At 46.0% G+C, this 217,948-nt stretch overlaps 6 protein-coding genes across 23 annotated transcripts; 3 read left to right on the top strand and 3 right to left on the bottom strand.

Moving 5' to 3' along the window:
• The first annotated feature begins 14,590 nt into the window (after nucleotides 1–14,590).
• C1H10orf95 (chromosome 1 C10orf95 homolog) lies at nucleotides 14,591–15,214 on the top strand. The gene has a single exon (XM_036179244.1). It carries the CDS (start codon nucleotides 14,591–14,593, stop codon nucleotides 15,212–15,214), a length of 624 nt encoding a protein of 207 aa, XP_036035137.1.
• Nucleotides 15,215–20,194: 4,980 nt separating this feature from the next.
• On the top strand, nucleotides 20,195–32,789 carry Cuedc2 (CUE domain containing 2). 4 transcript variants are annotated; one of them, XM_036171432.1, is made up of 9 exons: nucleotides 20,195–20,275; nucleotides 30,448–30,531; nucleotides 31,302–31,445; nucleotides 31,535–31,596; nucleotides 31,734–31,807; nucleotides 31,889–32,071; nucleotides 32,202–32,263; nucleotides 32,345–32,405; nucleotides 32,490–32,789. In XM_036171432.1, exons 1-9 carry the CDS (start codon nucleotides 20,241–20,243, stop codon nucleotides 32,634–32,636), a joined length of 852 nt encoding a protein of 283 aa, XP_036027325.1. In that variant the 5' UTR covers nucleotides 20,195–20,240; the 3' UTR covers nucleotides 32,637–32,789. The 4 variants fall into 4 exon arrangements, with proteins under 4 accessions (XP_036027325.1, XP_036027333.1, XP_036027312.1 ...); XM_036171440.1 differs by lacking the exon at nucleotides 20,195–20,275 and adding an exon at nucleotides 23,700–23,805; XM_036171419.1 differs by lacking the exon at nucleotides 20,195–20,275 and adding an exon at nucleotides 23,700–23,805 and having other exon boundaries at nucleotides 31,680–31,807.
• A 102-nt stretch (nucleotides 32,790–32,891) lies between these two features.
• On the bottom strand, nucleotides 32,892–36,597 carry Fbxl15 (F-box and leucine rich repeat protein 15). Of its 2 annotated transcripts, XM_036171408.1 has the most exons (6): nucleotides 36,447–36,597; nucleotides 35,324–35,402; nucleotides 34,763–34,892; nucleotides 34,444–34,597; nucleotides 33,680–34,185; nucleotides 32,893–33,224 (listed from the first exon to the last, which is right to left on the bottom strand). In XM_036171408.1, the coding sequence occupies exons 3-6, from the start codon at nucleotides 34,813–34,815 to the stop codon at nucleotides 33,035–33,037; spliced, it is 903 nt and encodes a 300-aa protein (XP_036027301.1). In that variant the 5' UTR covers nucleotides 34,816–34,892; nucleotides 35,324–35,402; nucleotides 36,447–36,597; the 3' UTR covers nucleotides 32,893–33,034. The 2 variants fall into 2 exon arrangements, with proteins under 2 accessions (XP_036027293.1, XP_036027301.1); XM_036171400.1 differs by lacking the exons at nucleotides 35,324–35,402; nucleotides 36,447–36,597 and having other exon boundaries at nucleotides 32,892–33,224; nucleotides 34,763–35,149.
• On the top strand, nucleotides 36,118–51,390 carry Psd (pleckstrin and Sec7 domain containing). 4 transcript variants are annotated; one of them, XM_036171338.1, is made up of 18 exons: nucleotides 36,118–36,184; nucleotides 37,031–37,086; nucleotides 38,287–39,024; nucleotides 39,289–39,391; nucleotides 39,799–40,153; nucleotides 40,814–41,254; nucleotides 42,528–42,722; nucleotides 42,863–42,943; nucleotides 43,105–43,217; nucleotides 43,769–43,827; nucleotides 43,931–44,020; nucleotides 47,365–47,408; nucleotides 48,719–48,903; nucleotides 48,996–49,066; nucleotides 49,172–49,329; nucleotides 49,699–49,843; nucleotides 50,056–50,199; nucleotides 50,578–51,390. In XM_036171338.1, exons 3-18 carry the CDS (start codon nucleotides 38,371–38,373, stop codon nucleotides 50,806–50,808), a joined length of 3,069 nt encoding a protein of 1,022 aa, XP_036027231.1. In that variant the 5' UTR covers nucleotides 36,118–36,184; nucleotides 37,031–37,086; nucleotides 38,287–38,370; the 3' UTR covers nucleotides 50,809–51,390. The 4 variants fall into 4 exon arrangements, with proteins under 4 accessions (XP_036027231.1, XP_036027244.1, XP_036027238.1 ...); XM_036171345.1 differs by lacking the exon at nucleotides 36,118–36,184 and adding an exon at nucleotides 36,657–36,860; XM_036171329.1 differs by lacking the exon at nucleotides 36,118–36,184 and adding an exon at nucleotides 36,657–36,871.
• Nucleotides 51,391–51,447: 57 nt separating this feature from the next.
• Nfkb2 (nuclear factor kappa B subunit 2) lies at nucleotides 51,448–58,651 on the bottom strand. Of its 4 annotated transcripts, none has more exons than XM_036171388.1 (23): nucleotides 58,559–58,651; nucleotides 57,388–57,482; nucleotides 57,054–57,135; nucleotides 56,899–56,939; nucleotides 56,572–56,670; nucleotides 56,336–56,487; nucleotides 55,982–56,088; nucleotides 55,738–55,896; nucleotides 55,428–55,532; nucleotides 55,217–55,302; nucleotides 54,989–55,127; nucleotides 54,724–54,849; nucleotides 54,405–54,614; nucleotides 54,183–54,324; nucleotides 53,725–53,839; nucleotides 53,420–53,633; nucleotides 53,103–53,272; nucleotides 52,883–52,985; nucleotides 52,612–52,763; nucleotides 52,410–52,479; nucleotides 52,033–52,205; nucleotides 51,797–51,908; nucleotides 51,448–51,716 (listed from the first exon to the last, which is right to left on the bottom strand). In XM_036171388.1, the coding sequence occupies exons 2-23, from the start codon at nucleotides 57,406–57,408 to the stop codon at nucleotides 51,595–51,597; spliced, it is 2,700 nt and encodes an 899-aa protein (XP_036027281.1). In that variant the 5' UTR covers nucleotides 57,409–57,482; nucleotides 58,559–58,651; the 3' UTR covers nucleotides 51,448–51,594. The 4 variants fall into 4 exon arrangements, with proteins under 4 accessions (XP_036027281.1, XP_036027263.1, XP_036027272.1 ...); XM_036171370.1 differs by having other exon boundaries at nucleotides 51,448–51,719; nucleotides 58,559–58,650; XM_036171379.1 differs by lacking the exon at nucleotides 58,559–58,651 and having other exon boundaries at nucleotides 57,388–57,699.
• Nucleotides 58,652–71,725: 13,074 nt separating this feature from the next.
• Gbf1 (golgi brefeldin A resistant guanine nucleotide exchange factor 1) lies at nucleotides 71,726–206,628 on the bottom strand. 8 transcript variants are annotated; one of them, XM_036171235.1, is made up of 40 exons: nucleotides 206,522–206,628; nucleotides 198,713–198,779; nucleotides 119,575–119,706; nucleotides 113,300–113,418; nucleotides 111,615–111,723; nucleotides 111,072–111,132; nucleotides 109,965–110,019; nucleotides 109,211–109,309; nucleotides 106,064–106,211; nucleotides 105,579–105,802; nucleotides 104,824–104,992; nucleotides 103,819–104,030; nucleotides 102,699–102,797; nucleotides 93,225–93,419; nucleotides 92,819–93,008; nucleotides 92,422–92,562; nucleotides 92,042–92,130; nucleotides 90,929–91,131; nucleotides 90,011–90,134; nucleotides 89,622–89,747; nucleotides 89,278–89,360; nucleotides 88,135–88,371; nucleotides 87,758–87,851; nucleotides 87,296–87,472; nucleotides 86,075–86,139; nucleotides 85,862–85,985; nucleotides 85,613–85,684; nucleotides 85,400–85,494; nucleotides 85,015–85,168; nucleotides 78,845–79,070; nucleotides 78,199–78,359; nucleotides 77,847–78,093; nucleotides 77,534–77,739; nucleotides 74,820–74,970; nucleotides 74,580–74,710; nucleotides 74,289–74,390; nucleotides 73,905–74,018; nucleotides 73,595–73,775; nucleotides 73,175–73,303; nucleotides 71,726–72,591 (listed from the first exon to the last, which is right to left on the bottom strand). In XM_036171235.1, exons 1-40 carry the CDS (start codon nucleotides 206,615–206,617, stop codon nucleotides 72,311–72,313), a joined length of 5,688 nt encoding a protein of 1,895 aa, XP_036027128.1. In that variant the 5' UTR covers nucleotides 206,618–206,628; the 3' UTR covers nucleotides 71,726–72,310. The 8 variants fall into 8 exon arrangements, with proteins under 8 accessions (XP_036027128.1, XP_036027142.1, XP_036027135.1 ...); XM_036171249.1 differs by having other exon boundaries at nucleotides 77,546–77,739; XM_036171242.1 differs by having other exon boundaries at nucleotides 104,824–104,989.
• Between the last annotated feature and the right edge of the window lie 11,320 nt (nucleotides 206,629–217,948).

Below are 217,948 nucleotides of genomic sequence, written 5' to 3'. Positions count from 1 at the left end.
CCTCTGGTCTCTTCCTGAGACTGCACAGCTCAGAGGTTGCACATACTCTCCCCGACCAGTCACAGCCTGTTTGCCCTCTGCCCTCGTCCAACAGAAGGAGCAATGCTTCCAAGGGTCTGTCCTTGCCCTAAGACCCAACCTGCCATATCCCTACCATGCCTGCAAGGTGTCTACAATGTAGCCTCTCTCAGCCCTGCCTCCCTTTCCTCTGACAAGCCTTTGTCCTTGCTGATTCTTTCTGTGGACAGGACCACCCAGGTCTATGCCTGCCATTCTTAGGAGCTAGCATGGAGCCCGACTTCTCACACTCCGTTGGGACTTCTGGTGCAATACTGTGATCCCAGACACTCAGGAAGCTAAGGCAGGGGGATTGAGGCCAGCTTGGGCAATTTAGTGAGACCCTGTCTTAAAGAGTAATCTCTCACTTCTGCACTTGACTAGTCTAGAATAAATAAATGAAGGAAGGAAGGGAGGGAGAAAGAGAGGAAGGAAGGGTAAAAAGAAGGTTGGAGCCGGGCGGTGGTGGTGCACGCCTATAATCCCAGCACTCGGGAGGCAGAGGCAAATGGATCTCTGTGAGTTTGAGGCCAGCCTGGTCTACAAAGTGAGTTCCAGGACAGGCTCCAGAGAAACCCTGTCTTGAAAAACCAAAAAAAAAAAAAAAAAAAAAAAAAAAGAAGGCTGGATGGGCTAGCCAGGTGGTGGTGGCACACACCTCCAGGTGGTGGTGGCACACTCCTAATCCCAGCATTAGGAGGCAGACGCAGGCAGATCTCTGAGTTCGAGGCCAGCCTGGTCTACAGAGTGAGATCCAGGACAGCCAGCGGTACACAGAGAAACCCTGTCTCAAAGGCCAGGCATGGTGGTGCATGCCTTCAATTCTTTGGACTCAAAAGATGCAGGCAGATCTCTGAGTTCAGGGTCAGCCTGATCTACATAGTGAGATCCTGTTTCAACACACACACACACACTCACACACACACTCATATGCACATACACAGAAACACACACTTTTTTTTCATGACAGGGTTTCTCTTTGTAGCTTTGGCCATCCTGGAACTCACTTTGTAGCCCAGGGTGGCTTCAAACTCACAGAGATCCACCTGCCTCTGCCTCCCAAGTACTAGGATTAAAGACATGTGCCACTGCTGCCCAGCTCTCGATCTCTCTCTCTCTCTCTCTCTCTCTCTCTCTCTCTCTCTCTCACACACACACACACACACACACACACACACACACACGCACATAGCCCAGAACATATGGCTTCAGGACCTTTGGAAACACAAAGCAAATGTCACTTCCATTACCATCTGCACCTCAGGTCCCCATCACTGTGGTGGTTTTGAATGAAAATGGCCTGCAATGGCTCATATGCTTGAATGCTTAGCCACCGGGGAGTAGAACGTTTGAAAGGATTAAAAGGACTAGAAAGTGAGGCCTTGTTGGAGAAAGTGTGTCAGTGGGGGTGGGCTTTGAGGCTTCAAACACCCAAGCCAGGCCTAGGCTCTCCCTCTGCCTGTGGATCAGGCTGTAGCTCTCGGCTACTGCTCTAGCACCAGCCTACCTGCATGGCTCCCTGCCATGATCATGGACTAACCCTCGGAAACTGTAAGAAACCTCAAATGCTTTCTGTCCCAAGAGTGGCCTTGGTCATGGTGTCTCTTCACAGGGACCAAGACAGTCACCTCACCCCTCTCAGAAGTCCTCCATTCAAATTCATAGCCTTTGTCAAAGGCCACGCCTACTCAATGACTGGCTTTTGTCACTGGAGAAGGAGAAGCTCCCTGCTGAGGTCCAGGTCTCCAGGTTGGCTCCCTAACCCATGTGGAGGTGAGGCTAGACGAGCTCTGAGGGTAGTGAGATAGGAAGGGCATGGGCTTTGCCCTTGGAAGGGAAGGGTTCAAATCGCTACTTCCTCCCACAGGTGGAATCTAGTCATTACTACTACTGAGCCTTGATCTCCTCATCTGCAAAATGGGGAAAGAAGAGCTGTCTTTACAAGAATACAGCAAGCATTAAACTAATACTCAGGACACCCTGAGTACCACCCTAGGCACAAGGCAGATGCTAAAAAACTAGCTGTTTCTTCCTCGAGACAGTGGACCTTTAGACCAGGATGGCCTGGAACTCACAGACCTGTCTGCCTGTACTCCCAAGTTCAGCTTTTTCTTAAAGAGGACTGGGTCAGAGCTGGTGGAATATCCCAGGGCTCAGGCTGCTTTCTGAAGTAAGGGAAGTGGGGGACAAACTTGGACACAGGAGGGAGTCAGAGAGGAAGCTGCAAACAACACCCAGAAAGAACTCCAGAGATGAAGCCCCATCACAGACCTCAGGTGGAGGCAGAGCTTTCCACACAGGTGAGGCAGCCCTGGAGAGGCTGGAGGAAGATGCTGTGGTGAGTCCTTTCCAGCCTGTGTTTTCCCTCTAGATTCCGCTCCTCCAACAGCCTTCCTCCTCTGGTCTTCCCACCCTCCACCCACTTCACAAGAGAACAGAGGTCCCACCCCGGCCAGCACAGAGCCCACATTGTTCTAGGTACATAAACTGTGTGGGGCATTTACCCACCAACCCCAAGCTCCCCAGAGTTTTCTTGAGTGTGAGCAGCAGGAAATAATAGATAGAAGGATTTAGAGTGTGGAGATAAACAGATAGAAAATGCAAGATAGACTGGAGAGGGCCTGGAACCTTTTCTAATGGACTCCGACTGTCTCTGCCCCAGGGTATTTATAGAGACACCAAGGGGTGGAGCAAAAGACCTCCTCCCCCAGCACAGCCAAGAGCAGACCATCTCAGACACCTGCACTCAGGCCCATGGTCCTAATCATCCTCTATGCGGACCTGTGGGGTAAAGCCATGAGGAACCCGAAAATGGGCTCCCACAAAGCTGCATATCCTGTAACCTGCAACCTGCAACTGGACTCACCACTCCCTTCCATATTTCACCTTGCACAAAGAGCTGGAGGCCTGGCCTGGGAACAGCCTACTTGGTGGCTTTGGGCCAGTTACTCCCTCTCCCTGGGCCAGTGGGGAAGTTAATACCAACTCTCCTCAAGTGGGGCTTCAATGCAAAAGGAACAGAAAGCACCAAGCATAGAGCCTGGGACATAGGACTCTCCATAAACAATAGCTCCCACCGGGTTTTGTGACCTTTAAAAACCAGCTGTGGGGCTGGAGAGAAGGCTCAGCAGTTAAGAGTACTGGCTAGTCTTCCAGAGGTCTTGAGTTCAATTCCCAGCAACCACATGGTGGCTCCCAACCATCTGTAATGAGATCTGGCGCCCTCTTCTGGCGTGCATGCAGAACACTGTATACATAATAAATAAATCTTTAAAAAACAACAACAACAACAACAACAAAACAAACAAACAAAAACCAGCTGGGATTGGGGGACATGGCTTAGAGTATAAATGCACTTGTGCAAGCCCAAGACCTGCTCTCAATCCATGGAACCAATGTGAAACGGAAGGTGAGGAGCTGGAGGGATGCCTCACTAGGAGCATTATTGTTCCGGTACAGGGCCCATGTTCAGTTCTCCGCACCCACATGGCATCTCACAACCATCTGTAATTCCAGTTCCAGGAGACCTACTGCCTTATGACCTCCACGGATCCCTGAATGCAGATCATGCATGCATACACTCAGGCAACACACATACAGGTAAAACTGAATAAACCTTTTTAGGGGGATGGGCAGTTTTGCGACAGGGTTTCTCTGCATAACAGCCATGGCTATCCTGGAACTCACTCTGTAGACCAACTCACAGAGCTCCACCTGCCTCTGCCTCCAGAGTGCTGGGATTAAAAACATGCACCACGACCACTTGGCTAAGTAAATCTTAACAACAACAAAATGTTCTTGGGGCCAGGCCCACACACACCCCAAGACAAGGTTTCTCTGTGTAGCCCAGGCTGGCCTTGAAATCACATAGATCTGCCTGCCTCTGCCTCCGAAATGCTGGGGTTAAAGGCATGTGCTCCCACCTCCAGACTGTGGCATATGCCTTTAATCCCAGCACTCAGTAGACAATTCAGGTAGATCTCTGTGAGTTTAAGACCAGTCTGGTCTACATAGTAAGTTCCAGGCTAGTCAGCATTACATGGTGAGGTCTTGTCTTAAAAAATAAAAGTTTTTTAAAGAACGGAAGGGCAAGAACCAACACTTGAGGTTGTCCCCTGACTTATACACATTCACGTGACCCATGAGTGCATACCCTTAGATGCAGACATGTACACACACAGAGATATCATGTATATAATGCTTTCTTTAAAAAAATCAGTTAGGGACCCCTCTGACAAATATATAACTAAAGTCTTTTTGTTTGTTTATTTGAGGTAGGGTTTCATTATGTATCCTGTGCTGACCTGAAACTCCTTGGGTAGACCAGGCTGGCCTCAAACTTGTGGCAATCCTCCTGCCTCAGCCTCGCCTGTGCTAGAATTACAGGTGTGTGCCTCCACACACAGCTCTGTTACCACTGCAGTGTTCAATATGGACGCCTCTCATGGCCTGCAACATCCCAGTCTTTCCCATGCGTCATTCTCCAAACTTCTGTAAATGCCACCTCCACACGTTGAATCATGTGGTCCCCTCCATCCCTAAATCCCTGGATGTGACTGTGTGCTGGTTCTTGGCACTTAGGACATGTCTGGCTTCCATATCAACTGTTGTGAATAATGCAGTTACTATTCCCATCTACACTTTATAGAGCAACCAAGGCTCTGAAGGTTAAATAATCAGCCCACGGTCACAAAGCTATGAGGTGCTGGAGCCAGGGTTCAAAATCGGTTTTGACTACAGATCTCGGTACTTCTCTCATCAACCTACTACACCCCCTTCCACAGTCTTTATCAAATCCTGTTCAGTCAGTGCCCAGGCCAGGCTCATCATCTCCAGGCTCAGTCGGGTATTGTCTACCTGTTCAAGTACCTCTGTTTCCTTATCTCCCTTGAGCCCACAAGCTCCTTAAGAGCAAGGCCAGGCCAGTCCCACTGCGGTCCTTCCAAGCTCCTGTACCATGCAGCAAGTGCTCAATTAATGCCTGCTTAGTCCATTGTCCTGTGCCTTAGAAAGGACAGTCATTGGAAAACTCCCAGAGCCCACACCGGGTGTTCTGATTGGCTGTGGGAGACGGAAGAACAGTAGCAACCCGGAAACGGTGTTGTCCCTCTGAGTGAACCGTGGAGCAGATGTACAGAGGAGCAATAAAACAGCCAAGAGTAACATTGTTTACACTTTCTCCAAGGACACAGCACCAAGCTAAGAGAACAATATGGGCAGAGCATGGTCCAGGCAGTAAAAGGGGCAACCTTTTACTAGAAGGCGTTTCTTTCCCAAGCCTCCAACACAATTTTATCAAGATGGAGGGGTAGGAGCCCACAGAAGCATTTCCGTTTTAAGAGCCCTCTGGTAACTTGCAAAATCTCTCCCTTAGCAGTTCACTCTCCAAGGTTCCTGGGAGATAAAAAACAGGAAAGACTAGCAACTCCCAGCAACCCCTGGTGAGCCTAAGTAGGGGCTGCTGATGGAACTGGGGGAGGAAACCAAGACCCCAGGCTGGGCCTGGAAAGTAGACCATCACAGGGCGGGTGGGTGTGGCTTCCCGCTCCCTCCACCACAGTAGGGGGAAAGCTACTAAGTAACTTGCAGTACTAGGTCAAGGCTGAACATTATTACCAGCTGGCCATCGGAGTTTATCCCACATCTGTGGAAAGAGCAAATCTATTTCCTGCCTGTTTGTTTGTTTGTTTGTTTGTTTGTTTTTGTGGGGGAGCGGTAATCAAATGAACAGGTGGAAGTTTAAATCGTAATAGGAAAGCAAATATGAGGCGCGTCATTCCCTCGGCGAGCAGCTGACTGGACTGTTTGCTCTATCTCCTTGTTTGAAACTGTTCTGTATCTTCACAGCCCGGTGTAGCCCTAGGAGAGCTACGCCCCGTCCTCTCGCGCACATTAACAGGTTGCCTTCCCCAGATGCGCGAGGGACTTCCTCCCTCCTTCACAGAATTCTGTGGTGGCACGAATATGTCACCGATTCATCTCAGAATCACAGGCCACTTCTTAAGTCCCGGAGGAATTGGGAATCAACCGAGGAGCTTTTTACTCGGAAACATGTGTAGTGGTTTTCATTACGTCTGCACATTAAAACCACTTGATTTTAATTCTCAAACACCAAGGCTCAGGCCTCACCCAGACCATCAAACTGGGGTCTCTGGACGTGATGCCCAGAATAATTTTTCAGGCTTCCCAAGCGGCTCTACTGTGCCACCAGGGTTAAGGGTCAATGAGTAGATCCCGGCCTGAACCATCGCGTCCTCGAACTCCTATTCCTCTGGGGGCAATCTGGACACCGCATCCCCTTTCCTCACCCTAGCCCTTCTGCAGGGGTTCTGCGCTTGCCCCTGGAACCGAACTCCCCCTGACCCCAGAATTTTCCCATCCACACTCTGACACCGCAAGGAACCCCGCAAACTGCCCCAGGGACTCTCACTCGGCACACCGTTCCCGACCCACCCTCGGGCTCGTCGTTGGTAGCAGATCGGCCCCCGAGTCTGGCCGGTTCCTGACCCCTCGCCCGGGCCGCGGGCCAGCAGCTCACCGCAATCCTGGCAGGGGATGCCTAATTCCGCGGCTGCGGGGAGCCAGGTGCCAGCCAGTGCGCCTGCGCGCCGGCAGCCTCGGGCTTCCCGGGTCTCTCCCTCCGCCCCTTCCCAGCGATTGGCTCCGCGCTGCTCTCCAGATCGCAGCTCGGGCAGGTGACCGCGCCTGAGGCTGTCGCTGCCATGTTTGTCATGGGCTCTTGCCTTTAGGGACCCAAAAGAAAATGGGCATCAGCAAACAGGTTGCCTGGACTCCTGACCGACTTATCCCCTCTCATTTTACCTGCTCAAATAAAAAGTTTCTCTTGGGGACGCTCTCCTCCCCTTCCTTCCCTGAGATAAGCGTTTAGCACTGCCTTAAGGCCCAGCTGAGTCATGACCAGGGACTGTCTGAGACTGGATTGTGAGCCCTGTGAGGATTCAGATCACGGGGATATTAGACACAGGCACTGGGCCGTCAGCCACAACCGTGCAGCTTGACCTCTCTGTAGCGGTAACAATACGAATTAGAAAAGGATTCTCAATGGCAATGATAGCCGGAGCCGCGAGCAGCCGCTTCTCCCAGGTCTCCTCCAGGAACACTGGCCAGCGAGCCATGCTGGTTTGCTTCTGCCACTGGAACCACTCCAAATGCTTCCGCTTCATGCCTGGGACCTCCACTAACCAGATCCAAGCAGCCTCCCGGGAGCCAGGGCTTCCAGTGGTGACTGATCCCAGAGCTGACCACCAGCCCTCTTATGTCAGCCTGCCCACTATGTCTGTGTGTAACGCACCCTCCTCTGCTCTGCTCGACATTATCATCCCATGCAACGAGGGAGCTCATTTAGTGGGGCTGATGTGGGGTGCGTGGCGCTGTCTGCTGTGAGCACTCATAGGAGCTGATCTTTACTTCTCCAGAGACCAGAGGAGATGGAGAAGGGGGAGCAGGCTGCCGCGGAGAAGGCGGTGTGTGACCAGGGAGGAATTTCAGGGCTAATGGGCTCCAGCTCCTCAGTTCACTGCTGCTCAGCCTGCGGGGGCAGACTGGTCTGAGAGTGTGCCGGTGCCCTCTATACCCACCCAGCATTTGTCACCATGCCCAGCTCTAACTTTAAGTACATTTTTTCGATTTATTTTATTATTGTATGAGTATACCATGTCCCTACCTAGAGCCCACAGAAGACAGAACAGGGTGTCAGATCTCCTGAGACTGCAATTCCAGACGTTGTAAACTACCATGTTGGTGCCTCGCTTAGCAAAGGGCTTTTTTTTATTATTATTGTTTTCCAATTTACACCTTTTAGCAAGTTAATTTCTTGTAGTTTTGGAGCCTGTCCTCAAGCTCGCTCTGTAGACCAGAACGAGCTTTCAAACTCACAGATATCCACCTGACTCTGCCTCTCCAAGTGTGTGCTAGAATTAAAGGCATGCACCATCACAATGTATACAGTATTCTGCCTGCATATATGCCTGCAGGCCAGAAGAGGGAGCCAGATTTCACTACAGATGGTTGTGAGCCACCATGTGATTGCTGGGAATTGAACTCAGGACCTCTGAAGAGGAGCCAGTGCTGTTAACTGCTGAGCCATCTCTCCAGCCCCCAGAGCACACTTTCACTTCAAAGCAAACCTTGAGTCTTTCTTTAATCATCTTGGAGAGGGGGGACAAGACTAGCTTTGAAAAGTGACCCAGCAGGAATGACCTTGAGTCTACGAGATCAGTGGCTGTGATGCTGGAGGCCAAATCCCCTGCCAGACTCCTTCAATCCTTGAACCTAAGAGAAATGGCACCCAAGTAGTGTCCTGAAATTCTCTCTTAGGCCTCCCACCTCCCCGTTCTAGGCTCTACAGTTATAATGGCACTGGCGGGTTTGGGGTGGGTTTGGACTGGGTTTGGACTAAGGTACACGCAGGCTGGTGAGGCACCTATGCAACATGGTGGCATGGCCCGGTGGAAAGTTACTCCCGCTAAGCAGGCATGGCATCCACGTGGAAAGTTTTATTAAGTGTGTGTGTGTGGGGGGGAGAATAGAGAGAAAGAGGGAGGGGAGAGGGAGAGAGAGAGAAAAGGAGAGAAAGGAAAGCGGAAGTGTGCACAGCCTCATGAAGAGAGAGAGGGAAAGGGAAGGAGGGGGAGAGTTTTTTCCTTTTAAAGGGGGCTTTACGTCAGGACGCAGGGTGGGTCCCCAAGGGGTGGACCAGAATGCCAACATCTACCATGTTCTATTCTCCAAGGGCTCTTCATCCTTGTTTATTAGGGCGTTTTTCTCAGGGCTTTGACTCTACCCATTAGTGAGACTTAAGGTTCCCTGACCAAACACTATTAAGGATGCTGTATTTTCAAGTGTTTCACAAGATGCTAAGAGTAAATACTGAGTGTGTATCGCTGGGGGTGGGGGTAGAAGATGGGACAGGACACGACCTTTAAACCAGCTTAAACACAAAGGAATTTTTTGGTCTGGGTAACTGTGAGACTGTGATTCATACACCATTATCGAAATTCAAGCTCTTTCTGTCTCTTCATTTCTTCTGAGTCCACATTCAGTGACTGAATCCCCCACTCCACCCCAAATCCCAACCCTGCAATCCTTTTAGATTTCTGTCTTGGGGAAAGAAAATGTTTCCTTCCACCAGACAAGAATACAGGGTGTTGGGAGATGGCCCAACAGTTAAGAGTATGTATAGGCGGACTTTCCTGTCCCAACTGCCTGCTCCCAAATAACTGACTTGGAGATGTAACATAAATTATAAATGCTCGGCCGATAGCTCAGGCTTGTTACTAACTCTTCCATTTAAATTAACCCATATTTCTTATCTATGATTTGCCACATGGTTCATAGCTTGTTACCTCATTTTCTACAGTCCTGCTTCCTCAGCAGCTGGCTGGCATCTTTTGACCCCGCCCCTCCCATCATTCTCCTAGTTTGTTTGTCCTGCCTATACTTCCTGCCTGGCTACTGGCCAATCAGCTTTTTTTCTTTTTTTTTTTTTTTTCTGGAGCTGAGGATCAAAGCCAGGGCCTTGTGCTTGCTAGGCAAGCACTCTACCACTGAGCTAAATCCCCAACCCCTCAGCTTTTTATGAAACCAATGAGAGTAATATATATTCACAGTATAGAGGGTTATTTCATGGCAAGTGTGTGCTTCAGCTGAGCATGGTGGCATACACCTTTAGTCCCAACAATGAGTTTGAGGACAGCCTGGTCTACAGAGAGAGTTCCAGGACAGCCAGAGCTACAGAGAACCCTATCTCAAAAAAGAAGAAAAAAGAAAAAAGGTGCACTATGCTGCTCTTTCAGAGGACCTATGTTCAGTTCCTACCACCCATAACAGGGAGCTCACAAGTGCCTGTGACTTCAGATCCAGGGAATCTGACACCTTTTTCTGGCCTCCATAGCCACTTGTACTCACGTGGATATATCCTCCCACACACATATCCATATAATCAAGAAATAAATAAATAAATCTGCTGAGCATGGTAGTGCATGCCTTTAACCCCAGCACTCAGGAGGCAGAGGCAGACAGATCTCTTGTGAGTTCAAGGTTAGCCTGGTCTAGAATGAGTTCCAGGACAGTCAGAACTGTTGTGAGATATTTATTATGCTGTGTAAAGATATGTCACTGACTGGTTTAATAAAAAGCTAAGTAGCCAATAGCTAGACGTGTATAGCAGGGACTTCTGGACAGAGCTCTGGCAAGAAGAAAGGTGGGGTCACCAGCCAGACAAGTAGAAAGCAGGATGGACAAAATGGAGATGAGGTGATGAGCATTTGGGAGAACATAGATTTTAAAATACGGGTTAATTTAAGTTATAAGAGCTAGTTAGAAACAAGCCTAAGCTAAGGCCGATCTTTCATAATCTCTGTGTCTTTTTTTTTTTTTTTGTGTGTGTGTGTGTGTGTGTGTGTGTGTGTGTGTGTGTGTGCTGGTGACCCAAAGCAAAGTCCAGCTACACAGGGCTACAAAGAGAAACTCTGTCTCGAAAAACCAAATCAATCAATAAACAAATAAATAAATGCCCCAACTTTACAAAGTTGATCGAGCAGTCAGGCAAGAACAGTTTCTTGCCCAAATGGCTATTTTTGTCAAGGTGAAGATAAACTCCATATGAAGTGTCTTCAATGCCCATCCTCCTCTCTGAAGTAAATCGGTGCTGCCAGGAGCAGACATGTCTCACAGTCCAGAAAGTCTAAATTTTAAAAATATTTTAAATGTCATATTTTGTAGGTCTTTGAAGTATTTGAAGATTACCTATCTATCTGAAATATCTGTATGTATATCTAGAAGACTTAACTAACATGGCTACGAGTATGATTATCATAGATGACTAATTATTAATCTATTTTTAATTATCCATTTTAATTTAAAATGAGCTATACAAACATAATACCTTAAACACGAGTAGAAATATGTACATAGTATAACAAAATTAACTTTAAGTTTGTATCAATAGACTAAAATCTATATCAATGTAAAACATTTTAAATGAGTTGTTGCTCTTTAGAAGTAAGTTCATTAATCTACCCTTTTATCCTATCATATCTATATCATATCCCCTTTTTATCTTTAGAAAGAGATTGCATTTATAATCAACCTGTTTTAAATAAAATAGTGGTTTTTTTCTGTCCCATACCAGAGGGCTCTTCTGATTTGGGACACAAGAAGCTCTTAACCTTTTTTTATAACAATGTGCTTGGGGTTTACAGAAGGAGTGAGCCAATTCCATCTCCAAAGCCAGCTGGGAATTTGGGCGTAGTTTTTCTTACTACTTCCTGCTGGAGGGGGATGCTGTATCTTATGGGGACATAAAGAAAATTTTAGGATTATGGAGTAGTCCATGAGGGTGAACCTCTGAGCCAGTTGCCTTGAAACCATTCTGGATGTTGGATCATCTGGGCCATGGTGTCATCAGAGACCTTTCAGGTGGTCTTGGCTGATCAAACCTGATGTATCTTAATCTGGAACAAATCCACAGCCTCTGGCTTTCTGTGGAAACAAAAGCAGAGACTCTTTTTTAAAGCAACATATCCTTATATCCAAATTTTGAAGTCAAGGTACCTTTAAAATTTACATATTTGTTTAACTCAACAGTTTTTACGATCAAATCTTTTTTTGTAGTTAAAAATCTCAAAGACAAGACAAACCAGATTTTCTGTGTAATATCCATCTTTGTAAGACTGAAACGCCACTGTGGCTGCTGGCTCCACCCACCTCAGCTTCCCAACATGGCGGTGGTACAGTTTACCATCAGCTCTGGGTTTGGAGCCATGTGTACCATCAACTATCAGAAGCAGTTCTATCAAAGCAGCGCATAGCCCAGAAACCTTTTTTTTTTTTTTTTAACTAGTAAAGGCTAAATCCACCACGCAGCGGAGTAAAGTGTCGCTTATAGACTCCTCATTCCCGCCACACTGTAGGTCAGACGCACACGCCAGGAACCCGCCACAGTAGCTCAAACCGGCAGGCTGCCGCTAACTTGAAAGAGACAATTAGGAAGCTGTTTTTAGCTCCGTCTTAGAATCTTTTTTCTCAGGTTTTAGGTGGAAACTCTTGCCCCACGTTGGGCGCCATTTGTAGTTAGAGTTTTCCTGCCTGGCCCAGTCACGACAAATCTCTCTTACCCGCCAGTCCCATAGTCGCTCAGACCCAAACAAGAAAGCACACAAAAACTTATATAGCTTACAAACTGTATGGCCGTGGCAGGCTGCTTGTTATCTACCTTTTTTATCTTAAATTAACCCATTTCTGTTAGTCTATACTTTGCCACATGGCTTGTGGCTTACCGGTGTCTTTACATGTTGCTTTTCATGGCAGCGGCTGGCGGTGTCTCTCTCCAACCTTCTACTTTCCAGAATTCTCTTTTCTCTTGTCCCGCCTATACTTCCTGTCTGGCCACTGGCCAATCAGAACTTTATTTACACAGAGCGATATCCACAGCAATATGGCTCACAGCTGACTGAAAGTCCAGGGGGATCTAAGCCTCTTCTGGCCCCCAAGGCCACACATAAACATACACACTTACAGACAAGGGTATCTGAACATAAGTATGCATATGCACATATACACACACACATTTAAAAAATTATAATTATAAAGAGTTCCAAGTCAACCAAAACTTTACAGCTAGACCCTGTTTCAAAAGGCAGGGAGGGGGCTGGGTAGCTCAATGCCTATTCTTCCAGAGGACCCAGATTCAATTCCCAGCACCCACATGACAGCTCACAACCATCCATAGGTAGCTCCAGTCCCGGAGGATTGAACTCCCTTCTGACCTCCATGGGCTCCTGCACACACACAATGCACAGACATATACTCAGGTGCACACACATACACATGACATTAAATGAATATTTTTTAAGATTTATTTATTTATTATGTATACAGTATTCTGCCTGCATGCCAGAAGAGGGCACTAGATCTCATTATAGATGGCTGCCAGCTACCATGTGGGTGCTGGGAATTGAATCTGTGTCCTCTGGAAGAGCAACCAGTGCTCTTAACTGCTGAGCCATCTCTCCAGCCCCAATGAATAAATATTTTTTAAAGAAAAAAAGTGTAGCATCTCGAAAATATGCGGGGTATTTCTAGAATCAGAGTGAATGAACACTGGCTCACAGCTTGACCCCTATTTCCCTCATTGTGTCTGAAAACTCCCCAGACTGGCAAAGCATGAAGGCACCAATAATAAAACTCAGGTTCATCTTCTCAATCTCAACCTGAGCTTGGCTTGACACGTATCTGTTCACCAACCAGGAAGACGATACCCCTGAGGAAGTACAAACAGGCAGAAAAGCTGACCTGTCCATGCGGCCTGTCACTCATTCCCAGGCTGGGTAACCCTCAGCTGCTGGTTATAGAGGGGCAAAGTTACGCTATAAAATAGGAGTCCTTTTGGTGCCATGGCAACCTGAACGTGAAACAGCCTAGGACAAGACAAATTTAACAGCTGGGGAGGTTCAAAGTCTGAAATGGGTTCTACTGGTTAAAAGGAAGGTGTTGGCTTGACTGTGTTCCCTTCTGCAGGCTTCTGTGGTTGACTCTCTTGTCTCACTCTTTCTAGTGGGTAAAGTCTTTTCTGGATGGCATCAGTATGACTGACCTCCCTCTTCCATGTTTGAAGTCCTTATAATTACATTGGGTTCACATGTAATCCAGAATACTCTCCTAAGATTACTATTTTATTCGTGTTATAAGTTTGCTTGCAAGAATTTGTGCGATATATGCATGTAGGACTCCTTAGAGGTCAGATTCCTTAACCCTGGAGTTGCAGGCGGCTGTGAGCCACCAAGTAGGTGCTGGGACTTTATTTAAAAGGGATGGGGGTGTTCAGTGTTCTGAGGCGTGCATCTGTGTGCTCAGGCCACTGTCTCCACCGTGGAGTCACTGGGCTCTGGTTTCTACTCCCACAGACTGGCTGGCTCCCAGTCAGCTCAAGGTGTTTTCTCTTTGCCTAGTAACAGGGAGGCGTGGCTGTGGCAGGCGTGGAAGGGAAAGACACCACTGAAAAGCAGTGGAGAGAAGCTCCCTTCTGGACTGTTCTGACTCTCCAAAGGCTGGAGAACAATCCCACTAGGCTGAAGGAGGCAAGTGAATGTACAGTTTATCGGGGAAGGCACATCAGGGCTGGGGGCTCGAAAAGCCTGGACACCAGAGGGGTTGTTTGTTTTGAGACAGGGTCTCTTGTAGCCCAGGCTGGACCCTGAATTCCTGATCTTCCTGCCTCTGCTCCAGGAGTCCTGGGACGGCGGGCAGGGTCCACCACACCCAGTTTATGTGTGTGGTGGGCTAGAACCCTGGGCTTTGTATATATATATTAGGCACTCTTTGGACAGACCTGGAATGAGGAGGTGGGGAGGTGAATGCCTGACTCAGGAAAGGTTTCTCAAAGCCATCAGACAGTCACGCAAGACCCAGGCCATGAGCCAGGAGTCCAGCGACATATGATGGTTAAGAATTATGTATCCATCCACCACAGGTCTGGACCCAGTAAAAATGCTCGCCACCTGAGGTTCAGGCCATGTACTCCTACGCCTGCCTGCCGCCCGGGGAGGGCGTCTGGCCTCGGCTGCAGACCCTCACCTACACCTACCTGCCCGCCCCTCTGTTGCTGCCGCCCATCCAGACCCACAACTTCTGCAGCCGGCCGGCCCCGCGTGAATTCCACTGCTTCCATAGTGCGGGTGCGGCGCTGGCCTCCACGCCGCCCTGGTGGGCCTTCCCGCCGCCGGGTGCCGCGACCCCCGGCTCGTCGTTCCCCGCGGCCCGCGAGCCTGCACCATTCCAGCCTGCGCCGGACGCCGAGCGCTGGGTGCAGTGGCCCGAGGGCAGCAGCCTGCAGCTGCAGCTGCGGTGGGGACGCGTGGAGCGCACCAGGGGGCCGCCCCTGCCGCTGCCAGATGCGGTGCGCCGCCAGCTGCGGCGCGTGTACGGCACCTACCCACGCACCGACGTGCGCGTCACCCAGCGCGGCGGCCAGTTCCTGCTGCGGGCCTCGCCGCGCGTGGGCGAGCCCGAATACCGCGTGGCGCGGCGCGTGATACGCCGGCCGGCCGGTGGCGGCGATGGGGACAGCGGGGACAGCCGGGCGGCTCCGGAGGCGGCGCAGCCTAGCCGCCCCAAGAAAAAGCAAGGTCTGCGCTGAGCTCCGCACCGCGCCTGCGCGCCTGCAGCACTCCCTGCCCCCTCCCCCACTTCTGTCCCCGAGCTACGATTTGTTTGGCGTTATTGCTGGACCGTGCGGGAAAGGAGAGAAGGGGTTTCCGTCTAGAAGGTCTTGGGGTGAAAGCAGCACCTGGCTGCTTCTCCCCTCCCTCCTTAGCAGTCTGTGTGGGCCCCACTTCCTCTCTCCCTTGCGCTGCAACACCCCTCTCCCTAGCTTGGAAGGGGAAGTAAAGAAGTGAGCGAAGTCCAGTGTCCACCTCGAGATCGTTTTTATGTTCGCAAGGGGGCATTTTGCCATCCTGTGACGCCGCGAGCCTTTACCCCGTGCGTACCCTGACCCCCCCGGGCCTGCTCCTGAGCCCCTCTGCAGTGTGCAGTTGACAATCTTCTAGACTTGTCTGCCTGGACTCACTATCCAGAGACCTAGGGTGGTTTTTGGAGTGTGGGAGGAACTGGGAAATGTCACCAGCGAGCTAGCTTAGAGCGGGTTCTGACATTTTCCTAGCCATGTGTCGCCCAGCCCCTCAACTATCACAGCTGTAAAACATAAAATTGTCCGGCGGTGGTGGCGCACGCCTGTAATCCCAACACTCGGGAGGCAGAGGCAGGTGGATCTCTGTGAGTTCGAGGCCAGCCTGGGCTACCAAATGAGTTCCAGGAAAAAGGCACAAAGCTGCACAGAAAAACCCCTGTCTCGGAAAAAAATAAAAAATAAAAATAAAAACAAAACAAAACAACAACAACAACAACAAAACACATAAAATTAGGCTATCTAGATGTTTAGAGGAATGTCATTCTTTTAACTTTTTGTTTTCTTTTAGGGTTTCTTTTTATTTTATTTTTTTGCCAGAGCTGAGGACCGAACCCAGGGTCTTGCGCTTGCTAGGCAAGCACTCTATCACTGAGCTAAATCCCCAACCCTTCTTAACCTTTTTTTTAAAAAATAGTTTGTTTTATTTTATTTTATTTTATTTTATGTGCATTGGTGTGAGGGTGTCAGGTTTCCTGGGAACTGAGTTACAGACAGATGTGAGCTGCCATGTGGGTGCTGGGAATTGAACCCAGGTCCTCTGGAAGGGCAGCCAGTGCTCTTAACCACTGAGCTCTCTCTCCAGCCCCCAAGATAGGGTTTCTTTGTATAACAGCCCCTAGCTGTCCTGGAACTCGCTTTGTACACCAGACTGGCCTCAAACTCACTGTTCTTAAATAAATCATTAAAAAAAAAAAAAAAAGCAGTGTTGCTGTGAGCCGTCTCTCCAGGCCCCACGCCTTAGCCCAGGTGGGTGCTGAGAATTGAACCTAAGTCCCCTGGAAGAAAAGTCAGTGCCCTTAACCACTGAGCCATCTCTTCAGCTCCAATCCCCCCCCTTTTTTTTTGAAACAAGGTTTCTCACTGGAACCTAGGGCTTACAGATAGGCTAGAACCAGCGGGAACAGTCTCCGTCCTCTTCTCACACTCCGGGGCCCGGATGATAGGCATCCGCCATTGTGCCCAGCTTTTGTTTTTTTGTTTTTGTTTTTTCTCGAGACCGGGTTTCTCTGTGTAGTTTTGCGCCTTTCCTGGAACTCACTCTGTAGACCAGGCTGGCCTTGAACTCACAGAGATCCACCTGCCTCTGCCTCCCGAGTGTTGGGATTAGAGTGCTGGGATTAAAGGCGTGCGCCACCACCGTCGGCATATGCTTTCCACATCGGTGTTGAAATTGGAATTCAGGTCCAATTGGTACACGCACATACACATACACACACTAAATAAATGAATAAGAATAACTAAAATATCAAAAAACAAAAAGAAAAGGCCTCTGGCAAAAAGCTAGGCATGGTGCCACACACCTTTAATCCTTAGCACTCAGGAAGCAGAGGCAGGGAGGAATCTCTGAGTTTCAGGCCAGCCTGGTCTAGAGAGTGAGTTCAAAGCTACACAGAGAAACCCTGTCTGGAAAAAAACAAAACAAAACAAAAGTAAAATATGTAATAAAAAGAAAAATGGAAATAATGGAAGGGATTTGGGAGAAAAAGGAATATAATTTGTTTGTTTGTTTTTCCAAGACAGAGTTTCTCTGTGTAGCTCTGGCTCTCCTGGAATTGTGAAGCCAGGGGCAATTACAGGGCATAAGTGAAAGCCATAGCGGGGCATGTTTACTGAACAGGGCAGATCATCAGCAATGGGGGTGAGGGTGTGTGGGAAAGGCTTCAAGTGTCTGGACCAAGACAGAGGGAAGAAGAGGGGAAAGGAGCACAGTGCAGAGAACATGTTATGTTGATGTGGAGCTCACCAAAATTATGTGGAAAACCTCGTTTATTTCAAAGAGTGATTTGAGCCTGCTGTTGGAGACACATGCCTGTAATCCCAGCACTTGAGGGCTAGATCTCTATGAGTTCTAGGCCAGCTGGGTCCTACAAAGGAGTGGAGGCCAGCTGGGGATACACAGTAAGACTGTCCTGAAAGAAGAGTGGGGAAAGAGAGCCCAGGGCATCCAATGCCCTCTTCTGGTGTTGGAGGGCATTACACATACAAATGGTGCACAAAACACTCATACACATCAAATAGAAGTAGATAAAATCAGAGGCTGGGGAAACAGTTTATTAGGTAGGATTGTTTGCCGTCAGAGTTCTAGCCCCAGAATCTACTTGGTGGAAGGAGAGAACTACTTACCAAAAACTGTTGTCTGACTTCCAGAAGTATGTATGCCATGTGTGTGTGTGTGTGTGTGTGTGTGTGTGTGTGTGTGTATGCAAAAATTAAAAATATCCTGTTGTGGACTATCTGTTTAACTAGGCAAAGATGTCATGTTTATGCTGCATTTGTTTAATTAAGTAAAGATGTGTTGCTGTTTTACCTTGCCTGCTTAAGGCACCTGATTGGTCTAATAAAAAGCTGAATGGCCAATAGCGATGCAGAGGAGGGATACACAGGGCTGGCAGGGACAGAGACTAATAAGGAGGAGGAATCTAGGCTTGAGAGAGGAGAGACGAGAACAGGGGAGAAAGAGGGAGATGCCCGGAGCCAGCCAGGCAGCTGTCTGCCAGCCAGACCCAGAGGAAGCAGGAAAGTGGGGCATACAGAAGGAAAGACAGGTAGAAGCCTGAGGAAAACAGAGATGAAGAGAAACAGGTTAAATTAAGTTATAAGAGCTAGTTGGGCAAGCATAAGCTAAGGCTGAGCATTCATAACTAATAATAAGTCTCCGAGTCATGATTTAGGAGCTGGTTGGGAACTTCCTCTCCCCGGCATGCGCGGGAGGAAGGCTCCTCCTACTAGAGGGTTTTAGAGACAGACATTGCTACTCAGCAGAGCCCAGCACCATGCTCCACTCCCAGCCCCACAGGGAGCTGAAAGCTTCCTTGTTTGATCTCTTTGAACCTCACTCTTAAAGCACAGGACTCATAAAACACCCGGATTGCCTGAGACCTTACAGGGCATTTGCTCTTCAAGGCTCCCTGGCTCAATTTACATTCTGTCAGGACTCGAGATTACAAGAGGATATTCATCCAAGATCACGTGGTAGTGGAAATACAGAACTCCCAGCTGCTGGGAGGACCTGAGCAAACAAGCCCTGAGCCTCACAGCTGCCTTCTCCTGGCCTTGCCCTGGCATCACTCAACCCAAGGATCAGGTGTGGAGCCCATCACACAGCAAGGACTGACAGATAAATTTCAAGTCCCACTTTATTTGGCAATGGCACTTACCGTTGGATAATGCCCATCTACTTAAAGAAAAAAAAAATTGAGCAAGAAACTAGCAAGATGGTTCAGCCAAACCAGACAGTAGTGGCGTACGCCTTTAATCCCTGCATTTGGGAGGCAGAGGCAGGCGGATCTCTGTGAGTTCGAGGCCAGCTTGGTCTACAAAGCGAGTTCCAGGACAGCCAGGACTACACAGAGAAACCCTGTCTCGAAATGCTCCCCCCAAAAAAATTAAATTAAAAAAAGGGGGTGGGGGCAGTGGTGGCGCACGCCTTTAATCCCAGCACTCGGGAGGCAGAGGCAGGCGGATCTCTGTGAGTTCGAGGCCAGCCTGGGCTACAGAGCAAGTTCCAGGAAAGGTGCAAAGCTACACAGTGGTAGAGTGCTTGCCTAGCAAGCGCAAGGCCCTGGGTTTGATCCTCAGCTCCACACACAAAATAAATAAATAAAATAAAAATAAAAACAAATAAAAAAGAGAGATGGTTCAGCTAGAAAAGGTGCTTGAGGCCTGACGACCTGAGTTCAGGACCTGGGACCCACGAGGTAGGAGGGAGCCAACTCCCCCAAGTTGTCTTCCGACCTCCACACTCATGCTATAGCATGCATGCACCTACCTACACACACACACACACACACACACACACACACACACTAAACAAATAAACAAGTATCTTTTAAAGGAATGGGATAAGATCCATACTCTCCCAGTCTCAGTCTCCCACACTTCTGAGAGCTTGCTCTATGCCAGGCGTTATGCTAAAGCCCTGTGCAGATATTTATCGGCTCACCAAAGTTTGTGCTCACAAAACTTCGATGTGGATATAATTATTATTTCTATTTACACAAGTCTGACATAGTCCTATATAGGTTACAAAATGAGAATGTAATCTGACTGACTTTAACCTCTAGGTCAAACTTCCTCTTCCTACATGAGACACTTACAAAAAATGCAAGGCATGTTTATTGAGGGAACTATCAAGTGGAGAACACTGGGCAGACACTTCCGGGGTAAAGGGCTTATGAATCTGCCCCCTATGGGAAGGAGCATGGGGAATCTGTGCACTGTTGCAAAGTTGAGAGAGTCTCCAAAGGACAAATAAGACTCTGCTAGGCAGGCATGGGGAAGAGGTAACCCAAGGAGACAGCAGGGGTGAGAGCGTGGCGGCAGCAGCAGCAGCAGGAGGAGCAGCAGCAGCAGCAGCAGGAGCAGCAGCAGGTTCTCGTCCATGAGAGAGCCGTGGAAGATCAGCCCTGAAAGCTAAGTGGAAGTCCTTTGGGAACACTGACAGCAAACAGATAGAGGCCAGATAGAATGGAGCATGTCTGCAAACACTTGGAAGGTAGAGGCAGGAAGGTTAGTAGTTCAAGGTTATCCTTGGCTATATAGGTATCCTGTGGGGGGAGGGTGGGCGGCGGCAGCGATTCAGTTGGGAAGCTACTGAAGCCTTTCAGTAGAAGAGTAACCCAAGTCAGTGTGATTAAAGGGTTCGGCCAAGGAGCCTCTAGGGGCACCTGCTGGTTTCCCACATAGCTTTGGTATTGATGGAATAGCACAGCCGGGCACCAGAACTGAGTCCCTAGGGCATTTGCTAGAGCTCACAGCCTATGGCATTCAGTTCTCAGAGCCAGGTGGCCAATGTTCTCGCAGCCCGGATGCTGCCCTCCAAAGCTCCCTTCTGTGAATTATTTTTAACATTTAGTGTGTGTGTGTGTGCGCGGGCGCGCACAGGGCATGTGAGGTTGGGTGGGTTTTCCATTCCACCATGTGGGTTTCAGGAGCACCAGGTTTTGTGGTAAGTACCTGGAGCCATGTCACTGGTCCTTTTCTGTAAATGTTCCCCCAATCCCAACATGGACAATTTGAGATCCAGGATGTAGCCTGGGATCTCAGAATACTTCCTACCCCCTCATCAGTGGTGGGGTGCTGAGCTTGGGTCCCACAGCTAGAGAAATGGACCAGAACTGGAGTCAAGTGTGAGGGAGTGGCTCAGAGTATGGCAGGTCTTGATATTGCCACGGGTCCTTTTATCACCGGCCCAGATGTGTTCTTGGTGGGTGGGTATAGGGGCGAGAAGGGTGAGAGTCAGGGGAAAAAGCCAAAATTTGAATCTGACAAGGGCATCGTCTGTAGTTAAAGCAGCTTCCTCAGCTAAGGGGGTCTCTAAGACAGCCACTCAGGAGGATTCGCTCCAGAAAAATCGCCCACTTGAATGAAGGTCTTGAGTGTTTGGGATAGCTGAGTGGAGGAGGAAGGCTTCCCTGAAATGTATTTCAATTTCGGGAGAGTTAGATGACAGCTGGGTGCTATCCTCACGTCCCTGGAGAGGAAAGTCAAACCAGCAGACTCAGGAGTCACCGTCCCACAGCCCCGCTGAATCGAGGGAAAGGAGCAGCACTTACCCGCAGAGCCTCTTCTCTGGCATCCCTGGGGCTGGATCTGCAATAACCAGCTGTGTGGCGCTCCCTAAGTAGGTCCTCGCCCTGCCCCAGAGCCCCACCCACCCCACGCAGGCTCTTCTGAGAAAGGAGGAAGGTGTGGGAGGGCCAGGCATGCTGTCTGCTGCCCAGAGAGCCCTTTCTGACCTCAAGCCAGAGCCAGGGACAGCCCTGCTCCAACCCATCCTTCCAAGTGTCCCTTCCTCATTTCAGCGCGTGACCGCTCCTCCCACTCCGGGAGACCAGCCTTCTGGTTCTTTTGCCGGTCTTGATGCCAGGAACCTCTTGCCCTGATGCTGAACTCAAACCTGATTCCTGGTTCTGCGGCAGGGGCCTGGGCAATTACAAGCATCGTATATAGCATAGGCTCCTAGTCTTTTCTGTCAACCAAGGAGGCCCCGTACCCTACATCTTAGGGAATAGGAGAGAGGAGGCAACACATGGACTCCCCACCCCCTGTGGCAGCACTCTGGTGGAGTTGGCTCCCATCTTGGGGAAGGGAAAGTAAGAACTTAGAGGACATAAAACCAGGAACTATGGGCAAGGTCCGGTTAGCTGTGGAATCTCTAGCAGATGGGCATCTAGATTGGAAGTTCTCGACCTGTGGGTCCTGACCCTCTCAAGGGTTGCCTAAGACCATTGGAAAACACAGATATTTACATTCCAAGTCATAACAGTAGCAAAGGTACAGCAATGAAGTAGTAATGACATAATGTTATGGTTGGGGCCACCACAACATGGGGAACTGTATTGAAGGGTGGCAGCATTAGGAAGGTTGGGAATCACTGACCTAGAGATTCATGGAAATGCCACCTGACATTTCGTCTGAGGTAGTCCTTCCCTCTGCCCAGCCTTCTGTCGGGGGGCCACAGAACCTGACCCAGTCTGCGCAGAGTCTGAGTCAGGAATAGAGGGACTCCCCTAGAAAGCTTTGGCTCAATTCTTCCCTGAGAATTCAGGGTGCTCTTCTTGCTGTGTAGCTATACCCGATAGCCAATCAAGCAAGAAGAATCGGGAGTTGAGGAGAGGAAGGCACAGCCTTGGGGTGGCTGCAGGGGTCTTGAGTCAGAATTCGAGGCAGCCCTGCTGAGGAAACCTGTAAGTTCTGGGAATGGGGGTGGTACGAAATGAACAGTCATCAGTATTGTGCAATGGGTAAAGGCGGGGAGGAAGGGGGCCCAAAGGGTAGGGCTGGCAGGGGCCTAGGGCTCATGGGGGAGACCATCGGTCCCTTTAGAGGCGCGCTTGGCTAGAGTTCAAAGTGGCTGTCACCCACCTCTTATTAACCCCAGCAGCGCCAGGCTGGCAGCGGCAGCGCCTTTACAGGAGAAGCCAAGTGTCCTCCCCCTCTGGCTTTCCTCCCCCTTCTCAGCAGCCACCCACCCTCCGGGGAGGAGGGAGCCCGTGGTGAGGGACAGGGAAGGAAGGGAAGGCAGGAACCTCTTTTCTCGCATCTTGGCACTACTTCAGTGTCTAGGGGAAGGGCTGGGACTTTCTCTCCGGGACCGAGTTTCTAGAGGCTAGCAACAGCTCCTGGGGCCCTGGCACCCTATTGGCACTGACAGGAGGCTCCTCCTTGCAGACTGGGATGGGCCGGTCGACCACTGAAAGTGGTTCTTGGCACCCGTTTCCAAAGAAGGCATGCTTGTGGGCTTCCCCACAGGGCACTGGGGAAGCAGAGGTAGCAGGAGCAGAAGCAGAAGCGGAGGCCTGACGTACTAGGCCCCGGTGTGTAGCTGTCTGTCTCTTTTGGATTATTAGCCAGTGTAGGCAAGAGGGCACTGGCTGTGGGGGAGGTCGCAAGCCATCTTGGATCTGGGTTCAGGTCTATCCTCACTCCCAGCCTTTAATGCTCATCCGAAGACCCCGTGAGCCACCTGACTCTTGGGGAGACATGAATAAGGGGCAAAGAGGAGGGGTACATAAGGTCCTGGAATTCGGGCCCCAAGAGCTGACCGAGTGACATGAAGCGTTTGGGGACTTGGGGGAGATCACTAGATCTTGAAATAGGAGACACCGCATCCAGTCGGGGAGCCGCGGAGATTGAAGAAAGGCGGGAGACACAGGAAGAAGAAAGGGGATCCATAGGATTTTCAGGTGAGGGTCCCGAGGGCGAGGAAATAAAGCGGGCAGGGAAAGCCTGGGTTCTCTCAGGAATAAATACCGAAAGGTTCGGGACCTCTAGCGGACAAAAGAGAACATGTCAGTCATGCCTCCTACCCAAAACAAAAATGGCCGCCGGGGAGCCGGCCCGAAACGCTAGGACAACGAGAATGGGGAAAGCAGCCCCGCCCTGGTATGGGCAAATTGCCCTTCTCAAAAATGGCCACCACAGCGTCTTCCAAAAAGGATCAGCTCTGGGCCCCGCCTTTGATCTCGTTGGCGGGGCTAAGGGATAAGAACTGCATCGCGCGCGGGACAAGTCGCCGGCGGCGCCTAACGGAGCAGGTGATTTCCCCTCCAGCCCCGGGTCTAGGGCTAGGAGGTCGCGCAGAGCATTGACACAGGGTACCCCTCCTAGCGTTCGGGAGGGGTCGGCCGGACCCCTTTCTCTAATTGTCCCCGTGGCCTGTATCAGGACCATCTAGCTTGTTCAGGCCTATCTCGTCATGTGACTCAAGGAGGCTACTGAATCCCTGGGTCCTCAGGCCCCCTATTCTGGACGCTTATCGGTGCCCTGCTAACAGTTATTAAAAGCTCTTGCTTCAAGGGTCGGCCATCAATGAGATCCCACTTCCTGTGCCTCACCTCTCAGGGTTTGTGCAACTGCCTGACTTTAGATGGTGGGATCCCTTGTTCCCACAATGTCCTTGGTACCTCTAAGACCTGACGTGGGGATCAGGGTGAAATAGTATTTTCCAGGGCTTTCATTATGCTGCATCATTACTCTATAAAAGGGCCTGGGAGAAGTAGTGAAGACCTTTGGGCTAGACCCCTGCAGCTCCCTTAGCTCCTAGGGTTCCTTCCCAGGAATTCCGTTCACGTGGCCTGCTCTCAGCCCCGTGTAGTGGCTCCACTCCGAGGGAGCAGCATGGCTCTCCTTACCCTAGTCTAAGTTGCCCAGAGGGTCCTCTAACCCCGCATCCTCTAATAGAGTGTCTGAAAGGTGCAGGCCAATATCTAGTCCTCTGGGAGTCTCTCAAGCCATCCCAGGGCATCGAGGATGGGTAGCTGAGTTAGTTGGCTATACAGAGAAAATGAGCCCTGCAGAATGGTGTTTGCAGAGGCAGAGGGAAAGATGTTTTGAGCAGGGAGAAGGGGGCAAGCAAAGATTCTGATGTAGGTAAGACTGCTTGGGAGGCAGGAGAGGCCCATGTAGGTCTGGGCCACACCTCTGGCATCATGAGAGGTGGTGTAGTAATAGAGAAGTTTCTAAAGCCAGGCTGCATGTGTCTGAATCTGCCGTTAACCTACCCTGTGACCTTGGGAAAGTTCCTCAAATTTTCAGTGCCTTCATTTCCTTTCAGGTAATGGGCATAATAGTATTATCCACATTTTTAAGGCTGTTATGAAGATTAGGAAGTTAATACAGAATACTGCATGCTTCACATGCAGTCAGTAGACACTGTTTTTAACCATCCGTACAGGTGGCTTTTCAATGTTTCTCCATTTATTTAATTTCCTATATATTACCATCTTGCTTGTATGTATGTCTGTGTACTATGTGCATGCCTGGTACCCTCAGAGGTCAAAACAGAGTGTTGTTTCCTTGGGGACTGCAGTTATGGACAGTTGTGAGCTGTGAGGTGCTGGGAATGGAACTTAGGTCTTCTGCAAGAACAACCATTGCTCTTAGCCATTGGCCCATCAGAGGTGCCTCAGCAGGACTCGAGACACAATGATTGTCACATTTCATAGGTACCACTAAACAGTGATCTCTGTTCAAGAAGTAATAGGTTCCCTGGGTTGTATCTGGAACTAGAAAAATCTCATGGAAATCCTGGGGTGACCTCAGGTTGACTTGGGAAGCCAATTTAGTCATTCAGGTCTCCCCAGCTCAGGAACTATGGGGAGGAGATAGCAGGTGCTTCCAAGCAGGAAGGATGTCAGGGAAAGCAGGGAGGAGAGGGAAGGGTGGGAAGAGAGATGTGGCAAGTTTTGAAATCTGAACCATGTTTGGTCAGTCCAAAAGCAGGAGGAGAGATGATGGTCCCTTAGCAGAACAGCCAGCCACAGAACCTCGAAGGAGGAAGTCTTTTCCTTTGAAGACCTTGAGGAATTTCCCAGTAACAACTCTGCAGCCCCTACACCTTGGTTAGAAACCCAGAGGTAACACATATACCCCTGAAAAAGCTTCCCTAGAAACTGGGCTTTTATACAGCAGCCAACTGTCTTTTTCCCTGCAGATTGTCCCAGGCCACTGTCAAGAGTCAGGGGTAGGTCTCTGGAGGGGCTACCCTTTCAGGGGAGTTGCATGATGTGGGCTAGGATGTCTGGGCTAAGGTGTTCTGTCCTGCACTGTGGCCTATAGCTAAGGGCAGAGGGTGGTCATCTCCCTTGAGAGACTGGAGTTACTCAGCCCTCCTTTCCAAATTTACTTGTGTGCTGTCTTGGCCACTCTGTCTTATCACTGAAGTGACCAAGTAACTAGTCCCACCCATGTGGAAGTCTTGATAACCCTCATCCCCAGAGTTCTCCCTAAATTGACACTGGGGAATTGCTGGGAATCCAACTGAGGGCCCCACACATACCAACGCTTTACCACTGAGCTACACCCCCAGCCTTGAACTTCGATCCAACTACTGCAGTTCACTCGGGTGACCCTGGCAGATCCATTCTGGGTCTGAGTCACTGGGTGGGTTTTACTCATCGCCTGTGCAGAGGGGGCAGTTGATTCTCTGAGTCCTAGTTCTCACGGGTGTTGAGTGCACACTGGTGAATAAACCAGGCTGGATGGAGCGATGTGGAAGGGAAGAGAGAAACAGGAGAGTCCTCTTTGCCTTCATGAAACAACTAGAAGAAACATTAAGCACTGTCCAAATACTGCATTTGTTATATCTGTGAAAAGTCCTGCTAAACAAGGAAACAAACGTGCACTCTGTAAGGAGGAGGGTCTTAGGTAGGGGTGAGTAGACTACGTGCACTCTGTAAGGAGGGGGGTCTTAGGTAGGGGTGAGTAGACGAGTTCTAAAAGGCCTGGACTTGATGTTGACAAACTGAAAGCAAGCCAGGATCGAGAGGAGTGACAAGCTGGAGAAAAATAGGTGGGGACAGGCCCTAAATCAAAGGCCACGAAAAGCCCTGGACTTTCTGGAAAGATAATAGAAGTCACTGTTAAGTTTGATATTTATTTATTTGTTTGTTTTTGAGACAGGATCTCACTATATAGCACTAACTGGCCTGGAACTCACTCTGTAGACCAGGCTGGCCTCAGTTCACAGAGATCCACCTGCCTCTGCTTGCTGAGTGCTGGGATTAAAGGTGTGTGCCTCCACGTCAGCATTTTTTTTAAAAAGATTTATTTGTGTGTGTGTAGGCCGGAAAGGGATGTCAGATCCTGTGGGTGCCTCCTTGTGTGGGTGCTGACATACAAACTCTGGTACTCTGATAAAGCAGTCAGTACTTTAACCACTGAATCACCTCTCCAGCCCCCACAACTGGATTTTAAGTAGATCATACAGCTGTGATGGGGAGAAGGGGTTGCTGGGGGGAGACGTGTAGGAAGCTCCTGGGGCAGTAGTGCCACGTGGAGGCCAAGGGGAGAAGTGGGGTGTGGGCCAGGGAGATGCCTCACTGGGGGAAAATGTGTGCTGGCCGAGCATGAGGACCTGAGACCAAAGCAAAACAAACAAAACATAAAAACAGGTATAGCTAGGCGCAATAGTGCCTGCCTGTCACCCCAAACAGAGGCAGGAGGATCACTGTGAGTTCAAAGCCGTACTGGTCTACGTAGTAAATTCCAGGACAGCCAGGACTAAATAGAGAAACGCTGCTGCAAACACACACACAGCAGCTGTGGTGGCGTAAAGCTGTGACTCCAGCACTGGGGTTCAAGACAGGAGTGCCATGGCCAACCAGAGAAGCCAAAAGCTCTAGTTCATCAAGAGTTCTTATCTCAAAAAACAAAGCATATGCCTTTAATCCCAGCACTCGGGAGGCAGAGGCAGGAGGATCTGTGAGTTCAAGACCATTGTGGTCTGCATAGAGTTCCAGGACAGCCAGGAATAGGAGACACTCTTTTCTTTTTCTTTTCTTTTCTTTTTTTTTTTTTTTGGTTTTTCGAGACAGGGTTTCTCTATAGCTTTGGAGCCTGTCCTGGACTAGCTCTGTAGACCAGGCTGGCCTCGAACTCACAGAGATCCACCTGCCTCTGCCTCCCGAGTGCTGGGATTACAGGCGTGTGCCACCACCGCCCGGCTCCTCATATTTTAAACAGACAAATGAAAGGGTAGAGAAGCAATGGAAGTTGACAGCTGATGTCAGGCTCTGGCTCCACAAACACTGCGGTAGCAAGACCACCCATGCACCCACACTCCACACACAAGTAGACGTGTTCAAGAATAGTCAGGATTTGCCGGGCACTGGTGGTGCACGCCTTTAATCCCAGCACTTGGGAGGCAGAGCCAGGTGGATCTCTGTGAGTTCAAGGCCAGCCTGGTCTACAGAGCGAGATCCAGGACAGGCTCCAAAACTACACAGAGAAACCCTGTCTAGGGAAAAAAAAAAGACTAGTCAGGATTTGGGAAGCATGGGGTACAGGAGTGTCATGGTGAATTCCCAGACTTAGGTAGCTGTGTCTGGATACTCAGTTGGGGAGGATAGTCCTGGAGGAGGAAAATACTTGAAAGGATGGTACTTTGGGACATGCTGTAAGCGTTTATACGGTGGTGTCAGTGAGGGAGAGGTACCGGATGGTAGCTCAGAGGCTGTACAGAGGACTGAACATTTGGGAATTGGTACATGAGGATGGGCCCAGATGAGCCACTGCAGGGAGGAGGCAGTAGAGAAGGAGGGTAGGGACCTTGAGTCAGAGGGCAGCAGAAGGGGACAGAGGCAGGGACCAAGGAAGACGTACCTGAGAAAGGAGAACACCAGAGGCTGGGGACTCAGGAGACATGGCTGCTGGCAAATACTGAGCAAAACTGTACATGAAGTGTTCAAGATTAAATTGGGGGCGTTATATGGTTCAACCTTGGTAAACTAAAACCTAAAAAGTAACAGGTAACCTTAGCCTGAGAAAGTAGGGAAAATATGGTATATTCAATAAGACTTGTATTGGTGAAATTATTATTATTATTATTATTATTATTATTATTATTATGGTTTTTCGAGACAGGGTTTCCCTGTGTAGCTTTGTGCCTTTCCTGGAACTCACTTGGTAGCTCAGGCTGGCCTTGAACTCACAGAGATACGCCTGCCTCTGCCTCCCGAGTGCTGGGATTAAAGGCGTGGTCCACTACCGCCCAGCATATTGGTGAAATTATTAAGGCGACTCCACGTAGTTAAAAGGGAGGTTCATTTTATGGGATAACTTACAAGTGAAGGGATAGTTTACAGAGTCTGGGAAAAGTGTGGCACAGTCCAGCGGTGTTCTCTGGAGAACTCTGCTCCGTCCACTTCCAGCGTCCAAGGTCCTGGAACCAAGAGAGCCGGTGCATCCAGGTACTGGGTCTTCAGCGTCCTCTCTCAGGCCCTGCCTTGTAGGTGTGACAGTTACCGAAGCCTCAATGGGGGTTGGAACCTCCAGATCAAAGCTGGAATGGCTACCCACTACAGACTTGGTTTGATTGTTTGGGTCCAGAGAAGGGTGAGAGAGGGCAAAATCAAGGGTAGTCCCAATTTTCAGACAAGGTGGCTGAGTGAGTGGGATGCATTTGCAGGGGATGTGAGGAGGATGTGAGTTTGAGGTACTTGGATTCTGAAGTTCCAAATGAGAGGATTGGCTGACATTTGGTTCCCTGAGTCTTGAGCCATTCTTGCCATCTGTGCATTCCTGATTCCAAAAGAGAGTTTGGGGGAGTCAAAAGCGTGGAAATGAGGGCTGGAGATCTGGCTGGGCAGTAAAGAGCACTTGTTGCTTTGCAATGGACATAGGTTCAGTTCCCAGCACCCACGTGGTGGCCTGTAACTCCAGTTCTAGCAGATCTGGAGCCCTCTTCTGACCTCCCTGAGCACCAGGCGTGTACCTTTATGCCTATACATGCATGCAGGCAAACACTGATGCCACTCATGCACAGAAAAAAAATTATAAAATCCCTTTTTTTTTTTCCCCCTGAGACAGGGTTTCTCTGTGTAGCTCTGGCTGTCCTAGAATTCGCTCTGTAGCCCAGGCTGGCCTCGAATTCACAGAGATCTACCTGCCTCTGCCTCTGCCTCTGCCTCTGCCTCTGCTGGGATTAAAGGCACCACCACCACCCAGCTAATAAATCTTTTTAAAAAGCCTGTAGATGAATTAAGCCGGAAAGTATTTACCTAGCACTTGCTGAATGCAAACATCTTCCTAGGCACTATAGGACCTACCAAAGGATAAGACAGCCAGCACGTTCGAGAAACAGCAAAGGCGTGGGGTAGAGCGGGTGAGGAGGGAGTGGTGAGGTAGACCAGACTGGATGGAGCTCCATGGTCTGGAAGAAGACAAAGGTCTTCATGGACCAGGCTGCTGGAAAGGCAGGCATTGGGCAAGAGGAGAGAATCCTCATAGGATTTCCCCTCTATATAGGCTCCAGAACCAGAAAAAAAAGTCCCTTTGTACAAAGGGTGGGTGGCCTATCATGGATGGGGGAAGGGCTGTGCTTGGTCCTGAGACCGTCTTCCTTATGAGGCTGGACAATGGGGCCCCTTGTGAGTGGAGTTGGGGGCCAAATAACCCCTTCAGTGATGAGATTCCTTAGCCAGGAAGCATGTGACTCTTCTTGCCACAGGAGATGGGGGAGGGTACAAGTCCCTTTGGAAGGCTTTTAGAGACAGTGCTGTCCCGTCTGGGGCTGGAGGAGGTAGAAGTGGGTGGCCCAGGGAGTGACTGTTTGCAGGAGCTGGGAAGGCAACATCCATAGCTGGTTCCACCTCCGAAGGGAGAGGAGGGGCTGCTGCCCCCTGGCCCAGTGGGTGAAGCAGACCAGAGACCTGGCCATTCTGTCTTGTGTCCTTTAGAAGAGACAGCATGGAGTTGGAGAGGATCGTCAGTTCAGCCCTCCTTGCTTTTGTGCAGACACACCTCCCAGAGGCGGATGTCAGGTAAGGGCTGCTCCTTCTGAAGGATCAGGCCAAGTTCAGAGGGAGTGTTGCAGATAATACTCTGGGCACTGGCCAGTGAAAAGGTGGTTTACAAAGTATTTAACCTTGTTCTGAGGTGGAACTGAACCAGGTCCTCGGCAAGAATACTAAGCACTCTCTGGGTGGTGGTGGCACACGCCTTTAATCCCAGGCAGAGGCAGGGAGATCTCTGAGTTCGAGGCCAGTCTGGTCTATAGAGTGAGTCCCAGGACAGCCAGGCATACACAGAAACCCTGTCTCAGAAAACTAAAACCAACCAACCAACCAAAGAGAACAGCAGGCACTCTTAACCATTAAGCCATCTCTCCAACCCCAGCTTATGTTTTCAAGATTATTTATGTCTGGGTGTGCGTGTGGGTGCCATGAGGCCAGAAGAGTGTGTCAGATACCAGGGAGCTGGAAGTATAGGGAGTTGTGAGCTACTTCATGTGGGTGCTGGGAACTGAACTTGGGTCCTCGAAAGAGCTGTAAGTGCTCTTAAATACCGAGCCATCTCTCCCACCTGGGGAGAGCTGAGTTTTATTTGCTTAGAGGGTCTTCTCTCTCATACTGTGTCTGTCATCTATACTGGACTACTTGAAAACCAAAGCCAAGGAGGTGGAAGGAGATACTCTGGCCTCAAGGATGGAGCTGACCCATGGACACTCATGAAACTGAGGACTGAAGTCAGATTAGGTGGGGATGCTGGAAATATCCAGAGTCCTACCCAGTATACTTGTTCTTTTCTACAGTGGCTTAGATGAGGTCATCTTCTCCTACGTGCTTGGGGTCCTGGAGGACCTGGGCCCCTCAGGGCCCTCAGAGGAGAACTTTGATATGGATGCCTTCACAGAGATGATGGAGGCTTATGTTCCTGGCTTTGCTCACATCCCCAGGTAGGGCCTGGCTGGGGCAGAAAGGAGGTGGGGCTGGCTGGCTGGGGTTGGGATAGGGTGATCACCTCACCACCTTCTTTCCCTTTCAGGGGCGTAATAGGGGACATGATGCAGAAGCTCTCAGTGCAGCTGAGTGATGCCAGGAACAAAGGTGAGTTTGGGCATGTGGCATTTGGAGGATTCCCACCCCACCCCAAGCCCTGGCAAATCCGATGCCCTCTCTGCCTCTTGAAGAGAACCTGCACCCACAGAGCTCCTGTGTCCAAGGTCAGGTGCCCATTTTTCCAGAGACCCCGAGGCAACCTGAAAAGCTCAAAGAAGAGACCAGGTCTTCTGCTGCTACTGGGGACACCCAAGATGAGGTTGGTAGAAGGGGGACCCATGAGGAACCTTGGGGTAGGAAAGGAAGGAGTGGGGCCTACTGTTAACATCCGTGCCCACAGGCAGCTGGTGCTGAGGAAGAACCTCTGCCAGGAGTAGATGTACTCTTGGAGGTATTCCCTACCTGTTCTGTGGAGCAGGCCCAGTGGGTGTTGGCCAAAGCTCGGGGGGACTTGGAAGAAGCAGTGCAGATGCTGGTAGAGGGCAAGGAAGAGGGGCCTCCAGGCTGGGATGGCTCAAATCAGGTATCCTCCCCCCACCCCCCAAGTAACCTCAGCTCCTTTATGCCTTCTTGTTAAGCACCCACCCCTGCCCATCCTCATCTGTTCCCCTACTGTTGCCACTGGGCCTAGAATAGGTCTCGTATATCTGCAGGACTTGCCCAAGCGCCTCAGAGGCCCCCAAAAGGATGAATTGAAGTCCTTCATCCTTCAGAAGTAAGTCTGGGCTGGGCTGGGCTGGGCTGGGCTGGACCCTGGAGGGTCTTCCCAGGTGGCAGGAGCTTCAGTTTTTGGCAGGTACATGATGGTGGATAGTGCAGAGGACCAGAAGACCCACCGGCCCATGGCTCCCAAGGAGGTGAGAGGCTTGGATGCAGTTGGGGGTGTGGAATGAGGGATACTGACCACTGTTTCCATCATTCATTGCCTGATTGCCTGACAGGCCCCCAAGAAGCTGATCCGATACATTGATAACCAAGTAGTAAGCACCAAAGGGGAGCGATTCAAAGATGTACGGAACCCTGAGGCTGAGGAGATGAAGGCCACATACATCAACCTCAAGCCAGCCAGAAAGTACCGCTTCCACTGAGGCCCTGGCTGGACTCTGCTGAGCCTTCCAGAACCCAGAGGGATGCAGAAACCCTCCCGCCCACCCACTGTCCCGTCTCTATTTCCTCGCTCTAGTGTTAATCTGTTCTTGGAGCTGCGTTTGTGAACACAGTAAAGGTGGTGGTCCAAGGAAGGTGTAAGTTCATTATGGTCATTTCTGCCACCAGGGCAAGGAGAGTTACAATGTCTGTCTGACCTTCTGTTCCCAGCTTCATGTCCCCTATGCACCAGGCAAGAAGGGGTAAAAAGCTCTTTATTTGAAGTTCCAGGGTGAGGCAGGGCATGCCACAGGCCTCTCAACCACAGGCCCCCACAGCCCAGTGTCAGGCAGGCCCCGGCTACACAGTCCAGCTGTGCTCCCACCCAAAGGAGAGTCAGTCAGACCTGCAGGTTGACAAAGGGTGCGAAGCCTGCCATGTCCTGGAGTAGCACCAGGGCCTGGTGCAGGGGTGGCTCCACGTCGACGTCCACACCACGTTTCCGCAAGCGGCTCAGGCTGGGCTCGGCCACATGGTGGCAGTGCCGGACCCGCAGCGAACGCAGCGCCGGGCAGTACTCGGCCAGTGTCCTGAGGGAGGAGCAGGGTGATGCTGGGTCCAGGAGGCCCCCTCACGCCGTGCAGGGCCACTAAACCTGCAGCTGGCTCCAGCAAATCCTAGGCTTCCCTCCAGCTCAAGGTCTGCTCTTTTCTCCAGTCCCCAAGGAAGGGGGCAGGGATGGCATTACAGACTCCAGGCCCCCAGCTCTTTGGGGGCTTCTGGCTCTTAGAGAGTACCTACCCTTGGTTCTTTCCAGCGTTTCAAGATTACCCCCCTTGTTGCAGAAATGCCAGAATTCAACTTTATGTCACATCTCTCAGTGTGTCAATCTTGGCTCGGAAGTTTGTTTTGTTTTGTTTAATTATAGGCTTTCTAGCCTAAAAAGAATCCCAGAGGTCTATCTGATGGCCCTTTGCCAAGTACACCCCCCCCCATCCTTAGAGTGATTGCCCACCTCCCACCCTAGAGCCCCATGCCCAGGCACCTGACACCGTCGCTTCCGACCCGGAGGCAGCCTGTGAGGTCGAGGTGCTCGAGTTGCGGGCAGTTCCGAGCCAACTCTTGGACCGCGGTGTCCCCCACATTGGCGTTGACAGCCAACGAGAGGCTGCGGAGGCCCGCGCCGCGTCTCTGCGCCAGGTACACGATGGCCTCGTCCTTGAGCTGGCGACAGGCGGTGAGGTCTAGCTCCTCCAGAGCCGGGCAGCGGTCGGCGAGGCCACGTAGTGCCAGCCCGTCCACCCAGTCACAGTGAGCGAGCGAAAGGCGCTGCAGACGCGGGCAGCCCTCAGCCAGCGCCCCCAGCGCCCGGCGACTCAGTTGGCCGCAGCCGGCCAGTGCTACGCTCCGTAGCTGCGGGTTCCGTGCCAGGACTGGCACCAGGTCCTCGTCCGACAGCCATTCGTGACACGGAGCCAGCGCCAGCTCCTGCAGCCCCTCGGCATCCCGCAGGAGCCGGGCCAAGGCGGCCCGTGGAATCTGTGGCCCCACCTGCGGGCGGGAGGCACCGAGACTCAGTCTGTCCCCGGGCCGGGACACTGCCTGGCAGCCGCCTACCTTCAGGACTTGCCACCTGCCCTCCCGGGAGGGACACCATGCTCCCTCCCAGTCGCTGCCCAGTGCTCGCCCCCTGGAGTTCTCCACGGCGCACCCCGGGGTCGCAAAGGGTCTCCAGCGCCGCTGGGGCTGGCCTGGAGGCGGGGCGAGGGCGGGGCCCGCGCGGGGGCGGGGCTCCGGGCCCCGGCTCACCTGGGCGGCGTCGAAGCGGCGCAGTCCGGCCAGGTGCAGCTGAACGAGCGCCCGGAAGGCGCGGCTGACGCGCTGCAGCCGGAGCAGCTGGCGCAGCGGGACCCAGTTGAGGACGTGCGGGAGCAGCACGTCTTCCCAGGGCAGGTCCAGGAGCCTGGGAGGAAAGCGGCGCTGACGTCCCCGGGCCGCTGTTACGTGCGAGTCCGTCTGTTATACCCCAGCGTCCCCGCTGGCAAGAGGGGTCCAGGTCCGGCACAGGACTCAGCTGCCCGCCCGCGGACCTCTTTTTCCCTCCCTCGGCCCCTCCAGTGCTCGGTACCTGACAGCTCCCGGTTCTTGCTCCCCTCCGGACTGCTCCATTGGTGGCTCCATCGCCGACTACTGCGCGTGCGCAGTAAGCTCTTCTCGCTGTGGCCTTGAAGCGGCAGCGGCGATCCCGCCTCCTCGGTCTGAAGAGACAGACCGATTTAATCGAGTGCGGTCTCACTGAGAATCCTTATCGGAAAGCTTTCCGGACGGACCCCGAAACTGAGGCAGAACAGACCGGTGATGGACCATTAGATGTCTTCCCAGCGGCAGGGCTTGAAGCCCGAGGCTGTGCTTCCGCTCGTCGTTGCGGGCCAGAAGCGGCCTCTGAGCGGTGGTGGGAGGAGCAGACCAGGCCAAAGGCAGAAGGGGCGGAGCCAGGGCCCCTAGGTTACCGAGTGCCTCCCTCTGTCCTCCGGTCGCGTTTAAGCGACTTTGAAAAAAGAAGGGGGGTCGGGGCGGGGACTGTCCAGACTCTAACTGGTATGCAGTAGGTGCTTAATAAGTAACTGCCAAAAGAATACATTAAATGGGCGGCGCTAAGGCTTTTCTTATCAAGCAGACTTGTTCAAACCTGCCGTTGCTTGTGAACTGTGAAGTGCACACTCATGACGTCCATCCCTTCCACTCAGGACAGCGTGGGCCGGCTTTGCCTAAGGAGAAAGGACTCTATGGGACCAGCTGGGCCTCCTCCCCGCGGTCCAGAGCCCGGGAGGAATGCGTGCTCCGCGCAGCTTCTTGACTGGCCCCGAGTTAATTGCAGGGAGAGTGACGCCCAAAGCTCACAGCTCAGTCATCAGGCTTCCCTTCCACTGTGCCCCCATATACGAATCCCAAGTCGCACTCTGGGGAGCCCCTGGCGTAACAGTTTCCTCCACCATCCAAGGGTGGGTGTGGGGGCATGTGAAAGACCGTAGGGCGTTGCATTCTACATGGGTGCGCACCCCTGTGCAAACATTTCAGCCACCTCTTCATAAAGCTGCTTCCCATCCGCGATCTCACCAGGGCTTCGGGCACCTTTGCAAATGTAGGCAGGTCCGTCCATTTTAAAGATGGGCAAACCGAGGCTCAGGGGAGGAAGCTCCTTAACCGGGAGCAAACGGAGCAAGGATACAGGACCCAGACATCCTGGTTTTCCCAGAATCCCTTCCACACTCCCTCATTACTCAGTGTAGCATGGAGGGAGAAGCCAGCCAGCACGGCAAAGAGCAGAAGAGGGTGAAGCTGGGTGAGGGGCTTGCGTGCTCTCCTTCTCTGCCTGCTTGGGGAAGGGGTAGCCTGGAAGGATCTCGGCAAAGATCCCTGTGGGCACGCACCACCTCCGGCCCGCGCCTCCTCCCCCGCCCCTTTGTTCGCGCCTCTGCGCTTGCGCATTACGGCAAATCTGGCGCTGTCCCCTTCAGCACCTCCCGGAACCCGCGCCACCCTCCCCGCGGTGAGCCCCGCGCACCCCCGCCTCGAACGTCCTCGCACCCTCTGACCACCCGAGCCGACCCCCTCTTCCTTGCGAGGTCATAACCTGTCGGCCCGGGCCTTCCAAAGGAGACCAGTTGCCATAGTAACTCATGTGGCGTTTTCCTAAAATAGCCAGACCCTCTCCACCCTGGCCAAGGGCACAAGGTTCGCGTGTGCCTCCCCTCCCAGTCTTCGGGTCACCCCTTCTAAAATCTCGCTCCCGAAAAGGCGGGACGATTAACCTAGGCCGCAAGGAAGTTCTTCCCGGAGTCTGACTTATCCTTCCTCTGCACTCCGGGTGGGTGGTCAGGACAGGACTCCGGGGTCTGAGGTTGGGAACCCCGAAGTGTTTAAGACTGCCTTGGCTCGATGCCCCTTCCATAGTTGGTCTGGCTCTAGGGGGCGGGTCCGGTCTACTCCCGTACCGTGTGGTTTGCGTGGCCGCGTGCTTGTGGGGGCGGGAGCGCGTGTGGCATGTAACAGGTCATGTGGCAGCCTCCTGGGGACACGCGTGGGGTCTGGAGCAGGACAGGCGTGTGCAGCTGGACCCTGTGTGGTTCAGGAGACGATGGACGAGATGAACATGAGTGGGGTGGGGCATCTGAGGGTCTAAGGAACAGAACCCGGGGTTCTCTGCACTCTCCTCTTCCTCTGGCGTGAGTCTGAGGTAGTGACTAGGGGGTTGGCATTCTTTGGGACTCAGGGCCCTGGGAAAGAAGGGAGGTGGGGGGGGATTAGCGTTGCTTGAGCAGAGCGTGGGGAGGGGCGGAGGAGGGACTGGGAGGCGGGCGGGCCTGGAGCAAGCGGGAGCCTTGCTGCTTTCCAGCTGAGCGGGGCCCGGCCTCTCTGCCTCTCTTCCGTTCCAGCTCCGAACGAGCAGCGGTGAGTACTGGGGTGCCTTGGAGGAGGGGCTGCACAGGGGAGGCCCAGGCCCCTGTTGAGCTTCAAGAACCTGTCTGGCAGGGTTGCCGCTTCTGACAGCTTTCCCTACCGTGCTTTGCCACCAGAGCCCCGGTTTTCCTTTATGGTCCCTCCTGGACTGGACAAGATATGTCATACCCCTGGAGTTGGGGGAGAGGGCTGTGGTGCAAGCCCCTCACCCAGACCTGGTCCCTGGTGGGGGGAGGAGAGGATGTGTGTCTCTGATTATGTGTGCAAATGTGCATCTGTGTTTATGATTGTGACGAGGAGATCTCTGTCTGATACACCTGTCTGTGTGTGCATCAGAAGATGAGAGCCTGTCTGTATGCATATTTGGATACCTCTTTGTGTGTTCCTGTTTGGTGATCTGTGTGTAAAGCAAGCATGTGCTTTTCCATTATACACATATTTGTTATGACTGTGAGTGTATGAGGGTGTGTCTATGAGCAGTGCTGCGTGTGCCTGTGTACTGGAGGGTGTTGCCTATGAATGTGTTAACTGTGTACTCCTATCTGTCCTTCTGCACGTGTGTATATGAATTCATGTGTGTGTGTGTGTGCATGTGTGATATGGGAAAAGGATGTCTCTTGCACCTATGGACTGAAGTTAGGGCCTCTTTTCAAGCTTTTCTTCTCATCTCTTCTCTGTATCTCTCGGCACTTGCTGGTCCCTATGTGACCCCTCTCTCCTTCCAAGAAGCCTGATGTTCCTCTTCCTAAGTGAGGCCCCAAAAGCAGGATTATAGAGGACCCAGGGATGTACTAACGGGTGTCATAGTAGCTGGCTTCTATTACATTTTCCTGTGGCTTGCAGCCCCATATGATCCAAAAGATGGGATACCAGCCTCCACACAAGAAAGAGTTCCCAGCTGCCCCAGAACTGAACTCAATGAACTTCTGAATTAGCTTGCTCTTTCTTCCTAAAGTGCTGCTCAGGGCTCCCAGACAGGAGAGGAACTGAAGGCCCACTGAGTGGATGGTCCCTTTCCCCTAAGGTTTCCATGGAAGGAGCCATCAGGGTTAGGACGGGTGATCCCATATTTCCAGGCCTGGCTAGGTCCTGGACCTTAGAAGCCCCAACCCACTTTCCCCTCTCTGTCTGAGCTGCCCTGTCTGTCTGACTTCTATGCAGGGCATCCATGCTCTCCTTCCTCTCTTGCAGGCCTGTCTGAAGAGCATGCAGCCCCCTCACTCCCTGCCTGGCCTCGCCATCCCTGCCCCCCCAGCCTGACCCCCCGGCCCCAGCATGGCCCAGGGTGCCATGCGCTTCTGCTCAGAAGGAGACTGTGCCATCTCCCCACCACGATGCCCCCGTCGCTGGCTCCCCGAAGGCCCAGTGCCCCAAAGTCCCCCAGCCAGCATGTATGGCAGCACAGGATCCCTAATACGACGAGTGGCGGGTCCAGGTCCTCGAGGCCGGGATCTGGGACGTGTGACAGCACCTTGTACCCCTCTGCGAGGCCCCCCATCACCCCGTATGGCTCCCTCACGCTGGGGACCCTCTTCACCCACTGGGCAGCCCCCACCAGGGCCACAGAGTTCTGTAGTCATCTTCCGTTTTGTGGAGAAGGCCAGTGTGAGGCCACTGAATGGCCTACCTGCTTCTGGAGGCCTGAGTCGGAGCTGGGACCTGGGTGGGGTTTCTCCTCCCAGGCCCGCCTCAGCCCTTGGACCTGGCTGCAACCGGAAGTTGCGGCTAGAGGCATCCACATCAGACCCACTCCCAGCTGGAGGAGGCTCTGCTCTTCCTGGTAGCCGGGACCCCTCACGTGGGCCATTGGTACCACCCCAGATTGGGGCAGATGGTCTTTACTCCTCCCTCCCCAATGGGCTGGGGGGGACCCCTGAGCACCTGGCCATGCGTTTCCGAGGACCTGCAGACACTGGATTCCTAAACCAGGTATGCAATCTGCCTTGGGCTCTCTGGGGCCTTAGCACCCCAGCTAAGGGACAAAGCTCAGCCCCTGTTGGACTGAAGCTTGTCTCATATATTCACCCAAATCCTTTAATGTCCTAAATCAGCTTTCTTGCCCTCTGTCCTTGTGTCCCCGCACCCTTCATCCTGTCCCACGTGGTTTTCTTTCTGCTGCTCCATATTCTTGTGTCCTTGTATGTCTGGCTTTCATTTTGGGGTCCTGTGCCTTTCACTTCCTCTTTGGCTCAGGGGGACACCTGGTCCTCCACCCGGGAAGTCTCCTCTCATGCTCAGAGAATCGCTCGAGCCAAATGGGAATTCTTCTATGGCTCCTTGGACACCCCCAGCTCAGGTAAGGCCTGGACTTAGCCTAGGGGAAGTGGGTAGGGCCTTCTCCACAGCCTCCAAGGACTGGCAAAGAGGCATCCTTCAAACCTTCTTCAGGGCTTCCTTGGGCTCCCCAGTCAGCCGAAGTCTCTCTGGGCTCCAGTCTTTCATCTACACCATGAGGATTGGGCTGGGTTCTAGAGGAAGCTGGGTGGTGGTGGTGGTGGGGGGGGATGGCCGGACATTGAGGGCTATTCCTAAGAGTAAAAGGAAGTCTGGTCTCCTTCGTAGTTATTCCTAGGCATTTGGATCAAGTGAAGGGTGTGGCAGATACGTAGCGGTTAGATGATGGAAGAGTCTCCAGCCTGTGTGAGGCCGTGGGGAAGCCATCCAACATAAATGGCTTCCTGACCTGGATGTCTGTGCACACAGGTGCTAAGCCCCCAGAGCAAGCTCACCCATCCCATGGGGTGGGTTCCAAGCAAGGCTCTGGGGTGGCTGTGGGGCGAGCAGCCAAGTACTCTGAGACGGACCTGGACACGGTGCCCCTGAGGTGCTACCGAGAGACTGACATCGATGAGGTGCTGGCTGAGCGGGAGGAGGCTGACTCTGCCATTGAGAGTCAGCCCAGCTCTGAAGGCCCTGCTGGCACTGCCCGGCCACCTGCCTCACGACCCAGCCCATGCCCTGGCCCTCCTTCCAGCTTGGGCAGTGGCGATGAAGATGACGAGGCTGGTGGTGAAGAGGATGTGGATGATGAGGTGTTCGAGGCCTCCGAGGGGGCCCGGTGAGTGGGTTCAGGGAAGGGAAAGCATGCTGCTCGCTGTGTTCTACCTACTCTAGCAAGAACATGGAGGAGAGGAGAAGACAGGGCTGTGAGGGCCAAGACAACATGGGCAGGATGGGGAGGAGATTCCAGGCAGAGGCCTGAGGCCTGGGAGAATATTAGGAATGTATGGTCATTGGGCAAGCCTTAGGAGTTGGGGCAGCCACAGGGACGAGGCGAGGTTCTAGATTATCAGGGGCCAGAAGCCAGATTGGGGACATGGGAGCATGGATTAGATCCCGGGTCCTGGCAAGAGAGTGTGGAAATGTGGGGGCTTTTCCTTTCTGTCTCACGCCCCACTGCTGCGTGGAGCCACATCTTCTCCTAAGATGTTACCAGAAATAGAAAAGGGATGGCAGGAGGGAAGCGGATCAGGGGAAAGGAGGAGAAAGGGAGATTAGCAGGGAGCGGGGAGGAGGGGGGCTGGGTGCTAGCAATGGGCAGGGCTGGGACCCTGCAGACACTGAATTTCATGGGCCCTCTCCCCTAGTGGCTTTTTCTTGGGGGGTTGGATCTATGGAAAGGGGTTGATAGCCCCTGTATCAGTTGGCAAGAGTTCAGTGGCAACCTGCCAAGGCCTGGTTCTGGGGAGCTGATCAGACATTCTCCCTGCCTCTGCAGACCGGGGGACCACATGCTACTCTCTGGGCCTCTCAAATCACCAGTTCCCTTCCTACCTGGGACCAGCCCCTCGGCAGATGGGCCTGACTCTTTCAGTTGTGTGTTCGAAGCTATCTTGGAGTCACACCGGGCAAAGGGCACCTCCTATAGCAGCCTTGCCTCCCTGGAGGCCTTGGCCTCACCTGGCCCAACCAAGAGCCCCTTCTTCACCTTTGAGATGCCTCCCCAGCCCCCAGCTCCCCGGCCTGACCCACCTGCCCCTGCCCCACTTGCCCTGCTTGAACCGGATTCTGGTACCAGCTCTGCTGCTGATGGTCCTTGGACCCAGAGACGGGAGGCGGAAGAGTCAGATGCTGGGGCCAAGGTGGCTCCAAGGAGGGAGTTTCCTAGTCCTTCCCACTCTGAGGATAGCCTTGGGCTGGGGGCAGCACCCCTGGGCAGGTGAGTATTTTCTTTCATTGGTCAGCCCCCATCCCAGGCCCCCAGAATTGCTGATTAAGGGACAGAGCCCCAGAATGAGGAAGTAGTTTATATTCCTGACCAAGAGCAGGTGGTTACCAGATGCCTGTTTTCCCGTTTGGAGGCCTCCTGCCATCGGCCCCCTGCAGCTCCCTCCCTGGGCTCAGATCCAGTGACTGGAGAAGCCATGATTCAGGATGAAAGAATCCCCAGAGAACATCCTCTTTCTCTCTTGGAGGGCCCTCTCCTTCCCAGACAGAGCCTCTCACCCCCACCCAGCCAGACCCACAGCCAAAAGCCCCTCCCTTCCCCTCCCTCCACCCGCTCCTCCAGGAGGCTGTCTCACCCAGCTCTAGGAATGTCCTTTCATAGCCTAACCTTTGTGCTTTCCCCTCTGCTGTTACCCTCTCAGTCATGGCAGCCATGGCAACAGGAGGGGGTGGCCAGGGAGACAGGGTTGCCTAGCAACCAGGAGTTTCCGGCCTCTGTCTCTGGGGTGACAGGTGGCTTTGCGAGTAGAGCAGCTGGGTAGGGAAGGAAGGCGAGGAAGAAGATGAGGGGTGCACTCTGACCCCCAAAGCTGTAACCCCAGGAATGCTTCTCTATGGGTAGAAGGGAGCACCAAGGAAGAGTCCTCTGAGAGGCGGGGAATGAAAGGAGCAGGAGGTAGCCCTAGTGCTCCCAGATCTTTGCGCGACCTCACTGCTCTTCCCCAGCGTCCGTTTATACCTGGGTGCCTGTGTACAGGGCTGTGTGTGCAGATAGAAGACTGCCTTGAGGGGGGCAGGTGCGGAGAGATGGGGATTCCATATCAAAGAGCAAACAGGGCGGTAGTGGTGCACACCTTTAATCCCAACACTCAGGAGGCAGAGCCAGGCGGATCTCTGTGAGTTTGAGGTCAGCCTGGTCTACAGAGCGAGATCCAGGACAGGCACCAAAACTACACAGAGAAACCCTGTCTTGAAAAACCAAAAACCAAACAAACAAACAAAATACTTAGGTCCCTGGGAGCTCTGGGGAGTAGCCAGAACTTCCACAGCACTGATATGGGTTAGATTTGAGGCAGAACTTCCATTGAGAGATGATAAAGTAGGCAGATGGACAGAAGGCTAACTAGTCTCCTCCCCTAGAAAAAAGAAAAGGCCCTTCCCATGCCCCTCCAGCCATTCCCCAACTTCCAGGTCTAGAGCAAAGGGGGGTTCTGGATGATCCCCAAGCTCTGCCCCCATCCTCAGCTGCTGCTCTACCCTGGCAGTGAACCACCCCTAAGCCAGCTGGTGTCGGACTCAGACTCGGAGCTGGACAGCACAGAGCGGCTGGCCCTGGGAAGCACAGATACCTTGTCCAATGGGCAGAAAGCAGACCTGGAGGCTGCACAGCGCCTGGCCAAGAGGCTGTACCGACTTGATGGCTTCAGGAAGGCTGATGTGGCCCGGCATCTGGGCAAGAAGTAATGCCCCTGGGCTGGGACTGAGGCTGGGCTCAAGGAATTCGTCCTCTCCAGTTAATTCTCAAGGCCTCTAGGCAATGCCCAGCTGGCCCCTTCACACTTCCCCTTGTGACACCCCTACCTGTCTGCCCTGCCCACAGCAATGACTTCAGCAAACTGGTGGCTGGCGAGTATCTCAAATTTTTTGTCTTCACGGGCATGACTCTGGACCAAGCTCTCAGGTGGGTGTTTAACCCTCTGAGGATAGTCCTACCGACCAGGCTTGGTGTTTGGAGTTCCAGCTACATGTCTTCTTATTTGTCTTGGTGTCGCTCTTCAGTGACCAGGACTTCCTGGTAAGGAGGTCTTGGTGGAGGGTGACATCTTCTTCCTCCCCTCTTAGGGTGTTTCTTAAGGAGCTGGCCTTAATGGGTGAGACCCAGGAGCGGGAGCGTGTACTGGCCCACTTCTCCCAGAGATACTTCCAGTGCAATCCTGAGGCCCTGTCCTCAGAGGGTGAGCAGGCTGGGAGCCGAACTGTCCCAGCGAGGCCACAGAGCCACACATACAGGAGCAAGTGTTTGTGCAAGAGGGAGTGAATGTCCACGTTTGTAGGCATGTGCACGTGCATCGGTGTAAATACAGCTATATGCATATGGAACTGTCCACTCGGCAGGCAGGACGCCAGGTCAAGTGTGTTTTGAGAGGCAGGTGGAGCTGTGTTTTGCATGAAGTTGTCCCCTATGTATGTGCAGGATCAGATTTGGCCCCAGTGCTGACTGGCTCTGCATATGTGTGCTTGCTTTTGTTTAGTACGTCTAGCGTGTTGAGTGTTGGAAGCAACCGCCCCAGTAACTTGGGGAACTAGGGAGGGGAAACCAGAGATGGAAGGCTGGGTTCTTGCTGAGGAAATAGGCTACAGGAGAGATGAAATGGGTTCACAGAGTTGGGGATAGGAAGGAAGTTCGGATAGGAAGGGCAAAAGGATCCAGAAAGAGTTGGGTGGCGGACTGCTGTGGGAAGAACCCCTGGGAGGTGGCTGGAGCTGACAATCAATTCTCCCCTAGACGGTGCTCACACGCTGACCTGTGCTCTCATGCTCCTCAACACCGATCTCCACGGCCACGTGAGTGGGGACATGGCAAGTGGGAGCCAGAAAACAAGAGACTTAAAAGCTTTGGGAGGCTAAGCACCTCCCAACCTCACAGACCTCTGTTCTCCTCCCTTAGAACATTGGGAAGCGCATGACCTGTGGGGACTTCATCGGAAACCTGGAGGGCCTCAATGACGGTGGCGATTTCCCCAGGGAGCTGCTCAAGGTTGGGGGGAGGGGAAACTCAGCCGGTAGAAATTGCTAAAAGGGCCAAGGACAGGGTACCTGCCCAGCAGCAGGGCTGTAGGGAGGGGAGGGCTGGGACTCGGGACTTGTTGGGTAGCTCCGGCGGCAGGAACCTGGGCTCTAGTGACTCAGCTTGGGGACCGCCCCCACGCCCAGCCCCCACAGGCAGGCTCTCACCGCACATGCGCACGCGCATGCAATCCTGAGGCAGGGGGGGGAGGGGGGCCGGTTCTGCAAAACACGTGAGCAGGCCATCCTGGACTCTGCGTTTGCTCTCTTCGGTTCCAGTATTCACAGAGGGTGGGAGGGAGGTGTCTCTGCTGGTGCGCGGGCGTGGGGTGTGCACGGGAACCCTGCTCTCCACCTTAATGTATAAGAGCTATAAAGACCCTCCTGGCTCCAGTGCCCAGGAGGGAGCCTACGGTAGAGGGGTCAGAGAAGGCGCAAAGGTTTTCCCAGGTTCTTGCCTCCAGGGCACGACGCTGGGACTAGATACTGCTCTTCTGGCTGCTTTGGAAGCAGATCCTGCACCCAGGTGCCAGGAAAGAGATAGGTACCAGTGGGAGGGAGCCGTCTGACCCTGTCTCGCAGTTATCCTCCTCCCCATGATGGAGATGGAATGTTTTACCTCGGGAGGCCTGAACTAACTTGAAGAAGGGGGTCTCTGGGCCACTCTATACATATGACGACACAGAACAGGTCATGGGTTGGGGTATATTGGGCACCTGAGTTTGAGCGTGTATCTGAGTGGGCGTGTCCACTGTGAGTTGAGGTGTCAGTGAATTGGGCTGTGAATTGTGTGTGTTTGGCAACTGTCTTTGAATCGAGGGACCTGCGTGATGTTGAGGTGTTAGTGCTTTGGGTGTAGTTTGGGTATTTGTGTGTGATGCAGCGTGGTATGCATCTTCCAGCTGGTTATGTCTGGTTTGACAGTAGAGGGTGTTTGTCAACTGTAGATGGTTCCTTTTGAGGTGTACATCTGTAACTTGGGGTGAATGGGAATCGGTGCGTCAGGCAAGTTGGTATGTCTGACCTGGTGGCACATGGACTTGGCTTGGACATTGGGATAGCTGCTTATGGACAAGGTCATGACTGTTCGAAGGCCGGCCCGCGAGTCTCAGGGGCAGGACCAGGGGGGTGGAGGGTGGAGGGTCGGGGAGCCAGCCGACCGCTCCCCCCAGTTCCCAATCCTGACAAGCAGAAGGGTGCTGGGGACGCCGCCCGTAGCCGCCCATCGCGCGCGCGGGCTCGGCCCCCCTGGCGAGCCCCCACGCATGCGCCCCCGCTCGCCGCCGGCCCTCCCCACGGCGCCGGGCTCGCGCCGTGCTGCTCCGTCGCGCGACGTCCCCGCCCTAGCCCGCGCCCTCCCCTCCCGCCGGCGCCCCCTCCTTCTGCGGAGCTGCGGAGCCCACGGCGCCGCCGCCGAGCACTCGGTGCGTCGGTGGGAGCCGGCGGGCTCGGGCCGGGCGCTCGCGCCGGCTGTCGGGGAGCCGTCCGCGGCCGTCCGGGCGTCCCGGGGCCGAGGACGGGCGGGGGCATGGCCGGGGGCCGCGGCGCGGCGGCCGGGCCAGCATGATTGGCGTCAACAGCATCCACAGCAGCGCGGGGCGGCTGCGCTCGCGCTCGCTCTGCTCGGTGCGCTACGGGCGCACCCACCGCGGCGCGGAGACCCTGTGCTACGGCTGGCCGCAGCGCTCGCGCAGTCTCAAGCCCGTGCTCTACACCGATCTGGTGGTCAGCCGCCTGCAGAGCCGCAAGAAGAAAAAGGCGGTGAGGGCGTGGGGCCCGCGGCCCACGCCAGGCCGGGCGGCGAGCGAGGGGGCGGCTGGAGGGAGGTGCTGAGGGCTGGAGAGCGAGCACACGAGGAGGGTATGGGTGGGGACGAAGGCGTTTGGGGAGCCCAACGGGGTGGAATTCCTGGGCAGCTAGAGGTGGGCCTGCGTTGTGGGGGTGGGCCAAGGTGGACCTTCCTCACCAACCATTCTGGGCGAGGAGGGTTTTCTAGATGGGATCTACATAGGACTCTGTGACGGGGCTCAGGTCCCTTCAGAGGAAGGAAGGTGTGGTTGTGGGCCCAGGTAGTAGTCTTGAAGAGGGCAAGATGAAGAGCTGGAAGGCTGGAGACGAGGTTGTGGGTTGGAGGTCTTGGTGGTTACTCCAGCCTCCTGGCTGCAGAGTTGAGGAGTGAGAGAGAGGGTTCAAGGTCCGAGCCCTCCTGGGTTTGGCCCAGGTGTGTTGAGAGCTGTGTGTTGATCAGCCTGGTTTGTGTCATGCGAGGTGGAGGCTTTGGGATGCACCTGCCTGCAGACGGGATGCGCAGGCATGGAGGGCCTGGATAGCCTGTGGCAGGCAGGGCGTGTATGGGCAGTGAAAGAGTCAGAGCCTGTGGTGTGTTGGGAGAATGAGGGGGTGCTGTGTCCCAGCACCAGGAAGGCACCGACGTCACCACTGCACCCAACTCACGCGCAGGCAGCAGCATCACAGCCCCACAGCAAAACACGCACATGCTGGGGACACACCCACTCACAGACAGGCTGGCAGAAGCGCCCCCACAGTTGGAATCGCTGGTATATTCTGAGCCATCCCCAAGTACAGGGGTCTCATACACGACTTCTGAAGGCCATTCTCCATTTGGGCACTGCACGGCCCTCAAATGTTCCCAGGCCAGCTGTACAGAGGGGAAGTGACTGGTTCAGGATCCACAGTTTGGGGTAGACCGCGCTCGCGACTCGAAGCTGAAATTCTTTGGTTGGCGCCACGCAGTGTGAAGTATGGCTGTGGGTAGAGCACTGAGCCCCGTGGTATCTGGCTGGATGGTGCTATTGGAGTTGGGGGAAGGCTCACTTTGTTCTGCAGTTGGGAACCAAAGAAGGTGAATACTCTATCATGGAGCCTCAGTTTCCCCATTTGCTTTGTGTGGCTTTACGCTGTGGAACCAGACCAGAACACATGGTCGGGGAAAGGAGGATTCTGTTTAGGGCTGTGCGTCCCAGGCTCTGCGCAGGGGAGCCCCTTAATGATAGGTAACAATAGCAACTGGCAGTTACTACGCACCAGCTGTGAGCCAGGGTTTCCATAGCCAGTTGCCCCCACATGTGGCTATGTGCATTCTCCCTGTGGAAAGCTGCTCAGGTCAGGCAGCTCCAGGGGTGGAGATGGGCCCGGGATCAGTGCTGTGTTCTAGTGCTAGGTTGTAGTCATGATGTCCTTCCTCTTGGTTCCATATTCTCCCTCAGGTTAGGAGGGAAGGTTCTGAGCTCTGAGACTGGGGTACGCGATGTACCTCCCCACAGGATTAATCCACACCCCTTGGTTTCTCTCCAGGCCTTGTACAGCTCCATCAAAAATGAAAAATTGCAGTGGGCCATGTGAGTACCGGGGCTGTCTGGGAAGGGTTAGGATAGAGTTGGGGCATGAGCTAGGAAGGGTCGGAGACACCAGAGAATTGGGGTTGTGTGTACAGGGAGGGGGTGGGAGGCCGAGAAGCAGAAAGGCTAGCTCACTTCCTTCTTTGGAAATGCCTGCCTAGACTTGGGGTCTGTCTTGTGTCCAGCTCTGTTGTTATGACAAGCTGGGTTGACACAGTGGGGGTGTGCTGAAACAGGAGGCCCCTGGCAGCCTGAGGAGAAAGCAGGCTAACTTTGGGAGTGCAGGAGGTTACCTTGGAGTACCATGGAACGAGGAATGGAGTTTTCCCTTGTCTTGGAAGTGTTCTGTCTGAAGGAGAAGATCCAGTTTAGTCTTCGGCCCCAGGCTGAGAGAGAGCCCTTGCCTAACCATCAGTGGACACACCTGCAGCTATCTGCAGTCCATTCATGGCTCAGCTTGAATAGGAACTCTTGGATGTTAGGATGCACCTCTGGGGAACAGTGTGCAGGGAGGGAGGAGCAGACGAAGGGAGGCTGTTTGGAGGCAAGCCTTGGAGTCAGCAGTGAGTTGTAGGAGATTAAGGGGGAAGTTGGTATTCGGGAGACAAAGGTGTGGCTGAAGTCAGTGTGGATGTGGGGATACAAGGCCACCGGCCTGGCTGGGACGGTTGGAAAGGAGAGTGGAAGGAAAGAATTAATGCAGGGTCCATGTAGGAGGCAGTGGGGGGCTGTTGGGACTTCTTGAGCAAGGCGATGAGAGAGGCTGATTTTCCTGACAGGATTTATGAGCAAAGATGCTGAGGGGCACTAAGAGGCCACCTTTTCCCTTTAGATTTTGAGACAGGGTCTCACACTAGTTCTCAGGCTGCCATGGATTTTTGACAGCCCTGCCTTAAGCTCTCCAGTGGTGAAATTACAGGCATGGGGCTCCAGGCCGGGTCCTTCTCTTCCTTTTGGCAGCATGTAACCAACAACTGTGAGCAGTCTGGTGTTAGGTGTGGTTAGGACAAGGCTGAGTCACACGTCTGTCCAGGAGAAAAGTGTGAGGGCTGGGTGTGTGCAGAAACGGACAGAAGCTTCCACGTGGCAGGGGGAAGGACGGTCCACATGTGACCCTTCCCCCAGAACAGCATTTGAGGGAGGGCACAGATCTGCAGCCTGGGGAAGAAGCCTTACTCAGAGACGGCAAGCTCCTGGTGGGGGAGTCCCTGGCAGCTGTTCACCACTCAAGGGGAGCATTTTAGGGCAGAGGCTCAGGGTGAAGGTGTGTGGCTCTGTGGCCAGTACTCCTGAACCAATCACACCTGCAGAGACGAGGAGGAGCTGAGACGATCTCTGTCTGAGTTGGCCGACCCTAACCCCAAGGTCATCAAGCGGGTCAGCGGGGGCAGTGGCAGCAGCCCTTTCCTGGACCTGACTCCTGAGCCTGGGGCTGCTGTCTACAAGCACGGGGCCCTGGTTCGAAAGGTGCATGCGGACCCTGACTGCAGAAAGAGTATGTGGCTGTGCGGGGGACGGGGTGGGGTGATGGGGTGGGGGGTGGAGCTGGCCTTCCTCAGGCCACTCTGACCTGCCTTCCCTCCCTAGCACCTCGTGGCAAGCGGGGTTGGAAGAGCTTCCACGGGATCCTCAAGGGCATGATCCTCTACCTGCAGAAGGTGCGGGGCCAGGAGTCGGGTGGTTGGGCTGGCTCGGCAGAGGGGAGTAGGTGGCTGGAGATGGCCAGGCCAGGATGGGGCAGAATAAGATGGGCACCCCCATAGGAGGAGTACCAGCCTGGGAAGGCTCTTTCTGAGGCAGAGCTGAAGAATGCCATCAGCATCCACCATGCCCTGGCCACCCGAGCCAGCGATTACAGCAAGAGGCCACACGTCTTCTACCTGCGCACAGCTGACTGGCGGGTCTTCCTCTTCCAGGCCCCGTGAGTGCCTGCCTCTTTCCCATTCCAGACCCTGCTCCCTGGATTCCACTTTCCTTGGAAAATCACGCTCCCCAGGCTGGGGACATAGCTCAGCGGGCAGAGTGATTGCATAGTATGCAGAAGGCCCTGGGTTCAGTCCCTAGCCCTGTACATGCCAGACCTGGTGATCATGCCTATAATCCCAGCACTTAGGAGGTAGAGGCAAAGATCAGAAGTTCAAGGTCATTCTTGACAACATAGCCAGTTCGGGCCTGGGATACTTGAGACTATCTCAATGAATGAGTAAATTAATAAGTAAATAAGACCACATTCCAGGTCGGGACTGGCATTCCTGGACAGGAACCTGGGGTCCCTATGCTGTCTCCCTAGGAGCCTGGAGCAAATGCAGTCCTGGATCACTCGCATCAATGTGGTGGCTGCCATGTTCTCTGCACCCCCCTTCCCAGCTGCTGTTAGTTCCCAGAAGAAATTCAGCCGTCCTCTGCTGCCCAGTGCCGCCACCCGCCTCTCCCAGGTAGTCCCGAATTGCTCAGTTCATCTGTTGACAGTGGGATGGGGTGGGTCGGGGTGCTAAGCTATATGCTCCAGGCTGCATGTGTGATCAGCCGTGTAGTATGTGGGTCACGGGAGGAGGGGTGTAGTGGGGACTGAAATCTAGCCCTTTGTTAAAATTCGCACAAAGGGCCTGTAGACTAGTGACTCTGACCAGGCATCCTTGGCTGTTAGGAGGAGCAGGTGAGGACCCATGAGGCCAAGATGAAGGCCATGGCAAGCGAGCTGCGTGAGCACCGGGCTGCACATCTGGGAAAGAAGGCCCGAGGCAAGGAGGCTGATGAGCAGCGGCAGAAGGAGGCCTACCTGGAGTTCGAGGTGAGCCTCCCTACCCCAATGTCTTGGTGTCCCCCACATAGGACAAGACCCTTAGGGATAAGAGCATCGCATCAAAGCATGGAGCCCAGCTAGGTGACTGGCAGATTTCTTAATCTCCGAGTCCTCATTTTCTCCTCTGGGGATCAAGTCTAAATTCCACAGCCACTAGGTTTAAGTGACATGTCTGTTCTGCCTCCAGCACTGTAAGGCCACAGAAATGCTGGCTGTCACTATAGGTGTCTCGGAGAGCCCGGGGAGGGTCATGAACCTCTCAAAGGTGTCCTTTAGGACCAGCATCTCCTGCCTGGGTGGTGGGGCGGGGTGGGCTGGTCGGGAACAGGAGGGCAGGCTCTCACCGCTTCTGGCCTTCTGCCTCAGAAATCCCGCTATGCCACCTATGCGGCGCTGCTTCGAGTCAAGATGAAGGCAGCCAGCGAGGAGCTGGACGCCATAGAAGCGGCACTGGCCCAGGCTGGGAGCGTGGAGGATGGATGCCCTCCACCTCACTCCAGTCCTTCCCTGCAGCCCAACCCCACCAGCCAGACCCGGGCTCAGCGTCCTGGCTCAGAAGCCCGGGCTGGGGCAGGCAGTACCAGGCCAAAGCCCTGAGCAGGGAACAGGATCAATGGGGGCAGTGCCCGCTGGGCACCTGCATGATGACATGGCCCTGCCTGAGCTCAGCAAGCCTCGGGCCACCCACGAGGGCCTCCTGGCCAAGGGCCCGACCGCGCCGGACGCGGTGTCCGGGGCAGGGCAGGGCTGAGCCGGGCCGCAGAGCCTAGGCAGGGGGCCTCTCAGAGACCCCCCTTTTTGTGATAGCGTTTTGCACTTTTTCGTACAGGAAGGGTGGGTAGGGTGGGAGGGGCCCGTGCCCCTGATTTTTGATTGGGGGTTTTCTTTTCTTTTTGTGGGGGAGGCCTGATAAAGTTTCTGCTTTCTGCTGAGACCACCCCCGCAGACACCAGCAGTAGCCCTTTGTCCTGGGGCCTGGTTCAGACAGAGGCCAGGAGTTGGGGTGAGCTGGTCCCCCTCTTTCTCCCCAAGGGCTCACCTCTCTCTTCGCAGAGACAGAGGAAGGGTGTCCACATTGAGGCCCCATTCACAGGCTGGGGTGGCACGGCCTGCTCCCCTCCTTTGGTGGCCTGCCCTTTGTATAGCCTCCACCCTCATTAAAACTGCTCTGAATTGCTGGCTGGGTCTCCTCTACTCAGGGGCAGGGATGGGCATCACATTGGGGTTGCCGTACCGTAAATTGGGAAAGGGCCTTCCCCTTCCCACAGGAATCCTTTATTTGGCCCACTGAGGTGTGGGCTTGAGGTGTTAAATAATAAGATTTTGACTAGGCAGGGATGCTGTACAGAGGGATGCTGGCAGAAGAAGCTGGCTAGATAGCATTCAGTGCACCTGAGGCTGGGGGTGCCCGTGGCAGAACCCTCCTGGCGGCTCAGGGGGTGGACACAGCTTCTCTGCCTCCTGCTCCACGGACTGGCTCCCGTAGGCACTGTCTTCTTTTGCCTCTGCTGGGGGAACAGGAGGGAGTCAGGCCTCGGGCCTCCCACCCTCAGCCCAGATGCACCTTCCAAGCTGGTCCCTTTACCTGTGCTGGGCAGCTTGTCTCGGGTCTCAGGATCTCTTAGCAGTCTGACCCCCTCATGCAGACCCATGTCCGACAAGGCATCCAGAAGACCCCCCAAATCTCCACCAGCCAGCTGATGAGAAAGAGGAGACAGGAGATTGGAGCAATGGCTAGGGTGTGGGGCAGAAAGTCCTGGGGGAGGGGGCTCTGAGATGGGTAAGGCCTCTGTAAGCTGGGCAGGGTACAGACTACCCCACCTTGTAACTACGCAGGAGGCTGCCACTGGGTGAGGGGGTCTTCCTGTATGTGTCCACCAGACTTCGAAGACCCAGTCGCTCAGCCAGTTCTGCCCAGCTGCCTTGGGCTTCTGGCCCATCTAGCATCTGCTCCAGGTTCTGCAGGGCTGCATCCCCTAGTGACAGCCCTGGCCCTGAGGGAACAAATACAGATCTGTGAGGTAGCTCCAGAGCTGGGCAGAGACACATACCTGGACACAGCTTTTGTCCCTGGTAATGTGATACACAAGGCAGACATCGATGGGTGTGGATGGCAGAGAAAGAGCCCTCGTCAAAGTCCTGAAGGAGATCACCTCTGAGAGGAGGCGCCTGAGACTGGAAATGTCTGCCAATCTCACCTGTAGGGCTGGGTGGGGCCAGGGGCGGCTCCGTGGTGTTCTGAGCAGCATTTAGCAGCAGAGTCTTCACCTGGGGAGAAAGAGTGGCCTGTCATCCCAGACCTTAAGCCCGTTCTCCCCAAGTCCATGATCTGCCCACAGCCCCAAGCCCAGGTGGTGTCCGGTGCTCACTTCAGTGTTTCTATTGCCAGGATGCCCTCACCTTGGTGCTGCAAGTGAGGTCAAGAGGTGTATGGCCCCGGAAGTTTCTTTGGGTATCCCTCTCAGGCCCCTCAGAATCAGAGTCGCTCCCAGAGGTAGGGGGTGAGGGCAGAGGGCACAGAGGCTCCTCGTTCTCTGCATGGATGTCAGCACCTGGAAGAGGGAGCCAGTCATCAGAAGAGACTAGTGGAGGGCCCACCCTGAGGACTGAACAACGGCCGGGAAGTCCCCTTTCTCTTTTCTGCCCTGTTCATACAGAGGATGAAACTTACCGGCCTTCAGGAGGAGGCGAGTGAGGGTTGGGGATCCAAGTCCAGCCGCCAGGTGGAGGGGTGTGTTTCCAGCAAATGTCCGGGCATTCACATTAGCATGGAGCTGTGGGGCAGCAAGGAGTGACCAGCATGGTCCAGGAGGCCAAGCCTTCCCACACACCTCTTCATCATTCCTGGTCCTCCCACAGCCCTCCCTATCCCTTCCAGGGTTCATGCCCACCTTGGTAACCAGATGGGTGACCAACCCCAGCTCCTCCATCTCTGTGGCTAGATGCAGGGGTGTTCGGCCCCCTTGCCTCTCCGCTGCCTCCACTTCAGCCCCACTGTCAACTAGCAGATCCAGGCACTCGGGGCTCCGGGCATGAACTGCCAGGTGTACTGGGTATAGTCCTAGAGAAACAGCACACTCAGTCTGCAGCTGTGACCCCCAAGGTGACCTCTGGGCAAACCCTGACCAGGTAACCCCTACTCCTGTCTATCAATCATATAACCTTGGTCCCCACCCTTGTCCCAGACTGGAGGAGGTGGAAAGCTTACCTGCAAAATCAGGCATGTGCAATATTTGGGGCACAGCATGGGTCCCACTATGCAACAGTGCCCGCAACAGTTCTGGGGCTTCAGCACCTGCCCGGAGAGCCAGGTGCACAGCTGAGTCTCCATGCCGATCCAGCAGTGTGGGGTCTGCACCCACCTGCATCAGGAAGCTCACCACCCTTGTCTGCCCAGTGATGACTGCTAGGTGCAGAGGTGTCTGGGGAGGAAGGCGGAGTGAGCCAAGCCCACCCCAGCTTAGGGCTCCCCGCCTTCAACTCCTCATCCCTCACCAGAGGCTTCCCTCTTACCTGGTGTAGGTGGTTAGTGAGGTTGATGACCCCAAGGTACTGGGCATGATAGATGACATGGGCTATCTGCTCAATGACACCAGTCTGCCCATGGATAATGGCCAGGTGCAGCGGCCTGGAGGTTGGAAAGTGAGACTTTGGTCTGGGAAACCCAGCCACCCACAGCATCATCTGCCCTCAAAACTCCACACCTCCGTGGTCTTCTTCACTGGGGCCTGGTGAACCCTGAATGTTACCATCTTAATCCGTTGTCACACCTTGCTCCTGTGCCCCTTTCACAGCTAACAAAATTGAAGGTCGGGGAGAGTACATTTCTTGAACACAACTAGAAAACATTGAGGACCTGAGACCAGATCTGTCCGACTCTAGGGTTCGGCTCTTTGCAGTTTCCTCTACAGGCCCCACTCTCTAGACCTGGTACCAGGAGACCCCCTGGATGTGCCGAGGCCGACGCTTACGTGTCTCCGTTCTCGTCCTGGGCCGTCAGCAGGTGGCGCTGTCCCGCCAGCAGAGCGCGCGCGTCCGCGGTGACGCCGTAGTCCAGCAACGCTCGGGCGCTGCGCTGCGCCAGACCGAACAGGCGCGCGTTGTACTCGCGAGCTGGAGGGGACAGGGCGCGTGGGTGCGGGCCAGGTCACCAGCCCGGCGCGCGCCCGCCTGCCAGCATCCCTGAGACGTACCTCGCTGCAGCGCGTCGGGGGCCTGCGCTCCGCCCTGGGGAGCCTGGGGGGGCGCGCTCGGCTCTTCCGCCGCCTCCCCAGCATCCACGCCCCGCCCAGAGCCGGCCATCTGCGCTCCGCCCCCTCCACCCGGGTAGCAGCCCATTGGGGCCGCGCCGGACTGGTAGGGGTTGTAGGCCAAGGAATGGGGGAAAAAGCCGAGGCTGCCACCTGTGGGCATGGGCAAAGCTGTGAGGTGCCAGCCAGGACTCTCCCAGATTTCTTTTCTAACTTCCTCTTATCCCCTCCACCTCTCCTCTGGCCACTGGCACCCGCTCACCTCCTCCAGCGCCTCCATAACCCCCCGCGGAGCCCCCAGAGCCTCCACCCATGTGGGATCCGCCCCCGAAGGGCTGGGAGAAGGTGGGCAAGGCCTTCCTTCTCTTCCGCTGCACTTCCTCCTTGTCTAGGGGGAACAAGAAACGGGGTGTTAAAATCCAACACATGGGTTGTCGTCAAGCCCGGCCACCAGCAGCCACCTCTAGGGCGCCTCGAGGCCCACCTTGCTCCCTCCAGCCCCCGGGAATCCTGAAGCCCGGCCCCACCTTCCACCAGAGGGTAATAGGTGAACTGTTTGGAGTCGGAGACATCCCCTCCACGCTTGCGCTTCAGCTGCAGGAACACCGTTACAGGCCTCTCTATCTTCATCTTGTGATAGGGCGGTGTCCGGAACACAATAGCATACTGGGGTAGAGGGTCGGAGAAAGACCTTTGGTGTCAAGTGAGGACTTTGCCTAGTTCTGCCTCCAGGGCAGGCCCTAGTCCCTCAGTACCTGTTTATGAACGTCTGTGGGGGAGAAGTCCCCAAAGGCTTGCCATCCATTCTCGTCATCCTCATAGAACCGAACCTCAATGTCATCTACAGAGAAATGTGAAGCTTAGCCGTAGGGAGAATCTGCAGACCCCATGCATTTATCCCGAAGTGCCCCCGCCCCCCAGCCTTACAATCAGTGTCTCTAGTTCCAGAGAGGCCTGCTGCCTCACCTTTCTGCACCTTATCGCAAAGCAAATAAACTTCGTCTCCACCGCGCACAGAACCTGCTGTTTTGTCCATTCGGGAAATCTTCAGGTTTGAGGCCCCTGGAGACTCTATATGATGGGAGACGGGTTAGGGCCACACTGACGGAGCTGGGGGCACAGGAGTCTTCATTCACCAAGACAGAAGCAACACTCAGACTTGCTTAGGCCCACTCATCTGACATGTGGCAGGGCCAGGTTCGAATTCCACAGACTGAAGGTATCCCAAACGCTCCTCTGGGTCCTCACACTGGGTGGGCACCCTCAGGATACTCACTGCTGTCATGGATGGGCTGGGAGATAACCGGCTTCAGAGGCAAGGTGAAGGAGCCATCACTAGCCCGAAGGAAAGCAGAGAAGCGGAGGCGCACGATGCTCAGATCCATGACTTTCTTCAGCTCCTTGGCTTCCTGCTCTAGCTCCCGACGCTCAGCCTCTGGATGGACAGCCTGAGCGTGAGCTCTGGGCTACTCTTCCCCTCTCCTCTTGAAGTACCTCCTGACAACCCTCCGTCGCCATACCTGTAAGGCCCTGAGGCTTGGAACGAAGCCGCTGCCTTTGAAGTTTTTGAATCATAATCTCCATCATGTTCTTCTTGGTTACATGCAGGACACCCAGATTATTAAATCTGATGAGGAGAAGGAGTCAGGGGGCTTTGTCCATGGAGTGCTTTCCCCATGATGCAACTCCCCACCCCCACCCCTCTGACAGGCTCAGCCTGGCTTTGTCCTTCAAGAAAAGTGTTCCTTTTATTTTAGCCCTGGGATTCTGGGGCCAAAGTAAAATCTCTCCCTTTGTTTGCTAGTTACACAGGTGGGACCTGTGACTGGCAGGCTATGAGCATCCCTCTGGGGCCCAGGAATGGGGACACCTACTGAGCAGTCATGTCCTTGGGTCCTACAGACACAGCACAGACGCCCAGCTCCGAACACTGCTTGCCCACCAGACTGTGGGCATGCGCACGAGGTGGGTCACTGTGTGTTACGAGGTCCACCTCAATCTTGGCCAGTCCCTCATAGTTACAGATCTGAGAAGGGCAAAGGATCGTCAATAGTGGCCCCGGGCACACCGTCCCCTAGCCTACCCACCCTGCAGCATCGTCGGAACACACCTTGACAGTAGGGTAGGTCTTTCTGCCTTTCTCACTGGAGGCACCTGGCAGGCCTCCGTGGGAGGGCCCTTCACAGCCATAGCGAAATCTGAAGCCTCGCTGAAGGTTCCACGACAAAGACATGTGGTTAGGAGAGGACCCCCCCCCACCCCCAGTGCAACCACTGGCCATCACTGACCACAATGACCAACAGCGCGTCTCCTGAATATCTCCCCACAACAGACCAGCAGCAACCAACCATCCAATCCCAGTGGCTTCCCTGTCAGTTCCAGCTACCCCACTTGTCCCCAGAGCCGACGCCATCGCACACCTCTGTGGCTCACTCACCTGCTTGGGCTGCTCCACAATCACCAGATAGGGGCCATCAGCTGGAAACAGAGGGGCTTTACTTAGCCAGGATCCCCAAGCCCATCCCTCAGGCAGAGCGGACATGCTCACTCGCCTCCTGGTTCTGGGACACCTAAGGCTAAAGACTCACTGACCTGTCTCTGGGGCTGGATCCTTGGGCTCCACAATGGAGGGGCTGAACTCAAAATCATCATACTCGGGGATGCCATCCAGACCCTGGTTTACAGACAGAGAAGGTGGCTGCTGAATCTGAGCCCTCCTCCTCCGGGCTCCAGGCCCTCAGCAGTCACTGGGCTCCTCCTCAAGCCATAAGGAAGTTGCTTTCTGGGCAAAGTTTGCAGACAGGACAGACGGACAGGCTGAGACAGTCTGGAGACATGCAGAAGCAGGGAAGTGGAGGAGCCTTCGGTAGACAAGCAGAAGAGACCGGGGCACAAGCCGGCTTCAGGGCCAGGCAGCGTGACTCACTGGGTCGTAGCAACTGTCCATGTCTCTGGGCTAGGCCCCACTGTGTCTGGCGGCTTCGGGCCCTTGTTCGGCTTCCCAGAGTTTCAGACGCCCGCCTAAAGTGAAGAGAGGCGCGGGAGGGAGGAGAGGGGGAGAGATCAGGACAGAGGTGGGCAGGAGAGGGGGCCCCAGATTTGGGGGAGGGTCTGATCTCCTCCGGCCGCCCGTCCGGGCGTGGCGGGTAAGATCCGGTGGAGGTCGAGATCCGGAGCGGGGCCGGGCCCGGGAAGGGGCAGAAAGTTAGTGCAGCTTAGGAAAGTCCCGAAAATACCAGGGGGAGGCGGAGCCGGAGGGGCGGGCCTGGAAATGACGCCGGGGCCCCGCCCCCGCGGCGGGAGGGGCGGGAGGCCCGGGCTGCTCCGGGTTCCCCGCGGCGGCCGCAGCCCCCGGGGCTCAGTCGGGGCCTAGCCCGCCTCGCCCCCACTCCGCGGCCTGGAGCAACCTTGGGATTTTCGGCCAGCGTGGAGGACACGGCTGATTCACCCGGGGGCTTTTGTGGGGACATTCCTGCCGTCGGAGGCCTCTTTTCCGAATGGCCCGTAGGCGGGGGCTCTTCCAATGGGGCCCCCGGGGTTCTGCCCGGAGAAGGCGATACGCGCCGCGGGGTGGGGAGAGGAGTTTCCCCTTCCACGGTCTCTAGCGACTCCGGAACGTCTTAGCTTCCCGGATTCTCCCGCTGCACCTGCTCCGGGCGACCGGCCCTTGAGCGCCCAGCCCCACAACCATTTGTAAAACGCGTGTGCCCATCACAGCGGTTTGCGTTTTCAGCCCTCATGTCTGGTGTGCGTGGTGAGTGCCAGTGGCGGCAGCATGCACGTGCAAGTGAGCATTCGTCCACACAGGTGAGTCCTGGAGCTGTTCGGTGTGGGCAGACGTCCGTGCACGTCTGCATGCCCGCGCTCAGGCGCTGGTGCACAGGTGGCCTTGTGCCCGCGTGCGTGCGTGCGGGGCTGACACCGGGCCGGCTGTGCGCAGGCCAGCCAAAGGACGGGCTTACGTGTCGGTGCGTGCCAGGGTGTCCCGTCCGTGTGCGCGCTCTGGAGGTGGTGTCCAGCCCCAGACTGTCACCCAAGCCCCTCCTCCCTCCCTCTCCATTCCCGGGCCACTCAGGGGTCTGGCCCCGGCCACTCACCGTGGTGGCGGCTCTGGTTCCGGCTTCTTTCCGAACCCTACCCTGGACCGGTCGGTGCTCCTCTCGGGCCGCCGGGCTCCAGCCGGGAAAGCCCCTTTCTGCCCCCCGAGGGGGGGAATTCCCGTGACGTCCCTGTGCGTCACTCCTCAAGCCCTTTCTTTATTGGCTGGAAGTTTCACTCCAGGACTCTTGTAGCCAACCCGGAGCGACGCAGGCGCGCCCCTAACGGGGAAGGCTGGCTCGGGGCTGGTCGCCGGGTGTCACCCCGCGCCAGTTCTGCTGCCGAGCGGCGAGGCGGGGCGGCGAAGCCAGCGCGATGCGGGGCTCGGATCTCTGCACCGTCCCAGGCTTGCCCCGGACGGCCTGGGAGCCCACGGGGGCCACCCGGCTCTTGCTGCGCCTAGCTCTCGGCTGTCTCCGAAACTGGGGAACTCCGGGGAAACGGGCCAGCCCCGACACTCGGGTCCCTCCGGACGGGGACCTCGATGCTGGGAAGTTAAGGGAAGAGGAAGGAGGCCGATCTTGCGGTCAGCCCCAGATTGCCATCTAGCGGCCTTTCTGGATCCACAAGGAAACGCTGGGGTCAACTGTGTCAGTTTCATGGATTCTGGAAGAGACGCGGGGTTTAAAATGTATTCTCTAAGTGGCGGGTTCACAAGGGCCCAGGCTTTCAGCATGACCTGTTGGCGGAGCAGTGCTCTGGCGGGTGTGAGCGAGGGGAGGAGATGTTTATCTGGGAGTCAGTCGCAGGCCTCGCTCATACACCACAGATGTCTGGACTATTGGAATTGAAAGGCAACCAACCGGATATGCTGATATACGCCTGCAGCCCTGGCTTTCGTGAGACCGAGACAGGAGGATCCCCCGTTTGAAGCCACCCTATCTCAACACGCACGCACACAAAGGTGTCCAAAGTATAATATTTCAAACTTGCTCCAGTGTCGAAAATGGCTCTTGGTTTGTGGCTGTTGCTCAGTGGTGTGCTCTGCATGTGTGAGGTCCGGCTACCATCATAAAAGGCGATGGGAGGCTGGGGAGGTAGGTCAGCAGTTAAACGTCCAGTACTGCTTTCCCAAGGGGATGGAAGTTCTGTTCCCAGTATCCACTTGGGAAAGCTCACAAGTGTCTGAAACTGCAACATCAGAGGATCACATGTCTGTCTCCCAGAGTACTGAATTCATGTGCACATTTCCTGTTCCCACCTCCACATCAAACCCCACACAATTACAAATAAAAAATCTATTTAAAAAGTCATTCTGAACACTTGCTCAACTATGTTCATAGCAGCATTATTCGTAATAACTAGAACCTGGAAACAATGTAGATGCCCCTCAATGGAAGAATGGATAAAGAAAATGTGGTACATATACACACAATGGAGTACTGATAAGCAGTAAAAACAATGACATCAGGAAATTTGCAGACAAATGGATGGAACTAGAAAATATCATCCTGAGTGAGGTAACCCAGACTCGGAAGGACAAACATGGTATGTACTCACTCATAAGTGGATGTAAAGCAAAGGATAACCAGACTGCAACCCACAGTTCCAGAGAAACTAGCTAGGACCCTAGGAGGGACGCATGGATTGCCCTGGGAAGGGGAAATAGACGAGATCTCCATCAGTAAACTGAGGATGGGGGGGCAATGGAGGGTAGGGGATGGGGAATGAGAACATGAGGGAATGGATGGTTGAGCTGGAACAGGGATGGAGTGGGAGAACAATGAAAGATACCATGATAGAGGGAGACACCATGGGGATTGGGAGAAACGGGTGCTAGGGAAGTTCCCAGGAATCCACAAGGATGACCCCAGCTTAGACTACTAGCAGAAGTGGAGAGGGTGCCTGAGCTGGCTTACCCCAGGAATCAGATCGGTGAAAACCCTAACTGTCATCATAGAGCCTTCATCCAGTGACTGATGGAAGCAGATGCAGAAATCCACAGCCAGGCACCAGGCCAAGCTCTGGGAGTCCAATCAAGGAGAGGGATTCTATGAGCAAGGGGCATCAAGATCATGATGGGAAACCTACAGAGACAACCAAACCAAACTAGTGGGAACTCATTAACTTTAGAACATCAGCAGTGGAGCCTCCATGGGACTGGACTAGGCCCTCTGCATAAGCGAGACAGTTGTGTAGCTTGATCTGCTTTAGGGGCCCCCTGGCAGTAGGATCAGGATCCATCCCTGGTGCATGAAATGGCTTTCTGGAGCCCACTAACTGTGGTGGGACATCTTGCACAGCCTTGATGCAGGGGGATGGGCTTGGACCTGCCTCAACTGAATGTACCAGGCTCTGCTGACTCCCCATGGGAGGTCTTACCTTGTCAAAGGAGGGAATGGGGGGGTGGGTTAGGGGGAAAAGCTGGGGAAGGAGAGGAGGGAAGAGAAGGGGCAGATCTGTGGTTGGTATATAGAATGCATTTAAAAAAAAAAAAAACTTGCTGGGCGGTGGTGGCGCACGCCTGTAATCCCAGCACTCGGGAGGCAGAGGCAGGTGGATCTCTGTGAGTTCGAGGCCAGCCTGGGCTACCAACTGAGTTCCAGGAAAGGCACGAAGCTACACAGAGAAACCCTGTCTTGGAAAACAAGAACAACAACAACACATCTTAATAAAAAATAAAGTTTAAAAATAAGATAAAGTCTTTAAAGAGAGAATAAAATAATATTAAAAAGATAAGCCATGTAAGGATGGAAAGTAAAAAAAAAAAAAAAAGCTATCCTGAGCTGGGTGGTGGCGGCACACTTTAATCCCAGCACTCAGGAGGCAGAGGCAGGTAGATCTCTGTGAGTTGGAGGCTAGCCTGGTCTACAGAGCAAGTTTCAGGACAGCCAGCGCTGTTACACAGAAAAACCGTGTCTCAGGAGAAAACAAACAAACCAAATAATATAAATAAAATAAAAAGCCACATTGAAAATGACCTTTCACACTCTGTGACCTCCTTGAACACATATGTCTATAAGAATTTACAGCATGGACCTCGTGTCTGGACCTCTGGTGTCAGCTTTCCCTGTAGGAGCTGTGTGTGTGCAATGCATCTCCATTTCTGGAGACAGACTCTTTCAGGGCTCTCCTATGACTTTCCCGGATCTTTAGCACATGATTATAGACTTGCTCCAGCATCAGGAAGGGAGTGGTATTAATTCTTATCTCCTCCACTCTTACACTGAATGTTTGAGACAGGATTTTTTTTTTCAGATTTTTTGTTTTTCAGATTTTTTTTAAATGTTTAGGGTATTTGCATAGACTACAGGTTGGGTTTATCTAATCTGAATAGATGGAACTATCCACTTTAGATTAGGGGTACCAACCTGTATCCACTTACACTGTTGATGAAGCCAGGGCTCAAAGAGGCTTAACACAAGCAACCATAAAGAGAGAGAATAGACTGATTTTTTTTTTTCCAAGACAGAGTTTCTCTGTGTAGCTCTGGCTATCCTGGAACTCGATCTGTAGACCAGGCTGGCCTTGAACTCACAGAGATCCGCCTGGCTCTGCCTCCCTAGTGCTGGGTTCAAAGGCGTGTGCCACCACTGCCTGGCTGTCATTCCGATTTCAGTATAAGGATTTATACTTCTGCATCCAGTCCCAGCATAATGCCTGGTCCAGAGAAGATGCATCAGAAATCTGCTCCATCCATTTGTCAATAAACAGTGAGGACTACTCTGGAAAAACAATGTCCCTGCTTGCAGATGGAAATCAAGTAGACGTATGCCATTTCTACGTTCTGCTGAGGAAAATTAAGTAGGCAGGAAGATGGGTGTGAGTGACCAGGCATTTCAAATAGTAGTCAGGGAGAGCCACTTTGAAGAGGTGACGTTTATACAGTGACTGGAAGGCTGGACATCCTGACATAGGCCTTTAATCCTGGCACTCAGGAGGCATGTTGATTTCTGTGAGTTCAAGGCCAGCTAGGACTTTATAGAAAGACTCTTTCTCAAAAACAAAACAAAACAAAACAAACAAACAAACAGAAAAGATAGTGACTTGAAATAAGCTAGGGAGCGTGTCACCTTTTGTATCTAGAAGAGGACCATTTGTGAGTGGGGCTGAACACTTCAAAGGTTCCACAGGAGTGTGCAGCATATCTGAGGGATAGCAAGCCTGTGCAGATGGACAGATGGACTAAGGCAAGAATTTGGGGGACAGGGCTGTAGATTAGACTAGAGCATTTTCCTAGCATGAACAAGGCTCCGAGTTCAATTTCCAGTACTCTGTCTCCAAAAGGATCAGGGGGCAGGGAATTTGGATGCATTTGTTCTGACGAGGATAGGCAGTGGAATGGCAATGCCATAGATCTAAAAGAGTGTATGGTATACCAAACAAAGGAGGGAGGCCAGGGTCCAATAAATGGAGGCTTGGACTTGGAGGGGGGTTAGGTAAAACACATACACATAAAATAAAAATAAACATATCTTTAAAAAAAGGAAGCCGGGCGGTGGTGGCGCACGCCTGTAATCCCAGCACTTGGGAGGCAGAGATAAGCAGATCTCTGTGAGTTTGAGGCCAGCCTGGGCTACCAAGTGAGTTCCAGGAAAAGTGCAAAGCTACACAGGGAAACCCTGTCTCGAAAAACCTAAAAAAAAAAAAAAGGAACTTCTGCCTTAATGGTAACTTAAAATGCCTGTGAGTCAGTCACTTGAGTGGAAATATTGAAGGGCAAGAGAGTGATTCACAGAAGTCATTTTGCCTTGAAAAGTTGAAGCTGGGCACTAAGTCAATGCAGTGGATGGTGTTCGACGCTTTGCCAGGTTAGGGGGTCGAGGACTAAGCAATGAATGCTCAAATAATCAGAGGTTGCAGAGATGGGCCAATAGGGACCAGAACAGGGCACATGGCCAGTGAAATGGATGAGAACTGAGAAAACCCAGTGCCTCTTCCTCAGGGAAGACTATTTCAAAGTGCAGATGATGAACTGTGCTGTGGAATAATCCTTCTGTACACTGTGAATGTGTTGCTCTCATTGTCAATAAAAAGCTGATTGGCTGATGGCTAGGCAGGATTTTCAGGGCAGAGAGAATGCTGGGAAGAAGAGGGGTGTAGTCTCAGAGTCAGTCAGGAGGAGATGCCATGAGAGGCAGAGTGAACAGGATGGGAAGTACAAACATCAGGTAAATGAGCCTCGGGGCAGCACTTAATAGAAATGAGTTAAATTACAAGAGCTAGCTAAAAACAAGCCTAAGCTATTGGCCAGGCATTCATAATTAATATTAAGTCCCTGTGTGGTTATTTGGGAGCAGCTGGCAGGACAGAGTTGACTGGTGGTCCTGATGAAAAACTCTGCCTACACAACTGTTGGGGTGAACATCCTTTTCTCTAGGGACTCAGCTACTATTTCTGCTACCCCTTGGCTACTGTCTCCCAATTAGTAAGCCCTGGATGAAAAGGAATACCTATGCCCTAATATCCCTCGGCGCTGTTGTTTCTAGCAGGTGGGTGGGTGGAGATATAGGTGTGTGCCGTGTGGCTCATTCTGCAATTCCTGCATCCTAATATCATCTTGCATGAGAACATTCATATGTATTTTTGGTGTGTGTGGAGTTTCTGCACTACCATTGCCACTTAGAAAGAAGAAGCATCACAAGAAGAAGAAGGAACAGGAAGAGCGGAGAGTGAACCAGAGCTGGTCCAATTCCACACCCCATGCCTTGGCCTTAGACTTGTGGAAAACACTTGTACAGGATTCTGGGGCAAGCCAGCACTGACACACCCAGTGCTCTAGCAATGTCACTTTTCAGTGTGAGGGTCTTGCGTCATGGATCCATCACCATCTTTCCTCTGGTCATTTAAAAAAAATTTTTCTCTTCTCTTCTCTTCTCTTCTCTTCTCTTCTCTTCTCTTCTCTTCTCTTCTTTTCTTTTTTTTTGTATGTGGAGCTGAGGATCGAACCCAGGGCCTTGCACTTGCTAGGCAAGCGCTCTACCACTGAGCTAAATCCCCAACCCTAAAAAATATTTTCTTGATGGGCAGGGATGGCACATCCCTCTAATCTTAGCACTCAGGAGGCAGAGACAGGTGGATCTCTGTGAGTCTGAGGCCAGCCTGATCTACAGACTGAGTTCCAGGACAGCCAGGGCTACACAGAGAAATCCTGACTTAAAAAAAAAAAAAAATCTTATTTTTTGAAGTTCTAATAGTTACGTCTTTCCCCCTTTTCTTTCCTCTATCCAATTCCCCCCATGCACTCCCTGGATCCCTCTCAAATTCACGGTCTCTTTTTCTTTGTTGTTACACACACACACACACACACACACACACACACACACACGCTACAGTCTTAGTGTTTCTTGCATATGTATGATCACAGAACTGACCACTGGATATTGAATAACCAGCTAGGAGGCTCTTCCCTGAAGAAGACTTCTCTTGCTCTCATATTCCACAGTTGCCCATAGTTCTTTGCCCAGGGCTGAGGCTTCCTCAACTTCCCTTCCATGCTAGTGTGTCCACTGGTATTGTTCAGGTCAGGCAGCCATATTAGTGAGACTTCATGGATGTCTGATTACTTTTGAAATCTACTCTTGCAGAGCTCTAAGGAAGACAAGCATTTTCCTCCAGACCGGGCTGTAGCTTTCTCTAAGGATCCTGTCACTTCTGCATCACCAAGGTGTTTGTCCTCCTTGGTCAGACTTGAAGCCTCCTCTCAAGCCACTTTTGCCTTCTAAGAGGAGACGTTTGTAAACAGAGGGAGCTTTTTGTTCTATCTCCCGATCTCTAATATCTGGCATTTGCTTTCCAAATTACTAGAGGTGTATATTAATTATAAATGCTTGGCCGATGGCTCAGGCTTACATTTAAACTTATATTTAAATTAAGCCATTTCTATTAATCTATGTATTGCCACAGGGCCATGGTTTTACTGATCCTCTGGCATCTTGCTTCTTGTGTGACTCAATTGAGCCTCTCCCTTGACCTTGCCCCTCTTCATCTGAGTCCTCAGTTTGATTGGTCCACCTAAGCTTATCCTGACTCGACATTGGCCAAACAGCTTTATTATCAACCAATGAGAGCAACACACATTCACAGCTTACAGAAAGACATCCCACAGCAGGGTAGGGAGAGGGGAGAACCTGGGAGGAGTTTATATGAAATATAAAATATACTGAATGTAATCCTAATTTAAAAAAAGCATCAGATGCGTTGCTGTGCATGTACAATGCCAGCACTTCTCAGGGGAGATTGGAAGCAGGGCCTGGAAGCCTGAAACCTAGATAGCCAGGTGTAGTGTGGAAGAAATAAGAGAGCCTGCTTCAACAAGGTGTTAAGATAGAACCAACTCCCAAAAGATGTCTTATGACCTCCACATCCATGCCTGCCTTCACACACACATAAAAATTAATTTAAAAATGTTCCCATCTCCCAAAGAAGAGAAAGTGCCTGTACTCTAATAACTCTTAAATAACTCATGAGTCTGTGCTTTGTAACAAAGGGAAAAGCTTTCCTTGTAGTAAATGCTAAGGAATAAACAGAAGACATGTTGGTTTCTAAAGTCACCATTGTCGGGTGGTGGTGGCGTATGCCTTTACTCCCAGCACTAGAGAGGTGGAGACAGGAATATAAGGCAGGTAGAGACAGGATCTCAGCCCCCGTTTTGGTCTGAGGATCCAGAGAGGTAAGAACTCCCTGCTGGCTGCTGCTCTGCTTCTCTGATCTTTCAGCTTTCACCCTGATATCTGACTCCTGGTTTTTATTTGATAAGACTAATTAGGATCACACTTCATCTGGCATCCAACTTTTGGGGCACAAATTCACAAAAAAGCCCCTTGCCTGTGGCTTTGCAGTCACTGGCATATGCCAGAGGTGCACATGGGGGCTCCTGCCGAGTCACTGCCCCACTGGCTAGGTTTTCCTTTTATCTCCAGCCCTCTGAGCAAGTCTAGGATTTCGTAGCCCCTCACCACAGGCCAGCCATCAGGCAGCTCCTGTCACGCCTGCTTCTTTCCCAGCATTCCCTGTGCGTGTTCTAGACAACAGGCTCCCTCTCCCAGTGGGTTGTGGGATTTCCCTGCCCCCCCCCCCCCCTTGGGCTGCTGCCACACTGCCTTAACACCCACTTGGGCTTCTCCTGTTCTATGCAGCAGCAGCCAACCTCACACTTCATCATCTACACTCATCATCGTCAGCAGATTAGGGGAGGCAACTGGGAATTCTTAAAGGGGGATTAGTTTAAAAAAGAGAGAGTTTTTTCCCCACATTAAAAAATGGGAAACACTATTACAATGGAGGGCGTTAGGTCTCTGTGTGATTACACAATGGATGGTGACCTGGCTGTAGGCGGAGGATTGCTATTGCCTGGGTTTATAATCGAATACCCAGAGAACTTGAAGATGATGGATGAACTGAGAGGTATAAGGAGACTTAGAGGAGGATTTTGACTTGAGAACTTGAGGACAAGATGGAAGATGAGGAAGAGCCAGATGGGGAAGTACTAGATGGGTAAGAACGAGATGAAAACCTAGATGAGGAGGCAGAATTAAGATAGAATTTAGAAGCCGGGCAGCGGTGGCGCACGCCTGTAATCCCAGCACTGGGAGGCAGAGGCAGGTGGATCTCTGTGAGTTCAAGGCCAGCCTGGTCTACAGAGTGAGTTCCAGGAAAGGTGCAAAGCTACAAAGAGAAACCCTGTCTCAAAAAACAAAAAAACAAACAAAAAAAGAAAAAAGAAAAGAAAAGAAAGAAAAAAGAAAAAGAAAGAACCTAGCAGGGACAGTAGATAAAGGTAGAGAAATCAGATCAGGCAAGAAAGGAGCCAGGCATGAGAGCAGAACTGAAGCTGTGTAGACAGGATTTTATCCAGAGGAATAAAGTAGACGGACAAAAAGCTCGGTGTACTTAGATTCCTTTCCTGAAAATAATTCTCGCAGTTCGTAGCTTCTCTTCTGGGCCTCTGGGAAGAATATTATTAAGGCTGGTTCATTAATAATAGTCAAAAGGGTGGGTGGTTTTTAGTCATTTAGTGGGTTATGGATATTTGTCATCATTTAGGAAGGTTACAACTTGTTATTGGTGATGGTCAGGGGAAAAGGTTGAACACAGATTAGATTCAGGGATCTCATTCTAAAAAGAAAGCGGGGAGGGGATACAGAAATAGGATAAAAGACTGGGCAGTGGTAGCACACGCCTTTAATCTCAGCACTTGTGAGGTAGAGGCAGGTGGATCTCTAGGAGTTCGGGGTCAGCCTGGTCTACAGAGCAAGTTTCAGGACAGGCTCCAAAGCTAAGGGAAACCCTGTCTCGAAAAACCAAAAAACAAACAAATAAAAAACAAAACAAAACAAAAAAACAAAACCCCCAACAACCCCCAAAACAAAAACCAAATAAAAAAATACCCCTCAAAACAAACAAAAAACAAAAAGAGAAAGTAATAGGATAAAAAGATAGATTATTAAATCTACTTTAAAAAAGCAATTACTACTTTTTATGTATTGATACAAATTTAAGGTTATTTTAGTTAGAACATATTGTGCATATTTTTCTACTCTTGTTTAAAGTATTATACCTATACAGCTCATCTGACAATGTAACGTAAGTTTATAGTCCTTGAAAATTATTATCACAAACCATTTAGGATATAAAGAAATGCAGGTTAACAGTCACCTATTACAATCAAACTTGTAGTCATGTTAGGTATGTTCTCAAGATGAAAGATATATTTTAGATAGGCAAGTGGTCTTCAAACACTTTAGAGATCTACAGAATATGGCATTTAAGATGTTTTAATAACAAGTTTTTTGTTTTTTTGTTTTTGGGGTGTGTGTGTGTGTGTGTGTGTGTGTGTGTGTGTGTTTGTGTGTGTGTGTGTGTGTGTGTGTGTGTGACAATGAGACATGTCTACTCCTGGCAGCACCAATCTACTTCAGAGAAGATGATGGGCGTCAAAGAAACTCCATATGGAGTTTGCTTTCCTTGTGGCAAATGCTAGCCACTGGACAAGAAATTGCCCTTGCCTGGACTGCTGACAGAATGCTGTCCAAAGTGGACAAGCAGGACAGAAAAGAAATTGACTGCAGAACTTTGCCAAGACAAGGTGGGACAGTCCTTCAAAAATCCTGGTTTTTATTGATAAGACTAATTAGGATTGCGCTTCAGATATTGTCATGATTCAGCTGTTGTTTTTTATAATAGGAGAATTCTGGTGAGTGGTTTTTCATTTCCTGTTGTAGAATATTAATTTAAGATGTGTTACATTTGTTTATGCTGTGGAACATTTGTTTAATGATGCAAAGATGTGTTGCATTCCTTTATGTTGCATTTGTTTAACTCTGTGAAGCTGTGTTGCTGTGCCTGTATAAAACACCTGATGGTCTAATAAAGAACTGAAAATAGCAAGGCAGGAGAAAAGATAGGCAGGGCTGGCAGGCAGACAGACTAAAGAGAAGGAGAAATCTGGGAGGAAAAGGAAAGAGAAGAAAGAGTAAGAGAACAAAGAGAGGAGGATGTTAGGGGTCAGGCACCCAGCTACCCAGCCAGCCTCGGAGTAAGAGTGAAATTAAGATACACAGAAGTAAGAAAAGGAAAAAGCCCAGAGGCAGAAGGTAGATGGGATAATTTAAGTCAAGAAAAAAAAACTGTCTAGAAACAAGCCAAGCTAAGGCCAGGCATTTATAAGTAAAAACAAGCCTCAGTATGTGCATTGATTTGGGAGCTGGGTGGAGGCCCCCCAAAGAGTCAAAGAGAAAAAACAACAAAACAACATTTTCCTTTTTAAAAAAAGATTTATTTTTAATTATGTGTTTGTCTGTCTGTGGGTATGTGCAAGTGAATGTAAAGGCCAGAAGAGTGCATCAGATCTTCTGGAGCTGGAATTACAGGCAACTAGGAGCCACTCAACATTGGTGCCTGGACCCAGGTTCAGATCTCTCTCTCTCTCCAACCTCCATAAATGGTTTTCTTTGCTTCCCAGCAGGGGTCAGCCTGTAGGCCTCTAGCATCTTCTCCACTTGGAAAGATTGAGAGACATACATTTGTCCTTTCCCTTTCTTCATGGGGCGGCCTAGTGCAACTCTGTCCCCCAAGCTGGAGATGTTGTTAGAGAACACTCAGGAGACCAGGCCTATGAGCATCTCTCACAGAAGGGAAGCAAGGGATAGAGAGCCTCATCTGAGGGTCCAGCTACCACTTCCCATCTGCCTGTGCACAATCCTGCCCTAGCTGCTCATGGTCTATGGCAGGGGTTGAAGGCTGACTGGGGTTCGAACCCCAGTGATGAAGCTATCATGAACCATCACCATGCTGGGGTGGGCTTCTCAGGTGATACAGGTGCCTGAGTGTTGTGGAATATTACTTAACTATATAAAGATGCATTACATTTGTTTCTTCTTGCCTGCCTAAGGCACTTGATTGATCTAATAAAAAACAGAACAGCCAATGGCTAGTGTGTAGAGGAACAGACAGGGCTGGTGGGCAGAGAGAATAAGTAGGAGGAAGAATTTAGGCTTAAAAGGAAGAAAGAATGAGGGAATAAGAGAGGGAGATTCCTGAGGTCAGCCAGCTAGGCAGCTGCCAGACAGACAGAGTAGAACATACAGAATGAAAAAAGACCTGAGACAAATGTAGATGAAGAGAAACAGGTTAAATTAAGTTATGAGTTAGCAAGAAATGAGCCTAAGCTAAGCTCAAGCTTTTTTTTTTTTTTTTTTTTTTAATTTAAAGATTTATTTATTTATTATGTACACAGAAGAGGGCACCAGATCTCATTACAGATGGTTGTGAGCTACCATGTGGTTGCTGGGAATTGAACTCAGGACCTCTAGAAGAGCAGCCAGTGCTCTTAACCGCTGAGCCATCTCTCCAGCCCAAGGCCAAGCTTTTATAACTAATATTCCATCACCGTGTCATGCTTTGGGAGCTGCCACACCTGAGTCACTTGTGCTTCTAGAAGTGCCCCCAGTAAACTCACTTGTTTACCAGGCTAGACTTGGGTGGAATAACTTCTTTGGTCTGTCTGTGAACTGATGTTTCTGTATATTGATTAGGAAAACACAGTAGATGTCCTAGGTGTCTTTTCCCCTCACAGGGAAATGTAAGGTGCTTTCCGGGCAGAGCTTGGTGGGCTCAGATGGGAGAAGAGCCTGGGGCTGAGGTAAGGGCCCTGGTGTCCAGCTGGCTGTACACTCTGGCTTTTCTGCATTACCCATTGAGTATTTTGTGCCTCATTTTCTCAGGGGCAGGGTTGGGCAAGGCTTCTGATTTGTGTGGAAACTAGGCCTGGTCTGGACCTGAGTGACAAGGAAGGAAGAGAAACTAGTTATATTTTATGACTATTTCCTCATATCATTGGTTTTCATTTCTCGTGTACTCTTTCCTATACCCCAGTACAGTATTTATAGGCCCCAACTTCTGGCAATGTGCAAGTGCTGAGCAAAGGGAAGCCTAGGTACTGAGAAGCTGTCTAGACAGCCGGGCATCAGTGTGAGTGGGGAAGTCCCCAGTGCTTCAGGAGCAAGGCCAGCTGGTCACTGGCAGGTCCTATGCCCCCGTGCCCAGGAGGGGCAGACATTGCGTAGGAAGCACCTGGGAAGTGCAACATCTCTGCTTTGGCTTTGCAGTGCTGGAGATGGAACCCAGGCAGCCAGGCAACTAGGTAAGCTCTGCCTCTGAGGCGCACTGCCGTCCCCAGAAGCCCAGCAGTGTCTGCCCCATGCATGCAGTTCTGCCTGCCTTACCATGATGCAAACAGGGGTCAAGGGGAAAGGTCCTTCAATCACGTTTCAGTGGCTAGGGTAGATGGAAGCGGTGAGGCCGGGAACAGGACATACTGCTGTCTGGAGTCAGTCTGATAGCCTGTGCCTGTGACTGCAGGCAAGATGGCCCTCCACCTGTCCAGCCTCACGGCCTCCTTGTACTCTCAGATCAGGAGGCTCATCTGAGAGCCCTCTGGGCAGCTAGCTGCTCTGGCTTACTTACCTGCCCTATGGTCCTGATGGACTTTCTTAAGGGTCTTTCTTGGAGCAGTTATCAAACTGCCTAAGCCCTTGATATAGCTCCTTCATGGCAGTGGGGAGTGGGGAGCCTCTGGCTGCTAGCTGGGGGGTCAGGTGGGTCAGGCCTCATTGGTGGTAAGTTCAGCTTCACTTTACCTGTTTACCCAAGGTTCAAGCAATCCTTGGACAGGATATTCAAATAATACAGTACCCTGACACAAATGCAAAAGAAAACCATCGGGATAGGAAATGTGTCAGTACTAAGACATTTATTACATCATAAAAAGTCCATTGGTGTTATTTTCCATATGTACATGCGCCTATGGGTAGACCCCGCCCCCCATCAAGTCCTATCTGTCCACCTTCCATGGTGCCAAGCAGCTCCAAACTGACCAACTATTCAATGAAGGAAGAAGAACTGGAGGAGGTGCCCAGGGCTGATGGGACTGGATGGAGAGAGGGGCAAAGTGCAGAGTGGTTGGGCTGGGCTCCTAACCCTAACCTGGCAGGGCACAGGGCAGGCACTGCAGGGTTGGCACAGCAGGGTTGGCTCCATGCCTCCCCAGGGCTGCCAGGCTGAAGGCAGAGGCTACGGGTTACACCTGTGTCCACTCTCAGCTTGGAAGCTCAGGAATGAACAGTAGAGGAAGAGAGTCTCGAAGCCTGAAGTGGATCCCAGCAGGGACTATAAAAGTTCTCACTTCCCCCCATCAAGTAGTAGCAACAGCAGCTTGCTTTGGGCCTGAAGATGTCTGTGGCCCTTCAAACTGGAAGCGGTGCCTGGAAGGCCTGGTGGGAAGTGACGGTCCTGATCTCCAGGGACCTGCCTTAGTTAACTTCAGAGGTGGGTATAGGGTCTGTAGGACGGGGTGTGGACAAGAGAGGCACTGGAGAGGTGGCCTCGATGAGGGCAGGGTTGAGGATGATGGGCAGAGTCATGGGTGGCACGCCCACTTGCAGGGGGGAAGTCAGGGGTTGTAGGATTAGTGGGGGCTGGGCCAGTGGGGGAGGTCCCTCCAGGGGAGGACTCAGTCTGCTGGGGCTGGAGGCCACAGGCGATCCGGATGAGCAGCTGCTGGCCACTCGGGCAGCCTCAGGCTTCTCTGGGTCTGTAAGGTAAACAAAGGTGCTGCAGTCAGACTTGCTGGTTGGCATGAGGCCATCCTCAAGCTTCCTCTGTCCCTCCCACTTCCTCTCAGGTGAAGCTGGAAACCTCCTCTTAAAACTCATGTCATGTAAAAAAGAATACATTAAAACATAAATAAAAAATAAAACGAGTTTCAATTTAGCCTCTAAATACAAACTCTGTTTATAGACTTGGTTACTAAATGATGTGCGGTGTAACAAAATGCATTCATCTGTCAATATAAAAACCCACAACTCAGTTCGGGACGCAGCGTCTTGTCTCTACCTTTTACTCCTTCACTGTACCCTCCCTCAGTAGGTCAGTTTTGGTCTGGATGTTACATGTATGCCCGCCCGACAGGACTCTGTATAGTGACGCAGCCCTCCCCTCCCAGCCTAGAGAGTTTATCACAGTGTAGCTGGTCCTGCTGTCTCCCATAGGAAAGCAGGCAAACAGGATTCTCACACTGACTTCTTCCCAGGCTTCCAGCCATGGCACAGCAGTAATCCTAAACTGCCCTGGGCAGCATCCTAGACTCACCAACAGACCATCTCTAAGGAACTCACCACAGGGCCCCACTTCTGAGGGTATCTCTGGGGAAAGTGGATGGCCAGGTGTCCTGGGGTCACCAGCAGCAGGAGTCAGGTGGGTGGAGGCCAGAGATTTTTGGCTGTGAGGTTCCGTGGGCATGGGGTCTGAAGCAGAGAATCCAGATGGCGATTCTCAGCGCTTTCTTTCCTGCAGGATCCTGGCTACCCACCAGCCCTCCAACAACAGCCCTGGGAACAGGGTGGCAGGTAGCTAAAGCTAGCTTCACATGTACCCCAAGATGGCGTAACTAGATTCTCCTGCCTTCAGCTCCTCAGTACTGGGGGCTAGAGGTGTGTGCCACCATGACCAGTGGAAAGCTATTACTTTGTCCATCCTCCAGTGAACAGAGGACATTCAGCCTTGAGGATTCCTTGTGACATTAGACCAGATCCTACCCTGGATGACGGTCTGCTTGAAGAGCTCATCACGTAAGTGTGGCAAAAAGCAATCAATGCGCTCCCAGGTAATCTCCCAGAGGGCAGAGGGGCCACCTCCTCTCGCATCTGCACTGTGGAAGATCTCTGCCGTGTCCATCACCAGGAGCATGTTCTTCAGAGACTCGGGGATCGCTTCTGACTGCAGGTAGCAGTGAGGCCAGGGAACAGGAGAGGTAAGTTGGAGGCAGCCATGAGGGGCAAACAGCAAGTCTTCTCAGCATGTGGAGGAGGAAGTGCTCAATGGGGATTGGGTCAAGGCAGAACATACCAGCAAATCACTGGAACCTGCATGCATGTACTTGTCCATGAAGTCCAGGATGGTGAGCCACAGGGCAGCAAAGGTGGACAGTGACAGCAGAGGAGACAGGTGCTGCAGGAAGACCTAGAGCCCCCCAGCCAGCCCCTTTCAGCCAAGGGTAGTGGAGAGCTTCTGTGGCCCTCTCCAAAGCCAAGGGAAGCTGGTTCCAACTTGCAAGTATTCAATCAGAGGTTCCTCTGAAATCCAGACTTCCCCCTGAGTCCCTGGGCAGCCTCAACAGCTGGGGTTCTGAGCACTTACATGTCATCTTTGGGCCCTATGAGAAGGCCTGGCTTCTCTATGGGAAAAGGCAGGCAAGGGGAGAGGAGGTGGATGCAGGGTGGTGAGCAGTACCTTAGAGAGCAGTGTGGAAGCCCTCATCCGGGTCTCCTCCATTCCACCCACATCTGCAGGGCTGATATTTTCTAACAGCTTGGTCAGTAGAGGAAACAGCACCTGGTAGGTAAACATCCAATGTCAACTGAGCCCAGTCAGTTGGACAACTTTGTCCCAGGGAAGCTGGGTCTGGGTGGATGGGCACTGAACAGAAGAGAAGATCTGATGCTGGTGAATGGCAGGAGCTCTTTGGGTTGCCTTTCTGCCTTATGATTTGAACTTTCTCTGAAGATCAGTAAGAAGTTGTACCTTGTTAAAGCAGGACTCCCATTCCAGGGCATCTAGCTTTTGCAGGTCATGTACCAGAAGTGCTCGCTGCAGGTACGTCAGGGCCTGCATCCGCACCTGGCGCCGGGCATCACAGCACAGGCAGGCGATACCTGAGAGTGGGAACAGTCCAGGATCATCCAGGCATTGGTCTGGTGCTCCACAAGCTTCAATGTCACCTGTCCTACCTTGCATCCTTCTAAACCTTTACTCCAGGTTTACCTTGTAATAAAGGGCACCAGCAGTGGGCCCAGAGGGTGCGTGAATCAGCTTCAATCTTCCGCCCCCCGGACTCCAGGTGGCGCTGCTCCTCTGCCCATGAGCTGTAGATGGAGGCGGCGCGAGTGTGCAGGGTGTGCATCAGATCCAACAACTGGGTGAGAAGAGTGCAGGATGTGAACAGGGCTGTTCTGTTGGGTCCTTTCCCTCCCTCCCCACTAGCCCTGACTGGGCCTTCAAGGGACCCTCAGCACAAGCTAGGCCATAGTCCATTCTTCTCACAACTTCCTCTGCTCTAGTCCTGGTGGTGTCCCTCAAAGGAAAGGGGTCAAGAGTAGAAGATATGTACACTGAGACCCGAGACCATGACAGTATAGTGAGAAGGGTACTTCTAGCTTTGAATTTTTAAGACGTATTTATCTTTATGAGTGTTTTGTTTGTGCATTGGATCCCTGGGTCTGAAACTCTAGATGGCTGTGAGCTGCCATGTGGGTGGGAAGCAAATCCAGATCTTCTTTACTGCTGAGCCATCTCTCTGGCTCCCAGAACGACACTTTCAATCCTACTTCACACTGCTGATGGAGTTATTTATTCATCTCACTATAATAAAATCACTTATTTTGTTTGTGCGTGCACGCGCCACAGCACGTGTGTGGAGGGAACGTGGAGGACTCGGCTCTCTCTTCCCATCATGTGGGTTCTGGGTTAACTCAGGTCGCCAGTCTTGGCAGCAAGCACCTTCATCCACCTGAGCCATCTCCTGAGTCATGCGATTGTCCTTGTTAATCTCATCTGGGGCTGGTGAGCTGGCTCAGCAGGGAAAAGTGCATGCCATGCAAGCCTGGCACCTGAGTTGGACCTTGGAGCCTGTGTGTAGGCAGGAGAGAAGCAGCTCACAAGTCCTCTGACCTTACATGCATGCCACGGCGCACATGCCCACACACACTGAGAAACTTAAAAACAGAGCAAACCTCGGACTCAAAGGTTTCCATGGCCAACAGGGTCTGGCCAGGTTGATTTTTTTTTTTCTATCAGTTTTCTTTTTTAAAAAATTAATCTGGGCTGGAGAGATGGCTCAGTGGTTAAGAGCACTGACTGCTCTTCCAGAGGTCCTGAGTTCAATTCCCAGCAACCACATGGTGGCTCACAACCATCTGTAATGAGATCTGGCGCCCTCTTCTGGCCTGCAGTCATACATGCTGTATACATAATAAATAAATCTTAAAAAAAAAAAGAATTCTTCATTTGGGGTTGGGGATCTAGCTCAGTGGTAGAGTGCTTGCCTAGCAAGCACAAGGCCCTGGGTTCAGTCCTCAGCTCCAGATTTAAAAAAAAAAAAATTAATTCCCTCTGGCCCCCAAAACAGGGCTTCTCTGTATAGCCCTGGCTATCCTAGAACTTGCTCTGTAGACCACGCTGACCCTGCTTCTGCCTCCCAAATGTATTTATTCTGTTTTTCTTTTTTTAAGATTTAATTACTTTTATACTGTATGGGTATTTTGCCTGCAGTATGTCTGTGTACTATGTATTTGTAGTGCTACAGAGGCTAGAAGAAGGCACCAGAGTCCACTGAACCTGTGAGCTGCCATGTGGGTGCTGAGAACTGAATCTGGGTCCTCTGGAGGAGCAGTCAGAGACACCTCTCCAGCCTCCAAACGAACTTATTCTTAGAAACTTAGGTGTATGTGTGTGCCCATGTGACTTCAGGCATACCATGTGTGCACAGGTGTCTGCAGAGGCCAGAGGGTGTTAGATCCTGGAACTGGAAACAATTACACAGTCCTAGCTATCTGATGTGGGTGCTAGGAACTGAGGCTGGGTCCTCCGCCCTCTGTAAGAGTAGCAAGCACTCTTCACTGCTGAGCTACCTCTCCTACCCCCTCTCATTATCTTTCTTTCTTTTTTTTCTTTTTGGACACAGGGTTTCTTTGTGTAGCTCTGGCTGTCCTGGAAATTCCTTTGTAGACCAGGCTGGCCTCGAACTCACAGAGATCCGCCTGCCTCTGCCTCCTGAGTGCTGGGATTACAGGCCTGCGCCACCACACCTGGCTTTTCATCACCTTTCTAAGGCTATTCTGAAGACAACTGTTTCTCCATTTATCTAGTCAGAGAAAGTCAGCCTGAACAAACACTTAATAACATGCAAGGATAGACAAAATGCTAGAGATGTAGCCGCCTCTAGTAAGGGGAACTTTGGCTGCATATAGGAATAAATGGAAGCTCAATCTTATCAGTCTATCTTTTTATAGCTTCTGATCTTGTATCATGTGCATATATTACATAATAAATAAGTGAAGTCTTTAAATATATAAATTGAACTAGGGGTCTTCTTGCACATGCTATGCAAGAATTCTACCACTGAGATAAATCCCCAGCCCCCAAAATATTTAATTTAGTGCCAGGTGTGATGGCACACACCTTTGATCCCGGTACATAGGAGGCAGAGGCAAGGAGATTTCTGTGAGTTTGAGGCCAGCCTGGTCTACCAGGGAGTTCCAGGTGAGCTAGCACTACATAGTGAGACCCTGTCTCCAAATGATTAAGCACACTGTAAGCCAAGACTTATAGGTGGTTTTGGATAAGGGGAACACTGTGGGGGTGGCAGCTGAGGGGATGGGCAGTACACAGTGGATATTCCTTCTGGGTTCTGACTTTCCCTGGAACCGCCCAAGCTCCTGAGTCTCAGGTGCAGAAGAAGTAAAGGGTGCCATACTTACGTCCTGACTGACCTGTAAAGACACCGTATGGTAGCTGGCAGGCACGCCTTCATCCTCCTCCTCATCACTATGTCCACCCCGAGTGGCATGCTGGTTGGAGGTTCGGGGTCGCCGAAGCATTGAACCCTCCTTGGGTTTCTTCTTGAAGCGGTTCCCTTTGCTGTCATATTTGTGACTCTTGCCACGTTTATCCTGGGACTTGCACCCTGAGCAGAGCAGACTAACGTCACCTTCCCACAGCCTTAGGGCAAAGATGCCCTGCCTTTCTCTCCTCTCCACCTGACCCCCAACTTCCCTTCAATAGGTGACTTACCACCATTCAGACTGGCCTCTACAAAGATACGGAGAGTCTTGACGCAAAGTTCGAAGTTGTCAGGGGTGATGTGAGCAGCATCACGAACAATGAAGGACAATGACTCCACACACTTGAGCAGGGACTTAGTGTCATGTGGTCCCAGGTCCAGGCCCACCGTGAGGCTGTACTGATTAACCAGGGGGGAAGGGCCCGGCCTACTGAGGCCTGTTCCTGCTCTGGAGGTGTCAATGTCATCCTTCCCCACCTGTAAAATAGACACGATACAAGCTGGGGCCCCTGTACTAAGGGGCCCCAGATGTCTCCCTGAGAATCCAGAATCTTTCCTACAGGCTTAGGATGGTAGACTCACCACTAACCAACCACTGTTGACCATATCAGCATCTGTGGCTGATCGGTGTATCTTGCCAGGCCTGCCATGGTCAGTGTAGACTTCAGAGTCGGAAGTGTACCCTCGGTCCAGGCTGACATCATTTTGATGGTAGGATGGGAGCTCGCTGTCCGACTGCGCTCCTATAAGCCAGGCAAGGAAAGGCAGAGTAAGAGCAGAGATGGTACATAACAGGATAACAGATCCTGAAGAAAGGTGCTGAGGTCTGGCATCTTCTCTTATGCCTGGCTTACTTTTGGTCTAGTCACTAAAGGGCTGAGGCCTGGACATCGTCTCTCTCTTGACCAAATAGGGCAGCAAGCTAATTTGGGCTTCTGACAGCAACTAATAGCAGCTGTTAAGGAAAGGTGGTGGCATAGGACATAGGTTTCTGTAAAATGGTCTTCAGGACAGTAGAAACTTGGCTAGATAGCCTTCTGTACTGCCTACTGCATGCTATCTAGCCTGTGGGTAGCCAATACACACAGGAAGATCTGGAAGCAGATGGCAGAAGCCAGGTGTGTTTAATCTGTGGAACATAACAACCTGTGTTTTGTTTTCCTGTGGGAAAACTCCTGGGTCCTAACTGCTTATCTACCAGTGAGCATCTTCCCGGGAAAGGGCATACCAGCATCAGGAGCATCAGCCCTGGCTGTGGCCTGTAGAGCATCTGGAGGTTTCACGCCTGATCCGATGCACTCCAGCAATGTGAAGAGGGTGGCCCAGTCATCACCCGAGTGGATGTTGGCTGCATTGGTCTTGAGGAGTTCATGGAGCCCATATGCAACCTGATGGCTGACTCTGGACAGCACACTGGGCTTCATGAGCAACAGAATGCGCAGGGACAGCAGGACCTGGAATGGAATGGGACAGGGAGTAGGAAGTGGGACGGACATAGAGAGTTTCTTGACTAATCATCCCCATTGGTTATTTAGGGTAGTGAGGGGACTGGCTTGGTCTCAACTGTTGCTGATCTGGACTTGTCTTCTTTTCTTTTGGAGTACTGGGAATTGAACCCAGGGCCTTGCATGTATTAGGTGAGCACTCTACAGCTAAACTACACCCTTGGCCTTGCTTCATTTCTTACATTGGTATCTTTATTAACTACATGTTCACATACAGTTGTAACAACACATAAAGAGTTTCCTTCTATACTCGTCCAGTCCATCCCGAAGGCAATATGATACACACTAAGTATAACATGGCGACAAGGACAGAGTTAGGGACAATCTACTTGATCCACAGGCTTCCCTAATTTTACTTGGATTCATGGGAACTGTGTGTGTGCTGAGTCCCACAGTTCTATCAGCTGTGTAGGACTGTCTATCCATCAGCTCCGACACCGTGGAAGGCATGCTGCTGCTTGACAGCCGCTTTCCAACCCTTTCCTCCTGTCCCACTTCCAACCCTTAACAATCTGCCCTCAACTTCTAAATCCTGTCAAGTCCAAAGTGTTGTCTAGATGGAATTATCCTTAAGCCTGGTCTCTTCCACCTGGAGACCTACCCACATCTGTCTTTACACATGGGGCCTGTTGTTCTGAGTGCTGGACAGCATTCCACAGTACATTTGTACCACAGTTTACCCTTTTACTGCGATCATCGGGCTGACTTCAGCCTTTGGCTTTGATGATTACAGCTTCAATGAACACTTACATACATATTTAAAGTTAAAATAAGCCCTCATTTTTTCTGGGATAAATGCCCACAAGTGTATTTTCTGGGCTGTATGGTAAGTGAATATTCAGTTTTATAATAAACTGCCAGTAGAGTAGCTATATTATTTTTTATTCCCACAGGAAATGTATGAATAATCTAGTTTCTCTGTATCCTTGCCAGCATTTGGTATTAGCACTTTTAATTTTAGCTATTCTGGTAAGTACATAGTCATGTGTGTTATTTTTGCATTTTCCTAATGGCAAATGCTATTTCATGAGCTTATTGGCCGTTTGTATACCATCTATGAAATATCTCTTTCTTTTTTCCATGTTTGCATTTTCATACTGGACTTTTCTCAAGTAATGATTTGTAAACATTTTTTCCCCCAAGACAGGGTTTCCCTGTGTAGTTTTGGTGGCTGTCCTGGATCTTTCTCTGTAGACCAGGCTGGCCTCGAACTCAGAGATACACCTGGCTCTGCCTTCCGAGTGCTAGGATTAAAGGCGTGCACCACCACTCGGCTTTGTAAACATTTTCTATTACTTTATAACTTATCTTTACATTTTTTTCAACTAAGCTTTTAGAATATAAGTTTTGAGCATCAGTGAAGTCTAGTTTATTAATCCTTCCTCTTGTGCTTTTAATATCAAGTAAAAAAAATTATTGGGCTGGGCATGGTCGGTGGTGGCATACACCTTTAATGCCAGTACTCAAGAGGTAGAGACAGGCAAATCACTGTGAATTTGAGGCTAGCCTGGTCTACATAGTGAGTTCCAGGCCAGCCAGGGCTATACAATGAGACTCCATTTCAAAAAAATTAAAAACTAAATATTAACTAATTAACTAACTAACTAACTAACTAGTCAGCTCATGTACCTATGTCTTTACAGGGCTGTTTTGTAGGGACATACAAATTACAACAGATAGTAACAGCCACATGCTGGTGGGACAGGCACCCAGTACTTCAGTCACTGTTCCTGGCTTCTGGTTACTCTCAAGGCTCTTTGGTCACTGCGATGCTGTACAGTGACAAGAGCAGGAAGGGAGTGGGAACACGTGAGGGGAAGAAGAATTAGGGCCATGCACAAAAGCAAAAGAAGCTTGTTTCAGATTGTGACAGGGTCCAAAAGGAGAGATGTGAGCTCGAGTCCCTCTATGATGGTGCAGTATTTGTGTTCAGGCTTTTGATTTAAAAAAAAAAAAAAAAAAAAAAAAAAGCCGGGCGGTGGTGGCGCACACCTTTAATCCCAGCACTCGGGAGGCAGAGGCAGGTGGATCTGTGTGAGTTTGAGGCCAGCCTGGGCTACCAAGTGAGTTCCAGGAAAGGCACAAAGCTACACAGAGAAACCCTGTCTCAAAAAAACCAAAAAAACAAAAAACAAACAAACAAACAAACAAAAACCATGGCTGATGTGTAAAATTAAAACACAAATATAATAATTAAAAAAATCTTTAAAAAAAAGTAGTAATAAACCAACAAACCACATTAGAAATACTTACTTTTAGATCCTAAGATTTTCTCCTTTTCATTTAGATCTATTATTTTGTGTATTTTGCCTGCATGTATGTTATGTGTACCATGTACATGCCTGCTGCCCAAAGAGTTCACAAGAGGGCACCATATCCTCTGGAACTGGAGTTACAGATGGTTGTGAGTCACTATGTGGTGCTGGGAACCAAACCCAAGGCCTTTGTAAGAAAAGCCAGTGCTCTCTACTAATGAGCCATCTCTCCAGTCCCTCCTCTATATCTTTAAAATTACCATCTGTTTAATTTTTCTGAAAATAAAGGTTTAAGTCAAAGTTCACTTAGGAGATTGAGACAGGAATACGGCCAGCTTGGGCTACATAAAAAGACCTGTCTTAAAATCAAAACCAACCAAACAAAAAACCAAAGTAAAACAGTCCCAAACCATTCAGTTGAACATATCTGTGTGAGTCTATTTCCAGATCATCTATTTGCTCAATAGCTAATATTTGTCTATTTCTTCATCTATACTATATAATTTAAAAATTGTTTATTGTTTATGTGTATGGGTGATTTGCTTGTATGTACTGATTGTATGTGTGTCTGTGCACCAATGCAGTATTTATAGAGGGCATCAGATGTCTGGAATTGGAACTCCAGAGAGTAGTTGGCTACTGTGTGGGTTGCTGGAAGTCCGACCAGGGTTCATTCATTGGTAGAGGAGCCAGTGCTCTTAACCTTGGAGACATCTTTTCAGCCCCCAACCTACATAATCATCACTACGATAAAGTTTAATATTGGCTAGAGTGGCAGACCATGGGGCGCACAACCGTAATCCCAGCTTAGGGAGGCAGAGGCAGGAAGATGGAGGCCATCCTGAGATACAAATTAGACCCTGCATCAAAACAACCCATCAGGGCTATACAGTAAGACTGTCTCAAAAACAACAATAACCAACAATAAAACCCAGGCTGGTGAGATGGCTAATGGGTAAAGACACTTGCTGCTATGCCAAGCCTGATAACTCGAGTTATATCCCAGGAATGCAAGCTGTCTTCTGCCTTCCACATGTGCACACATCTACTTACTCATCCATGCAAATAAATTAAAAATATTAATATTTTTATCATTAATTACATCAATTATTTTATCATTAATTTTATTATTATTAATATTAAAATATTAGTAACAACAACAAACTAGGTAGAATATTCATCCCATTTCATTCTTTGTCAAAATGTTTGGCTATTGTAGGGCCTGTGACTTTCATTCTAAATTTTAGAATAAGCTTCTCCTGGTCCACAAAAATCTTTGCTGGAATATTATAGAAGCTGCATTAGCAGGTGGTAATGGCACATGCCTTTAATCCCAGCACTCAGGAGGCAGAGACAGGCGTATCTCTGTGAGTTTGAGGCCTGCCTGGTCTACAGAGAAACCCTGTTTCAAAAAGCCAAAAAGAAAAGAAAGAAAGAAAGAAAAGAAGCTGCATTACATATGTATATATTGGTTGAGGGAAGAACTGACATCTTAAATGTATTGAGTCTTCTAATCCATGGTATGGCCTCTTGATATATTTAGGAGTCTCTGACTAACATTTTGTAATTTTTTTTTCAAGAAAGACAAAAATTAATCATAGCCGATTTTATTCAAATTGTCCAAAATTTATAGTAAACATGCCAATTGCTTCTAAAAATGTATGTCACATTTTATATATATAATGGTTACAGTGTCTTTCCTTGATTTCTTTTTTTTTCTTCTTTTCTTTATAATTCTTTAATAGAAGCCAGAATCTTGGGTTGCCCAGTTGGGAGCCTCTGATCTACTGTTCTGATTAAGTTTCTTTTCGATATTCATGGCCAACATTTGGCTTCTAAGTAATTTTTTTTTTTTTTAAGACAGGGCCTCACTATGTAGCCCCTAGTTGGCCTACAACTTGCTATGTAGACATGCTGGCCTTGAATTTACAGAGATCTGCCTACTTTTGCTTCCTGAGTGCTGGGATTAGAGATACTTGCCATCATGCCAGCTGCATTTTCTTTCTTTCCCCCCGCCCCCCCTCTCCGAGACAGGGTTTCTCTGTAGCTTTGGAGCCTGTCCTGGACTAGCTCTGTAGACCAGGCTGGCCTCGAACTCACAGATCCACCTGCCTCTGCCTCCCGAGTGTTGGGATTACAGGCGTGTGCCACCACCGCTTGGCCCAGCTGCATTTTCTAGTTTTTAGCATATGCATGCTAAATGTTTTGTAAGGTGTCTAAGAAGTTCACTTTATTTGGAGTACTTGTAAGTGGTATTGCTTTTGTGCTTGTTCATTTGAGACAGGGTATTAAATAGCTTAGTTTGCCTTTGAATTGACTAGGGAGCTGAGGATGGCTTTGAACTCCTAATTCACCTCTGCCTCCACCTCCCAACTGCAAGGATTAAAATCTTGTCCTGCTAGGATTTCTGTGAATTTGAGTTTAAGGCTGGTTTGGTCTACAAGTGAGTTCCAGGGCAGTCAGAGCTAGACAGGGAGATACTGTGTTGTAAACAAACAAACTTATGCTGCCAAAGTCCTGCCTGACCCCTCACCCCCCCCCCCCTTTTTTTTTTAAAAGACAGGGTCTCACTCTGAAACTCATGATGTAGTCCAGGTTGGCCATGAACCCCTGGTGATCTGTCTCACTCCTGGATGCTGGTATCATACAGGTGGGTGACCATGCCTGATTATCTATCTAGTGTGAAATTGTAGCACTTTATATTTTTCTATCTATCTAATCATATCTATCTATCTATCTATCTATCTATCTATCTATCTATCTATCTATCTATCTATCTGAGGCAAAGTCTCTCTACACAGCTCTGGCTCACTATGTTGGCTTCAAATTCAAAGAGATCTGCCTGCTTCTGCCTCCCAAATGCCAGGCTGGAATTGCTTTTTTTAAAAAGACAGGGTCTATGTGACTCTAGCTGGCCTCAAATTCATAAAGATCTGACTGTGTTTGTCTCTGCCCCTGGGATTAAGGCATACATACACCACCATGTCTGCCAGAAACTGTATTCTCCTTCTCCTCTTCTATGTGTTTTGCCTACATGTATATATATGCACCATATGTGTACCTGGAACCTGCAGAGGTCAGAAGAGGGTATTAGATTCTCTGGAATAAGAGTATGGATGGTTGGAGCCATCATGTGGGTGTTGGGAACTGAACCCAGGTCCTTCGCAAAAGCAGCAAGTGCTATTAATGGCTGAGCCATCTCTCCAGCCCTGGCATTACATGTCTTAACTTCGACTTCCATATGTTCATATTATCGTGTGGAAGTATGGCTTTTGTGTGCACATCTTAAGTCTTGTGACTGTTGAACCTAATTGTTGCTCAGTACTAATTTTTTATACTTGAACCATAAGATCTCACCCTTAGGGTTCGGATTGTAAGAATAACAAAAATTCAACCCTCTGCCCACAGAACAGATACAAGATGAGGGTACTGCTAGAAAAGAGCAGCAGCCCAACCCTAAAGCAGACTTCATGGCTAAGGCTCCCCCTCAATGCCACCTGGTAGACTGTACCAGCCCTGAGGCTAGTTCCTGGGCTAGAGTTACAGGGGACTGAATGTATTTTCTGCCTTGGGCCACAGCTGACACTGTGGCTGGAGTGCTTGCACTCTTGCCCACCGCCCTACATGCACTTGCTTACCTGGCCACTGATCTCTTCTCTCCGGAGCAGCCGAATGGCTAGGCGTAGCAGCCCTACCACTGCCCGCTCCACAAGGAAGCAGAAATCTTGTGCCTGAACACACAAGTGGTATAGATGATCTCGAACAGTCTGCCATACACAGCCCACACGGTCCCTAAAAGTCATAAAGGGTAAGGACAGTATCAACTGGACAGGCCACTGGGTAATAAGTCACCTAAGCCTTTCATAGTTCACTGGTATTGTGCCCTAAGAGTCAAGCACAAGCTCCTCCCTTCTGCTCAGAGCTTCACGTGTTTCTTGGCCCCAGAGGCCACCCAGCAAGATGGCTTTCAGCCTTTTGGCACAAGCTCAGTATGGAGTCTGCCTAAAGACTGCCCTCTCCTACCTGTTCTCCAACACGATCCTGAGCAGCATCTCTAGACAGAAAGCAGCATCTTCCTCATCATATGTCTCTTCATCTGGTGTCACTGAGACCAGAGCCTAGAGGGCAACAGCAGGGAAAGCAGACATGGAAGAGAAGCCAACCATTGGCGCTGTCCCAACAGAAACTGAGGCCACACCACTACCCTGGTGCCTCTCAGACCTCTTCATCTTGTACCTTCATGAGCTCCTGAAGTGATTCCAGCTGGAGGAACTTGCTTTCTGTGATCATTTTTTCTGGGTCACATTGCTAGAGGGGACACACGAAAGAGGGGATTTATAACAAAGGCTGTAGGGGAGAGAATTTCCAAAAGTCAGGGAAAGAGGGCAGAATTGTCTTTGTTACAAGCCCTAGATGTTCACAGGGTCACATCTTTCTAGAAGGAAGGAGTCTAGGATTTCTCATGAGAGACAGATAGGCAGTTACCTTGATACAGTCCAAGGCCACTCTCTTGGCCTCCTGGTTCTCTGTAGATGGGCCCCGTACACTAGACTGCTCAGGGCCACTCAATGTCAGCCAGCTCACAAAGCTAAGTACTGATGACTCTCCTCTGTAGGAAAAGGATACCATGTCCTGGTGAACTCCAACATTCTGACTACCTCTTCTCCCAAGGCCCTCAACCAGCGGGGCTGCTCTTACCGGTTTGATGGCATCTCCTCTCGCTGTAGAGAGATCTTGCCATTGGGATCCACAAAATCTTCTACCTGGAAAACAGATCAAGAGTAATTTATTTCTAGGGGCCTGGAGAGATGGCTCAGAGGGTAAGAGCATTATTGCTATTGCAGAGGACCTGGGTTTAGTTCCTAGCACCCACATGGTGGGTTACAATCATCTATAACTCCAGTTCCAGGGAATCTGATACCCTCTGGCCTCCACTGGCATTAGGTATGCACGTGGTGCATATACATATATTCAAGCAAAATGTCTATACACATAAATCTAAAAAATAATTAAAATAAGTGATCAGGGCATAGTGGAACATGACTGTAATCTCAGTATTTAGAAGGCTGAGGCAGAAGCTACATAGCAAGTTCAAGACTAACCTAGACAACTTAGTGAAGCCTTGTCTCAAAAACACAACAACTTTTTCCTGTATATCATTTACATTCCTTGTGCTCCCTGGCCCAAGCAAAGTTCTCTGGATTTCTTCCTGTAAACAGTCCATATACTATGTGTCCCCTCCAAGAGGTGACTGACAATAGCTTCTAACAGTGTTCCTTTACAGCTTCTCTCCAAGATCTGTAGTATTACATTGGGGATGCTCCTAGTCAGCTTTGGCAAGCATCAGGTGTAGTGCTATTCTATACATAGCACAGAAAGCTAGGTCTTTGTCTTAATGTTGAACATTCTATTAAGAATCACCTCCACAGAGGTGTCCTCATTTTCATCTGCAACTGCCCAGTCCAGACCCAAGGTTATGACTGGCTGCCCCAACATCCACCCCATCTATGATCTGCCAGAGCACATGAAGGAACCTGACTAGCAGACCCAAACCTGTAGATCTCCACAACACAGGGCAACAACAGGATACCCAAGAAGAGTCCTAGTGAGGGCCTAGCATCCGTGGTGTAGCAGAAACCAGAGGCCTCGAGCCAGACCAATGACTCTTTGCAATGAACAATTGCATGTAAAGATATGTGGACAAAGGGGTTTATGGTGTGACTCACTGTGTCACACTGCAGCTTTTATAATGAGGTCTTTACTGTTTTTCCCTTTTTAAAAATTTTTCTTTTCTCTTAAATTTTGTTTTATTTTGGGGGGTGAGTACAGGGGTGGAAGGTGGATGTGAAAGGATAGGGAAATGAATGGGATCAAGATGCATAATGTAAAAGACATATAGAATGAATTTTTAAAAATTACCTCCACCATAGCCTTGGGTAAAAGTTGGGCTCGGAAGAGCTGCAGCATAGCCTCCATGATATTCTTCCAGCCCTCCCGAAGGATGTCACCATGACGATGGGCCAAGTGGAATACTGTCTTGGCTGCAATGTGGGCTTTAGGGTTGCTTCCAAATACACTGGGCAGGTTCTCAATAGACTGAAAAGGCGGATGTAAAGAGGCTCTTTCAAGTCTCTCTGTCTATGGTTCCCTGACAGTTTTCTACTATAATATGAGCGGGAAAGGTCAATCTGATGAAGGTCTTTCCTATGGTATCTCCTCCCTGATCCCATTACTTGAGTGAGGCGACACTATTCTCAGAACTTACAAGATACAAGTGGCCTAAGCTTGTTCAAGAGGGTATATATGATGGGTGCAGCCTCCATGGCTGAGCCTTGCTCTCCTTTGGGACTCTAAACACACACAGTTCCTTCTCCAACTCACCTCACTACTGAGAGCTGTGAACTTGCACAGAGAGATGATGAGATTGTCAAACACATCACTGAGGCCATAGTGGGCGGAGATCATGGCACACTTCCTGTAATGTCACCCCCATGACAGAAACAGTCACTAGAAGGCCACTCAGCCCTCCCAAATTCTTAAGCAACTTTCCATTGGTTCTTCCCCAATGGGTCACAGAAAGAAACCTTTAACCCCTAATCTATTTAAGACTGAGATTTCCCAGGCTCCAGCCTCCCTCCCGAAAATCAGGAGACATCCCATTCTGAGGAAGTAAAACCAGGAATCAAAGAGGCATGGGGGCAACCTGGGTTAACTTAGTGAGATGAAGGATATGAGACCAAAGGCCAAAGCTGGGCTACCTGAAGCCTGAGATGGCTTTCTGGACGATGGTCTCCTCAAGACTTTTGTCAAAGACATAAGAGAGAGCAGCAATAGTGGGGCCCCAGGTCATAGTGAAGAGGTCAAGGTCGTAGCTGCCAGGAGGTACACGAAGGAATATGCCCTCAGGGGTAGCACCTCGGTGAAGCAGCACACTCCACACATAGTTCTCACGGACCAGACCTGTCTGTTCCTCAGGCATCACGATTTCCTCATTCCTGTCAGAAAGGAAAAGAAGAACTAAATGCACCCCTGTGAACATGCTACTTCCAAACTAAGAAAAGGGGTTTCACCTAGACAATAATCTTCCATTCATATGAGGTAATCACAACTGCAGCTAAGTAATCTGTTTCCACCCCACCACTGGGGCAAGGGAGAGTGAATGCATTCCTAATCTCACAGTCCCATCTCTAAGCCTTCAGATCTCACATTCCTTCTGTGTAGGGGGCATAAAGTCCACCTTTTCTGATTTATTATAGGAACTAACCATATAAACATGGTGGCACATATCTCTAATTCTAGCGCTTGGTAGGCTGAGGCAAGAAGATCAAGAGTTCAAGGTCAGAGTCAGCTACCTAGCAAGTTTGAAGCAATCTTGAGCTCCACCATCATGACTCTGTCTCAAAACACTAACAAAAGAACTACGTATCCTGTCTCTGACTTGAGCCTTATCCTCTAGTGCTGGTCAATGTCTCTACAAACCAGAGAATTCATTTTGTGAACTCTCCAAGGAAAGCAGGGAATTGTGGTTTAGGAAATAGGGTCATGCTACCTCACTTAAGAGAAATAGTTTGGACTGGAGATGTAGCTCTGCAAAGAAACACACTCATAGTGCCTATGTAAACCCTGGGTTCAATCCCTGGTGCCAAACATGTCTGTAAACACACATACACACAAGACAGCCAATTTGTATAGACCCTAAATTTGGAATCCTGGAGTCCCATTATTATTCAGGCTTCTTTAAACAAGAAATGAGTTGTCACAGAGGAGGCTGCCTAGCTAAGTCTCAAAGCTAAATCCAGGGCATGTGAGTCACTACAGTCTGACGTGACTCTAAAAACAGAAAAAGGGAGCAATGCATTTCTCCTTAACAGAGATGTACACTACTCTCCACATATACTCACTTGATGGCATGGTACATGTCCTCCAGGACGTCTTGCTCAAAGTCCTTGCCTCCATTCACACCTTTTAGGTTTTTTCGAAACTCCTAGAGATAGGCCAGTATGTTTTCCCTGTGTCAATGCTGTACACCACCCAAGGAACTCCTTAAGTCTGTGACAGACAGGACTTTGGGAACAGTCATGTGAAAGAATCCCTTCTCCATCCCAGTCCCTCTTCTGAAGTGGTCAGCCCTCCGAGTCTCTTGACGGAACTCTGTCCCCATACAAAGTGGAAAATCCCCTTATCCTTCTTGCCACTTCTAAAGCTGTACTGGCTCTTCTCTGTCTTGGTTGGAGTCCAAGCTTACCTCCAGGGTCATGGGTACGTTCTGTTTGCGAGCATTGTGGTTATGTTGGTCAGTGTTAAGCATGATGACAGCATAGGCCAGGGCAAAGCAGGCATCACTATTGGCAAATGGGGAGCCATTACAACTCTGAAAAAGCAAAGAATCCATCTGTGTCAACGTCCTTCTCTGGCCAATTAAATCCTCACTACCTCCAACCCGTTGGTCAGTGATGGTATACAAGTGGCAGTATCCCCTAGAAAAATGGCCAAGTTCTCGCCAAATCTTTAACAGAAGTTGCTCCATGGAAAGCCCATTGATGTGGAGGCAATAGCTGAGGTTTTTGGTTGAGGGAACAAAGAGGCCCTCAAACTGATCAGGACCCTTGACTGACTTTCTGACACTAGACCTACCCTCCAGTGCTCCGTGAATGCCTCTAGCAACCTGTGAATAACTGGTGCTTCTCCGGGCAAACGGAAGGCTTCCAGGTAGAGCCTCAGAGCTTCATCAAGCCGCAGACCCTGAAAGCTGAAGGTGCTACAGAGAGAGGAAAGAGAATGAAGAGGCTGGAGGCATGGACGCTACACAGGTCAAGCTGTTAGTCTTCCTGGTTAACCCTCTCTTACTGGTTAACCCTCTCTTACTGGTTAACCCTCTCTTACTGGTTAGCCCTCTCTTACTGGTTAGCCCTCTCTTACTGGTTAACCCTCTCTTACTGGTTAACCCTCTCTTACTGGTTAGCCCTCTCTTACTGGTTAGTCCTCTCTTACTGGTTAGCCCTCTCTTCCTGGTTAACCCTCTCTTACTGGTTAACCCTCTCTTACTGGTTAACCCTCTCTTACTGGTTAACCCTCTCTTACTGGTTAACCTTCTCTTACTGGCCAACCTTCTCTTACTGGAACAGAGGAGGTTGATGGATCTGGCAGAGGAGTGGTACAGCCTGGTCATCCCTAACAAAATCCCTAACCTTAGCACTTACCACATTAGCAAAACTCTTGTCTAGACACTTCACCTCTCAGAATATGCTCTATGCCACTCTGCAGTGCTTTCCATTGGAACACAGGGAGGGCTCCTAAAGCCTGCATCCCTTTCAGGTTCAACAGATATGTATCACAGAAATAGGCAAGAGTATATGTGAGCTGGCCATCAGCAGGAACTGGCAGCGACTTCCTCTGAGGGAAGAATGTCCTGTCGCTCACACAGCTCCTTCTTCCTTTCTCCTGCACTTTCCCCATATCTCTTTCTTCTTGTGAAACTCAGGCATGCTAGAGAACCACACCATCACCAAGTGAAAGATATCCTAATCCCCACACCCTTTATTTCTTCCTCACCTCACAAAACTCTCCAATAGGTCAGTGTTTTTGCGGTCACTCACAAACTCTCCAATCATTTTCTTGTCTAGCCGAGGGTTCTCTCGAAGCCACTGGGCCACCTCTGTGTTATCCATGGGGATGGTGAGGAGGCCTTTTTCCTGTAGAAACTGGATCCCCTTCTTTGGTTTTTGATTAAACTGCTCTGTCCCAGTGATCAGCAGCTAGAAGACAAAGACTAGAGGCATCAGAAGTTGCTGTGCCCTGAAGTTAGGCAGGCAGGCAGGCCAGACTCTAGTATAGCTGGTCCCCTAAAGAGCTTTCTGAGTGCTCCAGATGACCAGGACAACCTCCCTTCTCAAATGAGAGGTCAGAGAGACAGAGAGGAGGCAGAACTGAGGTCTATAGTTCTATAGACATCTCTGGTATCTACGGACAGCCAGCATCATATTATAGCTGGATTTAGAATCCCCTTCCTTTTTGGACTGCTTTGCTTCTAAGGTCCTGGGTTTGAAGGACAGGGCAGACTAACTGTATGTTTAGTCACAAACCTGCAATCAAATGCATTTATCTGACAATAAGAGGAAGAGAGGATTAACTACAAGTTTTTATGTTAAGAAAACCAAAAACTTCCCACCTCCATACAAGAAGCTATTTACAGCTGATACCTGCTATTGCTGGGAAAGGGAGAAAAGACAAAAGAAAAAAAAAAGTAACCAGGGCAATAAATGATTAGAATTTTCTTATCTTTTCAAATGAAGAAAAAAGTAAACAGTGATTTGAACTTTATCAATTCCCTTTCAGGACCAATTGCCATGCTAGACCTGGAGTTGGCCAGTAACTCTTGTTGCCCAGTGACCATGGCCTTCAGGGCTTCTGTCAGCAGCAGTGGTAGCATCTGGCTGTTGACTGGAGCAGCTTCGCTCAGGGCCAACAAGAGCATAACCTGGGCGTAAGGACAGGAGCAGAAGTCGCTGCAGTCCCAGAAAAACTAGACACTAGCCTTGGAAGCTGTCTAATGAGCTGCTAAAATCATGCTCATCTCATCTCTAGGACAGAAACCAGTTCTACAGAGGACACCCACACAAGGGTGGGCAGAAGCTGAACACACCAGGGTTGTATGGATGCACGTACCTTTTTTTTGTTTTTCATTTCAATTAGTTCCCGTGGATCTGGCAGAAGACAGGAAAATCGAGGCGGCTTCCTGGTAAACTTTTTGTCACCTAGGAATGGAAGGAGGAGGAACCCATGAGATCTTTCCCAAGGTTGCTGATACTCCTCCCAGTAAAACCAGAGGAGTCTCAGGAATTTGCTTCTCTGCAGTCTCCCACTTGCTAGAAATCCTACCTTTTGGGGCTCTGTTTTCTTTCCTTTTTCTGGGGTCTAAAATAAGGTGAAGTGCTAGGGCTCATTCAGGCGTGTCCTTAGGCCACTCAGTTTCTCCATACTTCCTACTCCTTCTCTCTAAGCCCTCTAGGTGAAGGAGTTTAGAGTCAAGGATACTGAGTACTCACCCCCAGAGTCACCAGCTTCCTCCACATCATTGCATCCTGGCTTCCCATGTTCCACTGACAGCCATCCTCCACTTGGAACATGAAGGCCTAGGGCATCTGAGGCCACGCCTGTGGTTTTCCCATCACTGGCTGCTTTCTCAGCTGGTAACAGGAAAAGATATGAAAACTTATGGGTAGGAAGTCAAGCAGTATTGAAGAAGAAGTTGAGTCTCAAGCCAAAAAGAGCTGCATGTTCTTATACTGGGTACCAGTTCTGACAGGGCAAATTCAAGACAAAGTGAGAGGGCAAGAGGGGAGAGGGTAACAGGAAAGGGGGTGGGGGGAGGGAGAGAGAGAGAGAGAGAGAGAGAGAGAGAGAGAGAGAGAGAGAGAGAGAACAATAAGAGATGCTTCTAACTATTGTTAGTTTCTTGGGTGCCATCCACTGCTTCATAGCCGGGTCTAGCTGTCTCCTTCTTCTCTTGCTGGGTGAGGGTGTTGAGGACTTTGGCCTGACAGTGAGCCTCAGTGCTGTCAATCACTGTCAACAGGGCATCAAGGGACAGCAGGTGTGTTGTATAGAGCTGACCAGACACAGGAAAGGCATTCTGGGAAATAAACAGTTATGTTAGACTTGAGGTTAGAATAGGCTTCACCTGATTATTTTTCCAAAAATCCAAAAACATAGGACTTCTCCATTGCCCTTACAAAATGCCTTTCTCCTCACTATCCCCATCTCTGACGTGCCCCCTCTCTGTACCATCATCACTACCATCTGGAAAATTTCCTTGGTAGTTTCTGGAAGCAGTAATAGTGCTCAGCACCTTGGATAGCAGCTTGGTGAGGTCTTCGAAGAGGTTGGAGCAGTAGTAGTCACAATCGTAGTTGATGTAGAGCTCAGTGACAAAGCTGGGGATGCGCCAGAGCTGCACGACAGCCTCCAGGGCCATTTCTTTCATCTCATAAGGCATCTTGGGGTTTTCAACAGTGATGATCTCCATAAGTTTTTTGATGTACATCTGTCAACAACCCAGTGACAACCATTTGGGTAGGGCAAAGACAGGAAGAGAAAATTGGACAGGAACAACATTAAACAGGAGGTAAAAGCCCACTCAAGAGCATATACTGAGAGACACCAAAAAGTCCTCTAGCCTCAATAATACATCCCCTCTCTGCCTCCATGATGGGGTACAAGGCTCTCATTGCTATTCCCAGTCCCCAGGAAGTTGTCTTTGTCCGTTTTTGTGTGCTATCTATACGAGCCCTACCCTAATCTTGTATTAGTAATTTAGCAGCGATGCTGGTCTGACTTCTCAGAACTCCTAGGCAGAAAAGCTGTCCCATTCGTGGTGAGATTATCTGCTAGTCCTCATATTTGGATTCTCACACTTTGTCGTCTTCTTCTTCTTCTTCTTCTTCTTCTTCTTCTTCTTCTTCCTCCTCCTCCTTCTTCTCCTTCTCCTTCTCCTTCTCCTTCTTCTTTTTAAAGATAGCTTTGCTCTGTAGCCCAGGCTGGTCTTCAACTCAGAGCAACCCCCTGTTTTAGCCTCCTAAGTGCTTGAATTACTGGCATGAGCCACCATGCCCAGCTGTGGGTTTTCCTACATTATAGCCAATCTGTTTTGTCTGGGATCCTCTTAATTATTCTACTACATTGGCTAGTATGACACAAAGACACAAATTATAGAGGCCAAAATACCCTTTACAGGAAGCTCATAAAGATCTATCTCTACTGCTCTTCCAGAGGACCCAGGTTCAATTCCCAGCATCCACATGACAGCTCATGACTATCTGTAACTACAGTTCCAGGGGACCTACACCCTTACACAGGTAAAACAACAATGAACAATAAATAAATAAATAAATTAATTAAAAAAAGATTTATCTCTAGAGATGGGCCTTCTTGGACCTCCCCCACTCTCTTGGTGTCTGGACACACTATTCCCAAACTCGCCCTCCCCAATTGTCATATCCCAGTCCCCAACTTGGGCTGAGACACCCTGCTCAACCATAGGCCATGACAGCGGCCAGAAGTCCAGGTAGACCTCCTGCCAATGGATATCCCTACTCTCTTGGTGCCCCTCTAACTCTATCCCCAGCCCACCTCTACCTTCTTGTCACTGTGTCCCAGGCCTCAACCTAGGTGGAGATACTCTGGTCAACTAGAGGTCACACCGGCCACCAGAAGTCCAGGTAGGATGTCTGCTAGTGGACCTCCCCCATTTTGTTGGTGCCACACTACACTATCTTTAATCCACCCCCTCCTCATTGCTGTGTCCCAGCCCCCAACTCGATCAGAGACTGCCTGCTTGACCAGAGGCCACAGCCCTAACTCAGGTGGTGACCTGTTGCTCAACCACAGAAGACCAGCAAGGAAACAGAAACCAAGGAACGGAACACCCACCCAACAAAGACACCTCAGAAATCAGCACCTAGACTTATAATCACCCCAAACCTAGATGCCTAGATGCCAGCATAAGAACACAATCAATACCAGCCAAGGCGATTATGTCTCCACCAGAGCCCAGCTGTGCTGCCAGAGCGGCTTCTGAGTACTCCAACACAGATGAAGCACAAGAAGAAGACCTTAAAACCAACATGATGAAAATAGAGGTCTTCAAAGAGGAAATGAACAACTCCCTTAAAGAAACTGAGAAAAATATAAACAAAAAATTGGAGAAAGTAAATAAATCCCTTAAAGAAAGACAAGAAGAAGAAACAACCACTTGAAGGAAACAGATAAAACTGTTTAAGACCTGAAAATGGAAATAGAAGCAATAAAGAAAACACTAATTGAGGGAATTCTGGAAATGAAAAACCTAGGTAAGTGAGCAAGAAGCTTATAGAGGCAAGCTTCACCAACAGAATGTAAGAAGTGGAAGTGAGAATCTCAGATGCTAAAGATTTTGATAGAAGAAATAGATACATTGGCCGGGCGGTGGTGGTGCACGCCTTTAATCCCAGCACTTGGGAGGCAGAGGCAAGCGGATCTCTTGAGTTTGAGGCCAGCCTGGTCTCCAAAGCGAGTTCCAGGAAAGGCGCAAAGCTATACAGAGAAACCCTGTCTCAAACCCCCCCCTCAAAAAAAAAGAAAGAAAGAAAGAAAGAAAGAAAGAAAGAAAGAAATAGATACATTGGTCAAAGAAAAGGTTAAATCTAAAAAATTCTTGACATAAAACATCCAGGAAATCTGGGACACTATGAAAAGACCAAACCTAAGAATAAGAAGGAATAGAAAAAGAAGAATACCAGATCAAAGGCCCAGAATATATTTTCAACATAATCAGAGAAGAAAATTTCCCCAACCTAAAGGAGGGCATGCCTATTGAGGTATAAGAAGCTTACAGAACACCAAACAGACAGGATCAAAAAAGAAAGTCCTCTAGCTTCATAATAATCAAAACACTAAACATACAGAACAAAAAAAGAATAGTAAAAGCTGCACAGGAAAAAGAGCAAGTAACATATAAAGGTAGACTTACCTATTAGAACTACACCCAACTTGTCAATGGAGACTCTAAGGGACCATGGATGCCAGCCCAGACTACTATACCCAACAAAAACTTTCAATCATCATAGATGGAGAAAACAAGATATTTCATGATAGTCAAATTTAAACAATATCTATCTATAAATTCAGCCCAACAGAAAGTACTAGAAGGAAAACTCCAACCCAAGAAGGTTAATTATATCCACGAAAACACAGGCAACAAATAATCTCACATCAACAAAACCAAAAGAAGGGAAGTAAGGCCAGGCGGTTGGTATAGCACACCTTTACTCCCAGCACTCAGGAGGCAGATGAATCTCTGAGTTCGAGGCCAGTCTGGTCTACATAGTAAGATCCAGGACAGGTACCAAAACAACACAGAGAAACCCTGTCTCGAAAAACCAAAAAAAAAAAAAAAAAGAATTGAAGTATACACACCCACCACTACCACCACCACCACCACCACCACCACCACCACCACCACCACCAAGAACACTACCAACAAAATAACAGGAATTAATAATCATTGGTCATTAATATTTCTCAGTATCAATGGAGTCAATTCCCCAATAAAAAGACACAAGCTAACAGAGTGGATGGGAAAACAGGATCCATCGTTCTGCTGCATACAGGAAACACACCTCAACATGAAAGATAGACATTACCTCAGAGCAAAGCAAAAAGATTTCACAAGTAAATGGACCTAAGAAGCAAGCTTGTAGAACCACCTAATATCTAACAAAATATATTCCAAATCAAAATTAATCAAAAGAGCTGGGAATGGTGGCAAACACATTTAATCTCAATACTGAGGAGGCAGAGGCAGACAGATCTCTGAGTTCAAAGCCAGCTTGGTCTACAAAGTGAGTTCCAGGACAGCCAGTGCTGTTGCAGAGAAACCCTGTCTCAAAAAAGAAAAATTAATCAAAAGAGATGGGGAAGGACATTTTATACTCAAAGGAAAAATCCACCAAGATGATGTTTTAATTCTTAACATCTATGCCCCAAACACAAGGGCATCCATGAATGTAAAAGAAACATTACTGAAGCTGGAGAGATGGCTCAGAGGTTAAGAGCACCGACTGTTCTTCCAGAGGTCCTGAGTTCAATTCCCAGCACCCACATGGTGGCTCACAACCATCTGTAATGAGATCTGGTGCCCTCTTCTGTGTACATAATAAATAGATAAACCTTTAAAAAGAAAGGAACATTACTAAAGCTTAAGTCACACATTGACCCTCACATATAGATAGTGGGAGATTTCAATTCCCCACTCTCACTAACTCTGGACAGGTCATCCAGCCAAAAACTAAATGAAGAAATACAAAAGCTAACAGACATTTTAAATCAAATGGACCTAACACATCTATAAAACATTTCACTCAAACACAAAAGAATATATCTTCTCAGCACCTCATGGAATTTTCTCCAAATCTGACCATACACTCAGACATAAAGCAAATCACAACAGATGCAAGAAAACTGAAATAACCCCCTGCATCTGTGGATTAAAGATGGATATCAACAACAGAAACAACAGAAAGCCTACAAATTCATGGAAATTCAACAACTCTCTACTGAATGAAAACTGGGTAAAGACAGAAGTAAAAGACTTGGAGTCCAGTGAAAATGAATGCATACACACCCAAACTTATGGGACACAATGGAAGTGGTGCTAAGAAGAGAGTTCATAGCACTAAGTACCTACATAAAGAAAGTGCAGAGATCTCATACTAGCACCTGAGCAGCACACCTGAAAGTTCTAGGTCAAAAAGAAGCAAGAACATCAAAGAGGAGTAGACAGCAGTTTGATAATAATCAAACTGAAGGCTGAAACCAATAAAATAGAAGCAGAGAACAATACAAAGAATCAACAAAAGAGAGTTGGTTCTTTGAGAAAAATCAACAAGATAGGCAAACCCTTATCTAAACTAACTAAAGAGAGAGAATATACAAATCAACAAAATCAGAAATGAAAATGGGGACATAACAACAGACACCAGAGAAATCCAAAGAATAATTGGGTCACACTTTAAAAGCCTGTACTCCACAAACTGGGAATGCTAAAAGAAATGGATAAGTTTCTCAATAGATACCACTTACCAGTTAAATCAAGATCAGATAAACAATTTAAATAGACCTATAACACCTAAAGAAATAGAAGAAGTCATTAAAAGTCTCCCAAACAAACAAACAAACAAACAAAATCCCAGGGCCAGACAGTTTTAGCTCAGAATTCTACCAGACTTTCAAAGAGGAGATAACACTAATACTCCTCAAATTATTTCACAAAATAGAAACAGAAAGAACATTATCAAATTCATTTTATTAGACCACAGTCACCCTAATAGCCAAACCATACAAAGATTCAACAAAGAGAATTATAGATCAATTTTTCTCAGAACACTGATGCAAAAATATCTAATAAAATACTCCCAAACTGAATCCAAGAACACATTAAAAAGATCAACCACCATAACCAAATAGGCTTCATCCCAGTGATGTAGGGATGCTTCAATATATGAAAATCAGTAAATTTAATCCACCATATAAACAAACTGAAAGAAAAAAAAACACACACATGATAATCTTATTAGATGCTGAAAAGGCCTTTGATAAAATCCAACATTCCTTCAGGGATACAAGGGACATAACAAAACATAATAAAGGCAATTTACAGAAAGCCTATAGCCAACATTAAATTAAATGGAAAGAAACACAAAGCATTTCCACTAAAATCAGGAACAAGACAAGGCTGTCCACACTCTTCATATTTATTCAATCTAGTACCTGAAGTTCTAGCTAGAGCAATAAGACAACTGAAGGAGACACATTGAAAAGGAAGAAGTCAAAGTAACATTATTTGCAGATGATAAAGAGTACACATAAGCAACCTCAAAAATTCTACCAGAGAACTCCTACAGTTGATAAACACCTTCAGTGAAGTGGCAGGATACAAGATTAACTGGAAAAAACCAGTAGCCCTCCTATACACAAATGATAAATGGACTGAGAAAGAAATAAGAGAAACAACATCCTTCACAATAGCCACAAACAATGTAAAATATCTTGGGGTAACTCTAACCAAACAAGTAAAAGACTTGTATGACAACAACTTCAAGGATTTGAAGAAATTAGAGAAGCTAACAGAAGATGGAAAGATCTCCCATGCTCATGCATCATCAGGATTAACTAGTATAAATGGCCATTTTATCAAAATTCAGATTCAACACAATCCCCATCAAAATTCTAACACAATTCCTTACAAACCTTGAAAAGGCAATATTCAAATTCATGTGCAAAAAACAAAAAACCCAGGATAACTAAAACAATCCTGAACAATAACAGAACTTCCAGAGGTATCACTAGCCCTGATTTCAAGCTGTAGTACAGAGCTGTAGTAATAAATCCACATGGTATTGGCAATACAAACAGACATACTGATCAATGGAATCAAATTGAAGACCCAGACATAAATCCATACACCTATGGACACCTGATTTTTGATAAAGAAGCCAGGAAGACAAACGATGGTGGTCTAACTGGATGTCTGCATACAGAAGAATGCAAATAGATCCTTATCTATAGACAACCCTGCACAAGACTCAATTCCAAGTGGATCAAAGATGTCAACATAAAATCAGATACACTGAACCTAATAGAAGAGAAAGTGGGGAATAGCCTTAAACACACTGGTGCAGAAGACAACTTCCTGAACAGAACACTGATAGTGCAGGCACTAAAATCAGCACTTAATAAATGGGATCTCATGAAACGAAAAAGCTTCTGTAAGGCAAAGGACACTGTTAATAGGACAAAACAGCAGCCTACAGAATGGGAAAGATTTTCACCAACTCCACATCCAATACAGGGCTAATATTCAAAATATATAAAGACTCAAGAAATTAGACATCAACAAACCAAACAATCCAATTAAAAGCTGGGGTATACATCTAAACAGAGAATTCTCAATGGAGGAATCTCAAATAGGTGAGAAACATTTAAAGAAATGTTCAACATCCTTAACCATCAGGGAAATACAAATCAAAACTACTTTGAGATTCATCTTACACCTGTCAGAATGGCTAAGATCAATAATACCATCATGCTACCAAGGATGTGGAACAAGGGGAACACTCCTCTATTGCTGGTGGGAGTGCAAACTTATACGGCCACTGTGGAATCAATATGACAGTTCCTCAGAAAATTGGGAATCAATCTACATCAAGACCTAGTTATACTACTCTTGGGCATATACCCAAAGGATGTTCAGTCTTACCATAAGGACATTTGCTCAACTATGTTAATGCAGCTTTATTCATAATAGTCAGAAACTGGAAACAACCTAGATGTCCCTTCACTGAAGAATGGATAAAGAAAATGTGGTACATTTACATAACGGAGTATTACTCAGCAGTTAAAAATGACATCATGATATTTGCAGGCAAATAGATGGAACTAGAAAAAAAAATCATCCTGAGTGAGGTAACCCAAACTTAGAAAGACAAACATGGTATGTACTCATTTATAAGTGGAGATTCCCTACTAAGTAAATGATAATCACACTACAATCCACAGACCCAGAGAGGCCAGGCAACAAGGAGGGCTCTAGTGGGGATGCATGGATCTCCTTGGGAAGGGGAATAGAATAGATTTTGTGGGTGGATCGGGGATCAGGTGGTGGGGGTGGAGGGAAAGAGTACAAGGAGAGCCAACTAGAATTGGAGGGCATGCCCCCACAATGTGGAAACCTAGTGCAGTGGAAACTCCCTAGGATCTACGAGGGTGACCCTAGTGAGGCCTCTTAGAAATGGAGCATGTGGAATCTGAACTGGCCATCTTCTAAAACCAGGCAAGGCTTCCAATGCTGGGATTGGGACACCAACCTAGCCACAAAACCTTTGATTTATATCTTTGTCCTGCCAGCAAGATGTGCTGGGACAATGGTGTAACAGAACTTGTGGGAATGGTCAACTAATGACTGGTTAATTTGAGGGCCATGCCACGAGAAAGAGCCCATGCTGGTCAGCTCAGATAGCCGAGGGTAGAACCAAAGCGTATTGGGGAAAAAAATCAATTAAGTGATTCCTAATGATGCTCTGCTATATTCATCAATCAGTGCCTAGTCCAGTTGTCAGAGAGGCCATCTCCAGCTTATGGGTGATGTCACTCTGTATGCTCTGAATGTGTTGCTCTGATTGGCTGATAGATAAAATGCTGACTGGCCAGTAGTCAGGCAGGAAGTATAGGAGGGATAAGCAGACAAGGAGAATTTTAGGAAGAGGAAGGCTGAGTCATGAGACACCAATGAGCCGCTGAAGGAGCAATGTGTAATGGGACGCAGGTAAAGCTGTGGTGGGTATTGTGTTCCCTGAAATATTGTGTGTTCCCCGAAATAAACATATCTGGGGCCAGAGAACAGACAGCCACTAGAACAAAGCCAAAAATGGTAGCTAGAAAATGGGAAGAGTAAGCCATAACAGAAGTTGGGTGCTGGTGGTGCACGCCTTTAATCCCAGCACTTGGGAGGCAGAGCTAGCCGGATCTCTGAGTTCAAGGCCACTTTAGAAACAGCTAAACATGGTGACCCATGCCTATAATCCCAGAAATCCAACCTTTAATCCCAGGGAGTGGGGGCAGAAAGAGAAAGGTATATAAGGCCTGAGGACCAGGAACTAAAGGAGTAAAGCATGTCGTTAAGCATTTGGTTGGTTAAGCGTTCAGGCTTTGGAGCAACACAGTTCAGCTGAGATTCATGTGGAGGAGGACTCAGAAGCTTCCAGCCTGAGGAAACAGGATCACCTGAGGAACTAGCAAGGTGAGATAGCCGTGGCTTGTTCTGCTTCTCTGATCTTCCAGCAATCACCCCAATAACTGGCCTCAGGTTTGTTTTTATTAATAAGACTCTTTAAGTTTCTTACTATATAAAGCCACAGAACATATGGCGATACACAGATTAATAGTTATGGGCTAATTTAAGATATAAAAGCTAGCTAGCAAAAGGCTTGAGCCATGACCATGCAGTTATAATTAATATAAGCCTCTGTGTGTTTACATGGGGGATGCGAGTTGGAGAGATTTGTCCTGACCACTGGCAGGCTGGGACACAGGAAATCTTCCAACTATATCCAGCAGCTGATGGGAGTGGATGCAGAAACCCACAGCCAAACATTAGGTGGAGAGAGAGCCCAGGTTGAAGGTCTCTATCGGGTCCTTCCCCTTGGAGATCGAAGAACCCAAGGAAGAGAGGGAGAAGGAATTGTGGGAGCCTGAGGGATCGAGAACACTGGGAGAGCATGGCCCATGGAATCAACTAAGCAGGACTCATGGGGGCTCACAGAGAATGAAGCAGCAATCGCAGACCCTGGGTCTGCACTAGGCCCTCTGAATATGTTATGGTTGTTGGCTTAGTGTTTTGGGGAGACTCCTGACAGTATGAGTGGGGTATGTCTGACTCTTTCGTCTGCTCTTGGGACCCTTTTCCTCCTACTGGGCTGCCTCACCCAGCCTTGACATGAGGGTTTGTGCCTGGTCTTACTGTATCTTGTAGTGCAATGTCCAGTTGATGTTCCTGGGAGGGCCTGCTCTTTTCCTGGGGGAGGCAGGGAGTGGGTGGATTTGAGGAAGAGGGAGAACTGAGAAGAGTGGAGGGAGTGGAAGCTGCAATCAGGATGTACTGTATGAGAAGAATAAATAAAAAAAATTTAAAAATCTATCTCTACAGCATGATTGATAGATTGAGCAGGCCGCACTGATAATACCATACACTTCCCTGTTTTTGTTTTACTTCCAAGGTCAGGAAACTTACCTCTAATTGGAACTTGAGATGCTCCCGCATGCTCTCAAAGAGTAAGAAGCATACTCGTAGGGAAGCAGCATACAGGTTCAGCCGCTCTACGCTGAGTAGCTAGGGATCAGAGAGTAAGAAGCCATGAGGTTTCTGAGACTGAGTAGAATTGAAGATACAGGAGAGCAGCCCCATGAAGCTGCCACAGAGGGCCTGTGTTCTAAGGGAACTCATTTGTCAGTGTTTTCTGTTGTTGGCTTTAAAAGGTGTTGTTTTACATTGATTTGTTTGTGTGTAGGAGAGGGAACAGGCACACACATGAAAAGGTACAACCCACGGTAGCTGGTCCTCTCTGTGCACTGCCGAGGTCCCAGGAATCAGACTCAGCATGTCAGGCTTGATAGCATATGCTTTTACCCTTTGAGCTATCATGCTGGCCTGTTTCTGTTTTTCTGAGATAGGGTCTCCTGTAACTCAGGCTGCTCTCAAACTCACTATGGAGCTGAGAATGATCTTGAATTCCTTATCTTCCTGCCCTTCCCTACTAGTGCTGGAATATAGATATAGGACCACCACACCTGGCTTTCTGACAGATTCTCAATTTAGCCGTTACTTCCTCAACTCCTTCAAGAGTTTTACTGTTACTTCTGGCCAAATGAAAGGGAAGTGGTTTCTCAGGATTATAATCATAGGGTTCTCTGGCTTCTCAATTTCCAAAAATAACCAAGGTCTTTGAGCAATCACGTCTTTAAAAAAAATGATTTATTTATTTTTACTTTATGTGCATTGGTGCTTTGCCTGCATGTCTGTGTGAGGATGTCAGGTTCCCAGGAACTGGAGTTACAGACAGCTATGGGATACCAGATGGTTGTTAGGAATCGAACACAGGTTGTTGGGATTCTCCTCTGAAAGAACAGCCAGAGGTTTTTTTTGTTTGTTTGTTTTTTGTTTTTGTTTTTTCAAGACAGGGTTTCTCTGTGCAACAGCCCTGGCTGTTCTGCAACTAGCTCTGGATTAGGATAGCCTTGAACTCACAGAGATCCGCCTGACTCTCTTCCGAGTGCTGGGTTCAACTGCCCAGCTGCAGCCAGTGTTCTTAACTGTTGAGACACCTCTCCAACACTGAGCAATCTAGTCTTACCTGGAATAAGTGGCGACACATCTCATCCTTGATGAGACCCAAGAGGGTCTGGCACTGGGCTACAGGGGCTGACTCAAGAGCCACTGTCAGCAAATGCAGTCCCATGTGGATCATAACTTCTGAGTTGTGGCGGTCATGTGGATTTGTGAGGGAGATAAGGAAGCGAAAGAGCTCACGGATGCAAGGAAGACCGTAGGGAACCAAAGCTGTGCCTAGGAAGGTGGGACGAGAACAGGAACACTAAGATATATCCTGGCTGCTTGATAATACTTCAACCTGTGTCATCCATGAGAAAAACTGTGTGTGTGTGTGTGTGTGTGTGTGTGTGTGTGTGTGTGTGTGTGTGTATGGGGGTGGTGGTGCATGGGGGGGGGTGTCATGTGCATGTGTGGTGTGCAGGTGTATGTGCCTGAGCATGTGTATACAAAGTCACAACAGGATGTCAGATGTCTTCCTTTTATTGCTCTGTTTCATTGCCTTAAACAGGGTCTCTCATTGATCTGGAAACTCACTGTTTCAGCAAACTGTCAGGACCCACATGTCTGCATATCCAATGCTGGGGTTACAGGCATATGCAGCCATGCTTAGCCCTTTACATGGGTGCCAGGGATTTGAACTTGGATCCTCATGCTTGCAGAGAAGCAATCTCATCCACTGAGCCATCTTCCAGCCCCTATCTGTGGCAATTTCATAAATTAATTTCCTTCAAGGAGAAGGATCCACTACCCATCTCTTATTGGATGAAATCTGAATCAAGGATTTTTGTTAAAAGTCCCAAGCTTTATACTGTTCCTTCTCTCTTCCTACAGTCTCCCAAAGTCTTTCTCTGAATGACTTAAGGAAAGGTTCCACCCACGCCAATAGTTTTATAGCAGATTCCATTTCCTGTATAGAAAATGGGACTCGGAGGTGGTAGTCACCTTCATCCAGGTTGCTCTAGGTTCAGAAAGTTTATCTGGTAGGATGGGGCAGATGATTGAGTAGAGCCTTCCAGAGAGTACCTACCTTCCTTCTGGGAGGACTGGGTAAAGCGAACGCCCCGGGGATTGACATAATCCATGTCGTGGACAGAGGAAGAGGCAGAGTGGTCAGCAGGGGATGTGCACTCCTCTAACACTTCAGGGATGGACTCCACCGATGCTGACTGGGCCTTTTCCACATGAGCCCCTTCCTGCTATGACCAGCAGCAGTCAGATATAAGAACAGAGATGAGGCAAGAACAACTGGGAATTTATTCCCCTCAAGTATATGTCTTCCAAGCTGTCTTCAATGGGATCATTGATTTAGAAATCTATATAAGATGGCCCAGGGCCACGTGAGGCAACACTGATCTTGGGTGACAGTTCTCTACAGGTGCAAAGGTTTGCATATGCTCAGCATTTAGATGGTTCCTTCCTGTAAAAGCCACCTCCCTCCCTCTTGTCACATGCCACCTATATTGACACCGCCTTTTCACAGCGAGTCATGATGTGCATTTTCTGGGAAATGGGAAAACTCCCTATCCCAACCTCCCCCCTCCCCCCACAGAGTTTCTCTGTATAATCCTGGCTGTCCTAGAACTTGATTTGTAGACTAGGCTGACCTCTAACTCACAGAGATCTACTTGCCTCCCAAGTGCTGGGATTAAAGACATGTATTACCATGCTTGCCCAACACTCTCTCTTTTTTTTTTAAAGATAAGGCTTGGGTTCAAAACCCAAAAGGACAAGCCAGCTCCTAGAGTAACAAATTGAAGAGGAACCTTCAGGGATCAATCGTACCTGAGGGTCAAGCTGATCGGAAACTCCTGTCTCATTGCTCCCAGGCTCTGTGGCTGTGCTTTCCCTTGGGGAACCAGCTTGTTCCAAGTCAGTGAGGTCCTCCTTGGAGGTGGTCTGGGAGGATAATTCCAGGCCACTGTCTGTACAGGGACTGACCACTGCTGAGGCAGCTTCTGAACTTGCAGAGGAGATGGATGAGGGCACATCGATGAAAGGCATGCCACCTGACAAGGACAGAATGGAACTTGAAGGGGAAGAGAAGCTCTGTGAGTAAAGCATCCCCACAGTACCAGGGTCTTGCTTCTTAGACCGAATGCTCCACCTGAAGTCACACAGAGTTGTTAAATGGTCACAGTTTGACTTTCTGGTCTCTGCAGAAAGACCAAAGCCCTCAGTTGATTGGCTTTCCATTTCAAATCCCCTCCCTGAGAAAGAAAGGATCTTTTCTATCTGTTTTCATCAGAAGAAGCAACCAGGGCACTCACTAGTAAGGTTAGAGGACAAGGTGGCTCCATTTGGGGTGGGCAGCTCTGAACCTGGTAGGACTTTGGTTGTGTGACGTGGAGGCCGAGGGGACCTTTTCTGCTTCTTCCACTTGGATGAGTCACTCATGCCTCCTGCTCTCATTTTCAGCTGGAAATATCATACATTGTTAGTATCCGACTAAAAGAGTAATTTAAACAAAGATGTTATTCCTAGAAATACCTCAGCACTTAGTCCTTCTGGTCTCTAGAAAACAGCTTATTCCCCACATCACTGTTAGGTAATCTAGACCATCAGCCTATACACCTGTGCCTCTACATTTGTAGTTTATTGAAGTGGCACAGTGGCTTCCACATGGAAGGTAACATTCTGCTTTTGGACTAATCATTGATACAGCCAGCTGTCACACTTATCACTCTGCTTCCTGGGTCCTGGGTGCTAGACATGATGCAGGAGCCTTTTGCTCAACAGGGAAGGGCAGCTTTGCCTGCAGGCCTGTGGACTGACCCCTTCCACAGGCCCTCTGCAGAGCAGCTCCTGGGTCTAGTTCCAGCCCAACTATTAGCATCCGCTCCTTCCTACTAGATTCAAAGCTTTCTCACTAAGGCATGCACTGGGACCTAGACCATAAGGACAACTTTTATTCTGGAATTTTTGCATTAAAATGGATGGTCAAAAGTTAATTTTTTAGAGAAAGGAGTGATACTCCAATTTATGTGTCATCAAGAATGGAGAACCATGAAGGCGGTGGTGGCGCACGCCTTTAATCCCAGCACTGGGAAGCAGAGGCAGGCGGATCTCTGTGAGTTCGAGGCCAGCCTGGGCTACAGAGTGAGTTCCAGGAAAGGCACAAAGCTACACAGGGAAACCCTGTCTCGAAAAACCAAAAAAAAAAAAAAAAAAAGGGCTGGAGATGGCTCAGCAGTTAAGAGCAATGGCTATTCTTCCAGAGGTCCTGAGTTCAATTCCCAGCAACCACATGGTGGCTCACAACCATCTGTAACGAGATCTGGTGCCCTCTTCTGGCCTGCAGGGACACATGTAGGCAGAACACTGTATACATAATAAATAAATAAATCTTTAAAAAAAAAAAAAAGAATGGAGGATCATGCCATGCTGCCAGTCCCAATTGTGATATAGCAATAAAACCTCTTCTTCTTCTTAAAGTTGTTTTTCCTAGATTCATTTTGTTTATTTTATTATGTTAGTTACTTTTTTAGACAGGGTGTCATGTATCCTGGGCAGGTCTCAAATTCATTATGTAGCCAAGGATGACCTTGAACTTTGGGTTCTGCTTCTACCTAAGTGTTAGGATTACAGGTGTGTGCTACTACACTTTGCTTACTTGGTGCTGGGGCTCAAACCCAGTGTATATGCCAGCAAAGACTCTCTTGCAACTGAACTACATCTCCAGCACCACTAGATACAATTTTAAAGATCTGTTCAATTTCTTCTGATATTTGGAGATAAAATTCTTTTTTCAAGCTCCCTTACTCTCAAAGCTTTGATAGCCTCTGATCACCTGCTAAGAAACTAGATAATTCTTCCTTTCTTCCTTCTCCAAATCTCCTACTAAAGGAGAGAGGCCCCCAAACTGAACCTTTCTCCCAGTTAACACAGTACCAGCTTCTCATTGGGTTCATATTCTTGCCCCTCCACCTCCAAAACACCTGCAGTCATATGCTAAAACTAAGCTTCTGTGTCTACATAGGAATCAGAAGGATGCTCTTTCCAGTAACCTTGGGGTTCAGATCGATCACTCACGGTAAAAACTGATCTGGGAGAAGAATACGACAGAGAGCAAGAAACCCAAAGGACCAATGAAAGAAAACAAGGACCATCTGGCCTTACTGGTCATTATCACTGAGCTCCAAAAAGTCCGAACAACTAAAGGTTTATGAGACAACTGTCCTTTCCAGGAGGCCCTCTATATCAGTCCCACTTCTACTAAGAATGACAACTAGTAATGAGCACTCTTTGCACACAAGGATGTGGCATTTCCTATTCGGTATTTCCTATCTTCCACTCTGGATTCGCAAAGCTAGCTCCAAGCAGGTTATTCCAGTGAGTGTGCCTGGCCTCCTGACTGGTGCAGGAGCCTGAAAGCTGGCAATTTTCACAAAGGCCTCACTGTTGCTGTTCCCTGTCCTAAGGCTCTAAGGTACATGGCAGGCTGCAAGTGTCCATGGAACCCCATGCCACCTTATCTGTACAATTCTATATTCCAAAAGACAGCAGTAACTTTACAAAAATAGTGTAGGCTCTAGGCAAATAATCATGGCAACATGCATGCTAGCCACTGAAGAGAGCTGAAGTTTGTAACTATGCAAACACAAATGGGATGGGACATTGCATTGAAATAGGACAGAGACACACCCCTAGCTAGGGGACACTCACACAGTTATTTTTTTCTTCAGTGACAGAAATGCTTACAATCACACGTCTGGCATGCACACTCATGTGATGGATACCTAGACATCCCTTATCCCTTTCTCCTTATCTTTCTAAAGCAAGGCTGTTTCAAGGAGTCAAGTAATCTTTAGCTTATACTCCTCCACTAAACTTACCTATATCTAAAATTTTAAAGGACAGAGGGTATCTTTGCAGATATTAGAAAATCCCCAGTGCCCTAGGCTGCCATGGTCCCTAGTTCCTTTCTATCAACTTAGAGATCTGAATCTTGCAATGATCCCTTTTATGTAACCAAGAAATAAAAGACCCTCACAGGATGTACCACCTTTACCCATCAACACAGCCAGGTATCCAGCACTTCTCAAGGACTATGCTTAAGCTCTCTACACCAGCTCTGAGACAGGAGAGGGGAGAAGGAGGCTCTTGCTTGAGGTCCCTGTACTTTCCCTAGAAATGGTGGGCCTTAAGACTCCACACAGATGAGAGCAGGACCAGACTCTCCAGGCTCACTACGTGATGTTCAAGTCTTAACTCTGCTTCCAGGCAACCAGAACTCCCAGGAGAATTCCCAGCACTGCAAAGCTACGAACACATGCAAGTCTTCAAAAGCCAAGCTGTGCTACTAGAGCGGGTAAGTGTGCTCTGAGCAACAGAGATGGGACCCAGTGTTACATATAAAAATAAACATTTAAATAAATAAATAAAAGGGGGGGGAGGAGAGGGAGAGGGAGAGAGACCTTGAGGTTCTTAAAGAGTAGTACCCTCTCTAACTGGTTCAGGGCTTTGGTCTGCTCCCCACTACTTAGCTCCAGTTTGTTGAGGAGACATGGAGAAATCTGTGAAAGACAGGCAAACGCACGATTTAAAAAGAGTGAAATAAACTCAGACAGGGCACAGGGCAGGAACGGGGATGGATGGGAGGGAACAGGGGCAGGTCAGGTGCATGCACCTAATAGCCAAGGGTCATTTCCATGAGCTCTGAGAAGTCCAGAGTTTCAGTCAAGACAGAATGAGGCCATCCATTCTTTTCCTAGCAGTTTGAGAATCTTTGATCTGGAGTACAGCTTGATTTGATATCTTTAACAGAGACTAGAGCTAGCAAGCCCCATCTTACTCAGCATTTAGAAGGAGTTGGGGCACCACCTCTCTAGGACTCTTACTAGCCGACAAGACTGAGCCACAAGGGGACAGCCAGACTGTCTTCTTTGTCAACATGCATCTTTAGCTCAGCTTGCTAAGCCTCATCCTTAAGGGCTGGCTCATCAGCATACATGGTAGGTCAACAGACAGGTCAGAAAGGAAAGCCTGAAGAAGGAGAGGTACATGGGAGGTATATTTCAGACTATAGGAATGACAGCTATTGTAGATTTCAAGTAGACCCATCTATGCAAAAGCATGTCTTTGCTACTGAGCAATAGTACTCCATAGCACTGAAGTCTAGAAGTTAAGGAGGTTTGGACAGGGGATAGCACATGAACTTTCAGATCCCACCTTCTTCATGTTGGTTCCCACATAACTCTTGGGTTCTTCTTTAAACTGAGGTAACCTATAAAATAGAGAATGGCATGACTGTCACTGGGGATAATGACAATGTTCCCCTTTATACTAGTCATAGCAAAGGTGTATTGGCCCACAGTATCCTTGTCTCTTAGTTTAGGTTTATGAAAATCTAGTTTTCTAGAGAAAAGCTAATCTCATCCCTTTTAGAGCTTCAGGCCATAGAAATTGGGATATGTAAGACATAGGTTAAGTAGACACTGGAGCAGGGTGACTCTTGGGAGTATGGATGTTCTTTTCATCCTTGGAAAGCACTGATGAAAGCCAAGAGATAGAGAGTTAGGCACAGAGAAAATAGTAAAAGCAAATTGGTGTTTTAAAGGCAATAAATCCATGGGGTAAGAAACTTGGCAGCGGAGTCCAAGAGCAGTCTAATGTGCATATAATAGAAATTAAGCCTGAAAGCAAAAAGAAATGCCATTGGGAGGTTTAAAAGTTATTGCTTCAGTTCTTCTCCAGTTTGTCTTTGGAAAGGAGGTATAGAATAGGCAGTTAGATTAAGGACAAAAATGCTTCTTGGGCTCTAATATGAAGGAGCCCTTCCTAGGGAAATCAAAGATCACGGTTTCCCTGGGATTAAGGGGTCTGCTAGGATATAGAACAGATACAGTGCTAAAATCAGGAAGTCCCAGGCAAGCCAAGATAAGGGCCAATAAATCAGCTTTTCCCACTAATAGTTGCCCCAGCCTTGGCCTTCTTTACAGACATCAGGCTGAGCTCTGGAAGCTCAGCAACCTGTTCCAGGCTGCTTAAATTTGGCATCTTCTCTAGGTTCCCTTTCCCAGATGCTGCCTGCACAGAAACAGACACAAGTTTTGGAAGCAGAGATTAAATAACTCTCGGCCTCCCTGAGGCCATGGCAGCTCTCTCTTCCTTCTCCCTTGCTCAGTAACCCTGGGCCTGGAGAACTACTGCTATCTACAGTCCCAGTGGCCTCTGATGTGGTTGTGGGGTTGGCCAGGTCCCTAAAGTGGCTATGTGGAAGCAGGCAGACTCAAGAGGCCTGGGCAGCCGGGTAGAAGCAAACAGCAGCAGGTTTACCTTGTGAAGAGCAGCTGCACCATGTCTACGAGAGTGTGCTCTGCGGATTTTCTCAATAACTCTGCACAGGCAAAAACAAATAACACAGGTGTCATTACTTGCTGTGCTATTATCAGGAGACTTCTCAGAGCAGACTCCCCTCCAAACTGTGTTTACCAAGGATTATGCCAAACTTATTAAAACCAGCTCCAGCTCAGCCTGGTAGCTATAACTTTACTAGACCACTAGGTGGTACTACTGAGTCAGGAAAAAGGGGACCACTAGATAGGTTTTCTTGGGTTATCAAGTGGCGTCAATCCTAGAAACCCTATGGGAGAAGATTTGGCTCTGGAACTGAGTCAGTCTAAGATTCATCCCCATTCCTGCCTGGGAACAATGGATTAAGATCTCTATTGTAGCTTCATATCAAAACCCCTATGGTTACCCAAGGTAGATGGTGGAGAAATCCTGTTTCTCTGGGGTTCAGAAATAGCATCCTGTATACATACTCAGATACCAGATACCAGCTCCAGGAGGTGAAAGAACTAGGATTCCAGCACCTACCACTAAGCCTCATCTCAAAGCAAATCCGGAAGCAGGACTGCATAATCTCACACACAGATTCATTTGTTAAGTGGGTGCCCACTGGGGTTAGCAACAGAGTTCGGAGGACCTACAAGGAAGAAAGAGAAGGCACTGTGAGAACAGAGTCGGCTGACAAAGCTTAACTGAAGGGAGAAAACATACCTCCTGGGCACATTCGTTGTTGTTGTTATTATTATTAGTGCTGTGGTGTGGGCGTGTTCATGTGTGCCTGTGATTGTTTATGGGCATGTGCACATGGCCAGAGCATAACATGGGCATCAACCTCAAAAATGTGGTCCAACTTTTTTTTTTTTTTTAAGTTTTTTTGAGGCAAGGTTTCTCTGTGTCATCCTGGCCGTCCTGGAACTCACTCTGTAGACCAGGCTGGCCTCAAACTCACAGAGATCCACCTGGCTTTGCCTCCTGAGTGCTGGGATTAAAGACATACACCACTACCGCCCAGCTTTCCCCAACTTCTTTTAAGGCCAGGTCTCTCACTGACCTGGAGCTCACCAATTAGGCTAGACTGGGCTGACCAGCAAAGCCCCAGGATCCTCCTGTCTTTGCTTCCCTGTGATTTCAAGTGGCTTTTTACATGTGTTAGGGAATCTAACACAGGTCTTCATGCTTACAAGGTACACTGTTTATTAACTGAGCTATTGATTCAGTTCTTTCTCTTAAAAAAAAAATGTGCTGGAGATCAAATTCACGTACGCTTGGCAAGTGCTTTACCGAGGAGCCACACGCCCAGCCTAGGAGTGAGGAGGCCTCCTCACCTCGCGGTTGTGGTTGTATTGGAGATCGAATCCCACACTTAGTCCCGGTTGGGTCGGAGGTTGTGACCTTCCTGCTTCAGCCTCCCAAGAACTAGGTCACAAGTATGTGTGACCATGCCTGATTTCAGGGTTTCTTTCTTTTTATAAGTTAGTAAGAATTCTGACCTCAAGAATGGGTACAATGTCACATGCTTGTACTATTAGCATTTGGGAATTCAAAGCAGAAAGATTAAGAATTCAGGTTCTTCCTTAGTTATATGAGATCCTGCCACCACCACCCCAAAAAATTAAAAACTAAAAAAAAAATTAAGTTGGTGTGGTGGCACGCACCTTTAATTCCAGCACTCGGGAGGCAGAGGTACACAGATCTCTGAGTTCCAAATTAGCCTGGTCTACAGGACAAGTCCTAGGACAGCCAGGGCAACACAGAGAAACCCTGCCTTAAAAAAACAAAACAAAACTAAACTAAACTAAAAACAAAAAAAAAATAAGTGCTAACCTTATTTCATTCAACCCGATTGACGGAGACTCCCACGTGCTTGACTGGGAGTCCTTTCTTTGCTTAGCATGCTCATGATACAAGTTCATAACTCACTCTTGCTCTAGGCTCACACACCTAACAGATGGACGACACAGATACAATCTACCAGAGGCACAAATGTATTAAGGGCTTCTGGTATTTGATACCAATTCATTTAAAGCTCTTAATTATTTTTTCTTAGAAAAGCTTTTACTGTGGGTATCTGAGCTCCTTGTTTGGAAACAGAGTCAGTCTCTAAGCCTCATTGGAGTCAAAACACAGCTTCATGCTCCCAGCAGACTCTGGTAAGTAGAACCAGCAGCACCGGCCCTTGGCCATTAGTCTAATTGTTCTTCCCTCCCACTTACCTGGAGGATTTTCATCAGGACAACTTCATCACTGGCAGGATCTGTGCCCACAAAACGGGCATGAGTGACAGCATCTGCCATGTTCTCCATGCCCTCTGCTGTGCCCTCATGAGTTGGATCTGCTCCAAAAAAGGGACAGATTATATCATGTCAAGAAGACAGGGAAAAAGGAAGATAGCCTATCTATAAATGGCTTGAAGAGACTCTGGCTTTCCCACTAGTCCCTAACCTATTGGTTTTTGAGCTACCTAAGAATTTTACCCATAACTGGCTGTAACAAGCCCCTTCTGCACAACTCTACTAAGTCAAAAAGCATGTCTCATGTACCAAAATTACCTGTAGTATTACTTGAACATACACGCCCCAGCTCACTTCTAGCCTTTTTTTCTGTAAGAGGTGTGTGTATGTGCGTGTGTGCGTGTGTGCGTGTGTGTGCGTGTGTGTGTGTGTGTGTGTGTGTGTGTGTGTGTGTGTGTGTGTGTAGGTCAGAGGTCAATGTCGGGTGTTTTCCTCAGTTACTCTCCACCTTACTTATGTTTTTGAGACAGGGTCTCTCATTGCCCCTAGAGCTCAGCGATTCAGCTAGACTGAGGCAAGTGTGACTCAGGGATCTCCTGTCTCCACCTCTCCAGAGCTGGAACTACAGTGCCCTGCCTGCCTTTTATGTGGGTGCTAGGGCTCTGATCTCAGAGTTTGTGTGGCAAGTACTTTACCAACTCAGCCCAGAGAAGAAGCTTTGAGTTTCGTAGGTATACAGTAGGGCCTAAGAACCTGCCTCCCTAAGATCTCAGGTGAAGTGAATACTGCTGGTCCAGGGATACACTTGGAGAATCGCTAATGGTAAAGTACTTATCTGATAGTGGAAGGGCCTAGAAATAGGAACGAAAAGCAGGAAGAGTCAGAGCTTTGAATGCTAAGGTTGTAGCTTTTCTCTTTTCATCTTTTTTCCCCACTTCCATCCTTATTGGGACAGGGTTTCTCTGTGTAACAGTTCTGGCTGCCCTGGGACTTGCTTTGTAGACAGGCTGGCCTCGAACTCACAGAGATCCACCTGCCTCTGTCTCCTGAGTACTGGGATTAAAGGTGTGCACCACCACTGGCCAGTTCTCTTTTCATCTTTTGATATAACTTCTCTTTGGCTGTTTTTTTGGAGTTGTACGTTCTGGTGCAATTGGATTAAGGGAATGAGGGAAACAATAGATGGTTAATGCCACTAGTACTTCTATCTGATAGCACACCAGATCAAAGGCCCTTTGAGTTCACTCTTATTTAAAACAAGAAGATTGAGCAAGAATCTTGATACCAAGACCACGTGTGGTGCCACACACTTGGCAGGCTGAGGCAGCAGAGAGATGAGTTTGAAGCCAACCAGGACTACAGAGAGAGACCCTGCCACCTACTCCAAATAACTTGTTTTCATTTCTTTAGTTAGCTTTGTTTTTTGAGACAGGGTTTGTGTAGCCTCTAGGCTGGACTTGAGGTCACTATGAAGCTAGGTGTGGCCTTGAGTTCCTTATCCCCTCCTTCCTCTACTTCTCAAGTGCTGAAATTAGAAGGCATGTGCCAACCACACCCAGCTTATAAGAAAATCTTGTTCCTCCTCTAACTAACCAGGCTTTAGGAGAGAAAAAGAAACAAACTAAATAGGACCGAAGGCTGGGGAGTGGGGGGCAGGTAAAATTTCAGCTACAACCATGAGGTGAAAGGCTGGTAGTCAACTCCAATTCTGTCAAGGGATAAACTCTGCTCCTACTCTGTGGTGAAGAGTCCCAAGGAGCCGGGTGGTGGTGGTGCACGCCTTTAATCCCAGCACTCGGGAGGCAGAGCCAGGCGGATCCTTGTGAGTTCGAGGCCAGCCTGGGCTACCAAGATCCAGGAAAGGCGCAAAGCTACACAGAGAAACCCTGTCTCGAAAAACCAAAACAAAAAGAGTCCCAAGGAGCAGGCTAAGAGCCACCTATAGCAAGGCCTGCAGAGTTCTGCAGTACTACCTGAACTGCTAGCTTCAGTCCTGGGCTGCTTCTCCAGAGTCCACTTGCTGCTTAGTTCTGGAAAGTGAGCTCGCTCATGGAGATAAGGAGGGCGGGCAGACAGGCAGGCACACAGCAGCTCAGGCAGTGCCGAAGCTGAGGTAGCAGGAAACTAAGAACCCCTCCTGATGGCAGTGGTAGAAGGCAAGAGACAAATCTTGCCTCCCCTCCCTCCTTTTTCTTCCTTTTGAGACAAGGTCTCACTGCATAGCCCTGGCTAGCCTGAAACTCACTATGTAGACCAGGCTAGTCTTGAACTCACAGATCTCCAAAGTGCTGGGCTTAATGGTGTGGCCACATTTCCCATTTTGGTACCTGAAATTAATAGCGTTCCTGAGCCTAAAGCTTGGGGGATTGCCAAGAAACCTGAGCATTTTTTCTGTAACAATGAGCCAGCAGTCTACTTTCTGTGTTCTCCTTCTCTCCTGTCTTTGCTGGTACTAGTCTGACATGTCCAAGACTCTCCACCTGCTTGCAGCACCCTCTTCTCAGTATTCAGTGGCTACTTTAAAGACGTGCACAGGGAAGCCAGTTTCAGGACTCAGAGCACAGTGTAGTAATCCAGCTTCTTCTATTATCCTCTTGTGTCTCTTTCAATCAGGACAGAACATTGCATTCTTTTTGTTTGTTTGTTTTTCAAAATAGGGTTGCTCTACATTACAGAGATGGCTGTCCTGGAAGCTGCTTTGAAGACCAGGCTGGCCTTGAACTCATAGAGAGGGATCTGAGTGCTGGGATTAAAGGTGTGTGCCACCACCGCCTGGCTGAATCCCACTCTTTATGGTCCTTGCTTAAAGCTTCTCTCACATCTCACTGACGTCATTACCTCGGCCTCCAGGGTCACAGTAAAGCCAGGTCTTCCATAGTGTTGAATGGCATCTCAGAGTTCAGTGAATAGCAGTCTTGTCTCATCTCAAAGCTCCTGGGAGTCTGTTTCTTCCTCTCTTCTACTAATCTCTTGATAAAGTGATTTAAATTCTTTTGATCTTTTTGTATTCTTATTCCTTCAGCTTGAACAAAGTAGCAAAGTCCATTTTCCAAAAAGGCAGGTAATAGTGACAGGTCCTTTAGAATCACAGGTAGAGCCTGCCAGCAAGCTAGATAACCAGTGGTACAAATCATGGGGCCACACTAAGGGCCAGTCCTTAGAACAGGATGGAAAATAATCTCAGAAGCCTTGGGCTGCAGGACTCAGGGGCAATGGGGGTGGGTTCTGCTGGGAGGTTGCAGACACAAAGGGTGACTTAACAAGCTCAATTAGTAGACTTGTCTTCTTCTAGACTCCAGAACACCCTCCTTTCCAGTCACTTGTAAGCCGGCTTCAGAGAGTAGTCGCCAGAGTTGCTTCTGCTCTCTGGCTTCCAAACATCCCTTCCTGCCCCTTCCTCTCCCAACCCTCTCCTTTCCCACCACAGGAAGCCTCACTGACCAGCTGGCCTGAGGTCTCCAGTGACCAGCCCGTTTGCCAAGTCCAGGAAGGGGCAGAGGGAGGAGAGAAGGTCAAAGGGGAGGACTCCGAAGGGCAGCTGCTGGAGGCTGCCAAGAGACATGGCCTGCAGGTGGTGCTCCGGTCAAGGCTGGCAGCAACTGGGCCTGATTTCTTTTTAGGGAGAATACCAAGCCCAGTCTAGTGGGCCTGAAGAGGTTGAGCCCTTATTTACTCAGAACCTGGCTGACACCCAAGACTCCTGCTCAGGATCCTGAGTGCTTCAGCTAAGCAAATCACATTTTCTAGAAAAGATAGTTTTCTCTCCCTGAACTTAAAGGTCATTCATTTGCTAGCTAGAACCTGGGCCTCATCTTTCCTTGTCTCTTCTCTTTGGAACATAAACAACTGCCCACCTGTTTTCTTTGCTCCTCACTTTTTTATTTGTTTGTTTGCTTTTGTTTTCCAAGACAGGGTTTCTCTGTGTAGCCCTGGCTGTCCTAGAACTCATTCTGCAGACTAGGCTGACTTCAAACTCACAGAGATCCTCCTGCCTCTGCCACCTGAGTGCTGAGATTAAAGGCGTGCACCACCATGACAGGTTTTCTTCTAACTCTTCCCATGGGTTTTTAATAGAGGAAAAAGAATTGGGATTCTGAGTGACAACACCAACTGGAAAAAAAAAAGAAAGAAACGCAAATGCACATCTTACATAAACTGACTGAAGGGGACATAACTCAGAAGTGAGGTGCTTGCCTAGTAAGTGTGAGGCCCTGGTTCAAATTCTACTACTGAAAAAAAAAAAACAAACAAACAGATCTACTGTAGATTGGGTGAAATAATAGGTCTAGACTGAGAGCAAAACTTTATAATACAATAATAGATAATCGGTTGTTATTCCTACTATACAAAGAGCTTATACCATCTGTTAAATCCAAAAGAGACAAAGGAAATTAAAAGGTTCAACCTCAATGAAATAAAAACAACATACAGATTTTTGCCCACCAAAGTGGCACACACACAAAAAAGAAAACTGGTAATATTCAGAGCTGCAGACAGCAAGAAGAAATGGAAGCTCTCAAGCATTGATGGTGGGAATGGAAATGCTGCAGCCTGCTGGGGAAGTAATCTATAAAATGTAGCACTTATAAAAATGTGAGATATACAAACTTTACACCAGAACCCCCAAGTTCAGAAATAGTTCACACAGAAACAAAATTGGTAAATAAGGCCATAGAAACAAGGATATTTATTTCAGCATTGTTTATAATGGTTTCAAAAAAGGAATAATGTTAATATTAAAGACACCATTATATCAGAGGTGAATGAGGAGAAATAGGGAGTTATTATTTGATAGTTAAAGTTTCTGTTTGGGCAATAAAAAGATTTGATAGATGGTAGAAATAGTTGCATAATGTTGTAGTCATAACTAAAATTATTATATACTTAGGGATGTAGGGTGCTTGTCTAGAATGCATGAAGTCACTGGTTTGATCCTAACATTTCATAAAACTAGGTGTGGTGGCACAGGCTTATCATCCCAGTATGAAAAGGTGAAGCTAGGAAGACCTGAAGTTCATATTCATCCTTTCTACATAATGAATCCGAGGTCAGCTTAGGTTACATAAGACTGTCTTTAAAAAAAAAAAAAAAAAAAGGTTAAAAGGGAAAATTTTGGGTGTGTGTATGTGGTGTATAATGTATATGTATATATGTATGTTTTACTACACTGAAAAGAATAAGTCAGCTATATAATTATATTGTGTATATCAAAGTAACACTGTTAAGTGAAATACAGAAAATACATAACAAAATTCCCCTTTTACCTACCCTTTTCAAAAAAAGGATAATCTGGCTGGAGAGATGGCTCATGGGTTATAAACACTCTGATCTTCCAGAGGATGTAAGTTCAATTCTCAGCATCTAGACTGGGCCACTATAAATGTCTGTAACTACAGTTTCAGGGGAATCTGACACCTTTTTTGGCCTCAGTGGGCATATGCATGCATGTGGTGCTCATATATACATTCAGGTACATACACATACACATAAAATGACTACATAAATTTTTAAAAAGATAGTACTGCCTAAATCCAGCACTTGAGAGGCTGAGGCAGGAAGACTGCAAGTTCCAGGCTATCTGGAAAGACCTGTCTTAAGACAGGTATGTGCATGTGGGGGAAGGGTTTGCTCATATTTATATGCATCAAGAAAAAGATAAGGAACAAGTCAAGTGGTGTCATTAACACTTCTTCTAAAGAAGAGATTTCAGCACTAAGAGGAGAGATACTTAGCTTTTCTTTCAGATGTCTCTGTATTGTTTGTTTTCTTACAATAAGCATAAATTATATTTGGAAATAAGGTAAACCAGAGCCAGAGGGATGGCTCAGGGGGAAGGGAACTTGCTGCCAAGCCTGATAATTGGAGTTTGATCCTTGGGAGCCATATAGTGGAAGAAGAAAACCTAGGCCACAAATTGTCCTCTAAGCTCCATGTGAAGAACACCTTTCCATGTGCATGTCCCCAGTCCCTACTCCCCGATACAAATAAATAAAAGTAATCTTCAATAAAGGCAAACCAAAGCACAATGGTGCCATACTCCTAACTCTCACAAAGGAGGGTAGAAACCAGACTCTCGGGCAATCTCCTCTTCTCTCCCTCCATGTACAATCCAGTCCATTAGCATGATGACTAATAGGTAAGCCTACTCCTCTACTAGGACAGGGACAGCTGGTGTTACTAGCTGGTTTAAGGCCTGAGCAACTCAACAGAAGCAGGAAACAGAGTGCTGGAGTTGTCCGATAGAGCCTGAGGCTTACCTATGAGTGCATAGGACAGGAACTTGTTGACAGAGCTGAGTGCCAGGCCGGTGATAGGACCAGTGGTATCTTCAGAGCGAATAACTTCCAGAAATGGACGAAGGAATACATTTGGCTCAATCTCTGAGAGTTCTGCAAGTACAATGAACAAACACAAATCAAAAATGAAAAGATACTAACAAAAGTTAACCCTAGCAAAAGGTCAGTTGTGATTGTTGGATGAAGCTAGAGGTCTTCCTGGCTGGGTCAACCCTCCTCCCCTAGAATACCTTGAATTGAGTTCCTGACACTACCATTTTATCTGTAAAAGTTTCACACACATTTAAAAAATTAATAGTAAAATTATTAAAAGAGGGAGTTTTATGTCATATATAGACTATCAGAGACTTTTTGTTCTGTTTTTCTTTTTTAAAGAGTTATTCATTTATTTTATGTGTATGAGTGCTCTATCTACATGTACACCTGCAGAGCCAGAAGAGGACATCAGATCCCATTACAGATGGTTGTGAGCCACCATGTGGCTGCTGAGAATTGAACTCAGGACCTCTGGAAGAGCAGCCAGTACTCTCAACTGCTGAGCCATCTCTCCAGCCCCAGACTATTAGACTTTTTGCTATTATTTCATTACTGTTGTGTTGTTATGCTGGAGATTGATCCCAGGACACTGCATGTGCCATGCGACTAGTTTTCCACTGAACTATTCTTCCACTGAACTACGTTCCCTGCCCTTGATCACAATCAAGAAATTAAAACTGGGCAGTGGTGGTGCACGCCTTTAATCCTAGCACTTGGGAGGCAGAGCCAGGCGGATCTCTGTGAGTTCAAGGCCAGCCTGGTCTACAGAGAGAGTTCCAGGAAAGGTGCAAAACTACACAGAGAAACCTTGTCTCAAAAATAAATAAATAAAAAGAAATTAATAGCTGGGCATCAGGCAGTTCCTATCTATAATCCCAGGTTTCAGGAGGCAGACATAGGAAAATCACTACACTTTTGAAGCAAGTCTGGTCTACATAGCAAGTTTCAGGCCAGGGAGAGTAGCAGGCTACTGTTTCAAAACTCAAACAAAAAGAAAAAAGAAAAAAAACCTCAATAATACTTATTTAATATAGCCAAAAAAGCATGAGCCAATTTCCCATGCTCATTTCATTATCTTCTCTAGTGATACAAAGGTAAGCTTTACCTCAAGTATAGGGTATGACTAAAGAAATTCCAGGGTGAGAGAAATCCTGGTTCGTAGTCTCGTGTTGCAAAGGAAGCCTAAAAAAGCAAAAGGCTGAGCAGCCTCCAGTTACAGAGGCAGTCTGTGATCTTAGACGGTCCTAAGCGTTCTTTGCTTACTTGCTTCCTCTCCAGAGAGCATGGCAGCTAGCTGTCCTGACAAGGAGCATCACAGTCTTTGAGGAAAATAAGGTCTGAATAAGATAGTTACAGGCTTCAAGTCACACAATAAGCAGAGTCGGGATCTACATGGTCTAAAGCTTCCCAAACCACATGTCTGCCCTACCTAATTACCAGCACATACTTCTACTGTAGCAGATTTCATCCCAGGTCAAGAAGACACACTGTCCTGAACTACCTGACTTTGTTGAGGGTTGAATTTGCTTTTTTATACTCTATTGTGGTTTCAGCTTTCAGAGTTAGTTCTTTTAGTTTTCCTAAAGAGGCCAGAAACTTTTAGGATATATCAAGGCTATTGCACTTTTACAAACAAAGAAGTGTGTGTGTGTGTGTGTGTGTGTGTGTGTGTGTGTGTATTTGTTCTTATGAACCTTTATTTTCATGCAAATATAGGGTACTCCCTACCTTTTGTCTCTCTGGGCAAACATTTTCTGGGCCGTCTGCTTCCCAGATTAATGCTTTAATTAATTGGCAGATTGGGTAGCATTTTCCAAGCCTGTCTGTACAGTGATCACATCGGCTGTACAAAACCTGCTTCTCATTCCCCACTGGGTCCACCTAGAGATGACAACTTCCATAAAAAATAACTAAAGAGAAATGTGTGTGCATGCATACACATGTGGAATAATAAGCATTACAGAAGACTGATGATATAGGAAAAGTGGAATATGGGACACTTTTTAAGAGCACGTTCTTAGGTGTACAGTTAGGATGGGAAATGGCTATATAAGGATAAAGTGCTTGCTGCACAGGCATGAGGACCTGAGTTCAGACCTCCAGCACCTCTGTAAAAGTCTCTAACTCTAGCTAGGGGCTTGCTGGCCAGCCAGCTTAGCTGCGAAGATTCAATGAGACATTCTGTCTAAAAACTACGGTAGACAGCCATAGAGGAAGACATCTGAGGTCTGGCCTCCACATCCACATGCACAGGTGATCACACACAAAAAACCTTAAAATCATCTTCTCTTACTATTTTAGGAACACAAAGGCTTTGTGTTTATCTTGGTCTGTCATCTAAAAAATGTTCATTTTTGGTATATATGAAATATTTACCCAGGCTATTTGCATGCAGTGATTTGTCCCTATTTATTATTGAATAGTACTCTCTCCTCTACAGATGGATTGTAGTTTCTTTATTCATTCACTGGATGAAGGACATCAGGTTCTCTAGTTTACTACCACCTGCCTAGTTAGAACAGTGGTTCTCAACCCTTGGGGTCCAACAGCCCTTACACAGGGGTTGTCTAAGACCATCTGAAAGCACAGATATTTACATTATGATTCATAACAGTAGCAAAATTATAGTTATGAAGTAGCAACAGAAATAATTTTATGGTTGGAATCAATGTCCTCCCAATCTAAGGCTTGGTCCTTTCCAGGCTTTTACATGTCTATACAGCAGACATAACTTTTGTTATATTTCCATCTTGTTACTTTTGAGACAGGGTCTCTCTACATAGCCCTGGCTGTCTTGAAACTCTATGTGTAGACCAGGCTGGCTTAAACTTAGAGACCTGCCTGCCTCTGCCTCCTAATGTGAGAATTAAAGACGTGTGCTACAACACCCAGCTTGACTTTTGATGAGACCCTATTTGTCTTTTTGTTGTTGCTTTGGGGTTTTTGTTTTGCTTGTTGTTTTGTTTTGAGACATGGTTACTCTGTGTAGCCCTAGCTGTCTTAGAACTCACTCTCTAGACCAGGCTGGCCTTGAACTCACAGAGATCCACCTGCCTCTGCCTCTCGAGTGCTGGGATTAAAGGTGTGTGCCACCCAGTAAAACCCAATTTATCGATATTCATTATATGGATTGTGTTTTGGTGTGATACTTAAAGTCATTTTATCAAATCTTAGGCTTTTCCCCACCTTGAAACAAGATCTTATGTAGCTTAGATAGCCTTCAACTCCCAAGTGCTGAACTGACAGGCAGAGGAAACCTCATCTGACTCTTCTGTTTACCTTATTTATTTTGAGAAAGACTAAGCAGTCTTGGCTGGCCTGGAACTAAAAATACTTTTAAATAAATGTTTTGGATTTCATTGTATGAGTGTTTTGTCTGTATATATATATGTGCACCATGTTTGTGCTCAGGGCCTGTGGAGGTAAGAAGTGGGTATTAGGTCCCTTAGGAGTTAGGGATGGTTGTGAACCACCATGTGGGTGCTGGAAACTGAACTGGGTCCTTTTCAAGAGAGCTCTTTCCTCTGAGCCACCTCTCTAGGCCCAAACATTAAGAATTTTCTTTAAAAGTCATTATCCATCACATGTAGCTGTCAAAAATACTAACTGCACTTTGGGCTAGAATGCCACATTATCAGGAAAACAGAGCTTTGAGTTACCCAGAGTTGGGATAAGGTAAGAGAGACAGACAACAAACACTGTGGATGGAACCAGTGCTGGCCAGGTCTAGCTTTTGTTCCTTGTTTTGTGGCGTTGTTCCCCAAACCTTTCAGGACTGCATATATTCAGGTTCAGCTGTCTTGGAAGTTTCTCTGGGTACTTTTCAAAGTAAAGTGTGACTACTCAAAAGACTAGTGCTCCCATGAACCATGTTTACTATTTCCTCACAGACGGTGTAATCTCATGGGTCACAGTTTTGATGCCTTTGTATTTCCCATAGGTAAAATGGGAAATGCCCCTTTTCCAAAGTTCTTGAGCTCATTAGCATCAGGATAGCAGAAGCAGTCAAGACTCCCCAGTATAACTAAGACCTCATGACACACTGCTATAGTAACCATTTTTGGCTGTTGAAGAAAAGAGAGTTAGTAGAATTTTACATTGCGTAAGGGATGTGGAGCAGTTGTTAGCAGCCTTGATACTACTACTACTAATACTACTACTACTACTACTACTACTAATAATAATAATAATAATAATAATAATAATTCTTCCTCCTCCTTCTCCGCTTTAGCTATTTACCTCTCAGGCTCATTAACTACAGATTTTGCTAATGTCAATTTGGAATTTTCTCTTTCATTTCCTCTTGTTCCCTATAAGTCCCCTGTAGATAGCTGACAGGTAGTAACTGATAATAAACTTGTCTTGTCTTCTTGCTGATATAGAAGAATGAACCTTTTTACTAGATAAGAGGAATTTTGATTGAAAAAGCTGCTCCAAGTACAATGGCTGCATAAAGCTAGGGTATGCCAGCAGGCTGTAAAGTACAGCAACACAAGTTTTTAATTTCTCTTGGGCTTTGAAACTGCTTGCTTGATTCCAGGCTTGGTGGTAATAGTGCATGCAGAGGAAGGGCTACAGCAGTTTTGGTTTGCCTGGATGTTACAGATGAGTTGCTCACTGGCTCCCTCTAGAAGGAAAAGAACTAGTAGTGTTGAAGCTCACACATCAAACTTGTGCTCCAGGGAGGGGATAGCTCAGGCTGTCCTCAAGCCGCTGTTTGAGGATGGTCCCTGTGGGCCTCATTTACCATCAAGCCGCTGTTTGAGGACAGTCCCTATGGGCCTCTTTAGCCTGTTGGCCTTGTTAAAGGGGCCTTGTTCTCCCTCTTGGATTAGGAATGAACCTGGACAAACCTAAGGCTTATTCCTAGGGCAGTATTCCAACCAATAACTAACAGTGTATGGTCCCCGGGTAGGAAGAGAGAAACAGAAGAAACTAAAATCCTAGGACAGTCAAGCCACAAAATTTTATTTTCCATTTTAGTCATAGTAAACCTGTAGAAATAATTTGGTATTGGGGCTAGATAGATGGCTCAGCAAGTTAAGAGGGCGGGCTGCTCTTTCAGAGGATTGGGGCTCAGTTTCTAGCATTCAGACAGCAGCTCACAACTGCCTGCATTGATGTCTTTGTAAGGATGTCAGATCTCCTGGAACTGGAGTTACAGACAGTTATGAGCAGCCATGTGTGTGGCTGGAAATTGAACCCAGGTTCTCTGGAGGAGCAGCCTGTGATTTTAATCTCTGAGACATTGCTCCAGCCAAGCTTGGTATACTTTTTAAGAATTTAATGCAGTGTTTATGCAGCCTAGCTTTGGAGTTAACAAGACCTGGGTTCATACTCAATGTTTTCCATTTATTGTATGACCTTAGGTATCACAACCTCTGGGAGCCTTCATTTCCTTATTAATGAAAAATGGAGATGGTGGTATTGTTTCTTAGAGTTATTGAGAGAACAAAATAATCTAAGTATGATCTGTCTCATGCATGCTGGTCTCAAACTCCTGGTCTCAATGGATCCTTCTGTTTTAGCCCTCTGAAGCTGGGATTACAGATACACAGCATAGCAACTATCTCAAAAGTTGTTTAATCATGTAGTTATTGCTGATGTCAGAGGCCAACTGAAGTTGTTTTCCTAGACAATGGAACAAGACTTGCATAAAGTGATAGGTAGCAGCTCTAGTAGCAAGCTACCCTTGTCATTTAGCAGGGACGCCCATAGTGAGCCTGCTTTCACTGCTGTCCCAACCAGGACTCATGCATTGTACTGTCAGATCGTATATTTTCTGTGTGTCCTACCTTTAAGCACTTGTCTTATCTTTTTAATTTTTTTTAGATTTTTTTTCATTTTAATGTATGAGTGTTTTGCTTACATGTATGCCTGTGCACCATGTGTGAGCCTGGAGCCCTCTGAGGTCTGAAGAAGGTATCAGATCTCCTCTTACTGGAATTTCTGATGGTTGTGAGTCACTATGGGGGTTCTGGAAACTGACCCTGGGTCTTCTGCAAGAGAAACAAGTATTCCTTACCACTAAGCCATCTCTTCAGCCTCTTGTTTTATCTGTTTCTTTTCCTTTTTTTATTAAGAAAATTTTTTCATTCATTTTACATACCAATCAAAGATCCCCTCTTCCCTCCTCCCGCCCCCCCAGCCCCACCCCCCCTTCATGGGACTGGACTAGACCTTTTGCATGGCGAGATAATTGTGTAGCTTGGTCTGCTTGGGGGCCCTTGGCGGTAGACTCAGAATCCATCCCTGGTGTATGCAGGGGCTTTTGGGAGCCCACTACCTATGATGGGACACTTCGTGCGGCCTTGAGGCAGGGGGAAGGGCTTGGACTTGTTTTATCTTTTTGAAAGTGGAGGCTAAAAGTGATCTCAAGCAGGTCATGGCAGTTCTATTCGCCTGCAGGAAACAGTGAGAGTCAGTACTTGGGCACAGAGATTCACCAGAATGTCTGTTACTGCTTTATGCGCTGCTGTCAGATGTTCCTGGACAAGCACACCCTCTCATCCCTCTACAGGAAAAGCTGTGTGAGGACAGAAGGGTGGCCACGGCATGACGAGGTGGTCCAGCTACAGAGTCCGCACAAGAGCCCCTTTTCTTTACTGGTTATCTTGAAACTTTGTGTGGCAGATCTCTAGGGAGGATGAGTTTTTATGTCATGTCTGACTTAGGCTGGGGACTTGTGAACACAGTCTGTAAACTACCAATGACAGACAGGAAGGAAATATAAATTTGTGACTTATAATCTTCAGACTTTTGGATGTTAACTCCAAAGTATGCAAGTTGAGGAATCACTCGTGTTTAATCAGAGTATGTTAGAATTTTTTTTCCATTCACATCCACCAAATTGGAGGTGGGTGTGGTGGCTCAGGCCTGTAATTCCAGTTGCTTAAAGGGCTGAGGCAAGAGGTTTACAAGTTCAAAGCCTGCTTGAGCTTCAGATAGAGTTCAAGATTAGCCAGGGGAATTTCGCAAGACCCTGTCTCAATAAAGAGTAAGTAAGGCTGGTTGATGGAGCCCAGTGCCCAATATTTGTAAGGTCCTGGCTTCAATCCCAGTACCAATCTATAAAAAACCCCGTCAATTAAAAGGTACAATTCCAAGCTGGGAAGGGATGGTACACACCTTCAATCCCAGCACTCCGGGACAGTTAGAACTACACAGAGAAACCCTGTCTCAAAAACACACACACAAAAACCAAACAAACAAAAAGTAGAATTCTGTTCTTTCTTTTTTCTTTTCTTTTTTTTTTCTTCTTAAAAAGTAGAATTCTTAAAGTAACAAAAGTGTTTAAAAACAAAACTCAAAGGCTAATTGATAGCCTAAAAAGTGAATACTTTCTAAAATATTTTCATTTTTACTTTATAAAACTCCAGCTCCAGGGGATCTTCTTCTGGCCTCTGTGAGGGTACCTGCACACATGTGGCATTTATACACAGGCAAATACATATACACAAATCTTCAAATAAAACCTTTTTATTTAAAAAATTAATTTGCTCATTTACTTTGTGCTTGTGTGTAGTTCCGAGGACAGCTTGCAGGAGTCACTTCTCTCCTTCTACCTGCAGGTTCCAGGAATCGAACTCAGGTCTTCAGACTTGGTGATAAGCACCTTGACCCTCTGAACTATCTCACTGGCCCTCCAAAGGGTTTCTCACGAATCCAGTATAAATAATTTTCCTTTTATTTTTAAAGACAGGGTCTTGTGTATCCCAGGCTGGCCTTGAACTTCTGATTCTCCTGTCTATCTTCCAGGTATTGGGATTACAAATGTGCATGCGTTACCATATCCACTTTCATGCGGTGTGGGGCAGTGAACCCAGGGCCTCAAGCACGCTAGGCAAGCACACTCTACCAACCGAGCTACATCCCAGCCCCTACTTGCCTTTCTTTAATATATTTTTGGTAAAAGATTGTGTTTTTTTTTTTTAATTTTACATGTATGAGTATTTGCCTGCATATATGTCTGTGCACCATGGAAGCCAGAAGGAGGGCATTGGCTCCCCTGGAGGTGAAATTATAGACAGTTGTGAGCCACCTTGTGAATGCTATAAACTGAATGTGGGTCCTTTGTAAGAGCAGCAAGTGCTCTTAACAACTGAGCTATCTCTCCAGCCCAGAAATTATTCTTTTTTTAAGTTTTAATTTAATAAAAAAAAATTTAATCCTTATATGTGTTTTTTGAGAAAGGCTCTATGTAGTGCTGGCTGTTCTGAAACTCCCTATACAGACCAAGCTGGCCTCAAACTCATAGAGAACTGCTTGCCTCTGCCTCCCAAATGCTGAGATTAAAGGTGTGCATCGCTGCCTTGTTTTAAATTGAAAGACAGGCTCTTGTTATGTCATCCTGACTGCTGTATCTGTTGGCCTTTACCTCATGGCAATCTGCTGTTTCAGCCTCCTGGGACCATGGGCCTGCTGTCATCATGCCCAGCTTTGAACCATAACTCTTTTTTTTTTTTTTAAGATAGGGTTTCACTATGTAGCCCTGGCAAGCCTGGAACTCACAGAGATATGCCTGCCTCTGCTTTCCAAGCAATGGGATTAAAGGTGTGTCACCCACCACACCGGGCTTGGACCACTACTCTTTTATGTCCCCTGGTGACCAAAAAAATCCTTCAAAGTGCTTTCCTACTAAACTTGTAGCATCTCAGAAACTCCACTTGTAGACTGTTCTCAAGCCCTGACTTTCATGAGAAATAGAATCTTGAGTAGATAAGCCACAGTCAGAAAAGTAGAATGTGGTGACCTAACAGCTCCTAAGATAGAACGCGCCAGCACAGACAGAAATCAAAAAGCAGTTGTACCCAAATACTTTTGCCCTGTGCCTCTGGATATAGAAATGTCAAGAGGGTTAAATGAATGACTTCTGTTTTTATCATGGGGTGATTTACAGGTTTGTTGGATGTGATCCATCTTGTGACTGATTCTGCCTCTAGAAACCTAGGTCAGTATTTACAGGATGAAGAGCTGATGGGGGCAGCTGATGGCCCTATAGAAAGCAAGAAGAGAAAAGTAGACTCTGAGGGCAAAAGGGTCGAGACAGGCATTTCTGAAGCTAAATGGTGTTGAAATAATATACCCCAGGCCTTTTTCCTTGTCAGCGTAATCCAATTGAGAATGCCCAACTGCCCCTGATAAGAGTCACTCAGGAGTGAAGAGCGTCTCTACCAGGGAAAGCAGCTTATGTGTGCATTTTGGCTCAGGAATGTGTCAGCCCAATGCTGGCCAAACGAGGAAAGACTACTGCAGCTGAGAGCACCCTCCCTGGAAGGACAGCCGCATAGGAGCATAGGCTATGAGAGTCCTCTTTGTCTAGGGCAGTGCTTGAGGCCACATGGAGGCTCTGACACAGCCTGCTGAGGAGAGGAGCAGCTCTGAAGCGAGAAGACAGTGTCAGGGTTCATCCCCCCTTTAGTCAGGTCACCCATCATTTGAGAAGACAGACTTGGGGGACATTGACAGATTCTCAGATTGACGCTGGGGCCATTCGGGACCTCTCTGTTTTAATGTCCTAATAAGGCAGTCAAGCTTTCTGTCCACCAGTGTTGAGCAAGGTATAAGGACAATATCACCAAGCCATATGCAAAAGTCTGCCTTCTGCCTTAGGTTCAAGGGGCCTTTAGGCCTCTCCAATTTGTGGTCCTGACTAATCAGAAATCGAACCTGTATTGATTTTAGGAGGACCCTAAAACTCCTTTCACCGGCAGGGTTAGATTCCCATCCTTAAAACTGTTTTCTCCACTCCTAGAACATGAGGCAGTTCCTTCAGAGAACCCTCTACCCAATCTGCACTCTTGTTTACTGGACTATTTGTGCCTTAAGACCGACAGCTCCCGACAGGGCGGGAATTCCGGCTGCTCCTCTATGCTGTCACATGTCTCCTTGGTTATGAAATTATTCAGTATGCCTACTATGAGCAGAATCATGACCCTTCTCTTCTGGAGGACTCTAAAGAATATCCAAGTAAACCCAGTCCTCAGGAAGGCCAAGGAGGAACACCAGAGGCCTCTTTCTGCTGGAGCTTTGTAAGAGGTGATGAAGTTGAATGACTAAGAGGCACAGCTTTGCAGTCGATGGACCTGGGTTGACCCACTTTCCAACACTCACTAGTTTTATAAAGTAAATTTCCTAATCCTTTTGAAGTTTCATTTTTATTTACAAAAATGAGATTACAAAGACAAAAGGTAAGTTAGGTATTGGGTGTAGCATGGCACAAAGTACCAAATAGTGGCTGTTCTTATTATCTTACTTTCCTCTAAAAAGGCCATGAACAGTCCAATCAAGAAAGTACCATGAAAAGCTCTGGAAGCTTTAAATACAGACTCACACTAAATACAATCCTACCAAGGGGTGAGAAATCAGTCCTCTTCCATGATCTAGAAAGAAACAAAAAATTCAGCTTCTTTCTCTGATCTATGTGTACCTTGCAACTGATAGGAATTAATATAGCTATCCCAAAATGCATCATAAGTATCAGCCATCCATTATATGGTATCTTGGGATTTATCTTTAATTTATATTCCTTCAAGATCTAGGAGTCTGGGGACTGGAGAGATGACTCAGTGGTTAAGAGAACTGGCTGCTCTTCCAGAGGACCCAGGTTCAATTCCCAGCACCCACATGGCAGCTCACAATTGTCTGTAACTCCAGTTCCAGGGGTTCTGATACCCTCACACAGACATGAATGTGGACAAAACATCAACACATATAAAGCTCTAGGAGTCTGGCTGGGTGTGGTGGTGAGCACTTTTAATCCCAGTACTTAGGAGGGAAAGGCAGGCAGATCTCTGTAAATTTGAGGCCAGTCTAGTCTACAAATCGAGTTCCAGGACAGCCAAACAAACATAGAATTAAAGTTAATTAAAAGTAAATAATACCAGCTAACATTTATCATAAATGCTTCTATGTACCAGGCCCTGTGATAGGCGATTTATACCCATTTTCCCATTTCATGCATATACAGGGTACAAAATATGAAATAAAGTGTACAATAAGCACACTATAATGTTATTTAGGGGCTTTTTTTTCCTAGCCCTAGAGTCCTAGTCCAATGTCCTCTCTATATGGCTAAATAGCTTATTTTTTAAATTTTAAGTAATATAAAAAAAATGAAGAGTAGACCTTCTATCATTCCTAAATCTGTTTGTATATTTAAAAAATACTTATTCTTATCTGGGTGCTAGGAACTGAGCTTGAGTCCTCTGGTGTAATAGTACTTTCTCGTTAGGACCGCCAGCCCTCAAATAATGACACGGAGACTTATTGTGAGTTATGAAAGCTCAGCCTTAGCTTAGGCTTGTTTCTAGTTTTTATAACTTAAATTTTTTTGTTTTTTGAGCTGAGGATCGAACCCAGGGCCTTGTGCTTGCTAGGCAAGTGCTCTACCACTGAGCCAAATCCCCAACCTTATAACTTAAATTAACCCCTATTTTTTAATCTACATTCTTCCACCTTGCTTATTACCTCATCTCTACTGCCTATCCTGCTTCCTCTATGTCTGGCTGGCGACTCCACCTTTCTTCTTCACAGAGTTCTCTCACTGCCAGAAAGTCCTGCCTAGCTATTGGCCATTCAGCTTTTTATTACACACAAATATTCCACAACACTCTGGAAAAGCAGCAAGTGCTCTTAACCATTGAGCCATCTTTCCAGCCTCATGAAGAGTGAATCTGAAATGTTTCTTTAGACAATCTCACAATGTATACTTGGCTGGCTTGGAACAGACTACGTAGACTGGACTGGCCTCTGATTCAGAGAGATCCACCTGCTTCTGCCTTCTGAGTGCTAGAATTAAAGGTGTGCACCACCACATCTGGTTTATTTTAACTCATCCATTTGATAAAATGAGACACTTAGAGAAGTTAAATAAGCAGTTGACACAGTTACTAAGTTGCAGACCTAGGGTCTAAGTGCTACTCTGACTTCCCTGCATCCTTAACTTCTAGTCTTAGCTCCAACACTAACTGGCTTTATGTCATTATACAAATGATATCATCTCAGTTATCTCATTTATAAAATATTTTACGGCTTATTTTTGCTATAATATTCCAGGAATTGGAATATTTTCTGGAATGTCCCTTGAAATTATGTATTTTTTTCTAGAATATTGTTGATCCAGGTGTAACCTGCAAACCAATCATAGTCTTCATACGATTGCTAGATAAACATTGAGATAGACAGAAATTGAGAGAAAGTACTAACAATTTAACAGATCAGCACCTAGCTAATAATAAGCACATAAGGTGGGAATGATGGTCTATGTCTACAATCTCAGTGTGTAGGAAGCTGAGGCAGGACTGTGAATTTTGGACTACATAGTGAGATCCTGTCTTAAACCAAGTTTATGGTTTTTATTATAATTCTATCTCATAATTAATTTTATTATGCTTTATGAAACTCTGCATTGACAAGAAGAGAAGGCATGAAGACAAACCACTGGCCTTTCAGAAGCTCATCTGAACATCGCCCTGGGATTACTATTTGAAGTTCTAGTTTGTCTGTTAATTGCACATGTACAAAGACGTAACCTTTAAATCAAAAAAGTCCCCCTGGATGCCCTGCTGTGTACAACCAAAAGTGGCAGAAGGTGCCTCTACCAGAGCCTTTCCAGTGGCTTTGGCAGTCATAGCTGAATCTAGAGCTCAACATCCACTTCCGTCAGGAAGTTCCTGGGAGCTGGAGAGATGGCTCAGCGGTTAAGAGCTCATGCCACTCTTCTAGAGGTCCTGAGTTTGAGTCCCAGCAACCACATGGTGACTTACAACCATCTATGATGGGATCTGATGCCCCCTTCTGGCATGCAGGTGTACATGCAGATAAAGCACTAGATACATAAACTCTTAAAAAAGAAGTTCCTTTGGGAAAGTAAACCGTGATTCTCCTTTTTCTTTTCTTTTTGGTTTTTTGAGACAGGGTTTCTCTGTGTAAACATCTTGGCTGACCAGGAACTTGCTCTGTAGACCAGGCTGGCCTTGAACTCACAGAGATCCATCCACCTGTCTCTGCCTCCCAAGTGCTGGGATTAAAGGTGCATGCCACCATTGCCCAACGATTCTCCTTTTTCAAGGCGGCATGAAGATTCCTGGTGGCTCATTTAACAATAAAGCCCTTCTATTTCTTTACTGGCTAAGTTCCTGCAAAGCCAGAATCCATAGGATAAACTGTGGGAATGAAGGTATCTTAGCAGCCACAGAGTTTAACTAACTCATTTAACAGACTAGGAATGTGGGTATATTAAGACAGAGACTACTTTATCCCTTATCTGTTCATTGAATTCACATTCTTCCTGAGAGTGATATCCAGAGCTTCTAGAATGCCCAGATATGATCTTGTCACTCTTGCCTTCAATAAAGCTTTCAATGTCACTCTGAGCTTTCATGTAAGAAGTAGATTAGCTAATTCTTGTAACGATACACACACACACACACACACGCACGCACGCACGCACGCACGCACGCACGCACTCGCGTGCCAAACTAAATGTGGTTATCCTCAGAATGTAAGGCTGAGTCAATATCTGGAAAACATTTTAACATATCAACACCCTAAAGAAAAATACATGATTATGTCAACTGATGAGGGTATCTAACAAAATATAACATCCATTCACACCCACATTAACATCCACAAAAAACTGATAGTTAATGTTATACTTTAGAGTAAAACATTGAATGCATTCACTAAAAGTGAGAACAGAGCAAGATGTCCACTGTCAGAGTCCTGAAGTACTGGCCTGTACAACAGTATCAGGATATTGTGGTTTCAGCATTCAGGTTTTGTAAGTGTTGTTTTACATCCTAACTGCAGTCCCTCCCCCCCCCCCTCTGCTCCCACCCCCTAATCCACTCCTCCTCCATTTCTCACCATATAGCCCTGGCTGTCCTCCAGGTGCTGAGAGGAAAGGTGTGCATTATAAACCCCAGTGATGGTGGCGCACGCCTTTAATCCCAACACTCTGGAGGAAGAGGCACGTGAATCTCTGAGTTTGAGGCCAGCCTGGTCTACAGAGTGAGTTCTAGGACAGCCAGGGCTACACAGAGAAACTCTGTCTTGGAAAAAAAAATTAAAAAGAAATAAAATCTTTTTGGCACAGCTATCTATATATACATATATATCCCCAAAGAATCTCTAAGAAGAAGCAAATTTAGCCTGGTGACAGGATAGAAGGTCAACAGACAAAAACTGATCTTGTTTCTATATGCTAACAATGAATACTCCAAATCAAAGTACACACATAGATCCAGGGGTTCTACTGCACACCTTTTTTTCTTTTCTTTTTCTTTTTTTTTTTTTTTTTTTGGTTTTTCAAGACAGGGTTTCTCTGTGTAACAGCCCTGGCTGTCACGGGACTCGCTTTGTAGACCAGACTGGCCTAGAACTCAGAGACTCCCCTGCCTCAGCCTCCTGGGTCTCCTGGGTGCTGGGACTAAAGGCATGTGCCACCATCACTGGGGTTTATAATGCACACCTTTCCTCTCAGCACCTGGAGGACAGCCAGGACTATATGGTGAGAAATGGAGGAGGAGTGGATTAGGGGGTGGGAGCAGAGGGGGGGGGGGAGGGACTGACAGGAGAGGAGGGAGGGAGGGGAAACTGCAGCTAGGATGTAAAACAACACTTACAAAACCTGAATGCTGAAACCACAATATCCTGATAAAAGAAATAAAAAAGATATAAATAAATGGACTGACATACCATGTTCATAGACAAGAATGCACAGCATTGAAAAGATGTCATTTCTTCCCAAACTGACCTGTGTATTCAGTGCATTTCTTTTGAAATTCCCAAAAAGATTATTTGTAAATATAGACAAGGTTATGTTAAAATTGACTAGAAAGACTAAAGAACTGGAACACTGAATAATACTTTAAAAAGTTGAGAAATACACTACTGACTTTAAGACTTAATAAAAAGACAACTCAATGAAAAATTTTGGAACAGGACATCCAAATGCAAAAATATTTAAACCTCTCATTTTAAGAAACATCAATTCGCCGGGCGGTGGTGGCACACACCTTTAATCCCAGCACTCGGAGGCAGAGTCAGGCGGATCTCTGTGTTCAAGGACAGCCTGGGCTACCAAGTGAGTTCCAGGAAAGGTGCAAAGCTACACAGAGAAACCCTGTCTGAAAAAAAAAAACAAAAAACAAAAAACAAAAAACACCACATCAATTCAGCCATGATGGTATATAGCACTTGGGAGGCAGAGGCAGCAGGATCAAGACCAGCATGGGCTACATAGCCAGGTTGAGGCCAGCCTAAACTACATAACAAGTCTCAAAACAACTGAAAGATCATATAGGAAAAAAAAAAATCTATAAATCTTTCAGAAAAAGAAAAAAGCATAGGGGAAAAGGCTAAGTAAACTCAGTAAATCAAAACATCATCTGTGCCAGGTATGGTGGAGCACACCTTTAATTTCTGAATTCAAGGCCCACTGGTCTACATAATGGCTAGGTAGAGCTACTTATTAATAAGACCCTGTCTCCAAACAAACAAAAATCCCAGAATCTGTAAGGTAAATATTCATAATGTGAACTTGGTAAAAAATAAAAACAGCTGGATGTAGTGGTACTCATTTTTAATTCCAGCATTGGGAGCCAGAAGCAGGCAAATATCTGTGAGTTCGGGACCAGCCTAGTGTACATACTGACTTCCAGGTTTGCTGGGGCTAAATTATAAGACCTTGTTTCACCCGTCAGTGGTGGTGCATGCCTTTAATCCCAGCACTCGGGAGGCAGAGCCAGGCAAATCTCTGTGAGTTCGAGGCCAGTCTGGCCCACAAAGCGAGATCCAGGGCAGGCACCAAAACTACACGGAGAAACCCTGTCTCAAAAAACCCCCCCAAAAAAAGAAAGGAAAAAAAAAGATCCTGTCTCAAAACACACAGAAAACAAAAACAAAAAACAGACAAATATAAGGGATAAAGAGATGGCTCAGTAAAATACTTCCTGTGCAAAAAGGAGGACATGAGTTCAGATCTCAGCACTTCCTAAATGCCAGGTAAGTGTAGAAGCCTGTTTGTAATCCCAATGCTCAGGAGTTAATGGCAGGTGATCCCTAGAGCAAGCCAGCTAGCTAGCCTAGCCAAATCAGCAAACTCTGGGTTTCAATGAGACCTGTCCTAACAAATCTGAGATGGAGAGCAACTTCAGAAGGTGTCTTCATCTGATGTCAGCCTCTGGCCTCCATACACATGTGCTCACACACATGTATATGCATACATATACACATATATCACATACAAATATATATATAACCTAGGGATTGGAGGACAGAGCCAGCTACTAGATTAGACATAGAGGTCAGGCAGTGGTGGCACACACCCTTAACCCCAGTAATGGGAAGCACACATGCCTTTAATCCTGGGAAGTGACAGCTGGGTTGAGAAAGGTATACAAGGCATGAGGAACTAAAGCAGTTCAGCTGAGACCCTTTCAGGTGAGGACTCAGAGGATTTCAGTCAGAGAATTCATGGAGTTGGTGAGATAATAGGTGGTGGCTGTGGACTGCTCTGTTTCTCTGATCCCCAGGCAAGTTTATTAGGGTACACAATATATCACTACAAGCAGAATACTTGCCTACCATTCATGAAGCCCTGGGTTTGATGCCCAGCACCACACAAAGCAGTGTGGTGTTGTATACCTGTAATTCTTTTTAAAAAATGATTTACTTATTTTTACTTTATATGCACTGGTGTTTTGCTTGCATGTATGTCTGTATGAGGGTGTTGAATCCTCCGGAACTGGAGTTACAGACAGTTGTGGACTGCCATGTGGGTACTGGGATTGAATCAGGAGTGCTCTTAACCACTAAGCCATCTCTCCAACTGGCACACTTGTAATCCTAAGAATTCACTCAAGAGTTGGAGACAGGAGGATTAGAAGTTCAAGGTAATTAGGGCTCCGTGGTTAGGAACACTCACTGGATGCTCTTCCAAAGGCCCTAAGTTGCATTTCCAGCACCCTGCACGCTATCTCACAACCATCTGTACCAGGGAATGGATCCAACACCCTATTCTGCACTCCAAGGGCACTGCATGCACATGCTGCACAGACATACATGTAGGTGAAACAACCACACATACAGAATTTAAAATACTCCATTTAATCTCTGGCTAAAGAGTGAGTGTGAAGCCAGCCTGAGTTACAGGAGACCCTGTTTTAAACAACAACAAATAACCAAGCCAGGCACGGCAAAGCAAATTTGTAATCTCAGCACTCAGAGTGCTAAGGCAAGAGGCTGAGGGTTCCATCCAAGCTAGGCTGGGCTACATTGCAAGACCTTGTTATCAAATGTTCATAGCAATTCTAGTAGTTAAACTGGAGAACCCAAGTGTCCTTCAGCCAGTAGGTAGATAAACTATGGCACATACACACAAGGGACTACAACTCAGCAGTAAAAAAGAATGAACTGCGGTGGTGGCGCACGCCTGTAATCCCAGCACTGGGAGGCAGAGGCAGGCGGATCTCTGTGAGTTCGAGGCCAGCCTGGGCTACAGAGTGAGTTCAAGGAAAGGCTCCAAAGCTACACAGAGAAACCCTGTCTTGAAAAACAAAACAAAAAAAAAAAAAGAATGAACTACTGATACATACAATAGCTCACATAAATCCCAAAGGCATCATGGTAAGTAAATGAAGCCAGTTTCAGAAGATTACACAGTGTATAATATGATTCCCTTCCTGTGAACTTCTTGATAAAACCATGTGAAGGAGAACAGACCATGGTTGAAGAGTATGCCTACTAAGGGAAGACAGAGGGAGTTCTCTGAGGGCAATTAAACTATTTTATATTCTGTCTGTAGTGGCAGTTACACAAATCCACTGTTAAAATCCACATAACTATGTATAAAAAAATCTAGCTTACAACTATAATAGTTCAATGAAAAAAAATAAGGTTGAGATAACCTTAGCCTTTTAATCCCTGCTTAATGTCCAAGGCCAGTATCCACATGATATGGCCCAGCAGCGGGCTCTAAGACTAATGTCTGAAGATATTCTGCTTCAACTCAAGGGAATGGGTGCCTATGAAAGTAGAACTCAATTCAGAAATGCTTTTCCTCTCAAAGGCTGTGGAGAAGGCCAGGCTGGCATGCATGGGAAGTCTATTTCTTCCCTTCTTGGACTCTTCTAATCAGTATAAGACAAGATCTTAGAGTTGGGAACTTTCTTTTGAAACCTTCAGTTGAAGCTGCCCTTTAAAGAAAGCAGATTGTAGCTGGGTGTAGTGGTGCATGCCTTTGATTCCAGCACTTGGGAGACAGAGGTGGACAGATCTCTGTGAGTTTGAGGCCAGCCTGGTCTACATGCAGAGTTCCAGGACATTAAGTCACCTGGCTCTGGGAATTCAGACCCTACCTTCAGTTTCCTGCTTTAACAATCTGCATATGAGGATTACTGTCCCAAGGCTTAGCTAAGACAAAACATTAAAAAATTGTGCCAGGTGTGGTGGTGCATGTCTTTAATCTCAGCACTCAAGAGACAGAGCAGGGGGATCTCCGTGTGTCCAAGGCTAGCCTATCTATATAGCAAGTTCCAGGACAGCCAGAGCTACACAGTCTCAAACAAACAAAACAAAACAAAACCAAAAATACTTTACTAAGGCATAATTTATCTCCATGTTTGACACACAGGATATGGATACCAACTCTTACCTGGCTAAGGGAACTCTGGCAGCTAAGGGAAGTGCTGATCCAGCTGCACACAGATTGGGGAAAAAGGTAGAACTAGGAAACAAGGAAGACTTTTTACCTGAACATAGCCAACTGCCCCTCACTAAGTACAAGTTCTACATAAAAATGTTCTTTACCCTGCTTTAAACAACACAAGCTACTATATATACACTTAAGAGTCCTTGTCTCACAAAAGCCTCTAATCCAGCATACATTTGATTTGCCCTGAGTTCTACTGGCAGTCTCAGCCTCTGGGTGGTGGGGGGGGGGTGGGGGGTTGGCATCAAACACAGAGGCTGGAGTAGGGTTTCAAACACCTGTTTCAGTTTTTTAAGTGTCCAATTCAGGCCACTGTGCTCTGGCAACAGGGACCCAGATGATGTGACTTCTCTCCTGCCAAATCCTCAAATTAAAGAGCCTGCTCCCTCAGGGAAGAAAATGATAGAGAGCTGGGAGGGAGGGAGACATGAAGAACTGTTTCTTTTCAAATTAAACAGATGCAACTTATGACCCAGTAATTTTACTCAAGTATTTATTCAAAAGAAACTAAAACAGGCTCACAAATGTAGATAGACAGACAGATAGAGACAGACAGGCAGATAGTGGTAATAGCCCTAAACTGGAAACAATGCAAATGTCTTTCAGTAAGAGGTTAGATAGCTTTTCTTTTCATACATCTATTAAATACTGTCCAGGAAAAAAAATACTGAGCTAATCAGATATCTGAAGTTCAAAACCATGCTAAACTTAAAGAAATGAAAATTCATCTGTTGTGACAGGATCTAGATTCACTTTTCTCCTGGGTATGGAGTGCAAATCGAAGGGACATGAGGGACTCTGGGGAGTGATGGAAATGTTTCTGTCTTTTTTCTGATACCACTTTTGAGTCAAAGTCTCATGTCTCCAAGACCTATCAAGTGCTCACTACTAGCCAAGCCAGTCTTAAACTTGGAACCCTGCTGCTTCAGCTTCCTAAGTGCTGGGATTACAGGCGTGCAGCATCATGTCCAGCTGTGTCTTTTCGTAAGATTATTAAAACTAGTTATATGGTTTATACAATTACCAAAACTTACTAACTGAACATCGAAATTCTGTATGTTTTACTGTATGTTAATTACCCTTGAAAAAAACAAAAAGAGAGTGGTATGTTTGTGTGTGTGCACATGTGGTAGAGAACTGGAGTACAGATCTTGGTTTGACTCCTCCCACCCCCAGCACCACAAAAGAAGCAAGGAAGGGAGGGAGTATCAGGAGCATTGGGGCCAGTCTTCCTACTTGGAATAATTAATAATCAAGACAGAAGAGAAACAAATGTTTCCCAATCCACCATCCTGATACCACAAGCTTAACAGCTGGCTGGGCTGCCACCTCAGTGCCCATGGACAACTTCAGAGAAAATAAATGATTTTTCTTTCTTTCTTTCTTTCTCTCTCTCTTTTTTTTTTTTTTTTTTTTTTTGTTTTGTATGTGGAGCTGAGGATCGAACCCAGGGCCTTGTACTTGCTGGGCAAGCGCTCTACCACTGAGCTAAATCCCCAACCCAGATTTTTCTTTCTTTTTTAAAATTTATTTATTTTGGTTTTTCAGGACAGGGCTTTTCTGTGTAACCCTGGCTGTCTTGGAACTTGCTCTGTATACCAGGCTGGCCTCAAACTCAAGAGATTCACCAGCCTCTGGACGGCACCATTACTGCCTGGCTTTAAAATTTATTTTTAATTGTACATATTGTGAGCACAGGTGCCCATGGAGGCTCCAAGAAGGCATTGAATCCCTTGGATTCTAACTCATTATCTTTTATTGTTTTGAGACAGAGTCTAATATAACCCAGAGGGGCCTCCAGCTTGCTGAGGCCTAGCATGAGCCTAAGCTGTCATCCTTCAGCTTTTGGCTCTAGAGTGTTCAGGCCTGTACGCACCACCTGATTTTAGGCTGAGTGGGCAAAGGCACTTGCCACCAAGACTGATGACCTAAATACTATTCTCGGGACCCAAATGGTGAAGGAGTCAATTCCAGCAAGCTTTCCTACCTCAACCCATTACACACAATAAATAAATGTAGTAAAAACATTTTATAAACAAACAAACAACCCACCCTAGTTTTACAGCCACAGCATTGATGAGTAAGTCAGAGCTCTGACTCCAGAGCTGCCACTGCTCTGCTCTGATGCCCTGCACTGAGGTGACCTCTGAGCCACAACTCTTCCCCTGTAAAATGTAGGAAGTAGTCAAGTGAGGTGTAACTCCTATATTCCAAGCATTTGGGAGGCTGAGGCAGAAGGATCTCAAGTTTGAGGCCAGTCTGAGCTACATAGCTTGACTCTGAAAAAACTAGGAGTATGTGACCTGTCTGTGTGCTTTGTTTTAGCTCTTAACAATGTGAGGTTCAGAACTCTTACAAGTTCAAGTAGCCTCCAGGATCAGATGGGAAAGGCAAGCCTTATTATCCTTTGTGCAAAGGCCTACTTGTCCTTTATACAAAGTTAGATTCCAGGAGAAAATGCAACAACCGTAAGATGTGAAAAACTGCTAACATGGCAAACCCAATGTGGCATGAGATGAAAACATAGATCTCTACAAAAGCCAGAGGGCACACAAAACTGTTACTACTTGGGAAGCTGCGGTACAAGGAAACTGAAAGTTCAAGAATATACACAGCAAGACTGTCTGAAAAAAAAAAAAAAAAATTCCAGAAAGTAAATTGTAGATGAAAACAAGTATCAAGTATGTGCAATGTATACACTGTGGTAGGCATTTTATACATCATCTCATTTAATTCTCAAAAGAACTCTATAAGGCATGTTTGCTAGAGATTGGACTTGAACCTACATTTACCTGACTTCAAAGTCTATGCCTTTTTCTATAGCCATTTGGCAGGAAATAAGCTGGAGATCCAGAGTCCTTGTGGAATTTTAACATTTTTTTCCCTTCATACACATAACTTATTTTAAGTTTTTAGGTAGTTCTTGGCATTAAACAAAAGAAAGGGTTAAACCTGCAGTTAGGAAGAGGAAATTCCCTGGAAAATCGAAACACATGCTGTGGCTCTGACTCAATTTCACACCATTTGGTTGAGCAACATCCATAGTGTATGAGAAATACTCCTCCCCTCTCAGCCTCCCACCCCCATACTTTATGCATTCTATCACCTGCTGCCTTCCTTCAGACTAAGTGAGGGACAGGAAGGGAGGAAGACTATACATCTTTACTTGGTGCATGCTTAAGCTAGAGGTTAGCAAGCTCAGAGGAGGAAAAAGCACTATGTGAAAAAAGGGAAAGTATATTTTGCCTCATTTCTACTTGGACCAGCATAGGATGGAAATCTTACGAAGGTTTGTAATGAAGGAAGGGGATGGCCTTCTGCTGGGGAGGAGAGGGGGAGGCTGTCTTCCTGGAGAGTAGGCAGAATTCACAACAAAGCACGTCGACACCTGTTTCTTCGCCTGCTATTTTATGCTCTGTATTTCTGTCCATGGGAGCGATGCTTCACCCAGGCGAGCAAACGGGAAGATGGACACACTAAAAAAGTTTTCCTCTGCTATCCTTTTCAAACAGACTTTTTCTCATCACGATCAATACCACTATTTGGTACTGGAAGCTGGCCAGATGAGAAATGCTTACAGGACCTAGACTACGGGCGGCTCTATGGTGGACACCCGGGAGAAAGGAATAAAAGGAAAAGGGGAAAGCATAAATTACCAAGTGCTACTAGGGGAGTTTCCAAAGCCTAATCTATAAAGTGATCCCTCCACAAGAAGCAGGCCTTGAACTGGGAAACGACAATTTAGGATTTTCATGCCTATGCACTAAAAAAAGCTTTCAAGCTTTTGTTCTCCCATTTTAAAGATATAAACTGTCATGTACAAAGTTAACCCTGCAGAAGAATACAGTCATGAGGAAAAGGCCCTGAAGACTGAGGAATCATATAAAAGAAGCCACATGGCACCAAACTACAAACAACAAATAATGTCTGACTCTAGGAAAATCCAAGAAGGACCACTAGAAGAACGCCCAACTGAGTTCTAGACAGCCTAAAGAATTGTGAGATATAATACAATGGCTGTGGGTTTAAGTCACAAAGTTTTAGAGTCATATGCTGCACAGCAATAGACGGTGAAGCGATTGGCACTTTATATTACTCTACTTTTTTTTTTCCCTCGAGACAGGGTTTCTCTTAGCTTTGGAGCCTGCCCTGGATCTCGCTCTGTAAACAGGCTGGCCTCGAACTCACAGAGATCCACCTGCCTCTGCCTCCCAAGTGCTGGGATTACAGGCATGCACCACCACCGCCCGGTGGCACTTTATTAAAAACAAAGCTAGTAGTCCTTTTGTACCGGGCCTAGAATAGATTACAGTACAGGAGCCCAGGAGGAGCTAGCCAGGAGTAGTTAAGGGAGAAGAAATCTGGCTGGGAGCAGAGGGCATGTGTTTGAAGTGTCTGCTATTCAGGAGGCTGAGGCAGGAGGCTGTTTGAGCCCAAGAGTTCTAGGCCTGGCAACCAAATAAAACCTAATCTCAAAATAAATAAATAAAATTATAATGGAGAAAATTTTATTTGTATTAGCCACCAAAAAGTATATATATAAAGCTGGAGAGAGGGCACAGCAGTTAGGGATGCTCCTGCTCTTCCAGAGGACCTGAGTTTGATTTTCAACACCCATATCAAGTAACTCACAACAGCCTGTCACTCCAGCTCCAGGGTATCTGATGCCTTCTGCCAAACTCTGTGGTCACTGCTTTCATGTGCAGAGGCATACAAACATACAGGCACATAAATAAATAATTTTTAAAAATTATATATGCATATATATGAATAAGCTTAAAAAGAAATAGACATAAATGGGGAAGTACTTAAAAATTTTATTGAGGGGTTGGGGATTTAGCTCAGTGGTAGAGCGCTTGCCTAGCAAGCTCAAGGCCCTGGGCTCGGTCCTCAGCTCTGGCAAAAAAAAAAAAAAAAAAAAATTATTGAAATCACAAAAGAAGTCTTTATATAGAGAAGACACGGATAAGGGGTCAAATATAAAGATATTAACTCTCCCCATATTTACTAAAGCCTTTAAAAAATTATTTTATGATGGGCAATGATGGTGCATGTCTTTAATCCTAGCACTTGCAAGGCAGAGGCAGGTGGATCTCTGAGTTTGAGGCCAGCCTGGGCTACAGAGCTAGCCCAGGACAGCTAGGGCTACACAAAGAAACCTTGTCTTAAAAAAAAAAAAAAAATTCTTTTATTTTTAATTTGTTGGGTTGTGGGAAAGAGGCACATGTATATATATATATATATATGGAGGAGGTCAGAGGTCAACCTCTGGTGTTATTCCTCAGAAGCTGCCCACCTAGTTTTTTCGAGACTAAGTCTCTCACTGGGACCTGCTTCACTGATGAGGCTAAGCTGGCCGGTCAGAAAGCCTCAGAAGGACTTGCTTGTCAGTACCTCCCCAGCACTAGGATTGCAAGTGCACACTACCATGCCCAGCTTTTTATACGGCTGCTGGGGATTGAACTCAGGTCTTCATGTTTAGGCATCAAGTACTCGACTGACCCAGTCACTTCCTCGGCCCCTAGAAATGACCTTCTGCCTCTGAAATTCAGTGACTAAGATTTCTGATCATTAGGCATACCAAGTGTTGCCACTTGTTAACTTGGGCATAGATTTCTTTCATTTTGTTTTGTTTTAAAACTGTTGCCCAGGCTGGCCCTGAACCCCTCCTGAACTCAGGTGACTCTCTTGTCTCAACTTCTCCAAGGCTGTACCTCCATCCATATATAGCTAACAGGATTACGGTTTTGAAGTTTTGCATTCTGTTTTGGGACTTGTGTGTACTTACCATTTGTCCTAACACTGAGTTACATCCCCAATGCCACAGTTTAAAACTATGGCTCACACAAGACCTAGATGGTTCTGTTCCTAACACCTGCTGAATATCACTACTGATGTGATAGAGACACAAGAGAGAGAGGGAAAATAAAATCACCAAGTAGAAGCGGCCGTGTGCTGTGGGATGTTCTGTATGTCAAATGTGTTGCTCTGACTGGTTAAAATAAATAAAGTGCTGATTGACCAGTAGCCAGGCAGGAAGGATAGGGTAGGTGGGACAAGGAGGAGGAGAATTATGGGAAGTGGAAGGCTGGGTGGAGAGACCTGCCAGCCTCCGCCATTACAAGGGAGATGTAAGGTACTGGTAAGCCACGAGCCATGTGGCAACTTATAGACTAACAGAAATGGGTTAATACAAGATATAAGAACTAGATAGCAAGAAGCCTGCCACTGCCATACAGTTTATAAGTAATATAAGCGTCTGAGTGATTATTTTATAAGTGGGTTGTGGGACCTCAGGGGGCTTGGTGGCACCTGTAGAGAAGCTCACCAACTACAGTCGTGTCCTTAGTCAAAAGCTAGAGAAGTAAAAAATAAACAAAAATCCAGAGGGGAAGGAAGGGGACTGAATTTAATCTCAAGAATATAACCTAAGGCTGGGCATGCCTCTAATCCCAGCACTCAGGAGACAGAGGCAGGTGGATCTCGGTGAATTCGAGGTTAGCCTGGTCTACAGAGCGAGATCCAGGCCAGGCACCAAAACTACACAGAGAAATCCTGTCTCAAAAACCAAAAGACTCTAATCTAAGCACACAAGCTGGCTATGGTGATGCACACTTGGGAGAGGGCACCACAATGGGGGCATTTCAGTCCAGTCTAGGCTGCGTGACAATTTCACCACCAACATAAGCTATATGAGATCCTGCCTCAAGAAAACAAACAAACAAACATAAAACTCAGAAACAAGGGACCCTGCCTTTGAATAAAGTAGATAAAAGGAATGAAGAAAAGAAAAGCATCATCTTGTATGTAGTAAAGTAGGGCATGCTGTTGTTACTATGATGTGCCATCACCCTAGGTGTAATGATGTACATCGGAAACATCCTTTTGTTGAATGTCCAGTCCCCAGCATGGTTCTTCTTTGGAAAGTTCAAGAAACTTTAGGAGGTGGGCCATAGCTGGAGGCGGCAGTGAGGTAGGTCTTTGAATCGATCTGCCTCCCAGTCTCTTACTCCCTCTCTGCTTCCTGTCTGCTATTAGGTGAATATTTCCCCCTCTTCCCCTCTCTCACTATTGTGAGGAACTACCTAACCATGGGCCTAAAACCAATGGAGTCAAAGACAGTGGCTAAAAATCTTTAAAACCAAAGTAAGTACCTTTCCCTTTATGATCTTTCTTAGGTATCTTGGTCAAGCTATGCAAAAGTAACTGACACATGAGGTCTTGTTTTAATGGTAATTAAACAGAGTCTAATGTTCTTCTCAGAGTTCATGTTCTTCTCAGTTTCAACTCAGGAGTTAGCCTTGACTTCTTACTCTCAGAACTAGTCTCCTCTTTTAGAATGCTATAATATATTCTAGTTATAGCTAACTGATGTTTATAAGCCCCTGGAGGGCAGCAGAGACAAAGTGTCTTTGCTTTCGTTAGTTATAGTGTGGTACAGAATATTATGAACATAGTAACATTCAACTAATGCTCTAGAAGTAGTTGAAAAAGGACACGTGGAAGTACTGAAGAAATAGATACCCCAATTTTCTGTCAAATAAAAAAAAAAATCTTGTTACTCCCAGATTAACCTAGTAAAAAGCAATGTTTACAAGAAATGAGGCAGCACCTGGGCAGAAGACCACACGTGACCAGTGCCTGTTGGCCAGACAGAGAGTTCAGAGAAGTAGCATGTCTGAGGAGAGGCTGCCAATGGCTATGGAAAGCAGCCTAAACTTGGAGGTGGCTGTATACGGATGGGAGCCATTTTCTGCTCTTTGGGGAAAATGTTAATGAGAGGTTTCACAAATGTCAGACTTGCCTGATTAAACGAAGCCAGCTAGGTAGATGTTTTCCATATTAATGCCATCTCTGCTGAAAGAGCAAAGAGGGGGAAGAAAGGGAGGTTTGAAAAAGGAAAATGATAAACCTCAATTATTTACAAAAGAAATTATGATTCTGCTAGCTTGGGCAAGGATATCAGAGAAGAGAATTGTTATCATAAGGTAGGTGTGGCTGTTCTACTTTCTTGCCCCTTTCAAGAAGAAAAAAAAATCAAGCCTTGAAGCCCTGAAAGGTGAAAGACTAGATAAGCCCAGTGTGACCAGTACCTGGACCTACTCCTGCTAGACTTAGAAGTCATCCGAATAGTTACTTTTATGGTGGTGGCACACACCTTTGATTCCCGCACTCAGAAGGTAGAGACAGGTAGATTTTGAGTTTGAGGCTAGACCACCTAGGGCTGCAGTCACACCTTTGTCAAAAACAAAACAAAACAAAAACAAATACAAAAAGTGACTTTTTTCAGATTTATTTTATGTGTATGAGTGTTTTGCCTGCATGTCTAACTGTAAGTACACCATGTATGTATCTGGTGCTTGAGAAGGACACAAGATGGTGTCAGAGCTTCTAGAACTGGAGTCATAGACAGTTGTGGGACACCTTATGGTGTTGGGATTTGAACTATTGCGCCATCTACTTAGTCTCTCTATGTAGCTCAAGCTGAACCTCAAACTCAGGATCCTTGCCTCTGCCTCCTGCGCTGGAAGTACAGGCCTGTATTACCGAGTTCTGGCTTGAATAGTTACTTTTAAAACTTTAAAGGTGATGGTTCATGCCTGTAATTCTAGCACTTAAGAGGCTGAAGCAGGAAAATTATGAGTTTAAGGCCAGCCTCAGCTACATTATGAAAGAAAGAAAGGAAGGGAGGGAGGGAAGGAGGGAGGGAGGGAGGGAGGGAGGGAGGAAGGAAGGAAGGAAGGAAGGAAGGAAGGAAGGAAGGAAGGAAGGAAGGAAGGAAGAAAAGAATAGAATAGAATAACTGGGCATGTTGGAACATACCTATAGTTAGGAAGACTACAAATGAGTTCAAATCCAGCCTGGGACAGACACAGACACAGACACAGACACAGACACACACAGACACACACAGACACACACACACACACACACACACACACACACACACACACACACACACGGGGGTGGGGTAGTAGCAGCAGTATTGGAGGGAAGTCATTCAAAGTTTAAGAATTTTTTTTCTTAATTTGAGCCTGTCTTTCAGTTTTTTAAGTATTTCTGTAGATTTTTCCCTTATTTCATTTCACATGCACAAAATTAAATAACTTAGAATCCTTGTTACTGACACCAACTCTCTTGCATGAGTTGCTAGTGGTTTTGCTATATAAATGAAGGGGTAGGGGTGGGCAAATGCTACTGATGCTGAGAGTTCAGCTTCCTTTTGCCCTGTTTCTCCCCAGTCATCCTGCAATTGTGCCCTAATCAACCAGCATTAATACAGATGCACAAAGGTATTTATTTGCTGCTGATCTGACTAGCTGTATTCAGACTCGATCTCTATGTGTATTTAATAAATCACACTAGTTAGGTGGATAGGATTAGTTTCAAGTCACCTAATGACTATATCATGAACTGCGGCATTAAAGGGATTAATATTAATCTGAGCCATTGCAGTTCAGTGGAAAAGGCCAATCCATTCTTCAATAGTAGCTCCAGTCGGCAAGAAATCTTCAACAAGACCAGGAAGATTAATGAGGGCTTCTACATTCTGCCTGCAAATCTTCACCTACCAGGATGGAGAGTAGTGAATCCCAGTCCAGAAGAGCTCATAAATAACCTTCAATATCACAAGTATTTGGGGCAGCTGAGCCCCAGTGAGGGGGGGGCCAGGCAGCTTGCTCATCATCTTCTTCTTGTAACCCACACCACCAAGATGGCACAGGAATTTTATGGGCCCACACAGTAGCCAGTTTTGTTTTCTTTCATGAAAGAGCCCACACCTCATAAATCACTTCCCTATTTCAGGAAAAGAAGAGTACTAATTGCAGTATGAATTTACTGTGTGTACTCAGAACATGAAACTTCTCACTGGAGTATGGCTTTCCTTCTATAAAAGTGGAAGAATAACCCAATGTTTATCATACATGGAATGTGCTTTCAAGTCATGAGATCTTTCCTTCATTCACTGTTCAATTCTTCCTTAGTGTATACAAAATGCTAGGCCAGCTGGGTCACTCTTAATTCACATTCAGAGCTACATTTTTGGCCTGCCAAAGCAAGCACACACTAGGAAGACTGTATCTCTAAGATACCACAGAGCCAACCAGCATTTCCTCATAGCCTGGCCCTAATTTCACCATTTTAGAGACTACCAAGACAAACCCACAGGACAAAACACAGCTTAGAATTTAAACTGGCTCTAAAGTAAATTCATGATGCCAGTATACTATGCAGATTGAGAAAACATTAGGACACAACCAAGTCAAATCACTAAAGACCCATCCTCCTCCATGACTCCGAGGACAATACCAGGTGCAGAGTTGCATGGCAAAGCTGAATCTGCTAGGGAAGTCAGACTGAAAAACAGCATCAGCTTCATAATTTGGGAATACCATTAAGTGTGAGTTTATTCCAAATTAGACCCTTGTAATGGATGCAACTATCAAGCAAAATAATTTTCTTGACAGTTAAAAAAGGCAAGTCTCTCTCCACCATAGTTCCTGTGACTCTTTCCCATTTCCTACAGCTTCTCTTCTGGTTCTAAGGAAATTGATCATGTCCCGTGGGAATACAAAGCTTTCTCATCTGAGCAGAGTTGACTTAACTTGAAGTTTATGCTAGGACCCTTAGGACAAGTTGGGACAATAATCAGAAGTGTTACCACACTACAATCATGTGAATACACCACAATAATCTGCTTGAAGCTCCAGCCTCACTAGGTGACTAGGAGTATTTATAGCACATACTCTTGCCAGACATTCCAGTCCTTCTAACAAGAAGGTCCTCTAATCATCAGAGGAAAGATGTTCCCTGATAGGAGCAATTTGTGTTACATAAGTCTATGCAAAGGAGACTTCCGGAAGCAAGCTTTTTTTCTTCAAAGCACCCTCCAAAGAAGAGCACCCTGAACACTGCTGAGTCCCCAGGCCATCATGTACATGAGACAGGGCCATCCAGCAGGATGCATCAGGCTCTAGGAATGCTGAAGTCCACATATTTGCCATTCAACACCAAAATGGCTTTTCAAGTTCAATCAACTATAAATGTTGCTTTGTTTTAATTTTCCACTGAACTTCCTGGAACCTATTATCCAACTGTCAGGGATGTATATTTAGCAAGAGCAACATGGCCTCTTTGCCACTGCACCACTGCTCATGTCACCTCCAATAAATAGAAAACCAACTCCTTCTTCAATCTCACTGCAAATGTGACTTGTGATCAGTAAAGAAAAGTCTTGGTTTAAAGACCACAGTCTGAACAGTAACTCCCTATACTTAAGTGCAAATTTCCAACATCCTTTAGGCTAATGCTGCTGCAAGGTTTACTAGTCCCAGGTAAATCTACTATATCCACTGGAACACAAATCTGCATGCATACCTCATTTTAGGGGATGCTAGTAATAGAAATGACCTAACAGAAACCTAATACAGATTAATAGGAATCTCTGCTATAGGCATGACAGACAGACAATACTAATGCAGCGTATCATATTAATAGGAAGATCTAAACAACCAAATGCAAGTTAAGAAGAATAAGCAGGCAGATACAGCTTCAGTTTCATCTTGGGTAGCTAACTTGAAAATGCAATCTCTTGGGAACAGAAAGTATGAAACACAACTAACTTTTTCCACTTTATCAAGATTCTTTTCAGATATTGACACTTTTTATTCTGACATCAAACAATAAGAATAGATTTCATCTGAATGAAGAATACAGATACACTATTACCTTTCCAGTTCACCATTTGTATCAACTACAAATTCCCCTATATCTAACTATCCACATGTCCTTTTCATTCCACAATTTCCAGCATAATTCTTCAAGCTCAACAGAAAAGATGAGGCCTATATGTTGTATGTAAAACACAATTGGTCATATTTCTCCTAAATTAAACATACACAAACCAAGAACCAAAAATAGGAGATTTTCCCATAACCTAGAAACACAAAATAAACTAAACCAAAATTGAAAATAATTTTTTTAGCCAGGAATGGAGGTATTTTTCCGAGGCAAGATCTCATCTATAGCCCAAGTTGGCTTGGAACTATCATAAACCAGGATGGCCTTTAACTAAGAGCAATGCTTTAGTTAGTGAGAGCCCAGCTCTGAATCTCCACATTTAAGCCCTTCCCTATCTTTTTAAGAAAGAGGGTTTTGTTTTATTTGGAATAGAGAAAACATAAATTAAGAAAAATTAAGAAAGAACTCCCAAGAGGAACATCAAGGGAAGAATAGTCTTTTTAAGGAAAAAAACCCTCAAAATTTATTTTTTAGTGTGTGTGTGTGTATGTGTGCATATGCCTGTGTGTATGAGTATATATATGAGTTTGTGAATGTGTATGCATGTTTGTGTATCCCCCTCTATGTATGTGTATGAATATGTGTATATGCCTATGTGTACGTGTATGTATGTATGAATTTGTATATGTATATGCATGTTTGTGTATTCCTCTGTGTGTGTGTGTATGTGCATACATGTATATGCCACACTTTATAGTTACCCATAGAGGCCAGAAGAGGGTGATGGACAGTTCCCCTGAAACTGGTGTTACAGACAGTTGTGAGCCATCAGATGTGGGTGCTAGAAATTGAACTCAGATCCTCTGGAAGATCAGAAAATGCTTTTTTAAAAAAAATATTTAATTTTTTATTTAATTTTTATTTAATTTTATGTGTATGGGCCTGAGTGCATGTATATATACCATATGTGTTTAGGCACCTACAGAGGATTGGATCCTCTGGAACTGGAGTTACAATCATGAGTTGCCATATGGATGCTGTAACCAAATCTGGATCCTCTGCGAGAACGGTAAATTTGTCCTTAACCACTGAGCTATCTCTCCAACTCCCTTAAGAACATGTTTAAGTTGAAGTATATAATATCCTAAGTATATAACTCAATCAATTTTCACTTTTACTTTTCTACTTTAAACTACTGGATCCAAAAACTCCAATCACAATTTCTTCTAGTTGCAAAGGTTCTAAAAGAAACCACAATTGTGGCTTCCAACATTAATGGACAGTTTTGACTAGCTTTATATAAACAGTTCTTTAGTTTGTTTGGTGCTAGAGGACTAACCCACAGACTTGTACCTGCACCACTAAGCTACATCCCCAGCACTAATCTACATAAATAATAGCATGCAATCAGTTTTGATGTTGGCTTTCTTTCACTCCACACTGGAATCATTTACCAACACAGGAAAATTTCATGTATATTATAATATGCTACAGCCCAATAATTTTATTTTTTTAAACGTTTCTTTATTTATTATGTATATAGACCCCAGAAGAGGGCACCAGATCTCATTATAAATGATTATGAGCCACGATGTGGTTGCTGGGAATTGAACTCAGGACCTCTAGAAGAGCAGCCAGTGCTCTTAACCTCTGAGCCATCTCTCCAGCCCTAGCCCACTAATTCTTATTGCTGTAAAGTATTCCACTGTAAGAATACACTGCATTTTGTTTTTTTATTTCTGATGGACATTTAGATAGTTTACTTTTTTTGAAGTTCCTATGAACAGCACTGCTATAAACATCCTCAAACACATCTTTTGTTAAACACATGTACGAGTTACTATTGGGCACATCATATCCTTAGACACATAATTTGCTGGTTCATAGAAATTCAGCCCAAATAGAAGTAACCAGTTTACAATTTATTTTCTAATTTATAATTCTCCCTCAGAATGGTATGTGTACATGAGTGCAGGTGCTGAAGAAAGCTAGAAGAGGGGCTGGATTTAGAGGTAAGCTGCCTGATCTGGGTTCTGGGAACTGAACTCTGGTCTCTCCAAAAGTAATACTCTTTAACTGCTGAGCCATGTCTGTAGAACCCCCAATTGTCTCCATTACATTGACTGATTACTCAGATACCTTCTATAATAAAGTAGTCTTTTGCCCATTCTTCTATTAGGAAATTTGCTGTTTATAAAAAAAATGGATTTATACAAGTTCTATGAGGACCTTTTTACTTGCTAAGTGTTGTTAACAGTATCCTATGAGATTGAAACATTCCATACTGCAGGGAAACTCCTTAGCAGGAAGGTAAACAACTCAAAGGAACTTCAGGAAGTCCCTGAACCTGAGCAGACTCACTAGGCTCCTCCCTGAGTAAGCAATAAAAGTGGAGAGTCCCTCTGGGAGGAAGAGAGGCCAAACTGCTCGAGCTGCAGTCTCACAGCAGACCTTCTGCCTGGAAGCAGAAGGAACCAGTTGAACTGCCTAGAAGAGGGTTAGACTAAATGAGGCACCAGGAAAAGATACTCTCCAACCTGTTGGGATGCCTGCAGGCTATGCAATGTTCTCCAGATGCCCAGTTTTGTGAACTGTCACCCATGTTTCAGTGGGCGTTGGCAATAAATGCAGCTGTCTGTGAGTCATTTCTGCTCCTGTAAGTAACCCTCACCCATATTCCTGAGTAACCAGAATAAAACTCATTGGTTCACCAAATTGGACTTTGTGGGTATCTTAGTTTAGGGTTACTACATGACCAAAAGCAACGAAGAGAGGAAGGATTTGGTTTATACTTCTACATCGTACTCTATCAATGAAGGAAGTCAGGGCAGGATCCTGGAGGCAGGAGCTGATGGCAAGGCTATGGAGGGGTGCTGCTTACTGGCTTGCTCAGCCTGCTTTCTAAGAGCAACAGGACCATTATCCCAGAGATGGCACCACCCACAGTAGGCTCGGCCCTCCCCTAACAATCACTAATTAAGAAAATTCCCTATAGCCAGATCTTATGAAGGCATTTTCTCAATTGACATTCCCTCCTTTCAAATGACCCTAGCTTGTGTCAAGTTGATCTAAAACTAGCCAGGACAGGTAGTATCCATACTTTGGTCGGTGGAGGTACCCCTATCTGACATGAGTAGATGTGTGTGCTGCATTTCCCCAGGAAAAGTTTTGTCACACAACACCAAGTTTGTGACTGTCACTAGTACTCCCTCTTTCTTTCTCTCCTCCTTCTTCCTCCCTCCCCCCCTCCTTTAAAAGACAGATTCTCACATATAACCCAGGGGAGCAGCCTTAAACTCCTTCAATTCTGTACAGCCCAGGCTATGTAGGAACTTGCAATCCTCCTGCTTCAATTTCTTGCTCTGTCTCTGTCTTCCTCCCTGCTCCCTCCCTCCCTCTCCTTCTCTCTCTTCTTTGCTGTGCTGAGATTGAACTACAGCTCACATGGAGTCAAGTATCAACCACTGAGCTTTGTTTCCACACCCTTCCTAACATGTTTAGAGTTTTAGGGATTGAATCTAGGACCTCTACATGCTAAGCAAGTGTTGTAACATTTAGTTATACATACCCTCAGCTCCCCTGTCCCTCTGCTGTTTCATATACACCTCCAGCGTCCTCTGGATACAAGCTCAAACGAAGCTCGAATTCTGATTTACAAACAGCATTTTTGTTTGTTTGGATGTTTTTTGGTTTTTCTTGTTTTTGTTTTTGTTTTTGTTTTTCATTTTTCTTCATTAAGAAATTTTCTACTCACACAACATGCTATCCACAGAACCCCCTCCTCCCTCCTCCCTCCTCCCACCCCCCAGCCCTCTTTCCCAAGCCACCCCACATCCCCACATCCCCCAAATAGAGGTCTCCCATGAGGTTTTTGGGTTTTTAAGACAGGGTTTCTCTGTGTAGCCCTGGCTGGCCTGGATCTCACTCTGTAGCCCAGGCTGGCCTTGAACTCACAGAGATCTGCCTGGCTCTGCCTGTGAGTGCTGGGATTAAAGGTGTGCACCACAGCTGCCTGGAGTTGTTTGTTTGAATTTTTTTTAAAGATTTATTTATTTACTTTTATGTGTGTTTTGCTTGCATGTATATATGTGTATCACATACGTACCTAATGTCCTTGGAGATCAGAAAAGGGTGTTGGATACCATGAAACTAGAGTTAAAGATGGTTTTGATCTGCTATGTGGATGCTGGGAATTGAACCTAGGTCCTCTGAAAGAGCAGTCAATATTTTTAAGCCCTGAGCCATCTCTCCAGCCTCCCAGGCATATATTCCTGAGTTAGATGTAAAGCTGGTCTTGTTTCTTCACTTAGTAAGTCACCGACCTGCAAACTGGACCATGTCTCTGAAGTGTGAACAGAAGGTAAGTGCTGACATTTTGATGGCCACATCACATTTCAAGAGTCTATGAGAAGGCCTAGAATGACTATGCAAAGCTAGCCAAGAATCTCCTTGCCATGGACAGATGTTACTAAGTTTAGCTGACATTAAGCTGTAAATTATTTGAAAGATGGAAACGGATTCTCCTTAGAGCCTATGTAGAATTTCCATTTATTATCAGACACATGAGCTTTGAGTGTTTTTGACCTAGGAAATAGATTACTATCTCCTTAAAAAAATGTATTATATTTTTTGGGCAGAGGTTTTCAAAACAGGGTTTCTCTGTGTTGCCCTGGCTGTCCAGGAACTTGCTCTGTAGACCAGACTGGTCTTGAACTCAGAGATCTGCCTGCCTCTGCCTGCCTCTGCCTTTGAGTGCTGAGATTAAAGGTGTATGCCACAATACCCAGCAGTAGTCAAGGTCTTAATATGCTATAACTTTTGTTTGGGATTTTTTTTTTCTTGTTTTTAGATAGGGTCTTATACAGTAGCCTAGGCTGGCTTGTAATTCATTATGTAGTGCAGTCTGACATCACACTTGAGGCAATCCTGCTTCAGCCTCTCTAGTGCTGGGATTACAGGTGTGTGCTACCATACAAAGCTATAATTTTAATACTTTACAATGCTATTATTTTGTCTTCAAAAGTCCCCATATGATGATGACTATGATTGTGAGGTATGAGCTGTAAGCATGTATTCAAAAAACAGTACATACCCCCTTTTCTAGGCTGGAATATATACTAGGAATAATCAGTGAATCTGAAATAAGTTTAAGACTCTGCCCTCAGGTATGTATTGGCTTAAATTTAAACCTTGCTGTTCTATTTGTATACATTTATAATTTATTTATTTATATTATTTATTTATTTTTGAGGCAGGGCTTCTCTGTGTAGCCTTGGCTGTCCTGGAATTTGCTCTGTTGACCAGATGGCCTTGAACCCCAAGATCTGCCTGCCTCTGCCCCCCTGTGCTTTGTTTAAGGACATGTACCATGATGCTCAGTTTTAGTTTATTTCTTTTTCAAAACTCTTTCTTATTTTATGTGTGTGGGTGTTCTGACTGGTGTCCATGGAGTAGAAGAGGGGCATCAGACCCTAGCACTGGAGTCAGAGACAGTCATAGTCTACTGTGGTGCTGGAAACTGAACCCGGGTCCCCTGGGAGAGCAGCCAGTGTTCTTACCCTGAGCCGTCTAGTTTATTGCTTTTACAACTCAATCATACATGCATGTGGAGAGACTTTAGACAGCACGTATGACATCTCCAAAATGGTATCACAAAACAATACTGAGTACAGCGTTTACTGGCATAGTTATTGAAATCATTAATGATCTAATAGCGGAGGATCAGGTTGCTGCATGCTGTGAGCTGCCAAGGTATGTGCTAAGGGGAGGCGCAAGGATACCTAACTCTTAGCATCTTCTTACTCAGGCACAGCAGCATCCATATGAAACACTTACTCTTTAGGTAGTAGCTAAACCAGTAGAGAATAATCAAGATTTTCTAGGCAGGAAGTCAAGTGTGAGAGCACTTGATAATCCCAGAACCTGAAGGTCAAGGCAGGAGGATTTAATCAGAAATTAAAGGTCATAAATAGTGAGTTTGAGGTTAGCTTGGGCTATATGAGACTCTTGTGTCAAACAAACATAAGATTTTTCAGCCAGGCATGATCCCTGATGAGGCAGGAAGATTGCAAGTTGTAGGCCAGCCCAGGTTACATAGTGAGGACATGTCTCAACAAACACACAAGTAAAACAATTTTCCACTAGGGGCGTCATTATGGTCAACTGATTCTGACAAAGGTACTAAGACTGTTCAAGGAGGAAAGCTCAGTCATTTCAATCAAGATGGAGGGGCAACTAGATATCCACATGCAAGAGAAAGGCATTGATACAGTTCGGGGCTGGAGTGAAGGATCCAGGTTCAACTCCCAGCACCCACATGGTGGCTCACAACCATCTGTATCCCCAGATCCAGAGGATCCAATGCTGTGCTCTGGCTTTTGAGGACCCTGCACACACATGATACACAGACATACATGAAAGTAAAGCACTGACACATATAAAATAATAAAATGAAAAAAATTTTAAAGATGAAATTTATTTAGAAATAATGTTATAAAATTATAAATTCAATTGTAAAGGCATCAAAAAATTAACTGAAAATGAATAGAAGATCTAAATATGAAAATTACCAAGTTCTTGAAAAAATTTTTTAATGTATTGAAAGAACTGGCTCCTGTAAGTTGTTCTGAACTCCACTCACATACACAGCACATGTGCACCTACACATCTCTCCTTGAGCTGTGGCAATCAAAAATGTCTAAATCAGTGCTGAGTGTCTGGTTGGGTGGATGGGAGCAAAAATCATCTAGTTGAGATAGATTTTTGTTGTCTGTTTGTTGGAGGAGGGTGGTGTGGTATTGTGTTCCCAAAAATATTGTGCAGGTAATAAACTTATCTGGGGTCAGAGAATACACAGCCACTAGATACAGAGCCACAAATGGTGGCTAGAAAATGGGAAGAGTAAGCCATAGCAGAAGTTGTGTGGTAGTGGTGCACGCTTTTAATCCCAGCACTTGGGAGGCAGAGCCAGGAGGATCTCTGTGAGTTCAAGGCCACATTGGAAACAGCCAGGCATGGTGACACTTGCCTTTAATCCCAGGGAGTGGAGGCAGAAAGGGAAAGATTATATAAAGTGTGAAGACCAGAAACTAGAAGCCTTTTGGCTGATTAAGCTTTTAGGCTTTGGAGCAGCACAGTTCAGCTGAGACCCATTCTGAATGAGGACTCAGAAGCTTGCAGTCTGAGGAAACAAGACCAGCTGAGGAACTGGTGAGGTGAGGAAACAGTGGCTTGTTCTGTTTCTCTGACTTTCCAGCAATCACCCCAATAACTGGCCTCAAGTTTGTTTTTATTAATAAGACCTTTTAAGGTTCATGCTACAGGGTGGCTCACTATGTAGCTCAGGCTGGCCTCAAACTCACAGAGATATGCCTGCCTCTGCCTCTAGAATGCATGCCACTACACCTGGTTTGAGATTGTGTTTAAACTAAGTGATGTCCTGCCCCCAAGGCTCCTCCCTTGCAAAATTACGATGATCTTATTTCCTTAGCAGATTAGATAAGATGGCTTTTCAGAACCATTAAATATTCCATCATTTGGGGATGATCTTAGATCTCGTCTACTGGCCAACAGAACCATTCAAAAATGTTTTGTTGGCTGGGCAGTGGTGGCGCACACCTTTAATCTCAGCACTCGGAAGGCAGTACGGACCAGGCGGTCCTCCGTGAGTTCAATGCCAGCCTGGTCTACAGAGCAGATCCAGGACAGGCACCAAAACTACACAGAGAAACCCTGTCTGGAACAACCAAACATTGTTGCTGTTTATTCTATATGGAGTGCACATGGAGAGGTAGGAGGATGACTTTCTGTAATTGCTTCTCTCCTTCTTCCTCGAGGGTCCTGGGACATCAACCTCAGGCTGTCAGCCTTTACAGCAAGTGCCTTGAACTGCTGAGCCACCTTGACAGTCCCTTTTTAAAAAGTATAGCCCAGGCTAGCCTCAAACTTGTGATCTTCCTGCTCCTGCCTCTTCAGCATATCCCACTGGTGTGTGCCACCACAACCAACAGAACAACAGCCAGTAGAACCATTCTCAAGTTTTTTAATCCAACTCCTATTAGAAGGATGTATATATTAGCATAATTATCTATATTTGGCATGGCATTTCTTATTTTTCATATACTATATTCTGATTATGATTTCCCTCCCCCAATTCCTCCCAGATCCTTCCTAACTCCCCACCCACCCAAATCCACACTCTTTCTCTTTCTCATTAGAATACAAAAAGTCGCCGGTGGTGGCGCACGCCTTTAATCCCAGCACTCAGGAGGCAGAGCCAGGCGGATCTCTGTGAGTTCAAGACCAGCCTGGTCTACAGTGCAAGTTCCAGGACAGCCAGGGATACACAGAGAAATATTAAATACTCAAAAAAAAATTTAAAAAAAAAAAAGGAGGAAGAGGAAGAAAAAAAGAGGAAGAGGAGAGAGGGAGGGAGGGAATGGGGAAGGAAGGAAGGAAAGAAGGAAGGAAGGGAGGGAGGGAGGGAGGGAGGGAGGAAGGAAGGAAGAAAGGGTGCACAACTAAATACGATGATTTTCTACAATACTGATCCCTCATATTTTATAGCATTATCCTAATTAGTCTTTTTTTTTTTGGGGGGGGGGGTCGAGACAGGTTTTCTCTGTGTAGCTTTGAGCCTTTCCTGAAACTCACTCTGTAGCCCAGGCTGGCCTCGAACTCACAGAGATCCACCTGCATCTGCCTCCCGAGTGCTGGTATTAAAGGTGTGCGCCACCACTGCCCAGCACCTAATTAGTCTTACATAACATAAGGGAACTAAAAAAGCCAAAACCAAAGTCAAATGTAAGGACGGTACATTGGCATTGCCTTCTCATAGCAAAGGGCAATGTTCTTCAAAACAATCAAAACCACAGCAAGCTATGAAGTCATTCCTATACTAAGGTTCTGTGCCAGAAACTCTATAAATGCTCTTTTTGCCTCTTGTTTCCTAAACTGTAATGTCATTAGTTAAAGCAAAAGTAATTCAAAGACTAGTAAAAGCCAACCAGCAGACACTGTAAGGCTTGGAGCATTTGACCATTGATCCAACTTGTTTTGATTCAGAATCTGATTCAGAATCTTACTTGATGGAAAGGTCAAGATTTCACCTTATGGGGCTGAAGATATAGCTCAGTGGTACAAGTACTGGTCTTGCAGGGGACCCAAGTTCAGTTCCCAGCACCCACATTGGGTGGCTAACAACTGTCTCCAGCTGCAGGAGACTTAGGTCCTCCGAGGGTACCTGTACCCACCTGCTCATGCCTGCACAGACACACATGGACACACATAAAAATTTACCTTCCAGCCTCTCCTCCCTTGCTGCTCTAACTACAGCACCACGATGGACCTAACTCCTTTGGTAGGCCTTGGAGTGCTCCTTGGCCTAGCACTGTCACTGTCTAATTCAAAGGCTGCGGCCAGCAGGAAGAAGTGGCTTTTGGAGCCAGAGCTGTTGCAAAGACCAGTTACCATCTTCCAAGCAGGAGAAACACTTCCAGCTCCTTCTTTAATCAATTTGACCAATCCAGATTGCAGACTACACTGAAGCCAGTGGAAGGAGCTGAGCTTCTGAGACCAAAACCATTCTGTTAAAGAATAATACACAGCCCTCAAAGGAGCCAACTGTCAAGACACCCCAGAATACTAAGCCTGACCTTCCTTTACCTTCCAGCCCTCAAGGCCCTTGCCAAGTCATTGAGAACACACTCCATCTGACTGCTGCTTACTCACGGTTCTGTTTACTGATGATAGTCACGTGGACGATAGAGATGTTACTCCCTCTCCTCAATGATGCCACTATATTTAATATACTTTTAACAATAACGTCAAAATACTTAACATATTACCTACTAGATAGACACAGTGATACTATTCTATTTGCATTTATTTTTAAGATTTATTTATTTATATGTATACAGTATTCTGCCTGCAGGCCAGAAGAAAGCACTAGATCTCATTATGGATGGATGTGAACCCCCATATGGTTGCTGGGAATTGAACTCAGGACCTCTGAGCCATCTCTCCAACCCTTATTTTTAATTTTTAGAATAACCTTATGGCATTTTTTTAAACTATAAAATAGATCTAAGAAGTTTAAAAAAAAAAAAAAAAAAAAAAAAAGCTAGAGCAATGTGATGAGTCAGCAGTTTAGGGCGCTCGTTGCTCTTGCAAAGGGCTCAAGTTCAATTCCCAGCACTCACAGTGGTTCACAACCATCTATAACTCCAGTTCATTCCAAGGGAATCTAACACTTTCTTCTGATCTCCACAGGCATCTGTGTACCATGTGATACACTGACACACATATCAAAACGTTCACATACATAAAATCTAAAACAGTAAAAACGTTTAAAATTTTTATTACTATCTACTTTTATATATTCATTTTTATTGATGGGTTGATTATTTTTATTTTTTGTTTTTGTTTTTCTTTTGAGATAGGGTTACTGTGTGTAGCTTTGGAGCCTGTCCTGGAACTCACTCTGTAGCCCAGACTAGTCTCAAACTCACAGAGATCCACCTGGCTCTGCCTCCCAAGTGCTGGGATTAAAGGCGTGCGCCGCCGCCGCTGCCACCACCCAGCAGGTTGATTATTTTTATATTAAAAAAAATTAGAAACAGGGTCTCTACCTCAGGCTAGCCTCCAACTTTCTACATAGTCAAGGCTGACTTTGAACTTCTGATGCACCTGTCTAGCTCCCAATGCTGGGGTTACAGGTTAACACCACCACGTCTAGTTTCTGTCTTACTGAGAACTGAACCCAGAACCTCAAGCATACTAGGCAGACCCCAATTGAGCTATGTCCCCAGCCCTTTGTTACTTTTGTTTTCTGAGACCTGGTCTCAAGTAATTTAGGCTGTCTTTGAACTCATTATGTAACCAAGGATAACTCTGAACTCATCTTTCTACCTCCACCCTCTGAGAGTTGCAATTACAAGTGAACACTACCATATCCAGCTATACACTTACTGAGATGAGATCTCACTGTTTCCAGACTAATTTCAAATTCCTGGGCTCAAAAGATCTTCACCTTTTGGGTAGCTGGGACTATAGGTACACACCACCACATCTTGGTCAATTTTGCTTTATAAATTAACACACAGTAAATTGATTTGGAGGGTGGGATAGATTTTCTGTTAGTTTTTTTTTTTAAGATTTATTTATTTATTATGTATACAGAAGAGGGCACCAGATCTCATTACGGACGGTTGTGAGCCACCATGTGGCTGCTGGGAATTGAACTCAGGACCTCTAGAAGAACAGCTAGTGCTCTTAACCACTGAGCCATCTCTCCAGCCTGATTTTCTGTTAGTTTTAACACATACATATACAGATTCATATAACCACTACCAAAATGAGGGTATAGAACAGTTTCCTTACCTCAAAAATTCCTTCATAGTGTCAGGTGGTGGTAGAGCACACCTTTAACCCCAGCACTTAGCTAGGACTGTTATTACTCAGAGAAACCCTGTCTTAAATTTTTTTTTCCCTAGGGCTGGAGAGATGGCTCAATGGTTAAGAGCACCGACTGCTCTTCCAGAGGTCCTGAGTTCAATTCCCAGCAACCACATGGTGACTCACAACCACTTGTAATGAGATCTGGTGCCCTCTTCTGGCCTGCAGGGACACATGCAGGCAGAACACTGTATACATAATAAATAAATAAATCTTAAATTTTTTTTTTTTAATTCCCTTCATGGTCCCATTAGTTACCCATCTTTATCCTGTAGCTATGGAAACGCAAGCTCTGGGGGTAACGTTGAGTTAGTACATGGATATCAGGGTTTATGGAGAACCCCAATCATGAGGAAGAATCACGTCAGGTCTCACTTCTGTTTGGAGGCAGAAGTTAGGAAAGCTCTGGTGGACAGGTGTGAGTGGACAATGAAATTGTTTGCTAGGCCGAGTGCCGACTATATCGCAGTGTTGCTGATCAAATGGAAATTAACCTGCTATGTTTTATTTACTTATTGATTTAGATTTTACAAAATTTCTCATTCGGTTTATTTGAGTATAGGAGCATGTATGTGGAGGTCAGAGGACAGCTTGCTGGAGTCAGTCCTCACCTTCCACCAAGGGATCAAACTCAGGCTTCAAGGGAAGCATCTTTCCCTGCTGAGGACTGTTCCCTAACTCTCTAACTGTGCCATATGGCCAGAACCAGTCCCTCATCTTAATGGATCTGAGCTCTACTCCAGCTTAATCATATACCAACAGTCTGTTCCTTCTTATTGCTAAATTGTATTCCACACTGTCCCTATCTTACAGATGAGGCACCTGAGGCTTGGGAAGATTACGTAGTCTGCCCAAGGTCATCCAGGTGAGACCATTTAAACCAGGTCTGCGTATTTCTACTCTAGAACCTATACTCTCACTAGCTCTGCCATTTCACACTTATTCTTCTAGGTTCTTAGAAGAGAGACAGCAGCCTATGATCCTGATTGAAACATCAAGAGCTCTTGTGAACCACAGAATAAGAGTTTCCTATTTTCCAAAAATAAGGCTGAGACTAGTTTGTCTTCTGTCAGCAATTCCAGGCTCTCAACAGAACATGACACAGAGGCAAGTGCAGGAACTATAATCAGTGAAATGATCCATTCTGCCACTTACTAAGTGGATGACCTAAAAGTTCAACACCATTTGGACCCTATTTCTCCTATTATAAACTGTTCATAGTATTATCTGGAAATACTTTCTTTGTTAAAATGTGTTATTGGTGGAGGGTGTTGGGAGGCAAAGCTTGCTGCAGTAGGAGCATGGAGTTCAGAAGACAATCATATCCTTTTACCATGAGATCCCTGTGACAACTCAGGCTGTCAGGCTTATACATAAGTGTTTTTACCTGCTAAGCCATTTGTTGGTCTTTGAAATATTCTTGAAAAGATGAAAGCCTACTAAAAATATAAGTCAGTATTTATTAAATTATTAGATGGCCTGACCCATGCCAAGAGTATAAAAGACCTTCTATCAAAAAGAGATTTGATGCTATTAACAACATGATGCCAACCTGTGTAGCTGGATCTGTAAATAATATACAGAGATAAACTCATGGTTAATTTTAGATAATAGCTTTAGCTTTCAATTTTGAGACAGAGTCTCCCAATGCAGTCCAAGCGGGGCTTGAACTCATGATCCCCCTACTTCTTATCTTTCAAGTCACAGGATTACAGGCATACATTAGCATGCTGTGCCTGGAAATATTTAAAATTTTAGCTTTTAATTATTTTTGTTTTATGTGTTTTGCCTGCATGTTTATCTGTGCACCACATGTGTAGAGTGCACACAGAGGCCAAAAGAGGATTTTGATCTTCTGGAATTGGAATTACAGATGGATTTGAACTACCATGTGGATGCTAGAAATCAAACCGGGGTCCTCTGGAAGAGCAGTCATCTTTGCAAAGATGGCACCAAACACTGAGCCATTTTTCCAGCCCCTAGAGTATATTTTTAAAACTACTGGTTTCAACTTTTTTATTTCAGGTGCCTAAGTTAAATTTTTTTTAAAAAATTTGTGACTATGTGACTACCTACCACATGTGTACAGGTTCTGTGGAGGCCAGAAGAGTGTCAGATCCCCTAGAATTGGAATTACAGGCAGTTGTGAGTTGTCCAACAAGGATGCTAGGAATCAAACTCAAATCCTCTAGAAAAGCAGCAAATGCTCTAAGTGCTGAGTCGTCTCTTCAGCTCTACTCAACTCAATTTTAAGACGGTATCTGTCTCAATAATTTAGATACCTTCGAGAAAAAGCATACTGAAAGTACGTCTTTTCTATTATATGGACCTCTATGTTACTTATTAAGTACTTTGTTTACAAAACTTTGGTGTTCTTACAGCTATCTATTAGCACATGCCTGCAATTCTAGAACTTTAGAGGCTGAGGCAGTGGGATTGAGTTCAAGGCCAACCTAGGCCACAAAGTAAATTACAAGAAAGCTGGGATTATAAAGCAAGACCCTGTTTCAAAAAACAAACAAAACAAAAAATTAGGGGGTGCCTTGTTGTTTGTTTTGCTTTTTGTTTTGCAAGCCAGGGTTTCTCTGTTTAACCCTGGCTGTCCTGGAACTCACTTTGTAGACCAGGCTGGCCTCAAACTCAGAAATAAGCTTCTGCCTTGGAGTGCTGGGATCAAAGGCATGCACTACCACCTCCCAGCTTAAAAAAATGAGAGGGGCAGGGCGGTGGTAGCGCACGCTTTTGATCCCAGCACTCGGGAGGCAGAGCCAGGCGGATCTCTGTGAGTTCGAGGCCAGCCTGGGCTACCAAGCGAGTTTCAGGAAAGGTGCAAAACTACACAAAGAAAACCTGTCTCAAAAAACAAAAAATAAACAAAGAGTCACGCTCCTGAGCGTGCGAATCCCAGCCTTTCCTCAGGTGCAGAGAGCCATTAACCCCGGGGAAACGGGGTGTGGCCTGAAAGGGAGCCGCCCTCTGTCCAGTCACGTTGAACGCCTGTTCGTGTAGAACGTGGCTCTAAATCATTGTAGACCTGCTTCTGGGTCGGGGTTTTTTATGTAGCAGAGCAGCTCCCTCACTGCGATCTATTCAAAGTCAGCCCTGGACACAAGGGTTTGTATCATAGTGAGGAAGAGAGGAAGGAAGGAAGGGAGGGGGGGAGGGAGAAGGGGGAGGGAGGAAAGAAGGAAGGAAGGAAGGAAAAGAGAGGGTACTTTAGAAAAACAGAGTATGGTTCCAAAAGCTTATAAAGTTCCCAAATAACTTCCAATTCTCCATATAAAGGAACTGTAAGGGTCATTTCTTTCCCTTTGACAGCCTTTTGGTCTAAATAGGGAAGTATCTGAATATTTAGGAGGAAAAGAAGAAGATTAAAAAAGAGACTGGAATCACAGAAAGACTATTCACATCTATCTGTAAGGCAACCTGCTTTTTTCTGGTGCTTCCAATAAACCTTGCTTCAAATGATGTTTGCTATGTGACCATGTCAGTACAGAACTAACTTTTGACAGCCAAGTCTAGTTTAGTAGGTGTTACAGTTTGGCTCCGGCCTATACCCAAACACTCATGTGTGATGGAGACTTGGTCCCCAGCTGGCAGTGGCTACTGAGAAGTGACTGGACCATAGGGTGCTGACCTTATCAATGGAGTGGTCCACTAATGAGTCCATAGCTGAATGTCCCACTAGGTGGAACCTTGTTAGATGAAGCCAGTCACTGGGGAGTACCCTAAAAGATGGGGCATCTTGTCTCCAGGCTCCTCCTCACTTTCTAGGCACTAGCTGCCACAAGACAAAACAGCCCTGCTCCACTACGGTGCTTTTCCTCAGCAGGCTCAGAAACACAAGAGCCAAGTGATCACGGCCCGAAACCTTGGGAGCTGTGAGTCACAATGAGTACTTCCTCCTTTACTGACTTCTTTGGAGTGTTTTGTCAGAGAAACACAACATATTAGGTTTTTAAATTAAAGCTGCAAATAAAACAAAACTGCTCAAATCATGGTTGTCCAGCTTGGTCTGGAAGCAGAACCAAGGCATAGCTTTATAGCAGAGCACCTTATAAAGGTCTGTCAAGGGGATAGCTCATTTAGCAACATGCTTGCCATGTAAGATGAGAGCTTGAGTTTGGATCCCCAGTACCAACGCAAAATACAAATGTAGTGGCACATGTGTGGTGGTATTGTGCTCCCCAAAATATTGTGCACCCTAATAAATTTATCTGCGGTCAGAGAACAGACAGCCACTATATAGAGAGCCAAAAATGGTGGCTAGAAAATGGGTCAGAGCAAGCCATAGCAGAAGCTGGGCGGTGGTGGTGGTGGTGCACGCCTTTAGTCCCAGCACTCGGGAGGCAGAGGCAGGCAGATCTCTGAGTTTGATGCCAGCCTGGTCTACAGAGCAAGTTCTAGGACAGCCAGGGCTACACAGAGAAACTCTGTCTCAAAAACAACAATAAAAACATTCTGCTTGCAGAGGACTTGAGTTCAGTTACCAGCTTCTGTATCAGGTGACTCATATATAACTTACCTGGGCTCTAAAATTCTTTGTCATCTGAAAAAAATAAAACCATCTCTAGACTGGGATTTCTCCTAGGCTTTAAAACCGAATGTCTAATCCTATCACTTTACAAAAAAGGAGAAAAGCCAAATTTATAACCAGTGTTCTAAAAACAAATAGCTAAAGTTGGATAGGCCAGGGGTGTGGATCAGTGGTACAGCATGAATGTAACACACACAAGACCTGGGTTTGATCCCTAGAACCAAACAAACAAACAGCAAAGTTTAAAAATACCTAATTAAGGGCCAGGTGGTGGTGGTGGTGGTGGTGCAGGCCTTTAATCCCAGGACTCAGGAGGCAGAACCAGGTGGATCCTGTGAGTTCAAGGCCAGCTTGGTCTACAGAGTGAGATTCAGGACAGACAACAAAACTACACAGAGAAACCCTGTCTCAAAAAAAAAAAAAAAAAAAAAAAAAAAAAAAATATATATATATATATATATATATATATATATATCTCGATCGATCGATAGATAGATATCATCCTGAGTGAGGTCACCCAGACTCGGAAAGACAAACATGGTATGTCCTCACTCATAAGTGGATACTAGATATAAAGCAAAGGATAACCAGACTACAACCCACAGCTCCAGGGAGGCTACCTAGCAAAGAGGACCCTAGGAAAGACACAGGGATCTCCCAGCGACGGAGAAATGGATGAGATCTACATTAGCAAACTGGGGGGGGGGGTAATGGAGGGCATGGGGGGAGGGGAAGAGAGCTTAGGGGAGTGAGAGGTCCTAGCTGGATCAGGTACAGAGTGAACAAGGAAAAAGATACCACGATAAATGAAGACACCATGGGAATAGGAAGAAGCAGAGTGCTAGAGAGGTCCCCAGAAATCTACAAGATGACTCCACTATAGACTGCTGGCAATGGTCGAGAGGGTGCCTGAGTTGACCTACTCTGGTGATTGGATGGCTGAACACCCTGTCATGATAGAACCCTCATCCAGTGACTGATGGAAGCTGATGCAGAGATCCACAACCAAGCCCCAGGTAGAGCTCCAGGAGTCCAATCAACGAGAGAGAGAGAGACAGAGAGAGAGAGAGAGAGAGAGAGAGAGAGAGAGAGAGAGAGAGAGAGAGAGAGAGACAGAGAAGCTGAGGAGCCCCCCATGGAACTGGACTAGGCCCTCTGGATAAGTTAGACAGTTGTTTAGCTATCTTTAGAGCATGAGCATGAGCTGGCTTTTTGGAGCCTGGGGGCTATGCTGAGACACTTTGCTCAGCCTTGGTGCAGGGAGGAAGGGATTGGACCTGCCTCAACTGAATGTATCAGGCTCTGCTGACTCCTTGGGAGATCTTGCCTTGGAAGAGGTAGGAATGGAGGGTGGGTTGGAAGGGGAAAGCTGGGGGGTGGGAGGAGGGAGGACAGGGGAATGCGTGGTTGATATGTAAAATAGAAAGTCTCTTAATAAAAAGAAAAAAATTAAAAATTTTAAAAACCTAATTAAGGAAACAAAACTGCCAAGTAAAGCCAGACCCTTATATTCTTTCAAAAGCAATGGACAGAAGCATCAACAATGGACAAAGATTCAGAAGACCCAAATTCTAGCTTTCTCAGCTAATGATATGTGATCTTGCTCAAACCATGGCCTTATTCTTCTTTTGTAGGTCAAGCTAGCTAGCATAGACTAAAGAACATAGACTAAAAATCAGCTAAAAAGCTGGGCTAGACTATAGATGCATTCTATTTTGTATATGCTATGTTTTATTCCTTTTTAATAGCAATATATTAGTTTGTATTAGTTTACTGAGAATAACTGAAACCATATTTTGAAACAATGTTATTATAGATTATCTTTTATTTAAAATACTTGAGACTAGAAGTGTTTTAGTTTTTTCAGATTTTAGAACATTTGTATTAACATAATAAGTTCTCGTGGGGATGGGACACAAGACTAAACACAAAATTCAGTTGTGTTCTAATATATATGTGACATATAATATACATGCTGCAGATAATTCTATACAATATAATATTTTGTGTTATTTTTACTTGGTATGCCATTGCTCAAACCATTTTGGATTTCATAGCATTTTTTATTTTGGATTTTCTGATTCAGCATGCTCAACATGCATAATAGAAACACATAAGTAAACTGGGGGCTTTAGGCTGCTTCCAAATGCACAGAAGCACAGTCGATACATATTCTCTCCTTTAAACTATAGTCTGTAATATTCTGACATCAAAAGTCTCATTACAAGTATACTGTAATGACATTCATGTGGAATAGAATCCTCCTGAAAATATTTCAAAAGTTATATGAGAGAGGAAGACAGTTCCTAAGGATCTTACAGCTTTAGAGATCTTAGAGATCATTTGGTCAACTTTCTTATTTTAGAGAAGAAAACAAGAAAATCCCTACCCTCTCCCCCTAAAAAAGAAAATACTAAGAAACTGGGACCTCATTAAGAAACAAAAAACAAAAAACAAAAAAAAACCTAGGAAGGCTGGAGATGTGGGTCAGCAGTTCAGAGCACACTCTGCTCTTGCAGAGGACCCACGTTCAGTGCCAAGTATCCATGTCCAGTGAGTGGCTCTAACCACGTGCAGCTCTAACTCCAGGGAAATCTGATGACCCTTGTGGCTTCTGAGGGCCCCTGCACTCAGATGCACATATCTACACACAAAAACACACATACACAAATAATATTTTTTAATTTTAAAGAAAAAGTTCTAGGAGTTTAGTCTAACTCTCAGGAGACAGCCTGATGGTGACGTATGGTGAGAACAATAATTTCTTGGTCACCAGCTCCCCGTTCATGTGGTCAGTCTATCAGTAAGGTCCTTTCACTGCTTAGAATTCTACCTTCTTGCTTAGAAAGCTGGATATTATCTCTAGCTAAGTCTCAATACTCAGACTTTACATCTAGTCACCTCACTACAATAGAACTGTTTTAGTCTATAATAGGCAGAATTGAGCTGTGCATAATAGTGCAAGCCTGTAATCCTGGCACTTGGGAAGCTGTGGCCAGCTAAGTTACAGGCTAGTCTGGACTACACAATAAGACACTGTCTCAATAAACAAAAATAAAACAAACAAAGAGACAGAGCTGACCAGAATCTGCACTTTTTAAATAGGGGTCTAATGTATCCCAGCTGACTTTGAACTTGTTAACAGCAAAAAATGACTTTGAACTCCCAATCCTCTTGCTTCCACTACCTCCACCTTCTGAGTGCTAGGATTAAAAGCATGTACCTGCCGGCGGTAGTGGCACACGCCTTTAATCCCAGCACTCGAGAGGCAGAGGCAGGAAGATCTTTGTGAGTTCGAGGCCAGCCTGGTCTACAGAGTGAGATCCAGGAAAGGTGCAAAGCTACACAGAGAAACCCTGTCTCGAGAAAAAAAAAAAAAAAGCATGTACCTGTTCTCTGAGGTGGCCTCTAACACAGAATAGTGCAGAATGCTGCAAGTGTCTTTTTAAAAAACCATTTTTGACTATTTCTGTTCTAGAAGTGTGTGTTGCCCCAGGAATTGAACCCATGGCCTTGCGATGCCAGCCATGCACTCTACCAATTGAGCTACACCCCTAGCCCACACTATCAGTTCTCTATGAGTCAGACAGTAGCATTCTCTCCAAAAGTTCTAATGCCTTGTTTTCATAGCTAACCAATCAAAAACTTGGAGAAGACAATAAAAGTGACCTAATTACTATTTCGAAGCACTCAATGAGACCTTACTGTATTTATAGACCTGGTGTCGGTCTTGTCCTCATCTACCCTCCTTACATCTTGGATTGCCTATTCTCCACACTCACTGCTCCCATGAACACCCTGAGCCAAAGACTCATCCAGGACTTGTTATTTCTAAACTTCAATAAATTAGGTGATGCATGAGCACCTCTCTGTAAGAACCAACAACACCCTCACAGCAGGCTGAGAGTAAAGCTCAACTCGTACAGTACTTACCATTAAATGGGGCCCTGGGTTCAATTCCTGGGGCAACACACACTTCTACAACAGAAATAGTCAAAAATGGTTTTTTAAAAAGACACTTGCAGCATTCTGCACTATTCTGTATTAGAGGCCAGTCTGGGCTATGTAGTAAGAGCTACTCTCAAGAAGAAGAAAAAAGAAGGAAGAGAAGGAGGAAAAAAAGAAAAAACAAGACTTCAATCTCTATTATGAGGATCCTTGGTAATATCCAAAAAGAATGGGCTGGACATATACCTCAATTGGTAGAGTGCTTGCCTAGCTTGCACAAAGCCCTAGGTTTAATAATCAGCACAGCATAAACAAAATACCTGTAATCTCACCACTTTAGAGGTGGAGGAAAGAGGATGTCTTTTTTTTTTTTTTTTTTTTTTTTTTTGGCTACATAAGGTTTAAAGCAAGCCTTGGTTATGAGACAACACCCCTATCCTCCATTTTTTTAAAATATGGGGCTGGGGAGATGGCCAATGGGGAAACTGTCTGCTGAACAAGCATGAGAATCTGAGCCAGGTGAGGCTATGTGTACCTGTAACCCCAGCATTCTCAGGGTGGAGATAGGAAAATTGCAAGGGCTAGCTGCCAGCCTAGCTCCAGACTCAATGAGAAACCTTACTTTAAGGTGGAAAATGATAAAGCAGGACATCCAACATCCTTTACTGGGATCTGTATGTGTGCATGGGTGCTAACATCCACACATACATGCAGTATATATTTTACACACACACACACACACAATGTACAGCAATCAAGGAAGTCACCTGAAGCCAATCTCTGGCTTCTATTACATACAAACACATATATGTAAACACACACACATCCAAAAATGGGTACATACACCACATACAGAACAAAAGTTCAAGGTCAGCCTAGCTACATATGGAGTTCAAAGGTAGCTTGGAATACATGAGACTGTCTCAAAACCATGTCATTTTATTTCTTAGTCTAAAAGAATCACAGTATCCCCGTAACTGTTCAGTTTAGTTTAGTTGTACCAAAATTTAAAGGCTCAGTGGCAAATGGGTTGAAGAGGTACTAAGGATTATCTAAATCCAAATGTAGGGCTCTTATGAGGAGATAGCTCCTTGGTAGGACTGCCATAAAAGTCCTACCAAAAGGGGAGAAAAATGGATAGATCATATCTACTAGGCTTATTTTAAAGAACAAGAGGGTTTTTATTTGTGTTTGAGGCTGAGATTACAAGAGGGATAAAACAACTAACACATTGAAGCATTATTTACACACATCTGTAATATATACCATGGCTAATTTCAGAGACATGAGAGCATGGAAGAAGCAGAGAGAGGGAAGTATAAGGTGAATATAATTTTCATATAATAGAAACTCCAAGGCCTGTAAAATGGTTCAGTGGGTAAAGGTGCATGCTGTCAAGCTAGATGACCCTGGATCCACCCACCTTAGGGAAAGAAAGAACTGACTCCAAGTTGTCTCCACACACCTCCCATTGTATACATGCACTCATACACATACACACACTAATTAAAAACATAACCCACAAAAATATATCAATCTTTAAATTCCAGTAAATGTGTAATTTTAAATTTATCTTACTATGCACATACATACACTCAGTCACACATACAGACACATAAAATAAAAATAGGTAAATATTTTTTAAAAGTGCACACAGGCCAAGTATGGTGACACACGACTTTAATCCCAGCACATGGGAGGTAGAGGCAGTAGTATCTCTGTAAGTTCTAGGCCAGCCAGAAATACATAGTAAGACCCTGTGTCAAAAACAAAAAGAGAACATAAAGTTGGAAGAGGAAAGTAGTGGGAGATAAGAGAGAAAATTGGGGAGGAGGTACATTTAATCAAAACATTATATGCATGTATGACATTCTCAAACAATAAAAAATAGGTATGGCTTCTGGACTGAGGATATAGCTCAGTGACAAAGCATGTGCTTAGCATGTAAGCATGAGGCCCTAAGTTTGATTTCCAGTAACAAATACACACACACACATATTTTTAAGTTTCTGTCCTCACCATCTCTCCTAGCAGTGAGCCAGCATCCATGTGGTTTGCAGGCCTACTGAGAAACCTACACTATGAAGAACTGAGGCCTCTGGAAATGCCTAGGGTAAACAGAAACAAACCTTCCTATTCAGTTCTGCCTTCAAATGGCTGTCTCCCTGGCTGGTATCTTGAAGGAACCTACTTACTAGCTAAGCAGTCCCCAAATTCTTGACTCCAAGAAACTTTTTAAAATATTAAAAAAAAAAAACCAAAGCTGCCTTATTCTTGGGTAATTTGCTACACAGTGATAGACAGCATAATATCAAACCAAACAGGTTTGATACAAAACTGTATTGTATGGTAATATGACTATTTGATGGAACTATTAAATAAGAAAGATTCATCTGGGCTGGTGAGATGCCTCAGTGGGTAAGTGCTTGCCTCCAATCCTGACAACCTGAGTTCAATCCTTGGGACCCAAACAGTGGAAAGAGAAATCAATACCCCACAAGTCAACCTTTGACCTCCACATACCACTGCTGTGTGAGCACATGTGCTCGAGCACATACACACACACAAATAAATATAATAAGAAAGAATCATCTTCTAACTAAAAATAGGCAGTGCCTAAGGTATCACTAAAAGTTAAAGAGGGATAAAAAATGGCTTCACTGGAAGGGATTATCTATCTTTTCCAGTACTAATCTAAACACTGTCATCGTCAAAAAGACTCCATGAGAAAAGCCTAAAACAATATCCTCTTGCTAATTATATTACCTATCTTCTAGCTCTACAGACATGGGGTTAATTAAAGATAGGTTTCAAAGACAAGGAAGCCAGAGGGAGAGGGCTGTCTCTTATCAGATCAGTTATGGGGTAAAGTTGAGGAAGCAAATTTATCCCCAGAGACATAGGTCTGACACTAGGCTGAGATTCACAAGATTCTCCCTGAGTTTTCCTTACCTCTAACTGCTGGATAACTGATGTTCACTGAATTCTGATATTTGTATGAATAAAAATGAAGGGATTTAGCAAATCTTGTTCCTGCACACAGTTGTCAAAAAAAATCTGACCTTTAGAACAGGAAAAAGAGGGGATTTACAGATTTAAAGAAGAGGCAGTAGCTGTCTGCTGTATAACAAACCTTTGAAAAATTATGGAGCAGTGAAAATCCCTACAGGTCCCAACAAAATGTGTGCGATTTGCATTCCAGCAAAGCTTTCCATACATACCACTTGGCTCCTGTGTATACTTCCAGGCAAATAAAGCCCAAGGAATAATCCCACTGGGACCCAAGTCTGATCTCTGATATATTACAGCTACGTAGCTCCAGACCTAGCTCCACAAACTGCCTTTTTGGTTCCAAATAACTAAATCAAACTCATCCTGATAAGCTTTGAAAACAGGGAATGTGCGGAGTGGTTTAATGAATGTTACAACTCAACCTATTACAGACCACAGTACATTATGGAAGGGGGGTGGGTAGTGGTTCTTATGCTTTCTACATCCCCAAATCTCCCAAGACCAAATCCAGACATACCTGTCATTCACCACACCTGACTTACTCAAAGCTTGACTTTGATCAAATGGTTAGGATACATTCATAACCCAACACCAATATGCACTGATGGGTGAAGGGATATTACAGTGACTACCATCTGCTTACTTTGAAACTGATTCAAATTTACTGAACAACAACACAAAAAACCAATACTAGCATTGATACTGAAATAAATTCTGACTTACAGTATTGTAAGGAACTACATAGCAAACATTCAGTACTTAACAATCTTTCTAGAAGTTAGAAAAATCTATCACTCAACATGTAAATTGAAAAGAACATTGTCAAGAAAAAAAGGAAAAACATATTTCTAGAGAAAAGCAAGGAACCAGTGGTTCCAGTGTGCCCTCCCTCCTTCCTCCCTTCCTTTCTCCTTCTTCTCTCTTTTTGGAGACAAGGTCTCACTATGAAGCCATGACTAGCCTAGAACTTACTGTGTAGATCAGGCTGGCCTTGAACTCTTTCTTGCCTGGTGGAGGCCTGCCACACCATATCTGGCTGGACTGGCTGGAGTTTTAGTATCACTAGTACTGGAGAGCAAGGATATAACTTTGTAGTAGAGTGGTAAGAGTACACTAACTACATGTGTTAGGTCCTGGGTTTGACCCCTGGCAACACCCCCCCCCCAACACACACACACACATAGTAGTAACAACTGGAATACTGTATCTTAAAAAGAACTAATCACTCGTCAGGAAAAAGAGTTAACTGCCTCTTTAGGTTACTGGGGACAAAACTGTAGTTCAGTGGGAGAGTCCTTGCCTAGCATGTGCAAGACACTGAGTTTGATCCCTGTCAGCACCGCCAATGAGAGAAGATACTGATTTTATGAGCGGGCAGACCAAGTGGAAATCTACAAACTAAGACTGTTGTATAGTTAGCAAGATTCAGCCTACGACATGGTCTAGGAATCTGATGGCAGAATAACATCCCATCCTTTTTTTTTTTTTTTTTTTTTGAGATAGGGTCTCACTATGTAGCTCTGGCTGTCCTGGAATTGTCACTGTAGACCAGGCTGGCCTTGAACTCAGAGATACACCTGCCTCTGCCTCCCAAGTGCTGGGATCAAAAGTGTGTGCCATCAACTTTGTCTTTTTCTGGTTTTTTACAAGTCAGATTTCAACCCCACCTGATTGTTTGGTCTAAGCTATAATCACTGTATTTGCTGCAAACTGTCATCTTTTAATGTTGTTACTTTTAAGTGCTAGAGGTTTAATCCAGCTTAATAGACAAGTGCTCCATCAACTGAGCTGCACCCCTAAATTTAAAATTTCATTCTTAATTAATTCTTAAGCACAAAAACTAAAACCTTAAAACACTGGGCCCAAAAAGCAGCCCAGTTATTTCAGGAAAGATGTTGCCAGGAGAACCAGAGCTGGAAAGAGCTTTATTATCAAAGCCCAATTCAGTCTCAAAAGTTTGGGAAGTTATAATATATTTTTTTGAAACAGGGCTGGGGACATAACTCAGGGGTAGAGAGGACTTGTCTACCATGGGTGAGAATGTAGAGCAACTGAGCCCTTCTGCACTTATGAGAATGTAAAATGACGGCTCTAAAGTCAAGGAGAACCATTTGGCAGTTCCTCACAAAGTTACACATAGAAATGCCATATGACCCAGCAATTCCATTCCTAAGTATACACCCAAAGAACTGAAAACAGGTACTGAAACACATGTACACACATGTTCTTAGCAGCACTATTCACAATAGGTTAAAAAAAATTTAGTAAACACATCTTTAACCCTTCTGGATCCTGAGGGATTTTTGTCGTTGGTGGTGGTGGTGGTGGTTGGTTTTTTGAGACAGGGTTTCTCTGTGTAACTCTGGCTGTCCTAGAACTCACTCCACAGATTAGGCTGGCCTCAATCTCAGAGATCTACCTGCCTCTGCCTCCCACGTGCTGGGATTAAAGGTGTGCACCACCAACGCCTGGCTGGATCTTGAGTTTTAGCTGCAAAAAAGGAAATATTTAAAAAGGTACAGTCTATTTTGTGGATATGATATCCAAATGAAAATGAGAAATACTGTTACAGCCATGAAGAGTCTAAGGAGAGATGACAACCCAATACATGGTTCCTGGGGTGGGATTCTGGAGGAGAATAAGGCCCTTAGAATAAGGCCAAAGAAATGTAAATATAGTGTGGACTTGAATGACTGTAATGAAGATTACATTAATGTAAGATATATAGTAGAAACTAGGTATGAAGCATATGAGAACTTGTTTTAATTTTATTTGTTTTTATTTTTTATATGTATGACTTTTGCCTACACACAAATGTCTGTACACCATGCATGTGTGTAGTATCCACAGAGGCCAGAAGAGAGCATTGGAACCCCTGAAACTGAAGTTAAAGATGGTTGTGAGTGCCACATACCTATAGGGAACTGAACCCAAGTCTTCTGGAAGAATATCAGCAGTGTTCTTAATTGCTGAGCCATCTATCCAGTCCCTTTGGAAACTTCTTTACAACATTTCTACAAATCTAAATCTATTCTAAAATAAGTCTGCCTAAAAGAATTTGTTTTTGTTTTTGCTTTGTTTTTTGAGGCAAGGTCTCAAAGAGCCCAGACTGGCCTTGCACTTGCTATTATAGCCAGGATGACTTTGAACTCCTGATCCTCCTACAGCAAATGTTAGTATTATAGGGTGTGCCATTGCTAATAGTTTTTCAGTGTGGTGCTGGGGATACAAGCCAGGGTTCCATGCATGCTAGGCAAGCATTCTACCAACTAAGCTATGCCCCCAGCCAAGGAATTTTTAAATGCAAAATTGATTTATAATTCATGAAATTCTATTCAATTGTAAAATATAACCTCTAGTAGGTTTAGTAGAATGTTAGTAGGTAGGCAGCCATCTTAATAGTTCAGATAACAAAGAGCTTGAAGGGTTAAGTTCTATGGTAGAACCCAGCTCCCAGAAACATCCCAGCTGTTTCCTGCCAGCTGGTGCTTCATGTCTGACTTTCAATAGAGTTGATTTTCTTTGTATGACTATTTTTTGCCTCTCAACCTGTCTGATTTGAGGAAATAATGGTTACTTTTTAAAGGAGACTTTAAGCAGGTAGGGGATTTAAGACTACAAAAAATAAAATTTAAGTCATGGGTCTGGCTATTTATTGGGTCTATTTCCTAACTTGTTGAAATAGATATGATCTTTAGACTCAACTTCAAATGTAGGAAGAGACAGACAACCAGAGACAGAATTTAGCAAGTGTACCCAAGCCCTGCCAACTCCTCTTCTGTCCTCAGGGGGAAAGAATAATAAGAAGAAGAAAGCAAAAGTCCCAGAAGTACAGGAAATTGTTTCTCAGAGGAAAGACAAGACTTCCTTTCCCAGAACAATCCATCTCCCACACTGACATCCTGCTCCTGCTATATTTACCCAGCCCAAATCTGCCCATGATAGACTTCCAGCTGCACTGCGGCCACATGGCCCTGTCACTCAGCTGCAGCTCTCCAAGGGGAATCTGTCCAGAGGGCAGAGCCTAGAAATCACTACACACTAATCCATGCTTCCTCTATTGCTAGCCTTCAGAGTAAAGTGAGACAAAATACGGACAGTATTACTCCCTGTTTATTTTGGAAGTGACTAGAGAGACAAGAGGAACTTCATTTTATATAGTTGCTAATTTTGACTGCTCTCATAGTAGCTAGTGAGGGAGCGTGAACAATGAAAAGATGAAAAAGGGAAGTTAAAAATAACTCTGTTGATGCTAGCCAGCCAAGACACATCACTTAATATTTTCTTCCACCTTAACCCACTAGGATCAGTCTGTCAAGTCACCTTATTATAGGGGAACTCTCAGTTCTGAGCAGACAGATCCGATGAATAAAGCATGAGAGTGTTCCGTTCACCACACTTCATCCTACTTTATAACAACGCACTCACTGAAAGGGGAAAGCTCAGACTAGAGCTGACCCGTTTCCTGTTCTGGTGGTTCTGTATTCTCGGGGCTTCTCCCCCCACTTCAGGCCCCATCCCAAGTTCTTCTGCTCCTTTCTACTTGTTCTTCCTTACTGCCTGCCTCTCCAGCTGCTTTTCTTTCCTTAGTTATCCCTCTCTTCGCTTTAAATGGACAATTTAACAAAGGTGGCTTACAAAAGTAATGGTCATATCTGTAGCCTTTTTTTTGTTTTGTTTTTGGTTTTTCGAAACAGGGTTTCTCTGTGTAGCTTTGCGCCTTTCCTGGATCTCACTCTGCAGACCAGGCTGGCCTCAAACTCACAAAGATCCGCCTGCCTCTGCCTTCCAAGTGCTGGGATTAAAGGCGTGCGCCACCACCGTCCGGCCATCTGTAGCCTATTTTGAGAGCAAAAATACTCAAAGCAATAATTCCTCTGATTTTTAAAAGCTTACACAGAGTTTCTCAATGAAGTCAACTAAACCTTTAACAAATGTTCTGGGATTAAAAGTAGAACTAGAAGGATGGATTTATAGCCAATTCCACATACTAAAAAAGGGAAGCCTGAGGGCATATATCTCATTGGTGGACCCCTGTATGCTTTCAGCTTGGGCAACACTACCGGGTTTACCCACTACCACCAAAAATAAGTAAACAAATAGAAAAAGAAGGGAGTTATATGGCTGCTGTTGTTATAACTTCAAAAACAAGTGTTTGTGCTTTTGGCTTAGTGGAGAAAAAAAAATGCATTGGGCGATGGATGCTAGGAAATTATCAAGTTTCCCATTAAGCCTCATTGAGCAAATCTTTATTTTTAATTGATTTATTTTTCCATATAGGGTGTTTTGCCTGCATGTATGTGCACCATGTGTGTAAAGTGCCTGTGGAGGTCAGAAGAAGGTGTTTGATCCCCTAGGACTGAAGCTACAATGGTTGTGAGGGAATCAAACCTGGGTCCTCTGGAAGAGCAGACAGTGCTCTTAACCATTGGAGCCATCTTGCCAGTCCCAAGCCAAATCTTATTTGAAACCTCAAAACTTCATTTGTTTTATTTTTCTGAGACAAAGTTTCATATAGCCAGGCTAGCCTCAAATTTGCTATGCAGCTGGGGCAGCCTTGATCTAATCCACTTCCCAAGTGCTGGAATTACAGACATGTGACATCATGTCCAGCTTCAAAACTTCTTATAGACAGGTGTTGATGGCTCACACCTTTAATCACAGTACTTTGGAGGCAGAGGCAGGCAGATCTCTGTGAGTTTGAGGCCAGCCTGGTCTACAGAGTGACTTCCAGGATAGGCACCAAAACTACACAAAGAAACCCTTTCTGGGGGGTGGGGGCAATGACCTTATTGTAGTCACTAAATTTTTTTTTTAAAGATTTATTTATTTATTATGTACACAGTGAGTGCTCAGCCTGCAGACCAGAAGAGGGCACCAGATCTCTCATTGTAGATGGCTGTGAGCCACCATGTGGTTGCTGGGAATTGAACTCAGGACCTCTGGAAGAACAGCCAGTACTCAACCTCTGAGCCATCTCTCCAGCCCGTCACTAAATTTGTTAAAGTTTTTTACCAAGTTAATGCTTCTGAAACTAAACATCAATTTAATATAGCATTTTATATTTAGCAGTTATATTTCCCATAGAATGAAAAGTCATCAATTTGGTAAAGCACTTCATTGGCAAAGAGCTTTTGTAAGACCAAAACACCTAGCAAAGGAAAAGAGAGGAGAATGTCCCACCTCCCTATCATTCAGTCATGTGTTAGGGTTAGCAGTGAGAATGGACAGCAAAACACTGCATGGTGTTGTCAGCTCTTGGCTTGTCATTCATTTTCAACATGTTAGTTCCAGAGAAACATGTGCATTTCTAAGACTCTTGCCAGTTATATATTTAAAGCCAGAAAGGACAAAGACGGGCTCTACCTAGAGAGCACTGCTGCTTCTGAGCTGACACACCTGACTCAGTACAGCACACCTATGAGAAGCTCTCTCCCAGGGGCAGCTTCAGCGCAGTGTGGCCAGTGTGAACACTTGTCTAACAGACATTCTGAGCAATATGCTGGAGCTATTTTCTCTGGTGAAGTCTCATTTTTATGATTTGAATTCTTCATTTATCTTTATTCTGGCTGCTTCTAATGCTATCTTATCATTTGTAAAAATGTTTTGTTTGGCCCTGTCCAGTGTTTTAAAGAGCTCTACAACCTTGGTGGGTTGACCCATGACTCTCCATGCCACTCAGTCACTAGATATCTTTTCTACCAAAAGAAAAGCATCACAGCCGGGTCATGCTGGTGCGCTACTATAATCCCAGCACTCGGAAGACTAAAAGCAGGAGGATCAGGAGTTCAAAACCAGCCTGAACAGCACAGTAAGTCTCTATCAAATGATTAAAATTAGTATCACTTATAAGTGGTAACTATGAAAATGACAACCTGAAAGGGTCACTGTATTAGCAATGACGTGTGTAGATTCATTCCAAATACTCATAGCCTGAATCTAATTATGAGGAAACATTATCGAAAGGGAGGAAGTGAGAGGAACAAATAGAGTAGATGGATAATAGGTGTATGAACCTGATCTATATAATTATAAAAAAGTCAATGTCATAACTAGGCGCTGTGGCACACATCTTTAATCCCAACTCTCTATGAGGCTCTATGAGTTTAAGGCCAACCTGCCCACTGTTTAAGGTGCCACCTGTAGGTAGGTGGTCCTGGATGGTATAAGGAATACGCTGGCTGAGCAGACCAGTAAGAAGCATGTCTCCACAGCTTCTCTTTCAGTTACTACCTTCAGGTTCCTGACTTCCCTCAGTGATGGAGTAGGACCTGACAGCTGCGAGATGAAAAACCTCTTTTTTCCTCAAGTTGCTCTTGGCCACAGTGTTTTATCATAGAAAAGTAACTAATACATAAATTGGTACCAGGAGGGGGGCATTGCTGTGACAGAATCGAGTATGTTGTTTTGGGGGTGATTATGGAGTAGTTTAGAATGTTGGGCTAGAAAAGCCACTGAGTGTTCAGAGTTTGATGAGATGTTGGGGGAAATAAGGTACACCCTGAGACAGACAATAGGTATACAATTCCAGTCTATAACTTAAAAGGGGACCGGGGAGGCTCCAGGCTTTAAAGTCTATAGACAATGAAGGCCTGTCTGGCTTATGAAATTTCAATGGAAATTTTAATTAATAATCTGTTGTTCTGTTTATCTGGGCTATGACTAACAAGAGACAAAAACAACTAAAGTGAAATCTTTGCTTTGGTGGGACAATTGATAATGGTCATCTGGGGCTGAAGAATCAGCTGTGATTAAGAAGAGACCAGCATTATTGAAGCAAATTCTTCTGGGAAGTGTTTCCTCAGGGTCTATGTACAGAAGATGTGTTCCAAGATGTGTTCCAGAAGATGTGACCAACGCTGTATCCGCTGAACTTAGTATGAAGTGGTCACAGACAGAAGCTCAGGCCTGGCACCATCTGGCAGGGTCCAAGCCCCTGCAGAGAGCCCAAACAACGCTTTTGGAGAAGGTACAGCACAGTTGCAGTGGAGATGACAGCACTTTGGAGATGCCAGTACCATGGAATGAACACTCAGGATAGCAGTAACTGTGGAATACAGCCACCCTGAGCCTAGGAGACAAACTGCATGTGCTGTGGCTGGCAGAGCCAATGAAGTAGAATTGCCAAGGCCCTATGGAGCCAGAGGATCTTGAGTGGGTCCCAAATGCCAAGCACTGAATTTTTCACACTGTTGAATTTGGGATTTTGCTTTGATTTGAATGTAATTGTCCTGGTTCTTACTTAATTCTTGAAGTAAAAAAGTATGTACCTTATTTTTTATTTTAGAGGAGTTCACAGTTGAGAGACTTTGAATATTTTTATTTATTTATTTATTTGTTTGTTTGTTTGTTTTTGAGGCAAGGTTTCTCTGTGTAGCCCTGGCTGTCTTGGAACTCACTCTGTAGACCAGGCTGGCCTCGAACTCACAGAGATCTGCCTGCCTCTGCCTCTCGAGTGCTGGGATTACAGGCATGCGCCACCACCGTCCGGCTAAATAAATAAATCTTAAAAAAAAATAGTGATATGTTGTGGATCAAGTTGATAAGTGGCCAGTTGGATGCTAGTTGGTTTCTGTCAACTTGACACAAATCTAGCCATATCTGGGAAGAGGAAATCTTAATTGAAAAAAAACGCCTGCATAAGATTTCCTAGAGGTAGCCGGGTGGTGGCGGTGGTACATACCTTTAATCCCAGCACTCGGGAGGCAGAGGCAGGCAGATGGATCTCTGTGAGTTCGAGGTCAGCCTGGTCGAGTTCTAGAACAACTAGGGCTACTAAGCGGAAACCCTGTCTCGAAAAAAAACAAAATTTCCTAGAGACAAATCTGTAGAGCCTTTTCTTGATTAATATTGATAAGAGAGGGCTCAGCCCACTGTGGGCAATGCTACCCCAGGGCATGTTGTCCTGAACAAGCCACCAGCAAGCCAGTAAGGAACATTCATTCACGGCCTCTGTCTGCTTCAGTTCCTGCATCCAGATTCCTGCCCTGTTTCTCAATGATGGAGTGTGACCTGAGAACTGAAAGATGAAATAAACCCTTTCTTTTCCAATTTGCTCTTGGTCATGGTGTTTTAACACAGCAATAGAAACCTTAACTAGGATAAATGTTAGTGGTAAATTATTGAATCAGCCAGGTGGTGGTGGTGCATGCCTTTAATCCCAGCACTTGGGAGGTGGAACCAGGGCGATCTCTGTGAGTTCGAGGCCAGCCTGGTCAGAGTGAGATCCAGGACAGGCACCAAAACTACACAGAAAAACCCTGTCTTGGAAAAACCAAAAACAAATAATAAAAAATTATTGAATCAACATTAAATTTCTTGAACTTGATAACTGTACTTAGATTAAATGAAAATATCTCTGTTCTTATGAAACATAGTATCAAGGTATATATGATCTATTTCTCAAATAATTTAGAAAAATAACTTTATATACATATGTGTAGTGACAAAGAAAACAATAAAATCAACTAGCAAAAGAGCATATAGGAGACCTCAATATCAATTTTACAGCTTCTTTGTACATTTGAAATTACTGGCTAGACATGGTGCACAAGCCTGTCAACCCAACACAGGGAAGAACGAGGTGGGAGGACAGCTATGACTTGGAGGAGAAGCTGAGCTATAGAGTAAGTTCCAAAGGCTGCAAAGCAAAACCCTGTCTCAGCAAACAAAACAAAAAATATTTCAAAACCAGATTCCCAAAACTACATATTTCCATCAGATGGTCTAATAAAAATGTCCCAACATCAATTAGGTAAGTGGGGGGGGGGGGTTTTAGGGGGAATAGCCGCTGGTGTGGGAACAAGCCAACTTTCTCTTTTAGTTTTTGGAGAAAAACTCTCCTGACAAACATCTCCTTTATCTTCTTCAGTCCACACACGCAGTCCTGTTGTATGTTATGACTTGAGCCTGCAGTCTCGGACCCTGGGATCTCCTATTGCTACAGTCACAACAATTCCACTAAAGAAGGCACTATTCACTTTCTTCCCTAGGAACCTAGAGAACAGAATGAGTCTTATAAAACTCTGAGCACTGATTAAGATGCTAATCTTGCGCTCACCTGGGAGGATTATTGAACCTTATTTGGATTCTGACAACAGAAGTCTATTTTCCCCCAACTCCCTGCAAAATTTTCCCTATAGTCTTCTGTCCAGGTGAGCTGAACCAAGGATTTCTCTTTCTGGGCAGAGAAAAGTAGGATCCAAAGTCATTAGGCCTGCTCATAAAATGTGCTTATCAAAGCTGGGTGGTGGTGGGAGGCAGAGGCAGGTGGATCTCTTTGAGTTCGAGGTCAGCCTGGTCTACATAGTGAGTTCCAGGACAGCCAAGGCTGTTACACAGAGAAATCCTGTCTCAATAAAAATGTGTTTACCTATAGTGAGTATTAGCAATGAACCATGAATGTAGACTCACATTAGAGAGAGAAAAAAGAGAAGAGAAAGAACTACCATTTATAGGGTTGGGGATTTAGCTCAGTGGTAGAGTGCTTGCCTAGCAAGCGCAAGGCCCTAGGTTTGATCCTCAGCTTAAAAAACAAAACAAAACAAAACAAAAAAAAAACCTACCATTTAAATTCAGAATACAATAAAGTACCCAGCAAATGTCAGGTTTATTACCAAGGTTTTTAGGGTAAAATCCTGGATTGGTAGCCCCAACAAACCAGCCACTATCCCCAATAAACCACCTAAATAAACAAATTGAAGTAGAAAGAAAAGAGATTTATTTAAAATAGCCACATTGGAAAAGGAACAAATAGAGCAATCCAGTGATTCCTAAGTCAGTCTTTGGGAGTGCAGACAAGGAGGTTTAGATTTAAACAGGGTTTGAAGGTTTAAATGGGTAATATCCCCCATACACTCAGCCATCTGAATTTGGTCCCTATTATGTGGTGCTGTTTGGGGATGTTTAGGAGCTGCAGCCATGCAGGAGAAAGTAAGGCACTGAGGCATTTGGAGAGTTCCAGGCCTCACCTAATATGAGTTCCTCTCTGTTCCATGCTTCTGACTGGTGATGTGACCTTTAGCTTCCCACTCCTGCTGCCATGCGGGCTACTTGCTACTATACCTTTGGATCCATAAGCAAAAATAAACCCTTCTAAAGCTGCTTTGGTCATGGTATCTTATCACAGCAAAAGAAAAGTGACTAGGTAAGTGAGGGCAAGGGTTATGCATAACTAAGCAGTCCCGGTCATGGTATGGTGCCACCCAACACTGGCCCTTCATTGTCTTAGTTCTGGTCTGGTCTACAAAGTGATGGTCTGATAAACTTTCACAACTATGTACAATTTCTTCCTAGGAGGCAAGTTCCTCCTCTGGCTGGTATTAAGACTTCAGCCTTTACCTTCCCCTAGCATGGAACTCCTGGGAAATTTTAATTCTCTGAGTCCATTGTTTAATTTTAATCATTTGGGTCTGTTTTAGCAGTCTTAAGAAAGGGACATACTCAATTCCCCCTCCCCCTCCATTCCTATCTCTTTTCCTCCCTCTCCCTACCCTCTACTCAAATCCCCATGCTAGGGATTGAACCCAGGACATTACACATGCTAGGAGAACACTACAACTGAGCGACACCCCAGCCCACAGTATCTCCTTCCTTCTGAGGACAGTTACAATGCCACAAGTCTTTGTGTGAAATGCATTCATTCTCCCACACCCATTCTTGCTCTTTTAGAAAGATATTAATCATAGTTTAACTGCTTTGCTACTTCACTGTCTTGGAGCCCTGAAAGTCCTAGGAATACTTTTCCTAAAGAAGGTAGGTAGCATTCCCCCTGAGATCTCAAGACTACTTCTGGGTGTTTTTTCTCTGGGATGTAAAAGAAAAATGTGTGATGCGATTAATTACTGCTTATGGTAATTAATAATCCTACCCAACATGACAAGGATTTTGGTGCTTCTATTCTCACATGAGATCCTGGCTAAAAAAATACTAAAATACCACGTTTGGTTTTTTGGTTTGTTTTGGTTTAGTTCTTGGTTTTTCAAAACAGGGTTCCTCTGTATAGCCCTGGAACCACATGTTCATTTTTAGCTAGAACTATTAAGCCTTAGCTGAACAAAGGGACTTTCCTCACTCTTTTAGCACCTCCACTAAATAGCTCTTAAAATCTTTGATTCATAAACCAGGTGGTGGTGGTGCACGCCTTTAATCCCAGCACTCAGGAGGCAGAGGCAGGAGGATCTCTGTGAGTTCGACGCCAGCCTGGGCTACCAAGTGAGTTCCAGGAAAGGCACAAAGCTACACAGAGAAACCCTGTCTTGAAAAACAAAAACAAAAACAAAAACAAAAACAAAAAACCTTTGATTCGTGCCCTAAACTTGAAATTTCAGAAGTCCAATGCAAAGCTAAATTATATTGGGAAAGCTACCAGCCGTGAATGTTAGCCTCTAATGTAGTGATAGCCAGTTCAGACTGACCAATCAAAGACCAATATAAATGGACTAAGACCTAAAACACCTACCGTCCCAAAGCAGCTAACGAAGGTTCCATACAACTACTCATTCTGTCACTGATGGGCAGTCAAGGCTAAGAAAGGGAGGGAAGCTAGGATTGAACAGCACCATAGCATCCCATGACCACTGCTGTTTAGTTGGACAGACTTCAAAGACCAGTGTCCCATTGTCCACAGATCCCAGAGCTTCTCAAGTCACCCGCTCACCAGACCATAAGCTGTATGAGAACAGTAACTTTGCTAGTGCTTTGAAAAGTAGACCTCTACTAGCCAGTTCAGTTTCTGACACAGTCAGTACTCAAGAAATATTTATTGACCAGACAGACACACAAACACAAATTTCTGCTGAGAGTTCCTGGAGATGACATTCTGTAGTTTGTAACACAAATGATTCTTTTCTTGAACCACTAAAAGACTAAAAAAAAAATGACATGTCAAATACAGTATGTTTAACTTCTAGTTTACCATTTAAAAAAGGAATAAAGTACAAAGTACCAAGTGACTCATCAATCATAATTACATACACAACCCTTATTATTTCCTCAAGGAAGAGCATTCATTTTCACGTTCTCTAGGACTGTAATGATATAAGTGGGCTCAGATTAATCCCTGCCTGGCAAAAACTGAGTAATCCAGAAACTAATAAATTTTACTGCAAGTAAATTGATAGAGATGAAATTCAGATTTAATACTCTCCTGGTTCCTAAACTTTAAGGGGCTCTGGTACCTCACAAACAATAGGAAGAAAATAAGAGTCTGGGAGTGCAGTTCAGTGGCAAGCGCTTTTCTAGCATGTCCAAGGCCTTGGGTTCTATCCCCAGCAGGAAGAAAAGAAACAAATGAACAAAGAGTGGGAGAGGCATTCTGGCAACACCCTCTTGGACTCCTTGCCCAAGAAACAACACTGCAAATCCAAAACAGCACTGGAACAAGGGTGAATCAAACTCTCTCTACCAGGCTTCCAAACTTTTTTGATTACGATCAACAGAAAGACAACTCAGACTATAACCCATCTTTCTTTTTTGTGCACAAGTTTGTGTGTGCATGTGTGTGTATACAGTGGGAGGGTGCACATGTATGGAGGTCAGAAGTTGACACTGGGGATCCATCTTCCTGGATCTCTCCTTTCTTGTTTGAGACAAGGTCTTTTACTGTACCTGAAGCTCACCAACTGGTTAAACTGTTTGGCCATCACACCCCAAGAATCCTGTCTCCACCTCCCCAGAGCTGGGACTACAGAGCCACGCCACTGTGCCAGGCTCTTTACCTGGATCCTGGGGAGCCATGCTAAGATGCTCAGACTTGCATGATAAGCACTTTAGCAAATGAGTATTTCCTTAGTCCTATAACACATGCTCTCAATGAAACAAAATAATACTTGCCCTTTTAATAATATGTGACACACCAATAGCTCTACTTTATTTCCCCATCAATGTTACTCGCTTTATCAGAAAGCATGATGTGCTCAAAGGAGTCATGTCAAAAGAAAAAGTAACCAGTTTGAAGATGGTTTCATTGGCCAAACAATTTAAACACTAGTAATAACTAATTAATTGTAAACTGTGACTAATTAAATATTTGTAAGTCAAATAAGGCAAAAACCAAATTTGACATCAATAATGGTCATTATTAATATGCACTTCCTGCTCTGAATACTTATTAAAACCAAAGAATTAAGTGTTTAACCATGCTTTTCTAGGAGAAATTGATTTATTCTCCAGTACAGAGGAGGGTAATTGTTCATAGAGAATGTCAACTAGTAAATGCAGAAAGAATGATAGAATTAAAGTATCCTAATTCTCTGACACAGAGTGAAATGATTGGTTCAAGCATTCTTCAGTGCTGACCAGTAGGTAACAGAATGTCAGAGAAAGGGATGTTGAGGTCGTCACTTCGTGGATTACAGACCTGACAATGAAGAGATACAGCAGGAGCACCAGAGCGAATAAGAAACTTAACAGTAACAGCAGAACAAGCACACACACTGGTACATGCCTATAGCCTTGCATTTGGCAGAAGCAGCAGGATTAGGAATTCAAGGTCAGCCTGGCGTGAGCCTTTAATCCCAGCAGTGGGGAGGCAGAGTTCAAGGCCAGCCTGGTCTACAGAGTGAGATTCAGGACAGACACCAAAACTACACAGAGAAACCCTGTCTCAAAAACAACAACAACAACAACAAAAAAAAAAAAAAAAAAAAAAAGGAATTCAAGATCATTCTCAGTTACATAGCAAGGTAGAAGCTAGCCTGAGCTACATAATCCCTGTTTCAAACAAACAAAAACAATAGCAAAGCAGATAACCTTACACAGTGTGTCTCCTGTGGTGATATAATATGAAATATATATGCAACCTATGAAATTACTCTTGCCAGGCAGACAATCTAGCACTCCAGGGGCTGAAGCAGGAGAATTTCAGTGAGATCCTGACCTGCCTAAGCTACAGAGAGGCCCTGTCTTAAAAAGACTTGCCAAAAATGTTTAACCTGAAATAAGCCTTTAACCCTCACTTCTAGTATATAGGACTATGTGGGATAGGAGAACAAGTTAAATAACTCAGGTAAACCTGGAATGTAGGCTATCCTGCAGACAAATGGTTCACTCTGTACACAAAGTCCATGTCAGGGGCTGGAGAGATGGGCCGTGGTTAAAAGAACTTGCTGCTCTCACAAGGACCTGGGTTCAGGTCCCAGAACCCATGTGGAAGCTCACAACCAACTGTAACTCCAATCCTAGGGGATCCAGTGCCCTCAACTGGCCTCTGTGGGCAACACACACACACACACACACATACACACACACACACACACACACACACACACACACACACAGAGACAGAGAGAGAGAGAGCACATACAGCACACAGATATCACCTATATATAAAAATAATACAGGGTCTCTCTATGTAGCTTTGGAACCTGTCCTGGAACTCACTCTAGCCCAGGCTGTCGTCGAACTCACAGAGATGTGCCTGCCTCTGCCTCCCAAGTGCTGGGATTAAAGGTGCACCGCCTGCCTAAATCATTTTTTTTAATTTTGAAAAAGTAAAAACTGAGAGAGGACACATTCACCATGGTACCCACACCTATACAATAAACACAACCACACTAAATGAACATCATTTTTAAAAACTTAATCAAATAAAACATAGTAATTAGAAGGTGAGCTGGCAGTAGGTAAAGAACACTTGCTGCAAAGACTAACAACCTGAGTTTGGTCCCTGGAACCAAGTACAGGTGAAAAGAAAACCAACTCCACAAAGTTGTCTTCTGACATCTACATCTCCACAAAATAATAACAAAAGTAATCAATTAATTGAAATTGGGGGAGAGATAAGATGCCACACACCCCACTAATATGACATCATTAATTCACTAAAGGGAAGCATTCTGAAAATATCACTCTAGCTCTCAGGAAGAGTCACAACATCATCTCAGTTCCTGTTTTGTTAAGTCAATTTGATGTTAGTTTTCTTTTTTTTTTTTTTTTTTTTTTTTTTTTTGGTCAGGATTATAGAGCAAAGGATTATAGAGCAAGATATTTTGTTTTTTTCCACAAACTACCTCCCCAACCTTGGTATGTATCATTCTTTTTAAAACATTTTTTTAATTTACTGGAAATATCTATTTTCTTCCTTTTTTAAAAAATTATATTTGTGTTTTAATTTTACGTATCAGCCATGGGTTCCCCTGTCCTCCCCTCTCCAGCCCCTGCCTCCGCCTTCCCTCCCCTCCATTCCCATCTCTTCCAGGGCCAAGATCCCCTGGGGATCCAGCTCAACCTGGTGGATTCAGTACAGGCAGGTCCAGTCCCCTCCTTCCAGACTGAGCATGTGCCCCTGTGTAAGCTCAAGGTTTCAAACAGCCAGCTCATGCACTAAGGACAGGTCCTGGTCCCACAGCCTGGGTGCCTCCCAAGCAGTTCAAGCTATTCAATTGTCTCACTTATCCAGAGGGCCTGATCCAGTTGGGGACTCCATAGCTTTGGGTTCATAATTCATGTGTTTCCATTAGTTTGTCTATTTGTCCCTGTGCTTTTCCAATCTTGGTCTCAACAATTCACACTCTTACAATCCCTCCTCTTTCTCGACAACTGGAGTCCTGGAGCTCCACCTGAGGCCTGGCTGAGGATCTCTGCATCCACTTCCATCAGTTATTGGATGAGAGTTCCAGCACGACAGTTAGGGTGTTTGGCCATCTGATCACCAGACTAGGTCAGATCAGGCTTTCTCTCGACCATTGCCAGTAGTATTCAGTGGATATATCATTGTGGATTTCTGGGGACCTCTCTAGCACTTTTCCTTTATAAGATTTATTTTTGCTCCAGGTGTGATGGCACATGCCTTTAATCCCAGCACTTGGGAGGCAGAAGCAGGTGGATCTCTGTGAGTTTGAGTCCAGTCTGGTCTACAGAGTTTCAGGTAAGCCAGGGCTACACAGAGAAACCTTGTCTCGAAGAGAAAAAACAAAAAAGATTTTTTTTTTTTTTTATGTGTATGTATAGTTTGTCTGCATGCATATATATGTGCACCACATGCATGCCTGGTACCATGGATTCCCCAGAACTGGAGTTACAGACAATTGTGAGCTGCCATGTGGGTGTTGGGAATTGAATTCTAGAGGAGCAGCCAGTACTCCTAACAACTGAGCCATTTCTCTAGTCCCAGGTGCCTGTTGTGGGATATTTGTACTCTGTGTGAAGATATATTACTGTGACTGGTTTAATAAAGAGCTGAATGGTCAATAGCTAGGCAGGAGGTATAGGTGGGATTTCCAGGGAGAAAAAGGTAGAGAAGGAGGAGTCGAGGAGCAGGAAAATCCAGGAGACACAGAGAGGAAACAGGAGGTGCAAGATGGAAGAGAGGTAATGCCATGTGATAGAATGTAGATTAATATAAATGGGTTAATTTATTTTAGTTATAAATATATGTTTAGTTTATTTATGTTATAAGAGCTAGTTAGGAACAAGCCTAAGCTATAGGCCAAGCTTTCATAATTAATAAGAAGTCTCCATGTCTTTATTTGAGAGCTTGCTGGCAGGACAGAAAAAGACTCGTTATAGGTACCAGTTTTCTTATATCTGTTGTTTACTCAAAAAAAAAAAAAAAAAAAAAAAAAAGAATCTTCATATGGAATGAGATTTTTCCAGGCTTTTTTTTTTTCTGCCAATTAATTATTTTACTTAAAAATAAAAATAACTAATAGAAAAACCTTACCCAAATCAGGGAGATCTTATTTGGTCTATTTTTAAGGTCTTTTCCCCAATCCAAGGCCAATTCTAGATAACATTGAAATCCTTTTGACTCTTTACCTCTGTAATCAATGTCCCCATTCACCCTTCCCCTCCCATTCTTAAGCTGCTTTCTGGGATATGGGATATGAGGAAGCAGCTGCATGGGTGACTACAGAAAGGTCTTCCTCCTACACGACATCTGGCCCTGCCTTTCCACCAAATCCAATGCCAATTTATTGCCCTCTGATGTACACTCACTCTATTAAGCTACTTCCAAAATACTCACAGTTCACACTAGGCCAGAAACTTGAGGCAATAATGTGAATTATTCCACAAACTGACAAGTAATTGCTCAATAAGCGTGGAACAAGGGAAGGTCAGTTGTGTTCTGTGCACATGTGGCAGCCCTTCATAACTTGGCCTACAGTGGTAGCAGTGTTAACAGAAGGCTGGCGTTCCAGAAGAGATGTGCAGTGAGAAGGCAGCCAGCAGGCATCCAGGAGCTCTTGTCCATCTAGGTCCATGGAAAGGTCATACAACAAACAGAACTGGGTAATGGCTGTCTGCTGACTTCCTGAGGCAAAACTAAGAACAAGGTAGTCAGAACTCCCCACCTACCACAAGTTTCTAAGATGAGCTGAGCTGAAGGGCTCTAATTTGTATTTTGCTATATATCTAACTCTTCTAATGGCTATCAGGAGAAAAAAAATATTCATTCTTTCCATAAACATACCCTATAGTATACTATTTCAGAAACTGAAGTGGTCAATTAAGGACCTATGAACACGAGGCAGGTAGTGAGGGGGAGGGCTAAAACAAACTCTTCACTATCTTTCCTCCTTAAAACTACATACTGATTGGATTTCAAACATTTGGCTTTCTCTGAAATCCTTTTGGCATTTGCCCTGAGTTTGAGTGGGTGTGGAAGAAAGTGAATCTGCCTGCCTTCTTGTTAAAAACAAAGGAGCAGCTGGCTTTCCCTCTTTTCACTCAACTGACTGCTGACACAGCAAGCTGGGCATATACCCAGGGAGACGGATCAGCCTCAAGAGAGAGATGTGCTGAAGAGGACACAGGCAGGGAAAGCAACTCCCAGGACTCTGACACCTTACACAGACCATCCTGCTACAATGCCTACCAACTAGGCCACAAAGTACTGAGGCACCTTGACCTCTGTTTTTGAGAATTAGATATTAACAATGCATTATTACTGGTGCTGTCATTATTACTGTTACTACTGCTACTATTTACAAACCTCTTTATGACAGAGGAAAACATGCATTCCTACCAGTCAGACTTGATTCTAACTGCTACCTGGGTCGAGTTTTATGGACAGGAAAGCCAGAGCTATACCCACAAGAAGCAAGACTATAGACAGAGAGCTCTCTTCTCTCCTTTCCCCTCCTCCCTGAGAGACAGGGTCTCACAAGGAATCCATCCCTTCCTGGAACTCACTGTATAAACCAGGCTGGCCTCAAACTCATGAACAACCTGCTTCAGCCTCCTCTGTGTTATAGCAGGCATATCCAGCTCTCTATTCTCAGGAGTTTGTATTCATTCTCTTACACTCCCCTTATGTGTGTCCATGTTCACGTGTACATGAGTTTCTGCTGTAGTGTACAGGCACACGGAGGCCTAAGTCACTATCGAGATCATCTATTGTTCTCCACCTCTTTTTTTTTTCCTGAGACTGGGTTTCACTGTGTTCAGTAGTCCTGGTTGTCCTGGATCTCACTCTGTAGACCTCAAACTCACAGAGATCTGCCTGCCTCTGCCTCCCAAGTGCTGGGATTAAAGGCATGCGCCACCACAGCTTGGCTATAGACACCTTATTTTTGAGGCAGAGTCTCATATCCTTTTTTAACAAGGTCTCATTTTGTTATTTAATCATGCTTTGAACTGCTGAGCTTCAGCAATCCTGCCTCTACCTCCCAAACAGCTGGAACTATAGGCATTATGCCCAGATATCAAGCCACAGTCTAACATGTTCATCAATCTTATGTTTTGTGTGTGTGTGTGTGTGTGTGTGTGTGTGTGTGTGTGTGTGTATAAATATATATGGTCTTATATTCTATTATAAAGCAAGGAAGTAAAAAAGGGGTACAGGAAGTACAAACATTTGCCCAACTTTACCCTTCCAATATTCAGCCTTTTATATACATTTGTCTGCCAAACTTGGTTCTTTAATTTCTTCTAAAGAAAAACAAAGTAGCTTTCTGTTATACCTTGGACAATTCAAAAGTTCAATTCTAGCCAGGCATAGTGGTACATGCCTTTAATCTCAACACTCAGAAGACAAAAGCAAGCAGACATCTATGAGTTCCAGGCTAACCTGGTCTACATAGTGAATTCCATCAACCAGGGCTACATAGTGAGACCCTACCTTAAAACAAAACAAAACAAAAAGTTCACTTCGGTCCCAAGTGAAACAAAGTCAGTGTCTCACTTATCACTCTTCATGTGCTGGTTAATGACACATGACTTATTCTGCTATTCCTCAAACTATAGACACCCGAAGAAACAAATGAGTCTAGACATGCAATCAACAATTTTTCATATAATGTAGTCAATCTTTTTCCTGACAATTACTCCAAAAATCTTTTCCCTAAACCTCTCTCCTCTTCCAAATGAAACCTGTTTGTTTTTTTTTTTCTACCAAGGCAGCTATTTCTAAGATGCCTAGGCTAGACAGGTGTTAAGTCATAGTTCCTCCCCGCCGGTTGGCATCCAGACTCTGTTTAAATGTTCTCTGAAACCTCTGGAGGGTAGATGTACTCAAACCTCCTAGCTCAGATTCTGAATTCAAAAAGCTTGAGACAGACTGTACCCTACAGGTGTGTTTGTCCAAGATAAACTATATTTAAATAAACTCCTAACACATTCACTTTCTCCAGGCACCTGCTTCTCCCTCTTAAATTCAAGTATGTTAGTTTCCTGTTATCCCAGTTAGCTCAGTAAAGAAATATCCTAGCCCCAGGAAATATTCTATGCAATCCACTGATGCCTCTGGAAAATTCTAAGTTTGGGCCATAATAGCTTTACATGAGGAAGCCAAATTGAAAAACACAATTTTTGTTCATTCTCTTTGACTTGTTACTCAAAGAAACAAGAAAAGATGGCAGCAAGCTGGACACGAGACTAGCCTGTGCTAAATAGTAAACCCCAGTCAAAGGAGAGGGGAGAGGGAAAAGTGGCAGCAGACTATCCTCCCTCCCCGTTGTCCTTTCCATGCCTGGTAAGGAGCACATGGACTAGAACAGAGACCACAGGCACTCACGGTGGTCAGAGCCATTGATCTACCACCAGCAGCTACAAGAACACCTTTGGTTCTCACTCTTTTGCACTCTCTCTCTATTATTATAGACTTAATGCCTAAGTGCCTAAGGAAAATGCCTGGCTCATAGCAGATATTCAGGAAATACTAGCAAGAAGCAGCCCAATAACTCAGGAAAAGAAAGAATCCAAATCTCAGAGAATGAATAAGAAAAGGTTCAGAAAACTAGAATAATTCCATGGTGTTTATACTGGCCTCTTTAGTCTGATAAGCTGATAATCAAAACAGCACATAAGTCCTAAAAAGACCTGGAACTAACTCCATGCGCGTGCACGCGCACACACACACACACACACACACACACACACACACACGTGGGTGTAAGAGTGCACACACAAAACTAAAACAAAAAAGTCTTCCTCAAGCCTGGCCCTAAAGGATATAAATGCCATTAAGAGATGGTCCCAGATGGGCACAGTAGCAAACACCTATAATCCCATCCCTTGGGAGGTAGAGGTAAGAGAATTCCAATTCTGAAGCCAGTCTGAGCTATATAGTAAGACTTTGTCAAAGTAAACAAGTAAATAAAATAAAAACAAGGCTGGAGCCAGGCGGTGGTGGCACATGCCTTTAGTCCCAGCACTCGGGAGGCAGAGGCAGGTGTATCTCTGTGAGTTCAAGGCCAGCCAGGGCTACAGAGTGAGTTCCAGGAAAGGCTCAAAGCTACACAGAGAAATTCTGGGGGGGACGGGGAGGCTATGATGTAGCAGCTCCGTGGTAGAGTACTTGCTAATATGTACAAGGATATGGATACAATGCCCAGGATCCCCACCAAAAAAAAAAATCTATAAGAAATTTTGTTGTGATAGTTTTATAATATTTCTTTCTGCTATAAATCCAAGATTTTTCTAGCAAAGAATCCCTTTGTACAAATATATGTACACATACATGAAAACATATACATATATGGAGGGTGTGCTTAAAGATCAAGGACTTGCAAAGGCTTATCTAGCAAAAAATTAATCAAAGACTACAGACCATGTCAGTTAGACACATTCTTCTCAACAATCATCCTTTTTTAGACCTACAACCAAGAGCTCTATCAGGAACCCTGACAGCTGACCTTCCTTTTCATGCTCCCATTCCATGCCACATAGGTTACCACATACATGGTCTAGCCATGAGGTTGAAGGTACTCTAGTGTTTTGCCAGAGCCCCATAAGATCACTAGAAGGGTGAAAGAAACTATCATGGAATCTAAAGCTACAGCAGGGTTTGGGTAGATACAAAGGACACTCAGGGACACAAGGGCCATCACCCACTCCCACAGTGGCCCTTTTGCCCCTAAGTCCAGGATACCCCCAGCCTTGCAGGCAGCACAGAGTTAACTACCCACCCGTTCTGAGAAGCACAAAGGTACATCACTGCAACATGTCTAACATTTACATTGCCTCTCTCTGCTCATTAAACAGGTTTTGGTTAAATAATGAACAAACTGTATTACAGACTCCGATGAGAATTCCAAAATTATAAATCAACTGGGAAAGCCCAAAGGAGCAGACAGACAGGGAGGGGGGAGAAGGATAATATTGACTAATATAAAGGGCGCAGCTTGACAGTGGATATTCCTGCCACACCTGAGCAAACACACTCTGTGGGGGGAGGGGAAAGAGAGCAAGAGAGGGGAGATGGGACAAGACAGCCTGAAATTTGCATCCGGAAAAGATTAAAAGGGATTCTTTGGGGATAGAGAAAATACATAATATATATTACTATAAATGCAAAACTGTACTAAAAGCTAACTCAAATGTCAAAGATTACAGCTTGAATAAATTTAAATATAAAAGCCATGTGCTTCCTTGAGTTAATGAGAGAGACATAAAAGGACAAAGTGGCCAAGAGGCTGCCTTATGCTGCCTTTGCTAGGCAATGGGTCCAAAGCTCAGCCATGACTACACCCAAAGGCTTCCCTCCAGAGTTCTGGGCCCTAAGAAATGTGAATTCATTCATTTTGTAGCTTACATATGATTTTTTTTTTTTTTTTTTTTTGCTTTTCGAGACAGGGATTTACTGTGCAGTTTTGGAGCCTGTCCTGGAATTCACTCTGTAGCCTAGGCTGGCCTCAAACTCACAAAGATCTGCCTGACTCTGCTTCCTGAGTACTAGGATTAAAGGCATGAGCCCAGTTTGATTTTTTTTTTTTTTTAAAGAACTATAAAGCTAGGTTCAGTAGTGCACACCCATAGTCCCAGCTACTCAGGAGATTAACAAACGCATTACTTGAGTCCAGAAACTCAAAGCAAGCCTGGGCAGCACAACAAACCCTGACTTAACCTTAAAGAAAACACTTTTTTTTTTTTTTTGTCGGCACTGAGGACCGAACCCAGGGCCTTGCACTTGCTAGGCAAGCGCTCTACCACTGAGCTAAATCCCCAACCCCAAGAAAAACACTTTTTGAGCTACAATTCACATACCATAAAATTTATCCTTGTAAAGTAGTTTCTCAGTAGAAACTCAGTAGTTTCTAGTATACTTTCAAAGTTGTACAATCATTAAACATTTTGTTCACTCCCAAAGAAACTCCTCACAGAAACCACACATTTGCTCTAACTCCTTCAGAAGAACCCAGAAAGGATCTAAGAGCCCTTAAGGACTGAGGGGGACAATCAAGTCCTCCCAGCCCTGACACTTTTCTCGTCAAAGTAACAATATACAAATTCTGTACTGGGAAAACTTTGGGCCAGGATTGGTAGCAGATGCCTGTAATGTCAGCACTCAAGGAGTTACATGTTAGTACCGGGAGAACTCATGTTAACCACTGAACCATTGCCCATTGATATTTCTAACTAGTTCTTTTTGGTTTATTTGGTCATTTGCCACTAGGGGTTGAACCCAGGGCCTTGGGAATTTGAGGCAAATGCATCACCATCAAGCTGTATCCCTGACCCATTTGTATTCTTTTGTTTTGAGATAGGGTCTCACTAAGTTGCCAAGGCTGGCCTTGAACTCATTCTATAGCCTAGACAAGTCTTAAAACTTTCAATCCTCCTGCCTCAGGCTCCTATATTGAGACTGCAGGTCTGTACTATGTCTAGGTTGTTTATTTGCTTGCTTGCTTCTTTAAGACAGGGCCTCACTTTGTAGCCCAGACTTTCCTGGAAGTCAGTATATACAAAAAGTTCCTTATATGGTTAATGTAAAGACAATAAGGAAGAACGTCTCAATACCTATGTGGTGGTGATGTTTACTATGTGGCCCAGGTTTGTCAAATTCATGACACTCCTGTCTCATCCTGAGTGCGTGGGTTACACTTGTAAGCCACCAGATTTGGCTTATAAAGTAAAAATTTAAAGCCTTCTCAATTAAATGAGATTTGTTCCTTTATAGATAACTTCAGTCTATGTTTGGGAAAATAAGGGATGTCCTCCAAACTTTCTCCTGTGTTTCTCATAAAATGAGGAATTTCTTTCATTTATTGTTTGTTTAATTTGTTGAAATATGAGTATTATTCAATTATGGGCTGAGATATACCACTACCTAACAGCATCCCAAGGCTATATTACAGGAGTCCTTTAGAATCAACACAGGATCACAGCTCTGAGGCATTCCCTTTTAGTCTATATTGCCTTAAAAAAAAAAAATGCAAGAGGAAAATAAAACAATAAAGAACAAAAACCACATAGGTATTGACTTTTCTCCCGTTACTCCCTTCTCCCCCACACAGACTAAAAAGCACTTGGTATACACAGCCCCTCTAAGTAAATGTACCAAAGCAATGTACAACATGGACACTGAAGCAGGTGTCCGAGCCTAAAGTGTACTCGACTCCACCTCAAAGAATTAGCTAAATCATTTGAGGTGTATTGTTTGTTTGCATCTTTCTGTTTTTTCATTTGAGATAGGATCTCATGTAGCTCAGGCTGGTCTAAACCTGGTATATAGCTAAAGGATGATATTGAATTTCTGAACCTCTTGGCTCCTCCTCCCAAGACCTGAGATTATAGACTAGGCGCATGTCACCACACCCAGTTTTATGGGGGGTTAGGGGTTGAATCTAGGGCTTATTCATGGGAGAAAACCACTCTGCAAACTGAGCTACATCACCAGGCCTTCAGGTAAATCCCTTTAAACTCTCTGGACCACTTTATTTCATAAAAAGGGGACAGTATGCATGCCTCTCTCACACATTTCTGTAAAGTTAACAAGGATAATAAATATGGAAATGGCTTTGAAAATTCTAAATGTGAGTAATACATAAAGTTAATTTGATTAGGAAAATAAAAGGACAAAGAACTCTAAGAACACAGGAAGACTGCAAGCAGTGAAAGAGACTGGCAAGCTTTATTTATCCATGAGTCAAATCTGACTTGCGCACTTCTTAAAAAAGAAAATATATACTTCTCCTGTACAGCTCACCTATGACTAGTGAGCTCCATGGACAGAGCTGAGCATTCACAGAGCTGCATACAGGCTACAAAGCCTCAGGTGTTTACTATATGATCTTTTGTTTTCATTTATTTGCCCTATATGATCCTTTATATGAAAACTGTCTATCGCTGCAGTAAATCAAATACATGCATTTCTCACTAGGCCAAGTAATTCTGTCTACACATGGAGCCTTACCTGTTATGTGTTTCCTACGAGTGGAGCCTTCCTTACCTGTTACACTGTTTAAGAATTCTACCTGCATGTGGAGCCTTACCTGTTACGCTGTTTAAGACCTCCTTTAGATGACTGAAACTGTGCAGCAGAGGATCCCGTTCTTCATCCTGGAGAATCATAGGTCAAAAATAATAATAATAATAATAACTATTCCAAAATAGGAAAGAGAAAATAAAAGATCAAAACTTTTTCTCTAAATCTAACCAGAAAATTGAGTGTTTTTCTTCTGAGGAAAAAAAAAAAAAAAACTTAGCCATGGCTCCTCACTCAGCTATTTCGGACACTGTGAGCTTACCTAAAGTAGGTTCTTCAAAGCTAATCTATAACTCAGTTTCTTTTATTCTTTCTAAGATTTTTCACTCCCTTTTCTTCATTTTGTGCATGTGCAGGCCATGATCTACACATTAGGGTCAGAGGACAACTTGTGGACTCAGTTCTCTTCCTCCACCGTGTGATCCTAGGGATCACTCTCTAGTCATCAGGGTTGAGGGCAGGTGCCTACCCACTGAGCCATCTCTCTGGCCTCAACCCTGCTTCTCCTGTGAATCACAGCCCATATGGAAGTCACACAACTGAATATGGGGTGAGGTCTCGAAAGTTTGGCAACAGTAAAATGTTCCTGAATACAGACAATAAGCATGCCTGAAACACATCAGCTCAGATTTCAAACTGGTATGTTTTATGAGCTACAGTATTTCTGTTGTACATACAAAGTTTTCTGCTCTTCTAGAAACATGATGTAAGTTTAGTTATGGAAAAAAGATTTTTAAAAATTTTTCTACTGTCATTCCTCAGCATGTAAGTATCAAATTAGTATGTCTTTGTATTATATTATGTTAGATTATTTAGTTTTAAAAATTGCTGCTTGTGTTGCTGACAAGGTCCTTTAAAAAATTATTAAATGAATCTTGTCTTACGACTACAAAAGACAAAAAAGACTACAAAAGAATTTCTAACAATTTATAATAATTATGCAAAACAGCTTTGTCAGCATTAAAAATTATAAAATCAGCTGCGCAGTGGTGGCGCGCATCTTTAATCCCAGCACTCAGAAGGCAGAGGCAGGTGGATCTCTGTGAGTTCGAGGCCAGCCTGGGCTACAGAAAGAGTACTAGGACAGCCAAGGCTCCACAGAGAAACCCTGTCTCAAAAACAAAAATTATAAAATCAAATCAAAATAGTCATGAACTCTGAAAAACAGGGACAGTGCTCTACATCCTGCAGTACCAAATACTAAGCCATGATTAATTTTTTATGTACAAACAAATAAGTACATCTACCTCATTAGTATGTAAATCTGCTTTCATTGTTAATAAATGGTAAGGCTATATGCATATCAAAGAATGTTTTTAAGACAGTTATTTGTTTGTGTGTGCACACGTGTGGGCACTCACATGCCTTGATGGAAGCGTGAAGTCACAGGAGAACTCACAGGACTGCCTCTCCTTCCGCTATGTTCTGGGGACCAAGCTCGGGTCACCGGCCTTGGTGGCAAGCACCTCCAACCCTCTGAGTCATCTCAGCGACTCCCAAAGAATTGTTTTTAAATAAGTCTCTTTATGACTTACCATCAGTAAATGTTTTATTTGTATGCCTATTTTACATACCTAAATGCCCCAAGGTACATAAAATTTCTCAAACAAAAAGAGATCGATAGTGAAAAAAGTGCCCAACAACATCATTTATTTAAGTGTGTATGTATAGGAACCCACATGTCTTTACTTTTATTTCATATGTACACATGATACAGATACATACTAGAATTTTCTAACTTGGCAAGAATAAATAAACTATTTGGTGAGTATGTTTGAAATGTTCTCATGTTTATTCAAAAACACTGACTGGGGGGCTGGAGATACGGCTTAGCAGGTAAAATACTAGTTAGAAAGCACTAAACTTGTTTTTATAATTGTGCCAAAATTTGTTCACACAAATATACATACATACATACATGTATATATACACACAATCACACACAGCAACAAGCAGCTAACTTTAAAGCTATATGTGAGGGGAAGAATAAAGAAACTAGATAAGAGAGAAAAAACCCAGAGGCATCTGAGAGTCCAGAGCAGAGGGAAAAGAGAAACAGCCTGGACATGGCCAGGGCTAGGGCAGCTGGAGAATGGGGAGAATACTGGAGGGAGCAACAGAGCTCGAGAAAGCAGGAGTAGATAAACAATGTGGAGTACAAGGAGGAAGAGGAGCTGGCAGGAGGCTCAATTGGGAACAATAACAACAACAACAACAAAATATATCACAAGTTCCTGAAGAATGCTGGCTTTTATCTACTAGCTACAAATCCTTCTACAGGCCAACTTGAGCCCATTTATGGATTTATGGATTTCCCAAACCTAACAGTAACAATGAAGTTTTTTGTTTGTTTGTTTGTTTGGGTTTTTTTGCTTTTTCGAGACAGGGTTTCCCTGTGTAGCTTTGCACCTTTCCTGGAACTCGCTTTGTAGCCCAGGCCGGCCTCGAACTCACAGAGATCTGCCTGCCTCTACAATGAAGTTTCTTATTCATCTGATTGGCAAGATACGACCTGCTCTGTATGAGAAGCTTGCAGACTTCATTGCACAGATTATCATCACCCATCCATACTCTATGTATCATCAATAACTAAACTAATCTGAATGACTTTGCCAACTAACTATAGCCCTAGGAAATTAGAAGTCTTCATGATGTTTCTAGTATACTAAAGTAGTCCCAAATATCAACTTTATTTATAAAAGAACTAGAGAGTACAGTATAGTACAGCAGAGTCTGATTCCTAACAACCATATCTAGCTGCTCATAACCACCTGTAACTCCAGCTCTAGAAGAGCTGACACCTTCTAGAGTCTGCAGGCATGCTTGCGTACACACACACACACACACACACAAATAAATAAATAATAGATTTATAAAAATGTGGCAGAACTGGAGAGATGACTCAGCAGTTAAGAGCACTGGCTGCTCTTCCAGAGGTCTCAGGTTCAACTTCCAGCAACCACATGGCAGCTCACAGCCATCTATAACTCCAGTCTCAGAAGATCTGACATCCTCTTCTTATCTTAAAAGGTATGAAGTCTTTCTGATATTTTTAGGAATACTAAAGTAGTCCAAAATATCAGGCACACACATGGCACATAGATATACAAGCAGACAAAATACCCATTTATATAAAATAATAAATTTTTTGATGATTTTTTTTTTAACTGTGCATTGGTATTTTGCTTGCATGTATGTCTGTGTGAGGGTGTCAGATTCCCTGGAACTAGTGTTACAGACATTTGTGAGATGACATGTGTGTGCTGGGAACTGAACTCGGTCCTCCAGAGGAGCAAGGCAGTACTCTTAACCTCTGAGCCATCTCTCCAGCCCCAGATAAGAATTTTTTAAATTTTAAAAAGAAAAGGGCATTGGATCCCTGAAACTGGAGTTACAGGTCATTGTTAGCCACCATGTGAATGCTGGGAATCAATCTGTGGGTCCTTCGGAAGAGCAGCAAGTCCTCTTAACTACTAAGTCATCTCTCCAGCCCCTGGTTATGGTGTTTGATAACAGCAACAGAGAAGTAACTAATACACTAGCCCACTCCCATTATCAACAATGCTTTCCCTTTCTTAATGAAGTGTTTCTGCTTCATGTATATATACATTATATACATATACACACACATATATATGTTTACATACATATACTATAAGTGTATACAGAGAAGAGTGTGGTCATCTTTTGGCTTAAGCCTGTAAACCTAATGCCAATTGGAAGAAAACAGAAGTATCCTTGGATACCAAGAACAAATCTGAATTCTTTATTAATCTCATTATTACTGGAAACATGACTATTGTTTTAATTAGGGAGACTTTTTCATGTTTATCCGTGTGCATGTGTATGTAAGGGCACACACATGTAGTAGTCAGAGGACAACCCTAGGGAGTCAGTTCTCTTCTCCCACCATGTGGGTTCCAGGGCTGAAGCCAGGTGATCAGGGGCGGTGGGCTGAATGAAAAGGACCCATAGGCTCACATGTTTTGAATGCTTAGTCACAAAGGAGTAGAACCGTTTGAGGATTAGCAGAATCAGGAGGCATGGCCTTGTTGGAGTAGGCGTGGCCTTGTTGGAGTAGGCGTGGCCTTGTTGGAGTAGGCGTGGCCTTGTTGGAGTAGGTGTGGCCTTGTTAGAGTAGGTGTGGCCTTGTTGGAGTAGGTGTGGCCTTGTTGGAGTAGGTGTGGCCTTGTTGGGGGAAGTGTGTCATTGGAGGTTTCAAAAGCCCATGTCAGGCCCATTTTCTCTGTCTGCTGCCTACAGATCAGAATGTAGCTATCTGCTACTGTTCTAGTACCATGTGTGCTGCCATGTTCTCTGCCATGATAATAATAGACTAACTGCAAGCCCCCCAAATTAAATGCTTTCTTTCCTAAGAGTTGCTTAGGTCATGGTGTGTGTCTCTTCACAGCACAGAACTGTGACTAATACATCACTGTTTATCCACTCCTTATCTACAGCTTTATCCACTCACCCACCTTGCCAGCCCTAGGTTGTTGTTCTTTTAGTCTACAAAGTAATGGGTTTCAACTAGATGGGGGGGGGGGTGCAAACCTGTAATCCTAACCCTTCACTAACCCTTCAGAAGTGGAAGCAAGACCAGGAGTTTAGGCCGGGCAGTGGTGTCGCACTCAGGAGGCAGAGGCAGGCAGATCTCACTGAGTACAAGGCCAGCCTGGGCTACAGAGTGAATTCCAAGAAAGGCACCAAAGCTACACAGAGAAACCCTGTCTCAAAAAAACAAAAAAATAAAAATAAATAAAAAAGACCAGGAGTTGCCAGGCAGTGGTAGCTCACGCCTGTAATCCCAGCGCTCGGGAGGCAGAGGCAGGTGGATCTCTGTGAGTTCAAGGCCAGCCTGTTCTACATAGTGAGTTCCAGGACAGGCTCCAAAGCTACAGAGAAACCCTGTCTCAAAACAACAACAACAAAAAAGACCAGGAGTTTAAAGACAGCTATAGACTAAGTTTGAAGCCCTGTCTAAATAAACAAATGAATGTAATGGGTTTTATTATGGCATTTTCATATATACTTTGGGTTTTTTGCTTGTTTGTTTGTTGGTTGGTTTTTCGAGACAGGGTTTCTCTGCAGCTTTGCGCCTGTCCTGGATCTCACTCTGTAGACCAGGCTGGCCTCAAACTCACAGAGATCCACCTGCCTCTGCCTCCTGAGTACTGGGATTACAGGTGTGAGCCGCCACCACCAACCGGCTTTACTGTTCTTATTCACCACCCCCACTGCCCTCTCCTATCCTCACAGCCTTTGTAGCTGGTTCTCCACTCGCCTCTTCTTTTCTTTTGATTTGTTTTATTTATCATGTATAATGTGTATATGTATATATCACATGCACATGTGGAAGTCAGAGGACAACTTTATGGAATTAGTTCTCTCCTTCCATTTTTATGTAGGTTTCAGAGATCAAACTCAGATTATTAGGATTTCAAAGCAAACACATAACCCACTAAGCCATCTTACCAGCCACTGGTTTTATGGGGTTTTTTTCTTCTTCATTTTCATTTAGGGGTGTGTGTGTGTGTGTGTACATGTTCACAGACATATGGAGGGCTGACATCAATACTAGGCATCTACCTCCATTTCTCCATCTTATCCTCCGAGGCAGAGCTCTCAGTCAATACCAGAGCTCACTGATATGACTACTCTCGCTTGCTCCAGGTATCCCTGTCTCTGCCTTCCAAGGCTTGAATTACAGGCCTTACCCTCTCAGCCACTTCACCAGTCCTGGATAGCCACTAATCCTTTCTATGGGTTTTGGGGATCCAAACTCTAGGTCTCTTGCTTGTGCAGCAAGTGTTTTAACTGCTGGACCATCTCCCTAGCCCCTGCCCTTTTAAGATTTGTTTTTATTCATGTGTATGTCTACATGAGTATATGCTACAGGCTGCAGGAAAATATTATAAGAACTCAGTTAGTTATGGCAAAGCCACTACCTGAAGGAATCAAGGAATTCCTTCAGAGGAAGCCAAATTCCAAGGAGCTTTTCATGTTATTTGGCTTGTTATAGATCAGCTGTCTTCTGTTATGAAAATCATGTATGCCTTCATAGTTTTCCCAATTGATTTTTCCCTAAGAAGTGCTAACAATGTGGACTGATCTCTCTCTGGACATACACATTCTAGGAAAGGCTTCCTTCCCCACAGCCCATCCATTTCTCCCCTTTCAGCACTGGAATCAGATATCTCCCTTAGCCACTTTCAAGGAAGGACTAACAGAAATAACATTCCACATGCTAGATTCCTGGTTTAAGGTAAATTCCACAAGGAGACACCGCCTAGGTCAGGTGAACCTTAAGTAATAGCTTTATACAATTTAGCTCGGACCCCCAACCACTTCTGGAATGTGGACTGAGCACACAGATCCCCTTTCTCATATACTAACCATCACTGGCACTCAGGTGACCTTCTCTTTCACCACTCCCATTCTGGATTGTAAAAGAAAGCCTGGTGGTCACTGCCTGAGGAAAATTCTTACCTGCCTTTATGAACCCCATAGAATTCAAGCCTGGTGACCTTGCTGGGCCAGGGGCTTGCTATTGCTTGGGTTTATAACTGGATTCCTGAGAGACTTAGAGGGAACGGAGAATGGAAGAACTAGATGGGTAATAACTGGGGAGGAACAAACTGAGATGGGGAAGAACTAGATTGAAGGGCTAGAAGAGAGTACTAGAGGAATGAGATGGAAGATGAGGAAGAGCCAGATGAGGAAGAACAAGATGAGAGAGAAGGAGATGGGAGAGGAGCTGACACGGGAAAGAACTAGATGGATGAGAACCTAGAAGGGGCAGGACTAGATGAAGGAATTAAGATAGAACCTAGAGGGACCACAGATAAATGTAGAGAAATCAGGCAAGAAAGGAGCTAGGCATGAGAGCAGAATAGAAGCTGTGTAGAGAGAGAACTGACACAGAATAATAAAGTGTATGGACTAAAGAGTTTCGTGTATGTAGATTCATTTCCTTTCATCAAAGATTAATTATCAGCTGGTTGTAGATTCTTCCTGGACCCTGGGAGGGGACTATTGAGGGGCTGGACCCCCATAGTCCCCATAAGTATACAGCATATGTGTGCAGATACCCAAGGAGGCTAGAAGAGGATATGTGATCTCCTAGAACTGGAGAGAGTTGTGAGTTGCCCAACATGAGTGCGGTGATCCAAACTTGATCCACTGGAAGATTAGCAAGTATTCTGAACTGTTGAGCCATTTCCAACCCCCAGCCCTGTTCCCTCCCCCCTCCCACACTTTTTTTTGTTTTGTTTTTGAGACAGGATCACAAGTAGCCTAGGTAAGTTTTGAATGCAGTATGTACCAAAACTAGCCTTGAACATATGATCCTTTTTCTTCTACCTCCCACGTGCTAGGATTATAGGAATACACCACCACACTGAGCCAGCTCCCTGTTCTTCTTTCCTGTCACATGTATTCTGTTGTTCTTTTCTCTCTCCTCCTTCGATGAGGACCTATCCCTTTACCTTTTACATCACCTTTCTTCTTTCATCACACACACACACACACACACACACACACACACGCACACACGCGCGCGCGCACGCGCGCGCACACACACACACACACACATACACACACACACATACACACACACACATACACACACACACATACACACACACACATACACACATACACACACACGCACACGCACACGCGCACACACACACACACACACACACACACACACACACACACACACACACGCTCTCTTAGTTGATTGCTGTTTTAACCAAAGATGAGATCCCTACAATAACTCAGTGACCAGAACATCTGCCCATTCCCCACTTACCAGTGGTATATGGGTGCTCCATCGCGCATTTCGTTTGATGGCGCCAACAACAATGTTAATTTCTCCTTGAATGATGTAAATATTCTTGTCCACCATCCTGACAAACCTACCAGAACAGTAGAAAATAGTAGTTAATATTTTTTCCCTTTAGGGGTTTTTGTTTGTTTAGTTGGTTGGTTTTTGTTGTTGTTTTTGTTGTTGTTTGGGGGTTTTATTTTGAGACAGGGTTTCTCTGTGTAACCTTGGCTGTCCTAGAACTCACTCTGTAGACCAGACTGGCCTTGAACTCAGAGATTTGCCTGCCTTTGCCTCCCAAGTGCTGGAATTAAAGGTATATGCCACAATGCCTGGCTTTTCCCTTTCATTTTATGTATATGAATGCTCAGCTTGCGTGTACATCTGAGCACCATGTACATACCCAGTATCAGCATAGGCCAGAAGATCCCCTAGGCCTGGAGTTACAGATGGTTATGAGCCACCATTTGGGTGCTAAGAATTGAACCTGGGTCCTCTAGAAGAGCAACGGTTTTTTTAACCACTGAGTCATCTGTCCAGCCCCAAGATGGGGGATTATTAAAACAGCTAGTCATGGATGGTGGCACACACCTGTAATCCCACCTACTAGAAAGGCTGAGGCAGAAGGACTGAAACTGCAAAGTCTGCCTAAGCAACTTATCAAGCTCCAATCTCAAAATAAAAAATTTTACAAAGGGGTGGGAATATCGCTTAGTGATAGAACACTTGCCTAACATTCATGAGGAACTTGGTCCAAAATCTAGCACTATCAATTAATTAATTCATTCATTAGGTCACCCAAATCATACTCATGATTAGCCTAACAATGTGAGAAATGTCATTTGACTATTTAGTACCAAGATTTTCCACCTATAATACTAAGATTAAATCCATCTTAAATTATGAATCTAACTACCTGACTTCTCTGGAAGTTCCAAGTAGTTCAAGATACAACTCCAAACTCAACAATGCAGCAGGGTGTGATGGTGTACACTGTTAAACCCAACACTATGGAAACAGAGGGAGCTGGGTCTCTGTAAATTCAAAGGCAGCCCAATCCACATAGTAAATTTCATGCCAGCCTGGGATACATGAAATTTTGTTTCAAAAAAAAAAAAAAATTTTTTTTTAAATTTTTGAGACGGGGTCTCAATATGTAGACCAGGCAGGCCTTGAACTCACAGAAATGCCTGCCTCTGCCTCCTGGGTGCAGGGATTAAAGCTGTGTGCCAAAAAAGAACAAGTATTTCTTTAAAATAAGCAAAAGAAATAAAATAATGAAGGTTGCTAAGAAGAACAGTTTTAGCCACTGTGGTGGTATGTGCCTTTAGTCCCAGCACTTGGGATAATGAGACATGAAGATCTCTGTGAGTTCAAGGCCAGTCTAAGCTACTCAGTGAACTTCAGGCCAGCCAAGGCTACATAGTGAGACCCTATCTCAGAGAAAGAGAGAAAAACAAACGCTTTTAGGTTTGGGGCACAAGTGAACATGAACTTAAACACTGCATCCATTCTGACAAGGCATCTCCAGGACACTGGCACGATGACTCGGAAGTTCGAAAACCTCATGTGCACTGAGTTGCTGCAGGAAACCTCCACCAAGAAGACTATAGTGACTGCTTTTGTAAAGCTGATACTCTGAAACGAAGCTGACAGCTAACGTAGTATTATAACTGCTCCCACAGGAACTACTGCAGGATTGCCTGTGCTATCCTGAATAGCACTCAGAAAAGGTACTTAATTCTTTCCCCAGGTGAAAATATTGAAAAGTAGAATTTTTTCTTGGAAGACTAGGGATGCAGTTTAGCTGGCACGAACTCTAGGTTCAATCCCACCACCACTTACATGAACCAGGCATGATGGTGACCGTCTGTAATCTAAGCACCACAGCAGGTAGTGGCAGAAGGACCAGGAAAAGCAAGCCATCCTTCATAACACAGAAAACTGGAAACCAACCTGGCTTCGTGAGACTCTTTCCCAAAAAACACTTTTTTTTTTCTTGGCACAGAGTATATCCTAGGAACATGCAACAACAAATTTGCCACTTCCCATTATTTAAAAACTCCTCAGAGTCTGGTATGGTGGCTAATGCAAGTTAACACTGGTATTCATGAGTGAGTTTGAAGCCAGCCTTATCTATGAGTCCTTGTCTAAAAAAAAAAAAAGAAAAGAAAAAAGAAGAAAAAGAGTTCAGAACTATTACAAAGCAAAAAATAAATTAATAAATAAGACTTTCTAACACTATGTAAAAACAAAACCACTCATGCAAAACACATAGTTATTTTTTGAACATGTGACATTTAGCATATAAAAAGCTACATCCAGACTAGTGGTACAACGGAAAATTCTTAGTACTTCCCAATCCTATCTTCCATGCTTCTGCTCATGACTCCTATTGTAAAACTGACATTTATTAACATTTTACTCTTATTTCACTGACATGTAGCTTTAAATAATATACAATATCATTCTATGTGTTTTATGTGTAATTAATATTTTATATATTCTTATTGAGGATTTAGCTCAGTGGTAGAGCGCTCGCCTAGCAAGCGCAAGGCCCTGGGTTCGATCCTCATCTGGAAAAAAAAAAAATTTATATATTCTTCTACAATTTGCACTTTGATGTTTTATCTAGGAGTCATCCATGTTGATAAGTACAGTTAATATATTTTGTAGATAAACACACACAAAATAAAGCATCTAAAGTTGGGCAGTAGTGGCACATGCCTTTAATCCAGGCACACAAGAGACAGAGACAGGCCAGTCTCTGCAAGGTCAAGGCCAGTCTGGTCTACACAGCAGCCAGAGATACACAGAGAGACCATGTCTCAAAGAAAGAAAAAGGGCTGATGAGATGGCTCGGAGTCTGAGCACTTTATATCCTTTCAGAGGAGCCGGCTTCAGTTTCCAGCACCCACATAGTGGCTCACAACCATCCATAGGCACGCCCAAGGTACACAAACATACATGTAGACAAAACACTAATAAACATAAAATAAAACTTTTTAATTAAAATTTTGTTCTGTTTTATTGTTTTTGAAGACAAGGTTTCTCTGTGTAGTCTTGGATGTCCTGTAACTGGCTCTGTAGACCAGGCTGGCCTTGAACTCAGAGATCTAGATACCTCTGCCTCCCAAGTGCTGGGATTAAATCTGTGTGACACCAACTCCCGGCTTTTTTTTTTTCCAAGATTATATTTATTTTTATTTTACAAGCATTGGTGTTTTTCCTGCAAGCATGTCTGTGTAAAGGTTTCAAATCCCCTGGAACTGGAGTTACAGACAGTTGTGAACTGTCATATTGCTGCTGAGAACTGAACTCAGGTCCTCTGGAAGAGCAGCCATCTCTCCAGCCCAAACTAAATTTTTTTTTAAAGATTTATTTATTGGGGTTGGGGATTTATTAGCTCAGTAGTAGAGCGCTTGCCTAGCAAACGCAAGGCCTGGGGTTCAATCCTCAGCTCAAAAAAAAAAAAAAAAGATTTATTTATTTATTATGTATACAGAAGAGGGCACCAGATCTCATTACAGATGGTTGTGAGCCACCATGTGGTTGCTGGGAATTGAACTCAGGACCTCTGGAAGAACAGTCGGTGCTCTTAACCTCTGAGCCACTCTCTAGTCCCTAAATTTTTAAGTAGCTAAATTTTTCACATTTTACAGAGATAGTATCCCCAGAAAAAGCAAGTCATGAAAACCATCAAGCTAGGCATGGTGACACACACCTTTAATCCCAGTACTTGGGAGGCTGTGGCAGGTGGATCTCTGAGTTTGAGGCCAGTCTGGTCTACAGAGTGAGTTCCAGGACAGCCAAGATTATACAGAGAAACCCTGTCTTGGGGAAGAGGAGGAGGAGGAGGAGGAGGAGGAGGAGGAGGAGGAGGAGGAGGAGGAAGAGGAGGAAGAGGAGAAAGGAGGAGGGAGGAGGAGAGGAAGGAAGGAAGGAAGGAAGGAAGGAAGGAAGGAAGGAAACCAGATATCCACACACAGAAGAATGAAACTAGAACCCTGCCTCTCATCTTCCAGAAAAAAAAAAAAAAAAACTTCAAACAGATCAAAGCCTCAAAACTCTGAACCTGTTAGAGGAAAAACACTTCAGGATATAGATATAGGCAGAGACTTTCAATGAGAATGTAGTCACTCAGGAAATAAGGCCAACAATTGATGATAAATGAGAACTCGTGAAATTGAAAAGCTTCTGAACAGCAAAGGAAACAGTTAATTGAGTAAAGATACAGTCTACAGAATACAAGAAAAGCTTAACTAGCTATACATCTGATAGAGGTCTAACATCTAAAATATACAAGAAATAACAACCCAGAGACAGGGAGATGGCACAGTCAGAAAAGCAGGAACTTGAGTCAGATTCACAGAACCCAAATAAAGAGCATGGTAGCAGGTACCTGTAACCAGAGTGCTAGGGAAGTGGGGACAAGAGGACCCCTGGAGCTTGCTGGCCAAGCCAGTCTAGCCAAATAGGCGAGCAGGTCCAATAAAGACCCTCATCTTAAAAATGAAGGTGGAAAGAGATGGAAAAAGGCACCTGATATTGACCTCCAGCCTCCAAAGGACACATATGCATGTGTACCTACACAAGCATGTACAACACACATGCTCACACAAAGAAGAGGGAAAAAAAGGTTTCCAACAATCCAATCAATAGATGGGCTAGTAAAATGAACAGACAGTTCTCAAAAGATGAAATACAGCCAGGAGCAGAGGCAAGTACTGGACAGCCTGGTCTACAGAGTGAGTTCCAGAGCAGCCAGTGCTGAAAAAAAAAAAATTCCTTATACTTCACTGGTGGAATGTAAACTAGTCCAGCCACGTGGAAGTCAATATGGAGGTTCTCAAAATACTAAAAATGGATCATTCATTTGACCTGCCATATCACTCGTGGGTACTTAACCCTAGGGACTACTTCAAGACAACATAACACAGAGATACTGGAACATCAATATTTACTGCAATCCTATTCTCAATAGGTTCATTAAAGAACCACCCTAGGTAACTGACAACAGGGGAAAGAACAAGGAAAGCATGATGTAGGAATATACACAATGGGATTTTCTTTAGTCACCAACAACAGAGTAGTATCATCCCCAGGATTTTGTGTCTAACTGGAGGTCATTACACTAAGTGAATTAAGACAATCTCAGAAAGAAATAAAACCATATATGTGTACATCAAAGTAGTAGTAATACTGTCTGGGGGATGAAGGGGACCAATGGGAGAAAAAGAAGCAAGAAAGGGGACAGTAAGTGGGGATGAGGGATATGCTCAATATACAATACACACGTAAATTTTTTTTCTTAATTATTTTTTAAATGATACTACTAAAGCCAGATATGGTGGCACACATCTATAATTCCAGCAATCAAGAGACAAAGCAGGAGAGGCAGGATTCTGAGGCCAGGCTAGTCTACATGGTGAAATTCTGTTTCAAAAAATCAAAAGGAAGGGTAAGGAAAAAGAATGGCTGCTCTTCCAGAGGACCTGGCTTCAATTCCTAACATTCACGTGGTGGCTCACAAACATCCATGAGAGCTAGCATCCTCTTCTGACATCTGTAGGCACTGCACACATGTGGTGCACAGACATGCATGTGGGCAAACACATAAAACTAAAATTTTAAAGGCGTCCAGAGATGGCTCAGTGGGTAAAGCACTTGCTACCAAGCCTGACGAGTCTGGTCCCCAAGACCCACTTAATGAAATGAGAGATCCAACTCCTGAAGTTGTTCTCTGACCTCCACATATGCACCATGGCACATACACAAAATACCCAAAAAAAGTAAATGCAACTTTTTTCATTAGAAAGAGAGGACTAGAGAGATGGATAAGTACTTAAAGACTTGCCAAGCAAGAGTAAGGACCAGAGTTCAAATCCCCTGAATCCATATAAATGCCAGGTGGGCATAGTAGCCCACCTGTTCTAATTCCAGCTTCAGAAGGCAGAAACAGGATCCTTGGAGCAAACTGGCTAGCAAGACTATGGGCAAGCTCTAGATTTGATTGAGAGACCCTGCCTTAGTGAAAAGATGGAAGATTGGATATGATTATGCACATCAACCTTGGGATTCTACATATACATAGTGAACATACACAAACATACAAAAATGTACACACACACCATATACACGTGAAAATGCAAAAAGAAAAAGCAAGAAATACGAGTAGAATAAGCACTTTACAAAGTAGAAAATACAAATAACAAATTAATTTTAAAAGATTTATTAAGCCAGGCAGTGGTGGTGTACACTCTTAATCCCAACACTGAAGAGGCAGAGGCAGGAGGCATGTCAGGGGCTCAAGGCCAGCTTGAGCCACATACTGAGTTACAAACCAGATTGGGCCGAGCAGCAGTGGCTCATGCCTTTAATCCGAGCACTCGGGAGGCAGAGACAGTGGATCTCTGTGAGTTCAAGGCCAGCCTAGTCTACAGAGTAAGATCCAGGACAGGTAACAAAACTACAGAGAAACCCTGTCTCGGGGAAAACAAAAACAAAAACAACAACAACAACAAAAAACACCAGACTGGACTAACTGAAGAGTAAGATACTATCTCAAAAACACAATAAATCTGACAATACCTTAGTAAAGACCAAATGACTAGAGTATCTAAACTGATACAATCAGTTTGAATAACAATTTGGGATCATCATGCCAAGTTAAAGAACTTCATATCCTTTATCTCAGCAATTCTACTTCTAGGTCTAGACCTCAGAGAAATAAAAAAAAAAAAAAAAAAAAAAACTCTGGCAAGGAGTAGGCGTGGTGAGACTAATCAGTGGGGCTGAGCATCACTTTGGTGATGACCTGGGGTTGTTTCTGTTGGTGGGTTGGTTGCTTGGTGTTCTGTTTGTTTTTAAGGAGGACCTTGCTCTTATTGATAGCCTGGAACTCAAGACACTGGTGCCTCAAGTCTCCTGAGTGATGGATTACAGGCATGCCCACACACTAAGCTGTCTTTCTCAAGTCAGGGTTTGCTCCCTCTTCGCTTTTGCAAATGCTACTCCCTTCTTTTCAAAATGTTCTCTCCTCTTGCCCACTTTTATAAACTCTACCTCATTTCACATTAAAATTCAATAATCAAGCCAGGTGGGGTGGCCTGGCTTTAATCCCAACACTTGGGAGGCAGAGGCAGGCTGATCTCTGTGAGTTCGAGGCTAGAGGCTAGACTGGTCTACAATGAGTTCTGAGACAGCCGGGGCTACCAGTGAAACTGTGTCTCAAAAAACAAAAAGCAAAAATCAATAGTCGAATCATGATATGCTTCTGGTTATAAGAAGAGTCTTCAGAGCCAAGACAGACCTGAGTTCCAGTCCTTACTGCTTATACCTAAATGACTATAGCCAAGACCTATTTCTTTTCTTTTTTCTTTTTTTTCATTTTTCCTTTCTTTTTTCCCCTCTTACCCCCAGTGTTGGAGATTGAACCCAGAGCTACATGCATGCTAGATGAGCACTGTACTACAAATTATAACCCTTTTAACCAAATTTCCTAACCTTCCTGAGTCTTCATTTATAGTTTTCCACAGTAGCTATATGTGGTAATCAACAGAAAGATTAAGTGTTCAGGGCTAACCTGGGCTAAACATTTAGACCTTGTCCAAGAGCAAAAAACAAACAAACAACCCAAAAACAAAAAGAACTACGATTCTCCACTGCAGACAGAATGAAGCCATTTTCCTTTGGGTCTATTGTGAGGCATAAGGCACTGAACACTGTCATCATCTACTAAACTCTGTTTTTATGATGGTGTTTGCTCACAAGTTTCCCTCAACTCACTCATTCTCCTAGACAGAATGAGCACACCTGTTTGACAGCCCATAACCCTGTGTACTCAGCCCTTTTTACACAAACCTCAGCTAAACAGCAACACACATCTGTAATCCCAGCAATGGGAGGTGAAGAAAAGAGGATCCCAAGCTCAAGACTGGTCTGGGCTGCACAATGAGACCTTCTGTCAAAACAAAACAAAACAAAACAAAAAATGGGGGAGGGGCTGGAGAGATGGCACAGGGGTTAAGAGCACTTGTTGCTCTTCCAGAGGACCTGGGTTTAGTTCTCAGCACCCACACTGTGGTTCACAACCATCTGTAACTCCAGTTTTAGGAGATCCAACTCCCTCTAACTTCCATCTGCTCCAGGCACACACACACACACACACACACACACACACACACACGCACACACACGCACACACACGCACACACACGCACACACGCACACACACGCACACACGCACACACACGCACACACGCACACACACACACACGCGCACACACGCACACACACACACTACTGAGCTCAGAAGAGAGAGGCACACACAAAAAACTTAACAAAAATCAGAGGAAGAGTAGGAGTTATAGCAAGCCGACCGAGGAAAAAGCAGGTACTCTGCTCTGACCAGGCACAGCTGGAAAATCCTCTCAAACCGGCTAATCAGGTACCCAGTGTACCTTAGCTCTGCGTGCCATCTCCTCTTCCTGTGGAGATCCTGAGACTATCTCCAGACCCATATGTGGGGAAGCCACTGACCTGTCGAAAACCGCCCATCTTAGAGACAAAAATGAAACAGCGTTCCTGCAGCCCTCATCTTTAACACCGGGAACACACAAGTATAAGGTGACCGGAACAAAGAAAAGCAGCCTGGGGGACGGTGGAGTGGGAGCAACAGTGACAGTCCCATACAGCCCGTCTGTCTTCTAAGAATCATCCTGTACTGAAAAATAGGAAGGCTAGTCATACTGTGCTCAAGTCTCCAAACAGTAGGCACCTGCTGAATAAGCAACTGCCTTCAAGTCAGGGGCCTGCATATTACAGGCTCTGCTGCTGCCTACCCATTTTCCACCTGACTCACTTCAGTCAGTAATATTATCTGTCTGACATGCATTCTAGTTTATAACCCTTGCTTATGAGATTTGTCCTCAACCAGACAGTGGTGGCACACACCTTTAATCCCAGTACTCAGGAGGCAGAGGCAGGCGGATCCCTGTGAGTTTCAGGCCATCCTGGTCTACAGAGTGAGTTCCAGGACAGCCAAGGCTACACAGAAAAACCCTGTCTTAAAAAACAAAAACAGGGGCTGGAGAGATGGCTCAGAGGTAAAGAGCACTGGCTGCTCTTCCAGAGATCCTGAGTTTAATTCCCAGCAACCACATGGTGGCTCACAACCATCTGTAATGAGATCTGGTGCCCTCTTCTGGCCTGCAGCCTTACACGCTGTATACATAACAAATAAATAAATCTTAAAACAAAACAAAACAACAATCAAAGATTTGTCCTCACACTTCCACAATTGTTTATACAATTGCTTCTGTGATCACAGTCACTATCTGGAATAAATCATCACTTCCAGGATCATTTCCAGTACTAATTACGGAGTTCCAAAGGAGCATACCACTCTACTGTATTTTCCTTTAATTAAACAAATGCAGTTGAAACGTAAAAAAGAACAACGATTTGTTACATTTATTTCATAGTTCTTTCAGCATGAAGGTAAAATGGATCTCTCCTTCTCCTTTCAACTCAACGCCACCATGAACCCGACATCCAATCATTTTAGTCAGTAACAATCAACATGAATAGAGTGTGATCAATCAGTGTTCTTCCCAGTGATGCTGTTTACAAATAGTATCTCCTCTGAAGCAGGAGCTGTGTCTTCTTCCTCTCTAGCTGCCCATTGAAGCCAGAATAAACAGTCTATCAGTGGGTGCTATTATTGTAAAGCAGCAGCCATCCTGACTTCTAGAGCATAGGAGACTGAAGAGTACGGCAGGCTGGAGCTAGAACTGACACCAGCTGCTGAATGTGTCAGTGAGCATCACTGCTAAGACTGGAACACGAGCCCAGCGGTGGGCGCACGCCTGTAATCCCAGCACTCAGGATCTCTGTGAGTTTGAGGCCAGCCTGGGCTACAGAGCAAGTCTAGGACAGCCAAGGCTACACAGACAAACCCTGTCTCAAAAACAAAAAACAAAAACAAACAAACAAAAAAAAACCACTGGAACATACTATATAGTTTGCCTACAACCACTATTTTAGAAAAGTTTGTTACTTTGTCTTTTTTTTTTTTTTTCAGAGCTGAGGATCGAACCCAGGGCCTTGCGCTACCTCTGAGTTAAATCCCCAACCTCTTAAAAAGTTTGAAGTTTGAGAAAAACCTTAAAGAAAATTTATGTTGGGGAAATTATCCTTATGTAGAAAATTACATTCTGCCCTCTGCCCCTAGCACTGAAGATCAAATCCAGGACCTCTCTCTCACAGGCTAGGTAAATGCTTTATCATTGAGATACACCCTTTTTTGGAAGAGTCTGCATCTCATAAAAAGCAGTGTCCTGTACCATTCCCATCCCATTTGCTTTCAATCTACATATACATATGAATTATAAACACTATTCCTTCTCTTCCTAACATACATGTATGCGCACTCTAACACACCCATTTTCGGGAGGGCAAAGAGAATCAAATAAGAGAAGCTTGGTTCAAGGATTGTACCCTCCTAGATAATCTGCCTTCCAATACCCGGAGACAGTGTTCACCTTGTTTCCACTTAACATGCACAAGCACCACTAGCTGCCAGGGTCAGGCCAAGCCACAAAGCCTAACCACATACTAAACTAATCCCAGGGATGCATGATACTTAGTGGGGCCCAATATCTGCTGAAAGGAACTAGGCAGATTCTACTTTTAACTTAGCTACTTTTTTTTTTTTTTGAGACAGGATCTCACTGTGTAGGCCAGGCTGGTCTTAAACGCAAAATGTATGTTCTTCCTTAACCCGAAAGTAATGAGATTATACATGTCTGTCACTACACCTAGCATATGTCACTACCTTTCAGAAGACTATAGCCAGATCTGGTGGTTCAGGCCTGTAAACCCAGCTACTGGGTAAAGATCACAAGCTCAAGGGCTACAGAGCAAGTTTTCAGGCAGCCAGGACACTTAGAGAGACCATGTCTCAAAATAAACAACTAAAGCAAGCTAAGGATATGACTCAGTGGTAGACTGCCTGGCTACCATATGTAAGATGCAAGGGTCCCATTATTGTAAGACCATGTGTAAACTGAGCAATCCCAAAGCAGATTTTTCCATTTGTATCCTCCACAAGGCCGACACTAGTGCCTGGCACTCTTGAAATAAAGGTGTATGAGTTTCTACACTAAAAAACACTACCCTGTCTCTCATCCTAAATTACTCTATCTTTGATGGACTTCCACCGATTTATAACACAGCAATGTCAAAGGTCATTACTGGGCCATAAACTATACACTCTTTGGGGTTGTGCTCCATCATTCACTCTGCTTCCTTGACTCTACCACCAGGAGTAGAACATCTCTCCTGACTTGTTTGTTTGAGACAGTGTCTCCTTTAGCCCAGGCTGGCCTCTAACTCAAGAAGTAGCAGAGG

The sequence above is a fragment of the Onychomys torridus genome, chromosome 1 (assembly GCF_903995425.1).
Source record: "Onychomys torridus chromosome 1, mOncTor1.1, whole genome shotgun sequence".
NCBI lineage: Eukaryota > Metazoa > Chordata > Mammalia > Rodentia > Cricetidae > Onychomys > Onychomys torridus.
This window is presented reverse-complemented; position numbering and strand designations above follow the sequence as displayed.

Bases quoted from the DNA above. Each gene is read 5' to 3' on its own strand.
- C1H10orf95 (XM_036179244.1), top strand. From the start codon at position 14,591: ATGTACTCCTACGCCTGCCTGCCGCCCGGGGAGGGCGTCTGGCCTCGG.
- Cuedc2 (XM_036171419.1), top strand. From the start codon at position 30,458: ATGGAGTTGGAGAGGATCGTCAGTTCAGCCCTCCTTGCTTTTGTGCAG. The intron at 30,532-31,301 runs GTAAGGGCTGCT...TCTTTTCTACAG, and splicing joins CTCCCAGAGGCGGATGTCAG to TGGCTTAGATGAGGTCATCT. The intron at 31,597-31,679 runs GTGAGTTTGGGC...TGCCTCTTGAAG, and splicing joins GAGTGATGCCAGGAACAAAG to AGAACCTGCACCCACAGAGC.
- Fbxl15 (XM_036171408.1), bottom strand. From the start codon at position 34,815: ATGGAGCCACCAATGGAGCAGTCCGGAGGGGAGCAAGAACCGGGAGCT. The intron at 34,186-34,443 runs GTGAGCCGGGGC...TCCCGCCCGCAG, and splicing joins GCCGCTTCGACGCCGCCCAG to GTGGGGCCACAGATTCCACG. The intron at 33,225-33,679 runs GTGCCTGGGCAT...CTCCTCCCTCAG, and splicing joins GTCGGAAGCGACGGTGTCAG to GACACTGGCCGAGTACTGCC.
- Psd (XM_036171338.1), top strand. From the start codon at position 38,371: ATGGCCCAGGGTGCCATGCGCTTCTGCTCAGAAGGAGACTGTGCCATC. The intron at 39,025-39,288 runs GTATGCAATCTG...TCTTTGGCTCAG, and splicing joins ACACTGGATTCCTAAACCAG to GGGGACACCTGGTCCTCCAC. The intron at 50,200-50,577 runs GTGAGCCTCCCT...CTTCTGCCTCAG, and splicing joins AGGCCTACCTGGAGTTCGAG to AAATCCCGCTATGCCACCTA.
- Nfkb2 (XM_036171370.1), bottom strand. From the start codon at position 57,408: ATGGACAGTTGCTACGACCCA. The intron at 54,325-54,404 runs GTACGTCTCAGG...TGTCCCCTCCAG, and splicing joins CCCCGACGCGCTGCAGCGAG to CTCGCGAGTACAACGCGCGC. The intron at 52,206-52,409 runs GTGAGATTGGCA...TTGTTCCCTCAG, and splicing joins GGCCCCACCCAGCCCTACAG to GGCCAGGGCTGTCACTAGGG.
- Gbf1 (XM_036171235.1), bottom strand. From the start codon at position 206,617: ATGGTGGACAAGAATATTTACATCATTCAAGGAGAAATTAACATTGTT. The intron at 104,031-104,823 runs GTAGGTACTCTC...CCACCTTCCTAG, and splicing joins CCAGTCCTCCCAGAAGGAAG to GCACAGCTTTGGTTCCCTAC. The intron at 74,971-77,533 runs GTAAGTATGGCA...CTTCTCACCCAG, and splicing joins CTTTACAGGTCAGTCAGGAC to TTGTTGGATCTGATGCACAC.